Source organism: Bos javanicus, chromosome 5 (assembly GCF_032452875.1).
Source record: "Bos javanicus breed banteng chromosome 5, ARS-OSU_banteng_1.0, whole genome shotgun sequence".
NCBI classification, from domain to species: Eukaryota; Metazoa; Chordata; class Mammalia; order Artiodactyla; family Bovidae; genus Bos; species Bos javanicus.
Window position 1 is genome coordinate 100,960,088 of NC_083872.1, and position 288,358 is coordinate 101,248,445.

The 288,358-nt window shown below is 38.8% G+C and overlaps 4 protein-coding genes, 1 non-coding gene and 2 pseudogenes across 10 annotated transcripts in view; 6 read left to right on the forward strand and 1 right to left on the reverse strand.

The window, feature by feature from the left end:
• The first annotated feature begins 2,931 nt into the window (after nt 1-2,931).
• Nucleotides 2,932-122,812, forward strand: KLRB1 (killer cell lectin like receptor B1). Of its 3 annotated transcripts, none has more exons than XM_061417952.1 (6): nt 2,932-8,167; nt 13,036-13,134; nt 14,199-14,273; nt 16,071-16,225; nt 16,615-16,730; nt 122,091-122,812. In XM_061417952.1, the coding sequence occupies exons 1-6, from the start codon at nt 8,083-8,085 to the stop codon at nt 122,239-122,241; spliced, it is 681 nt and encodes a 226-aa protein (XP_061273936.1). In that variant the 5' UTR covers nt 2,932-8,082; the 3' UTR covers nt 122,242-122,812. The 3 variants fall into 3 exon arrangements, with proteins under 3 accessions (XP_061273936.1, XP_061273935.1, XP_061273937.1); XM_061417951.1 differs by lacking the exon at nt 122,091-122,812 and adding an exon at nt 20,367-20,702 and having other exon boundaries at nt 2,935-8,167; XM_061417953.1 differs by lacking the exons at nt 13,036-13,134; nt 122,091-122,812 and adding an exon at nt 20,367-20,702 and having other exon boundaries at nt 6,838-8,167.
• LOC133248153 (inteferon-activable protein 208-like) lies at nt 27,809-31,892 on the forward strand. Of its 2 annotated transcripts, none has more exons than XM_061417938.1 (2): nt 27,809-29,994; nt 30,853-31,892. In XM_061417938.1, exons 1-2 carry the CDS (start codon nt 28,911-28,913, stop codon nt 30,966-30,968), a joined length of 1,200 nt encoding a protein of 399 aa, XP_061273922.1. In that variant the 5' UTR covers nt 27,809-28,910; the 3' UTR covers nt 30,969-31,892. The 2 variants fall into 2 exon arrangements, with proteins under 2 accessions (XP_061273922.1, XP_061273923.1); XM_061417939.1 differs by having other exon boundaries at nt 27,809-29,207.
• On the reverse strand, nt 71,829-77,700 carry LOC133248626 (endogenous retrovirus group K member 18 Env polyprotein-like; annotated as a pseudogene).
• LOC133248627 (male-enhanced antigen 1-like) lies at nt 95,904-96,578 on the forward strand (annotated as a pseudogene).
• A 78,623-nt stretch (nt 122,813-201,435) lies between the features above and the next one.
• On the forward strand, nt 201,436-224,097 carry LOC133248157 (ovostatin homolog 2-like). Its single transcript, XM_061417954.1, has 20 exons — nt 201,436-201,592; nt 203,651-203,756; nt 204,204-204,432; nt 204,998-205,127; nt 207,194-207,312; nt 208,303-208,354; nt 210,420-210,503; nt 211,470-211,646; nt 212,408-212,489; nt 213,117-213,273; nt 213,952-214,026; nt 215,088-215,253; nt 216,356-216,567; nt 218,096-218,305; nt 219,006-219,130; nt 221,027-221,117; nt 221,481-221,549; nt 222,405-222,507; nt 223,448-223,524; nt 223,954-224,097. Exons 1-19 carry the CDS (start codon nt 201,451-201,453, stop codon nt 223,498-223,500), a joined length of 2,382 nt encoding a protein of 793 aa, XP_061273938.1. The 5' UTR covers nt 201,436-201,450; the 3' UTR covers nt 223,501-223,524; nt 223,954-224,097.
• Nucleotides 224,098-239,389: 15,292 nt separating this feature from the next.
• On the forward strand, nt 239,390-239,496 carry LOC133248968 (U6 spliceosomal RNA). The gene has a single exon (XR_009736793.1). It is a non-coding gene; the product is annotated as a U6 spliceosomal RNA (small nuclear RNA).
• A 5,035-nt stretch (nt 239,497-244,531) lies between these two features.
• The window catches only part of LOC133248159 (pregnancy zone protein-like), a 60,703-nt gene continuing 16,876 nt past the window's right edge, over nt 244,532-288,358 (forward strand). The window contains exons 1-23 of one of the 3 annotated variants that reach the window (XM_061417955.1): nt 244,532-244,875; nt 247,724-247,747; nt 249,936-250,116; nt 251,262-251,412; nt 251,560-251,612; nt 252,753-252,773; nt 253,227-253,395; nt 258,143-258,227; nt 261,207-261,330; nt 264,369-264,483; nt 267,048-267,157; nt 267,848-268,009; nt 268,559-268,786; nt 273,446-273,509; nt 277,474-277,616; nt 278,178-278,327; nt 281,172-281,336; nt 282,903-282,996; nt 284,559-284,745; nt 285,125-285,353; nt 286,147-286,273; nt 286,475-286,596; nt 287,178-287,229. In XM_061417955.1, the coding sequence (XP_061273939.1) occupies nt 244,790-244,875; nt 247,724-247,747; nt 249,936-250,116; nt 251,262-251,412; nt 251,560-251,612; nt 252,753-252,773; nt 253,227-253,395; nt 258,143-258,227; nt 261,207-261,330; nt 264,369-264,483; nt 267,048-267,157; nt 267,848-268,009; nt 268,559-268,786; nt 273,446-273,509; nt 277,474-277,616; nt 278,178-278,327; nt 281,172-281,336; nt 282,903-282,996; nt 284,559-284,745; nt 285,125-285,353; nt 286,147-286,273; nt 286,475-286,596; nt 287,178-287,229 (2,842 nt within the window). In that variant the 5' untranslated portion in view covers nt 244,532-244,789. Of the gene's footprint in view, nt 244,876-247,574; nt 247,748-249,935; nt 250,117-251,261; nt 251,413-251,559; nt 251,613-252,752; nt 252,774-253,226; nt 253,396-258,142; nt 258,228-261,206; nt 261,331-264,368; nt 264,484-267,047; nt 267,158-267,847; nt 268,010-268,558; nt 268,787-273,445; nt 273,510-277,473; nt 277,617-278,177; nt 278,328-281,171; nt 281,337-282,902; nt 282,997-284,558; nt 284,746-285,124; nt 285,354-286,146; nt 286,274-286,474; nt 286,597-287,177; nt 287,230-288,358 lie in introns of those variants that run through there. The other 2 variants (XM_061417956.1, XM_061417957.1) reach the window with 2 other exon arrangements.

Below are 288,358 nucleotides of genomic sequence, written 5' to 3' on the forward strand. Positions count from 1 at the left end.
CTGTGGCCTCAAGATACCCCGAGAAATCTTGTTGTCACCCTCAAGATCTCCCTCCCTCCCTTTCCTGTGTTTGTGCAACCAATCCTTGCTTAACACACTTCACTTCTCATCAACTGAAGTTTTAATGCTTGAGAAACAAGCTCTGTAATGAACCCATGGCTTCTCACATTTAAAAAATTAAATAAACTTCCTCCTTTTTTTTAAGTGTGTCAGTCACAACTCAGAGCTACATCTGTATCTTCAAGCTGGGGCTCTCACAATCCAGCCAAAAAACGCCTCTTCTCAATCAGGTCTTTGTTTCTGAAATTTCAGTTAATAAAAGCAATACATTATGAAAATGGTGACACACTTAACCTGCATGACACCAGGAAGGGAGCCCTTTTTTTTTTTTTTTAACACACCCTTATTCTGTCAGCGGGAGTTTAAGGCTCTTCAGACAAAACGGAAAGAAAAGTCTCCCCAAGAACACTGGGACCTTTGTGTTTCTGGAAAGGAGCGGAATTCAGGCCGGTTCCAAAGGGATCTCAACTTTTCAATTAAGATACAATCCTGGGAGAGAGGCAGACGGAGACATAAAAAGGGGAAAGACCCTGAAACAGGTCACTAAGAACACCTGCTGCCCTCTCTCAGCCTTTCAAAGCCCTTAAACCCTAGACCGCAGAGCTTACCCTAAGGAATCTCCCAGTCACCCACTAAAGTTCTGCAAACTCCTATGAAGAGGGCGGCTTAGGCGCACAGCCATCTGGGGAGAAATCAAGTCAAATATTTTTCAAATCACGCAACTAGACCAGATGTTTACCCCGTATTGGGACAGCCCTGGAGAGTTTGCAACCTGCTAGAGACCAAGAAGGCAATTTCTTCTTTCTCTTCTCCTCTCGGTAGCGGTTTCTCTTTCACTATGGCTTTGCTCTGGATCAGAAGTGGCCAAACAGGGGGATGCGGCGTCTCAGGGCTGCGACCACCGCCCTCTCCCGGTGCCTCTAGCTTACCTGTGGGGTGACCACATCCCTCTCCTCCTCGCAGATAGATCTGCGGCTATCTCCCACATCCAGGTCCCAACCGTCTGCCAAGGTCTAAAGGAGACACCGGATGCGGGGCCTGGAAAATTACGCCCATAGAGCGGATGGTACCCCAGATTGTACAAGATAACCCTCCCTCCCCCACCCTCCACCTTCTGCGCTCCACCCTAGATGTTACGCCCCACTTCCTGTGTTTCATTTCTCATGATGTGGAGGCAGAAAAGAAACTCAGAACACTTGAAAACAGGATGCCTGCGGTTGAAGGGTCTTTGGCTCCTTTCCAACCTGCCAAACGCCTGATGGGGACCTGGTGGACTAACAGTGGATCTAAGAGGACAGCCCTCTGCTCAGGCTGTCTGCCACGCTGGGTCCCTTCCTAGCAGAGCAGGAGAACGTCTGCATAAATCTCCACAGCCTGCGAGTCTCCCTGGCCTAGCAGAGATGGGGACAAGGCTCTGTCTCTCTGAGGTTCAACCTGTGGTAACCAAGACCCCTGAGGACAGAAACCCTGCTGTGTGTAGCCACCCACACACAAACCTACTCTAAAAGGTGTTGATTTGTGGCTTGTTCACACCACTGTTCTCAGGAGATCATACACAGATCAAAACCCCAGGCTATTACGTTCTGAGACTACAAAATGAGGAAAGGTAATAAAGGTCAAACTATAAGGTTATATAAATTGTCAGAAATTAGGACTAGAGTTGGGAAGAAATAAGAATGCTTGTTTAAACAGGAGTTGTTTTGGGTTTCAAAATGGTTACACATTTGCAGGTGTAGGAGGGAGGTACTTTGAAACTATATTTGCACCTGGCAGTGCTTGCAGATACTGTTTTGAAAATGTCTGGTGATGGTCTTGAGTTTGATATAATTCAGAAAGTTTAAGTTCTCAGTGATGCATCTGCAAGTTCTCAGATGCAAGAATACATCTGAAACTACCTCCACCTAAGGCCATCTGGCTCCATTTTGTATGTGTGAACTATAGTTACTCCATTTTTATTTTTGAAAGATCTTAAATACATAATCAGGCTTCCCTGGTGGCTCTGTGATGAAGAACCTGCCTGACAATGCAGGAGAGGCAGGTTCAATCCCCGGTCCAGGAAGATCCTTTGATGAGGAAAATGGTAGCCCAGTCCCAGTATTCTTGCTGGGAAAATCCCATGGACAGAGGAGCCTGGTGGGCTACAGTCCATGGGGTCACAAAAGAGTTGGACAGGACTTAGTGACTAAACAGCAGCAGCAGCAAATATATCATCACCTGTCTACATCACCCTTTTTTGGACTTTTGTGAGGTGATAAGATTTCAACCCTGAGGATCTGCTACACTGAGATTGGTCCAGTTGGAACAGAGTTTACAAACAGATTCTTAAAACAAGACAGTAATGGCATAAATTGGTCTTTGATGAACAAAAATTTCTTTCCTGGTGAATTATTTTGATCCTTGAAATGATTTAGAAGTTTCACCAAGTGGTGACAATAAAAAGCTGACTCTTTAGAAGACAGTTTGTCAGTTTCTTATGAAATTAATATACTTGCCAGATGATCCAACAGTCTCACTTTTCGGCAGTTACAGAAATGAGTTGAAAACTGATGTTTATGCAGACTTACATAGGTGTGGCTATAGCAGCTGTATTTATGATTGCCAAAACTTGGAAGCAACCAAGATGCCTGTTAATATATAAATGGCTAAACACACTGTAGACTCTCCAAACAATGACATAATGTTCAGGGACTTAAAGAAAAGTTCTCAAGTGAAAAAAAAATAAAAAGAACCTTTTATACGGGTTATTAAGTGAAAGAAGGCAATCTAATAAAGCTGCATACTGTAAAATTGCAACAATTTGACATTTAGGTAAAGGCAAAACTATGGAAATGTTGAAAAGACATGTCAGAAGGGCCAAGGTGGAGAGATTGGGAGGGATGAATGGGGGAGGCCAGGGGATTTTTAAGACAGTGAAACTATACTCTGTGATTCTGTAATGATGGATTTAAAACTATTAGGTGGTGTTTTGGGGGATTCTCAAGAGCTCTAGTTCTTTATGTCTCAGCACAGAAAGAATCCAGTGAGAGGCAACGTGATAGATAAGAAGTGGTTTATTAGAATAGGAGATTTGTGAGGCTAACAAGTGGGTGGATGAGAGGGTGCTGTGCCTGAGAACTTAGTGGGCTATAGTTTTATATTAATAATCAAAGGAAAAGTAGGGAGGGGGAAAATACCTCTTTTTTTCCTCATTCTTGAGTAGATGTCAAGCTTCCATAGTCAGCTCCGCCTTCACATCAGGCTGGGGAGTTTTCTTCTCCCTATGTGGTTAAGCCAGGACAGTCACGGCACTATGGAAAAATTGTTCAAGTCTCAGGACCATGAGGGTCTTTCACTTTGAATGTCACTTTTCCATTTTATTGTTTTTTTATATGTGCCGAGAGGTTGTCCTAGGGGGTCATTAACTTACTGAGCTCACTAGGTAGGATGTGGGTCTCATGCCATCGTTCTATTGTTTTGAGAGATGTCTCAATGCTTCTGTTTTGCAAGGTTTTGTTGCTAAACAACCCTGCTTGGTTTTGTAGTTAAGCAAACCTGCTTTTTTAAGCAATCATTAACATACAGGGGTTTCCCAGTCTCATACTTTTTTACTTACAATCCCCAGTGGGATTAACCATTTAATTACCTACTTTGTCCCCTTACTCTATCCCTATCAAATTCATATCATTATGAAAGTGAAAGTGTTAGTTGCTCAGTCTTGTCTGATTTTTTGCAACCCCATGGACAGTAGCCCACCAGGCTTCTCTCTCCAAGGAATTCTCCTGGCAAGAATATTGGAGTGGATAGCCATTCCCTTCTCCAGAGGCTCTTCCTGACCCAGGATTGAACCCCAGCCTCCTGCCTCACAGGCCGATTCTTTACTGTCTGAGCCAACAGGAAAGCCCAAGCTTGCCATAGCATATAGAACATAAAGAGTAAACCCTAATGTAGTCTATGGACTTCAGTTCATAATATTATAGCAAAATTTGTTCATCAGTTGTAACCAATAAAACAAACTAATGCAATGTGTTTAAAACAGGGGAAGCTGTGTATGAGGAAGAAATGCCTGTGGGAACTCTCTGCATTTCTGCTTTTCACCCCAATCTAAAACTGCTTTTTTTTTTTTTCCATAAACCTAAAATGGAGTCTCTTAACTTAAAAGAGCAGTTGACTCTTAGTCAGCATTATCATTGTTTTTAGCTCAGTGACCTAGGAACTGCTCTCATCCTTAAACTAGAACTGGAAGTTAAACATGCGACATATACGGAGCTCTAGTGTGTTCTGTGTGATGAGTTTATAGGTCAAAGATTATTTGCTGTCAGAATCCTTTAAACTTAAAGTGTAAGTCTGAAAAAGGCACTTTAGAAACCACTGGGGACAATGCTGAACAAATTAAAGCACTAAACCATCAAGAGAAAAAAAGAGGCTGAAATCTCTATTCTTTGCTTTGCTATGACCACGGAAATCTTTGAAACAGAATTGTTATCCATCCAACTACCCTTGCTGAAGGGTAAATATAATCGGGACTTTCCTAGTTATTTAGTGGTTAAGGATTCACCTCCCAATACAGGGAAAGCAGGTTCAGTTACTGCTCAGGGAACTAACATCCCACATGCTGTGGGGCAACTAAACCCTCAGGCTGCAACTAGAGAATAGCCATGCCATAAAAAAGACCCTGCATGCTGCAACTAAATCTCACTTAGCAACTAAACTACCACCACCATAGAGCTTCTCCATCTTCAGCTGCAAATAATATAATTAATCTGATGGTGGTATCCATCTATAGAGTTGGGCTTCCCATGTGGCGCTTTGGTTAAGAATCCACCTGCCACTGCAGAAATTGTGGGTTCAGTCCCTGGGTGGGGAAGATCTCCTGGAGAAGGTATCTCTTGACTTAGGCAAACACCTGTCTAGAGCTTAAACAAGGGGCTTCCCTGGTAGCTCAGCTGGTGAAGACTTTTCCTGCAATGCATGAGACCCCAGTTTGATTTCTGGGTCAGGAAGATCCCCTAGAGAAGGGATAGGCTACCCACTCCATTATCCATGGGCTTTTTTTGGTGGCTCAGACAGTAAAGAATCCTCTTTTAATGCAAGAGATCTGGGTTAGATCCCTGGGTTGGGAAGATCCCTGAAGGAGGGCATGGCAACCCACTCCAGTATTCTTACCTGGAGAATCCTCATGGACAGAAGAGCCTGGCAGGCTGCAGTCCATAGCATCACAAAAGAGTCAGACATGACTGAAAGACTAAGTGCAAAGTGTACACAAAGGGAAATATCAAGGCTGTCCAGGTCACCATATGTATATATACATCAATCTTGTTCAGAGGTACCTGGGCACAATAAGCAACACAGTGAATACTGTTTTCATCCACTCGAATTTAGACAAACTACCTACCCAGGAGCAGAGCTGCTGTTTGCGGTACAATGGCCAGCCTTGAGCAAAATTTATTTTAGCTTTTTTTTCCTCTGTATAACTTGGTTTTGTAGGTATTACAGGAGCAAAATGTAATGCGGTAGGCTGCAAAAGGAGCCTGGGTTTTGAGGTAGGAAACAGATGGTCAGTCTTGCTCCTTACTCATCCATAAATTCAAAAAAATCTAGTGCCTGGATAAGGCAAATATTAATGTATCAAATGAAATAATGTGAATTGAAGCATTTACCAATAACTTGAGCTTTCTGATTTCAATATACAGAAGGTTTGATATAAAAAAGAAAGGCCAGCAGCGCCCCCTGGTAGGAACTGTTAGTGAATGAACTCAGATTTTTAAAAACATTAAACAACAAAAACCAACCCCAAAACAAAAACCAACCAGCCAACCAGACAACAACAACAAAAGCCTGCAAAGCAAAATATACTTGGGTTTTTGGAGCAACTACGCAAGTTTCACTCTAGCAATCAATACTCCTTTTCTTTATGTGTGTGCATGCGTGGGTGCTCAGTTGTGTCCTACTCTTTGTGACCCCATGGACTGTAGTACGCCCGTCTCTGCTATCCATGGGGATTCTCCAGGGAACAATAATGGAGCAGGTTGCCATGTCCTTCTCCAGGGAATCTTCCCAAACCAAGGATTCAACCCACATCTGTTATGTCTTCTGAACTGGCAGGCAGATTCTTTATAATTGGCACCACCTGTGAAGCCCTAGACATAGGTTTATTCCATATCTTGGCAATTGTATAAGTATTGCTGCTACAAACATTGAGGGCTGTGTATCTTTTAAAATTAGTGTTTTTGTTTTTTTGTGACATATACCCAGGAATGGAATTGCTGGGTCGTATGGTAGTTCTAGTATACATATGCTAACAATATTAACCTTCCAAGTCACAAACATGGGATGTCTCTTCATTTAGTTATGTCTTCTTTAATTTCTTTAAATTCTACAGTTTTTAGTACAAGTTTTAATTAGGTTTTTTTCTGAAGTATTTTATTCTTTTTGATACTGTTGCCAATGAATTTCATTTTCTTTCCAAATCATTAATCAGTGTATAGCAACTGATTTCTGTGTATTGACTTTTTATTCTGAAACTTAGACAAATTCATTTATTAGTCTAATGGTTTGTGAGTGTGTGAGTCTGGAGTCTTGATGGTTTTCTACACATAAGGTTATGTCTTCTCTGAACAGATGTAATTTTGCTTCTTTTTTTTTCAACTTGGAGGACTTAACTTCTTTTCCATGTCTAATTGGTTTGGCTAGAACTTCCATACCTATGTTGAATAGGAGTGGTGAGAACAGACATTTTTGCTTGTTCTTGACCTCAGAAGAAAAGCTTTTATTTTTTTTTTCACCACTGATTGTGCCGTGGGCTTTTCATAAATGGTCTTTATTATGTTGAGGTATGTTAGTCACTCAGTTGTGTCTGACATTTTGTGATCCAATGGACTGTAGCCTGCCAGGTTCCTCCGGTCCATGAAGTGGTCCAGACAAGAATAATGGAGTGAGTAGCCATTCCCTTCTCCAGGGGCTCTTCTTGACCCAGGGACCAAACCCCTGTCTGCTGCATCTCCTGCTTTGGCTGGCGGCTTCTTTACCACTGAGCCACCTGAGGAGTCCATTTTATAAGTATACAATAGTAATTGCATAGTAAGGGTCTTCTGTCCTATAAGATGGTTGTCAAGATGGTTGTAACAAATTAAAACATCCATCAGTATGTTTCACACTGCATATGCACAAATGAAGAGTCTCCTTTGGTTTATATTTCTGGCTGGTTTATACTTTTGAAGCTCACATAATTTTGCAAGCTTCTGGTTGAAGAGAATACTCTTTCCTCACTCAATTGTTTTTAACATGGCCATTGTGGACTTCTCGTGGTCATAGTCACGCTTCCTAACTTGAAGTTAAACTTTAGTGCACTGAAAGCATGCTTTTAAGCTAAGAATAGTCTGGATCTTTGGCTCTTTGCTTTCTCTGTTGTATTACTCAGTGACCTTTTTCACATTTACAGCTCCTTTTCCCACATTTTGCAGCTCTTGTCAGGAGCACAAATATTTCAGGAAGATTTGAGAGCTTTAGAAAATTGTCCTACAGTTTTTTGTGTGTGTTAGTGTTTACTTTTTACAACATTGCGTTAAATATGGTTTATCTCGATTCTTGGGGGGTTTTTTGTTTGTTTGTTTGTTTTTATTTTGAGCCAAATTAGAGTACTTCATTTCCTTCACTCTGGTCCTGGCCCAGAAAAAGGTGTTGAAAAAAGATACTTACAAAGACAACAAACAATCTTTCCAGAATATTGTCAAACAATAGGCCAATTAACTAAACAAAGTAGATATTGAGTTGGCCAAAAAGTTCCTTTGGAATTTTCCATGTTATAGAAAACTTGAACGAACTTTTTGGCCAACCTAATGTTATATGTCTAAGTACACTGGACACCCAGTAAGTGGACTTCCTCACTAATTTATAGACAAAACCCACAACTACCATTGTGGGTAGGTGCTGGTATAAGAAAGAGCAAAACTTTTTAAACTGATCACTTCCTTCAGCTGATCTTGCCTCATAGAAGTTGGAGTTTTTCCTTTTATACGAGTAAAAGGAAGAATTCTTCTGTTTGCAATGGAGAGTCAGCTGGTATATGCTGATTTAAACTTACCCAGGGATTCTGGCATTGAAAGGTCATCACCCCCATCTCTTCTTCAGAGTAAGTGGCTTTAATTTTCCTTTTGGCATTTGTATATCTTCCAATAGTTAGATGTTCCTGTAAATTTGTGGCTTTAAATCATGACTTTGAAGATGAGCAGTTATCATGTTTTAAGTTGATATAGCATGGCCTGTCTGTAGGTAATCACAGGTGTGGAAAAAAGTACATACCTTTAGATTTCTTTTTGAATATCATTCCTGTTACTGAACCTTGGCTAAAAGAACCTGAATAAATATTTTACAAGTATGAACAAAGGAGTATTTTTTATTTTATTTGGAAATAAAAGGAGTTTTTCTATTTTTGTTTTTGTTTTATTTTTTGCCATCCCATGTGGGGAGCAGGATCTTTGTTCCCCAACCAAGGATGAAACCCGTGCTCCCTGCAGTGGAAGCACAGAGTCTTAACCACTGGACCAGCCAGGAAGTCCCTTTTTTGTTTTTATTTTTTAACAAAGAAATGTTTTTAGAAATATTCTGCTACCTTGTTGTAATAGTAACCTACTGTATTTCAAATCTCTCTGTAAAATACTGTGATTAAGTTCCAATGCATTTGCACCCATGACATTCCTTTCAGAATACAAAGTGTTAATGATTAACACTTTGCTAATTAATTAACACAAAGTGTTAAAGATGTTAATGATGAACATCTTCCACTTTTCAAAGGGAAGAAAAAATGTTCCAAAAGAAAGTTATATTCAAGATCAAAGATGTGAATATACACACAATCTGATGATTTTTAAATTGAAAAATGTATCAGTTTAGAAGGAGATAGGCCACAAGACACAGGAGAATGTCACTGATAAACCTATTTGATATTTGTTGAATTTGGTAATTTTCTGTGTGTCAGAGGAGCTAGTATTCTGAGTGAAGGAGATGAGGATTCTAATGTGAGGTAACAGGTGATGGATTCCATGGCTGAAAAGAAACTAGAAACTAAGTAGAAAAATGTATAAAATTATCATAATATAGTACTGCCTTCTGATGTCACACCAAATTTACTAATATTGCAATTTTTATCCCACCTGATATTCATTCCTTTGTGTGCTTAGCAGGTGTGCTACATCCTTTCAGGATGACTTGGGATAATTTCAAACTATTCAGTTATCAACATTCTAAATTCGAGACTGGAAAGTCTTAGGGTTATCAAATAGTTTCACAATACCCTTCAAATGGCGGTTATGGAAAATTGGAGAATTTTGATAACTATAGTGACAGTTTGGTCAAACTATAGTTATTTTTTGATGGGAAACAGAAAAGCATTCCGTTCCCTATTCAAATCTAGCAAAAGTGGCGAGAAAAGAGGATGGTGTTGAAAGGAGATGTGGGAGGATGAATATAGAAAAAGCAAGATTTTCCTCAAAAGCTATGATCTAAGATCCCAAATCAATGGGGTCAGAAAATGTGTCTATTCTGCTTGTAATCATTATTCCTCAAAATATCATTATAAAAGTAAATCTGAAAAACAAAGCAGAATAAAGTCAGAACAAAATATGTGGTTACAAAACACTTGACTGCAAAAAAATGTATAACCTACAAGTTGAGAATTTTGTATTTGGTGGTTTTACCAAGGGCCATAGCTGGGAAGGCAGCCTCTTAGATAACTCCGAGGAACTGTCCCCAAATGGTAAGGGAGAAACCAGGACATATAGGAGTTTTTGCTGCAAATAAAAAAATATATAGTTGACTACAAAAAGATGACTGCTAATCACAAAAACAGACATATCGAGTTAATGATTTTAGTGTTTACTTATGTGAGAGAAGATGCAAGAGTCTGGGCTTACTCAAATCATTCCCGTGACATGCATTTTAACTATCTACTGCTAGTATCCTGTTTTTCTTCACTCTGAATTCCACTCGGGCTTCAACATCGCGGCGGCTGCCCTGGCTAATGGGTTTATGGTCACAACATCTCTTGTTTATTGAAATGGCAGCTGACATTCTTTCTCCACAGATTGACCTGTTATTACATTTATTATGAAGCTACCCCTGAGCTCTTTGGCTGAACTGTTCAGGCTGTGGGAACTGTAGAGTAGTGATTACATCAAAGGCATTCAGGTAAACCGGAGATGTGAGTTGTGACCTATTTAGTTTATGGCCCAGCACTTGATTTCTTAAAAAAGTAGATAAGTGTTCACAAAATGCCTCTAGAGTTTACATATTCATCCAAAAATAAGCACCTGTACCAGGCATGCCCTGGTGCTGAGGTTAGGACAAGTGGAAAAAATAGTGGAAAAATATTTTCTCTGTTTGTGTTTATGTTATACTGCTAGGAAGACATACAAATAAACAAATAACTAAGTATATACATATATATGGGTTAGATAATATTAAATGCAATAGAGAAAATTTTATCTATATTTTTTACTCTCTCATATTCACCCCTCTGCTTTTTTTATTTTTTATTTATTTATTTATGGCTGCACTGGAACTTCGCTGCTGCCTGTGAACTTTGTTGAGTTGTGGACTATTCAAGGGCTAGTCGCTAGCTGTAGCGCACAGGCTTCTCATTGTGGTGGCTTTTCTTGTTGTAGAGCTCAGACTCTGTACCGGATGTGCACTGCTTAGTTGTTTCACGGCATGTGGAATCTTCCCAGATCAGGGATAGAATCCCTGTCCCCTGCTTTGGCAGGTGGATTCTTAACCACTGGACCACTAGGAAAGTCCTGAGAAACTGTTTTTTATTTGTGCTGGAATTGAGAGTTAACTTCAGAGAGGGTATGATATCAAGTAGAAGAAGGCCTGCTTCACAAAATGACATCTGAGCCAAGACCTGAAAGAATTAAAGGACAAAGATATGTTTCCTTGGAGAAGAGCTTTTTAGAAAATGGACCAGGGCAAGTGCAAGTTCCCTGGGATGAGAACATTCCTGTCCTTTTGTAGGAGGAGCACATACATTGGGTGTGAAATGATGGACCATATCTGTGTTGAAAGCAGCAGGAGATAAAGTCAGAGATGTAATGGGAAATGGATTGAACAGGGATTTGTAGACTGTTTTACAGATGTACAGTCTTAAATCTGCTTGAGAGAAGGCCAAGAAAAGGTTTGCAGCAATGGAGTGAGATGATTTGGCATACTATTTTTTTTTTAACTTTATGTATTTATTTATTTATTTTTGGCTGCACTGGGTCTTCGTGGCAGTCCAAGGGTTTCTCATTGTCACAGAGCGTGGGCTCTGGGCTCATGGGCTTCATTAGTCGCAGAATGCAGTCTCGGCAATTGGGGCTTGTGGGCTCTAGAGCATGGGCTCAGTAATTGTGGCAGAATCTTCCCAGACCAGGGATTGAATCTGAGTCCCCTACATTAGCAGCGAGATTTTTATCCACAGCACCATCAGGGAAGTCCTTGGCATATTGTTTATATTCAAACAAAAAATAGCCCTGCGTGGGTATTTCCAGATGACTAAAGGAGAAGGGGAGAACAGGATGAGATGGTTGGATGGCATCACCAACTCAATGGACATGAGTTTGGGTAAACTCCAGGAGTTGGTGATGGACAGGGAGACCTGGCATACTGAGGTTCATGGATTCGCAAAGAGTCGGACACGACTGAGCGACTGAACTGAAGTGAACTAAAAATTTACCTGGCATCTTCAATTTGTTGTAACTTTGTTAGTTCTAAAGTCATGTAGTGTTGCAGAAAAACAACTCAGAAGAGTCATAAGACCCTCCTCTCAATTCCATAAATTTTAAATGAACAGTTATTATGTACCAGACTCCATGTCTAGAAGAAGTTTTTCATATAACCCTTTCCAAAACCTCACAAAGTAACTATTATTTTATGTTTCACAGGTGAGGAAGTTGTATTTTATGAAGGTTACAGGCTTAAAGTAACATACTCAAATACAAATCTGTTACATTTGAGAGCCTTTGCTCTTAACCACTGCTGTTCTTCAGTAATAAATGATAAGATAGTGACTATATGAAACTTTCTCCATTTTTCAAAATTTCAAGACAGGAAAGAATAAGGAAGAAAAGAGACAGAAAGGTAAAATACCATACAGCTGTCAGGAAAGTTCACCTAGGACTGTCTCAGGCTCACTAAGTTTAGCTACTGTGTCACACAGGATCGCATTAGAAGTTCTAGGTCAATATTCTCCAGTGTGCTTTCTCTCATTTTCAGATTACCCCTAGGACCTTGGAGCTCCTCTAGGTGTTATCTTTTCTCTCTCTCCTCCACATGATTATCCAGGTGTCACTATCTAAAATTTAATCCATTCTGTTTCCTACCTTAATCTTTTATCACATTTAGCTATCTTAAATTCCATCTCCACAAGGATGTTTTAGAAAGGGCTAACTCTTAGACAAATGTCACCGTCCTAACAGGAGAGTTCGGTAGTAGTTGGCTGAAAACTGGGTCACACAACTCAGTCACCTGGGGGAGTGTAAAAAACTAAAGTAGAAATAAATGGACTTACAGGTCACTCTGGAACATTTTTTTAAATCAATTAATTAATTTTATTTATTTTTGGCTATGCTGGATCTTTGTTGCTGCGTGGGCTTTCCCTAGTTGTAGTGAGCAACTCTTTAGTTGCTTCTCATTGCAGTGGTTTCTCTTGTTGTGGAGCATAGTCTCTAGGGTGCTTGAGTTTCAATACTTGTGGCCCACGGCTTAGTTACCCTGCCATGTCAGGTGGGGTCTTCCTGGAATAGGGATTGAACCTGTGTCCCCTGCATTAGCAGGAAGATCCTTAACCACTGGACCACCAGGGAAGTCCTTAGGACCCTACTTTAAGATAACTGATAAATGTTCTTTCCTGCCCCTAACCCCCAACCTGAATCTTGCTCTTTCTTATGTGATCCAAACAGCCTTTGCTTTTTGTACCAGATGAACTCAACTGAGTTAACCAAGCATGTTTTCTTAATGTCTCAGATCTTTGTCAGGGTCCACGTTGGCATAACTTTCCCCTGAAATTTAGTTGTGCTGTGATTATACTTCTTGCCTTGACTGTGACTGGGTTGAGTGTTTCAGGTAAGTGATGCAAGATCATTTATTTCTTGTTCTACTTATTCTCCTTCTGCCATAAATAGTAAAATATGTTAAACAGCTTTGGCCACCCCAAACTTAGCGGAAGAATGATGAAATAAAAACAGTTACGAAAGAGTGCTCTAATAGTGCCCAGACCATATCCACTTTGCAAACCCTAGGCTTTCATATTTCTCTAATTGTTCTGAGAATCTTCATAGGGGATTTACATGTGCTCCAAGAACTTTTTAAAAAATTGTAATTATGATAAAACTTGATAATAACAAAGAAAAATAAGTTTACAATTGCTTAGAGTTTCTTTTTTTTTTTTTTAATGTGGACCATTTTTAAAGTCTATTGAATTTGTTACAATACTGCTTCTGCTGTTTTTATGTTCTGGGTTTGTTGTTGTTGTTGTTGTTGTTGTTGTTTTGTTTTGTTTTTTGGCCCCAAGGCATATGGGATCTCAGCTCCCCCACCAGGGATCGAACCAGCATCCTCTGCATTGGAAGGTGAAGTCTTAACCACTGGACTTCCTGGGATATCCCTACAGTTTCTTAGGTGCCTACTAAATTCCAGATTGTCCTAGGCAATGTCTCCCATAGGACAGACACAATTATACTCATTCTGAAAATGGAACATGTAGACAGGAGTGTAAGCAATTTAAGAATTTAAATAACACCTGAGAGTTTACTTATATAGTGGGTGTGTGCATGCTAAGTCACTTCAGTCATGTCTGACTCTTAGAAATCTTAGGGACCATAGCCCTCCAGGCTCCTCTGTTCTCTCCAGGCAAGAATACTGGAGTGGGTTGCCATTCCCTTCTCCAGATTACTTATACATTAGATGCAAGTAACTCAGTGTTTCTCTGTGTTTACTTACATGTTGTTTATGTTGTCTTCTAAGCAGACCCACTGTTACTAAATTGCTATTGCTCTTATCTTCTGTTCATTTCAAGCTTGTTGAGATAGTACTGAGACAACAATTCCCTGAAGTGATAAATATAGCATATGCATTTCATTGCACCTTTCAGCATTTTATCTTCTTAATGGTGTTTCTTTATTTACCAGTGATATTCATAAGACAAAACACATCAGTAGAAAAAACCAGCGTGGATGCTCAAGAGAACAGGAAGGAAGCAACAGGTATATTTTGTGGCTTGAATTTTCTAAGACTAATGGCTAAAATTTGAAGTTATCATTGTATTACTTTCCTTAAGGCTCATTACAACCCATATGTTAAGATTAGTCTTATCACTCTGATTTTATGTTTGGCAAAGCTGAGGCATGGAAAGGTTAAGCAACTCATTTGGGGTCATACATGTGCTAAGGGGTGACATTGAGAATTGTACTTCAGTGGTCTATCATCATAGCCTATCATCTTAACTACCAGATAATACTGCCTTATGAGTACTCAGGCTAGGAGAGTCAATAATTATTAGTCAAAATCCAAGCTATAAAGTAAAATATACATTAAGTGAGCTATTTGGTGATTTTAATATGTCAAGCAACTAACCTTTGACTAAAGCTAATGAATAGAACACAAACATGTAATGAATTCTTTAATATTTATTGTATTAATCATTAAGATATTGATCTTGTCTTTATACTTACTAAGCAGTGTGTGTTAATACTCTATTGTTGACAGACTGTAGCAGAATGTGATCATTTTTTATATACATTTGTACAGAAGAGAAATTTTAAGAAAATGAGAATATCCCTCTAAAAAATGCTATCAAATAGATCTTATTATTAGGCAAATATATAATTTAGCAGTTAGAAATTTTCTAATAATTTCTCTCCATGATATTTGCCATTAATTGTGAGTATGAATTATTATTTGCTTTTCATTTTACATGTTGTTTCAAGTAGACTTTTTTTTAAGAGCGTTTGATATAGTTGTCCATGGAGTAGGAAGAGCAATGATAAGGAATTTAAGGAATCTCAAAAAGAGTTTGGCTCTATCACCACCTGCTTGTGTGCACTTGAACAAGTTATTCTGTCTCTCAGTGTTTTAGCTGGTCACTAAGAATTGATGCTTTTGAACTGTGGTGTTGGAGAAGACTCTTGAGAGTCCCTCGGACTGCAAGAAGATCCAACCAGTCCATTCTGAAGGAGATCAGCCCTGGGATTTCTTTGGAAGGAATGATGCTAAAGCTGAAACTCCAGTACTTTGGCCACCTCATGCGAAGAGTTGACTCATTGGAAAAGACTTTGATGCTGGGAGGGACTGGGGGCAGGAGGAGAAGGGGATGACAGAGGATGAGATGGCTGGATGGCATCACTGACTCAATGGACGTGAGTCTGAGTGAACTCCGGGAGTTGGTGATGGACAGGGAGGCCTGGCGTGCTGCAATTCATGGGGTTGCAAAGAGTCGGACATGTCTGAGAGACTGAACTGAACTGAATAGCAGAATGAACAGTGGTCTCAAAATCCTCAGTTATATTAAATTCATGAATTGTTCTCACAGTGATGATCAAAGACTTTCCTGAATTTATAATGACTTGTATGAGATCCAACCAGTCCATCCTAAAGGAAGTCAATCCTGAATATTCATTGAAAGGACTGATGTTGAAGCTGAAACTTCAATACTTTGTCCACCTGATGTGAAGAGCTGACTCATTTAAAAAGACCTTGGTGCTGGGAAAGTTTGAAGGCGGGAGAAGAAGGGGACAACAAAGGATAAGATGGTTGAATGCCATCACCAACTCAATGGGCATGAGTTTGAGTAAACTCCAGGAGTTGTTGATGGACAGGGAGGCCTGGCCTGCTGCAGTCCATGGGGTCACAAAGAGTCGGACACTACTGAGCGATTGAACTGAACTGAATTGTGTATGTGTTATTAGTGTTAGTAGGGTGGGGACAGGTTAGAAATATAACATTCATTTCTTTTCTTCCTCTTTCTTATTTTATTTTTATTTTCCCTCTTCTTCTTACTTTAGAGAGACCAATTCTGTTAACGTGTCCAATGCACTGGCAACAAATCCGAGAAAAATGCTTATATTTTAGTGAAACTTCCAAACCTTGGAATGATAGTCTAGCTGACTGTTCCACAAGAGAATCCAGTCTACTGCTTATTCAAGATCAGGAAGAATTGGTAAATAATTAATAAGTAAAATACTTTAATACAATTCAGCACTGGCTTCTAACCATATCAAGATTTTTGTGCTCTAGTCTTGAAGGTTCTATGCAGATAGAAGTATTAACCTTGACTTCAAGGAGCTCACAATCTGAGAGACTAAATGGACATATAAGCAAAATAAATATTATTTAATGAATACAAAAATATAAATATAAATATTTGGGTATATAAATGAACAGAATAGAAATATCACAAGTAAGGAATAATTAACTCCAATGGGTATAGGAAAGGCGTCATAGAGAAAGTAATACTTGAACTGGGTTTCAGAGGATGAATAGAAGAATGCAAGCCAGCAATAGATAAAGGGATTCAATACTCAGTCATTTCTTCTATTTCATTTACAGAGACTCATGCAAAACCTGATAAACAAAGACGGAATTCTGTTTTGGATTGGATTAAATTTTACATTATCAGGGAAGAGCTGGAAGTGGATAAATGGTTCCTTTTTAAATTCTAATATGTGAGTATTAGATAAGCTAATTTGAATATTCAATTTGTATCAGGTTTGCAAGGCAAGATAGTAACACTGCTATTGAAGACTGAGATTTATAGTTTTAATTTAGTTTAGAAATTTTCAAAAGAAGCAGTATAGTCTGAGAAGAAGAATGATTTTTGAAGTTAGTTGAAGGATTCATATTGATGTATGACAAAACCAATACAATATTTTAAAGTAATTAGCCTTAATTAAAATAAATAAATGAAAAAAAATTTTTTTAATTTTTTAAAGAAAATCTTCATATATGAAAAGACATCACTCTTTGTCACAATGTATATTTTTAATTACAATGGAGTTTTAAGAAACAGGGGATAGACCAACTCCTTTGGGAGGGACACCAAAAAAAATTTTTTTAATAACAAAATTTAAAAATAAAGAAATTTTTAGCTGGATGCTATTGGACAAAGAATTTTTGTGCCAATATTATTAAAACAAAGAATTTAAGTAGAACTTTTCAAACTGTGGGACCAAATAAGTAGGCCACATCCAGCACTGAAATAATGAATACGAGAAGAAAAAAGTATAGTAAATATCAGATTGTGGAATCCAGGCATTTGAGAGAATTGGCCAACTTGTGACAAATATTGTAGCCTATTTTAATCAGTGGTGTAGAAAGAGAGTTGTTTGAGGAGATGCATTGAAACTGCATAAGCTGCGAAAGAGCTTTTTGCTATTTTTAAAATGTTTTTATTTATTTATTTATTTTTGTCTGTGCTGGGTCTTTATCACTGCTCAGACTTCTCTCTAGTTGCTCAGAGTAGGGGCTGCTCTCTAGTTGTAGCGTGTGGGCTTCTCATTGTAGTGGCTTCTCTTGTTGCAGAGCACAGGCTCTGTAAAGAAATTTTGATGAGCTTTTCAGAACAGATGATATCTTGTTATGATTTTTGAGTCTGTGAATGATATATTTACATTTGTATAAAGGATAGTTAAAATTGATTTTTTTATCATTCAAAAAAATAAGACATTAAAATTGAAGACATAGGAGTGGGTAAAAATTTATATAAAATAGAGTAATAATTTGTTATGTAGAAAATTACAAAAAATTGAGAGACATGTTGCTTTAATTAGCAAATTTTTATGTTGCTTCACCCATGTTCTAAAATATAATATTTTTAAATACAGTACTTTAAAAAGAATATCACTTTAAAATAAAGGGTCCTGGACAAGAATAAATGTATGAAAAGGCAAATATATTTTGTTACATAAAATCTATTCTGATTTTTATTTGTTTTCCAGGAATTATATTTTATACTTTATTTACACATAAAAGCAATTCTGATATTAACTTATTTCTATTTTTCTGAACATAGAAAAACGTTAATTTCGGTTTCTGCATGGGTATGTTTCTTATTGGGCCATTATGTTTATTCTATTAAGCTTTATGATAAAATTGGAAATCTCTGAAGTGTCTATGAGCAGAAATATAGGCAAAGTTGATGAACTAAATTCAATTAGCATTCTATTCTATTCTGAAGACTGAAAGGATGCTTTGGTTAAGACAGTGATCAGGTAACCCTGAAAGATATCATATGATAGTAGAAAGAGTAGCAGTTAGACTCGCTTTTCTTTAGTTCTCTACCCTGGTTTTCAAGTAATGAAAAACATAAACAGGAATAATTTTTTTCACTGCTTTGGGGATTAAAGAATATAACACTAAAGAACTAGGCAGAGATCTGGTCAAAGAAGGCCTGAGAAGTCACTGAGGGTCTTTTGAAAAAGGGCTTGGTCAAATGAGCATTCAAAAAGTTATCTTGAAATTTGAAGAAGGGGACCAGAAGGGTGAAAGAGATAAAACACAGGGGACTTTTGCTATTACTCACTTGAAAGAAGTGCTGATGTGACTAGACTGTCAGGCCCTAGGAGGGAATAAGGTGGACTTCTCAGGGCCAAGGGGCTTTTTGAAGAAACAGAAAAAAGAACAAAGAAAATCTGTGATGGAGCCCTGCCCACTGTACCACTTCACTTTCGATTTAGGACAAGCAGGTGAACGTCTTGCACATATCCCATCCTAGCACGCAAGTTCTGCGTGGCCATCCCATTCTTTGACTGCTACTCACACCACATCTGCAATGAGCCACAACACTCCTGCATCTTTGGAACTAATAGAACATTGATCACAGCAGACACTCGTGTACTGTTTAGAATCGGAAAGAAAGGAACCTTCCACTACATACAACATGAACTGAACCTCCTTTTCTGGCCACATTCAAATTCTGCAGAGCCTGTGTATCTGTACTTACTTACTACATTTCCTGAGCACATACTCTGTTTAAGCCTGATCACACTTCCATAGGTATCATCTCAATGCCTCCCCAAATACTAGGTCGTTATATCCTAAATATTTAAGAAAATCAAAATTCCATGAAAGCAATAAGTTTTTCATGTGATATGTTAATAGGAGATTCAGTTTCCAATTTTCAAAGCTTCATTTTGTATATATCATGATGACATTTATGTTTAGAATGCTTTGCTTCCAGTGAAGATGAACTTACAAGTTCCAGATGCTTGATTAGCTTTCTTTTAAAAGTGTATATTTATGACTGACTGTGTAGTTATCACTGTTCAGTTGCTAAGTCGTGTCCAACCCTTTCTGACCCCCATGGACTGCAGCTCCCCAGGGTCCTCTGTCCTCCAGTGTCTCCCAGTTTGCTCAAATTCATGTCCGTTTGAGTCAGTGATGCTATCTAACCACCTCATCCTCTGCCTCCCCCTTCTCCTTTAGCCTGTCTTTCCCAGCATCAGGGTCTTTTCCAATGAGTTGGCTTTTCCCATCAAGTGGTCAAAGTATTGGAGCATCAGTCCTTCCAAAGCTTCAGTATCAGTCCTTCCAAGGAATATTCAGGGTTGATTTCTTTTAGGATTGACTGGTTTGATTTGCATGCAGTCCAAGGGACTCTCAAGAATCTTTTCCAGCACCACGATTTGAAAGCATCAATTCTTCGGCACTTACTCTCTTTATGGTATAAATTTCACATCAGTACATGAGTAATGGAAAAGCCATAGATTTGACTATACTGACATTTGCTGGCAAAGTGATGTCTTGCTTTTGAATATGCTGTCTAGGTTTGTCATAGGTTTCCTTCCAAGGAGCAAGTGAAAAAAAATGAGAGAGAAAGTGTTAGTCCCTCAGTCCATGACTCTTTCCCATGCTATGGATGTATCCCTCCAGGTTCGTCTGTCCATGGAAATGGAATTCTCCAGACAAGAATACTGGAGTGGGTAGCCATTCCCAGGAGCAAGTGTCTTTTAATTTCACGTCTTCAGTCATTGTCTACAAAGATTTTGGAGCCCAAGCAAACAAAGTCTGTCACTGCGTGCATTTTTTCCCCTGCTATTTGCCATGAATTAATGGAACTGGATGCTAAAATCTTAGCTTTTGAATGTTGAGTTTCAAGCCAACTTTTCACTGTCCTCTTTCACCCTCTTTCAGAGGCTTTTTACTTCCTCTTCACTTTCTGCCATTAGACTGTTTACTTACCCAATGCTTAATTACTGAGCATCTCGTTGTTTCCTGAAAGTTACAGAAAATACTGGCTGGATGAGGAGAATTATGTGAGAAAATCATGAACACTAAAGAGAGTCTTTTCTTTTTCTCCACAGATTACCAATTTTTGGTGATGCTAGAGAAGACTGCTGTGTTTACATATCAAAGACACAATGTATTTCTGATTACTGTGCTGCAAAAAATAGATGGATCTGCCAAAAAGAACTAAAACCTGTCAGAAACAAAGGAATATATTCTTCCAATTGACTAGACATCCCCTTCCATGTCTTTAATTTCCATTTCAGATCTCTGTCATTTTAACTGTATATATTGTCATAGTGGCTCCATGCACATTTTGTGGTACAAAGTGAACACACACTGAGAATTCTAATTTTTGTGAATTTTACAAAAGTTCATGTCTAACCTCCTCATTAAATAACTGAGAAAACATATACCTAAAGAAAAGATGTCTCAGGGCATGTGCTCAGGAGTCAGATAGGTGGATCATACGGTAGTTCTATTTTTCAGTTTTTTATGGAAATGCCATACCATTCTCCATAGTGGCTGTATCAATTTACATTCCCACCAGTGGTGCAGGAGGGTTCCCTTTCCTCCACACGCTCTCCAGCTTTTCCTGTTTGTAGATTTTGTTCATGATGGTCATTCTGACGGGTGTGTTAGCTTTGACATAAATACACAACCATATGTAAAATGGGTAGCTAGTGGGAAGCTGCTATATAGTACAGAGAACTGAGCTCGGTGCTCTGTGATGACCTAGAAGAGTCTGATGGGGGAGAGGGGCAGGCAGGAGGCCCAGGAGGGAGGGGATATATATATATCAGTTCAGTTCAATCGCTCAGTCGTGTCCGACTCTTCGCCACCCCATGAATCGCAGCACGCCAGGCCTCCCTGTCCATCACCAACTCCCGGAGTTCACTCAGACTCACATCCGTTGAGTCAGTGATACCATCCAGCCATCTCATCCTTTGTTGTCCCCTTCTCCTCCTGCCACCAATCCCTCCCAGCATCAGAGTATTTTCCAATGAGTCAACTCTTCGCATCAGGTGGCCAAAGTACTGGAGTTTCAGCTTCAGCATCATTCCTTCCAAAGAAATCCCAGGGCTGATCTCCTTCAGAACAGACTGGTTGGATCTCCTTGCAGTCCAAGGGACTCTCAAGAGTCTTCTCCAACACCACAGTTCAAAAGCATCAATTCTTCGGTGCTCAGCATTCTTCACAGTCCAACTCTCACATCCATACGTGACCACTGGAAAAATCATAGCCTTTACTAGACGAACCTTTGTTGGCAAAGTAATGTCTCTGCTTTTGAATATGCTATCTGGGTTGGTCATAACTTTCCTTCCAAGGAGTAAGCGTCTTTTAATTTCATGGCTGCAGTCACCATCTGCAGTGATTTTTGGAGCCCAAAAAATAAAGTCTGACACAGTTTCCACTGTTTCCCCATCTATTTTCCATGGAGTGATGGGATATACTAATAGCTGATTCATTTCATTGTACAGCAGAAGCTAACACAACATTGGAAAATAATACTCTAATGAAAAGTCTCATCTTAAGAGATGGTGATGCACTATGGATAAAAGCCCAAACCAGCTAAGGGGAATGATTTCTAATCCGGCAGCTTTCATCCATCCCCCTCTGTGCCTTATCTCACCTCCAAAAAGTTTTAGTCAATATTTCTAAAGTCTTCTGCTTCTTCCACAGCCTCTATTTTTTGCTTTTATATTTTGTGGTAGAGCATTGACTAAAATCAGTTCTCTGGACTCTTATATCAGAGATCCATTACTAAAGGAATTTGGGGAAGGGAACTTAACTCTTTCCCATCATTGCAAAGTTCTTTTCATTTTAGTTTTATCCTTGCTTTTTTTAAAATTAAATTTTATTGGAGTGTAATTGCTTTATAATCTTGTGTTAGTTTCTCAGTTCAATTCAGTTCCTCAGCCATGTCTGACTCTTTGCAAAGCCATGGACTGCAGCACACCAGGCTTCCCTGTCCATCACCACTCCCGGAGTTTACTCAAACTCATGTCCATCGAGTCAGTGATGCCATCCAACCATCTCATCCTCTGTCGTCCCCTTCTCCTCCTGCTTCCAACCTTTCCCAGCATCATGGTTTTTTTCAGTGAGTCAGTTCTTGATATCAGATGGCCAAAGTATTGTGACTTCAGCTTCAGCATCAGTCCTTCCATTGAATATTCAGGACTGATTACCTTTGGGATTGACTGGTTTCATCTTGCAATCCAAGGGACTCTCAAAAATCTTCTCCAACACCACAGATCAAAAGCATCAATTCTTTGGTGCTCAGCTTTCTTTATAGTCCAGCTGTCACATCCATACATGACTACTGGAAAAACCATAGCTTTGACTAGACAGACTTTTGTTGGCAAAGTAACATCTCTGCTTTTTCATATGCTTTCAAGGTTCTTCATAGCTTTTCTTCCAAGGAGCATGAATCTTTTAATTTCATGGCTGCAGTCATCATCTGCAGTGATTTGGGAGCCCAAGAAAATAAAGTCTCTTACTGCTTCCATTGTTTCCCCATCTATTTTCCATGAAGTGATGGGACTGGATGCCATGATCTTTGTTTTCTGAATGTCGAGTTAAGTCAACTTTTTCACTCTCCTCTTTCACTTTCGTCAAGAGGTTCTTTAGTTCATCTTCACTTTTTGCCATAAGGCTGATGTCATTTGCATATCTGAGGTTATTGATATTTCTTCTTGCAATCTTGATTCCAGCTTTTGCTTCATCCAGCTCAGCATTTTGCATGATGTAATCTGTACATAAGTTAAATAAACTGGGTGACAATATACAGCCTTGACGTACTCCTTTCCCAATTTGGAATCAGTCCACTGTTCCATGACCGGTTCTAATTGTTGCTTCTTTTTTTTTTAATTTTATTTTATTTTTAAACTTTACAATATTGTATTGGTTTTGCCAAATATTGAAATGAATCCACCACAGGTATACATGTGTTCCCCATTCCAAACCCTCCTCCCTCCTCCCTCCCCATACCATCCCTCTGGGTCGTCCCAGTGCACCTGCCCAAGCATCCAGTATCGTGCATCGAACGTGGACTGGCGACTTGTTTCATACATGATATTCTACATGTTTCAATGCCATTCTCCCAAATCTTCCCACCCTCTCCCTCTCCCACAGAGTCCATAAGACTGTTCTATACCTCAGTGTCTCTTTTGCTATCTCGTATACAGAGTTATTGTTACCATCTTCTAAATTCCATATATATGCGTTAGTATACTGTATTGGTGTTTTTCTTTCTGGCTTACTTCACTCTGTATAATAGGCTCCACTGTTGCTTCTTGACCTGCATACAGATTTCACAGGAGGCAGGTCAGGTGGTCTGGTATTCCCATGTCTTTCAGAATTTTTGTTGTGATCCACACAGTCAAAGGCTTTGGCATAGTCAATGTTGGGAAGCGTAGTACAAAATAGCCGTATTAGGAGAAAGTCCTTGGGAAAATGGCGAAGGGCCAGAAGTATCCAGCTTTGTGTACTGCGGACAGAAAAACATCTCCTGCCTTTGGTTATGCTCATCGCCGAGATTTAATAATAAATAGGGATGTTACTTGAGAAAACGGGTTGTGGGATAAGCACATGAGTCACTTAGAGCACACTGTCCTTGAAATGTTTTTACTGATTATGCATTAACCCCGTATGCACTCTGCTGGCCGTATACTTTAAGCTCTTTGTTCCTGCTTCTATAAAAAGGCTTGACTGCAGAAATAAACTTGTCAGTCCTTGCAAGAGACTGTCCGAGTGTCATTCTGTCAGGTTCGTCGCTTCCAAGCCCCGGGGAGAAAAATCCCCAACAAGTGGCGCCCGAACAGGGACTTGAAAGGAAGGCTGAACAAAGCGACGAGCCCCTGCAGAAAGAGGTAAGCAGGATGGGACAACATAGCAGTAAAATTCCTTTCATTTCTATAATGCATCATTTTTTGAAACAAAACGGTGTTAATGTTTCAAGAGATCAGTTGAATGACTGCTATCATATACTACTGGAACATAATCCATGGTTCCTTGAGGACGGGACACTTGATCTTGATGTATGGAAAAGGGTTAAAAATAATGTTTTGTGAGCATATCGGCAGGGAGTTTACATTCCTGCTCAATGCTGGGTTACCTGGTCACTCATACGGGCTGTCATAGAACAAATTGAAGGACATAATGTTGATTTGGAGGTAGAGACTATTCAGTCTTTGCATGAATACGAGCTTAATGAACAAGACATGCAAGGTGCTTTGAAATGCAAGAATGTCATACTCAATCAAACACAAACCCTGGAAAAACAACTTGAGGATGTATCTATTAAGGATGTGCCAAAACCGAAACCGCTTAAGGCGGAAGTCATTTCATTCAGTGGACAGCCCAAATCTGAGGCTTTTCCTTCTGCTCCGTCTGTAACTGCAGTTGCTAACCTTGCTCGTACTAACCGCTTCACTCCTCCTCGGGAGATGCCTGCTTGTGCTTTCGCTTTCCCAATACAATTTGATCAACCTGTCCAGGGTCAAAATTCTTGGGACAGTATAGATTTTAGCATGTTGTCTAATTTTAAGAAAGCATGTACTCTGTATGCACCTACTTCTCCTTACTGTATAGAATTTCTCAGAGGATGGGCTGACCGTTGGATGCCATATGATTTTTTTCAAGTAGCAAAGATGGTTTTAAATCCTCAACAATTACTGCATGGCAAATGTGGGTTAGTGATGAGGCCCAACAGCTGATGATTGACCAGCAATCTCGTGGTAACACTGCCAATTTAACTTATGATATACTGGCTGGAACAGGGACTATGGTCAATGTAATGGCGCAATTAGCTAATATTACCCTTGAGATGTTGCATTTCATTAAAGAAACTGCCTGCAGGGCATGGGCAAAGGTTGATAGCACTAACTCTGATGGTTCATTTGTTAAGATTATTCAAGGACATGAGGAAGAATATTCTCAATTTATAGGAAAATTAAAGGATGCAGTTGAGAAATCTATTAAGGATGTGACTTTACAAAATATTATTTTAAAACAACTTGCTTTTGAAAATGCTAATGAGGAATGTTAATCCACGCTCAGACCAATTCGAGAGACTGGCTCTCTTATGGAATATTTGAAAGCATGTAGGGACATCGGATCTATGTCCCATAGAGCACAATTGGCAGCATTGGAAACCTTTAATGTGCAAAAAGCTGCTAATGCCAAATGTTTTAATTGTGGGAAGCCCGGCCATATGAAAAAACAATGTTGCATGCCAACACAGGCTGGAAAAAATAATACTACTTCTAATAAGAAGAGACCCCCAGGAGTATGTCCAAGATGTAAAAAGGGGTTCCATTGGCTGAATGAATGTCATTCTAAGTTTGATAAGGATGGAAACACCTTGAACCCCGGTACACAACAAGAACAATAGGGAAACTGATAAAGGGGCGGTCCTCTAGCCCCACTACAAAAGGAGGACCTAGCGTTATGACGCTACAAGCAGCTACATCTAAGAGTGCTTGCATTGATATACCTAGTCCTTATGATATGGAACTAATAGAATTATACAACCCCCCCAAAATTCCCCCTTGATATTATGGCCCAATTCCACCCAGGACAGTGGGACTAATTTTGGGACATAGTAGCTACACAATGAGAGGTTTAATGGTATTGACCAGTGTTATGGTCGAAGATTATGAAGGGGAAATACAGGTTATGGTAAATGTTGTGAAAATGGGAAATATATACTTACAAAAAGGGGAACGTTTTGCACAATTATTACTTTTGCCATATGTCAAACCAATGAAGGCATCTGATAAAGTTCAGCAGGGAGGCTTTGGCAGTACCAACCTTACTGCTACACTATCCACCTTATTAAAGGAACATAAGAAACCCATGCTTACTTTACGCATTCAGGGAAAGAATTTCACAGGCATATTAGATACCAGAGCTGACATTTCAGTCATTAGAGCTGCAGAATGGCCCCTCGATTGGGGTAGGGTTATGGCTCCTTCTAGACTATTAGGAGTGGGTAAAACTGATGCCACACAAACTTTGTCAGTGCATCCTATTTACAAGTGTATAGCCCTGATCAAATTGTAGCTTATCTTAAACCATATATTACTAATATCCCTACCAATTTATGGGGATGGGATTTTCTTGAACAAACGAAAGCCACAATTTCTTTAAATGAACCTTTTTAATGGGGACCATTGAGTTAACACTGCTGTCCCTCGATTGGGAATCTGATATCCCAATATGGACACCTCAATGGCCCCTAACTAAAGAAAAATTGACAGCTCTTATGCAATTAGTTAATGAACAGTTACAAAAAGCTCATATAGAACCTTCATTTTCCCCGTGGAATTCCCCTGTTTTTGTAATAAAAAAGAAATCAGGAAAATGGTGAATGTTGATAGATTTAAGAAATGTTAATAATACCATGTTACCTATGGGGCCCTTACAACCCGAATTGCCCTCCCCTTCTATGGTACCAAAAGGATGGTCTATAGTTACTATTGACTTACAAGACTGCTTTTTTACTATACCTTTGCACCCTAACGATAGAAAACGTTTTGCCTTTTCAGTTCCTTCTATAAATCACATCGCTCCTGTTAAAAGATTTCAATGGAAGGTGCTACCTCAAGGAATGATGAACTCCCCTACCATTTGCCAATATCTCATATCTGTTTTATTACAACCCATTAGAGATAAGTATACTACTGTGTTTATAATTCATTATATGGATGATATACTTCTCTCTATGGAATCTGAACTCTGTTTACAACAGTTATGTAATGAAGTTACTACTACTCTTCAAAATCATGGCCTGCTTGTTGCACCAGATAAAATTCAATGGAGAGCACCCTTTAATTATTTAGGACATGTTATGGAAGAATCTAAAATCAAATCTCAAAAAACTCAAATTTCTGTGCAATCTCAACACACACTGAATGATTTTCAAGAATTACTAAGAGATATTAATTGGCTGTGGCCATCTGTCGGCATCCCCACCTATGCCTTACAAAATCTATTTAAAATTTTAGAGGGATCCCTTGACCCTAATAGCCCTAGGCAGCTAACAAAAGAGGCCAAAGAAGAACTGGCCTTAATGGAGAAACGCATTCAACAATCTTTTTCAACTCGGCTAGATTATGATCAACCAATTTCTTTATATATATACCCCACTGAACATTCGCCCACTGCAATTATAGCTCAGCATAGCACAATAGAATGGGTATATTTACAGACTAAACAGTCTAAAAAAATTGTATCGTATCTTGAGAAAATAGGGCACTTAATTGTGTCAGGAAGAAGCCGTGTACAAACTTTAACTGGATTTGATCCATATGCAATATACGTCCCCTTGACAAAAAAGGAATTGCAAATTGCCTTACAGTATAACCTGACCATGCAAATGGCATTAAGTGATTTTCAAAATGTTATCTTATTTTATTTGCCGAAAGGAAAATTATGGGACTTTCTACAATGTACTAAATTCATTGTAACTAATATCATTGCATCCCAGCCTATCACCAATGCACCCACTTATTTCATTGATGGCAACAAGAAAGGCATAGCAGGGATTGTCGGCCCTGATATCAAAGAGAAATTACCCACTACCTATTCTTCAGTACAAAGAGTTGAATTGTCTGCTTTATATGCTCTTTTGTTGCTTCAACCATTATCCTTCAACGTATATACTGATTCCAAATACCTTGCTTCTCTTTTTCCTGATTACCGCCTTTTTATACAACCTAAATGAAGAATTATATACTCTCTTTTCACAGACTCAAGCTTTAATTCACTCACGTATGGAACCCTTCTTTATTGCACATATACATGTTCATTCAGGTTTACCTGGCCCTCTGGTCACAGGAAATGATGCTGTTGACAGGCTCATAGCTCCCATTTTTACATCTGCCAGTGACGAACATGCTAATATTCATACCAATGCTAACAGATTGCCCTCTAAATACCATATTCCTCTCCCTGAAGCACGGCATATTATTAAAACCTGTGATGTCTGTGCCCTTCTGCACTTACAAACTACGATTTCAGGAATTAATCCCCGGGGCAACAGCCTAACTCCCTTTGGCAATTTGATTTCACTCACTGCTCCTTAAAAAAGTTTTCTTTGCTTTTTCTCTCACTTGATACATTTTCAGGCTTTATCTGGGCAGTACCTGTCTCTTCAGAATCCAGCAAACACGCCATTTCCATACTCTTACTCACCTTCCCCGTTATGGGGATTCCTTCTGTCTTGAAAACAAACAATGGACCTGCATTCACCTCGCATTTGTTTCGTTCATTTTTATCAGAATGGAACATCACACACATTACAGGAATACCCTATAATCCTCAGGGTCAAGCCATTATTGAAAGAGCCCACCACACCCTAAAAACTCATTTACTAAAACAGAAAGGGGGAATATGGAAGAGGAGATACACTTCTTATCCTATGAACCCTCAGTTATTATTATCTTTAACTCTTTATTCCCTAAATTTTTTAAACTTTACAAAAAATAATTCTGACACTCCTGCAGATAGACATTTTGCAGAAGACAAAAACAGCAAATTAGAAATCAATACACCAATATGGTATAAGCAATTTAATCAGTGGCTGCCAGGAATCTTACGACTCCTAGGCAAGGGTTATGGTCTTGTCATTGCAGATGGAGAGGAAATCTGGGTTCCCCTTCACCATGTCCGTTACCAAGAGGGACCCCGAGACCAGACTCCCTTGGGAAGTGATGAAGTTGACGCGAAGGGTCTCATCAATGACCCTGGAGCAGCCAATGAGGAAACGCCATCATCTGAATCCTTACCGGACATGGGCTCAAATGAGAAACATGACTCGTCAGGCTGAGCAGACACTGAAGAGCACTGGAACTCCTATGACTCCAGATAAGCTATTTCTGGCAATGTTAGCTGTTCTTTCCTGTTCCTCTGGGGTAAGTGCAGAATATGTTTATTGGGCATACATACCCAACCCACCACTTCTCTCCATAGTGGATTGGGTAGATAAAGCCCCTATGATCTTTACTAATGACAGCACGCATTTTCCAAGTCCCTGGTCCACAAAGCGACCAATCCTTGAAGAAGATGAGGGAAAGCCAATCAACATTTCCGTGGGATTCAAAACCTTGCCTATCTGTTTCAGATCTCATCCTCTTTGCATGACTATCTTCCCACAGTGGTGGGCATACTCTGCCAACAATGGGACTGCTTCGCGTCTGGGAATGTTTGCTATGGCATCTTTCTTACTTAATGGCTCCAAGCGACATTATCCAGGCCAGATAGCCAACTATTCGAACTCGCTTTTTCAACCAGAGGAACCTACATGTCATACTGTATCTTGGAGAAGAAAACAGGAGATACAACCATTACGTTGGTTTGATTGTCAAGGCCAATTTGGGAAAGTTGCTATAATTCAGCAAAACCATACTAATCATACATTTATATTTGTTGACTGTGGACCTCACAGTTTGTTTGTAAACTGTTCTGAAGAGCAGGAGGAACATCATAACTGCTCCTGGTTTAATAGATCAAGCATTGGAGGCTTTCATAATTCTAAGACAAGTTTCTGGACTGATAAGGACATACTGCTGAATTGGTATAACGGGGGCTTATCACCCCCACAACCCAGGATTGTCGTCCCCATTGTGGGGCCAAAGCAATGGCACATTTGGAAAATTCCAGCAGCTTTAGAGCACTTCGCTAGTGTTTATGGGACTGTGGGTGTGTTTCATCCTTCTAATTATACCTTCCTATATAATAGTACTGGCTATATTCAATCGTGTGTTCACCTTCTGTACTTGTTTATTGTAGGGCATTTTGATATTGACTTATCAGCCAAGATTGTCAATTGTACTGCATGTGCATTTTATACCTGCCTTAAGCACACCATTTCATATCACAATGCTAGCATTGCGCTAGTTAAACAAAGACCTGAGTTATGGCTTCCTGTAAACTTAACTGAGCCTTGGACTGATTCTGTATTTCATTCTGTATTGTTGAAAACTGGGCTTAGGCGATCTAAGCGCATCATTGGGTGGATTATTGCAGGCATCTTAAGCCTTATCTCCATTGTGACTGTAGGAACTTTGTCTGGTATGGCTTTACATAATTCTATAAAAAATCATGATTTTATCACTGCTTGGCACAAGGACTCTCATGATCTGTGGACTCGACAAGCTCAAATAGATCAGCAATTACAAACACGAATTAATGAGTTATAAACTATGGTTATCTACTTAGGAGATCAAATGCAGCAACTGACTTTCCGAACACGTATACGCTGTCACTGGAATTTTACTTCTTTTTGTCCGACTAACATGCCCTATAATAGCACTGAATATCCTTGGAATAAAGTTAAGGCGCATTTGCAAGATCTCACAGATAACTCAAGTTTAGACATCAATTTGTTGAAACAAGTTGCTAATTTTCAAGTTAGAGTACCTAGGGAATTGCATAGCACTCAATTCTATGATACTTTAACCAAAACCCTAGTGTCTCTAGATCCTAGAACTTGGCTTTCAAGAAGCAATATTTTTATATATGTATTAATCACCCTGCTCTTTTTGTCATTGCTTATAGGATACAGAAGTCTCTACTCAAGACTCCGTGCCTCCCACAATGGAGTCCAACTAGCAGCCACCGTGCTTAAATTAAAAACAAAAGGAGGATATGTTGGGAAGCGTAGTACAAAATAGCTGTATTAGAAGAAAGTCCTTGGGAAAATGGTGAAGGGCCAGAAGTATCCAGCTTTGTGTACTGCAGACAGAAAAACATCTCCTGCCTTTGGTTATGCTCAGCACCAAGATTTAATAATAAATAGGGATGTTACTTGAGAAAACGGGTTGTGGGTTAAGCACATGAGTCACTTAGAGCACGCTGTCCTTGAAATGTTTTTACTGATTATGTGTTAACCCCGTATGCGCTCTGCTGGCCGTATACTTTAAGCTCTTTGTTCCTGCTTCTATGAAAAGGCTTGACTGCAGAAATAAACTTGTCAGTCCTTGCAAGAGACTTTCCGAGTGTCATTCTTTCAGGTTCATCACTTCCAAGTCCCGGGGAGAAAATCCCCAACAATCAATAAAGCAGACGTAGATGTTTTTCCTGTAATGCTCTTGCTTTTTGATTATGCAACAGATGTTGGCAATTTGATCTCTGGTTTCTTTGCCTTTTCTAAATACAGCTTGAATATCTGGAAGTTCTTGGTTCATGTGCTATTGAAGTCTGGCTTAGAGAATTTTGAGCATTATTTTGATAGCGTCGTGAGATGAGTGCAATTGTGTGGTAGTTTGAGTAATTTTTGGCATGCCTTTATTTGGGATTGAAATAAAAACGGACCTTCCAAATTTGTAGGCATATTGAGTGCAGCACTTTCACAGCATCATTTTTAGGATTTGAAATAGCTCAGCTGGAAATCCATCACCTCCACTAGCTTTGTTCATAGCGATGCTTCCTAAGGCCCACTTGACTTCACATTCCAGGATGTCTAGCTCTAGGTGAGTGATCACACCATCGTGGTTATCTGGGTCATGAAGATTTTTTTTGTACAGTATTAGTTTTTACTGTACACCAAAATGAACCAACCATACATATACACATACCCCTTCCCTTCAGGACTTCCTTCCAACAGTGCATTAATTACTGTTCCATGTGCTATGCACTGTGCTATACCTTTTTGGCATCAGGGACCAATTTCGAGAGGACATTTTTTCCACCAACCAGGGAAGGGGGTATGTTTCAGGATGATTCAAGTGCATGATGTTTATTGTACATTTGTTTATTTACTTCTGTATTATTATATCAGCTCCACTTGATTTTACATCAGATCATCAGGCATTAGATCCAGGATGTTGGGGACCCTGCCATATTGTATATTCTCATTAGTTATCTATTTTATACATAGTATCAATAGCGGATCTAATCCCTCATTTCCTCCCACCAACCCCTGTCTCCTTTGGTGTCCATACGTTTGTTCTCTGTGTCTGTGTCTCTACTTCTGTTTTGCAAATATGATCACCTGTACTGTTTTTCTAGATTCCACATGTATGCATTAATACAAAATTTATTTTTCTCTTTCTGACTTACTTCACTTTGTATGACAGTCTCTAGGTCCTTCCACGTCTCTACAAGCAACCCAACTTTATTCCTGTATACGACTGAGTAATAGTCCGTTGTAGATATGCACCACATCTTCTTTATTCACACTTCTGCTGATGAACATTTGGGTTGTTTCCGTGTCCTCGCTACCGTAAATAGTGCTGCTATACACATTGTACTGCATGTGTCTTTTTGAATTATGATTTTCTCTTCAATGCTTGTTTATTTTTCTTCTATGTTTACTTCTTTCTATGGTTCATGCTATAGGAAATATGTAATCAAATTTTTCATTGCTATCGTGGAAAATGTGTTTTTATTTTCCAACTCCACAGTTGGGGAAGCTAATGTTACAGAAGAGACATGTTTATTCTGATAGATATCTTGAGTATTCTGTTTTTAAAAAACACATGGCAAATTTTCTATGGAAATCAAATAAATGGTAATATTGAATTTATTTTTTAAGGAGACTCATAATAAAATTCCTGAAAAATAGATATCTACTTACTCTGGTAAGTCAGTCCCAACCTGAATCATATAAATTCAAATAATAGTATAATGACCAAAATAAAATTTTAGTTTCTGCTTTCCATGCATGTTGATTTATAATACTTATTAATATAAAATTTTGAACACATCAAAAATTCAAAGTATAATTCATTTTGTGCCAATTACTTAGGGAATATCAATAAGTTTTTAGGAAAAGATTCTAGACAAGAGTATCATTACAAAGTAATATATGATAAAAAGTGAGATTTTTGAAGTGTTTGATACTTTGGGGAAAAAGATCTGTAAAGAACAGATACTTTAGAAAAAATGTTCCCACAATTGACAATACACATTCCTACCTCATTGGAATGATGTTCAAAGCAACCTTCCTTCTAAAGCAGATCAGGGTAAAGCTAAGTTCATTCTCCTATACTTCTGAGATCCGAAATCAAGCACCCCTAAAGCACACATCTGTACAAACACTTTACAATGAAACTAAGCCCAAGAGGTTAGGTTCTTGCACTGCCATTTGCTATTGCATCATTAGAAAATCACGTGAATTCATTCTTGGATATATTAAGGCTGAGGTCATCTCTGAAACTCAAACTATGAAGATGCAATTCCAGGAGGAAGGCAAGTCTAAACCATATTCTGCTGCTGCTGCTGCAAAGTCGCTAGACAGATTGAAAAATATCAGATAAGAGAACATGTTTTATTTGCAGTATTGAAGCAACGTTTCCTGACAATAAACTTGCTGCAAAGCCAAGTCATGTCAACCTATTATGTCATTCAGGATCGGCCATCTACACTTCCTCTGTGCAGCCCATGCTTCAGATGCAGGCTCCTGACCACTCTCCAAACACAACCTAATGTTTTAGGATTTCAATTTTGCCCCATATGTGTGACAGACTCCTTTCATATAATCCTTTGATTCTTTGCCTAGAAAAAGCCTAGGAACCGTAGAAAGTGTGAATTGAATGTTCATTTCTTTCTGAACTTTTCCTCAAATCTCCCTGGTTCTCACCATTTTTAATCTTTTTCTCCTCACTTTTCTAAAACAGGATTTATCTTCTTTTTTTCCATATTATAATTAGTTCATTTATGATTGTAAGACTGGCTCTACTTCTCTCCTGGCTAAAATTGGACAAATATCATGATAGAACAATGAAGGGAAGTCTCTGATTCAGTTACAAGGGCGTAACAATGATCTATTTATGTTGTATTGAATGGCCCTTGAGACTGGACCAGTGACATATCTTCCATTTATTTTCTATGCCTTGTGCTTGAATTTGAAGTTCATTTCCCACCATTTTACCTTCCTTTTCCACCCATTGACAGAGCTCCTCAATATACACTGTGTGTGTTAAAGCAGGTATCATGGTTAACATATATACACTATAACATGTAAAATAAACAGCAAGGACCTACTGTATATTCCTTTGCTGTACACTTGAAACTAACACAACATTGTAAAGTAACTCTATTTCAATTTTTTTTAAATCAATTATCATGCAAAAAATTACCCTGGAAAAAATTAAAACATAAATGTATTAGCCTAGCTTTTTTAAACCATTATTTCCAATCCACGATGTGTAAGTAACCACCAATAAATTCTGTTTCTTTCAAATGCAGGTATGGATAAACAAGAATAAGTTTTGACTTTAATACCAAGCAGTGTGGGAAAGGAAAATCCAAGAAGTACAAGATAATTATTAAAAAGTTTTAAATTCTAAACATCTATAAATTCATGAAGCAACTAAAGTAACCAGGTGTGATGGGCATAGTTTTTAGTTCCCCCTTGATAGCAGTTGGTTTGCATCTGCAGGTGTTTGATAAACTCCATTCTGTCCTCTTGTGGGCTTACTGAGTTTTGTTTGTGTGTGTGGTGTATGTGTGTTTGTAACTATACTTGTTCCCTTCCAACAAAAAAAAAAACAAAGTTAAAAAAAATTGTATATCAATCAGAAGCGATTTATCTGTTTTTTCCTTTTGCACAGCTTATTTCTTTCATAATATATGAAATTTTACAATTATTTAAATCTCATTTTCCTATTATTATTTTTTATTACCACTATTGCTGTTTGAGCTCCATGAGATCAAGTACCTTTATAGTATTGTAAGTCAATGCATGGTTTTGGCACATAGTAGATGTTCAATCTGGAGAAGGAAATAGCAATCCACTCCAGTGTTATTGCCTGGAGAATCCCATGGACGGGGGAGCCTGGTGGGCTGCCATCTATGGGGTCGCACAGAGTCGGACACGACTAAAGTGACTTAGCAGCAGCAGCAGATGTTCAATAAGTATTTCCTGAACAAAAAAAAAAAAACAAATAAATATCAGAGGGTATTTGTTTACTGAATGAGCTGTTCTAGATGATTCTTGCTTGAGGTTTCTCATGCAATGGGAGTGAGATGGTTGCTGGACTGGGGTGAGTTCAAAGTCTGTGTTGCTTGTATATATGGTGACCGATTACTTCAAACCTCAGGAGGATGACTGAGTTACAGGAGCAGTTATCTGAAAGGACAATTTTTCAAGAAATAATATAAGCAGCATAGAACGATGTGTCAGCATTTAGGAGGTGACCTGAGGCTTTCCAGGTGGTGCTGCTGTTAAAGAATCCACCTGCCAATGCAGAAGATGCAAGAGACGAGGGTTTGATCCCTGGGTCAGGAAGACATCCTGAAGGAGGAAATGGCAACCCACCCAAATATTCTTGCCTGAAAAATTTCCATGGAAAGAGGTGCCTGGAGACTACATTCCATGAAGCTGTAAAGAGTCTGACACAACTGAGGACATGAGCACAGGAGGTGAGCCACTAACAGGGTTAGAACCCAAATACAACCACCCAGGTATATGGATCCAACTGCAGTCTCTATCAAAACAATCTGTAAGGGTCCTTTCAAAATAAACTTTGAAGGCTGCATAATCACAATGTGCTTTGGATTTTCTCTCTGTGCTTCATGAGAAATTGTCAATGTTACACTTTAAGAATTAGGTAACTGCTAAAGAAATGCAAAAAGGCAAAATGGCTGTCTGGGGAGGGCTTACAAACAGCTGTGAAAAGAAGAGAAGCAAAAAGCAAAGGAGAAAAGGAAAGATATAAACATCTGAATGCAGAGTTCCAAAGAATAGCAAGAAGAGATAAGAAAGCTTTCTTCAGCGATCAACGCAAAGAAATAGAGGAAAACAACAGAATGGGAAAGACTAGGGATCTCTTCAAGAAAATCAGAGATACCAAAGGAATATTTCATGCAAAGATGAGCTCGATAAAGGACAGAAATGGTATGGACCTAACAGAAGCAGAAGATATTAAGAAGAGATGGCAAGAATACACAGAAGAACTGTACAAAGAAGATCTTCATGACCCAGATAAGCACGACACGATGGTGTGATCACTGACCTAGAGCCAGACATCCTGGAATGTGAAGTCAAGTGGGCCTTAGAAAGCATCACTACGAACAAAGCTAGTGGAGGTGATGCAATTCCAGTTGAGCTATTCCAAATCCTGAAAGATGATGCTGTGAAAGTGCTGCACTCAATATGCCAGGAAATTTGGAAAACTCAGCAGTGGCCACAGGACTGGAGAAGGTCAGTTTTCATTCCAATCCCAAAGAAAGGCAATGCCAAAGAATGCTCAAACTACACACAATTGCACTCATCTCACACGCTAGTAAAGTAATGCTCAAAATTCTCCAAGCCAGGCTTCAGCAATATGTGAACCGTGAACTTCCTGATGTTCAAGCTGGTTTTAGAAAAGGCAGAGGAACCAGAGATCAAGCTGCCAACATCCGCTGGATCATGCAAAAAGCAAGAGAGTTCCAGAAAAGCATCTATTTCTGCTTTATTGACTATGCCAAAGCCTTTGACTGTGTGGATCACAATAAACTGTGGAAAATTCTTCAAGAGGTGGGAATACGAGACCACCTGACCTGCCTCTTGAGAAATTTGTATGCAGGTCAGGAAGCAACAGTTAGAACTGGACATGGAACAACAGACTGGTTCCAAATAGGAAAAGGAGTTCGTCAAGGCTGTATATTGTCACCCTGTTTATTTAACTTATATGCAGCGTACATCATGAGAAACGCTGGACTGGAAGAAACACAAACTGAAATCAAGATTGCCGGGAGAAATGTCAATAACCTCAGATATGCAGATGACACCACCCTTATGGCAGAAAGTGAAGAGGAACTAAAAAGCCTCTTGATGAAAGTGAAAGTGGAGAGTGAAAATGTTGCCTTAAAGCTCATAATGCAGAAAACTAAGATCATGGTATCTGGTCCCATCACTTCATGGCAAATAGATGGGGAAACAGTGGAAACAGTGTCAGACTACATTTTTGGCCTCCAAAATCACTGCAGATGGTGATTGCGGCCATGAAATTAAAAGATGCTTACTCCATGGAGGGAAAGATATGACCAACCTAGATAGCATATTCAAAAGCAGAGATATTACTTTGCCAACAAAGGTACATCTAGTCAAGGCTATGGTTTTTCCAGTAGTCATGTATGGATGTGAGATTTGGACTATAAAGAAAGCCGAGCACAGAAGAATTGATGCTTTTGAACTGTGGTGTTGGAGAAGACTCTTGAGAGTCCCTTGGGCTGCAAGGAGATCCAACCAGTCCGTTCTGAAGGAGATCAGTCCTGGGTGTTCATTGGAAGGATGGATGCTACAGCTGAAACTCCAATACTTTGGCCACCTCATGCGAAGAGTTAACTCATTGGAAAAGACCTTGATGCTGGGAGGGGTTGGGGGCAGGAGGAGAAGGGGACAACAGAGGATGAGATGGCTGGATGGCATCACCCACTCGATGGACATGAGTTTGAGTGAACTCCAGGAGTTGGTGATGGACAGAGAGGCCTGGCGTGCTGCGATTCATGGGGTCGCAAAGAGTCAGACACAACTGAGCGACTGAACTGAACTGAACTGATTCATCAGAAATACTTGATTTGTATTTAGATTTTGTAAAGCTTACAGTTTTAAAGTCTTTATTGAACTTGTTACAATATTGCTTCTGTTCTTCCCATGTTCTGGGTTTTTGTTTGTTTTTGTTTTTTGTTTTTGGCCAAGACGCATGTGGGATCTCAGCTTTCCAACCAGGGATCACACCTACTCCCCATGCACTGGAAGGCAAAGTCTTAACACTGGATGGCTTAGGAAGTCCCTATAGTTTCTTAAGTGCCTACTAAATTTCAGATTGTCCTGGGCAATGTCTCACATAGGATAGGCACAATTATACTCATTCTGAAGATGGAGCATGCAAACAGGAGTGTAAGCAATTTAAAAGTTTAAGTAACACCAGGTTACTGAAAGCAAGTAAAAAATGTGAAAGTGAAAGTCGCTCAGTCATATCTGACTCTTTGCAACCCCATGGACCATACAGTCCATGGAATTCTCCAGGTCAGAATATTGGAATGGGTAGCCTTTCCCTTCTGCAGGGGCTCTTGGATTCTTTGCCAGCTGAGCCACAAGGGAAGCCCAAGAATACTGGAGTAGGTAGCCTATCCCTTCTCCAGCGGATCTTCACGACCCAGGAATCCAACTGGAGCCCCCTGCATTGCAGGCTGATAAGCAAACAAAGAAAGTTTAAGTAAATAGGTAAAGTCTTACTAATAGTAGAAGCAAGTAACTCAATGTTCCTGTGGGTTGACTTGTTATGTATTTGTTTACATTGTCTTCTAAATGGACTCTCTGTTACTACATTGCTATTGCTTTTATCTTCTGTTCATTTCAAGCTTGTTGAAATCATTTCCAGAAGTGATAAATATAGCATATCCATTTTACTGCAGCTTTTAGCATTAACCTTTTAAAATAGTTTCTCTTTATTTACCAGTGATACCCTTAATACAAAACTCATCAAAAGGAAAAAGCAGTGTGGATTCCCAAGAAAACAGGAAGGAAACAACAAGTATATTTGATAGATATCACTGCCTTATCTTAATTAAGGCTAATAACAACCAATACATTAAGATAGTATTATCACTCTGCTTTTACCTTTGACAAAACTGAGACATGGAAAGATTAAGCCACTCATTCAGAGTTATACAAGTCCTAAGAGGTGACACTGAGACTTTGGTCGTCTATATTCAGAGACTATGATCTTAACCAGATAATACTGTCTTAATGAATACTCCTGCCAGGATAGTCAATAATTAATTAATAGTTAAAAACCAAGCTTTAGTCAAATAGTCATTTACATGGGCTATTAGGTGATTTGAATGAATATGTCAAGCAGTTAACTTTGGTCTGAAGTTAATTAATGAAACACAAATGTGAAATGAATTCTTTAAATTTATTGTATTAATCATTAAGACATTGATCATGTTCTTGTACTTTCTAAGTAGTGTGTTTTAATACACTATTGATGAGTGACTGCAGCAGAAAGTGACCATTTATTATATACATTGTACAGAACAGAAATTTTAAGAAACTTGGGAAATTCTTCTAGAAAATGCTATCCAATAGATCCTGTTAATAACCCATCCCCAAGAAGAAGAAATGCAAAAAAACAATGGGCTGATTCCAATTTGGGAAAGGAGTACATCAAGGCTGTATATTGTCACTCTGCTTATTTAACTTATGTGCAGAGTACATTGTGTGAAATCCTGGGCTAGACAAAACACAAGCTGGAATCAAGATTACAGGGAAAAATACCAATAATCTTAGATATGCAGATGACACCACCCTTATGGCAAAAAGTGAAGAAGAACTAAAGAGCCTCTTGATGAAAGTGAAAGAGTAGAGTGAAAAAGTGGGCTTAAAACTCAATATTCAAAAAATGAAGATGATGGCATCTGGTCCCATCACTTCATGGCAAATAGATGGGGAAAAAATGGGAAAAGTGACAGACTTTATTTTCTAGGGCTCCCAGATCACTGCAGATTGTGACTATAGCCATGAAATTAAAAGACACATGCTGCTTGGAAGAAAAACTGTGACCAACTTAGACAGTATATTAAAAATCAGAGACATTACTTTGCCAACAGCGGTCCGTCTAGTCAAAGCTATGGTTTTTCCAATAGTCTTGTATGGATGTGAGACTCGGACCATAAAGATAGCTAAGTGCTGAAGAACTGATGTTTTTGAACTGTGGTGTTGGAGAAGACTCCTGAGAACCTCTTGGACTGCAAGATCAAACCAGTCAATCCTAAAGGAAATCAGTCCTGAATATTCATTGGAAGGACTGATGCTGAAGCTGAAGCTCCAATCCTTTGGCCACCTGAAGCAAAGAGCTGACTCATTGGAAAAGACGATGATTCTGGGAAAGATTGAAGGCAGAAGGAGAAGGGGATGACAGAGGTTGAGATGGTTGGATGGCATCACCGACTCAATGGACATGAATTTGAGCAAGCTCTGGGAGTTGGTGATGGACAAGGAAGCCCCATGCTGCAATGCATGGATTCACAGAGTCGGACAAGACTGAGTAACTGAGTTGAACTGAATAGGCAAATATATAATTTAGCATTAGAAAATTTTTTAATTTTTCTGCATGGTATTTGCCATTAACTTATGAATTATTATTTGCTTTCAAGAATATTGTTTCAAGTGTATTTTTTAGATGATTTTGATATTGTTGTCCATGGAGTAGAAAGAGCACTGGTGAGGAATTTAAGGAATCCTAGAAAGAGTTTTGTTTCTATCACCATCTGCGTGTGTGGACTTGAACAAGTTATTCTGTCTGTTAGTGTTTTAACTGGTCACTATTTTTCAAATCTTAGTAGCAGAATGAACAATGGTCTCAAAAGTGTCACAATTATATTAAATTCTAAATACATAATTGTCCTCACAGCGATGATCAAAGTCTTTCCTGAATTTATGACGACTAGTGCATGTGTAGTTAGTGTTAGTGAGGTGGGGACAGGTTAGAAACAGGATTTATTTCTTCTTCCTCTTTCTTACTTTATTGTTCCCCTTCTTTCTTACTTTAGAGAGACCAGTTCTGTTAACATGCCCAATGCATTGGCAACAAATCCGAGATAAATGCTTGTATTTTGTTGAAGCTTCCAAACCTTGGAATGACAGTCTAGCTGACTGTTCCACAAGAGAATCCAGTCTACTGCTTATTCAAGATCAGGAAGAATTGGTAAATAATTAAGTAAAATACTTTAATACAACTTAGCACTGACTTCTAGCCACATCAAGATCTTTGTGCTTTAGCCTTAAGGGTTCTATGCAGATGAAAATATCAACCTTGACTTCAAGAAGCTCACAATCTGAGAGACTAAATAGATATGTAAACAAAATAAATACAATGTAATGAATACAATATAAATATAAACATTTGTATATATTAATATATAAATGAACAAATAGAAATATCACAAATAAGGATTAATTAACTCCAACAGGGAGTCAGGAAAGGCCTCATAGAAGAGGTGATACTTGAACTGGGTTTCAGAGGATGAGCATAAGAATGCAAACCAGTAACAGATAAACAGATTCAATATGCAGTCATTTCTTCTGTTTCATTTACAGAGACGCATACAAAACCTGATAAACGAAGAAGGAATTCTGTTTTGGAATGGATTAAATTTTACATTATCAGAGAAGAGCTGGAAGTGGGTAAATGGATCCTTTTTAAATTCTAAAATGTGAGTATTAGGTAAGCTAATTTGAATATTCAATTTACAACATTGTTATTGAAGACTGAGATTTATAGTTAATAGCCTGAGAAGAAGAATGATTCTGAAGTTGGTTAAAAATTTCTATATGTGAAAACACACCAACCCTTTGTCACAACATATATTTTATCTGCAGCGTAGTTTTAAGAGACAAGGAATAGATCAATTCCTTTGGGAGGGACACACACAAAGAAGTTTTTAAAAGAATAAAATTTAAAAATAAAGAAATTTCTGGCTAGAAGCTATTGACCCAAAGAATTGTTAAATAGTTTTTCAACCTGTGGGACCACATACCTTAGTGGGCCACGCTGGAACGATAAATACGAGAAGAAAAATATAGCACATATCAGAGTATGTGGAATCCAGATATTTGGGAACTAGCCAAATTGTGATAAATATCGCAGCCTATTTTAACCAGTAGTGTGGAAAAAGAGTTGTTTGAGGAGATGTTATAAACTTGCATAAGCCACAATTTGAGCTATTTGCCATTTCTTTTTCTTACATTATATTTATTTATTTTTGTCTGTGCTGGATCTTCACTGCTGCTCAGAGTTTTCTTTAGTTGCTCAGAGTGGAGGCTACTCTCTAGCTGTGGTGTGCGGGCTTCTCACTGTGGTAGTTTCTCTCTTGCTGAGCACCTCTTCTAGGGCACTTGGGCTTCAGTAGTTGCGGTGTATGGGCTCTAGAGCACAGACACGATAGTTGTGTTGCACAGGATTAGTTGCTCCACAGCATGTAGGATCTTCCCAGATTAGGGATCGAACTTGTGTCTCCTGCTTTGGCAGGTGGCTTCTTCACTGAGTCGTTAGGGAAGCCCTTGCCATTTTTTTCTTGTTGTCTCACTATAGTCTCTTATTGCAAGATGGTCAGGATAACCATGAGTGTTTTAGGATTGATGTTACAAATTAAATTACAAATCTTTAACGGACTTCATCTATTTTGTACATCAAAGGGCAGGACACTATTTTTCCCTAGAAAGCGAAAGTGTGCAGGCATCCAACCAAGTTTCTGAAAAGAATTTTTGTTGAGTTTTTCAGAACAGATGACATTCTGTTATGCTTTTTGAGTCCGCAAAAGATTTATTGACATTTGTATAAATTACAGTTAAAATCGATTCTTTTTCTCATTCAAAAAACCAAGACATGGAAGGTTAATACCCAGGAGCATATGCAAGTGTATATATATAGTATAAATATAGTATAGTAATAATCTAGTAATATAGTAAACATAGTAATATAGTAATAATATAGTAATATTTTATTGTGTGGAAAGTTACCGAACATTGAGATATGTTGGTTTAATTACCAAGTTTTGATTTGTTTGACTCATTCTAAAATACAGTATTTTTTTAAGTGCAGTACTTTAAAATGAATATTATTTTAAAATAAAGTGTTCTGGACTAGAATAAACATATTAAAAGGCAAATGTATTTTGTTAAATAAAATCTATTCTGAATTTTTATTTGTTTTACAGGGCTTATTATCTACACTTCATTGACATATAAATGCAACTCTGATACTAACTTACTTTTATTTCTTTGTCATTAGAAAAGGTTAATTTTGGTTACATGTGTGTATGTTTCTTACTGGGGCATTATGTTTATTTTATTAAGGTTTATTATAAAATTGGAAAACTCTGAGGTGTTTATAAGAAGAAATATAGGCATAGTTGATAGATTAAATGTGACTGAACATTCTATTTTATTCTGAAGGTTAAAGTAATGGTTTTATGAATACTGTGATCAGGTAAATCTGGAAGGTTTTATTGGAGTGTAATTGCTTTATAATGTTGTGTTAGTTTCTACTGTACAGCAAATTGAACCAGTCTTACGTATACATTTATCCCCTCCCTTTAGGACTTCCTTCCCACACTGCATTAATTAGAGTTCCATATGCTATGCACTGTGCACCAGGTACCAATTTCTTTTTGGCAGTAGATACCAATTTCAGAAGGACAGTTTTTCCACCAACCAGGGAGGACGTTATGGTTTCAGGATGATTCAAGTGCATTACATTCACTGTACATTTGTTTATTTATTTCCATTATCATTATATCAGCTCCATCTCAGATCATCAGACATTAGATATGGGAAATTGGGGACCCATGCTATACAGTATGTTCTCATTTGGTATCTATTTTATGTATGTACATAGTACCAGTAGTGTAGATATGTCAATCAACTCCCCAAGTTCCTCCCACCACCCCCTTTCTCCTTTGATATCCATACATTTGTTCTCTATTTCTATTTTGCAAATAGGATCACCTATACCATTTTTCTAGATTCTACATATATGCATTAATATGAAATTTATTTTTTTCTTTCTTCCTTACTTCACTCTGCATGACAAACTCTAGATCCATCCATATCTCTACAAATGACCCAATTTCATTCCCTTTTACGTCTGACAAGTCAGTGCCAGCCTGAATCATATAAATTCAAATAATGCTATAATGATCAAAATAAAATTTTAGTTTCTGTTTTCCATGCCTGTTGATTTATAATACTTATAAAATTTTGAACACATCAAATATTCGAAGGATAATTCATTTTGTGCTAGTTACTTAGGAAACATCAATACATTTTTAGAAAAATATTCTCAACAAGATTATATTTACAAAGTAATAATATATGATAAAAGTGAGATTTTTGAAGTGTTTGTTCTTTCGAGGGAAAAGACCTATAAAGAACCGATACTTCAGAAAAAATGTTCCCACAATTGACAATGTACATTCCTACCTCCTTGGAATGATGTTCAAAGCAACCTTCTAAAGCAGTTCAGGATAAAGCTAAGTTCATTCAGTTAGTTCAGAATTCATTCCAAATATAGCACTTTCTTTCTCCTATATTTATGTGATCTGAATTCAAGCACCCCTAAAGCACACATCCGTAAGAACCTTTTACAATGAAACTAAGCCCAAGAAGTTAGGTTCTTGAGCTGTCATTTGCTATTGCACTATTAGATAATCATGTGAATTCATTCTTGGATATGATAAGGCTGAGGTCATCTCTGAAACTCAAAATATAAAGATGCAATTCCAGGAGGAAGACAAGTCTAACCATATTCTAGACAGATTAAAAAATATCAGATCTAAGAGAACATTTTTTGGTTGCACTATTTGAGTCAATGTTTATGTAGCTGGTAAAGAATCCACCTAAATGTGGGGGACCTGGGATCGATCCCTTGGTTGGGAAGATCCTCTGGAGAAAGGAAAGGTTACCCACTCCAGTATTCTTGCCTGGAGAATTCCATGGACTCTATAGGCCATGGGGTCGCAAAGACTTGGACACAACTGAGTGACTTTCACGTTTTACTGACAATAAACTCACTGCAAAGCCAAGTCATGTCAACCTATTACGTCATTCAGGATCAGCCATCTACACTTCCTCTGTGCATCCATGCTTCAGATGCAGGCTCCTGACCACTCTTTGAACACATCCTGATGTTTCAAGATTTCATGGTTGCGCCATACATGTGACAGGCTCCTTTCATATAATCCTTTTATTCTTTGCCTAGATAAAGTCTAGAAACTGTAGAAAGCTTGAATCAAATGTTCATTTCTTTCTGAACTTTTCCTCAGATCTCTCTGACTCTCTTTTTCCTCCCACTTTTTTAAAACAGGATTTAGTTTCTTCTTTGCAATATTATAATTAGTCCTTTTTTATGATTGTAAGACTGTTCTGCTTCTCTCCTGGCTAGAGCTGGACAAGTATCACGATAAAACAATGAAGAGAAGAGAAGTCTCTGATTCAGTTAAAAGAGTAAGGGCAAAAAACTGGAAATAGAACTGCCATACGACCCAGCAATCCCACTGCTGGACATACACACCAAGGAAACCAGAATTGAAAGTGACACATGTACCCCAATGTTCATCACAACACTGTTTACAATAGCCAGGACATTGAAGCAACCTAGATGTCCATCAGCAGATGAAAGGATAAGAAAGCTGTGGTACACATACACAATGGAATATTACTAAGCTATTAAAAATAATGCATTTGAATCAGTCCTAATGAGTTTCATGAAACTGGAGCCTTTTATACACAGCGAAGTAAGTCAGAAAGAAAAACACCAATACAGTACATTAACATATATATATGGAATTTAGGAAGATGGTAATGATGACCCTATATGTGAGACAGCAAAAGAGACAAGACGTAAAGAACAGACTTTTGGACTCTGTGGGAGAAGGCGAGGGTGGGATGATTGAGAGAATAGCATTGAAACATGTATATTATCATATGTGAAATAGATCGCCAGTCCAGGTTCGATGCATGAGACAGGGTGCTCAGGGCCGGTGCACTGGGATGACCCTGAAGGATGGGATAGGGAGGGAGCTGAGAGGGGGGTTCAGGATGGGGAACACCTGTACACCCATGGCTGATTCATGTGAATGTGTGACAAAAACCACCACAATATTGTAAAGTAATTAGCCTCCGATTAAAATAAATTAATTAATTAAAAAAAGAGTAAGGGCATAACAATGGTTTGTTTATGCCATAGTTAATGGCCCTTGAGACTGGACCAATGGCATGCCTTCCATTTATTTTCTATGCCATGTGTGTGCATTTGAAGTTCATTTCCCACTATTTTGTCTTCCTGTTACACCCATTGACAGAGCTCCTCAATATATACAGTGTGTGTTAAAAGCAGGTGTCGTGTTTAACATATTACACTATTACCTGTAAAATAAACAGCAAGGACCTACTGTATATCCCTTTGCTGTACACTGGAAACTAACACAACATTGTAAAGTAATTGTATTTCAATTTTTTTAAACATCAATTATTGTGGAAAAAATTATACTGGGAAAATTTAAAAATAAAACATACATGCATTAGCCTAGCTTTTTAAAAACCATTCTTTCTGATCCACGATGTGTAAGTAGCCACCAGTCAAATTCTGTTCCTTTAAAATGCAGGTATGGCACCAAGGAAACCAGAATTGAAAGAGACATGTGTACCCCAATGTTCATCGCAGCACTGTTTATAATAGCCAGGACATGGAAGCAACCTAGATGGCCATTAGCAGATGAATGGATAAGAAAGCTGTGGTACATACACATAATGGTGTATTACTCAGCCATTAAAAAGAATACATTTGAATCAGTTCTAATGAGGTGGTTGAAACTGGAGCCGATTATACAGAGTGAAGTAAGCCAGAAAGAAAAACACCAATACAGTATACTAATGCATATATATGGAATTTGGAAAGATGGTAACGATAACCCTGTATGTGAGACAGCAAAAGAGACACAGATGTATAGAACAGTCTTTTGGACTCTGTGGGAGAGGGAGGGAGGAGATGATTTGGGAAAATGGCATTGAAGCATGTATAATATCATATAAGAAACGAATCGCCAGCCCAGGTTTGATGCAGGATACAGGATGCTTGGGGCTGATTCACTGGGATGACCCAGAGGGATGGTATGGGGAGGGAGGTAGGAGGGGGGTTCAGGATTGGGAACATGTGTACACCCATGGCAGACTCATGTTGATGTATGGCAAAACAATACAATATTTTAAAGTAATTAGCCTCTAATTAAAATAAATAAATTTTTAAAAAATAAAAAATAAAATGCAGGTATGGATAAAAAAGAATAAGTTTGACTTTCATACCAAGCACTGTGAGAAAGGACAATTCAGGAAGTACAAGATAATTATTAAAAAAGTTTTTAAAGTTCTAAACATCTATAAACTCATGAAGCAACTAAGGTAACCAGGTATGATGGGCATAGTTTTTAGCTCACCCCTTGACAGCAAGTACTTTGAATCTGCTGGTGTTCGATGAACTCCATTCTGTCCTCTTGTGGGCCTACTGGGTTTTGTTTTGTGTGTGTATGTGCAATTTGTCTGTTTTTGTGTGTTTGTAACTATACTTGTTCTCTTCCAACAAAGCAAAACCAAACAAAGTTTAAAAAAAAATGTTGTATATCAATCGGAAGCAGTTTATCTGTTTTGTCCTTTTGCACAGCTTATTTCCTTCATGATATATGAAATCTGATATTTATTTCTATATCATTGTATTATTGTTATCATTTTATTACCACTATTGCCATTTGAGCTCCATGAGATAAAGACCTTCATAGCATTCTAGTCCATGCATGGTTTTGACACATAGTAAATGTTCAATAAGTATTTCCTGAACAAAAAACAAATAATTATCAAATGGAATTTGTTTACTGAATGAGCTCTCCTAGGTGATTCTTGTTTGGAGTCTCTCTTGCAACTGGAGTGAGATAGTGACTGAACTGGGGTTAGCTCAAAATCTTTGTCATTCGTATATGTGATTACTGATTACTTGAAACCTCAGGAGGATGACTGAGTTACAAGAGCAGTTTTCTGAAAGGACCATTTTTCAAATAATAAGCAGCATAGAATGATGCATCAGCATCTGGGAGGTGATCTGAGACTCTCCAGGTGGTGGTAATGCTAAAGAATCCACCTGCCAATGCAGAAGATGCAAGAGGTGAGGGTTTGATCCCTAGGTCTGGAAGATCCCCTAGGGGAGGAAATGGCAACCCACCCCAGTATTCTTGCCTGCAAAATTTCCATGGACAGAGATGCCTGGTGGGCTGCTGTCCATGGAGCTGAAAAGAGTCAGACACAACTGAGCACATGAGAACAGGAGGTGATGCACTAACAGGGCTAGGACCTAAATAAAACCACCCAGGCATATGGATCCAACCACACTCTCTGTCAAAACAATCTATAAGGGTCCTTTCAAAATAAACTTTGAAGGTTGCATAATCAGAATGTGCTTTGGATTCACCTTCTGTGCTTCATGGGAAATTGCCAATGTTCTACGACAAGAATTAGTTAAAGTGCTATGTGGCTAAAAATTTCTAGCAAAGAACTCTAATAGGCATAATTTTTAAAGGCAATTTCAATTCTGACTGAAATTGCTCTCTAGCTTTCTCTTCAGCTATTCCTCATTTTACACGTGACAGCTACTCATTCCCGACTTGAGTAAGGTCACAGAATGAGACGTTGATGAAGCCAGGACTAAAGACTAGGTTTTCCCTGAAACAAGTATCAGTCCTTGCTTCTTCCTACTCCAGGGTTTCTTCAACTTTTCAGCACTCTTATTTGAATGTTAACTATTCAAATATGGTGTGAATTTTCTCAATGATTTTTGCCTTCTGGGATTTTCACATTTCTCCTCTTAGAGCCAGCATTTGAGGATGTTATGTTCAGAAATATTTCTTTCTGGATGGACTCTCCATTCACAGGAGTGTTCTTGTACGAATTAATAAGTGAGCCTATCGCCACCTTGTGACTATAGTGTGTAGTTGCAACCGTAAAAGCAGTTTCACATGTGCAAAATCGATCAAGAACAATTTGTTCAATACCAATGTTTTCTCACCTAAATCTAACAATTATTACAATTTTCCTATATATCCTTTAATTCCCCTCACTTGCTTTCTATTACCTTTTATTTCTGAATGTGATGATTAGTAAGTTGCATATATAAATAAATTTAAGAAAATAAAAATAATTTAATATATAGGGGCGGCAAACAAGAGGAGCTACACCCTGCCTGAGGCCAGGGGTGGCAGCCAGAAGGAGCTACCCCACTCCCGAGGTCAGGGGCGGCAGCCGAGAGGAGCAACCCCACGTCCAAGGAGCGGTGGCTGTGCTGGCGCAGGAGGGCCCAGAGGAACTACTCCACGTTCATCGTCAGGAGGGGCGGCTGTGAGGAGATACCCCTTGTCCAAGATAAGGAGCAGCAGCTGCGCTTTGCTGGAGCAGCCATGAAGAGATACCCCACATCCAAGGTAAGAGAAATCCAAGTAAGACGGTAGGTGTTGCAAGAGGGCGTCAGAGGGCAGACACAATGGAACCATAATCACAGAAAACTAGTCAATCTAATCACAAGGACCACAGCCTTGTCTAACTCAGTGAAACTAAGCCATGCCGTGTGGGGCCACCCAAGACAGGCGGGTCATGGTGGAGAGGTCTGACAGAATGTGGTCCACTGGAGAAGGGAATGGCAAAAACTTCAGTATTCCTGCATTGAGAACCCCATGAACAGTATGAAAAGGCAAAATGATAGGATACTGAAAGAGAAACTCCCCAGGTCAGTAGGTGCCCAACATGCTACTGGAGATCAGTGGAGAAATAACTCCAGAAAGAATAAAGTCATGGAGCCAAAGCAAAAACAATACCCAGTTGTGGATGTGACTGGTGATGGAAGCAAGGTCCGATGCTGTAAAGAGCAATATTGCATAGGAACCTGGAATGTTAGGTCCATGAATCAAGGCAAATTGGAAGTGGTCAAACAGGAGATGGCAAGAGCGAAGTCAACATTCTAGGAATCAGCAAACTAAAATGGACTGGAATGGGTGAATTTAATTCAGATAACCATTATATCTACTACTGTGGGCAAGAATCCCTTACAAGAAATGGAGTACCCATCATGGTCAACAAAAGAGTCCAAAATGCAGTACTTGGATGCAATCTCAAAAACGACAGAATGATCTCTGTTCATTTCCAAGGCAAACCATTCAATATCACAGTAATCCAAGCCTATGCCTGAACCAGTAACACTGAAGAACCAGTAACACTGAAGAAGCTGAAGTTGAATGGTTCTTTGAAGACCTACAAGACCTTTTAGAACTAACACCCAAAAAAGTTGTCCTTTTCCTTAAAGGAGACTGGAATGCAAAAGTAGGAAGTCAAAAAACACCTGGAGTAACAGGCAAATTTGGCCCTGGAATACGGAATGAAACAGGGCAAAGGATAATAAGAGAATGCACTGGTCATAGCAAACACCTTTTCAACAACACAAGAGAAGACTCAACACATGGACATCACCAGATTGTCAACACCGAAATCAGATTGATTACATTCTTTGCAGCCAAAGATGGAGAAGCTCTATACAGTCAGCAAAAACAAGACTGGGAGTGGACTGTGGCTTATATCATGAACTCCTTATTGCCAAATTCAGACTTAAATTGAAGAAAGTAGGGAAAACCACTAGACCATTCAAGTATGACCTAAATCAAATCCCTTATGATTATACAGTGGAAGTGAGAAATAGATTTAAGGGCCTAGATCTGATAGATAGAATGCCTGATGAGCTATGGAATGAGGTTCATGACATTCTACAGGAGACAGGGATCAAGACCATCCCCATGGAAAAGAAATGCAAAAAAGCAAAATGGCTGTCTGGGGAGGCTTTACAAATAGCTGTGAAAAGAAGAGAAGTGAAAAGCAAACGAGAAGAGGAAAGATATAAGCATCTGTATGCAGAGTTCCAAAGTATAGCAAGGAGAGATAAGAAAGCCTTCCTCAGCAATCATTGCAAAGAAATAGAGGAAAACAACAGAATGGGAAAGACTAGAGATCTCTTCAAGAAAATTAGAGATACAAAGGGAACATTTCATGCAAAGATGGGCTTGATAAAGGACAGAAATGGTATGGACCTAACAGAAGCAGAAGATATTAAGAAGAGGTGGCAAGGATACACAGAACTGTACAAAAAAGATCTTCATGACCCAGATCATCACGATGGTGTGATCACTCACGTAGAGCCAGAAACCCTGGAATGTGAAGTCAAGTGGGCCTTGGAAAGCATCACTACCAACAAAGCTAGTGGAGGTGATAGAATTCCATTTAAGCTATTTCAAATCATGAAAGATGATGCTGTGAAAGTGTTGCACTCAATATGCCAGCAAATTTGGAAAATTCAGCAGTGGCCACAGGACTGGAAAAGGTCATTTTTCATTCCAATCCCAAAGAAAGGCAGTGCCAAAGAATGCTAACTATGGCACAATTGCACTCATCTCACATGCTAGTAAAGTAATGCTCAAAATTCTCCAAGCCAGGCTTCAGCAGTATGTGAACTGTGAACTTCCAGATGTTCAAGCTGGTTTTAGAAAAGGCAGAGGGAGGCGGTCCTAAGATGGTGGAGGAATAGGACAGGGAGACCACCTTCTCCTGCACAAATTCATCAAAAGAGCATTTAAACACTGAGTAGATCCCACAAAACAACTTCTGAATGCCGGCAGAGGACATCAGGCACCCAGAAAAGCAGCCCATTGTATTCGAAAGGAGGTAGGAAAAAATATAAAAGACAAAAAAAGACAAAAGAGGTAGGGACAGAGCTCCGTCCTGGGAAGGGAGTCTTAAAAAGAGAGAAGTTTCCAAACACAGAAAACACTCTCACTGCCGAATCTGTGGCGAGCCTTGGAAGCACAACATAACAGGGAGGAAGAGGGCAACATAACAGGGAGGAAAAATAAATAAATAATTAAAACCCACAGATTACGAGCCCAATGGTAACTCCCCAGTGGAGAAGCAGCACAAACGCCTGCACCCACCACTAGCAAGCGGGGGCTGGGTAGGGAGGCGCGGCCTGCATTGCTTAGAGTATGGACCAGACCTGAATGCCCCAAGGGCAATCTGAGGCAACTAACTTGGGCTAGCAAACCAGACTGTGGGATAGCTACCACGCGAAAAGTCCTAACCTAAGACACCAACAGGCCCATGCCCAGAACAAAGGACTGAACAGAACTAACCAGCTGCAGACCATCCCCCTCTGGTGACAGGCAGCCAGAGCCAGAAGCGGGCAATCCCAGCCCCAGAGAGACATTATCTACCAAACTGCAAGCAGGCCTCTTTGCTAACTAAGACTTCTTGGGGTTCTGGATGGTCAACATCTGCCTAAGAAGATGCGCCAGTTGTACACCCAGAAAACCGAGTGGCAGGGACAGGGGAGGCGATAAGTTGCAGCAACCGCGCTCAGCAAACACCTCATCACCTGAGCTGCTCGGACCTGGGAAGGGCACAAAACGCAGGCCCAACTGAGTCTGTGCCTCTGAGGACTACCCGAGTGCCTGAACCTGAGCGGCTTAGACCTGGGAGGTGTATGCAGCCCAGGGCCAGCCTCGGATGGTTCCCGATGGAGCAACCTACAGCCTAAGCAGTGTGGGCAGGAAGGGCACACGTGCTGTGAGTGCGGACAGGTCCACTGTGGCTGAGACACTGCGAACACACGCCAGTGTTATTTGTTTGCAGCGTCCCTCCCTCCCCACAGCACGACTGAATAAGTGAGCATAAAAAAAACTGTCTACCACCGCCCCCTTTGTGTCAGGGTGCAAATCAGACACTGAAGAGACCAGAAAACAGAAGAAGCTAAAACAGAGGGAACCGCCTTGGAAGTGACAGGTACAATAGTTTAAAACCCTGTAGTTAGTACTGACTACATAGGAAGGGCCTATAGATCTTGAGAAATATAAGCTGGACCAAGGAACTATCTGATAATGAACTGACCCCACACTGCCCACAACAACAACAGAGAAAGTCCTAGATATATTTTTACTATTTTTATGATCATTCTTTCTTTTAAATTTTTTTTAAATTCTCTATTACTCCTTTAATTTTCATTTTTATAACCCACTATTACTTTGCAAAAAAAAAAAAAAGAGCCTATTTTTTAAAGCAAACTTCATAGATATATATATATTATAATTTTGTGACTTTGTCTTATTTTGTTTTGCTTTTGTTTTTTCTTTTCTTCTTTTCTTTAATATTGTATTTTTGAAAATCCAACCTCTACTCTAGATTTTAAATCTTTGCTTTTGGGTATTTGTTATCAGTTTTGTACTTTAAGAACCCAATCTTCAATACCCATTTTTACTTGGGAGCCAGATTACTGGCTTGACTGCTCTATCCCCCTTTGGACTCTCCTTTTTCTCCACCAGGTCGCCTCTGTCTCTTCCCTTCCCCTTCTTTTCTCTACCCAACTCTGTGAATCACCAGTGTGTTCTGGACGGTGGAGAACACTTAGGGAACTGATTACTGGCTGGATCTGTCTCCCTCCTTTTCATTCCCCCCTTTTTATCCTCCTGGCCACCTCTGTCTCCTTCCTCCCTCTTCTCTTCTCTGTATAACTCCAGGAACATCTCTGAGCGGTCAGGACTGTGGAGCACACACAAGGAAGTGATTACTGGCTAGCTTGCTCTTCTCTTTTGATTCCACCTCATCTCCTTCGGGTCACCTCTAACTCCCTCCTCCCTCTTCTCTTCTCCATGTAACTCTGTGAACCTCTCTGGGTGTCCCTCACTGTGGAGAAACTTTTCATCTTTAACCTAGATATTTTATCAATGGTGCTGTATAGAAAAGAAGTCTTGAGACTACTGTAAAAATAAGACTGAAAACCAGAAGCAGGAGACTTAAGTCCAAATCCTGAGAACACCAGAGAACTCCTGACTCCAGGGAACATTAGTCAACAGGAGCTCATCAAACACCTCCATACCTACACTGAAACCAAGCACCACCCAAGGGCCAACAAGTTCCAGGGCAAGACATACCACGCAAATTTTCTAGCAACACAGGAACACAGCCCTGAGCTTCAATATACAGGCTGCCTAAAGTTACTCCAAAACCACTGACATCTCATAACTCATTACTGGACACTTAATGGCACTCCAGAGAGAAGAAATCCAGCTCCACCCACCAGAACACTGACACAAGCTTCCCTAACCAAGAAACCTTGACAAGCCACCCATACAATCCCACCCACAGCAAGGAAACTCCACAATAAAGAGAACTCCACGAACTGCCAGAATACAGAAAAGACACCCCAAACTCAGCAATATAAACAAGATGAAGAGACAGAGGAATACCCAGCAGGTAAAGGAACAGGATAAATGCCCACCAAACCAAACAAAAGAGAAGAGATAGGGAATCTACCTGATAAAGAATTCCGAATAATGATAGTGAAAATGATCCCAAATCTTGAAATCAAAATGGAATCACAGATAAATAACCTGGAGACAAGGATTGAGAAGATGCAAGAAAGGTTTAACAAGGACCTGAAAGAAATAAAAAAGAGTCAATATATAATGAATAATGCAATAAATGAGATAAAAAAAAACCACTCTGGAGACAAAAAATAGTAGAATAACAGAGGCAGAAGATAGTATTAGTGAAGTAGAAGATAGAATGGTAGAAATATATGAATCAGAGACGAAAAAAGAAAAACGAATTAAAAGAAATGAGGACAATCTCAGAGACCTCCAGGACAATATTAAACGCTCCAACATTCGAATCATAGGAGTCCCAGAAGAAGAAGACAAAAAGAAAGACCATGAGAAAATACTTGAGGAGATAATAGTTGCAAACTTCCCTAAAATGGGGAAGGAAATAGTCACCCAAGTCCAAGAAACCCAGAGAGTCCCAAACAGGATAATCCCAAGGCAAAACACCCCAAACATAAATGGGTTGAATGCCCCAACCAAAAGACAAAGACTAGCTGAATGGATACAAAAACAAGACCCCTATATATGTTGTCTACAAGAGACACACCTCAAAACAGGGGACACATACAGAAGTGAAAGTGAAGGGCTGGAAAAAGATATTTCATGCAAATAGAGAACAAAAGAAATCAGGAGCAACATAGGAGCACCACAATATGTAAGACAAATGCTAACAAGTACGAACGGGGAAATTAATAATAACACAATAATAGTGGGAGACTTTAATACCCCACAAACACCTATGGATAGATCAACTAAACAGAAAATTAACAAGGAAACACAAACTTTAAATGATACAACAGACCAGTTAGACCTAATTGATATCTATAGGACATTTCACTCCAAAACAGTGAATTTCACCTTTTTCTCAAGCACACACGGAACCTTCTCCAAGATAGATCACATCCTGGGCCATAAATCTAGCCTTGGTAAATTCAAAAAAATAGAAATCATTCCAAGCATCTATTCTGACCACAAGGCAGTAAGATTAGATCTCAATTACAGGAGAAAAACTATTAAAAATTCCAACATATGGAGTCTGAACAACACGCTGCTGAATAACCAACAAATCACAGAAGAAATCAAAAAAGAAATCAAAATATGCATAGAAATGAATGAAAATGAAAACACAACAACCCAAAACCTGTGGGACACTGTAAAAACAGTGCTAAGGGGAAAGTTCATAGCAATACAGGCATACCTCAAGAAAAAAGAAAAAGGTCAAATAAATAACCTAACTCTACACCTAAAGCAACTAGAAAAGGAAGAAATGAGAAACCCCAGGGTTAGTAGAAGGAAAGAAATCTTAAAAATTAGGGCAGAAATAAATGCAAAAGAAAGAAAAGAGACCATAGCAAAAATCAATAAAGCCAAAAGCTGGTTCTTTGAAAGGATAAATAAAATTGAAAAACCATTAGCCAGACTCATCAAGAAACAAAGGGAGAAAAATCAAATCAATAAAATTAGAGATGAAAATGGAAAGATCACAACAGACAACACAGAAATACAAAGGATCATAAGAGACTACTATCAACAATTATATGCCAATAAAATGGACAACGTGGAAGAAATGGACAAATTCTTAGAAAAGTACAATTTTCTAAAACTGAACCAGGAAGAAATAGAAAATCTTAACAGAGCCATCACAAGCACGGAAATTGAAGCTGTAATCAGAAATCTTCCAGCAAATAAAAGCCCAGGTCCAGATGGCTTCACAGCTGAATTCTACCAAAAATTTAGAGAAGAGCTAACACCTATCCTACTCAAACTCTTCCAGAAAATTGCAGAGGAAAGTAAACTTGCAAACTCATTCTATGAGGCCACCATCACCCTAATACCAAAACCTGACAAAGATGCCCCCCCAAAAAAGAAAACTACAGGCCAATATCACTGATGAACATAGATACAAAAATCCTTAACAAAATTCTAGCAATCAGAATCCAACAACACATTAAAAAAATCATACACCATGACCAAGTGGGCTTTATCCCAGGGATGCAAGTATTCTTCAATATCTGCAAATCAATCAATGTAATACACCACATTAACAAATTGAAAAATAAAAGCCATATCATTATCTCAATAGATGCAGAGAAAGCCTTTGACAAAATTCAACATCCATTTATGATAAAACCTCTCCAGAAAGCAGGAATAGAAGGAACATACCTCAACATAATAAAAGCTGTATATGACAAACCCACAGCAAACATTATCCTCAATGGTGAAAACTTGAAAGCATTTCCCCTAAAGTCAGGAACAAGACAAGGGTGCCCACTTTCACCACTACTATTCAACATAGTTTTGGAAGTTTGGGCCACAGCAATCAGAGCAGAAAAAGAAATAAAAGGAATCCAAATTGGAAAAGAAGAAGTAAAACACTCACTGTTTGCAAATGACATGATCCTCTACATAGAAAACCCTAAAGACTCCACCAGAAAATTACTAGAGCTAATCAATGAATATAGTAAAGTTGCAGGATATAAAATCAACACACAGAAATCCCTTGCATCCCTATACACTAATAATGAGAAAATAGAAAGAGAAATTAAGGAAACAATTCCATTCACCATCGCAATGAAAAGAATAAAATACTTAGGAATATATCTACCTAAAGAAACTAAAGACCTATATATAGAAAACTATAAAACACTGGTGAAAGAAATCAAAGAGGACACTAATAGATGGAGAAATATACCATGTTCATGGATCAGAAGAACTAATATAGTGAAAATGAGTATACTACCCAAAGCAATCTATAGATTCAAAACAATCCCTATCAAGCTACCAATGGTATTTTTCACAAAGCTAGAACAAATAATTTCACAATTTGTATGGAAATACAAAAAACCTCGAATAGCCAAAGCAATCTTGAGAAAGAAGAATGGAACTGGAGGAATCAACCTGCCTGACTTCAGGCTCTACGACAAAGCCACAGTACCACCAAGACAGTATGGTACTGGCACAAAGACAGAAATATAGATCAATGGAACAAAATAGAAAGCCCAGAGATAAATTCACGCACCTATGGACACCTTATCTGTGACAAAGAAGGCAAGAATATACAATGGATTAAAGACAATCTCTTTAATAAGTGGTGCTGAGAAAACTGATCAACCACCTGTAAAAGAATGAAACTAGGACACTTTCTAACACCATACACAAAAATAAACTCAAAATGGATTAAAGATCTAAACGTAAGACCAGAAACTATAGAACTCCTAGAGGAGAACATAAACAAAACACCCTCCGACATAAATCACAGCAGGATCCTCTATGACCCACTTCCCTGAATATTGGAAATATAAGCAAAAATAAACAAATGGGACCTAATTAAACGTCAAAGCTTCTGCACAACAAAGGAAACTATAAGCAAGGTGAAAAGACAACCTTCAGAATGGGAGAAAATAATAGCAAATGAAGCAACTGACAAACAACTAATTTCAAAAATATACAAGCAACTCCTGCAGCTCAATTCTAGAAAAATAAACGACCCAATCAAAAAATGGGCCAACGAACTAAATAGACATTTCTCCAAAGAAGACATACAGATGGCTACAAACACATGAAAAGATGCTCAACATCACTCATTATCAGAGAAATGCAAATCAAAACCACAATGAGGTACCATTTCACGCCAGTCAGAATGGCTGCTATCCAAAAGTCCACAAGCAATAAACGCTAGAGAGGGTGTGGAGAAAAGGGAACCCTCTTACACTATTGGTGGGAATGCAAACTACTACAGCCACTATGGAGAATAGTGTGGAGATTCCTTAAAAAACTGGAATAGAACTGCCTTATGACACAGCAATCCCACTGGTGGGCATACACACCGAGGAAACCAGAATTGAAAAAAACATGTGCACCCCAATAATCATTGCAGCACTGTTTATAATAGCCAAGACATGGAAGCAACCTAGATGCCCATCAGTATAGGAATGGATAGGAAAGCTGTGGTACATATACACAATGGAGTATTAATCAGCCATTAAAAAGAATACATTTGAATCAGTTCTAATGAGGTGGATGAAACTGGAGCCTATTATACAGAGTGAAGTAAGCCAGAAAGAAAAACACCAATACAGTATCAGTTCAGTTCAGTCACTCAGTCGTGTCTGACTCTTTGAGACCCCATGAATCGCAGCACACCAGGCCTCCCTGTCCATCACCAACTCCTGGAGTTCACCCAGATCCATGTCCATCGAGTTAGTGATGCCATCCAGCCATCTCATCCTCTGTCGTCCCTTTCTCCTCCTGCCCCCAATCCCTCCCACCTTCAAAGTCTTTTCCAATGAATCAATTCTTCGCATGAGGTGGCCAAAGTACTGGAGTTTCAGCTTTAGCATCATTCCTTCCAAAGAAATCCCAGGGCTAATCTCCTTCAGAATGGACTGGTTGGATCTCCTGGCAGTCCAAGGGACTCTCAAGAGTCTTCTCCAGCACCACAGTTCTAAAGCATCAATTCTTTGGCACTCAGCCTTCTTCACAGTCCAACTCTCACATCCATACATGACCACTGGAAAAACCATAGCCTTGACTAGACGGAACCCTGTTGGCAAAGTAATGTCTCTGCTTTTGAATATGCTATCTAGGTTGATCATAACTTTCTATAAAAGGAGTAAGCGCCTTTTAATTTCATGGCTGCAGTCACCATCTGCAGTGATTTTGGAGCCCAAAAATATAAAGTCTGACACTGTTTCCAGTTTCCCCATCTATTTGCCATGAAGTGATGGGACCAGATGCCATGATCTTCGTTTTCTGAATGCTGCGTTTTAAGCCAACTTTTTCACTCTCCTCTTTCACCTTCATCAAGAGGCTTTTTAGTTCTTCTTCCCTTTCTGCCATAAGGGTGGTGTCATCTGCATATCTGAGGTTATTGATATTTCTCCCAGCAATCTTGATTCCAGCTTGTGCTTCTTCCAGCCCAGCATTTCTCATGATGTACTCTGCATATAAGTTAAATAAGCAGGGTGACAATACACAGCCTTGACGTACTCCTTTTCCTATTTGGAACCAGTCTGTTGTTCCATGTCCAGTTCTAACTGTTGCTTCCTGACCTGAGTACAAATTTTTCAAGAGGCAGGTCAGGTGGTCTGGTATTCCCATCTCTTTCAGAATTTTCCACAGTTTATTGTGATCCACACAGTCAAAGGCTTTGGCATAGTCAATAAAGCAGAAATAGATGTTTTTCTGGAACTCTCTTGCTTTTCGATGATCCAGTGGATGTTGGCAATTTGGTCTCTGGTTCCTCTGCCTTTTCTAAAACCAGTTTGAACTACTGGAAGTTTATGGTTCACGTATTGCCTGGCTTGGAGAATTTTGAGCATTACTTTAGTAGCGTGTGAGATAAGTGCAATTGTGTGGTAGTTTGAACATTCTTTGGCATTGCCTTTCTTTGGGATTGGAATGAAAACTGACTTTTTCCAGTCCTGTGGCCACTACTGAGTTTTCCAAATTTCCTGGCATATTGAAATCAGCACTTTCACAGCATCATCTTTCACGATTTGAAATAGCTCAAATGGAACTCCATCACCTCCACTAGCTTTGTTTATAGTGATGCTTTCTAAGGCCCACTTGACTTCACATTCCAGGATGTTTGGCTTTAGGTCAGTGATCACACCATCGTGATTATCTGGGTCATGAAGATCTTTTTTGTACAGTTCTTCTGTGTATTCTTGCCCCCTCTTTTTAATATCTTCTGCTTCTCTTAGGTCCATACAATTTCTGTACTTTATCGAGCCCATCTTTGCATGAAATGTTCTCTTTGTATCTCTAATTTTCTTGAAGAGATCTCTAGTCTTTCCCATTCTGTTGTTTTCCTCTATTTCTTTGCATTGATCGCTGAGGAAGGCTTTGTTATCTCTTCTTGCTATTCTTTGGAACTCTACATTCAGATGCTTATATCTTTCCTTTTCTCCTTTGCTTTTCGCTTCTCTTCTTTTCACAGCTATTTGTAAGGCCTCTTCAGACAGCCATTTTGCTTTTTTTGCATTTCTTTTCCATGGGGATGGTCTTGATCCCTGTCTCCTGTACAATGTCACAAACCTCAGTCCATAGTTGATCAGGCACTCTATCAGATCTAGTCCCTAAATCTATTTCTCACTTCCACTGTATAATCATAAGGAATTTGATTTAGGTCATACCTGAATGGTCCAGTGGTTTGCTGCTGCTGCTAAGTCACTTCAGTCGTGTCTGACTCTGTGCGACCCCATAGACGGCAGCCCACCAGGCTCTCCCGTCGTTGGGATTCTCCAGGCAAGAACACTGGAGTGGGTTGCCATTTCCTTCTCCAATGCATGAAAGTGAAAAGTGAAAGTGAAGTCGCTCAGTCGTGTTCGACCCTCAGCGACCCCATGGACTGCAGCCTTCCAGGCTCCTCCGTCCATGGGATTTTCCATGCAAGAGTACTGGAGTGGGGAGCCATTGCCTGCTCCGGGTCTAGTGGTTTACTAACGCATATATATGGAATTTAGAAAGATGGTAACTTCCAAACCTTGAAATGACAGTCTAGCTGACTGTTCCACAAGAGAATCCAGTCTAGTGCTTATTCAAGATCAGGAAGAATTGGTAAATAATTAAGTAAAATACTTTAATACAACTTAGCACTGACTTCTAGCCACATCAAGATCTTTGTGCTTTAGCCTTAAGGGTATGCAGATGAAAATATCAACCTTGACTTCAAGAAGCTCACAATCTGTGAGACTAAATAGACATGTAAACAAAATAAATACAATGTAATGAATACAACAATATAAATATAAACATTTGTATATATTAATATATAAATGAACAAATAGAAATATCACAAATAAGGATTAATTAACTCCAACAGGGAGTCAGGAAAGGCCTCATAGAAGAGGTGATACTTGAACTGGGTTTCAGAGGATGAGCATAAGAATGCAAACCAGCAACAGATAAACAGATTCAATATTCAGTCATTTCTTCTGTTTCATTTACAGAGACTCATACAAAACCTGATAAACAAAGAAGGAATTCTGTTTTGAATTGGATTAAACTTTACAATATCAGAGAAGAGCTGGAAGTGGGTAAATGGATCCTTTTTAAACTCTAAAATGTGAGTTTTAGATAAGCTAATTTGAATATTCAATTTGCTTCCCACCAGCTATCCATTTTGTGGATGGTAATTTATATATGTCCATGCTACTCTCTCAGTTTGTCCTACTCACCTTCCCCTGCATCTCCATTCCTGCCCTGCAAATACGTTGATTTTACACAGTAGATTTCATGATCTTTTTAATTTGCATACATTAAAATTCACTCTTTCTGCCATAAAATTCTGTGAGTTTCATGGGTTTTGACTAAAGCATAATGTAATGAATACACCATTACAATATCATGCAGAATAAAGTTTCATTGCCCTGAAATATCCCCTGTGTTTCACTTTTCAAGTGAAACTTCTCATGCAAATCTTGACAATATTTACCGTCTTTACAGTTTTGCTTTATCTAGATAACACATCAATGAAATTATGTAAAATAGAGCATTTTCAAACTAATGTCTTTTAATATGAAATATGCATTTCAGATTTATCTATATATTTTTGTGGCTGGATAGCTAATTCTTTTTTATCGCTCTTTCCTTCATCTGAGTACCATAGTTTGCACACTCATTCACCTATTGAAAGACATCTTGACTGCTTCCTGCTGCTACTGCTGAGTCACTTCAGTCGTGTCCAACTCTATGCGACCCCATAGACGGCAGCCCACCAGGCTCCCCTGTCCCTGGGATTTTCCAGGCAAGAACACTGGAGTGGGTTGCCATTTCCTTCTCCAATGCGTGAAAGTGAAGTCGCTTAGTCATGTCGAACCCTCAGCGACCCCATGAACTGCAGCCTACCAGGCTCCTCTGTCTATGGGATTTTCCAGGCAAGAGTACTGGAGTGGGGTGCCATTGCCTTCTCCACGACTGCTTCCTGTTTGGGGCAATTATAAATCAATCTGCCATAAACATTCATGTGCAGTTTTTTTGTGGATATAAGTTTTCAAATCAGTTTGTAAATACCTAGAATGTTAGTTGCTTGATCATTTGATAGATTATGCTTAGTTTAAAAAAAAAAAATGCCAGTTGTCTTTAATTTGAATGTCTTTGCATTTCCACCAGCAATGAATGAGTCCCTGTTGCTTCTCATCCTCATCAGCAATGGGTATTGTCAGGACTTTTGATTTTAGCATCCTAGCAGGTGTCTAGTGGAAGTTCATTGTTATTTTAGTTTGCATTTCCCTAGCAACAGGTGTATCTTTTCATGTGCTCTTTCCATTTTCATATCTTCTTGGGTGAAGTGTCTTTTCAAATCTTTTGCCAATTTTTCGATTGAGTTGTTTGGCCAGTTTTTGTTGAGTATTGAATTATTTACACTGACTGCAAGTCCTTTTATGAGATTCATATTTTGCAAAAAAAACTTTTACTGCTTTGTGACTTAAAAGTGTCTTTAACAGAACAGAAGTTTTTATTTTAAATGGAGCCCATTCCTTTTTCAATTGAATTGTATTTGTGTCTTTCTCAAAAATGAGTTGACTATATTATAAGGCATCGAGTTCAGGGGGGTTTTATTTTGTTCTGTTGATCTATATGTGTTGTCTTGGTTACTTTGGCTTTATAGTAAGTCTTGAAATCAAGTACTGTGAGTCCTTCAATTTTGCTCTTCTTCCTCAGCATTGTATTGACTGGTCTAGAACTTTTTGTCTTCCTACATAATTGGAATTAGTTTTGTCGAGCTCTATGAAAAAGTTTGAAGAGATTTATTTGTGATTACAGTCTATAGATAAAGTCAGAAGGAATCAACATCTTTACAGTAATGAATCTTCCAATATGTGAACATGAAATATCTCTCCATTGATCTAAATCTCCTTTGATGTCATTCATTTTATCAGTGCTTTAAGTTTTCCACATATAGATTCAGTACATATTTTGCTTGATTTATATCTAAATATTTCAATTTTTTATGCTATTGTAAATGGGATTTTTAAATGTTAAATTCAAATTGTTCGTTGCTGGTATATATGTATGAAATTGACTTTTTATTTATTAACCTTGAACCTTGCAAATGTTCTGTGTTCACTTCTTAGTTCCAATAATTTTTTATGTTGATTCTTTTGGGTTCTCTAACTGGACAGTTACATCATCTGCTAAAAGAAATAGTTTTAGTTTTTGTTCTCTAATCTGTATGCCTTTTATTTCTTGATTTTCTTGCATCAGGTAGAATTTCTAATACAATGCTGAATAAGAGAGGTAAGAGTAGATATCTTGCCTTTTTCTTGAGCTTAAGAAAACTACCTCACCATGAAATATGATGTTAACAATAGATTTTTAAATAAGTATTGTTTATCAAGTTTTTATTTGCTCAGAGTGCTTATGGATATTGATTTTGTCACTTTTTTTTCTTCCAGCTGACTTGATTACATGCTTTTTCTCCTCAGCTTATTGATTGGATTATATTTATTGATTTTTGAATATTGAACCTGCTTTGCAAACCTGAAATAAAACCCAATTGTGCATGATGTATACTTCCTTTGTAGATTTTTGGATTTAATTTGCAAAGTTTTTTTTTTTTTAACTGTTTTGTTGGTGTGTTCATGAGAGATATAAATCTGTGGTTTTACTTTCTTTTAATGTCTTTGTTCTACTTTCAGTAATGTTGACTTCATAGAATGTCTTCTCAGGAGGTGTTTTCTCTGTTTCTATTTCCTTTATGAGATTGTGGAGAATTGGTACTGCATCTTTCTTACAACTTTAGTAGAATTCACCAGTGACATCCTTTGGCCCTGGGTTTTGTTTTTGTTTTTGTTTTTTTTAATGATTTGGAAGGATACTAGTAACTGACTCAATTACTTCAATAGATGTGGACTATTCAATTTATCTATTTCTCCCTGTACAAATTTTCATAATTTCTGTATTTCCAGGAATTGACACATTTTATCTGTTATCAAATTTGTGGGAATAAAATTGTCTCTGGTATATCTAGGTTATGATTTTATTGCCATGAAATCTCTTATTTCTGATATTGGTAATTTCTTTCTTCTCTCTTTTCTTCTTATCCTGATTGGAGTTTGATGAATCTTATTGATACCAAGCTTCTTGATGAATCTTATTGAAACCAGCTTTTGGTTTCCCTGATTTTCTCTATTGTTTTCCTGTTTCATTTATTTCTGCTCAAATATTTACTATTTCTTTTTTTCTGTGTCTTTTAGGTTTAAAATATTCTCCCTTGTCTAGTTCCCTAATGGGAATTTAAAGCTGATTTTAGATCTTACTTACTTCTTTTTCAGTGTATCCATTTCATGACATAGATTGCCCTCTAACTACTCACTGCATCTCACATATAGAAGTATAATAATGGTATTTTTCTATACAATACAATTATTCCTATATTTGGAATTTATTTTTGAGAAAAAGCCAAGGAAATTACAGAAGGACTGAATGTGTCATGTATGTCCATGTGTGTTAGTCACCCAGTTGAGTCCAACTCTTTACGACCCCAGGAACTGTAGCCCACCAGGCTCCTCTGCCCATGGAATTCTCCAGCAAGAATACTGGAGTGGGTTGCCATTCCTTTCTCCAGGGGATTTTCCCCATCCAGGGATCGAACCCGGTTTCTCACATTGCAGGCAGATTCTTTACCCTCTGAGCCACAAGAGAAGACCGAATGTGTAATAAGAGAAATTAAATATGACTTTTGTCTAAAATCAAGAAGACAGGAGGAAAGAAATGAGGAGTTGTATTTGGAAAAAGAGTGATCTGATTTTGGACATAAGTTTGAGATGCCTATTAGACATCCAAATGGAAATGCCTAATGTGCATTTAGATATTTGTACCAGTAACTCAAGAAAAAGAACTATATATGAAGCAGAATGAGCTCACTCAAAGAGTGTACTTACAGTGCTAAGTACTGTCCTTGAGAAACTCCAACATTTAGAGCTAAAAGAGAGAGGAAGCCAGTAAGTGAGATTAAGAAAGGGTAGCTAAGGATGTCAGAGAAAAAAGAAAGAGATGTGTTTGGAAACACAGAGAAGAAAGTTTTTATTAAGCAACAGGTGGCAAACTATGTCAAAGGATGCTGAGAGGTCAAGAAATACAGGGATAGTTAAATGGCCATTAACTTGGCAATGTGGAAGTCCCTAGTGATATTGATCAGAAACGATTTTTGAAGAGAAGAGAATGGAATGAGTTGAAAAGACAACATAAAATGAAGAATTTGAGAGTGTGTATTTAGCCAAATCTTTTGACAAATATACTGAGAAGAATGAAGGAATAATGGAATAATAGCTGGAGGAAAATATATGATCAAGGGAAATTATTTTATTTTAAATATGGTGGACCTTAGAGCATGGGGGGGGGGGGTTTGTTCCTTTAGGTTGCTTTTTCTTTGATGATAATGGAAATGAATCAGTGAAAAGATAAAAAATCAATACTGCAGAAAAGGGTGGAAGAGAAATAATTGCAAAAGTAATGTTTTCAGAAAAATCAAGAGGAGATGGATTCTAGAGTACAAGTGGTGGGCTTGGCTTTTTATATGAGCAAAAATATTATTTCCACTGTAACAGAATAGAGATTATTCTATGCTTTGAATTCTAGACACACTTAGTTTAATTTTGGCCAAGCGTTGTGTGCAAATTTCTAAATTATTCTCTTCTACATCAAAGAAAAGCAACTATGGAAGGATAACCACCATCTCTTCCTTTCCTGGCAGCTTACTTCCTCTCAAACAATGCTTATGGCATTTCTCTGAAGTATTTTGAAGACTGTGGTTCACCTAAAATTTTTTCAAATATGCTTTCGTGATTTGTTTGAAATTTTGCACAAAAAAATAATAATTTAGATCAGCATGTGTGTTAAGTAGATATGAATCAGCAAACTAAGTGGTTGAGAGCCAAGTGTATTGCCAAAAGAATTGCTAGGAAAAAAGAGAAGTTTGGAATTAAAGGAAGGATCCTTCAAGACTATTCTTCAAGGAGTGTCAGGAGCCAGCGTGAGGAACTCCACCCGCGGCAAAGGTCATGAGGAAGGAGGCTCGGTGTACTTAAAGGCAGGATCGAGCCTCAGGAGTCCCCCTGGAATTTCTCGAGCATCTACCCCCAAAACCAGAGTCTGCCTACTTTACTGCTTTGTGCTCTCACCTACACCTCTGACTTTACGGGGTGCTGTCTTGGGCATGACAAGAGTGTTCTAGTTCACAACCATGAGAGGCATGAGATGTTCTAAACTGTCTGAATACAGATTCCTTTGAGCAGTTAAAAGATTGATTAGAAATTGTATTGGTGAAGGGTTTTTCACTTGTTGGGCCAATGTTTGCTGCTAAGTTTCCATATCCCGTAACTGCTGTGTCCCTGGCAGTGCATTGATTAATATAATTGGTGTAAGTAGTAGCTTTAATGTTTGTAACCTTGGACCCTTGAGTTAATTCTTTTTCTTGTTATAGCCCACCACACCTTTGCCCTATAGGAATGCAACTTTATCTAATGCTTTTGGAAGGTGGCGACTGACTAATCACCTTTAGAGAAAAATAAGTTTTCTGAAGAAAGGGTCTTAAAATGTTAACAGGCCTCCGGGCCAGAAGATGATGCAAATCACCTAAAATTTGCATATGATAAGTTTGCAGGAAGAAAGCCTGGCTTACTGCATGACTCTACCCCTTCCCCCATTATCCTCTATGCATAACTTAAGGTATAAAAACTACTTTGGAAAATAAAGTGCGGGCCTTGTTCACCAAAGCTTGATCTCCCCATGTCGTTCTTTCTCTCACCTCCTGGCTGAATTATACAGCCTTTTTCTCCACTAAATTTTCTCACTGAGCTATCCTTATTTAACCACTCTTTATACCTTTAATTAACATTTAATTAAGCAATTGTTTCCTGATCCTCGCCGACGCCATCCCCGCTTCGAATTCTCTGGATCCACCGGGTCTGGACACCGGCAAAGGGGCTGTAAGGGATTAAGGGGGAAATAGGGGACAGAATATGGAAAAGAAGTGAAGAAAAAGGATAGTAGCTTTAAAGGAAAGGAAACCATAATATTACAGCAATAGAATTTATGGTATTAATTTAAAAAGCAGAGTAAAAGCTAAAGGTTGACCCCAATATCATTCAGACCCCAATATTACTCTTTGCGATCCCATGAACTATACAGTCCATGGAATTCTCCAGGCCAGAATACTGGAGTAGATAGCTGTTGCCTACTGCAGGGGATCTTCCCAACCTAGGTCACCCGCATTGCAGGCAGGTTCTTTACCAGCTGAGCCACCAGGAAGCCCAAGAATACTGGAGTGGGTAGCCTATTCCCTCCCCAGCAGATCTTCCTGACCCAGGAATCCACCTGGGGTCTCCTGCATTGCAGGTGGATTCTTTACCAGCTGAGCTACTAGGGAAGCCCTGAAAGAAAGGAAATAATAATATTATAGGATATATTTTATGGTGTTAACTAAAACAGCAGAGTAAAAAGCTAAAGGTTGACTCCAATATCATTCAGTTACTGTATATATTTTTATATCCTTTTACTTACTATATGAATACTAAAGTTATCTTTGTAAATGTCAAGGATAACTTTGTTTTAATCTTTGGATTTAGATCATATAGCAGAATATCTAAAAAATGTAGCTTTTAAAAATATACTAATGGAGTTGACAAAGCCCAGGGAATGTAAAGAGCAATTTGTTCTTATAAATATACAAATGATTAGAGCTAAGAATGAAAAAGATGAGAGAGGTATTCACCTACTTGGAAATAGCAAAAATAAAGATTTTTATAATTTATTTAAATGACATTATTAAAATAATATTGCATACTTATAATATTTTGGAGATGCACCATCTCCTTCAACCATTTAAACCACTCTCTCAGGGCTATTATTCCCACTTTAAAGATGAGGAAACTGAGTGGCAAGGAGAATGATCAACTTAATGTAGTGTTGGAGCTAGAATTTATATCCATGTTATCTGATGTAGAGTCTGGACCCTTCAACATGCTCCTTCATAATTTCTATGTATACCTGTGGCTCATTCATGGCAAAAAAAAACAACAAAATTCTGTAAAGCGATTATCCTTTGATTAAAAAATGAATTAATTAAAACAATGTTCCCAAAGATACTTATTCTACACCACCTAAATGTCTTTATTTAAATTTCCTTCATCCTACGAGAAACTTTACCAGTGAATATTTACGTCTGAATAATCATCATTTTTGATCACCTACTGTGAATCTGGTTCAACCAAGAATGACATTCTCCTGATTACAGATTACTGAGGAAGCAACATTGTGACAGGTAAAATAATCAAAAAGAGCATTAGAAAATTTAGGGTGTCTAGGCAAAAGAGAGCAGAACAAAGTGGTCTTTGTACAGCCATAGAACCATCAAGTCATGTGATTGTTGCTCTTCACTTGCTAAGTCCAGTCCAACTCTTTGTAACCCCAGGGACTGCAGCATGACGGGCTTCTCTGTCCTTCACCATCTCCCAGAGTTTTCTCAGATTCATGTCCATTGAGTTGGTGATGCTATCTAAACACCTCATCCTCTGCCACCCTCTTCTCCTTTTGCCTTCGGTCTTTCCCAGCATCAGGGTCTTTTGCAATGAGTCAAGTGGAGGCTAGACCAAAAGAGAAATACATTAGGTAGAGAATGATCTTCCATAACTGTCAAAAAAGAAAGGAACAATAAAAAAAATAAATAAAAGTATATTGTTGTTGTTTCTCAAAAAGAAAAGAACAATAAAGAAAAATACCAAAAATCAAGTGTAAATAATGTGTGCACTATAACAAAAATTGAAGACAAGTAACACAGAAAGCATTTGAAATGTATATGTAAATTAAGGAACTATAGTCTTAATATACAAGGGTTTTTTTCTAGTCAGTTAAAAAAAATAGCAATATAAAACTAGAAGAAAACATGAGGTAACAATTTATGAAAAAAGAAAATATATCGTCAATAAGCATTTGCAAAAAATTCTTATGTGTATAAATAAACAGTCCATCTGAGAGCATTAGCTGTCTCTCCATTCATTTGTGAGAAAAAGCATATTTGATACAGAGTAAAAAAACAAAAAGAAAACAAAACCTCACCAAGATATGTATCTAACCACATCAAATTATTTTATCAATTTCCAAATCTAACTTTATTTTTTCCTAAATAAATCATCTTAAAACGTACTAGAAGTCCTCATTGTATAATTGAATACTAGATAAAGTACACTTGCATAAACTGATCTAAAAGAAAAACTAACATTTCATAATAAATGGTGGGGGAGGAGAGTTCAGTAGGTTTTATCTTGAAAAATAAAGCACGATATTATTGGAAAATAGTTTATCTTATATTTAAGATTTAAGCTACAATTGCATATATTCAACAATCTTTAGAATGGAGAGAATTAAGTGTTGAGATTTTATGAGGGACATTATTTTTCAACCTGATTTTATAATAGCAGAGTAGTATAACTGTAGCTCTTATTTGAGTTTTATAACATAATCATATAATGTGCCACTTTTGCAAAAAAAAAAAAAATAGAATACCTCTCTGATTTTATTTTTATTGAGTGTCTCTTAATACTTCAGTCTTCAATTCATTCTCCTTTGAAGCAGCTACTAATCTTCTTAGTCCCCCTGTTGATTTTGTGTATTTAAAGTATTAATTTGTACAATTCTGTTGTTCTCCCATTTTTCAGTAAATTTGCCTGTGATTTAAACTAATTTCTAATTTGATTTAAACAAATCTCAAAGCTCTCAGAAAATCTTAAATACTTTGGAAGCAAGGTTATTTTGCATAGCACACTCTGTGTGCATTAAATTTTAGCATCCGACAGCTGGTGAAATACAGTCAACAACTTCCTTGATGTCATGACATAGATGGAGGCTAATGCCAGGTGGGAAGAGCAGGTGCATGGCAGCCAATTTTGCTAATGCCAGGTGGGAAGAGCAGGTGCGTGGCAGCCAATTTTGCAAGTGTCAGCTCATCAGTGATTAATTTTGCTTCTATTGCTTTTGAAATTTACTACTTTCTTATACAGCCTCATAACTGCAGTGATTCTGTGAATGAAAGTTTGGAGACTTTCTATATAGTATGTTAAAATTGAAGATGCTTTGACATAATTCTTAAGTGATTCTCACAGCTTTAATGTAATACAGTCAAGACAGACATAATTATTTCCACTATATACTTAGAAAGGTTACAAACTTTGCTTGAATTCATAGAATCATTGAATAAGGTAACTGAGATTTGTACCTAAATCAGTTCTTGTGCTAAAGTCCTGTTTAATCCAATGTATTATACTGCCACCAAGTGGTATGAACTTTTATTCACATGCATCTGTAAATAAACGTTATTTCCATTCTTATGGATTTGGGAATATTGACGATCTCTTTATTTGTCTATTAGCAAAGTAATTTTTTTCTGTATACCAGGGATGCTCTCCTTCAACATTCACATATTTCTGAATTTGTATGATTTTATGCTTTAGATACACAAGGAGAACTTAATTATATGAAAAGTTTAACAGGTATAGTATTTATTTTATCCAAGGTATTGTATCCTAAAATTTATTAACCTATCATTATCATTCTTACTTTAATAGGAATAATAGTCAAGATTTCCAGGAGAAATATCAATAACCTCAGATATGCAGATGATACCACCTTTACGGCAGAAAGTGAAGAGGGACTAAAGAGCCTCTTGATGAAGGTGAAAGAGGAGAGTGAGAAAACTGGCTTAAAACTCAACTTTTAAAAAACTAAGGTCATGGCATCTGGTCCCATCACTTCGTGGCAAATAGATGGGGAAGCAATGGAAACAGTGACAGACTCTTTTCTTGGGCTCCAAAATCACTGCAGATGGTGACTGCAGCCTTGAAATTAAAAGATGCTTGCTCCTTGGAAGGAAAGCTATGACCAATCTACACAGCATATTAAAAAGCAGAGACATTACTTTGCCAACAAAGGTCCATCTAGTCAAGGCTATGGTTTTTCCAGTAGTCATGTATGGATGTGAGCTGCTAAGTCACTACAGTCGTGTCCAACTCTGTGCGACCCCATAGACAGCAGCCCATCAGGCTCCCCCATCCCTGGGATTCTCCAGGCAAGAACACTGGAGTGGGTTGCCATTTCCTTCTCCAATGCATGAAAGTGAAAAGTGAAAGTGAAGTCGCTCAGTCGTGTTCGACCCTCAGCGACCCCATGGACTGCAGCCTTCCAGGCTCCTCCGTCCATGGGATTTTCCAGGCAAGGGTACTGGAGTGGGGTGCCATTGCCTTCTCCGGTGGATGTGAGAGTTGGACTATAAAGAAAGCTGAGTGCCGAAGAATTGATGCTTTTGAACTGTGGTGTTGGAGAAGACACTTGAGAGTCCCTTGGACTGCAAGGAGATCCAACCAGTCCATCCTAAAGGAGATCAATCTTGAATATACATTGGAAGGACTGATGCTGAAGCTGAAACTCCAATACTTTGCCCACCTGCTGTGAAGAACTGACTCATTTGAAAAGACCATGATGCTGGGAAAGATTGAAGGCTGTGGGTGCGGGGGGGGGGGGGGGGGGGGGGGGGGAGAAGGGGCCGACAGAGGATGAGATGGTTGGATGGCATCACTGACTCAATGGACATGAGTTTGAGCAAGCTCCGGGAGTTGGTGACGGGCAGGGAGGCCTGGCGGGTTGTAGTCCATGAGGTTGCAAAGAGTCAAACATGACTAAACAATAACAAGCATTCCTACTTTATAGTAAAATGACTGAAGCTTACAGATTCTATGTAAATTGCCAGTATTACACAGCTATCAGTCACCATGCCAAGGCTCCCTTGTTCCTCTTCAAAGCCCATCCTTATAACCATAAATTATATTTCATACCATAGTTTTTCCTTAGTTAGAATTTTATCAAGGTTTATTCTTTCACTCCCTGTTGACTGCTTTTCTAACACAATATCTTCTGAATGACTATAAGCACCAGATCTTTTGAATCAATCCTTGAGTAATACCTTGTTCAGGTACTCATCTATGTAAACATTACAAATAAATATCTAATCAATGCCTAAATATCTGATCTATACCTGTATCACTTTTTCACAAGAAATAACCAAAAGTTTGGTTTTTTTAATGTATTTTAATTGGAGGCTAATTAGGGCACACCAACCCACCCCAGTTTGCTTGCCTGGAGAATCCAATGGACAGAGGAGCCTGGCAGGCTACAGTCCATGGGCTCTCAAAGAGTTGGACATAACTGAGTGACTTGCACACTATTTTACAATATTATGGTGAGTTTTGCAAATATGTATTGATTTTGTACTCCATTCCTGACATCAGTGGTAAAAAATTGGTGGTGGAAAAATTCTTCTCTAAAATGCTGTAATTTTTAAATCCAAATCATACATTTAGAGCTGCTGTCCAATACAGTAGCCATTAACCACATTTGAGTGTTTAAATTTAAGTCAGTTATAATTAAATAAAAATTTTAAATCTACCCACTGTTCAAATGCCCACTAGCCCCAAGTGGCTAGTGGCTACTGTTGGGGTTTTTCTCCCTGGGACTTGGAAGCGACGAACCTGAAAGAAGGACACTTGGACAGTCTCTTGCAAGGACTGACAAGTTTATTTCTGCAGTCAAGCTTTTTTATAGAAGCAGAAACAAAGAGCTTAAAGTATGCGGCCAGCAGGGCGCATACAGAGTTAACACATAATCAGTAGAAACATTTCAAGGACAGCGCACTGTAAATGACTCATGGGCTTCTCCCACAACCCGCTCTCACAAGTAACATCCCTATTTATTAATAACTCTTGGCGCCTAACATAACCAAAGGCAGGAGATGTCTTTCTGTCCGTAGTGCAAAGCTGCGTACTTCTGGCCCTTCGCCATTTTCCCAAGGACTTTCTCCTTTTATGGCTATTTTGCACTACGCTTCCCAACATGTCCTCCTTTTGTTTTTAAATTAAGCATGGTGGCAGCTAGTTGGACTCCGTTGTGGGAGGCACGGAGTCTTGAGTAGAGACTTCTGTATCCCATAATCAAGGACAAAAAGAGCAGGGTGATTAATACATATATAAAAATAATGCTTCCTGAAAGCCAAGCTCTAGGGTCTAGAGACAATAGGGTTTTGGTTAAAGTATCATAGAACTGAGTACTATACAATTCCCTAGGTACTCTAACTTGAAAATTAGCAACTTGTTGTTTCAACAAATTGATGTCTAAACTTGAGTTACTTGTGAGATCCTGCAAATGCGCCTTAACCTTATTCCAAGGATATTCAGTGCTGTTATAGGGCATGTTAGTCAGACAAAAAGAAGTAAAATTCCAGTGACAGCGTATACGTGTTCAGAAAGTCAGTTGCTGCATTTGATCTCCTAAGTAGATAACCACAGTTTGTAACTCATTAATTCGTGTTTGTAATTGCTGATCTATTTGAGCTTGTCAAGTCCACAGATCATGAGAGTCTTTGTGCCAAACAGTGATAAAATCATAATTTTGTATAGAATTATGTAAAGCCATACCAGACAAAGTTCCTACAGTCACAATGGAGATAAGGCTTAAGATGCCTGCAATAATCCACCCAATGATGCGCTTAGATCGCCTAAGCCTAGTTTTCAACAATACAGAAAGAAATATAGAATCAGTCCAAAGCTCAATTAAGTTTATGGGAAGCCATAACTCAGATCTTTGTTTAGCACAATGCTAGCATTGTGATATGAAATGGTGTGATTAAGCAGGTATACAATGCACATGCAGTACAATTGACAATCTTGGCTGATAAGTCAATATCAAAATGCCCTACAATAAACAAATACAGAACGTGAACACATGATTGAATATAGCCAGTACTATTATATAGGAAGGTATAATTAGAAGGACGAGACACACCCACAGTCCCATAAGCACTAGCGAAGTGCTCTAAGGCTGCTGGAATTTTCCAAATGTGCCATTGCTCCGGCCCCACAATGGGGACAACAATCCTGGGTTGTGGGGGTGATAAGCCCCCGTTATACCAATTCAGCAGTATGTCCTTATCAGTCCAGAAACTTGTCTTAGATTTATGAAAGCCTCCAATGCTTGATCTATTAAACCAGGAGCAGTTATGATGTTCCTCTTGCTCGTCAGTGTCTGCTCAGCCTGATGAGTCATGTTTTTTCACTTGAGCCCATGTCAGGTAAGGATTCAGACGATGGCATTTCCTCATTGGCTCCTCCAGGGTCATTGAGACCCTTCGCATCAACTTCATCACTTTTCGAGGGAGTCTGGTCTTGGGGTGCTTCTCGGTAGCAGACATGGCAAAGGGGAACCCAGATTTCCTCTCCATCTGCAATGACAAGACCATAACCCTTGCCTAGGAGTCGTAAGATTCCTGGCAGCCACTGATTAAATTGCTTATACCATATTGATGTATTGATTTCTAATTTGCTGTTTTTGTCTTCTGCAAAATGTCTATTTGCACGAGTGTCAGAATTATTTTTTGTTAAGTTTAGTTAAAGATATTAGTAATTGAGGGAAAAAAATAGTAATTGAGGGTTCATGAGATAAGAAGTGTATCTCCTCTTCCATATTCCCCCTTTCTGTTTTAATAAACGAGTTTTAGGGTGTGGTGGGCTCTTTCAATAATGGCTTGACCCTGAGGATTATAGAATATTCCTGTAATGTGTGTTATGTTCCATTTTGATAAAAATGAATGAAATGAATGCGAGGTGAATGCAGGTCCATTGTCTGTTTTCAAGACAGAAGGAATCCCCATAATGGGGAAGGTGAGTAAGAGTGTGGAAATGGTGTGTTTGTTGGATTCTGAAGAGACAGGTACTGCCCAGATAAAGCCTGAAAATGTATCAAGTGAGACAAAAAGCAAAGAAAACTTTCTTAAGGAGCAGTGAGTGAAATCAGATTGCTAAAGGGAATTAGGTTGTTGCCCCTGGGGATTAACTCCTGAAATCGTAGTTCGTAAGTGCAGAGGGGCGCAGACATCACAGGTTTTAATAATATGTCGTGTTTCTGTGAGAGGAATATGGTATTTAGAGTGCACTCTGTTAGCACTGGCATGAAGATTAGCATGTTCATCACTGGCAGATGTAAAAATGGGAGCTATGAGCCTATCAACAGCATCATTTCCTGCGACCAGAGGGCCAGGTAAACCTGAATGAGCACGTATATGTGCAATAAAGGAAGGTTCCGTACGTGAACGAATTAAAGCTTGAGTCTGTGAAAAGAGAGTATATAATTCTTCATTTAGGTTGTATAAAAAGATGGTAAGAAAATCAGGAAAAAGGGAAGCAAGGTATTTGGAATCAGTATATATGTTGAAGGATAACAGTTGAAGCGACAAAAGAGCATATAAAGCATACAATTCAACTCTTTGTATTGAAGAATAGGTAGTGGGTAATTTCTCTTTGATATCAGGGCCAACAATCCCTGCTATGCCTTTCTTGTTGCCATCAATGAAATAGGTGGGTGCATTGGAAATAGGCTGGGATGCAGTGATCTTAGTTACAATGAATTTAGTACATTGTAGAAAGTCCCATGATTTTCCTTTCGGCAGATGAAATGACATAACAGTCTGAAAATCACTTAATGCCATTTGCATGGTCAGGTTATACTGTAAGGCAATTTGCAATTCCTGTTTTGTCAAGGGAATGTGTATTACATATGGATCAAATCCAGTCAAAGTTTGTACATGGCTTCTTCCTGACACAATTAAGTGCCCTATTTTCTCAATATATGATACAATTTTTTTAGACTGTTTAGTGTGTAAATATACCCATTCTATTGGGCTGTGTTGATCTATAATTGCCGTGGGTGAATTTTCACTAGGGAATATATATAAAGAAACTGGTTGATCATAATCTAGCCGAGTTGAAAAAGATTGTTGAATGCGTTTCTCCACTAAGGCCAGTTCTTTGGCCTCTTTTGTTAGTTGCCTAGGGCTATTAGGGTCGGGGGATCCCCCTAAAATTTTAAATAGATTTTGTAAGGCCTAGGTGGGGATGCCGACAGATGGCCGCAGCCAATTAATATCCCCTAGCAATTTTTGAAAATCATTCAGCGTGCGTAGAGATTGCACAGAAATTTGAGTTTTTGAGGTTTGATTTTAGATTCTTCCATAACATGTCCTAAATAATTAAAGGGTGCTTTCCATTGAATTTTATCTGGTGCAACAAGGAGGCCATGATTTTGAAGAGTAATAGAAACTTCATTACATAACTGTTGTAAACAGAGTTCAGATTCCATAGAGAGAAGTCTATCATCCATATAATGAATTATAAACGCAGTAGGATACTTGTCTCTAATGGGTTGTAATAAAACAGATATGAGATATTGGCAAATGGTAGGGGAGTTCATCATTCCCTGAGGTAGCACCTTCCATTGGAATCTTTTAACAGAAGCCATGTGATTTATAGAAGGAACTGAAAATGCAAAACGTTTTCTATCTTTAGGGTGCAAAGGTATAGTAAAAAAGCAGTCTTGTAAGTCAATAATAACTATAGACCATCCTTTTGGTACCATAGAAGGGGAGGGCAATCCGGGTTGTAAGGGCCTCATAGGTAACATGGTATTATTAACATTTCTTAAATCTATCAACATTCACCATTTTCTTGACTTCTTTTTTTATTACAAAAACAGGGGAATTCCACGGGGAAAATGAAGGTTCTATATGAGCTTTTTGTAACTGTTCATTAACTAATTGCATAAGAGCTGCCAATTTTTCTTTAGTTAGGGGCCATTGAGGTGTCCATATTGGGGTATCAGATTCCCAATCGAGGGGCAGCAGTGTTAACTCAATGGTCCCCATTAAAAAGGTTCCTTTAAAGAAATTGTGGCTTTTGTTTGTTCAAGAAAATCTCATCCCCATAAATTGATAGGGATATTAGTAATATATGGTTTAAGATAAGCTACAATTTGATCAGGGCCATACACTTGTAAGTAGGATGCACTGACAAAAGTTTGTGTGGCATCAGTTTCATCCATTCCTAATAGTCTAGAAGGAGCCATAACCTTACCCCAATCGAGGGTCCACTCTGCAGCTCTAATGATTGAAATGTTAGCTCCAGTATCTAACATGCTGTGAAATTCTTTCCCCGTATGTGTAAAGTAAGCATAGGTTTCTGATGTTCCTTTAATAAGGTGGATAGTGCAAAAGTAAGGCTGATACTGCCAAAGCCTCCCTGTCGAACTTTATCAGATGCCTTCATTGGTTTAACATATGGCAAAAGTTAATAATTGTGCAAAATATTCCCCTTTTTGTAAGTATGCATTTCCTGTTTTCACAACATTTACCATAACATGTATTTCCCCTTCATAATCTTCGTCCACAACACTGGTCAAAACCATTAAACCTCTCATTGTGCAGCTACTATGTCCCAAAATCAGTCCCATTGTCCCGGGTGGAATCGGGCCATAATATCCAGTGGGAATTTTGTGGGGGTTGTATAATTCTATTAGTTCCACATCATAAGGATTAGGTATATCAATGCAAGCACTCTTAGATGTAGCTGCTTGTAGTGTCATAACGCTAGGTCCTCCTTTTGTAGTGGGGCTAGAGGATGGCCCCTTTATCAGTTTCCCTGTTGTTTTTGCTGTGCACCAGGGTTCAAAGTGTTTCTATCCTTATCAGATTTAGAATGACATTCATTCAGCCAATGAAACCCCCTTTTACATCTTGGACATACTCCTGGGAGTCTCTTCCTATTAGAAGTAGTATTATTTTTTCTGGCCTGTGTTGGCAGGCGACATTGTTTTCATATGGCCAGGCTTCCCACAGTTAAAACATTTGGTATTAGCAGCCTTTTGTACATTAGAGGTTTCCAATGCTGCCAATTTTGCTCTATGGGACATAGACCCAATGTCCCTATATGCTTTCAAATATTCCATAAGAGAGCCAGTCTCTCGAATAGGTCTGAGCACGGATCGACATTCCTCATTAGCATTTTCAAAAGCAAGTTGTTTTAAAATAATATTTTGTGACGTCACATCCTTAATAGATTTTTTAATTGCATCCTTTAATTTTCCTATAAATTGAGAATATTCCTCTTCATGTCCTTGAATAATCTTAACAAATGAACCATCAGAGTTAGTGCTCTCAACCTTTGCTTATGCCCTGCAGGCAGTTTCTTTAATGAAATATAACATCTGAGGGGTAATATTAGCTAATTGTGCAATCATATCGGCCATGGCTCTTGTTCCAGTCAGTATATCACAGGTTAAATTGGCAGGGTTACCATGAGATTGCTGGTCAATCATCAGCTGTTGGGCCTCATCATTAACCCACATTTGCTACTGCAGTAATTGTTGAGGATTTAAAACCATCTTTGCTACTTGAAAAAAAATCGTGTGGCATCCAATGGTTAGCCCATCCTCTGAGAAATTCTATACAGTAAGGAGAAGTAGGTCCATACAGAGTACATGCTTTCTTAAAGCTAGACAACATGCCAAAATCTAGATTAGCCCAATTTGGCCTTAGGCAGGTTGATTAAATTGCATTGGGAAAGCGAAAGTGCAAGTAGGCATCTCCTGAGGAGGAGTGAAATGATTAGTACGAGCAAAGTTAGCAATTGCTGTTACAGGCGGAGCAGAAGGAAAAACCTCAGATTTGGGCTGTCCGTTGAATGAAATGACTCCCATTCCAAGTGGCTTCAATTTTGACATATCCTGTATATATATATATGTCTCTAAGTTGTTTTTCTAAGGATTGTGTCTGATTGAGCATAACATTCTTATATTTCAAAGCACCTTGCATATCTTGTTCCTTAAGCTCATATTCATGTAAAGATCGAATAGTTTTTCCTTCCAAATCAACGTTATGCCCTTCAATTTGTTCTATGATAGCCCGTATGAGTGACCATGTAACCCTTGCCAATATGCTCGCAAAATATTATTCTTAACCCTTTTCCATACATCAAGATCAAGCGTCCCCTCCTCCGGGAACCATGGATTATGTTCCACTAGTATATGATAGCAGTCATTCAACTGATCTCTTGAAACATTAACACCATTTTGTTTCAAAAAATGATGCATTATAGAAATGAAAGGAATTTTACTGCTATGTTGTCCCATCCTGCTTACCTCTTTCTACAGGGGCTCATCGCTTTGTTCAGCCTTTCTCTCAAGTCCCTGTTCGGGTGCCACTTGTTGGGGGTTTTCTCCCCGGGACTTGGAAGCGACAAACCTGAAAGAAGGACACTTGGACAGTCTCTTGCAAGGACTGACAAGTTTATTTCTGAAGTCAAGCTTTTTTATAGAAGCAGGAACAAAGAGCTTAAAGTATGCGGCCAGCAGAGCGCATACAGAGTTAACACATAATCAGTAGAAACATTTCAAGGACAGCACGCTCTAAATGACTTATGGGCTTCTCCCACAACCCGCTCTCACAAGTAACATCCCTATTTATTATTAACTCTTGGCGCCAAGCATAACCAAAGTCAGGAGATGTCTTTCTGTCCATAGTGCAAAGCCGCGTACTTCTGGCCCTTCGCCATTTTCCCAAGGACTTTCTCCTTTTACGTCTATTTTCCACTATGCTTCCCAACAGCTACAGTTGTGGTTGCAACTGATATGGAATATTTCCACCATTGCAGAATGCTGATTCAACAGTGTGGGTCTAGATTCAAGATAACAGTTTTCTTCCAGATGTTGTACAAAAGGAACTCCAGCTAGTGTTTTTGAACAATGAATCATAGTTAGCTCAAAACATTTTACAGCAATTAGAAGCAATAGCCTTCTTCACTGTGTGTGCTCATAAGATGTAGATGTTAAGATCCAAGTGAAGCAAGACTGAATATGATGACAGTGTTTAAAGAGAACCTGAACAGGGGTTTCCCTGGTGGTCCAGTGGTTAAAACTTCACCTCCCAACTTAAGGGGTGTGGGTTCGATATCTGGTCAGAGTGTTAAGATCCCACATGCCTCACAGCCAAAAAGCCAAAAGAGAAAATGGACTCAATACTGTAATAAATTCAATAAAGACCTTAAAATCAAAAATATCTTAAAAAAAGAGAGACAGAACTTGAATATAGGAGAGCAATATCATGTGTGTGCTCACTTTTTAATACTTTACTGAGACCAGGTAAATACCTTTAAAGTAAATAACAACACATGTCTCAAAATGATAGAGACTTTTGGTGAAGAATGACTTGTCTACTCTTAGAATTTCTCAGTAAAATACGCCTAAATATATATGACTTATGGAAAGTCCAGTGTGTTAGTCATTCAGTCGTGTCCAATTTTTGCAACCCCATGGACTGTAGCCTGCCAGGCTCCTCTGCCCATGGAATTCTCCAGGCGAGAATACTGGAGTGGGTTGCCATGCCCTCCTCCAGGGGATCTTTTCAACCCAGAGATTGAACACAGGTCTCCTGCAATACAGGCAGATTCTTTACTGTCTGAGCCAGCTGAAAGTCCTGGAAAGTCCAGCATGGTACCATAAATTAAATTTTAAATTGAATATGTGTCACAATATGTCAGAAATTTCTAGAGCTATGAAGCTGATGGGATCTATTCAGCAAGTTCCTTCATGACTGGCAGTTTTCCCACCTGAACCATGACGCACAGAGTTTGGGGAAGTAACCTAATAGTTTTTGAGCATTTCTACCCACAGTCTTTAAACTAGGCCTGGAGGATTGAAGGAGAAACTGCCTAGATGAAAAAAAGCTTCTTTGACTTAGGAAATGGCATCAGGACAGTGCAGAAAGTCAGTGAAGAGCCCCTACTTGAATTGAGGATACCTTAAGCACAGGCGGCTGCGAAGGGCACGCTCAAGCTCAGGCGGCTGCGATGGGCGCACTCAGCATGGCCGAAAGGAGCCACCCCACGTCCAAAGTCAGAGACAGAAGCCAGGAGGACCCCATGCCCAAAGGGTGGCGGCCAAGAGGAGTTACCCACATCCGAGGTCAGGGGCAGCGGCCGAGAGTACCAGACTGCAAAGGCACAGGAATGGCCGAGAGGAGCTACCCCGCGTCCGAGGTCAGGGGGGGCGGCCGAGAGGAGTTACCCTGTGTCTGAGGTCAGGGGCGGTGGCCGGGAGGAGATACCCCTTGCCCCAAGCCCAAGGCCAGGAGCTGCAGGCGGGAGGAGCTACCCCATGCACCTAAGACTGAGGCCAGGGGCGGTGGGCAGAAGGAACTACCCCACGCCCCTAAGACTGAGGCCAGGGGTGGTGGGAGGGAGGAGCTACACCATGCCCCTAAGCCTGAGGCCAGTGGCGGCGGGCAGGAGAAGATATCCCTCGCCCCACGCCCGAGGCCAGGGGCAGTGGCCGGGAGGACCAACCCCACATCCAAGGAGCCGTGGCTGCCTGGGCTCAGGAGGGCCTAGAGGAGCTATCCCACGCTGAAGGTCAGGAAGGGTGGCAGTGAGGAGAAACCCCTCGTCCAAGGCCCGACGCCATCTCCCCTTCGAATACCCTGGATCAGCCGGGGCTGGTCCTCGGCAGTAAGGAGCAATGGCTGCGCTTTGCTGGAGCAGTCATGAAGAGATACCCCAGGCCCAAGGTAAGAGAAACCCAAGTAAGACGGTAGATGTTGCAAGAGGGCGTCAGAAGGCAAACACACTGAAACCATACTCACAGAAAACTAGTCAGTCTAATCACACTAGGACCACAGCCTTGTTTAACTAAATGAAACTAAGCCATGCCCATGGGGCAACCCAAGATGGGCGGGTCATGGTGGAGAGATCTGACAGAATGTGGTCCACTGCAGAAGGGAATGGCAAATCACTCCAGTATTCTTGCCTTGAGAACCCCATGAACGGTATGAAAAGAAAAAATGATAGGATACTGAAAGAGAAACTCCCCAGGTCAGTAGGTGCCCAATATGCTACTGGAGATCAGTGGAGAAATAACTCCAGAAAGAATGAAGGGATGAAGCCAAAGCAAAAACAATACCCAGCTGTAGATGTGACGTGATAGAAGCAAGGTCCTATGCTGTAAAGAGCAATATTGCATAGGAAGCTGGAATGTCAGGTCCATGAATCAAGGCAAATTGGAAGTGGTCAAACAAGAGATGGCAAGAGTGAATGTCGACATTCTAGGAATCAGCGAACTGAAATGGACTAGAATGGGTGAATTTAACTCAGATGACCATTATATCTACTACTGCGGGCAGGAATCCTTCAGAAGAAATGGAGTAGCCATCATGGTCAACAAAAGAGTCTGAAATGCAGTACTTGGATGCAATCTCAAAAACGACAGAATGATCTCTGTTCGTTTCCAAGGCAAACCATTCAATATCACAGTAATCCAAGCCTATGCCCCAACCAGTAATGCTGAAGAAGCTGAAGTTGAACGGTTCTATGAAGACCTACAAGACCTTTTAGAACTAACACCCAAAAAAGATGTCCTTTTCATTATAGGGGACTGAAATGCAAAAGTAGGAAGTCAAGAAACACCTGGAGTAACAGGCAAATTTGGCCTTGGAATACAGAATGAAGTAGGGCAAAGACTAATAGAGTTTTGCCAAGAAAATGGACTGGTCATAACAAACACCCTCTTCCAACAACACAAGAGAAGACTCTACACATGGACATCACCAGATGGTCAACACCAAAATCAGTTTGATTATATTCTTTGCAGCCAAAGATGGAGAAGCTCCATACAGTCAGTAAAAACAAGACCAGGAGCTGACTGTGACTCAGACCGTGAACTCCTTATTGCCAAATTGAGACTTAAATTGAAGAAAGTAGGGAAAACCACTAGACCATTCAGGTTTGACCTAAATCAAACCCCTTATGATTATACAGTGGAAGTGAGAAATAGATTTAAGGGCCTAGATCTGATAGATAGAGTGCCTGATGAACTATGGAATGAGGTTCGTAACATTGTACAGGAGACAGGGATCAAGACCATTCCCATAGAAAAGAAATGCAAAAAAAAAGTGGCTGTCTGGGGAGGCCTTACAAATAGCTGTGAAAAGAAGAGAAGCGAAAAGCAAAGGAGAAAAGGAAAGATATAAACATGTGAATGCAGAGTTCTGAAGAATAGCAAGGAGAGATAAGAAAGCCTTCATCAGCGATCAATGCAAAGAAATAGAGGGAAACAACAGAATGGGAAAAACTAGGGATCTCTTCAAGAAAATCAGAGATACCAAAGGAATATTGAGCAAAGATGGGCTCGATAAAGGACAGAAATGGTATGGACCTAACAGAAGTAGAAGATATTAAAAAGACATGGCAAGAATACACAGAAGAACTGTACAAAAAAGATCTTCATGACCCAGATAATCACGATGGTGTGATCACTGACCAACAGCCAGACATCCAGGAATGTGAAGTCAAATAGGCCTTAGAAAGCATCACTATGAACAAAGCTAGTGGAGGTGATAGAATTCCAGTTGAGCTATTCCAAATCCTGAAAGAAGATGCTGTGCAAGTGCTGCACTCAATATGCCAGCAATTTGGAAAACTCAGCAGTGGCCACGGGACTGGAAAAGATCTGTTTTCATTCCAATCCCAAAGAAAGGCAATGCCAAAGAATGCTCAAACTACTGCATAATTGCACTCATCTCACACGCTAGTAAAGTAATGCTCAAAATTCTCCAAGCCAGGCTTCAGCAATATGTGAACCGTGAACTTCCTGATGTTCAAGCTGGTTTTAGAAAAGGCAGAGGAACCAGAGATCAAGTTGCCAACGTCCGCTGGATCATGCGAAAAGCAAGAGAGTTCCAGAAAAACATCTATTTCTGCTTTATTGACTATGCCAAAGCCTTTGACTGTGTGGATCACAATAAACTGTGGAAAATTCTGAAAGAGATGGGAATACCAGACCACCTGATCTGCCTCTTGAGAAATTTGTATGCAGGTCAGGAAGCAACAGTTAGAACTGGACATGGAACAACTGACTGGTTCCAAATAGGAAAAGGAGTTCATCAAGGCTGTATATTGTCACCCTGTTTATTTAACTTATATGCAGAGTACATCATGAGAAACATGATGTACTGGACTGGAAGAAACACAAACTGGAATCAAGATTGCCGGGAGAAATATCAATAACCTCAGATATGCAGATGACACCACCCTTATGGCAGAAAGTGAAGAGGAACTAAAAAGCCTCTTGATGAAAGGGAAAGTGAAGAGTGAAAAAGTTGGCTTAAAGCTCAACATTCAGAAAACGAAGATCATGGCATCTGGTCCCATCACTTCATGGGAAATAGATGGGGAAACAGTGGAAACAGTGTCAGACTTTATTTTCCTGGGCTCCAAAATCACTGCAGATGGTGACTGCAGCCTTGAAATTAAAAGATGCTTACTCCTTGGAAGGAAAGTTATGACCAACCTAGATAGCATAATAAAAAGCAGAGACATTACTTTGCCAACAAAGGTTCGTCTAGTCAAGGCTATGGTTTTTCCTGTGGTCATGTATGGTAGAGAGAGTTGGACTGTGAAGAAGGCTGAGCGCCGAAGAATTGATGCTTTTAAACTGTGGTGTTGGAGAAGACTCTTGAGAGTCCCTTGGACTGCAAGGAGATCCAACCAGTCCATTCTGAAGGAGATCAGCCCTGGGATTTCTTTGGAAGGAATGAGGGTAAAGCTGAAACTCCAGTACTTTGGCCACCTCATGTGAAGAGTTGACTCATTGGAAAAGACTCTGATGCTGGGAGGGATTGGGGGCAGGAGGAGAAGGGGATGACAGAGGATGAGATGGCTGGATGGCATCACTGACTGGATGGATGTGAGTCTCATCAACTCCAGGAGTTGGTGATGGACAGGGAGGCCTGGCGTGCTGCGATTCATGGGGTCGCAAAGAGTTAATCACGACTGAGCGACTGATCTGATCTGATCTTAGCACACTTGCTTCACCACAACTCTGAGATGGGATAAGTCATAGAATAAGTAAGTCACAACTGAGAGTAGAAGACAGCTCATACCTCCATTTAGAGAGCTGGAATACAGATTTCAGCAAAAAGCCCCTTTGCTTGGTCTTGGACTTGTCTGTGCTGCCTGCCTCCTTCTCTGAACTGAATCAACGATTTATGGTCTTTTACTGGCTTCAAGAGGCTGCTAGGTTTACTCATGGAGAAGAGTAGCAACATTTGGTAATACCATCAGTAAAAATTTTAATATCACTACATGATCAAACTGTTCTCCAGTTTTATGTTAGAGAAGGTTGACAGCTCTTTAATGAAAACATCCAAAAACTGAAGGCTGTCCTTTCCAATTTAATAGTATCCCATTTCGTAGCAAGATATAACTCAATTCAATGGTGAGAAAAGGGGAAAAAAATACACACTTTGTGAACACACTTTTCTGTGCAGATGACAAATAACATTATAAAAACAAAAAGAAGAGATATGGTACTCTGAGAAGTATGTATTTCAGCTAACCCCAAGTTTGAAAATTTTGAGTGTTTGGAATACTTGAGATAAAAAGAATAGACATCAAAAATTTCAAAGATAATGCTGAAAGGAATAACAAGTGAATACTCTCCTCAGATACTAAACATGTTTCAATATTTTAGCAAGTTTTCTATGTGAATCTGACATGAGACAGATAATGGAAACAAAAGAGATAATCTATAAATGTATTGTTTTATATTACTATTAAGTTTGTTTTAAAGATGGTGAAATAAATTGATGGAGAATAAAGACATTTCTCAGTGTCTTGAGTCAAATGGGTGAAAATTTTGTGAAATAAATTATTTTATTTTTTACTAAACACCAAAGTCATTTCTGAATGAATGAAATCTATACATGGGTATACATTTAAAAGGAATATTCTAGGAATACCAGTGCCTTATACCTGTCAAGGAAAAGACTACCCACTCCAGTGTTCTGACCTGGAGAATTCCATGGACTGTATCGTCCATGGGGTGGCAAAGAGTCAGACAGGACTGAGCGACTTTCACTTTCACTGATGCCTTATAAGCTAAGTAAACATTTAAAAAATGCATAATAGAAAAATGGCTCACTTAACCTCAGTATATTAAACTATATAGATGAAAATAACTAAATATTTAAATGAAAGAATAAGTATCAAGTATTTTCAGGACTACTGACAAAGAATTAATATTTCAATTTTTTTTTAATTTATTTATCTATTTTTGGCTATGCTAGGTCTTCATTGCTGCAGGGGCCACTCTCTCATTGCCGTGCACAGGCATCTCACTGCGGCGGCTTCTCTTGTGGAGCATGGGCTCTAGGGCAGGAGGGTTTCAGTAGTTGCTGTTCCCAGGCTCTAGAGCACAGGCCCAATAGTTGTGGCACATGGGCTTAGTTGCTCCATGGCATGTGGAATCTTCCTGGATCAGGGATTGAACCCTTGTTTCCTACAGACGGATTCTTGACTGCTGAGCCACCAGGGAAGCTCCAGTACATCAATTATATAAAGAACTCAGGCAGGATATGAAGTGACCAGGGGATTCCCTGATAGCTCAGTTGGTAAAGAATCCACTGGCAATGCAGGAGACCCTGGTTCAATTCCTGGGTCGGGAAGATCCTCCAGAGCAGGGATAGGCTACCCACTCCAGTATTCTTGGGCTTCCCTTGTGGCTCAGCTGGTAAAGAATCTGCCAGCAACGTGCGACACGTGGGTTCAATCCCTGGTTTGGGAAGATCCCCTGGAGAAGGGAAAGGCTACCCATGCTAGTACTCTGACCTGGGGAAGTGCATGGACCGTATAGTCAATGGGGTTGCAAAGTGTCGGGCACAACTGAGCAACTTTCACTTTCACTTCATTTTCTGTGATATCAGTGTTATAAATGTGTTAAGATTCATTTTGGCCAACCTGGATGCTCAGACAATTGCTCTTTTTGTTTATAACTCTTCCATGATCTCCCTCCCAAAGATTTATGTTTAAAGAGAAAGTTTTTCTGAGTTAAAAAAGATTTTTCTTTAATGTTAAATACTCTGTCCTTGCACATTACTCGTCTGCTTCTGGAACCTCAAAACAAAGTTTCTAAATAACACATACAAATTGAAAAGAGAAACATTAACATCCCAACAGATTTATGGGAAAAAAAGTTAAAAAAAAAAAAAAGAATAAAATGGGAAATACAAATAATAATTCAATTGATGAGGTACAACTCAATTTTATTAATCAAAGATGATAAAATCATACTCTCAGTGAAGTTACATCTACAATGTTCTATCAAATTAACATAAAAATGATGCTAAATTGTATCCTTTAACTGTTCTGAAAAAGTTTGTGTTCATGTAAGTTGTTTTAAAAATAATTTGGCAATAACTAAAATGATAACAAATCATTACTTATTGTTTAAGTAATAACTGACTATTAGTTACTTAGGATTTTAAATGTTTAAATAATTTGGCCAAGAAGTTATACTCTTAGGAATGTGTATCTATTTAAGATTTATTTGTTTATTGGCTGTGGTGGGCCTTTGTTACTGCACTCAGACTTTCTTTAGTTGTGATGCGTGGGCTCAGTCATTGCAGCTCAAGGGCTCTACAGTGCTGACTCAGTAGTTGTGGCACATGGGGTTATTTGCCCCACAGCATGTGGGATCACCCTGTACCAGGGATCAAACCAGTGTCCCCTGCATTGCCAGACAGATTCTTAACCACTTGACCACCAAGGAAGCCCAGGAATCTATAACTTTAAGAAATCATAAATATAAAAACAATTTGCACAGGTACATTTATTGTCTCAATAATTATAAAAATAAACACATGGAAATACTCCGTATCCAACAATAAGAGAATGATGAAGTAAACTATGGGAAATTCAATTGATAGAATATGATGCAATCAATAAAATTATTGTTTCTGTTCAGACACTCAGTCGTGTCCAACTCTTTGAGACCCCATGGACTGCAACATGTCAGGCTTCCCTCTCCTTCACCATCTCCTGGAGCTTGCTCAAATTCATGTCCATTGAGTTGGTGATGCCATCCAATGATCTAATCATCTGTCATCCCCTTTTCCTCCTGCTTTCAATCTTTCCCTAACATCAGGGCATTTTCTAATGAGTTGGCTCTTTTCCCCAGGTAGCCAAAGTATTGGAGCCTCAGTTTCAGCATCAGTCCTTCCAAAGAATATTCAGGGTCAATTTCCTTCAGGATTGACTGGTTTGATCTCCTTGCAGTCCAAGAGTCTTCTCCAACACCACAGTTCAAAAGCATTAATTCTTAAGATAACTACCCCCGCCCCCCACTGTAGAATGATGAAACCTAGAAATTAAAAATCAGATAATGTTGTGTCCAATTAGAAAATTATAAGATGGCCTTGGCTTTTTTGTCACTGTTTTGGAGATTTTCTTTCACTTTCTTATGGTCACAGAGTGGCTTTGATGAGGTTGGTGTCCTGTGATGTTCCCACCTCTACAACAGAAATATATCCAGGCCTGACTGTGACTGCCACGTCATCTCCTAGCAATGTCAAGGTCTAGCTATTCCTGTCAGCTGGGGGCAGCATTTCATACATTTCAAAGGCAGCTTTTGTCCTCACAATAAGAGAAAGCTAGCTCCAGGTGAACTGGATACCCACATCAAGAATATGACTATCTGATTGGAAGATATAAAAGACTGTGTACAGGACATCTAACTTACTAAAAGTCTCTCAGCCAATATGTACAGAGACAGTTTCCAATGAGACTGGAATAGAGTATGTCTTTTGTCAAGACTCCCTCTTCCCTAGAAAACACTGATTGACCACCAAATAAATTTTCTATCTTTTCTTACTTTATCATTGGACTATCCTCCTTTCCTGTGCATTTATTTTTTTTCCTTAAATATTGAATGTTAGAGTAACATAACTTTTTTCATGAAAAATTCCATATTTGACCTGTGTTTGAGGACTCAGTTTCAAAGGCTGTGAGACTGTATTTTTCTTTCTTCTAATGTTTGACCCCTAGTAGATGAGGCTGATGTAGAGGCTTGTGCAGGATTCCTGGCAGGAATACTATGTATGATTATTCAAAAGAAAATGAAGTAAGTACAAATCTAACAATATGCCTATAAGATATGAGTCCTAATGGCTACAAAATGATAATAAAAGATGGGGCTTCCCTGGTAGCTCAGTAGTAAAGAATCTGCCTGCCAATTCAGGAGTTGTGGCTTCAATTCTTGGGTCAAGAAGAACCCCTGGAGAAGGAAGTGGAAACCCACTTTGGTATACTTGCCTGGGAAATCCTATGGATAGAAGAACCTGGTGGGCTGTAATCCATGGGGTCACAAAGAGTCAGACATTATTAAGCAACTTAACAACAACAGCAATAAAAATATATAAGAAGATTTCAATAAAGAGATAGATCAAGTTCATGGAATTTTGTCAATAGTCTCCAGTAGCATGCTGTGGGCTTGTGAAATATTTAACAGTTCTCTTGTACTTCAGGAGGCATGTGTCTTAATCATCTATTCATATATTTTATTTAAAGGAAAGTAACTCCTTTTGATTTGACATGATGGGTTTCTTTAGAATGAACTGTAATAAGAAAAAAATACATTTGAATATGTATTAGGTCAGATTTTTGAAATGTAAAAGAAATTTGTCACAGAAAGACTGTGACCTTTCCACTACAGTAAGGGTAAAAATTGAAGGCAAAGAAACTCAAGAATGGTCATGGAAGAACAGTTTTAGAGTTATTGGAGGAATATAGATGTCTACAGGTTTCCAACTGATGTCATCATTAGTTTTGCTTTTTCCTGTTTTATTTTTCCTGTTTTATTTTTTAATATGAAAATGGGGAGGAAAATTAGTTGTTAAATGTATTAATGAGAGAGAAAGAGTTTACCCTGGGGAAAACAATGTATTCCTTCCCACTACTGTATTTTATTCATTTTAAGTAGGGTAAGGAGGAGTATTGACACCTCAAGCAACTGTGGATGTCACATTGTCTTTTCTGCTTCCATAAGAAAAAGAAAAAAACAAACTTGATTTGTCCTGGTAATTTGAAAACTTTGATCTAAAGTATCAGTTCCAAAATATTGTTTAAACATTGTTTTTGCGTCTTCCAAATTTGGCACAAATGGACTTTTGAACCAGTATCTCTAAGTGACCTGGAAGTTGATCTCAGAAATTAGCCACTTTGCCATTAGTCATGCTCATAGCATGTGCTCCTGAGACCCCATGACAATGTGAGATTTCTGTTTAAATGAGTAGCCATTCTGAATCTGGATGTTTACTCTCTTATAATTTCATTTGAACATCTTACTTGGGTTAGTAGTCTTGTCTATAAAATGAATGCTTTTTTGTATAAGAAGGAGCTGATATTTTTTATCAATTCAATTTAAAGGAGTCAAAAAATTGATATTATACAGTGCATCTTGCCTTATGTCCTTTCTACTTGGAGTTGATTCCATTTTTTAACCCAGTACTAATGAAGCTGCTAGAATGTTTTCCTTGTAACAATTGAAACATCAGTTTTGCATGTCTGATAGCTTGGTAGGCTGTCAACTTCATGACCACATGGTTATTTTTGCCAACATCCCTACACTGGTTTCTGTTTTCCTCGCTCCATTTGTCCTTTTATCTTCTGTGTTAATTGAAAAGAAACAATTCATTTTATCATTCTCTTGGTTTGGTTTCAATAACTTCTATTTTCTTACACAGCCAATGGCCATCTTGTCATATCATGACATGTGTGCTTTTTCTACCTATACTTCTAGTTTCTTGGGTTTTTTTCCCATGGAGTTTTGTGAGGACTCTCCTGTGTAATTGCCAAGGGCTGAGTCAGATCATTTTGATACAAGGGGAATACCTTGTGGCTTCAGAGAATGTTTTCAGCCTCATTTAGGCTTTGCACTTAGCTTATTTTTAGCTACCTCTTAAAGTCTGGTTAAGAGCTTATTCCAGATTTCAGCATGCAATGCTAAAAGTGTATCAGTCATTTCTGGGCAATCAGAAACAGAAGTAGCACTTGTCACTGTGGACACTGGGCACCTTTCATGATTTGTTATCCCATAGCCAAGGTGGACATCTGTGTTGGGTAACTTTTCAGGATAATTTGTTTCCAAGTCATCCACAGCTTCTACAGACTGAAAGAGAATTCATATGGCTCTTCATTCATGAGTAGTATTTCAGAGGATGGAGATGATGCTTTTTGCTTTGTTTTTCTCAAAGATGAATTAAAAAAAAAAAAAAGATGAATTCTCTAAGAATGTGGTATTGCTTCTGGGTTTTCTTTTCTTTGAAACTTTGTGATGACTGTATTTCCATGAGAAGTAAAGACAAAACATTTCTGAGGTTGGGGTGGACAAAGGCAGACAGTAAAAATCGGAAAATCATTTTGAAATGTTTCATTTTCAGTTTACCAAAGAATCTATTAGATTGTTAAGAGTTACAGGGAATGAAAACAAAAAAAGCTTCTTTTTTCATTCCCTGTAACTCTTAACAATTTAATAGATTCAAATTGATGTATGGCAAAACCAATACAATATTGTAAAGCAATTAGCCTCCAATTAAAATTAAAAAAAAAACTGTGACAGAGACCAAAAAAAAAAAAAGAAAAGAAAGAACAAGGAAGGCTTCTTTATAGATACAAAAACAGCAATCATTAAAAACCATCAACATTATTCCAAACAACCACAGTAAAATATCCCTCATTGGTTAATTTAGCCTTAAATGAAAATGAAATGTTAGTCAATCAGTCATTCTGACTCTGTGATCTGATGGACTGTAGCCTGCCAGGTCCTCTGTTAATGGGATTTTCCAGACAAGAATACTGAAGTGGGTTGCCATTCCTTTCTCCAGGCAATCTTCCAAGGGATTGAACCAAGGTATTAATTATTCCACTGGACTTTTGGTCAGCAGTTTCATGAAGTTGTTTCTTAACTAAAAAGAGTTCTGGAAATCTTGATCAACACACTGGAAAGATCTGAATATTGTCCAAGTAAGCACATTAGAAGCCTGTCCCCAAAAGTCTATTGTTTGGAGGGGGAGTTTGGGGACTTTGAGGTGTCTGGTTCTGTGTTCTTCCATGGGGCTCAAAGGTGCTACTTCTTCAATTCTGGCCTCTAGCTGGTTTCAGGCCCTTTGTATAAGCATCAGAATAAAACAGAACTGCCTGTAGATGTATAGATACATTTTTTTTGCTCATTTTACAACAGGTAAAATTGGAGTGGGGCTTCCCAGGTGGTACAGTGGTAAAGACTGTGCCTGCCAATGCAGGAGACGTGGGTTCTATCTCTGGGTCTGGAAGATCCCCTGGAGAAGGAAATGACAACCTACTCCACTATTCTTGCCTGGGAAATCCTGTAAACAGAGGAGCCAGATGGGCTATAGTCCATGGGGTTGCAAAAGAGTCAGACACAACTTACCAACTGAGCACACACAAAAAATTGGACTACGTGGAAGTTGAGTAGTTTGCCCAGGGTCACAGAAGCAATAAACAAAGAGTCAAGAACTCCCACCAGGAAACCTGGTTCCTATACTATTATCCCAAACAACTAACTGTAAGATGTACCACTACCACCTCCTACACACACATACACACACACACACACACACACACACACACACACACACACATGCTGGTGTTCTTAGCAAAGCCACTTATCTTCTGAGGAGCCATCCCTGTCTTAATTGAAACCCTCCCTCTGGCATTTTGAGGTGCTGTTGTCGATGTGTCTGCCTCAAGTAAGCCCCGGGAGGCCCATAGTTTGAAGTTGTTCCAAATATGCCTGGAACAAATTTATCTCCAAGGCCAACCTCTGTGAACACTGAGGGCCTGAGACAAGATCCCTGCTAGCCATGAGGTCCCCTTTGTACACATGAGAAAAAGGGCTTCTTTGGTTGTGTACATGCTTTTTTTAAATGGGTCTCATCTGTCCCTTCAGGGCTGAGACAGAGCCACCCCAACCCATGGAGATATAGAATTTTTCTGAGTTTTCTTATAATAGATCATGCCTACCACAGCTTTTTACATTATGGGTGCAGGACACTTTTTTTTTTTTTAATTTTATTTTATTTTTAAACTTTACAATATTGTATTAGTTTTGCCAAATATCGAAATGAATCCGCCACAGGTATACTCGCGTTCCCCATCCTGAACCCTCCTCCCTCTGCCCTCCCCTACCCTCCCTCTGGGTCGTCCCAGTGCACCAGCCCCAAGCATCCAGTACCATGCATCAAACCTGGACTGGCGACTCATTTCATACATGATATTATACATGTTTCAATGCTATTCTCCCAAATCTTCCCACCCTCTCCCTCTCCCACAGAGTCCATAAGACTGATCTATACATCGGTGTCTCTTTTGCAGTCTCGTACACAGGGTTATTGTTACCATCTTTCTAAATTCCATATATATGTGTTAGTATACTGTATTGGTGTTTTTCTTTCTGGCTTACTTCACTTTGTATAATAGGTTCCAGTTTCATCTTTTTAAATCCAACATTGTTTGTTTAAAAATTACCTTGTCCACTTCCAAAATTCCAACTGGAGTACTTGGCTTAGAGACAGTGAGGTTTACAACTGGCAGAAGATCAACCATGCAGATCAACTGTGCAGCTTGAAGGATTTAATGATGCTGTGCATATAGGAGTGTCAACAAGTCTTTACTGCTTTGAGGTATAGTAGGTTTGCAGTGCTTCCTGTAGAGAGGCCAATGTCTATCACGTTGGCCTTATTTTTGTGGTGAAAGGAGATTTCACAGAATTTTCAACAAAAAATACAACAGGTAAACCTCAGCTGGAAATAGTGGTGGTTGTGGCAGGGGGTGGGGGGCTGCTTTGTAGTTCAGTGCAGACCACAAGGTTCTCACACATTTGCAAGGCACTGTGAGGGCTTCCCAGATAATCACGATGGTGTGATCACTGACCTAGAGCCAGACATCCTGGAATGTGAAATCAAGTGCGCCTTAGAAAGCATCACTATGAACAAAGCTAGTGGAGGTGATGGAATTCCAGTTGAGCTATTCCAAATCCTGAAAGATGATGCTGTGAAAGTGCTGCACTCAATACGCCAGGAAATTTGGAAAACTCAGCAGTGGCCACAGGACTGGAAAAGGTCAGTTTTCATTCCAATCCCAAAGAAAGGCAATGCCAAAAATGGTCAAACTACCGCACAATAGCACTCATCTCACATGCTAGTAAAGTAATGCTCAAAATTCTCCAAGCCAGGCTTCAGCAATATGTGAACCATGAACTTCCTGATGTTCAAGCTGGTTTTAGAAAAGGCAGAGGAACCAGAGATCAAATTGCCAACATCCACTGGATCATGGAAAAAGCAAGAGAGTTCCAGAAAAACATCTATTTCTGCTTTATTGACTATGCCAAAGCCTTTGACTGTGTGGATCACAATAAATTGTGGAAAATTCTGAAAGAGATGGGAATACCAGACCACCTGATCTGCCTCTTGAGAAATTTGTATGCAGGTCAGGAAGCAACAGTTAGAACTGGACATGGAACAACTGACTGGTTCCAAATAGGAAAAGTAGTACATCAAGGCTGTATATTGTCACCCTGTTTATTTAACCTATATGCAGAGTACATCATGAAAAATGCTGGACTGGAAGAAACACAAGCTGGAATCAAGATTGCCAGGAGAAATATCAATAACCTCAGATATGCAGATGACACCACCCATATGGCAGAAAGTGAAGAGGAACTAAAAAGCCTCTTGATGAAAGTGAAAGTGGAGAGTGAAAAAGTTGGCTTTAAGCTCAACTTTCAGAAAATGAAGACCATGGCACCTGGTCCCATCACTTCATGGGAAATAGATGGGGAAACAGTGGAAACAGTGTCAGACTTTATTTTTCTGGGCTCCAAAATCACTGCAGATGGTGACTGCAGCCATGAAATTAAAAGATGCTTACTCCTTGGAAGGAAAGTTATGACCAACCTAGATAGCATATTCAAAAACAGAGACATTACTTTGCCAACAAAGGTCTGTCTAGTCAAGGCTATGGTTTTTCCTGTGGTCATGTATGGATGTGAGAGTTGGACTGTGAAGAAGGCTGAGTGCCGAAGAACTGATGCTTTTGAACTGTGGTGTTGGAGAAGACTCTTGAGAGTCCCTTGGACTGCAAGGAGATCCAACCAGTCCATTCTGAAGGAGATCAGCCCTGGGATTTCTTTGGAAGGAATGATGCTAAAGCTGAAACTCCAGTACTTTGGCCACCTCATGTGAAGAGTTGACTCACTGGAAAAGACTCTGATGCTGGGAGGGATTGGGGGCAAGAGGAGAAGGGGACGACAGAGGATGAGATGGCTGGATAGCATCACTGACTCGATGGATGTGAGTCTGAGTGAACTCTGAGAGTTGGTGATGAACAGGGAGGCCTGGCGTGCTGCGATTCATGGGGTCACGAAGAGTCGGACACGACTGAGCGACTGATCTGATCTGATCTGTGATCACATCTCCTCTAACCATCAGTCAGAAGGGAGGGTGAGGTTGATTCCATCCCACCAAGGGATACATCTGGCCAGAGAGAGGGTCAGAAGGTAGGGGAGGTCACCCGTGACTCTGACAGGAGCAGTTTTGGTGAAGTGGTAGAGAAAAAGAAGAACACCATACACAAACAAAACCAGACATTCATGTGGGTTCAAGGAAGAGACTCGGAGGAACAAGTCAAGAGGGGATTGTAGACAACTCTTTAGAAGATATATTTTGTAAAAAGGAGTACCAAGATAGCTGAAAATTGAAATCATTACAATGAAATTGTGGTTAAAGGTGTTTAACCCAAAGGAATCCTTAATTTAGTTCCAGACACTATTTTTTGTTAACTTATTTAAGAGTTAAATCAGATAGTTTGAAACCATTGACTGTTTTATTCTCACTAGAGAGCCAAGGTCCTAGGTAATGAGACAGGTGAGTTTGGATGGAATGGTTAATGACAGACCAGCAGCTGATGCAGGCATACAGGATCATTGAAAAGAGTGGGCCTGGGATTCAACCTTCGGCTCTGAGTGGCACCTGCCCATTGGCAGCAGTAGTTCTAGTTCTAGGGGGGAGATACCATGTGTTCTGAAATCAGACTGAGGAACTCAGGCTACACCAGGGCCCTACAGAGGGCACTAGGGATTGGAGCAGTGAGGAACCAGAAGAAATGAGAGCAAGACCAGCTGGCTACTCCTGAACCAAGATCCTGAACAGAAGGAGGTAGCCAGCACCAGTGGGTGATGGAGAAGTAGTTGCTGATATCCAGGATCAGATCCATGTGTGACAGAGGAGGCATTGTTCCTGGGCAGATGGAGCTGAAGTCCCTGAAGGACTGGCCCTTAACTGTCTTCTCTGGCTCTGCCAGCCCTGGGGCTTCATTTGCCAGACCCATCATTAGAAAATGAAGATGAAGATGAGGAGTGAGCTACAGCATGGAGCAAACACAGTTCTGTTCCCATGGACCCAGGACCCAGAACGCACAGAACTGATGAAAAGGAGAATGGCTGGAGTACATCTGTCTGCACCAGGGGTTCCTGCCCAGACTCAGAAGATTATCAGTTGCCCAGTGGGAAGATGTGGTATAGTAGGTCCTCCAAGCTAGGCAGAATGGCCTGCCTGGAAGTGACCACCCTTAGAGTGGCTGTATCTACCTGCATTCCAAACCAGAACCAGCACCGTACTGAATACATCTTGGTTGAAATGTCCATCTCCATCCTCCCTATATATACAGCCTATGGACCCTAGCCTGCCAGGCTCCACTGTCCAAGGGATTCTCCACGCAAGAATACTGGAATGGGTTGCCGTACATTCCTCCAGGGAATCTTCCGGACCCAGGGATCAAACCAGAGTCTTTTTAAGTCTCTCTTATGTCAGGCAGGTTCTTTATCACTTGTGCCACCAAGAAGCCCATATATATATATGTATGTCAATCCTAAACTCCCAATCTATCGCCCTCCTCTCCCTCCACTCTTCCTGGTAATTATAAGTTTGTTCTCTAAGTTTGTATGTTTTTGTTTTGTAAATAAATTCATTTGTATCATTTTTTAGATTCCACATACAAGAAATATCATATGATATTTGTCTTTCTTTGCCTGATTTACTTTACTTAATATGATAATCTCTAGTTCCATCCATGTTGCTGCAAATGGCATTATTCATTCTTTTTAATGGCTGAGTAATATTCCATTGTATATATGTGCCATAGCTTCCTAATGCACTCATCTGTTGATGGACATTTAGGTTGCTTCCACGAACATGGACTTAAGACAAATAGAAATACCTACTACTATACACCTCCAAAGGAAAGGATTCAAAATGACAAGTTTTTTTGTTAAATACCTCTTCTTTACATTGTTTTTTCTCTTTTTTCCCAACTGTCATTTCCTGCTGTGTAGTCTTATGTTCCACCCTAGGCATATTTTCATCCCTTACTTCTAATCTACCATTTATAGTTTGTGAACTACTCAAATAATCAAACCCATCAGAATTGTGCATAATGTAACTATGTAACTGATTTTGAACCAGGATCAGAATGGTACACACTTCTGAACAGTATTTATTTTAAGAGCTTTATTCTGAGCACAATGTTTCAGCAGGTCTTTATAAAATTAATAAATTCTTTGATGGACTTAAGTATTATTCATATACTTGATTCTTAACTCTATTAATGAGGTTTTCCTCTCAGTTAAATTAATTACCATAGTGATTAATTTTTGAGTTGTACTCTGTCTCCCATGATGAAATGCAGATCTCCTAATGTGTGAAAGCTGAGTATGTCAGGAGATTTTCCCTATGGAAGACTCAGCCAATGCAGTTCTATCATTTCTCTGCTACAAACAAAGCTGCAAAGTATAGTAATGCACAGGTGCTTATTCTGAGAATTTCTTTCCAGTAGAAAACTACAAGTTTATAGAATATGCACATTCTTCAACTTTATTAGATATTGACAAATTTTTCTTAAAAGAAATTGTAGCAGTTTATATTTTCATTAGCAAATAATGAGAATTCTGGAAAATTATTTGTCATTGACACCTCAAACACTGGGCTTCTCTGGCAACTCAACAGTAAAGAATCTGCCTGCTGGTGCAGGAGAGGCAGAATGGATCCCAGGGTCAGGAAGATCTCCTGGAGAAGGAAATAACAACCCACTCCAGCATTCTTCCCTGGGAAACCCCATGGACAGAGGATCCTGGTGGGCTATAGTCCATGGGATCTCAAAAATGTTGGACATGACTTAACAACTAAAGAGCAACAACCTCAAAGATTGCCTCTCTATCTTTTTATTTCATTTATTTCTTATGGAATGCTTATTAAATGTTTTCTGGCATCTTCTCATTCTATATTCAAAGTTTTTTAAATGTCTCACATTTTTTAAATCTCTTTATTATCCTCAGCTTTAAGTTCAGTTCAGTTCAGTCGCTCAGTCATGTCCGACTCTTCGCGACCACATGGATCACAGCATGCCAGGCCTCCCTGTCCATCACCAACTCCCGGAGTTCACTCAGACTCACATCCACTGAGTAAGTGATGCCATCCAGCCATCTCATCCTCTGTCATCCCCTTCTCCTCCTGCCCCCAATCCCTCCCAGCATCAGTCTTTTCCAATGAGTCAACTCTTCACATGAGGTGGCCAAAGTACTGGAGTTTCAGCTTTAGCATCATTCCTTCCAAAGAAATCCCCAGGCTGATCTCCTTCAGAATGGACTGGTTGGATCTCCTTGCAGTCCAAGGGACTCTCTAGAGTCTTCTCCAACATCACAGTTCAAAAGCATCAATTCTTCCCTGGAGAATTGTCACAGCTATTTGTAAGGCCTCCTCAGACAGCCATTTTGCTTTTTTGCATATCTTTTCAGTCCATGGAGCTGAAAAGAGTCTGACACAACTGAGGACATGAGCACAGGAGGTAAGCCACTAACAGGGTTAGAACCCAAATACAACCACCCAGGTATATGGAACCAACTGCACTCTCTATCAAAACAATCTGTAAGAGTCCTTTCAAAATAAACTTTGAAGGCTGCATAATCACAGTGTGCTTTGGATTTACTCTCTGTGCTTCATAAGAAATTGTCAATGTTACACTTTAAGAATTTCGAAGTATGATAGAACCAATACAATATTGTAAAGTTTAAAAATAAAATTAAATTAAAAAAAAATAAAAAATACCAAAAGGATTACAAAAAAAAAAAGAAGAGAAGAATTAGGTAACTGCTACATGGCTAAAAATAATAAACAATAAAAATAAGTAAATTTGTAAAAGGTAATAATATGAAAGTGAAAGTGAAAAAGAAATCACTCAGTCGTGTCTGACTCTTTGTGACACCAGGGACTGTAGCATACAAGGCTCCTCCATCCGTGGAATTTTCCAGGCAGGAGTACTGGAGTGGGTTGCCATTTCCTTCTCCAAATAAGTACGAAGGAGAGAAAAAAGGGTAAACACCCAGGACTGATTTTCCAGGCAAGAGTATTGGAGTGGGGTGCCATTGCCTTCTCCAAGATATTTATAGCAAGTATTTCCTGTACATAAAGATAACTGACCTAATTCTCTTGCAGTGGAAATTTTTGAACCTTAAACACACACACACACAAATCTGCAGTATTTTTCCTCATTGTCATGTTGAAAATGTTTTGAATATTGGTATAATTCATTCTGAAACAAGCTAGAGTGCATTGACTGTTTGGAAAAGTTTGTATTTGGTCTTGTCTTAATCAGGAGCCCACCAGGCCCCTCCGTTCATGGGATTTTCCAGGCAAGAGTACTGGAGTGGGGTGCCATCGCCTTCTCCTGGCCTGCTGCAATTCATGGGGTCTCAAAGAGTCAGACCCGACTGAGTGACTGAACTGAACTAAACTGAATTGCTTAAATTTAGCAGGCATCATTTTGTTTATGATTCCATACCTGGATAAGCTAGTCAAATGTGCACACAGTTTCATGTGTCAATCTATAACATAATGGGGTGACTCTGCTATACTCTCTAATCTTAGAGATTTTTCCTACGTCTCTCATATCCATTGTCCCACTGTATTCCTCCAACAATTGACCATTTCCTATTCTCTGGTTGGGGAGAGGAAAGAGATCCCATTGAAAACAATGCTCTTACCTTTTTACTATTTTCAAATGCGTATCCTCCCTTCTTTTATTTATTATTACTGAACACTAGCTTTCCATCAGCTATGTAACTTTTCTTGTTATTTTTTCTGTTGTAAAAACACATCATATAAAATTTACATTCTTAATACTTTTTAAACATACATTTAAGTAATGTTAGCTATATTCATACTGTGAGACTGAGCTCCAGAATTTTTTCTTCTTGCAAATCTGAAACTCTATAACTATTAAGCAACTCCCTCCCCACTTCCCAGCCAGTAGTCTATTTTCTGTTTCTGTGAATTTTATGTTTTAGATACCTCTTATAAGTGGGATAATATACTGTCTTTTTATAACTGGCTTATTTCACATAACATAATATCCTCTAGATTCATTTCTATTGCTGAGTGTGACAGAATCTCCTTCCCCCTTAAGGATGAATAATATTCTGCAAAGCCTTTGACTGTGTGGATCACCAGAAACTGTGGAAAATTCTGAAAGTGACGGGAATACCAGACCACCTGATCTGCCTCTTGAGAAATTTGTATGCAGGTCAGGAAGCAACAGTTAGAACTGGACATGGAACAACAGACTGGTTCCAAATAGGAAAAGGAGTTCGTCAAGGCTATATATTGTCACCCTGTTTATTTAACTTATATGCAGAGTACATCATGAGAAACGCTGGACTGGAAGAAACACAAGCTGGAATCAAGATTGCCAGGAGAAATATCAATAACCTCAGATATGCAGATGACACCACCCATATGGCAGAAAGTGAAGAGGAACTAAAAAGCCTCTTGATGAAAGTGAAAGTGGAGAGTGCAAAAGTTGGCTTAAAGCTCAACATTCAGAAAATGAAAATCACGGCATCCGGTCCCACCACTTCATGGGAAATAGATGGGGAAAGAGTGGAAACAGTGTCAGACTTTATTTTTCTGGGCTCCAAAATCACTGAAGATGGTGACTGCAACCATGAAATTAAAAGATGCTTACTCCTTGGAAGGAAAGTTATGACCAACCTAGATAGCATATTCAAAAGCAGAGATATTACTTTGCCAACAAAGGTTCGTCTAGTCAAGGCTATGGTTTTTCCTGTGGTCATGTATGGATGTGAGAGTTGGACTGTGAAGAAGGCTGAGCGCCAAAGAATTGATGCTTTTGACCTGTGGTGTTGGAGAAGACTCTTGAGAGTCCCTTGGACTGCAAGGAGATCCAACCAGTCCATTCTGAAGATCAGCTCTGGGATTTCTTTGGAAGGAATGATGCTAAAGCTGAAACTCCAGTACTTTGGCCACCTCATGTGAAGAGTTGACTCATTGGAAAAGACTCTGATGCTGGGAGGGATTGGGGGCAGGAGGAGAAGGGGACGACAGAGGAAGAGATGGCTGGATGGCATCACTGACTTGATGGACGTGAGTCTGAGTGAACTCCGGGAGTTGGTGATGGACAGGGAGGCCTGGCGTGCTGCGATTCATGGGGTCGCAAAGTTCAGACACGACTGAGTGACTGATCTGATCTGATATGTATATACCACATTTTCTATAACCATTTATCTTTGATAGACATTTAGATTGCTTCAGCTCTTGGCTATTGTGGAAAGTGTTGTTATAAACATGGGTATGCAAATATTTCTTTGAGATTCTGCTTTCAATTTTTTGAATATATTCCTAAAAGTTGGATTATTGGAAAATATAATAGTTCTATTTTTAAATTTTGAGAAACTATGTTCTTTACCATAGTGAATGCACCATTTTGCAATCGAGTCAACAGGCCCAAGGGTTCCAGTTTCTCTACATCTTGCCAACATTTGTTATTGTCTTTAATTTTTTTATATTAATTATCCTAACATGTGAGGTGATATCACACTGTGGTTTTGATTTGCATTTTTCAGACTGTTAGTGATGAGAATCATTGTTTCATATGCTTGTTGGTCATGTGGACATCATCTTTGGAGAAATAAATATTCAAATCCTTTGCTGATTTTTTAGTCAGGCTCTTTGACTTTTTTTGTTGATGAGTCATAGAAGTTCTTAACATATGGGGTTACATATTAACCCCTTATCATGTATTTTCCAAATATTTTCTCCTACTGAGTAGACTGTCTTTTCACTCTGTTGATTGTGTTCTTTAATGCACAAAAGTTTTTAAGTTTAATGCTGTCCCATTTGTCTATTTTTGCTTTTGTTGTCTGTGTTTCTGATATCATGTAAAAGAAATTATTGTCAAGTCATGAAGCTTTTCCTATATCTTTTCTTTTAGAAGTTTTATAGTTATAGGTGATAAAGGTGGAGTCGCTCAGTTGTGTCTGACTCTTTGCGACCCCATGGGCAGTAGCCTGCACCAGACTCCTCCATCCATGGGATTTTCTAGGCAAGAGTACTGGAGTGGTTTGCCATTTCCTTCTCCAGGGAATCTTCCTGACTCAGGGATCGAACCCAGGTCTCCCAGATTGTAGACAGACACTTTACCATCTGAGCCACGAGGGAATGTTCTTATAGACCTTTGATCCATTTTGAGTTAATTTTTGTGTATAGTGTAAGATAAGGGTCAACTTTATCATGTGGCATGAAGACATCTAGTTTTTCCAATATCTTTTTTTGAAAAGATGGTTTTTTGCCCATTGAATATCCCTGGCACTGCTGTTAAAGATCTTATGGCCATAATATGCAGGTGTATTTCTGGATTCTTTATTCTATTTCATTGACCTACTTGCCTATTTCTATGCTAGTACTATGTTGTTTTGTTTACTGTTAATTTGCAAGATGTTTTCAAATCAGAAAGTTCAGTACTCCAACTTTGTTCTTCATTTACAGAATTGCTTTGTTTATTTGAGGTTCCCTAAAGATTCTGTGTGACTTTTAATTTTTTAAAGAATGATTCTTTTATATTTCTAAAAACAAATGCCACTGGGATATTGATAGGGATTGTATTGAATCTGTAGATCAGTTTGGATAGTATGTACATCTTTTTTTAATTGAGGTATAGCTGGTATAAAATATGGTTCATGTATACAACATAATGATTCACATTTTTAAAGGTTATTCCATATTTCTAGTTTTAAAATTTTGGCTATATTCTTTGTATTGTAAAATATGTCTTTATTGCTTATTTTTATTTTATTCATAGCAATTTGTACCTCTTAATCCACTACCCCTATCTTGCCACTCTTGCCTTCCATCTTCTTACTGGTAACCACTAATTTGTCCTCTATATCTATGAGTCTGTTTCTTCTTTGTTATTTCCATTAGTTTACTCTTTTATTTTTTTTCACTTTCTTTTTTTTTTATTTTATTCTATTTTTTAACTTTATAATACTGTATTGGTTTTGCCATACATCAACATGAATCCGCCACAGGTATACACGTGTTCCCCATCCTGAACCCTCCTCCCTCCTCCCTCCTCCCTCCCTGTACCATCCCTCTGGGTCGTCCCAGTGCACCAGCCCCAAGCATCCAGTATCGTGTGTCGAACCTGGCCTGGCGACTTGTTTCATATATGATATTATACATGTTTCAATGCCATTCTCCCAAATCTTCCCACCCTCTCCCTCTCCCAGAGTCCAAAAGACTGTTCTATACATCAGTGTCTCTTTTGCTGTCTCGTATACAGGGTTATTGTTACCATCTTTCTAAATTCCACATATATGCGTTAGTATACTGTATTGGTATTTTTCTTTCTGGCTTACTTCACTCTGTATAATAGGCTCCAATTTCATCCACCTCATTAGAACTAATTCAAATGTATTCTTTTTAATGGCAGAGCAATACTCCATTTTGTGTATATGTACCACAGCTTTCTTATCCATTCATCTGCTGATGGGCATCTAGGTGCTTCCATGTCCTGGCTATTATAAACAGTGCTGCGATGAACATTGCGATACACATGTATCTTTCAATTCTGGTTTCCTCAGTGTGTATGCCCAGCAGTGGGATTGCTGGGTCATAAGGCAATTCTATTTCCAGTTTTTTAAGGAATCTCCACACTGTTCTCCATAGTGGCTGTACTAGTTTGCATTCCCACCAACAGTGTAAGAGGGTTCCCTTTTCTCCACACCCTCTCCAGCATTTATTGCTTATAGACTTTTGGATCTAAATATACGTTTCTCCAAAGAAGACATACAGATGGCTAACAAGCACATGAGAAGATGCTCAACATCACTCATTATCAGAGAAATGCATCAAAACCACTATCAGGTACCATTTCACGCCAGTCAGAATGGCTACTCTATCTTTTAGATTACACTTACAAGTGATCTCATACAGTATTTATCTTTCTTTCTCTGACTTATTTCACTTAGCACAATACCTTCCAAGGCCATCCATGTTGTTGCAAAAGGCAAGATTTTGTCTTTTTATGTCTGAGTAGTATTCCATTGTGGGCTTCCCTGGGAGCAAAAAAGATCGAAGGAGTGACAGATTTCCTCTTCTTGGGCTTCAAAATCACTGCAGATGGTGACTGCTGCCATCAAATCAGAAGACAATTGTTTCTTGGCAGGAAAGCAATGACAAACCTAAACAGTGTGTTGAAAAGCAGAGACATTACTCTGATAACAAATTCTCGATAGTCAAGGCTATGATCTTCCCAGTGGTCACATACAGTTGTGAAAGCTAGACAATAAATAAGACAGAGCACCAAAGAATCGATGCCTTCAAACTGTGGTGCTGGAGAAGACTCCTGAAAGTCCCCTGGACAGCAAGGAGATCAAACCAGTCAATCTTAAGAGTGATCAACCCTGAATATTCACTGGAAGGACTGATGCTGAAGCTGAAGCTCCAGTATTTTGGTCATCTGATGCAAACAGATGACTCTTTGGAAAAGTCCCTGATGCTGGGAAAGATTGAGGGCAGAAGGAGAAGAGGGAGTCAGGGGATGAGATGTCTGAACAGCATCACCGATGCAATGAACATGAACTTGGGCAAACCTCGGGAGGTGCTGAGGGACAGGGAGACCAGGTGTGCTACAGTCCACGGGGTCGCAAAGAGTTGGACACACCTGGGTGACTGAACAACAAGTATTCCATTATGTATATACACCACATCTTCTTAATCCATTCATCTGTTGATGGACAGAGGTTGCTTCCGTATCTTGGCAATTGTCGTTAATGCTGCTATAAAAAATTGAGGGTACGTATCTTTTCATATTAGGGTTTTTATTTTTACAAATACATACCCAGGAGTAGGATTTCTGGGTCATATGGCAAATCTAGTATGCACAAACTAAGAATATTAATCTTAAGTCTTTCGATCCATGAACATGGGATGCCTCTTCATTTATTTCTTCCTTAATTTCAGCAATATTTTGTGGTTTTCAGTGTACAAGTCTGTAACCTCCTTAATTAAGTTTTCCTAAGTATTTTATTCTTTTTGATGCTATTTCTAATTAACAAATTTAATTTCCTTTCCAGATCATTAATTAGTGTATAAAAATGCAACTGCTTTCTGTGTATTGACTTTATTCTGAAACTTAGCCAAATTCATTTATTAGTTCAATAATTTTTTTGTGTGTGTGGAATCCTGCTGTTTTTCTGCATATGAAATTATGTTCTCTCCAAACAGATACATTAACTTCTTTATTTTTTTTAACTTAAATGCCTTTATTTGCTTTTCTTGTCTAGTACTTCCAATACTAGGTTGAAGAGAAGCGGTAAGAGCAGGCATCCTTGCCTTGTTCTAGACCCCAGAGGAAAAGCTCTCAGTTTTATACCATTGATTGTGCTGTTGTTTGTTGCTCAGTTGCTTAGTCGTGTCTGACTTTTTGCCAACCAATGGACTACAGCACACAGAACTTCCTTGTACTTCAGTAACTACCGGAGCTTGCTCAAACTGATGTTCATTGAGTCGATGATGCCACCAAACCATCTGACCCTCTGTTGGCCCCTTCTCCTCTGTTCAATCTTTCCCAGCCTCAGGGTCTTTTCCAATGAGTCAGCCCTTTGCATCAGGTGGCCAAAACATTGGAGCTTCAGCATCAGTCCTTGCAATGAATATTCAGGGTTGATTTCTTTTAGGTTTGACTGGTTTGACCTCCTTGCAAATCAAGGGACTCTCAAAAATCTTCTCCAGCACCACAGTTGAAAAGAATCAATTCAGTGCTCAGCCTTCTTTATGGTCCAACTCTCACATCTGTACATGACTACAAGAAAAACCATAGCTTACGGACCTCTGTTGGCAAAGTGATGTCTCTGTTTTTTAATACACTGTCTAGGATGATCATAGCTTTTCTTCCAAGGAGCAAATGTCTTTTAATTTCATGGCTGCAGTCACTATCTTCAGTGATTTGGGAGCCCAAGAAAATAAAATCCATCACTGTTTCCATTGTTTCCCCATCCATTTGCCATGAAGTGATGAGACCAGGTGCCATGAACTTGGTCTTTTGAATGTTGAGTTTTAAGCCAGTTTTTTCACTCTCCTCTTTCACCTTCATCAAGAGGCTCTTTGGTTCTTCTTCACTTTCTGTCATCTGCAGATGATATCATCTGCAGGGTGATATCATTTGCATATCTGAGGTTATTGATATTTTTCCTGGCGATCTTGATTCCAGCTTAAGATTCATCCAGCTTGGCATTTCACATGATACACTTTGCATATACGTTAAATAAGCAGAGTGACAATATATAGCCTTGACATACTCCTTTCCCAATTTACAACCATTCCATTGTTCCATGTCCAGTTTTAACTGCTGCTTCTTGACCTGCATACAGATTTCATAGGAGACAGGTAAAGAAAGTGAAGTCGCTCAGTCATGTCCGACTCTTTGCGATCCAGTGGACTGTAGCCCACCATGCTCCTCCGTCCATGGGATTTTCCAGGCAAGAGTACTGGAGTGGGTTGCCATTTCCTTCTCCAGAGGATCTTCCCAACCCAGGGATCTAACCCAGGTCTCCCACATTATAAGCAAGATGCTTTACCATCTGAGCCACCACGTATTCCCATCTCTTGAAGAATTTTCCAGTTTGTTGTGATCCACACAGTCAAAGGCGTTAGCTTAGTCAATGAAGCAGAAGTATATGTTTTCCTGGAACTCTCTTGCTTTTTCTATCATCTAATGGATGTTGGCAATTTGATCTCTAGTTCCTCTGCCCTTTCTAAATCCAGCTTGTATACCTGAAAATTCTCAGTTTACACACTGTCAAAGCCTAACTTGGAGGATTTTGAGAATAACCTTGCTAGCATGTGAAATGAGTGCAATTCTGTGGTTTGAACATTCTTTGGCATTGCCTTTCTTTGGGATTGGAATGAAAACAGATATTTTCCAGTCCTGTGGCCACTGCTGAGTTTTCCAAATTTACTGGCATATTGAGTGCAGCGCTTTCACAGCATCATCTTTTAGGATTTGAAATAGCTCAGCTGGAATCCCATCACCTCTACTTGCTTTGTTAGAAGTAATACTTCCTAAGGCCCACTTTACTTCACACTCCAGGATGTCTGGCTCTAGGTGAGAGACCACACCATCATGGTTATCTGGGTTATGAGATCCTTTTTTGTACAGTTCTTCTGTGTATTCTTGTGCTGTTAGCTGTGGCCTTTTCATAACTGATCTTTATTCTATTGGGGTAATTTCCTTCTGTTCCTAATTTGTTGAGTGTTTTTGTCATGAACACGTATGGAATTTTTCAAGTGGTTTTTTCTCCATCAGTTAAAAATATCATGTGGTTTTTGTCCCTCATTTTATTAATATGGTGTATTACATTGACTGATTTTCCTATGTTAAACCATTCAACTATCCCAGAAATAAATCCACTTAGTCATGATATATAATCCTTTTATTGTGTTGTTGAACTCAGTGCATTTGTAGGTTCCTGCAATTTTTATCAGTGTTCGTCAGGAATATTAGTATAGTCTTCCTTTAGTGTCTTTATATGGCTTTGGTATCAGGGCAATGCTGTTCTCATAGAGCTGGACATGTTCCATCTTCTTCAGATTTCAGGAGAATTCGTGTTAATTTTTATTTAAAGGTTAAGTACACGTTTCCAACCAATTGATCTTTTCTTTGCTATGAGATTTAAAAATACTTACTTCTTAAATAGTATTTAAATCTTACCCATTGTTGAATTGTTCAGATTTTCAGTTTCTTCCTGTTTCAGTATAGTACATTTCTAGAGCTATATCCATTTCTTCTAGGTTATCCAACTTGTTGGTATTCAATTATTCATAATATTCTCTTCTTTAATATATATCCCTATATCCTCATCAATTATTTTAAATTCTTTGCCAGGTAGCTCATTGATCTGATTCTTTTAGAATCAGCTCCTGGAGTTTTTCTTTTATTGCTTTATTTGTTATGTTTTGTCATCTTTGTTATGGTTCTCAGTTGTATATGTGTGTATATCCTCTGTATTTGTCTTTCTACCTATCATAGTGACAGTAAATTTCTAATTTCTAATAATCTGTGTTTAGAAAGGGTTACAGAGGAGATTAGATGATCAATGAATTCAATAACACAACTAAAAAAGTCTCCAAATGTAAGTTCTCTTGAGGAATTTATTTTATATGTATATAATGGTAATTGAATAATAAGGGTCTTTTCAATTATATAATTGTGAAGATGGTTGAACAAAAAATCCATCGATACACTTCACACTATATATGGACAAATGAAGACTCTCCTTTGGTTTATATTTCTACCAGTTTATACTTTTGAAGCTCACATAATTTTGCAAGATTCTGGTTCAAAAGTATACTCTTTCCTCATCAACTGTTTTTAATGTGGCCATTGTGGAGTCCTTGTGGTCATAGTCATAACTTGAAATTAAACTTCAGTGCACAGCATTCTTTTAAGCTAAGAATAGTCTGGATGTTTGGCTCTTTGTTTTCTCTGTTCTATTACTCAGTGGCCTTTTCCACATTTACAACCTCATTTTCCACATTTCACATTCTTGAGGGGAGAGGACAAATATTTAAAGAAGATTTTAGAGGTTTTGAGAGGTGTCCTGCAGGGTTTTGGATTGGTTTGGTTTGGTTTGGTTTTTGCATTAGTGTTTATGTTTTACAACCTTGTATTAAATATTGTTTATCCTAATTCCTAACTTTTTTGGAGCCAAATCAGAGTGCTTCATTTCCTTCACTCTGGTCCCAGCACAGAGAAAGGTATTCAAAAAGGATGGCTATGAAGACAACAGCAAACCGTCCTAGAATTTGTCAAACAGGCCAATTAATTAAAGAAAGTAGATATTGGGTTGGCCAAAAAATTCGTTTGCATTTTAACTCAACTGAACTTTTTGGCTATCCCAATATTGCATGTCTAAATATGCTTGACACCCAGTAAATGGGTTTTCTCACTAATTCATAGAAAACCCACTGCTGTGTAGGTAGGTGTGGGTAGGTGAGAACATAAGAAGACAACAAAGCTTTTCAGAAATGGGCACTTCGTTTGGCTGATCTTGCCTCATAGAACTTAGGGTTTTTTCTTTTATACAGCATTAGTGCTACATTCTGCCATTTGCAATGGACAATCAGCCGGTGTACGAAAATTCAAACTTAGCCAGGGATTCTGCCATTGAAAGGTCATCACCCTCTTCTCTTTGTCAGAGTAAGTGACTTTAATTTTCCTTCTGGCATTGGTATATCTTCCAATACTTGCATTTTTCTCTTAAATTTGTGGTTTTAAATCATGACTCTGAAGATGAGCAGCAGTCATATGCTAATGTTAAATAGATATAGCATGTCCTGTCTATAGGTAATCACAGATATGGGAAAAAAACCACATCTTGTAGGTTTGTTTTTTATCAAGATAATTTTGTGAAAAGTGAACATCACTCTTATCACTGAACCTTGGGAAAAGGATTCTTTAAGAAATATTTTACATCTATGAACATATGAACAAAGAAGTATTTTTCTTTGTCTTTTTGGTTTTTCTGCTTCACCATGCACCATGCATGATCTTTGTTCCCAGATCAGGGTTCACATCCATGCTCCCTGCAGTGGAAGCTTGGAGGCTTAACCACTGAACCACCAGAAAGTCCCCTTTTTGTTTTTCAGTTTGTTTATTTTTTAACAAAGGAGTATGTTTAGAGATACTTTACTACCTTGCTGTAATAGTTACCTACTTTATTCCAAATTCCTTTATAAATTACTGTAAGTTCCAATGCATTTGCACCCATGATGTTCCCTTCAAAACACTGGAGTGTAGTCTTAATGATTGACATCTTTCACTCTACAAAAGGAAGGGAAAAAATGTTCTGAAAAAAATGATATTCAAGATCAAAGACTTGAATAGAATCACAATCTGATGATTTTTAAATTAAAATGTATATCAGCTTAGAAGGAGGTAAGCCACAGGACATGGGAGAAAATCATTGATGAAACTATTTGACATTTGTTGAAGTTGGCAATTTTGTGTGTGTGTGATCTAGTATTCTGAGTGAAGGAGATAGGGATTCTAACATGAGGTAATGGATTCCATGGGCTGGGGATGGATGAAAAGAAACTAGAAACTAAGTAGAAAAATGTATAAAATTATCATAATATACTACTGCCTTCTGATGTCAAACCAAATTTACTAATATTGTAATTTTTATCCCATGTGATATTCATTTCATAGTGTACTTAGCACATGGGTTGTATCTTTTTAAGACCGTTTGGTATAATTTGAAACTATTAAATTATCAACATTCTAAATTGGAGATTGAAAAGTCTTAGGGTTACAAAAGAGTTTGATGATACTTTCATATGGGGTAATGGAAATTTGGGGAATTTTGATAACTACAGTGAGAGTTTGGTTAAGCTACAGGTATTTTTTGATGTGAAAGAGCAAGGCTTTCTCTTCCCTATTCAAATCAAGCAAAAGTGGAAGAAAGGAGGATGGTGTTGAAAGGACATTTTGGAGAATGAGTATACAGAAAGATGGCAAGATTTTCCTCAAAAGCTACTATCTATGATCCCAAGTCAATGGGGCCAGAAAATCTGTCTATTTTGATTGCAATCATTATTCCACAAAATATCATTCTAAAAGTAACTCTGAAAAACAAAATAGAATAAAGTAAGAACAAAATGTGTGCTTATAAACACTTGACTGAAAAAATGCATAACGTAAAAGTTGAGAATTATGTATTTGGTGACTTTACTGAGGACCATAGCCAAGAAGGTAGCCTCTTAGATAACTCTAAGGAACTTTCCCAAAAGGCGACGGAGGATCCAGGATTTATAGGAGTTTTTGCTTAAAACAAAAGGAAAAACATGTAGTTGAATGTCAAAAGACGACTGCTGATCACAAAAACAGATGTCTCAAGTTAATGATTTTAGTGCTTTTCTACATGTGGGAAGACACACACAAAAATCAATCATTCTTATTGAAATCAATCACTCACATATATTTTAAATACCCAGGCTTTTATCCTGTTTTTCCTCTATCCTGAATTCCCCTCAGGCTTCACCATCGGGGCAGCTGCCCTGCTTGATGGCTTTATGGTCGCAACATCTCTTGTTTATTGAAATGGCAGGTGACATTCTTTCTCTGCACATTGACCTGGTATTACAATTATTGTGAAACTACCCCTGAGCTCTTTGGCTGAACTGTTCAGGCTATGGGACTGTGGAATAGTGATTATATTAAAGACATTTGGGAAAACCAGACAGAGATGTGAGTTGTGACTTATTTAATTTATAATTTCTTATAAAAGTAGATAAGTGTTGGCAAAATGCCTCTAGTGTTTATCTTTTCATCCAAAAATAAGCACCTGAGGCAGATGTGCCCTGGTGCTGGGGCGACTGTAAGTGAACAAAATAGTGAAAAAATATTTTCTATTCTTGTGTTTATATTATACTACTAGGAAGACATACATATAAATGAATAAGTATATTATGTATTAGATGATATTAAGTGCAAAAGAGAAAACTTTATATGCATTTGTCATTTCCACCCCCTTGGTCTCTTGTTTATTTATTTTAGCTGCACTGGGGCTTTGTTGCTGCATGCAGCCTTTCTCTGGTTATGGTGAGGGGGGTTACTCTTCACCTGCAATGCATGGGCTTCTCACTGTGGTGGCTTCTCTTGTTGTGGAGCATGGACTTAGTTGTGCTGTGGCACGTGAAATCTTCCTGGACCAGAGATCCAACCTCTGTGCCCTGCGTTGGCAGGCAAATTCTTAACCACTGGACCACCAGGGAAGTCTTCAGAATCCTACTTTAAGATGATTGGTAAATGATCTTTTCTGCCCCTATCCCTCATCCTACATCTAGCTCTTTGTTATGTGATCCAAACAACCTTTGCGTTTTGTACCAAATGAACTCAACTGAGTTAACCTGGTATATTTTCTTAATCTCTCAGATGTTTGTCAGGGTCCATGTCAGCATAGATTCGCTCTGAAACTTGGGTGTGCTGGGATTATTCTTCTTGCCTTTACTGTGATTGCATTGAAAATTTCAGGTAAGTGGTACAAGATCACTTATTTTTATTTTTCTACTTATTCTACTTGTACCATCAATATGGCTACCCCAAACTTAGTGGAAGACCAATGAAATATCTTTAAAGAGTCACAAAACAGTGCTCTAAGAGTGCTCAGCCCATATTCATTCTAAAACATTTGGCCTCTGATATTTCTCTTCCTAGTTGTTCTCAGAGTCATCGCAAGGGATTTCACATGTGCTCCAAGAATTTTTTTTTTAATTTTAATTATGATAAAAGGGTGACAATAACAAAGAAAATTTCCAATAATTTACAGTTTTTATTTTAAAATATATTTTATGTAATGCACCAAAAGATTTCAAGACATAGTAATACAAAAATTATTGATGAGCTATTTGACATTGTTTTTACAGATTGTTTTAGATCTTTGAAATCTAGTGTGTATGTTTTAAATCTACAGTATGTTTCAACTTAGCCACTAATATCAATAACCTCAGATATGCAGATGACACCACCCTTATGGCAGAAAGTGAAGAGGAACTAAAAAGCCTCTGATGAAAGTGAAAGTGGAGAGTGAAAACGTTGCCTTAAAGCTCATAATTCAGAAAACTAAGATCATGGCATCTGGTCCAATCACTTCATGGCAAATAAATGGGGAAACGGGAAACAGTGTCAGACTACATTTTTGGCCTCCAAAATCACTGCAGATGGTGATTGCAGCCATGAAATTTAAAGATTCTTACTCCGTGGAAGGAAAGATATGACCAACCTAGAAGCATATTCAAAAGCAGAGATATTACATTGCCAACAAAGGTACATCTAGTCAAGGCTATGGTTTTTCCAGTAGTCATGTATGGATGTGAGATTTGGGCTATAAAGAAAGCTGAGCACAGAAGAATTGATGCTTTTGAACTGTGGTGTTGTGGAAGGAGGTCCAACAGTCCACCCTAAAGGAGATAAGTCCTGGGTGTTCATTGGAAGGACTGATGCTACAGCTGAAACTCCAATACTTTGGCCACCTCATGCAAAGAGTTGACTCATTGGAAAAGACCCTGATGCTGGGAGGGATTGGGGGCAGGAGGAGAAGGGGACAACAGAGGATGAGATGTCTGGATGGCATCACCCACTCGATGGACATGAGTTTGAGTGAACTCCGGGAGTTGGTGATGGACAGGGAGGCCTGGCGTGCTGCGATTCATGGGGTCGCAAAGAGTCGGACACAACTGAGTGACTGAACTGAACTGAACTGATTCATCAGAAATACTTGATTTGTATTTAGATTTTGTAAAGCTTACAGTTTTAAAGTCTTTATTGAACTTGTTACAATATTGCTTCTGTTCTTCCCATGTTCTGGGTTTTTGTTTGTTTTTGTTTTTTGTTTTTGGCCAAGACGCATGTGGGATCTCAGCTTTCCAACCAGGGATCACACCTACTCCCCATGCACTGGAAGGCAAAGTCTTAACACTGGATGGCTTAGGAAGTCCCTATAGTTTCTTAAGTGCCTACTAAATTTCAGATTGTCCTGGGCAATGTCTCACATAGGATAGGCACTATATTCTGAAGATGGAGCATGCAAACAGGAGTGTAAGCAATTTAAAAGTTTAAGTAACACCAGGTTACTGAAAGCAAGTAAAAAATGTGAAAGTGAAAGTCGCCTAGTCGTGTCTGACTCTTTGCGACCCCATGGACCATACAGTCCATGGAATTCTCCAGGTCAGAATATTGGAATGGGTAGCCTTTCCCTTCTGCAGGGACTCTTGGATTCTTTGCCAGCTGAGCCACAAGGGAAGCCCAAGAATACTGGAGTAGGTAGCCTATCCCTTCTCCAGCGGATCTTCACGACTCAGGAATCCAACCATTGCAGGCTGATAAGCAAACAAAGAAAGTTTAAGTAAATAGGTAAAGTCTTATTTATAGTAGAAGCAAGTAACTCAAAGTTCCTGTGGGTTGACTTGTTATGTATTTGTTTACATTGTCTTCTAAATGGACTCTCTGTTACTACATTGCTATTCCTTTTATCTTCTGTTCATTTCAAGCTTGTTGAAATCATTTCCGGAAGTGATAAATATAGCATATCCATTTCACTGCAGCTTTTAGCATTAACCTTTTAAAATAGTTTCTCTTTATTTACCAGTGATATCCTTAATACAGAACTCATCAAAAGGAAAAAGCACTGTGGATTCCCAAGAAAAGAGGATGGAAACAACAGGTATACTTTGTGCCTTGAATTTCTTAAGAATAATGGCTAAAATTTGATAGATATCATTGCCTTATCTTAATTAAGGCTAATAACAACCAATACATTAAGATAGTATTATCACTCTGCTTTTACCTTTGACAAAACAGAGACATGGAAAGATTAAGCCACTCATTCAGAGTCATACAAGTCCTAAGAGGTGACACTGAGACTTTGGTCGTCTATATTCAGAGCCTATGATCTTAACCAGATAATACTGTCTTAATGAATATTCCTGCCAGGATAGTCAATAATTAATTAATAGTTAAAAACCAAGCTATAGTCAAATAGTCATTTACATGGACTATTAGGTGATTTGAATGAATATGTCAAGCAGTTAACTTTGGTCTGAAGTTAATTAATGAAACACAAATGTGAAATGAATTCTTTAAATTTATTGTATTAATCATTAAGACATTGATCATGTTCTTATACTTTCTAAGTAGTGTGTTTTAATACACTATTGATGAGTGGCTGCAGCAGAAAGTGACCATTTATTATATACATTGTACAGAACAGAAATTTTAAGAAACTTGGGAAATCCTTCTAGAAAATGCTATCCAATAGATCCTGTTAATAACCCATCCCCAAGAAGAAGAAATGCAAAAAACAATGAGCTGATTCCAATTTGGGAAAGGAGTACATCAAGGCTGTATATTGTCACTCTGCTTATTTAACTTATGTGCAGAGTACCTTGTGTGAAATCCCGGGCTAGATGAAGCACAAGCTGGAATCAAGATTACCGGGAGAGATATCAATAATCTTAGATATGCAGATGACACCACCCTTATGGCAAAAAGTGAAGAACTAAAGAGCCTCTTGATGAAAGTGAAAGAGGAGAGTGAAAAAGTGGGCTTAAAATTCAACATTCAAAAAATGAAGATGATGGCATCTGGTCCCATCACTTCATGGCAAATAGATGGGGAAAAAATGGGAACAGTGACAGACTTTATTTTCTAGGGCTCCCAGATCACTGCAGATTGTGACTATAGCCATGAAATTAAAAGACATGTGCTGCTTGGAAGAAAAATTGTGACCAACAAAGACAGCATATTAAAAATCAGAGACATTACTTTGCCAACAGAGGTCCATCTAGTCAAAGCAATGGTTTTTCCAATAGTCTTGTATGGATGTGAGACTCAGACCATAAAGACAGCTGAGTGCTGAAGAATTGATGTTTTTGAACTGTGGTGTTGGAGAAGACTCCTGAGAATCTTTTGGACTGCAAGGAGATCAAACCAGTCAATCCTAAAGGAAATCAGTCCTGAATATTCATTGGAAGGACTGATGCTGAAGCTGAAGCTCCAATCCTTTGGCCACCTGATGCAAAGAGCTGACTCATTGGAAAAGACCCTGATGCTGGGAAAGATTGAAGGCAGAAGGAGAAGGGGATGACAGAGGTTGAGATGGTTGGATGGCATCACCGACTCGATGGACATGAGTTTGAGCAAGCTCTGGGAGTTGGTGATGGACAAGGAAGCCCTATGCTGCAATCCCTGAATTTACAGAGTCGGACAAGACTGAGTAACTGAGTTGAACTGAATAGGCAAATATATAATTTAGCATTAGAATGTTTTTATAATTTTTCTCCATGGTATTTGCCATTAACTTATGAATTATTATTTGCTTTCAAGTATATTGTTTCAAGTGTATTTTTTAGATGATTTTGATATTGTTGTCCATGGAGTAGAAAGAGCACTGGTGAGGAATTTAAGGAATCCTAGAAAGAGTTTGTCTCTATCACCATCTGCGTGTGTAGACTTGAACAAGTTATTCTGTCTGTTACTATTTTAACTGGTCACTATTTTTCAAATCTTAGTAGCAGAATGAACAATGGTCTCAAAAGCGTCACAGTTATATTAAATTCTAAATACATAATTGTCCTCACAGCGATGATCAAAGTCTTTCCTGAATTTATGACGACTAGTGCATGCGTAGTTAGTGTTAGTGGGGTGGGGACAGGTTAGAAACATAACATTTATTTCTTCTTCCTCTTTCTTACTTTATTGTTCCCCTTCTTTCTTACTTTAGAGAGACCAGTTCTGTTAACATGCCCAATGCATTGGCAACAAATCTGACATAAATGCTTATATCTTCATGAAACTTCCAAATCTTGGAATGACAGTCTAGCTGACTGTTCCACAAGAGAATCCAGTCTACTGCTTATTCAAGATCGGGAAGAATTGGTAAATAATTAAGTAAAATACTTTAATACAACTTAGCACTGACTTCTAGCCACATCAAGATCTTTGTGCTTTAGCCTTAAGGGTTCTGTGCAGATGAAAATATCAACCTTGACTTCAAGAAGCTCACAATCTGAGAGACTAAATAGACATGTAAACAAAATAAATATAATTTAATGAATACAATATAAATATAAACATTTGTATATATTAATATATAAATGAGCAAATAGAAATATCACAAATAAGGATTAATTAACTCCAACAGGGAGTCAGGAAAGGCCTCATACAGAGTGAAGTAAGCCAGAAAGAAAAACACCAAAGCAGTATACTAATACATATATATAGAATTTAGAAAGATGGTAACAATAACCCTGTATACGAGACAGCAAAAGAGACACTGATGTATAGAACAGTCTTATGGACTCTGTGGGAGAGGGAGAGGGTGAGGGTGGGAAGATTTGGGAGAATGGCATTGAAACATGTAGAATATCATGTATGAAACGAGTCACCAGTCCAGGTTCGATGCATGATACTGGATGCTTGGGGCTGGTGCACTGGGACGACCCAGAGGGATGGTATGGGGAGGGAGGAGGGAGGAGGGTTCAGGATGGGGAACACATGTATACCTGTGGTGGATTCATTTCGATATTTGGCAAAACCAATACAATATTGTAAACTTTAAAAATAAAATAAAATTAAAAAAAAAAAAAGAAGAGGTGATACTTGAACTGGGTTTCAGAGGATGAGCATAAGAATGCAAACCAGTAACAGATAAACAGATTCAATATGCAGTCATTTCTTCTGTTTCATTTACAGACTCATACAAAACCTGATAAACGAAGAAGGAATTCTGTTTTGGAATGGATTAAATTTTACATTATCAGAGAAGAGCTGGAAGTGGGTAAATGGATCCTTTTTAAATTCTAAAATGTGAGTATTAGGTAAGCTAATTTGAATATTCAATTTACAACATTGTTATTGAAGACTGAGATTTATAGTTAATAGCCTGAGAAGAAGAATGATTCTGAAGCTGGTTAAAAATTTCTATATGTGAAAACACACCAACCCTTTGTCACAACATATATTTTATCTGCAGCACAGTTATAAGAGACAAGGAATAGATCAATTCCTTTGGGAGGGACACACACAAAGAAGTTTTTAAAAGAATAAAATTTAAAAATAAAGAAATTTCTAGCTAGAAGCTATTGACCCAAAGAATTGTTAAATAGCTTTTCAACCTGTGGGACCACATACCTTAGTGGGCCACGCTGGAACGATAAATACGAGAAGAAAAATATAGCGCATATCAGAGTATGTGGAATCCAGATATTTGGGAACTAGCCAAATTGTGATAAATATCGCAGCCTATTTTAACCAGTAGTGTGGAAAAAGAGTTGTTTGAGGAGATGTTATAAACCTGCATAAGCCACAATTTGAGCTATTTGCCATTTCTTTTTCTTACATTTTATTTATTTATTTTTGTCTGTGCTGGGTCTTCACTGCTGCTCAGAGTTTTCTTTAGTTGCTCAGAGTGGAGGCTACTCTCTAGCTGTGGTGTGCAGGCTTTTCACTGTGGTAGTTTCTCTCTTGCCGAGCACCTCTTCTAGGGCACTTGGGCTTCAGTAGTTGCAGTGTGTGGGCTCTAGAGCACAGACACGATAGTTGTGTTGCACAGGATTAGTTGCTCCACAGCATGTAGGATCTCCCCAGATTAGGGATTGAACCTGTGTCTCCTGCTTTGGCAGGTAGCTTCTTCACTGAGTCTTTAGGGAAGCCCTTGCCATTTTTTTCTGGTTGTCTCACTATAGTCTCTTATTGCAAGATGGTCAGGATAACCATGAGTGTTTTAGGATTGATGTTACAAATTAAATTACAAACCTTTAACGGACTTCATCTTTTTTGTACATCAAAGGGCAGGACACTATTTTTCCCTAGAAAGTGAAAGTGTGCAGGCATCCAACCAAGTTTCTGAAAAGAATTTTTGTTGAGTTGTTCAGAACAGATGACATTGTGTTATGCTTTTTGAGTTCACAAAAGATTTATTGACATTTGTATAAATTACAGTTAAAATTGATTCTTTTTCTCATTCAAAAAACCAAGACATGGAAGGTTAATACCCAGGAGCATATGCAAGTTTATATATAGTATAAATATAGTATAGTAATAATTTAGTAATATAGTAAATATAGTAATATAGTAATAATATAGTAATATTTTATTGTGTGGAAAGTTACCAAACATTGAGATATGTTGGTTTAATTACCAAGTTTTGATTTGTTTGACTCATTCTAAAATACAGTATTTTTTTAAGTGCAGTACTTTAAAATGAATATTATTTTAAAATAAAGTGTTCTGGACTAGAATAAACATATTAAAAGGCAAATGTATTTTGTTAAATAAAATCTATTCTGAATTTTTATTTGTTTTACAGGGCTTATTATCTACACTTCATTGACATATAAATGCAACTCTGATATTAGCTTACTTTTATTTCTTTGTCATTAGAAAAGGTTAATTTTGGTTACATGTGTGTATGTTTCTTACTGGGGCATTATGTTTATTTTATTAAGGTTTATTATAAAATTGGAAAACTCTGAGGTCTTTATGAGAAGAAATACAGGCATAGTTGATAGATTAAATGTGACTGAACATTCTATTTTATTCTGAAGATTAAAGTAATGGTTTTATGAATACTGTGATCAGGTAAATCTGGAAGGTATCATATGATAATAAAACAGCAGCAGTTAGACACTGCTTTTATTTAGTGCACTAATCTAGACAGCATATTATAAAGTAGAGACATTACTTTACCAACAAAGGTCCGTCTAGTCAAAGCTGTGGTCTTGCCAGTAGTCGTGTATGGATGTGAGAGTTGGACTATAAAGAAAGCTGAGTGCAGAAGAATTGATGCTTTTGAACTGCGGTGTTGGAGAAGACTCTTGAGAGTCCCTTGGACTGCAAGGAGATACAACCAGTCCATCCTAAAGGAAATAAGTCCTGAATATTCATTGGAAGGACTGATGCTAAAGCTGAAACTCCAATATTTTGGCCACCTGATGTGAAGAACTGACTCATTTGAAAAGACCCTGATGCTGGGAAAGATAGAAAGAAGGAGGAGAAGGGGAAGACAGAGTATGAGATGGTTGGATGGCATCACCAACTCAGCGGACATGAGTTTGAGTAAACTCCGGGAGTTGATGATGAACAAAGAGGCCTGGCGTGCTGCAGTCCATGGGGTCACAAAGAGTCAGAAAGGACTGAGTGACTGAACTTAACTGAACCCTGGTTTTCAAGTAAAGTAAAACAGAGTGATAATTATTTTTTTAACAGGACTGCTTTGGGGGTTAAAGAAGATAACACTGAAGAACTAGGCAGAGATCTGATCAAAGTGAGCCTGCGAAGTTACCAAGGGCCTTTTGGAAATGGGCTTGGTCAGTTGAGCATAAAAACGTTATCTTGAAAGTTGAAGGGACCAGAAAGGTGAAAGAGAGAAAATAGTAAAAGACACTTTTGCTATTACTCTCTTGAAAGAAATGCTGATGTGACTAGACTGTCAGGCCCTAGGAGGGAATCAGGTGGACTTCTCAGGGCCAAGGGGCTTTATGAAGAAACAGAAAAAAGGAACAAAGAAAATCTGTGATAGAGCCCTGCCCACTGTACCACTTCACTTTCGATTTAGGACAAGCAGGTGAACGTCTTGCGCATATCCCATCCTAGCACACAAGTTCTGCATTGCCATCCCATTCTTTGACTGCTACTCACACCACATCTGCAATGAGCCACAACACTCCTGCGTCTTTGGAACTAATAGAACATGGATCACAGCAGACACTCGTGAACTGTTTGGAATGGGAAAAAAATGAACTTTCTACTACATACAACATGAACTGAGCCTCCTTTTCTGTCCACATTCAAATTCTGCAGACCCTGTGTATCTATCTATGTACTTACTACATTTCCTGAGCACATACTCTGTTTAAGCCTGATCACACTTCTATAGGTATCATTTCAATGCCTCCCCAAATACTAGGTCATTATATCCTAAATATTTAAGAAAATCAAAGTTCCATGAAAGCAATAAGTTTTTCATGTGATATGTTAATAGGAGATTCAGTTTCCAATTTTCAAAGCTTCATTTTGTATATATCATGATGACATTTCTGTTTAGAATGCTTCACTTCCAGTGAAGATGAACTTGCAAGTTCCAGATGTTTATGTTAGCTTTGTTTTAAAAGTTTATATTTGTGACTGACTGTGTAGTTATCACTGTTCAGTTGCTAAGTCGTGTCCAACCCTTTCTGACCCCCATGGACTGCAGCTCCCCAGGGTCCTCTGTCCTCCAGTGTCTCCCAGTTTGCTCAAATTCATGTCCATTTGAGTCAGTGATGCTATCTAACCATCTCATCCTCTGCCTCCCCCTTCTCCTTTAGCCTCAGTCTTTCCCAGCATCAGGGTCTTTTCCAATGAGTTGGCATTTCCCATCAGGTGGTCAAAGTATTGGAGCATCAGTCCTTCCAAGGAATATTCAGGGTTGATTTCTTTTAGAATTGACTGGTTTGATTTGCATGCAATCCAAGGGACTCTCAAGAATCTTTTCCAGCACCATGATTTGAAAGCATCAATTCTTCGGCACTTACTCTCTTTATGGTATAAATTTCACATCAGTACATGAGTAATGGAAAAGCCATAGCTTTGACCATATTGACGTTTGCTGGCAAAGTGATGTCTTTGCTTTTGAATATGCTGTCTAGGTTTGTCATAGCTTTCCTTCCAAGGAGCAAGTGAAAAAAAGTGAAAGGGAAAGTGTTAGTCCCTCAGTCCTGTCTGACTCTTTCCCACCCTATGGATATATGTCTCCAGGTTCCTCTACCCACGGAAATGGAAGTCTCTAGACAAGAATACTGGAGTGGGTAGCCATTCCCAGGAGCAAGTGTCTTTTAATTTCACATCTTCAGTCATTGTCTACAAAGGTTTTGGAGCCCAAGCAAACAAAGTCTGTCACTGCTTGCATTTTTCCCCTGCTATTTGCCATGAAGTGATAGAACTGGATGCTAAAATCTTAGCTTTTGAATGTTGAGTTTCAAGCCAACTTTTCACTCTCCTCTTCCCCCCTCTTTCAGAGGCTTTTTAGCTCCTTTTCACTTTCTGACATTAGACTGTTTATTTACCCAATGCTTAATATCTGAGCATCTCGTTGTTTCCTGAAAGTTACAGAAAATACTGGCTGGATGAGGAGAATTGTGTGAGAAAATCATGAACACTAAGAGAGTCTTTTCTTTTTCTCCACAGATTACCCATTTTTGGTGATGCTAAAGAAGACTGCTGTGTTTACATATCAAAGACACAATGTATTTCTGATTACTGTGCTGCAGAAAATAGATGGATCTGCCAAAAAGAACTAAAACCTGTCAGAAACAAAGGAATATATTCTTCCAATTGACTAGACATCCCCTTCCATGTCTTTAATTTCCATTTCAGATCTCTGTCATTTTAACTGTATATATTGTCATAGTGGCTCCATGCACATTTTGTGGTACAAAGTGAACACACACTAAGAATTCTAATTTTTGTGAATTTTACAAAAGTTCATGTCTAACCTCCTCCTTAAATAACTGAGAAAACATATACCTAAAGAAAAGATGTCTCAGGGTATGTGCTCAGGAGTCAGATAGGTGGATCATGTGGTAGTTCTATTTTTCAGTTTTTTAAGGAACTGCCATACCGTTCTCCATAGTGGCTGTATCAATTTACATTCCCACCAGTGGTACAGGAGGGTCCCCTTTCCTCCACACGCTCTCCAGCATTCCCTGTTTGTAGATTTTGTTCATGATGGTCATTCTGACGGGTGTGTTAGCTTTGACATAAATACACAACCATATGTAAAATGAATAGCTAGTGGGAAGCTGCTATATAGCACAGAGAACTGAGCTCAGTGCTCTGTGATGACCTAGAAGAGTCTGATGGGGAGGGGTGCAAGCAGGAGGCTCGGGAGGGAGGGGATATATATATATATATATATGTGTGTGTGTGTGTGTGTGTGTATATATATACACACACACTTATAGCTGATTCACTTCATTGTACAGCAGAAGCTAACACAACATTGTAAAATAATCCATTCTCTCGACTCTTATATCAGAGATCCATTACTAAAGGAATTTGGGGAAAGGAACTTAACTCTTCTCCATCATTGCAAAGTTCTTTTCATTTTAATTTTATCCCTGCTTTTTTTTTTTTAAATTAAATTTCATTGGAGTGTAATTGCTTTATAATAGTGTGTTAGTTTCTACTGTACAGCAAATTGAACCAGTCTTACGTATACATTTATCCCCTCCCTTTAGGACTTCCTTCCCACACTGCATTAATTAGAGTTCCATATGCTATGCACTGTGCACCAGGTACCAATTTCTTTTTGGCAGTAGATACCGATTTCAGGAGGACAATTTTTCCACCAACCAGGGAGGAGGTTATGGTTTCAGGATGATTTTCAAGTGCATTACATTCACTGTACATTTGTTTATTTATTTCCATTATCATTATATCAGCTCCATCTCAGATCATCAGACATTAGATATGGGAAATTGGGGACCCGTGCTATACAGTATGTTCTCATTTGGTATCTATTTTATATATGTACATAGTACCAGTAGTGTAGATATGTCAATCAACTCCCCCAATTCCTCCCACCACCCCCTTTCTCCTTTGATATCCATACATTTGTTCTCTATTTCTATTTTGCAAATAGGATCACCTATACCATTTTTCTAGATTCTACATATATGCATTAATATGAAATTTATTTTTCTCTTTCTTCCTTACTTCACTCTGCATGACAAACTCTAGATCCATCCACATCTCTACAAATGACCCAATTTCATTCCCTTTTATGTCTGACAAGTCAGTGCCAGCCTGAATCATATAAATTCAAATAATGCTATAATGATCAAAACAAAATTTTAGTTTCTGTTTTCCATGCCTGTTGATTTATAATACTTATAAAATTTTGAACACATCAAATAGTCAAAGGATAATTCATTTTGTGCCAGTTACTTAGGAAACATCAATACATTTTTAGAAAAATATTCTCGACAAGATTATATTTACAAAGTAATAATATATGATAAAAGTGAGATTTTTGAAGTGTTTGTTCTTTCGAGGGAAAAGACCTATAAAGAACAGATACTTTAGAAAAAATGTTCCCACAATGGACAATGTACATTCCTACCTCCTTGGAATGATGTTCAAAGCAACCTTCTAAAGCAGTTCAGGATAAAGCTAAGTTCATTCAGTTAGTTCAGAATTCATTCCAAATATAGCACTTTCTTTCTCCTATATTTATGTGATCTGAATTCAAGCACCCCTAAAGCACACATCCGTAAGAACCTTTTACAATGAAACTAAGCCCAAGAAGTTAGGTTCTTGAACTGTCATTTGCTATTGCACTATTAGATAATCACTTGAATTCATTCTTGGATATGATAAGGCTGAGGTCATCTCTGAAACTCAAACTATAAAGATGCAATTCCAGGAGGAAGACAAGTCTAACCATATTCTAGACAGATTAAAAAATATCAGATCTAAGAGAACATTTTTTGGTTGCACTATTTGAGTCAATGTTTATGTAGCTGGTAAAGAATCCACCTACAATGTGGGGGACCTGGGATCGATCCCTCGGTTGGGAAGATCCCCTGGAGAAAGGAAAGGTTACCCACTCCAGTATTCTTGCCTGGAGAATTTCATGGACTCTTTAGTCCATAGGGTCACAAAGAGTTGGACACAACTGAGTGACTTTCATGTTTTACTGACAATAAACTCACTGCAAAGCCAAGTCATGTCAACCTATTATGTCACTCAGGATCGGCCATCTACACTTCCTCTGTGCATCCATGCTTCTGATGCAGGCTCCTGACCACTCTTTGAACACATCCTTATGTTTCAAAATTTCATGGTTGCGCCATACATGTGACAGGCTCCTTTCATATAATCCTTTTATTCTTTGCCTAGATAAAGTCTAGAAACTGTAGAAAGCTTGAATCAAATGTTCATTTCTTTCTGAACTTTTCCTCAGATCTCTCTGACTCTCTTTTTCCTCCCACTTTTTTAAAACAGGATTTAGTTTCTTCTTTGCAATATTATAATTAGTCCTTTTTTATGATTGTAAGACTGTTCTGCTTCTCTCCTGGCTAGAGCTGGACAAGTATCACGATAAAACAATGAAGAGAAGAGAAGTCTCTGATTCAGTTAAAAGAGTAAGGGCAAAAAACTGGAAATAGAACTGCCATACGACCCAGCAATTCCACTGCTGGACATACACACCAAGGATACCAGAAATGAAAGAGACACATGTACCCCAATGTTCATCACAACACTGTTTACAATAGCCAGGACATTGAAGAAACCTAGATGTCCATCGGCAGATGAAAGGATAAGAAAGCTGTGGTACACATATACAATGGAATATTACTCAGCTATTAAAAAGAATGCATTTGAATCAGTCCTAATGAGTTTCATGAAACTGGAGCCTATTATACACAGTGAAGTAAGTCAGAAAGAAAAACACCAATACAGTACATTAACACATATATATGGAATTTAGGAAGATGGTAATGATGACCCTATATGCGAGACAGCAAAAGAGACAAGACGTAAAGAACAGACTGTTGGACTCTGTGGGAGTAGGCGAGGGTGGGATGATTTGAGAGAATAGCATTGAAACATGTATATTATCATATGAGAAATAGATCGCCAGTCCAGGTTCGATGCATGAGACAGGGTGCTCAGGGCCGGTGCACTGGGATGACCCTGAGGGATGGGATAGGGAGGGAGCTGAGAGGGGGGTTCAGGATGGGGAACACCTGTACACCCATGGCTGATTCATGTGAATTTGTGGCAAAAACCACCACAATATTGTAAAGTAATTAGCCTCCAATTAAAATAAAATAATTAATTAAAAAAAGAGTAAGGGCATAACAACGGTTTATTTATGCCATAGTTAATGGCCCTTGAAACTGGACCAATGGAATGTCTTCCATTTATTTTCTATGCCATGTGTTTGCATTTGAAGTTCATTTCCCATTATTTTGTCTTCCTGTTACACCCATTGACAGAGCTCCTCAATATATACAGTGTGTGTTAAAAGCAGGTGTCATGTTTAACTTATTACACTATTACCTGTAAAATAAATAGCAAGGACCTACTGTATATCCCTTTTCTGTACACTGGAAACTAACACAACATTATAAAGTAATTGTATTTTAATTTTTTTTAAAAATCAATTATTGTGGAAAAAATTATACTGGGAAAATTTAAAAATAAAACATACATGCATTAGCCTAGCTTTTAAAAAACTATTCTTTCTGATCCACGATGTGTAAGTAGCCACCAGTCAAATTCTGTTCCTTTAAAATGCTGGTATGACACCAAGGAAACCAGAATTGAAAGAGACATGTGTACCCCAATGTTCAGCGCAGCACTGTTTATAATAGCCAGGACATGGAAGCAACCTAGATGGCCATCAGCAGATGAATGGATAAGAAAGCTGTGGTATATACACACAATGGAGTATTACTCAGCCATTAAAAAGAATACATTTGAATCAGTTCTAATGAGGTGGTTGAAACTGGAGCCGATTATACAGAGTGAAGTAAGCCAGAAAGAAAAACACCAATACAGTATACTAACGCATATATATGGAATTTAGAAAGATGGTAACGATAACCCTGTATGTGAGACAGCAAAAGAGACACAGATGTATAGAACAGTCTTTTGGACTCTGTGGGAGAGGGAGGGGGGAGATGATTTGGGAAAATGGCATTGAAGCATGTATAATATCATATAAGAAACGAATCGCCAGCCCAGGTTTGATGCAGGATACAGAATGCTTGGGGCTGATTCACTGGGATGACCCAGAGGGATGGTATGGGGAGGGAGGTAGGAGGGGGGTTCAGGATTGGGAACATGTGTACACCCATGGCAGACTCATGTTGATGTATGGCAAAACCAATACAATATTGTAAAGTAATTAGCCTCTAATTAAAATAAATAAATATTTTAAAAAATAAAATGCAGGTATGGATAAAAAAGAATAAGTTTGACTTTCATACCAAGCACTGTGAGAAAGGACAATCCAGGAAGTACAAGATAATTATTTAAAAAGTTTTTAAAGTTCTAAACATCTATAAACTCATGAAGCAACTAAGGTAACCAGGTATGATGGGCATACTTTTTAGTTCACCCCTTGACAGCAAGTACTTTGAATCTGCTGGTGTTCGATGAACTCCATTCTGTCCTCTTGTGGGCCTACTGGGTTTTGTTTTGTGTGTGTGTGTGCGATTTGTATGTGTTTGTGTGTTTGTAGCTATACTTGTTCTCTTCCAACAAAGCAAAACCAAACAAAGTAAAAAAAAAAAAAAATGTTGTATATCAGTCAGAAGCAGTTTATCTGTTTTGTCCTTTTGCACAGCTTATTTCCTTCATGATATATGAAATTTGATATTTATTTCTATATCATTGTATTATTGTTATCATTTTATTACCACTATTGCCATTTGAGCTCCATGAGATAAAGACCTTCATAGCATTCTAGTCCATGCATGGTTTTGACACACAGTAAATGTTCAATAAGTATTTCCTGAACAAAAAACAAATAATTATCAAATGGAGTTTGTTTACTGAATGAGCTCTCCTAGGTGATTATTGTTTGTAGTCTCTTGCAACTGGAGTAAGATAGTGACTGAACTGGGGTTAGCTCAAAGTCTTTTTCACTCATATACGTGATTATTAATTACTTGAAACCTCAGGAGGATGACTGAGTTACAAGAGCAGTTTTCTGAAAGGACCATTTTTCAAATAATAAGCAGCATAGAATGATGCGTCAGCATTTAGGAGGTGATCTGAGACTCTCCAGGTGGTGGTACTGCTAAAGATCCACCTGCCAATGCAGAAGATGCAAGAGATGAGGGTTTGATCCCTGGGTCTGGAAGATCCCCTAGGGGAGGAAATGGAAACCCACCCCAGTATTCTTGCCTGCAAAATTTCCATGGACAGAGATGCCTGGTGGGCTGCAGTCCATGGAGCTGAAAAGAGTCAGACACAACTGAGCACGTGAGAACAGGAGGCGATGCACTAACAGGGCTAGGACCTAAATACAACCACCCAGGTATATGGATCCAACCGCACTCTCTGTCAAAACAATCTATAAGGGTCCTTTCAAAATAAACTTTGAAGGTTACATAATCAGAATGTGCTTTGGATTCACCCTCTGTGCTTCATGGGAAATTGCCAATGTTCTACGACAAGAATTAAACTGCTATGTGGCTAAAAATTTCTAGCAAAGAACTCTAATAGGCATAATTTTTAAAGGCAATTTCAATTATGACTGAAATTGCTCTCTAGCTTTCTCTTCAGCTATTCCTCATTTTACACGTGACAGCTACTCATTCCCGACTTGAGTAGGGTCACAGAATGAGACGTTGATGAAGCCAGGACTAGAGACTAGGTTTTCCCTGAAACAAGTAACAGTCCTTGCTTCTTCCTACTTCAGGGTTTCTTCCACTTTTCAGCACGCTTATTTGAACGTTAACTATTCAAATATGGTGTGAATTTTCTCAATGATTTTTGCCTTCTGGGATTTTCACATTTCTCATCTTAGAGCAAGCATTTGAGGATGTTATGTTGAGAAATATTTCTTTCTGGATGGACTCTCCATTCACAGGAGTGTTCTTGTACGAATTAATAAGTGAGCCTATCTCCACCTTGTGACTATAGCGTGTAGTTGCAACCGTAAAAGCAGTTTCACATGTGCAAAAACGTTCAAGAACAGTTTGTTCAATACCAACGTTTTCTGACCTAAATCTAACAATTATTACAATTTTCCTATATATCCTTTACTTCCCCTCATTGCTTTCTATTACCTTTTTTTTCTGAATGTGATGATTAGTAAGTTGCATATATAAATAAATTTAAGAAAACAAAAATAATTTAATATATAGGGGTGGCGACCAAGCGGAGCTACACCCTGCCCGAGGCCAGGGGCTGCAGCCAGAAGAAGCTACCCCACGTCCGAGGTCAGGGGCGGCAGATGAGAGGAGCAACCCCACGTCCAAGGAGCAGTGGCTGTGCTGGCACAGGACGGCTGAGAGGAACTACTCCATGTTCATCATTAGGAGGGGCGGCTGTGAGGAGATACCCCTTGTCCAAGGTAAGGAGCAGTGGCTGCACTTTGCTGGAGCAGTCGTGAAGAGATAGCCAACATCCAAGGTAAGAGAAATCCAAGTAAGATGGTAGGTGTTGAGAGAGGGCATCAGAGGGCAGACACAATGAAACCATAATCACAGAAAACTAGTCAATCTAATCACATGGACCACAGCCTTATCTAATTCAGTGAAACTAAACCATGCCATGTGGGGCCATCCAAGACGGGCTGGTCATGGTGGAGAGGTCTGACAGAATGTGGTCCACTGGAGAAGGGAATGGCAAACCACTTCAGTATTTTTGCCTTGAGAACCCCATGAACAGTATGAAAAGGCAAATGATAGGATACTGAAAGAGGAACTCCCCAGGTCAGAAGGTACCCAATATGCTACTGGCGATCAGTGGAGAAGTAACTCCAGAAAGAATGAAGGGATAGAGCCAAAGCACAAACAATACCAGTTGTGGATGTGACTGGTGATAGAAGCAAGGTCCAATGCTGTAAAGAGAAATATTGCATAGGAACCTGGAATGTCAGGTCTATGCATCAAGGCAAGTTGGAAGTGGTCAAACAGGAGATGGCAAGAGTGAACGTCGACATTCTAGGAATAAGCGAACTAAAATGGACTGGAATGGGTGAATTTAACTCAGATGACCATTATATCTACTACTGTGGGAAAGAATCCCTCAGAAGAAATGGATAGCCATCATGGTCAACAAGAGTCTGAAATTCAGTACTTGGATGCAATCTCAAAAACGACAGAATGATCTCTGTTCGTTTCCAAGGCAAACCATTCAATATCACAGTAATCCAAGCCTATGCCCCAACCAGTAATGCTGAAGAAGCTGAAGTTGAACGGTTCTATGAAGACCTACAAGACCTTTTAGAACTAACACCCAAAAAAGTTGTCCTTTTCATTATAGGGGACTGGAATGCAAAAGTAGGAAGTCAAGAAACACCTGGAGTAACAGGCAAATTTGGCCCTGGAATATGGAATGAAACAGGGCAAAGGATAAGAATTTTGCCAAGAGAACACACTGGTCATAGCAAACACCCTCTTCCAACAACACAAGAGAAGACTCTACACATGTACATCACCAGATGGTCAACACCGAAATCAGATTGATTATATTCTTTGCAGCCAAAGATGGAGAAGCGCTATACAGTCAGCAAAAACAAGACCAGGAGCTGACTGTGGCTTAGATCATGAACTCTTTATTGCCAAGTTCAGACTTAAGTTGAAGAAAGTAGGGAAAACCATTAGACCATTCAGGTATGACCTAAATCAAATCCCTTATGATTATACAGTGGAAGCGAGAAATAGATTTAATGGACTAGATCTGATAGATAGAGTGCCTGATGAACTATGGACTGAGGTTCATGACATTGTACAGGAGACACGGATCAAGACCATCCCCATGGAAAAGAAATGAAAAAAAGCAAAATGGCTGTCAGAGGAGGCCTTACAAATAGCTGTGAAAAGTGAAAAGCAAAGGAGAAATGGAAAGATATAAGCATCTAATGCAGAGTTCCAAAGAATAGCAAGGAGAGATAAGAAAGCCTTCCTCAGCAATCAATGCAAAGAGATAGAGGGAAACAACAGAATGGGAAAGACTAGGGATCTCTTCAAGAAAATTAGAGATACAAAGAGAACATTTCATACAAAGATGGGCTTGATAAAGGACAGAAATGGTATGGACCCAACAGAAGCAGAAGATATTAAGAAGAGGTGGCAAGAATACACAGAACTGTACAAAAAAGATCTTCATGACCCAGATCATCACGATGGTGTGATCACTGACATAGAGCCAGACATCCTGGAATGTGAAGTCAAGCGGGCCTTGGAAAGCATCACTATGAACAAAGCTAGTGGAGGTGATGGAATTCCAGTTGAGCTATTTCAAATCCTGAAAGATGATTCTGTGAAAGTGCTGCATTCAGTATGCCAGGAAATTTGGAAAACTCAGCAGTGGCCACAGGACTGGAAAAGGTCAGTTTTCATTCCAATCCCAAAGAAAGGCAATGCCAAAGAATGCTCAAACTACCACACAATTGCACTCATCTCACACACTAGTAAAGTAATGCTCAAAATTCTCCAAGCCAGGCTTCAGCAGTACCTGAACTGTGAACTTCCTGATGTTCAAGCTGGTTTTAGAAAAGGCAGAGGGAGGCAGTCCTAAGATGGTGGAGGAATAGGACAGGGAGACCATTTTCTCCTGCACAAATTCATCAAAAGAGCATTTAAACACTGAGCAAATTCCACAAAAGAACTTCTGAGGACATCAGGCACCCAGAAAAGCAGCCCATTGTATTTGAAAGGAGGTAGGAAAAAAAATATAAAAGACAAAAAAGAGATAAAAGAGGTAGGGGCAGAGCACCGTCCTTGGAAGGGAGTTTTAAAAAGAGAGAAGTTTCCAAACGTCAGGAAACACTCTTACTGCCAAATCTGTGGTGAGCCTTGGAAGCACAGAGGGCAACATAACAGGGAGGAAAAATAAATAAATAATTAAAACCCACAGATTACGAGCCCAACGGTAACTCCCCCAGTGGAGAAGCAGCGCAGACGCCTGCACCCACCACTAGCAAGCGGGGGATAGGCAGGGAGGCTGCATTGCTTAGAGTAAGGACCAGGCTGAATGCCCCGAGGGCAATCTGAGGGAACTAACTTGGGCTAGCAAACCAGACTGTGGGATAGCTACCACGCGAAAAGTCCTAACCTAAGACACTGACAGGCCATGCCCAGAACAAAGGACTGAACAGAACTAACCAGCTGCAGACCATCCCCCTCCGGTGACAGGCAGCCAGAGCCAGAAGGGGGCAATCCCAGCGCCAGAGAGACATTATCTACCAAACTGCAAGCAGGCTTCTTTGCTAACTAAGACTTCTTGGGGTTCTGGACGGTCAACATCCGCCTGAGAAGGTGTGCCGGTTGTACACCCAGAAAACCGAGTGGCAGGGATGGGGGAGGCAATAAGTTGCAGCGACTGCGCTCACCAAACACCTCATCACCTGAGCTGCTCGGACCTGGGAAGGGCACAAAACGCAGGCCCAACCGAGTCTGTGCCTCTGAGGAGTACCCGAGTGTCTGAACCTGAACGGCTTAAACCTGGGAGGTGCATGCAGCCCAGGGCCGGCCTCAGATGGTTCCTGGTGGAGCAACCTACAGCCTAAGCAGTGTGGGCAGGAAGGGCACACGCACTGTGAGTGGGGCCAGGTCCACTGTGGCTGAGACACTGCGAGCACATGCCAGTGTTATTTGTTTGCAGCGTCCCTCCCTCCCCACAGCATGACTGAACAAGTGAGCCTAAAGAAAAGTGTCCACCACCGCCCCCCCTTGTATCAGGGTGGAAATCAGACACTGAAGAGACCAGAAAACAGAAGAAGCTAAAACAGAGGGAACCGCCTTGGAAGTGACAGGTGCAATAGTTTAAAACCCTGTAGTTAGTACCAACTACATAGGAAGGGCCTACAGATCTTGAGAAATATCAGCTGGACCAAGGAACTATCTGAAAATGAACTGACCCCACACTGCCCACAACAACAACAGAGAAAGTCCTAGATGTATTTTTACTATTTTTAAGATCATTCTTTTTTTTTAATTTTTAAAAAATTTTAAATCTTCTATTACTCCTTTAATTTTCATTTTTATAACCTAATATTACTTTGAGGAAAAAAAAGACCCTATTTTTTAAAGCAAACTTCATATATATATATTTTATAATTTTTGTGACTTTGTCTTATTTTGTTTTGGTTTTGTTTTTTCTTTTTTTTCTTTAATATTGTATTTTTGAAAATCCAACCTCTGCTCTAGATTTTAAATCTTTGCTTTTGGGTATTTGTTATCAAGTTTGTACCTTTAAGAACCCAATCTTCAATACCCATTTTTACTTGGGAGCCAGATTACTGGCTTGACTGCTCTCTCCCCTTTGGACTCTCCTTTTTCTCCACCAGGTTGCCTCTGTCTCCTCCCTCCCCCTTCTCTTCTCTACCCAACTCTGTGAATCACCAGTGTGTTCTGGGTGATGGAGAACACTTAGGGAACTGATTACCGGCTGGATCTGTCTCTCTCCTTTTGATTCCCCCTTTTTATCCTCCTGGCCACCTCTGTCTCCTTCCTCCTTCTTCTCTTCTCTGTATAACTCCGTGAACATCTCTGAGAGGTCCAGACTGTGGAGCACACATAAGGAAGTGATTACTGGCTAGCTTGCTCTCTCCTCTTTTGATTCCACCTCATCTCCTTCGGGTCACATCTAAGTCCCTCCTCCTTCTCTTCTCCATGTAACTCTGTGAACCTCTCTGGGTGTCCCTCACTGTGGAGAAACTTTTCATCTTTAACCTAGATGTTTTATCAATGGTGCTGTATAGAAAGAGAAGTCTTGAGACTACTGTAAAAATAAGACTGAAAACCAGAAGCAGGAGGCTTAAGTCAAAATCCTGAGAACACCAGAGAACTCCTGACTCCAGGGAACATTAATCAACAGGAGCTCATCAAACACCTCCATACCTACACTGAAACCAAGCACCACCCAAGGGCCAACAAGTTCCAGGGCAAGACATACCACGCAAATTCTCCAGCAACACAGGAACACAGCCCTGAGCTTCAATATACAGGCTGCCTAAAGTTACTCCAAAACCATTGACATTTCATAACTCATTACTGCACACTTCATGGCACTCCAGAGAGAAGAAATCCAGCTCCACCCACCAGAACACCAACACAAGCTTCACTAACCAAGAAACCTTGACAAGCCACCCATACAACCCCACCCATAGCAAGGAAATTCCACAATAAAGAGAACTCCACGAACTGCCAGAATACAGAAAGGACACCCCAAACTCAGCAATATAAACAAGATGAAGAGACAGAGGAATACCCAGCAGGTAAAGGAACAGGATAAATGCCCACCAAACCAAACAAAAGAGAAGAGATAGGGAATCTACCTGATAAAGAATTCCGAATAATGATAGTGAAAATGATCCCAAATCTTGAAATCAAAATGGAATCACAGATAAATAACCTGGAGACAAGGATTGAGAAGATGCAAGAAAGGTTTAACAAGGACCTAGAAGAAATAAAAAAGAGTCAATATATAATGAATAATGCAATAAATGAGATTTAAAAACCACTCTGGAGACAATAAATAGTAGAATAACGGAGGCAGAAGATAGGACTAGTAGAAGTAGAAGATAGAATGGTAGAAATAAATGAATCAGAGAGGAAAAAAGAAAAACGAATTAAAAGAAATGAGGACAATCTTAAATGCTCCAGGACAATATTAAACGTTCCAACATTCAAATCATAGGAGTCCCAGAAGAAGAAGACAAAAAGAAAGACCATGAGAAAATACTTGAGGAAATAATAGTTGCAAACTTCCCTAAAATGGGGAAGGAAATAGTCACCCAAGTCCAAGAAACCCAGAGAGTCCCAAACAGGATAAACCCAAGGCAAAACACCCCAAGACATATATTAATCAAATTAACAAAGATCAAACACAAAGAACAAATATTAAAAGCAGCAAGGAAAAACAACAAATAACACACAAGGGGATTCCCATAAGAATAACAGCTGATCTTTCAATAGAAACCCTTCAGGCCAGGCAGGAATGGCAAGACATACTTAAAATGATGAAAGAAAATAACCTACAGCCCAGATTACTGTACCCAGCAAGGATCTCATTCAAAATGAAGGAGAAATCAAAACCTTTACTAACAAGCAACAGCTGAGAGAATTCAGCACCACCAAACCAGCTCTCCAACAAATGTTAAAGGATATTCTCTAGGCAGGAAACACAAAAAAGGGTGTATAAACTCGAACTCAGAACAATAAAGTAAATGGAAATAGGATCATACTTATCAATAATTACCTTAAACGTAAATGGGTTGAATGCCCCAACCAAAAGGCAAAGACTGGCTGAGTGGATACAAAAACAAGACCCCTATATATGTTTTCTACAAGAGACGCACTTCAAAAGAGGGGACATAAACAGAACTGAAAGTGAAGGGCTGGAAAAAGATATTTCATGCAAATAGAGAACAAAAGAAATCAGGAGTAGAAAACAGACAAAGAAGGACACTCCATAATGATCAAGGGTCAATCTAAGAAGAAGATATAACAATTATAAATATATATGCACCCAACATAGGAGCACTGCAATATGTAAGACAAATACTAACAAGTATGAAAGGGGAAATTAATAATAACACAAAAATAGTGGGAGACTTTAATACCCCACAAACACCTATGGATAGATCAACTAAACAGAAAATTAACAAGGAAACACAAACTTTAAATGATACAATACACCAGTTAGACCTAATTGATATCTATAGGACATTTCACCCCAAAACAATGAATTTCACCTTTTTCTCAAGCGCACACGGAACCTTCTCCAGGATAGATCACATCCTGGGCCATAAAGCTAGCCTTGGTAAATTCAAAAAAATTGAAATCATTCCAAGCATCTTTTCTGACCACAATGCAGTAAGATTAGATCTCAGTTACAAGAGAAAAACTATTAAAAATTCCAACATATGGAGTCTGAACAACACGCTGCTGAATAAACAACAAATCACAGAAGAAATCAAAAAAGAAATCAAAATATGCATAGAAATGAATGAAAATGAAAACACAACAACCCAAAACCTGTGGGACCCTGTAAAAACAGTGCTAAGGGGAAAGTTCATAGCAATACAGGCATACCTCAAGAAACAAGAAAAAGGTCAAATAAGTAACCTAACTCTACACCTAAAGCAACTAGAAAAGGAAGAAATGAAGAGCCCCAGGGTTAGTAGAAGGAAAGAAATCTTAAAAATTAGGGCAGAAATAAATGCAAAAGAAAGAAAAGAGACCATAGCAAAAATCAACAAAGCCAAAAGCTGGTTCTTTGAAAGGATAAATAAAATTGACAAACCATTAGCCAGATTCATCAAGAAACAAAGAGAGAAAAATCAAATCAATAAAATTAGAAATGAAAATGGAGAGATCACAACAGACAATATAGAAATACAAAGGATCATAAGAGACTACTATCAGCAATTATATGCCAATAAAATGGACAATGTTGAAGAAATGGACAAATTCTTAGAAAAGTACAACTTTCCAAAACTGGACCAGGAAGAAATAGAAAATCTTAACAGACCATTCACAAGCATGGAAATTGAAACTGTAATCAGAAATCTTCCAGCAAACAAAAGCCCAGGTCTAGATGGCTTCACAGCTGAATTCTACCAAAAATTTAGAGAAGAGCTAACACCTATCCTACTCAAACTCTTCCAGAAAATTGCAGAGGAAGGTAAACTTGCAAACTCATTCTATGAGGCCACCATCACCCTAATACCAAAACCTGACAAAGATGCCCCCCCCCCCCGCAAAAAAGAAAACTACAGGCCAATATCACTGATGAACATAGGTGCAAAAATCCTTAACAAAATTCTAGCAATCAGAATCCAACAACACATTAAAAATATCATACACCAAGACCAAGTGGGCTTTATCCCAGGGATGCAAGGATTCTTCAATATCCACAAATCAATCAATGTAATACACCACATTAACAAATTGAAAAATAAAAGCCATATGATTATCTCAATAGATGCAGAGAAAGCCTTTGACAAAATTCAACATCCATTTATGATAAAAACTTTCTAGAAAGCAGGAGTAGAAGGAACATACCTCAACATAATAAAAGCTATATATGACAAACCCACAGCAAACATTATCCTCAATGGTGAAAAATTGAAAGCATTTCCCCTAAAGTCAGGAACAAGACAATGGTGCCCACTTTCACCACTACTATTCAACACAGTTTTGGAAGTTTGGGCCACAGCAATCAGAGCAGAAAAAGAAATAAAAGGAATCCAAATTGGAAAAGAAGAAGTAAAACACTCACTGTTTGCAGATAACATGATCCTCTACAGAGAAAACCCTAAAGACTCCACCAGAAAATTACTAGAGCTAATCAATGAATATAGTAAAGTTGCAGGATATAAAATCAACACACAGAAATCCCTTGCATTCCTATACACTAATAATGAGAAAATAGAAAGAGAAATTAAGGAAACAATTCCATTCACCATTGCAACGAAAAGAATAAAATACTTAGGAATATATCTACCTAAAGAAACTAAAGACCTATATATAGTAAACTATAAAACACTGGTGAAAGAAATCAAAGAGGACACTAATAGATGGAGAAATATACCATGTTCATGGATCGGAAGAACCAATATAGTAAAAATGAGTATACTACCCAAATCAATCTATAGATTCAAAACAATCCCTATCAAGCTACCAGTGGTGTTTTACAGAGCTAGAACAAATAATTTCACAATTTGTATGGAAATACAAAAAACCTCGAATAGCCAAAGCAATCTTGAGAAAGAAGAATGGAACTGGAGGAATCAACCTACCTGACTTCAGGCTCTACTACAAAGCCACAGTCATCAAGACAGTATGGTACTGAAACAAAGACAGAAATACAGATCAATGGAAAAAAACAGAAAGCCCAGAGATAAATCCACACACCTATGGACACATTATCTGTGACAAAAGAGGCAAGAATATACAATGGGTTAAAGACAATCTCATTAACAAGTGGTGCTGAGAAAACTGGTCAACCACCTGTAAAAGAATGAAACTAGGACACTTTCTAACACCATACACAAAAATAAACTCAAAATGGATTAAAGATCTAAACGCAAGACCAGAAACTATAAAACTCCTAGAGGAGAACATAGGCAAAACACTCTCCGACATAAATCACAGCAGGATCCTCTACGACCCACCTCCCAGAATACTGGAAATAAAAGCAAAAATAAACAAATGGGACCTAATTAAATTTAAAACTTCTGCACAACAAAGGAAACTATAAGCAAGGTGAAAAGCCTTCAGAATGGGAGAAAATAATAGCAAATGAAGCAACTGACAAATAACTAATCTCAAAAATATATAAGCAACTCCTGCAGCTCAATTCTAGAAAAATAAACGACCCAATCAAAAAATGGGCCAAAGAACTAAATAGACATTTCTCCAAAGAAGACATACATCCATCAGCAGATGAATGGATAAGAAAGCTGTGGTACATATACACAATGGAGTATTACTCAGCCATTAAAAAGAATACATTTGAATCAGTTCTAATGAGGTGGATGAAACTGGAGCCTATTTTACAGAGTGAAGTAAGCCAGAAGGAAAAACATAAATACAGTATACTAATGCATATATATGGAATTTAGAAAGATGGTAACAATAACCCGGTGTACGAGACAGCAAAAGAGACACTGATGTATAGAACAGTCTTATGGACTCTGTGGGAGAGGGAGAGGGTGGGAAGATTTGGGAGAATGGCATTGAAACATGTAAAATATCATGTAAGAAACGAGTTGCCAGTCCAGGTTCAATGCACGATACTGGATGCTTGGGGCTAGTGTACTGGGACGACCCAGAGGGATGGTATGGGGAGGGAGGAGGGAGGAGGGTTCAGGATGGGGAACACATGTATACCTGTGGCAGATTCATTTTGATATTTGGCAAAACTAATACAATATTGTAAAGTTTAAAAATAAAATAAAATTAGAAAAAAAAAACTACAATGAGATAACAACAAAAAAAGAAGACATACAGATTGCTAACAAACACATGAAAAGATGCTCAACATCACTCATTATCAGAGAAATGCAAATCAAAACTACAATGAGGTACCATTTCACGCCAGTCAGAATGGCTGCTATCCAAAAGTCTACAAGCAATAAATGCTGGAGAGGGTGTGGAGAAAAGGGAACTCTCTTACACTATTGGTGGGAATGCAAACTAGCACAGCCACTATGGAGAATAGTGTGGAGATTCCTTAAAAAAACTGGAAATAGAACTGTCTTATGACCCAGCAATCCCACTGCTGGGCATACACACCGAGGAAACCAGAATTGAAAGAAACACATGCACCCCAATATTCATTGCAGCACTGTTTATAATAGCCAAGACATGGAAGCAACCTAGATGCCCATCAGTAGATGAATGGATAAGAAAGCAGTGGTACATATACACAATGGAGTATTACTCAGCCATTAAAAATAATACATTTGATTCAGTTCTAATGAGGTAGATGAAACTGGAGCCTATTACACAGAGTGAAGTAAGCCAGAAAGAAAAACACCCATACAGTATTCGTTCAGTTTAGTTCACTTCAGTCACTCACTTGTGTCTGACTCTTTGCAACTCCATGAATCCTAGCATGCCAGGCCTCCCTGTCCATCACCAACTCCCAGAGATCACTCAGACTCACGTCCATTGAGTTAGTGATGCCATCCAGCCATCTCATCCTCTGTTGTCCCCCTCTCCTCCTGCCCCCAATCCCTCCCAGCATCAGAGTCTTTTCCAATGAGTCAATTTTTTGCATGAGGTGGGCAAAGTACTGGAGTTTCATCTTTAGGATCATTCCTTCCAAAAAAATCCCAGGGCTGATCTCCTTCAGAATGGACTGGTTGGCTCTCCTTGCAGTCCAAGGGACTCTCAAGAGTCTTCTCCAACATCACAGTTCTAAAGCATCAATTCTTTGGCGCTCAGCCTTCTTCACAGTCCAACTCTCACATCCCTACGTGACCACTGGAAAAACCATAGCCTTGACTAGACGGAACTTTGTTGGCAAAGTAATGTCTCTGCTTTTGAATATACTATCTAGGTTGGTCATAACTTTCCTTCCAAGGAGTGAAACTGAAAGTGAAAGTGAAGTCGCTCAGTCGTGTCTGACTCTTAGCGACCCCATGGACTGCAGCCTACCAGGCTCCGCCGTCTATGGGATTTTCCAGGCAAGAGTACTGGAATGGGGTGCCATTGCCTTCTCCCACTTCCAAGGGGTAAGCGTCTTTAAATTTTATGGCTGCAGTCACCATCTGCAGTGATTTTGGAGCCCAAAAAAATAAAGTCTGACACTGTTTCCACTGTTTCCCTATCTATTTCCCTTGAAGTGATGGGACCAGATGCCATGATCTTCGTTTTCTGAATGTTGAGTTTTAAGCCAACTTTTTCACTCTCCTCTTTCACCTTCATCAAGAGGCTTTTTAGTTCTTCTTCACCTTCTGCCATAAGGGTGGTGTCATCTGCATATCTGAGGTTATTGATATTTCTCCCGGCAATCTTGATTCCAGCTTGTGCTTCTTCCAGCCCAGCATTTCTCATGATGTACTCTGCATATAAGTTAAATAAGCAGGGTGACAATATACAGCCTTGACGTACTCCTTTTCCTATTTGGAACCAATCTGTTGTTCCATGTCCAGTTCTAACTGTTGCTTCCTGACCTGCATATAGGTTTCTCAAGAGGCAGGTCAGATGGTCTGGTATTCCCATCTCTTTCAGAATTTTCCACAGTTTATTGTGATCCACACAGTCAAAGGCTTTGGCATAGTCAATAAAGCAGAAGTAGATGTTTTTTTGGAACTCTCTTGCTTTTTCAATGATCCAGCGGATGTTGGCAATTTGGTCTGTGATTCCTCTGCCTTTCCTAAAACCAGCTTGAACAACTGGAAGTTCACGGTTCACATATTGCTGAAGCCTGGCTTGGAGAATTTTGAGCATTACTTTACTAGCATGTGAGATGAGTGCAACTGTTAGGTAGTTTGAGCATTCTTTGGCATTGCCTTTCTTTGGGATTGGAATGAAAACTGACCTTTTCCAGTCCTGTGGCCACTGCTGAATTTTCCAAATTTGCTGGCATAGTGTATGCAGCACTTGCACAGCATCATCTTTCATGATTTGAAATAGCTCAACTGGAATTCCATCACCTCCACTAGCTTTGTTCGTAGTGATGCTTTCTAAGGCCCACTTGACTTCACATTCCAGGATGTCTGGCTCTAGGTCAGTGATCACACCATCGTGATGATCTGGGTCATGAAGATCTTTTTGTACAGTTCTTCTGTGTATTCTTGCCATCTCTTCTTAATATCTTCTGCTTCTGTTAGGTCCATACAATTTCTGTCCTTTATCAAGCCCATCTTTGCATGGGTATCTCTAATTTTCTTGAAGAGATCTCTAGTCTTTCCCATTCTGTTGTTTTCCTCTATTTCTTTGCATTGATCGCTGAGGAAGGCTTTGTTATCTCTCCTTGGTATTCTTTGGAACTCTGCATTCAAATGCTTACATCTTTCCTTTTCTCCTTTGCTTTTCACTTCTCTTTTTTTCACAGCTATTTGTAAGGCCTCCTCAGACAGCCATTTTGCTTTTTTGCATTTCTTTTCCATGGGGATGGTCTTGATCTGTGTCTCCTGTACAATGTCACGAACCTCAGTCCATAGTTCATCAGGCACTCTATCTATCAGATGTAGTCCCTTAAATCTATTTCTCACTTTCACTGTATAATCATAAGGGATTTGATTTAGGTCATACCTGAATGGTCTAGTGGTTTGCTACTGCTGCTGAGTCACTTCAGTCGTGTCCGACTCTGTGTGACCCCAGAGACGGCAGCCCACCAGGATGCCCTGTCCCTGGGATTCTCCAGGCAAGAACACTGGAGTGGGTTGCCATTTCCTTCTCCAATGCATGAAAGTGAAAAGTGAAAAGTGAAATTGAAGTCGCTCAGTTATGTCCTACCCTCAGCGACTCCATGGACTGCAGCCTTCCAGGCTCCTCCATTCATGGGATTTTCCAGGCAAGAGTACTGGAGTGGGGTGTCATTGCCTGCTCCGGGTCTAGTGGTTTACTAATGCATATATATGGAATTTAGAAAGATGGTAACAATAAGTCTGTATGCGAGACAGCAAAAGAGACACAGATGTATAGAACAGACTTTTGGATTCTGTGGGAGAGGAAGAGGGTGGGATGATTGGGGAGAATGGCATTGAAACATGTATAATATCATATAAGAAACTAATTGCCAGTCCTGATTCGATGCAGGACAAAGGATGCTTGGGGCTGGTGCACTGTGATGACCCAGAGGAATGGTAGGGAAAGGGAGTTGGGAGGGAGGTTCAGGATGGGGAACATGTGTACACCCGTGGCAGATTCATGTTGATGTATGGAAAAACCAATACAATATTGTAAAGTAATTAGCCACCAATTAAAATAAATAAATTTAAATTTGTTTTCAACCAAAATAGCATCTCTTGCTAGATCATGAAAATCAGTGTCACTTCCACCTACACTGAGAAGTTCTAGGGAAGCTTGCTGTTGGAAGTCAACCTCTAAGCTTAAAATAAGTGAGACTGAAATGGAGCAGAACCCAATGATCCTCCCCACCACCCTATCAGGTCCTCAGCCTTCCTTTTTGTCTATGGAAAAACTTTAGCCAAAGAATAAGTTTAATCATAGAAGTAAGAAAATGCAGACACGAAGTTAAACAGTCAACAGGGGTCAAATAACAACTTAGCCATTAAGCAAAGTCAAGGACCCTTAGTTTCTCCTCCAAGGCTATAGATTTTATTCTGAGCCATATGCTGTGAACTGTGTAACATATTCTGAAATGGCAAGTGGAGAAGTTAACTACATGAGGACCAGACTGTAGTCATGACATAAGCTGCCACTATTCTGGAAATTGGCCTCAAGGAAATGGGAACAAACCAGCCCTAGAACTGGAGATTAACTGTCCTTAAAACAGTCAAGATGATGCTGATCAGACAATCTATGACCAATTTCAAGATGACTGTCAAAGCTGAATTTGTTGTTCTTACATGTAGCACCTTCCCTCTATCTATAAAAGCCCTTGTCCTATGACGGTCAGTAGCAAAGAGTCAGCTTTTGAACAGGAGTCTGCACTTCCTCCCCACCCCACCCCACCCACAGAAGCTAGCCTCCAAAATAAAACAAACTTCCCTTTCAACAAAACGTGCTTCTTTACTGACTTTTGAGGATCGAACCCCTGAATCCCACTTTTGGTTCCAAGACCATAAAGAGGTATCCTGGACAACAGTCCAAGCTGAAGATCCAGGTGAAAGCCATCCTCAACAGCTAAACATGTAGGTGGGGAAGGCTTTGCAACAATTCCAGACCCAGTCATCATCAGGTTGCAAATGTCCTAGTAACCCTAAAGGAGAACCCCTTGGTTGAGCCTTGTGAGAACTGTAAGAAGTAACATGATCAATGTGGTTCTGCCACAAGACAAGTTGAGGTCCTAACATTTGCAACAATATGGATGGAACTTAACCACGTTTTGCTGAGTGAGATATCAGAAGAGAATGACGAGTACCATATGATCTTACATGAGGAATCTAAAAAACTAAACTTTCAAAAAGAGACTAAAGTGGTGGTTACCAGGGAATGGGGCTGAGGGATAAGACTGATGGTATTCAAAGGGTACAAAGTTGTAATGAATAGTAAATAAGCCATGGTGATCTCATATAGATCAGAGAAACCCCAATAAGATGGTAGGCGCTGGAGTGGCTGTGAGGAGATACCCCATGTCCAAGGGCAAAGGAAAAGCCCCAGCGAGATGGTAGGAGGGGTAAATTCACTTTTAGAATCAGATCCCATTCCCACCAGTGACGCTCAGAGGGCTCAAACAAACCTTGTGCACACCAGGACCCAGGGACCCCACAGAGACTGAGACAGAACTCTGTTTGAGCATCTCCTGTGGAGGTATAAGTCGGCAGTGGTCTGCTGCAGGGACAAGGGCTCTGGGTGTAGCAGACATGGGTATGGTATAAGCACTCTTGGAGGAGGTTGCCATTAACCCCACCATACAGCTACCAGAATTTACACAGCACTGGGAAATGGACTTTTCAAGGGCACAACAGAACTTCGTGCATGAGGACCCAGGAGAAAGGATCAGTGACCCCACAGAATTGCCCGGAATTGCCTGTGTGTGTCCAGGAGTTCCTGCAGAGGCATGGGTTGGCGGGGGCCTGCTGCAGGATTGAGACCACTGAGTGTAGCAGTACATGTATGGGACTTTTGAGGGAGGTCACCATTATCTTCACTACCTCCACTACAGTTTGTAAGTGAAAGTGAAATTGCTCAGTCATGTCTGACTCTTTGTGACCCCATGGACTGTAGCCTACCAGGCTCCTCGGTCCATGGGATTTTCCAGGCAAGAATACTGGAGTAGGTTGCCATTTCCTTCTCCAGGGGATCTTCCCAAACCAGGGATCGAACCTGGGTCTCCTGCATTGTAGGCAGATCATTGCTTTACCATCTGAGCTGTCTTTGCTGCTGCTGCTAAATCACTTCAGTCGTGTCCGACTCTGTGCGACCCTATAGACGGCAGCCCACCAGGCTCTCCCGCCCCTGGGATTCTCCAGGCAAGAACACTGGAGTGGGCTGCCATTTCCTTCTCCAATGCATGAAAGTGAAAAGTGGAAGTGAAGTCGCTCAGTCCTATCTGACTCTTGGTCCCAGGTAAATAGCAGGGAGGAAACACAGCTCCACCCATTAACTGAAAATTGGATTAAAGATTTACTGAAAATGGCCCTGCCCAACAGAACAAGAGCCAGTTTCCCCTCAGTCAGTCTATCCCATCACGAAGTGTCCATAAGCCTCTTATCTTTCTCCAATAGAGGGCAGACAGACTAAAAAACCACAGTCACAGAAAACTAAACAATCTGATCACATGGACTGCAGCCTTGTCTAACTCAATGAAACTATGAGTCATGCCATGTAAAGCCACCCAAGATGGACGGGTCATGGTGGAGAGCCCTGACAAAATGTTGTCCACTGGAGAAGGGAATGGCAAACCACTTCAGTATTCTTGCCTTGAGAATCCCATGAATAGTATGAAAAGGCAAAAAGATAAGACACTGAAAGATGAACTTCCCTGGTTGTTAGGTGCTCAATATGCTACTGGAGATCAGTGGGGAAATACCTCCAGACAGTATGAAGAGACGGAGCCAAAGCAAAACCAACACACAGTTGAGGATATGACTGGTGATGGAAGTAAAGTCTGATGCTGTGAAGAGCAATATTGCATAGGAACCTGGAATGTTAGGTCCATGAATCAAGGCAGATTGGAAGTAGTCAAACACGAGATGACAAGAGTGAACACTGACATTTTAGGAATCAGCTAACTAAAATGGAATGGAATGGGTGAATTTAACTCAGATGACCATTATATCTACTACTGTGGGCAGGAATCCCTCAGAAGAAATGGAGTAGCCATCATAGTCAACAAAAGAGTCCAAAATGCAGTACTTGGATACAATCTCAAAAAAGACAGAATAATCTCTGTTCTTTTCCAAGGCAAATCATTCAACATAATGGTAATCCAAGCCTCTGCCCCAACCAGTAATGCTGAAGAAGCTGAAGTTGAACAGTTCTGTGAAGACATACGAGACTTTCTAGAATTAACACCAAAAAAGATGTCCTTTTCATTATAGGGGACTGGAATGCAAAAGTAGGAAGTCAAGAAACACCTGGAGTAACAGGCAAATTTGGCCTTGGAGTACAGAATGAAGCAGGGAAAAAGATAATAGAGTTTTGTCTAGAGAACACACTGGTCATAGTAGACACCCTCTTCCAACAATACAAGAGAAGACTCTACATATGGACATCACCAGATGGTCAACACCGAAATCAGATTGATTATATTCTTTGCAGCCAAAGATGAAGAAGCTCTATACACTCAGCAAAACAAGACCAGGAGCTGACTGTGACTCAGATCATGAACTCCTTATTGTCAAATTCAGACTTAAATTGAAGAAAGTAGGGAAAACCACTAGACCACTCAGGCATAACCTAAATCAAATCCCTTATGATTATACAGTAAAAGTGGGAAATAGATTTAAGGGCCTAGATCTGATAGATAGAGTGCCTGATGAACTACAGCCATTGTACAGGAGAGAGGGAGAAAGACCATCCCCCAAAAAATAAATGTCAAAAAGCAAAATGGCTGTCTGAGGAGGCCTTACAAATAGCTGTGAAAAGAAGAGAAGCAAAAAGCAAAGGAGAAAAGGAAAGATATACCCATTTTAATGCAGAGTTCCAAAGAATAGCAAGGAGAGATAAGAAAGCCTTTCTCAGTGATCAGTGCAAAGAAATAGAGGGAAAAATAGAATGGGAAAGACTAGAGATCTCTTTAAGAAAATGAGAGAGACCAAGGGAACATTTCATGCAAAGATGGGCACAATAAAGGACAGAAATGGTATGACCCTAACAGAAGCAGAAGATATTAAGAAGATGTGGCAAGAATACACCGAAGAACTGTACAAAAAAGATCTTCACAACCCAGATAATCATGATGGTGTGATCACTCACACTCACGTAGAGCCAGACATCCTGGAATGTGAAGTCAAGTGGGCCTTAGGAAGCATCACTACAAACAAAGCTAATGGAGGTGATGGAATTCCAGTTGAGCTATTTCAAATCCTAAAGGATGATGCTGTGAAAGTGCTGCACTCAATATACCAGCAAATTTGGCCAACTCAGCAGTGGCCACGGGACTGGCCAAGGTCAGTTTTCATTCCAACCCCAAAGAAATGCAATGCCAAAATGCCAAATAATGCTCAAACTACTGCACAATTGCACTCGTTTCATATGCTAGTATGGTGAAGGCAATGGCACCCTACTCCAGTACTCTTGCCTGGAAAATCCCATGGACAGAGGAGCCTGGTAGGCTGCAGTCCATGGAGTTCTGAAGAGTCGGACACGACTGAGCGACTTCACTTTCACTTTCATGCATTGGAGAAGGAAATGGCAACCCACTGCAGTGTTCTTGCCTGGAGAATCCCAAGGATGGCGGAGCCTGGTGGGCTGCCATCTATGGGGTCGCACAGAGTTGGACACGACTGACGTAACTTAGCAGCTTAGCAGCATATGTTAGTAAAGTAATGCTCAAATTCTCCAAGTCAGTCTTCAACAGTACATGAACTGTGAACAAGATGTTCAAGCTAGTTTTAGAAAAGACAGAGGAACCAGAGATCAAATTGCCAATATCTGCTGGATCATTGAAAAAGCAAGAGAGTTCCAGAAAAATATCGATTTCTGCTTTATTGACTATGCCAAAGCCTTTGACTGTGTGGACCACAACAAACTGTGGAGAATTCTTCAAGAGATGGGAATACTAGACCACTGACCTGCCTCTTGAGAAATCTGTATGCAGGTCAGGAAGCAACAGTTAGAATTGGACATGGAACAACAGACTGGTTTCCAAATAGGAAAAGGAGTATGTCAAGGCTGTATATTGTCACCCTGCTTATATAACTCATATACAGAGTACATCATGAGAAACACTGGGCTGGATGAAGCACAAGCTGGAACCAAGACTGCCAGGAGAAATATCAATAGCCTCAGATATGCAGATGAAACCACCCTTTAGCAGAAAGCCAAGACTAAAGAGCCTCTTGATGAAAGTGAAAGAGGAGAGTGAAAAAGTTGGCTTAAAGCTCAACATTCAGAAAACTAAGATCATGGCATCTGGTTCATCACTTCATGGCAAATAGATGGGGAAACAATGGAAACAGTGACAGACTTTATTTTGGGGGCCTCCAAAATCACTGCAGATGTTGACTGCAACCTTGAAATTAAAAGATGCTTGCTCCTTGGAAGAAAAGTTATGACCAACCTACATAGCATATTAAAAAGCAGAGATATTACTTTGCCAACAAAGGTCCGTCTAGTCAAGGTTATGGTTTTTCCAGTAGTCATGTGTGGATGTGAGAGTTGGACTATACAGAAAGCTGAGCGCTGAAGAATTGATGCTTTTGAACTGTGGTGTTGGAGACGACTCTTGAGAGTCCCTTGGACAGCAAGGAGATCCAACATGTCCATCCTAAAAGAAATCAGTCCTGAAGATTCATTGGAAGGACTGATGCTGAAGCTGAAACTCCAATACTTTGGCCACTTGATGCGAAGATCTGACTCATTGGGAAATACCCTGATTGTGGGAAGGATTGAAGGCAGGAGGAGAAGGGGACAACAGAGGATGAGAAGGTTGGATGGCATCACTGACTCGAGTTGGTGATGGTCAGGGAGCCCTGGTGTGCTGCAGGCCATGGGGTTGCAAAGAGTTGGACACAACTGAGCAACTGGACTGAGCTTGCCTCATGTTTATTCACCCATTTTCCCTCTAAAACTCCAGGAGTTTGTGATGGACAGGGAAGCCTGGTGTGCTGCAGTCCATGAGGTTGCAAAAAGACAGACAGAACTGAGCAACTGAACTAAACTGATCTCATATAATGAATATAGACAACAATACTGTGTTTGAATTATGTAATGAATATTATGACCAATGCAATGATATTACAATATACAAGTCTGTCAAAGTAATATATTGTACACCTTAAAATTACACAATGTTATATGTCACATCTATTCAACGAAAAAATAATTGTGGTTTTAAACCACTACTTTCTGTTTCACAGCTATTTGTAAGGCCTCCCCAGACAGCCTTTTTGCTCTTTTGCATTTCTTTTCCATGAGGATGGTCTTGATCCCTGTCTCCTGTACAATGTCACGAACCTCAGTCCATAGTTCGGACACTCTATCTTTCAGATCTAGGCCCTTAAATCTATTTCTCACTTCCACTGTATAATCATAAGGGGTTTGATTTAGGTCATACCTGAATGGTCTAGTGGTTTTCCCTACTTTCTTCAATTTAAGTCTGAATTTGGCAATAAGGAGTTCATTATCTGAGCCACAGTCAGCTCCTGGTCTTGTTTTTGCTGACTGTATAGAGCTTCTCCATCTTTGGCTGCAAAGAATATAATCAATCTGATTTCGGTGTTGACCATCTGGTGATGTCCATGTGTAGAGTCTTCTCTTGTGTTGTTGGAAGATGGTGTTTGTTATAACCAGTGCATTTTCTTGGCAAAACTCTATTAGTCTTTGCCCTGCTTTATTCCGTATTCTAGGCCAAATTTGCCTGTTACTCCAGGTGTTTCTTGACTTCCTACTTTTGCATTCCAGTCCCCTATAGTGAAAAGGACATCTTTTTTGGGTGTTAGTTCTAAAAGGTCTTGTAGGTCTTCATAGAACCATTCAACTTCAGCTTCTTCAGCATTACTGGTTGGGGCATAGGCTTGGGTTACTGTGATATTGAATGGTTTGCCTTGGAAACGAACAGAGATCATTCTGTCGTTTTTGAGATTGCATCCAAGTACTTAATTTTGGACTCTTTTGTTGACCATGATGGCTACTCCATTTCTTCTGAAGGATTCCTGCCCGCAGTAGTAGATATAATGGTCATCTGAGTTAAATTCATCCATTCCAGTCCATTTTAGTTCGCTGATTCCTAGAATGTCGACATTCACCCTTGCCATCCCTTATTTGACCACTTCCAATTTGCCTTGATTCATGGACCTAACATTCCAGGTTCCTATGCAATATTGCTCTTTACAGCATCGGACCTTGCTTCTAGTCACATCCACAGCTGGGTATTCTTTTTGCTTTGGCTCCATCCCTTCATTCTTTCTGGAGTTATTTCTCCACTGATCTCCAGTAGCATATTGGGCACCTACTGACCTGCGGAGTTCCTCTTTCAGTATCCTAACATTTTGCCTTTTCATACTGTTCATGGGGTTCCTAAGGCAAGAATATTGAAGTGGTTTGCCATTCCCTTCTGCAGTGGACCACATTCTGTCAGATCTCTCCATCATGACCCGCCCATCTTGGGTTGCCCCATGGGCATGGCTTACTTTCATTGAATTAGACAAGGCTGTGGTCCTAGTGTGATTAGATTGACTAGTTTTCTGTGAGTATGGTTTCAGTGTGTCTTCCCTCTGATGCCCTCTTGCAACACCTACAGTCTTACTTGGGTTTCTCTTACCTTGGGCGTGGGGTATCTCTTCACGTCTGCTCCAGCAAAGCACAGCCGCTGCTCCTTACCTTGGATGAGGGTTATCTCCTCACCGCCACCCTTCCTGACCTTCAACGTGGGATAGCTCCTCTAGGCCCTCCTGCGCTCACGCAGCCACAGCTCCTTGGACCTGCGGTTGGTCCTCCTGGCCGCCCCCTGGCCTTGGGCGTGGGGTAGCTCCTCCCAGCCGCCGCCCCTGACCTCGGACACGGGGTAGCTCCTCTCAGCCGCTGCCCCTGACCTCGGACGTGGGGTAACTCCTCTTGGCCACTGCTCTTCGGGCATGGGGTCCTCCCGGCTTCTGCCCCTGACCTCGGATGTGGGGTAGCTCCTCTCGGCCACACTTAGTGCGCCGGTCACAGCCGCCTGCACTCAGCGCGCGGGTCGCAGCCGCCAGCGCTTAGAAGCGAAAAGAAGAGAAGAAGAAGAGAAGCCAAAAGAGGAAGAGAAGCAAAAAGCAAAGGAGAAAAGGAAAGATATAAACATCTGAATGCAGAGTTCCAAAGAATAGCAAGAAGAGATAAGAAAGCCTTCTTCAGCTATCAATGCAAAGAAATGGAGGAAAACAGCAGAATGGAAAGACTAGAGATCTCTTCAAGAAAATTAGAGATACCAAGGGAACATTTCATGCAAAGATGGGCTCGATAATGGACAGAAATGGTATGGACCTAAGAGAAGCAGAAGATATTAAGAAGAGATGGCAAGAATACACAGAAGAACAGTACAAAAAAGATCTTCATGACGCAGATAATCACGATGGTGTGATCACTGGCCTAGAGCCAGACATCCTGGAATGTGAAGTCAAATGGGCCTTAGAAAGCATCACTACGAACAAAGCTAGTGGAGGTGATGGAATTCCAGTTGAGCTATTTCAAATCGTGAAAGAAGATGCTCTGAAAGTGCTGCATTCAATATGCCAGGAAATTTGGAAAACTCAGCAGTGGCCACAGGACTGGAAAAGGTCAGTTTTCATTCCAATCCCAAAGAAAGGCAATGCCAAAGAATGCTTAAACTACCGCACAGTTGCACTCATCTTACATGCTAGTAGGTAATGTTCAAATTTCTCCAAGCCAGGCTTCAGCAATATGTGAACCGTGAACTTCCTGATGTTCAAGCTGGTTTTAGAAAAGGCAGAGGAACCAGAGATCAAATTGCCAACATCTGCTGGATCATTGAAAAAGCAGGAGAGTTCCAAAAAAACATCAATTTCTGCTTTATTGACTATGCCAAAGCCTTTGACTGTGTGGATCACAATAAACTGTGGAAAATTCTGAAAGAGATGGAAATACCAGACCACCTGAACTGCCTCTTGAGAAATTTGTATGCAGGTCAGGAAGCAACAGTTATAACTGGACATAGAACAATAGACTGGTTCCAAATAGGAAAAGGAGTTCGTCAAGGCTGTATATTGTCACCCTGTTTATTTAATTTATATGCAGAGTACATCATGAGAAACACTGGACTGGAAGAAACACAAGCTGGAATCAAGATTGCCAGGGGAAATATCAATAACCTCAGATATGCAGATGACACCACCCTTATGACAAAAAGTGAAGAGGAACTAAAAAGCCCCTTGATGAAAGTGAAAGTGGATAGTGAAAATGTTGGCTTAAAGCTCAACATTCAGAAAACGAAGATCATGGCATCTGGTCCCATCACTTCATGGGAAATAGATGGGGAAACAGTGGAAACAGTGTCACACTTTATTTTTGGGTGCTCCAAAATCACTACAGATGGTGACTGCAGCCATGAAATTAAAAGCCGCTTACTCCTTGGAAGGAAAGTTATTACCAACCTAGACAGCATAATAAAAAGCAGAGACATTAATTTGCCAACAAAGGTCCATCTAGTCAAGGCTATGGTTTTTCCAGAGAAGACTCTTGAGAGTCCCTTGGACTGCAAGGAGATCCAACCAGTCCACTCTGAAGGAGATCAGCCCTGGGATTTCTTTGGAACGAATGATGCTAAAGCTGAAACTCCAGTACTTTGTCCACCTCATGGGAAGAGTTGACTCATTGGAAAAGACTCTGATGCTGGGAGGGATTGGGGGCAGGAGGAGAAGGGGACGACAGAGGATGAGATGGCTGGATGGCATCACTGACTCAATGGACATGAGTCTGGGTGAACTCCAGGAGCTGGTGATGGACAGGGAGGCCTGGCGTGCTGTGATTCATGGGGTCGCAGAGTCGGACATGACTGAACTGAACTGAACTCTGTTTCAACCATAGATAACTGTGATATTGTAATTGGCATTGATTTTCCATCCCCAGCTTCATATCATGAGGCTGATACCACTAATGATGTCTCATTATAACCACCTGTTCTTTGTTTTCCTAAAAAAAAAAAAAAAAAAAAAAAAAACAGGGCCTGCCTAGTGACTCGGTGGTGAAGAATCCACCTGCCAATGCAAGTAGACATGGGTTTGATCCCTTCTCAGGCAAGATCTCACATGCCATGGAGCAGCTAAGCCCATGCGCCACAACTACTGAGCCTGTGCCCTAGAGCCCAGGAACAACTACTGAGCTCACATGCCACAACTACTAAAGCCCGAGTACCCTAGAGCCCATGCTCTGAAACAAGAGAAGCCACTGCAATGAGAAGCCCATGCAACACAGTGAAGAGTAACCCCACTTGCTGCAACTAGAGAAAAGCCAGCACAGGAATAAAGACCCAAATAAAGAAATAAAAATTATGTATATAAAAACAGCAATCTAAAAAAAAAAAAAAGAACGTTATGGTCTGGAGGGGTTCCTATCCTCATTTTTAAAGTGAGTATAGTATTTACATTTTCAAGGAAAAGTATCAACCTATGAAATTTTGTTTCAGTCTGTACAGGAACACTATATGACTTTTAATATGAGCACTAATTCATTTTTTTATTTTTTAGAATAATAATAAAATGAGACAGCAACTCTGACAGGCTGTTGGTCAGCTGTTTTCTTTTTTTTTTCTTTGAAAGTCTTTTCTAAACGTGAATATCATACAATTCATGCAATGAGAAAATAAGAAGGTTAAAGTCCTAATCCAGCCACCTGAACATGTGTGATCCTAAATAAGTGAGTAGATCTCTTAGAAATTTAACTTGCTTATCAATAATAAAAGCATTTGAGACCGTGATGTTTGCTCTGGCTAGGGCTTAGGCCAAACTGCATGCATTTAGATTATGCTGACACTATCATTTTTAATAAAATTGCCAACATCCATTGGATCATCGAAAAAGCAAGAGAGTTCCAGAAAAACATCTACTTCTGCTTTATGTACTATGCCAAAGCCTTTGACTGTGTGGATCACAACAAACTGTGGAAAATTCTGAAAGAGATAGGAATACCTTATCACCTGACCTGCCTCTTGAGAAATCTGTACGCAGATCAAGTAGCAACAGTTAGAACTGGACATGGAACAACAGACTGGTTCCAAATCGGGAAAGGAGTACATCAAGGCTATATATTGTCACCCTACTTATTTAACTCATATGCAGAGTACATCATGAGAAATGCTGGACTGGATGAAGCATAAGCTGGGATCAAGATTGCTAGAAGAAATATCAATAACCTCAGATATGCAGATGACACCATCCTTAATGCAGAAAGAGAAGAAGAACTAAAGAGCCTCTTGATGAAAGTGAAAGTGGAGAGTGAAAAAGTTGGCTTAAACCTCAACATTCAGAACACTAAGATCATGGCATCTGGTCCCATCACTTCATGGCAAAAGAATGGGAAAACAATGGGAACAGCGACAGTCTTTTTTTTGGGGGGGGGGGGCCTCCAAAATCACTGTTGGTGACTGCAGCCATGAAATTCAAAGACACTTGCTACTTGAAAGAAAAGTTATGACCAACCTACACAGCATATTAAAAAGCAGAGACATTACTTTGCCAATGAAGCCCATCTAGTCAGAGCTATGGGTTTCCCAGTAGTCATGTATGGATGTGAGAGTTGGACTATAAAGAAAACTGAGCACCAAAGAATTAATGCTTTTAAACTTTTAAAAAAGTCTTGGAAAAGACTTTTGAGAGTCCCTTGGACTGCAAGGAGATCCAACCACCCATCCTAAAAGAAATCAGTCGTGAATATTCATTGGAAGGACTGATGCTGAAGCTGAAACTCCAATACTCGGCCATCTGATGCAAAGAACTCACTCTTTGGAAAAGACCCTGATGCTGGGAAAGATTTAAGGCAGGAGGAGAAGGGGATGACAGGGAATGAGATAATTGGATGGCATCACCGACTCAACAGACATGAGTTTGAGTAAACTCTGGGAGTTGATGATGGACAGAGAGGCCTAGCGTGCTGCAGTCCATGGGGTCGCAAAGAGTCAGACACAATTGAGCAACTGAACTGAATTGAACTCTGTAGTTATTGTTTGAAATTCTTCTAAGTTCAAGAAATATTTACAGTAGTGATTTTTCTTTCTTCCAACTACTGAGTTTTGGGTTTAAAATGTTCTAGTAATTTCTAAAATAATGACAAAATATTTTACTCTTTATTTTGAAAAAGAAATTATGTGTTCTATGAGGTGCATAATTTATAAAGCTCATAAATCTTCCCTACTATTTGTATAGTCTGTTATAGCCTAATAAATCTTTAATCAAGTGAACCTCTCAGGTATAATGTGTGCCAGGGCAAAGCTTCCCACCATAATTTTGTTTCCATATGTCTCACATATATTTTAAAACAACATTTCTTTACATGTTCTTTCTCTATACTTTTGTTCCATTAAAATTCAGAAGCAATTATTCATTGAATAGCTATTGACCTACAATTCCCACTAATATTTTTATCTCTTAGGATACATTAGTAAAGCAAATACAGGAAGATCCTGGGTTTTATAGAGTTTACATTCTCAAACACTCAATAATAATAAACAATAAAAATAAGTAAACGTGTAAAAAGTAATAAGTACTAAGGAGAGAAAAAGAAGTAAGAAAAGGTAAAGGATGTGAAGAATCGAGGTGTGAACTGCTGTATTATAATAAAATGGTCAAGATCAGACATAGTAAGCAATGGTTAGATGTGGATTAAAGATTTAGTCAACAGAATATCAAAAAGATAAGAGAGTTAGGCAATTTATAACCCCCAGTGAAAGAGGGTTCTCTCGAGAAGGAAGAGTCAATGAAAAAACAAAAGTATGGCTGGTATGTTCCAGAAATAGCAAGAAGGTGAAAATGACTGGAGCTGAGTAAATGACACAGCAAGGTGACAAGTAACTAGGTAATACTTGTAGATCATTGTAAGGACTTTGGCTCCTCTGTCCATGGAATTTCCCAGGCAAGAATCCTGGAGTGGGTTGCTATTTCCTTCTCCAGGGGATCTTCCCAACCCAGGAATGGAACTCATCTCTCTTGCAAGTTTCCTGCATTGCAGCCAGGTTCTTTACCAGTGTGTCACTGGGGAAGCCCCTAAATCTGGGTTTACAAGGGATGCTACACACCATGGGAATCCACATGTGCAAAGTTTTTGCCAGCTTGGATATTTGCAAGCAATCGCAAGACTCCAAAGAGCATCCTCATGGAAGGCTTTTATCTAAAGATCACAGATAACAGTGGAGCACGAGGGAGAGAATGCAGGCAAGCATCTGGGTTGCTGGAGACTTCCAGGGGCAATCACCCAGGGTTCTTCTTCACACATGGTCTGTGTCCTGCCTCTGAACTGAACTACAGTAAGTTCACTTCATACAAACGAGTTCCATTCTAAAAGCACATTTGTAAGTCCAACAAAATTAGCCTGGGTATCCAGCTACCACAATCAGCTATATAGCACTATACCATAATAGGTTTATAATACTTTTCACTCAAAGAATATATAACAAAAACAAAGAAAGAAAACATTTTAAGTCTTACAGTACAGTACCTTGGAAAGTACAGTAGTACAGCACAATGACTGGCATACAGGGGCCAGCATCAAGTGAACAGGCAAGGAATAAAGATGCTGTACTACTGTATTCTGTACAGTCCAGTACAAAAAGTACATAAAAGCACAACCACTTGTAGAGGATGTACACTCATGACAGCATAAGCCAGACTCATGAACTAACTTATGGGATTGGACATGTGAATGGACCCTTGGAATCTTTGAAAGCTTGCAACCTGAAAGATCGTATGTAGGGGACTTGCTGTACCAGGATCCATGCAAGAAATCATAGCTCTGGGAAAGGTCAAGGCAGAAGTTCCCCTCTGGGTTCTTATTCCCACAGTCACACATGTCAGGTCAGGCTGTCTAACTGGTTGTGCCAGTCGGAAACTGTCCATCAATGAACTGGTCTAAGGGTCACCATAAGAGTTTCATATTTGAATAGCAAGTTATAAATTCTGTTGCCCTTCATTTTTAGCACACTATAAATTCTATTGCCTTTTTTAAACCAAGATTCAAAGACAGATAACTAAGAATTGCCAAAGATAAGGCTGCATCTTACCTGGTCTTATCTGGTCCTGTTCAGCTATAAGTCAGCTTTATCCCACACAGCAGACAGTATCAGTAGAAAGGGATTAGGAAGGGTCTGTTGCAGTCACAGGATCTGGCCTTGTGCTTGGATACTTGGGGGAGAGTTTGACAAAATGGGTCTTACTCTGGATTGAATGCAGTCATAAACCAGAATTTTGGTTCCCTGGGAAATTTGGTTCACTGGGTTATTGAATATTGTATAATACTACTACTACTACTACTACTAAGTCACTTCAGTCATGTCCGACTCTGTGCAACCCCATAGACGGAAGCCCACCAGGCTCCCCGTCCTTGGGATTCTCCAGGCAAGAACTGGAGTGGGTTGCCATTTCCTTCTCCATGAATATTGTATAGGTTACTGAATATTGGAGAGTGCTAACTTACAGCTATTTTATGGTAACTCTATTATTACCTCTGGGCTTCCCTGGTGGTCCAGTGGTAAGAAACTGCCTGCCAATATAGGAGACACAGATTCAATCCCTGGGTCAGGAAAATCCCCTGGAGAAGGAAAAGGCAACCTACTCCAGTATTCCTTTCTGGGAAATCCCATGGACAGAAGAGCCTGGTGGTCTATGGTCCATGCATGTTGCAAAAAAGTTGAACACAACTTAGTGACTAAACAACAATGATTTTATCCAGGGGCCCCTGAAAACATGGGCAGGAAAGAGACGGATGAGCTAGTGACTTATAAGGTGAGGTTTAATGTGCCAGAAACACATGTATGTGGCCTATGTCAGTTTGACTATATATTTTTTTTGCTAAAAATGTATAGACTGATGGTCTATACCAGGCTTCCCTGGTTACACAGGTAGGATTTGGCTGTGTGACCAGCGGGGGAAGAAAAGTCTTTTAGCAAACTTGTGCCTTGATTTCCCAGAGACTGAGATTTCCACACACATCTTGGTGGTTCATGCTCTAAAGACAAAGCATGTCCTTCATGATGGAAAGAGGACCCTGAGATATATGCCTGAATGTCTAGGACCTTTCTGATATTTGCCCATGTTCTCTTTCTCCTGCAGGATCAGCTCTTTTGCCTCTATTAAACTTCATTTTAAAGAAATAAATTTAGTTCAGTTGTAGTGGGGTGAATGAACCAAGAGCCTGTTATACAGAATGAAGTCAGAAAGAGAAAAATAAATTTTGTATATTAGTACATATATATGAAATCTAAAAAAAATAGTACCAATGAGCCTACTTACAGAGAAGAGGAGACACAGATGTAGACAATGGTCTGGTGGACACAGAGGGGAAGGAGAGGGTGGGGCAAAGTGAGAAAATAGCATTGACATATATAGATTATCATGCGTAAAATGGATAACTAGCGGGAAGCTGCAGTATAAAACAGAGAGCCCAGCCTGGTGCTCTGTGACGACCTAGAGGGGTGGAATAGAGAGCGGGGAGGAAGGCTCAAAAGGGAAAGGATACATACTTATCACTGATTCAAGCTGACATTCAGCAGAAACCACCACAACATTGTAGGGCAATTATCCTCCAATAAAAGAAAATATTTTTTAAACTTCAGTTAAGTACACTTTTTGGAGAGTTAAAATTCTCTTTATATGTGTAAAAAATCACTGCAGATAGTGATTGCAGCCATGAAATTAAAAGACGCTTGCTCCTTGGAAGGAAAGTTATGACCAACCAAGACAGCATAATAAAAAGCAGAGACATTAATTTGCCAACAAAGGTCCATCTAGTCAAGGCTATGGTTTTTCCAGTAGTCATGTATGGATGTGAGAGTTGGACTGTGAAGAAAGCTGAGTGCCGAAGAATTGATGCTTTTGAACTCTGGTGTTGGAGAAGATTCTTTTTTTTTTTTTTTTTAAGTCCCTTGGACTGCAAGGAGATCCAACCAGTCCATCCTAAAGGAGATCAGTCCTGGGTGTTGATTGGAGGGACTGATGTCAAAGCTGAAACTCCAATACTTGGGCCACCTGATGCGGAGAGCTGACTCATTTGAAAAGACACTGATGCTTGGAAAGATTCAAGGTGGGAGGAGAAGGGGACGACAGAGGATGAGATGGTTGGATGGCATCATCGACACAATGGACATGGGTTTGGGTGGACTCCGAGAGTTGGTGATGGACAGGGAGGCCTGGCATGCTGCGGTTCATGGGGTCGCAAAGAGTCGGACACGACTGAGCAACTGAACTGAATTGTTTAATCACTGAAGGTTTCTTAATAGTTTTAATATAAGAGATAAGACCAGCATTTCAAAACTTAAATTGTAAATGGGAAAGAAGCTGCAGTCACTGAAGGGAGGTGGGAAGGGAACACATTTGGTTATTTTTGTAGTTAAGCAGTGTTCTGTTTGTACTTAGAGATGATTAATGAGTGACCTTGTGCAATGTTTCCATTCCATGAAGTTATTATGGTTAGCAGAGAACACCAGCTAGGAGGTCTCAGGGACACATTTTTTTAACTTAATTCCCTGCTTTTGGTTAAAGGTAAATGGAAGAAAAGTTATGACCAACCTAGATAGCGTATTAAAAAGCAGAGACATTTCTTTGCCAACAAAGGTCGGTCTAGTCAAGGCTATGGTTTTTCCAGTGATCATGTATGGATGTGAGAGTTGGATTTTGAAGAAAGCTGAGTGCCGAAGAATTGATGCTTTTGAACTGTGATGTTGGTGAAGACTCTTGAGAGTCTCTTGGACTGCAAGGAGATCCAACCAGTCCATTCTAAAGGAGATCAGCCCTGGGATTTTTTTGGAAGGAATGAAGCTAAAGCTGAAACTTCAGTACTTTGGCCACCTCATGCGAAGAGTTGACTCATTGGAAGAGACTCTGATGCTGTGAGGGATTGGGGGCAGGAGGAGAAGGGGACGACAGAGGATGAGATGGCTGGATGGCATCACCAACTCGATGGAGGTGAGTCTGAGTGAACTTCGGGAGATGGTGATGGACAGGGTGGCCTGGCGTGCTGCAATTCATGGGGTCTCAAAGAGTCGGACACAACTGAGCGACTGAACTGACTAACTGAACTGAGATGAATGTAAGTCATAGGATGTTAATCTGTTATATCCAGATCATGATAACCATTGCTAAAATTCTATAAATCAGATTTTCCAGAGAACATTGTTTGTATTTAGACTAAAATTAGTCCTTTGGCTCCCTGATTGGTGGGATGAACTCATTGGACTAAATGCAAAATGGTTGCCATTGTTGTTTAGTCACTAAGTTGTATCCGACTCTTTTGCCACCCCATGGACTGTAGCCCACCAGGCTCCTCTGTCCATGGGATTTTTCAGGCAAGAATACTGCAGTGGGTCGCCATTTCCTCCTCCAGGGTAACTGCCCGACCCTGGGATCCATACGACATCTGCGTCTCCTGTGTTGCAGGCGAATTCTCTGCTGCTGAGTCATTGGAGAAGCCCATAACGCATACCAATGTCAAGAAACAATACATTTGGAACTTTACTGGTGGTCCAGTAGTAAAGAATCTACCTGTCAATGCAGGGGACATGGGTTTGATCTCTGGTCAAGGAAGATTCTATAAGCCACAGGACTGCTGAAGCCAACATACCCTAGAGCCCATGCTCTGAAACAAGAGAAGCTACCACCATGAAAAGCCTGCACACAGAAACTAGAGAGTAGTCTCTGCTCACTGCAACTAAAGAAAGTCCTTGCACAGCAAAGAATACCCAGCACAGCCAAAAATAAATAAAAGTATTTTGAAAAATGGTGCTTGATCAGTTCTGCCATAACATAATTTATTCATTGAAAAATATTTATTGAGCAACTACCACGTTATGTCATTCTAGGTACAGAAAATATAGTAAAAAAAAAAAAAAATGTAGGTTTTTTTAGTGCCTGCCCTCATGAAGGTTATATTTAAGTAGAGAAGAGAAATACAGCATTGTTAATTTCAAACTCAATGCAATACAGAGGAGAAATCATAGGTGGTGTCCTGGGTGGTTAAAAATATATATTAATGCATATATATGGAATTTAGAAAGACAGTAACGATGATCCTATATGCAGGGCAGCAAGACAGATGCAGATGTAGAGAACAGACTTCTGGACTCAGTGGCAGAAGGCAAGTGTGGGACAATGTGAGAAAACAGCATTGAAACATGTACACTGCCATATGTAAAACAGATGACCAGTGCAAGTCCAAAGCATAAAGCAAGGCACCCAAAGCCAGTGCTCTGGGACAGCCCAGAGTGATGGAGTGGGGAGGTAGGTGAGAAGGGGATTTAGGATGGGGGGCATGTGTGTACCCGTGGCCAATTCATGTTGATGTGTGGCAAAAAACATCACAATATTGTAAAGTAATTATCCTCCAATTAAAATAAATTTTAAGAGAAGAAAAAGAAACAAACAAAAAACATATAGTGGTAGGGGATTATGCTAACTTGCAGATTTAGTTTAACAATATATCATTTTATATCTTGGGTGAAATGTAGAGGTTTTCTAGAGAATGAGGGATAAAGGCACCTTAGTTATAGAACACAGGATGGATAAAAGTCTTGTGATGACAAAGATATTTTCATTTGAGGAACTGAAATAAGTCCAGCAGGTCTGAAGTCTTTTAAAATCCATTTGCTTTTCCTAGAGAATTTTGTTGAGTTCAGATTTTGTTATTATTAATCAGATCTTGAAAGACAAGCAAGTTCTATTCTAAAACAATGTAAATGAAATACATATAAAGCAGAGTGTCCATTCTCCACGACCTCAAAGGGACACAATTTGCTTGTTTAGAATCTTGATCTCTTTCAGTTATACTGGCTCCGTGCAAGGTCAACTCCCTCCTGCTCAGCAGCTACCACCTTCACGTTTAATCTTGACATTGCTAATTAATTTAATCTTGACATTGCTACTTAAGTAGAAAAAAGTCAATAGCCCCAGGTGTTATAATACAGAGGGAAATAAATGTGATTTGACTTAATATTGAAAGAGGAAATAATTTTATCCGGTTTTGGCTAACATTTTTTGTTTGGCTGCATGTTGCAAAGGCGTTGTCAGGATCAGGGTTTATATAAGATAGGATGAAGCAAAAACTAATTGTTTCAAAATATTAGCTTATTTCAGCCACAGACCAATTGTTTAAGAAAGATTTCAAAGATATAAACAGTAGGTACATATCCATCCCAAATTAACTATCCGTTCCTCCCATCCTTCCCCCAGGCAATAGTAAGTTCACTCTCTAAGTCTGTGAGTCTGTTTCTGTTTTATAAGTTCATTTGTATCACTTCCTTTTAGATTCCACATATAAGGGATAGCATATGATATTTCTCCTCTTTGTGACTTTCTTCATTCAGTATGACAATCTCTAGGTACATCCATGTTTCTGCAAATGGCATTATTTTACCCTTTTTAATGGCTGGGTAATATTCCATTGTATATGTGTACCACATCATCTTTATCCATTCCTCTATTGATGGACAAATGTACACACATTTTTTAAATGGATAACCAACAAGGACCTACTGCACAGCATAGGAAACTCTGTGCTGAGTATGTACGGCTGAGTCCCTTTGCTATTCTCCTGAAACTTTCACAGCACTGTTAGTTGACTATGTTGTTGTTCAGTTGCTCAGTTGTGTCCAACTCTTTTCGACCCCATAGACTGCAGCACACCAGACTTCCCGCCCTTCACCATCTCTCAGAGTTTGCTCAAATTCATGTCCGTTGAGCCAATGATGCCATCCAACCATTTCATCCTCTGTCACCCTCTTCTTCTCCTGGCCCTCAATTTTCCCAGCATCAGGGTCTTTCCCAGTGAGTTAGCGCTTCAAGTCAAGTGGCCAAAGTATTGGAGCATCAGTCCTTCCAATGAGTATTCAGGGTTGATTTCCTTTAGGATTGATTGACTATACTCCAATACAAAATAAAAAGTTTTTATAAAGGATGTGGACAGATGGAGTCTACAATGTACATGGAGGAAAAACTGACTTAAATGGAGGAGGGACAGTTAATCTTCTGACATAAGAAGAAGTTGAGAGAAAATGAATGCAAATAAATTTGAAAGTTTATGAGAGATGTGGAGTGAAATTATATGTGATATTCTCAATTTTGATGCAAAAGGATAAAATCTTGAAAAAGTAAAATCATTTCACATGTAATGCTCAGTGACTTGCCAAGCTGGGCACCAAAAAGTCTTGCTCTTCAAGGGATTAATTTGTGTAGTATTATTTCTTCAAAACTAGGTCATGATTAAAAATAAGAGTCCATTATTCTTGGCCAGGGCTAACTAGAAAAATAAGGATTTTATAAGAAAAAATAATATCCTGTTTCTTTCTCTTTGTTTGATGTGGGAGAATAGGTTGTTACCTTTTCTCTTTACTTCTTTATATTACTTTAAACACATCACAGGTCTCTAAAAGACAAAAGGAAGTACAGATCTTTAAAAGCCCTTCAATAAAGGACCTTAGTGATTTGTTGACACTAGAATATTTTCTAATCCCAAATAAGTGCTTGCTTATCTATACAATCTTTAGTTTATAAAGCAAAATGCCTGGCTTCCTAAGACCTTGATTACACTTGGATTTTTTTTTAATCCTGTTACATAGAGTTGGTAAGGAAGAAATTTCCCCTTGTTTGTGTTGGAATAAATTAATCAAATATAGTTGTACTAATGGACACAATTCCAGGCCAATTAGCCAGAGTCAAAGCCACAGCAAACAACTGATTCTCCTTCCTGGAACAATGCAAGTCACTGACCCAGTAACAAGTAAATGGCCTCTTGTTTCCCTAAACAATCGATCCCCTCTGTCTCTAGGAATATCAGTTAATCTAACTACAGAGATAAGATGTATAAACATAGAAAGACTCATAGAAAGTGTGTATTATACAATGACCATATTCTACAAAAGCAGAGATGAGGCCAGGAGAATTTTACTAAAGTCCAGTCTCTTACCTCACCTTGCATGTCTCAGTGTCTATTGAGTTTTTACTATGTACCAAAGATTGTTCTAAGCACTTTGTCTCTAATAACACATTTAATCCTCATAAGACTGCTCTAAGATTGGTACTATTATTTTCCTCATCTTGCAGATGAAGAAATTTGTTCCCAAGAGTGGCTGGGACTCTGTGCTTCCACTGTAGGGGGTATGAATTCCATCCCTGGTTGGGAAACTAAGATTCCGAATGCCACATGGCATGGCCAAAAAATGAGTAAAAGTAAAATAGACATCTACTTTAGAAAAAAACTGAAGTTGATTCAGTTCCATAGTCTTTAAAGAAGAAGAATACAATTAGATAAGTTGGTACAAAATTTGTCCCAGACTTACCTGAATTGATCAATATCACAAACCTTCACCCTGGAAAGCATTCAGATCAGCCTCAGCTCACTGGCCAAGGCTGTTAAGAAAGTGAGAGTTATCAACTATACTGCAATAAAATATTTTTTTAAAAGAAGGTGAGAATTGCCTTAGCCTTCCTCCTTGTGAACCTGTGCAGTCATCAACACATCCTCTTATACCTGGATTGATGCCTTAGGGCAAGTATAATACAAAAGTCTGTAAAGGAACTTAAGAAAAAAAGACTCTGGCTTCCTAAGAAAGATCCTGGTGGTCTATGGATTTGTTTAGTTGGTTGGATCTAAAACCCTGGGAAGGGCATAGATGAGATCAGTACTTTAAATTGGCCTCATCTCACTGCTTGGCGCTCTGTTGATAGATGCGTTAATTAGATACCAGGGGACTTCCCTGGAGAAAGCAATGGCACCCCACTCCAGTACTCTTGCCTGGAAAATCCCATGGATGGAGGAGCCTGGTAGGCCGCAGTCCATGGGGTCGCGAGGAGTCGGACACGACTGAGCGACTTCACTTTCACTTTCATGCATTGGAGAAGGAAATGGCAACCCACTCCAGTGTTCTTGCCTGGAGAATCCCAGGGATGGGGGAGCCTGGTGGGCTGCCGCCTATGGGGTCGCACAGAGTCGGACACGACTGAGGTGACTTAGCAGCAGCAGGGGACTTCCCTAGTGGTCCACTGTTTAACACTTTGAGCTCCCAACGCAGGGGGGCCTGGATTTGATCTCTGGTCACGGAACTAGATCCCATATGCTGCAACTAAAGATCCTACATACTCCAACAAAAGTTTAAGATCCCACAGGCCACAACTAAGACCTAATGCTGCTAAATAAATGACTATTTAATTAAATACTGAAGAGAAAAATTTGGTCCCAGTTCCTAGTGATCAGTTTAATCAGAGTGGCCCACTAAAGTAGCATATTTGTGAGAAAATTCATCAGAAACTAAGATGGTATAGAAATAAGGGATGGATATTGCTGAGACAGTTGTGCCTAAGTCCTTGGTGTTTTTGCACGTCTAACAGTCAGATGAATATCAACTTTCATTCTGGGATGTCTTTGGATAGCATCACCGACTCAGTGGACACAAACTTGGGCAAACTCTGAGAGATAGTGAAGGACATAGAGGCCTGGCATGCTGCAGTCCATGTGGTCACAAAGAATCGGACATGACTTAGCGACTGAAAAGCAACAACAAAAATCTTTTCAAGGGCACTTGTAGAAAAAACAGACCTGGACATAGAGGGTATTTCTTTTTTTAGGAGCAGGAAGCTGATTTGTTTGTTTTCCATTATAAAAGACAATCTTTGAATCAGTTCTAATGAGATGCATGAAACTGGAACCTGTTATACAGAGTGAAGTAAGCCAGAAAGAAAAACACCAATACAGTATACTAACGCATATATATGGAATTTAGAAAGATGGAAACAATAACCCTGTGTACGAGACAGCAAAAGAGACACCGATGTATAGATCAGTCTTATGGACTCTATGGGAGAGGGAGAGGGTGGGGAGATTTGGGAAAATAGCATTGAAACATGTATAATATCATGTATGAAACGACTCGCCAGTCCAGGTTCGATGCACGGTACTGGCTGCTTGGGGCTGGTGCACTGGGACGACCCAGAGGGAGGGGAGGGGAGGGAGGAGGGTGGAGGGTTCAGGATGGGGAACGCGGGTATACCTGTGGCAGATTCATTTTGATATTTGGCAAAACTAATACAATATTGTAAAGTTTAAAAATAAAATAAAATTAGAAGAAAAAAAAAAGACAATCTGACCTTCTAGGGCAAAAATCAGGCCAGTTTCCTTGCAGCCCAGTATTTTTAATGTGTTTCATAAGCTTTTGATTCCAATTCCCTATATGTACAGCAGTCACGTGACTGGCTGAGCCAGCTCCAGCAGAACTAGGGCATTGATGGTAAATGTCATGGGAAGCTCAAACGTGAAACATACTGTTTGCTGTTCTGAGGATAATAAGGTCCACTGTCTCTGAACCAAGAGACTAGGTTTAGTCAGGGTACATGAAATTGTGGTAAGCTGATGTGTTAGCTTGTATGCTGCAGGTGGAGGCTTCCTCAGACCCTTCACAGTCAGAGAGAAAGAAGTTGAGTTTTCATAGCTAGGGAGTGTCCAGCTTTTTAGGGCTTCATAGATCAGGCTTTGGTCCCATTTTTTGCTCCTACAAACTTTGATTGGCTTCTGCAGTACAGAAAATTAAAATTAGAGTCAACAGAACATTTATAATACAGGTTGTATAAAATTTAAAGTGCTCCATATGTTTACTGTTAAATAGAAATGAATAAAATGAAAGGACCCAAAGGCCAGAAACCCAACTTAAGCTCTGCTGAGCCAGCAATATACTTTGTCTGCATCTACCTGGATCTTCTTGCAAAGGTGTCATGTAGGCTGGTAGGGATATGAGAGAATTCCACATAATCTGTTTAGAGTCCTGGAGAAGATTGCTGGGCTTCTGACGGTCACAATCAGGATTTTGCTAAAGTATTAGAACAAAGATTCCTTCTTCCCCAAGACAGCCTTCTTTTATGTTTGTCTAAACAGTCACTGTAGCTTTGAAGTCTGTTCAAACTAGACTTATGAAAGCACTCCAGGGATCTGAGGGGATTTTAGGAGAGGTCTCAGCACAATGTCTGTTCTTTCTGATTCAGATGCTGCTTTGTGAGCATATAACAACTTTCCAAGTTGGCATTGCAGGGAATAAGCAGACTTTTGTATACTGAAGAAATAAGGAAGGAAGGGTGAATAAGCAAACAGAAGACTCAGGGAGAGAGAAATATGTGATGCTACAGACTAGGCCAGACACGGGGCTTTGGTGCTTTGTCAAAAATCATGCAACTGCATAGATCTGGGAGTTGGATTCACCCACAGGAGGTGGAAGTCCAATCACCATGCTTGCTTTACGTTGATAAATCATAGTCTCCTATCTTCTATCATGCCCTGAAACATATTAGTATCTTTTTTATTGCTGTATAGTTGACTCACAATATTATATTAGCTTCAACATAGTATGAAATTTTCATAGATCATATGTCATGTAAAGGTATTATAAAATATTGAATATGCTCCCAGTACTATACAATATATCCTTGTAACATTTATTTTATACTTAATAGTTTGTTCCTCTTAATCCCCTTCACATATTTTGGTCATCTCCCCACACTGCTGTCCTCTGGTAACCACTAGTTTGTTATCTGTGAATCTGTTTCTTTTTTTGTTATATTCCTCCTTTTTATTTTTTAGATTCACATTTAAGTGACAACATAGAGTATCTGTCTTTCTCTTTCTAACTTATTCTTTCACATCTTCTAGGTCCATCCATGTTGTCACAAATGGCAAGGTTTCATTCTTTTTATGGCTGAGTAATAGTCCATTGTATATATAAACCACATCTTCTTTATCCATTTATCTGCTAATGGACATTTAGGTTGCTTCTACATCTTATTTATTGTAAATAATGTCAATATGAGTATCTGGTACATATAGCTTTTCAAATTAGTGTTTTCACTTCCCTTGATTAAATACCTGGGGATGGAGTTGCTGGATCATACAGTAGCTCTTTTTTCTTTTTTTTGAGGAATCTCCATACTGTTTTCCATAGTTGCTTCACCAATTTACCTTCCCATCAACAATTTTACTAGGACTCCCTTTTCTCCATATCCTCACTAACACCTTCTTATTTCTTTGGTTATAGCCATTCTGACAGGTGTGAGGTGATACCTCACTGTGGTTTTTATTTGCAATTCCCTGGTGATTAGTGATGTTGAGCATCTTTTCACATGTCTGTTAACTATGTGTATTTCTTTGGAGAAATGCCCATTCTGATCCTCTGCCCATTTTTTAATTGGATTGTTAGGTTTTTTGATATTAAGTTATATGAGTTCACTATGTATTTTGGATATTAATCCAACTTGGAAATATCTTCTCCCATTTAGTAGGTTCCCTTTTCATTATGTTGATGATTTCCTTCACTGTGCAGAAGCTTTTCAGTTTGATTAGGTCCTACTTGTTCATTTTTGCTTTTGTTTCACTAATATCTTAAAAAGATATAATGCCCTATGAACTTCACTTTAAATGTATATTGAAAACTATTAAAAGAGCACTGCAACTTGCAAAACAGTTTTGAATGTTATGGAATTCTCCCAGGGGACATTTGGCAATGGCTCAAGACATTCTGGGCAGTCATAACTGGGGGATATGCTGCGAGCAGCTAGTGAATAGAGACGACAACTCTGCTAAACATCTTGAAATACACCAGCCGCTTCACACAGTAAAGAATTATCCAGCCCCAAATGTCAATAGTGCCAAGATTGATATATTCTCTTCTAATGTATCAAAGGACTAAAGAAATGCCCTGTCAAGTCATATGTATTCACTTGGCCTTTTTATTATCCATCTGTTTCTCCCCCCACTATTTTTTTCTTTTAAATCACTCATCTACAGGTGGGCATTGTGTGATTAGAAATTTCTTGGCAACTCTAACAATCAGTCAGTGATGCAGGAGACAAACATCTGAGAATAAGAAGGGCAGTGTCACTTATCAAGTTGATTGTTCCCTTCTGAGGAAAAGATGATTTCCTTTTCAGTGGATTGCAACATCAGGAACTGAAGAGTTTTGTTTATTTTAAAACATAATTCACTGCCTATACATTGCTAGTCTTGGGCAATCCTCTGATTTGTAGTGTTGGCTTAAACAATTCAGAGACGTGGACTAGAAGTTCAAGATATTCTCAGGAACACTGACATACACTTTAAACATCTGTCCCTTTAAATGGACTATCATTAATTATGCAGCTGGGAAAATCAAGAAAATGTTTTATTGTTGTTTAGAGAAAACTTGTAATATATAAATCATATAAAGCCAAAACGGCCTTTCAAGGCATGGCTTCAGATTCAACCCAATGGTTCTAGGGAACTAAACCAGTATTGCCCCATGTCTGATCAGATTCACCCAGCTGGAAAAGCAGAGGAGCCAGATCTTCACCTGTATTTCTCTTGCTATTGGCTGTCTTCTTTACCTTTGTATGGGGTTGGCCCAAGTTGTTTGTTCTGAAAAATACTACGGAAAAACCCAAACAAACATTTTGGCCAACCCCTAACTACTTTCCTGTATAATTTTAGCAATACCCAGGATATTATGGACTTCCCTGGTGCCTCAATGGTAAAGAATCCACCTGATAATGCAGGAGATATGGATTCAATCCCTGGGTCAGGAAGATTCACCCAGAGAAGGAAATGGCAATCCATTCCAGTATTCTTTATTCTTGTCTGGAAAATCCCATGGACAAAGGAGCTGGGCGGGCGACAGGCCATGGGGTCACAAAGAGTTGGACACTACTTAGCAACTAAACAACAACAACATGCAAAATATTAAACATCATTTGTATTTGTATTTGATTCCCAAATTGATATCCACATCTCCAGCATTTTTCAGAGCACCAGATTTATTATTTCAGCCCTCTACTGTGTATCACCTCTTTGGAATACTAATGTCACCTCTTAATTAATATATATCAAATTATCACTTCGTCTATATATTTATTTTGTTTTCCCTGTCTTGCAGGGAACTGCAATAGTATTTACTCCTAGTGTCCATCTCACCCTCTCCCTCTCCTTAATCCCCAAACCAAAATTGCTTCAAATTCTAACAACAAGAGTAAAGAAACATGTATCTTGAGACATATTGCCATTGTTCAGGGTATTACCTCTTTAACCTAGGGTAGTCTTTGAGCAAACTCACTGTGGTAATTATGAAGATACTTAAGAGGATATATTTAGATGTGACTTTAGCCACATTATTTCATATAATTTTACATCAGACTTCCTGCCACTTTCTAATATCACAGAATAAAGTGATGATATGTTTCAAAGAAATATGTTGTTTGTTATGGCCTTAGTTATATTTTCAAACAGACTTTCTCCCAGTCTATTTTGCTAGAGGCCAGTCTAAATTTCTTTCTAGCTCTTTCTTTCTGCCTTTGACAGTAAATATCAAGCATAGTATTGATAACATATATGATTCTGTTTCCACTACTTTACTCTCATTCCCGTATGTTTTTCATGGAGTACAGAGTTGTTATGTCCATTACTCTTCAAACTAACATCAGACTCCTTAGTGCAAGAAAAAACTTTTCACAAGTCAATCACAATGTTTTCAATAGGCTTGTTGAATGTCATTTCATACACTATCTTTTCTTCAATAAAGGAGAACTTACTATTATTTTTAAAATACACACAATGTTCGATAATAATTTCATCATTTTCTTTCTGAGCTGTTACTTCAGTTGCTATGCTACCTAGAAAATTCCTAATCATGTTAATAGTCCCAATTCAAAACTTCCTAATCAAATTCTTTTCAACTTCCCATTTGTCATTTCAACATGATTCCACTGAGCGTTGCTCATAGTTTCAATATAGGATAGTCTTTGTATCACACAGCATTGTAATTTATGTTTAAATATTGTGCTGAGTGGACAGTGATCTATTCTAGGAAAAGAAATAGTCTTATTCATCTGTTTATCATCGAGGCCAGGTTCAATACTGTGTCACACCCCACCTCTAACCAACCAGAACACATTTCCTTAGCAGCCTGTAGTTCCTTCTCTTCTGTAACATTTACTATGGTTGTAATGAAATAATTAATTGTACAATTAGTTCTTTAACCTCCACCTTTTCTAATAGAATAACTACAAAAATTTGTGTTCGCCTCATAATTCCCACCATCTACCATATTTCTAGCAAATAACAGATACTCAGTAAGCACGTACTGAATAAACAAGTGACTAGAGATAGTTCCATAGCAGCAAACAACAATGACCTAAATAACACTGAGTCTGTCACGTGATGATGAAATAATATCCATCATATATCCCTTTATTCAGCAGAAACATAAAGAGAATTTAGAGCATAGTACATTAATCCATGTCCTTTCATATTTTTATACATAAACATTGTTTGATCTCACTTAATTTGATTATTAAAAGAAATTCCTCCCAATTACTCTCTGGGTGACCCTATGAAAATCTGTGTTTTTTTCTGATACTGGATTTTTCTTATCTATAAAATAAGAATAAATAAAGAACCCAAAATTGTATTTTTGAGAATTAGAGATACTATCAATATCAGTGCCTATCACTCTGTTAATTATTAAGAAATTATAATATCCCCCTCTTCAATAGATCCTCACTTTCTTCATTCTCACTTCCTTTCTCCCTGCCCTCTCTCATCTTCCCTCCTTCTTTCCTCTTTTTCTTTCTTCCCTTCTCTACTAGAAGTAAACTACTTTAAAGAGCTGTGTCTTACTCATCTTGTTATCTCTAGAACCTCACTATTTCCTTGCTGATACATAGCAAGTACGCAATAGATGCTGGATTCCTATCTGAATTTTTTGGAATAAGGACCCATTAACCATGTAAATCAGATAAATTTATTTAAGGATATGTTAATCAAATAAAGTCATGTTTGGGGAAAAAGATATTATAAGAAATTCTAGTTTCCAAGGAGGTTTAAAAGAATTGTGCAAAACATATGTTTTTCATCAATAACTAGCCTTGATTAAAGTTAAAATAAATAGAGTCATTTACTCAGCATAAAATATTCACATTTGGAAAAACACAAATATTTTAGAGAAGTTGCATGATTTTAGATTCACCAGCCTTGGGAATAAAGAATTGGTTGCTTTGACTTACAAACAGTCTGCCTTGTGGTTCTGTTTAACTTGAACACTGATGAGTTGAGCTTCACTTGTTTTGGAAACTAGTGATTTGTGAGTAGGAGAAACAGAGTGCAGAGAGTGGTTCTAATAATAAGCCCAAGGGGCGATCAGAGGAAAGGGTATTGGTCAAACACAGAGACCAACAGTTTGAGATTCCAGTGGAAAGAAATTAAATATTAAAACTGGCAGGGCCGAATAACAGTTGAAGATTAGCCCCGTTTGTAGCAGGGATTTTAAAAGAGTTGGCATCTTAAGCAGGGTTAGAGAAAAGGCAGACTGAAAACAAAAGTCTCAAATTGAAATGGGGAGTCGAGAGAAGCTGCAATTCTACTGAGAGAACATGATCCGAGTTTTCAAGCACACAGTACTGTGCTGAAATTGGAAATGTGGTCAGCTGAGGACCCTGTTCTGACCTTCCCTGGCCTCAGAGCCCCATTCCACCTCCTCATGGATTATAGTTGGTTTTGTTGTTCTTTCCTTTGTGTTTGCTCTTGCAGTATTGTAGATCTATTTCTAAAAGACTGAAATCAATTTCAATCTTTCATTACCCAATGCATCATTCTTCAAGCCAGATGCATTAACTCCATCAATACTTGACATGAAAAGGATGTTAACAACAACAACCAAAAAAAGAAGACAAATAGGGGAATTAACACACTGAGGGTAAGAGGTCACCAGTTTCTCTGGTATGACTCATGTTCCTTGTAGAAATATGTTGCAATAATGATGGTAAAGCATTTATTTGGGGGAGGGGGTGTCAAGAAGTGACTAGTATGTGTGTACGCCTGTGCATGCATGCCAAGTCACTTCAGTTGTGCATGTCTGACTCTGTGACTCTATGGACTGCAACCCACCAGATTCCTCTATCCATGGGATTCTCCAGGCTAGAATACTGGAGTGGGTTATCTTGCCCTCCTCCAGGAGATCTTCACCACCCATGAATCGAACCTTCCTCTCTTATGTCTCCTACATTGGCAGGCAGGCTCTTTACCACTAGCATCACCTGGGAAGCTCAGTGTGTGCGTATACACTCACACATATTTATCACATTTTCTTGCATTTTTTTTTTCCTATTTAGGGTAGGAAAGGATATTGACCATTATAAAAACCTAAGAAAAGTATAGTAGGAACTCCTCTGATGGTCTAGTGGTTAAGATTCCACACTTCCAATGCAAGGTGGGTGGATTCCATCTCTGGTGGAAGTGCTAAGTTCCCTCATGCCACGATGTGGCAAAAAAACAGTCAGCAACAACAGAAAATTATAGTGAATGTTGCACATATATCAACATTTTAAATGTTGTATTCCATATCATGAAATTATAGAAAAATGAATTTCAATTATCTGTAAAATGAGCCTATATTGAGATATTTATTTGCATCTGGATTTTGGCAATATCAGATAATGCTGCTTCTCTCAGAAGCCTGGAATATTTACCTTTGGGGATTTGAAATGATTAATAGCTGTTTGGACAGGTATTCTTCCAAGTGCTGATTCCTGTGGATTAATGCTTTTGATACTGCAGTGAGCCCTGGGAGTGAGGAACTAAATTAATAGAATCCTAAGTGTCACACAAGTGCTTTCTTTGTTTTCCTCTTTCTTCCTGTCCACCTGTATTGCTGATTCCAAAAACAGATCAGCATCTGGTGAACTTAAGAAGGAAGTTGTAGGTAAAGTGACACCCCCCACCTCCTGGAAACGTAATGGGAGAGGAGATCTAAATGTGATTGGAGAGTCCCATTATATTTGCTCCAAAAAGCAATTGATCCTTCATTGTGTGACTATATAAAACAACAGTATACAGAGAGATGCAGAGTAGAAGGAAGAAAAGAAAGCAAAGAGTTGAGACAGCTGACTTCTAATAAAGACAGACAGAAAGAGGACAATATCTTGAAGTCTTAATTGTTCAGACACTGGGGTAAAATGGTGCCCATTATTTTTATGAGCACCTTTTTGCTTCATTTTACTGTTTCTGAGACTTTGAACCCGTAAGGAATATTATATTACTATTCATATGAAAGTACTGGCAAAGTGACCTTATGAAATATGCTGTGTTAAAATTAGATTGTATTTTGCCATTTTAATTTCTGAGACAGAGTGCTGATTTACCTTGTAAATCTTAAACAGGTGTATGAAAGGAACTGACTTTATTTTTTCTTGATAGCTTTCTATATACTCAAGTTTATTGTAATATCATGAAAAGTGTGTATGTTTCAGAAATTTGTCAATAAGCTAAAATTGTTTTATGCATGTTCTGCATTTCTCTTACCCTTGTTTAGAGTGTTGATTACTTTGTTTGCATAGGCAATATATCCTGTGGGTCCCCTCTGTGATTCAAAGTCATTCTACAGAACAAGCTTGTCTCCACCTTTTAAACCTGAATGAATCTGTGTCCTTGAGTGTTGTCTTAGAATATGATGGATCCAATAGCACTATTTTTGACCAGACTGTAGAAGAGGAAAACTTCCATTCTTGTGCAAATTTTGAGGTAAGGTGCAGAATTTGACATTTCAGAATTTCAGATGGGAAAATGGAATTACTACTTAAAAATGAGTTTTGTGTCTGTTTCTCCATTGCTGGCTTGTAAATAAATTCTTCAGTACCATTTTTCTAGATTCCGTATATATGTGTTAGAATGGCCATGGGGAGAGGAGGTAGAGGGTGAGATGTATGGAAAGAGTAACATAGAAACTTACACTACCATATGTAAAATAGATAGCCAACGGGACTTTGCTGTATGGCTCGGGAAACTCAAACAGGGGCTCTGTATCAACCTAGAGGGGTGGGATGGAAAGGGAGATGGAAGGGAGATACATGTATACCTATGGATGATTCATGTTGAGGTTTGACAGAAAACAGCAAAATTCTGTAAAGCAATTATCTTTCAATTAAAAATAAATAAATCTTTAAAAAATTAGTTTTAGAGAAATAACAAAACTTGATTTGGATAAGCTGTGGAGTCTGAGAAGGAAAATTGGAGAAATTTTGAGAGGCAAATAAAAAGACAAGTTATATATACAATAAAACTTGTGAGGTACTGCACTTTTCTCTTGCAGGGAATGGTAATAAAACAATATAACTGTTTTCTGATGGGTTTCCCTGGTGGCTCAGCGGTAAAGAACCCGCCTGCCAATACAGGAGACATGGGCTCGATCCCTGGGTCAGGAAGATCCCCTGGAGAAGGAAACGGCAACCCACTCCAGTATTCTTGCCTGGGAAATCCCAGGGACAAAGGAGCCTGGTGGCCTACAGCTCATAGTGTTGCAAAAGAGTCGGACACAATTTAGCGACCAAACAACTGCTTTTAGATAGTAGAACTGTTTAAAAATGAGGGTAGAGAATTAGGTAAAGCAATGAGAGATTGGAACTCAGGAACATAGAAAACAATAGATAAGAAAACGTAGGAATAACTTTACTGGAAACTGTCCTCAGGCTAAATAAAGGAATTGGAACAAGTGATCAATAAGTCTCCCATTAAGACATAATGGATTCACAAGGCTCTCTCAGCCTCAGAAGCAAATTAAGGCATTGTTTACCATCTAAATGTATAAGAATGATTTTCCCATTTTCTGCTCTTTATGTTAAATAGGTTTCCCACAAGTCTTCTGAACAGATGGCTTTTGTGACTCTGTTGGTTAAGGGAGATACTCTTAAAATCTTTGAGAGGAGATCTGTAGCACTCTCTTCAGAAGAGACAGTGACCTTTGTGCAGACAGATAAACCCATCTATAAATCTGGAGAGAATGGTAAGTCAATATTTATGTTTCCTTCTTATTGTTGATTTCAGAAACTCTTTCTTCTAATTTTAAGCAATCCAAACACATTATTAAATTTAAATCCAAGTTCTAATTTGGTCTTAACTCTTCAGATCAAGAATTTTTAGAATTTTGACCAGTTGTCTAGGTCAGTTATGAAACAGTGCCCTCCAGTTTCAATTATTGAGTGCTTTGTTCCTTACAGTTTTGTGTCTATCTCACTGTTTACAAATTCTAATGACAGGCTTGCGTAATACAATGGCTGCAAGCTAGGGGTGTGTTACTTCATAATTTACCATCTGGGCAAACTAATTAAATCTCTATTTTGACTCAATTCTTTTCATCCACAGAATGGAAATAGTAAAAGTATCTCATTTTTACTGTGAGAATGAGATCAGATCAGATCAGATCAGATCAGTCGTTCAGTCATGTCCGACTCTTTGCAACCCCATGAATCGCAGCACGCCAGGCCACCCTGTGGTCAATGTAAAATAGTCTCTCTGTGTGCATGTGTGCTAAGTTGCTTCAGTCGTGTCCCACTTTGTGCGAACCTATGGACTACAGCCCACCAGGCTCCTCTGTCCATGGGATTCTCCAGGCAAGAATACTGGAGTGGGCTGCCGTGCCCTCCTCTGGGGAATCTTCCAGACCCAGAGATCAAACTTCTGTCTCTTATGCCTCCTGCACTGGCAGGTGTATTCTTTACCCCTAGTGCCACCTGGGAAGCCCAAAATAGTCCCCGGCACACAGTAAGTAATTTGTAAATGGCATTTATTATCATCATCATTATTATTCATACCAGAAAAAGGAACCATAAATCTGATAACTTAGGCAGAGCCTTTCTTCATTATTGTTGTAAGTAGAAGAAAGCAGAAAGACCACCAAACTAAGATTCAGAAGGATATGATTTTTGTCTTGGCTCTGAGAATAAATTATCAACTTCTGCCAAGTCAGTTATAGTCTTTGAGATCTTTAGTTTTCTCATTTATAAAATTAGAAGTTGGATAAGAGCATCCACACACTTTGTTCTATGAGCCTAGCGGGCTACAGTCCATAGGATTGCAAAGAGTTGGATATGACTGAACATCTGAGCACACAGATGACTTACTAAAAAAAAGTAAAAGAACTAAAACAGAATTTATCTTATACTGAGGTTTTTTTTTTCTTTTGCTACATTATGTTTTCTCTTCTGGATGTATTAAAATACTATGATAACAATTATAGGTGCAAAAATAGCTAATATGGCTTTTTTGGAATTCTGCTAAAATCAATATTTGCCAACATTAGTATATTTTTCCATAAAAATTACATATAACTCATGTGCACATGTGTGTATATATGTGCATGTGGGCAGCTGGGTCTGACTCTTTGCAAACCCCATGAACTGTAGCCCACCAGCCTCCTCTGTCCATGGGATTTCCCACGCAAGAATACTGGAGTGGGTTGCCATTTCTCTTCCAGGGGCTCTTCCTGATCCAGGGATCAAACCCAAGTCTCTATTGTCTCCTGCATTGGCAGGCAGCTTTTTGACCACTAGCGCCACATCAAAAGCTCGTGTGTAACTCTTATCATAGGTATTTCACATTTGACCTTCTATGATTAATTCTGCCACCAAGTTTTGAGACTTCCCTATGGGCTGTTATGGAAAAAGTTTCTAGTGGTGGCAGAAGCTCATGCCAACTTTGGTAACACCAGGTCATGATCAACAGAGGAATTATAAATGTGCAATAAAAAAATCTTTCCAAAAAGAACCCAGATCTCAAAGGTCTAAATCAGAGCTAGAGGAGAAGGAAGTGCAGTGTTCTATGAAAGCAAGGCAATTAATTTCACTGTCTGTTTATAAGCAATCATATCTGGGAGAGAAAATAACAAGAGTAATAATTCTTATTAATAACTATAAGAAAATTAATAATTAATAAATAATAAGAAAATATTATTGTCCCCTCTTCCTCTTTTAGTTAAACTTCGCATTGTGACACTTGATACTAAGTTCCTACCTATCAACGATGTGGTGAGTTCAGTCATTTCAAAGGCACAATGAAATCTAAACAAATTACTCCATTGCTCTACAAGGTGTCACTGGGAAGTTTTCCATAACTATGGAGATACTTGTAACTACAGTTTCAAAGATAAACCTCAATATTAAACAAAAAACTTTCCTATGCAGTGGATTGATTTTTACTTCTCTAGGTCTTTTCATCCTATTAGAAAAAATGACTTCCATAGAACTTGCTTTTTACTTCCCAGAGGAAAGTTTGAGTCTGTTTCAGATTTAGTTTTCCTGGCATCTTTGGCTCTAGAAACTTTGCCATCTGGAACAGGGGGGAATAAGTCAACATTTAAGTCAGATAATCTTTATAATGCAATATCTGGCCCCCAAATGAACTGTTTTAATATTAACTTGAATTTTTCTTTCTTCTTTCAGTATCCCTTGATCACACTTCAGGTAAGAGATCTTTTTCAAACCCACCATTTAAAATGTTTAGATAAATAGTGATATGTGTGTAGTTCTCATTATGCACAGTGAGAAATTAAGATAACTGAAATATGGGGGAAGAGAAATTTGTACATGCATTTGTGTAAGGCACCATGTGAAGAACCAAAGAAAGGGCTGCCACTTTTAGTGTCTGCTGTGGGCCAAATGGGGCAATGGTGGATCCTCATGGAAAAAATAAGATTAGGCTCTTTGTAGGGGCTTCCCCAGTGGCTCAGGGGTAAAGAATCCACCTGCAATGCAGGAGACTCAAAAGACACCGATTCAATCCCTGGGTTGGGAAGATCTCCTGGAGAAAGGCATTGCAACCCACTCTAGTATTCTTGCCTGGCGAATCCCCTGGACAGAGAAGCCTGGAGGACTACAATCTATAGGGTCACAAAGAGTCAGACATGACTGAAGCAACTGAACATGCAACACACACCGGCTCTTTCTAAGGGAGATTTATGTTTCAAATTGCTTGATTTTGGCTGCTGGCTCTTCTCAGTTTTAATTTAGCCACATTTTGTTTTAAGAAAATAGAAATCATAAGCACCTAAAAATGTAGGAGTACACAGAAGGTGATACTATAAAACGGACTCCACTTTCAGAAACCAGTTTGCATCTCCTTCTACCAGTTCAAATCTCTAGTGTAGTGTAATGTGGCTTTCAAATTTAATTGAAATTGCATGCCTGTCAGTAAATAACTTGTATCAATCAACTCCATGTATGTATCAATCAACTCCAACAGTATGTATTTTAATCTCTACGTATAATAGATACCATGACTAATTAGTTCTAAAGGTTAATACATTGAGATTTAGTTCTTCATTAATGATCATGTATGTAAATATAGTCTATAACTGATTTTTATTTTGTTATATGGGTGACAACTTGTCCTTCTAGTGGGATAAATAAATATAAGGTTGGCCATTTTATGTTTTCTGCATTATTAGTAACCTGTAAATAATATTATCTCCACATTTAAACATTTCATGCAGATAATGTTGTGTTCCATGGAAAGCAACAGCAAACTTAAGTAACATCGCTTTAAATGAGTAAAAGATTTATTGTTTTCAGAAACTACTACCCTTGAGTGTAGTAGGTTCAAGGTTAGGGCAGTAATAGCACAATGTTACTAAGGCTTCTTCTATTTACTCTTTTTTCTTTCTTTTTTATTTTTTAAATTTTAAAAGTATGATAACACATTTACAGGAGACTTGGAAAATACAGAACAAAGTTACATATAGTGCAATTGTTTTTTTAAGAAGATAAATTAAGATTTTTAGTTGGAGTTTCAATATCAAACTCTCAAAATTAATAAAATGAATATACAGAAAAGTAGAAGATTATAGGAAACATGAAAAGCACCATGAACCAATTCAACATAGTTAAGATTTATGCAGTTTTGACACAACAGTAGGATACACACTCTATTTAAGTTCTCATAGACTATGAACTAGGAGACACTGAAACATATCCAGGGATGGAGAACAAGGTGCAAAAATTTCATGATCTAAAGGAACTGAAATCATACAGAGTCTTTTTCCTTACCACTGTGGAATGATGTTAGAAATCAACATCAAAAGATATTTGAAAATAACCCATATATTTTCAAGTGCAATGTGACATTTACCAAGAGAGATCTTTGACTTAGCCATTGAAAGCCTCGATAAAATTGGAAGAATGATAGAACACAGCAGGTGTTTGCAGAGAAACAAGCATTTAAATGAGAAATTAATTATCAAGATACTTTTAAAATCCCATGTATTTGAAAATTAAATGTCCACTTTTAAATGATGGATGTATCTAAGAAGCCATAGCAAGGAAAATTAGAAAATATTTATAATAGAAAAAAAATGAAAGAGAATTTCCCAGAATTTGATGCATGCAGCTGAAGCTGCTCAATAGACTTCTATTTAACCTCTATGTCATCCTCAATATCTTGCTTTATTTTCAGTGGCATTGATTCTTCTCTACCCAGTGACTTCTATTTACGTGTCATCAGCCAACACTCAATCACATGAGTAATTTCCTTACTGAAAGGAAGTTTACAAAATTAATTTAACTTTCTAGATTTTACTGTGGAGGAAAGCAAAAAAATAACAAAAAAGATGAGTAGTGAGAAATGTTTCTGTGCCTTTGTAGATATCTTTTAATCCAGATTTCTTTAATTCAGTTCAGTTCAATTTAGTCGCTCAGTTGTGTCCGACTCTTTGCGACCCCATGAATCGCAGCACGCCAGGCCTCCCTGTCCATCACCAACTCCTAGAGTTTACTCAAACTTATGTCCATCGAGTCAGTGATGCCATCCAGTCATCTCTTCTGCTGTCGTGCCCTCTCCTCCTGCCCCCAATCCCTCCCAGCATCAGAGTCTTTTCCAATGAGTCAACTCTTTGCATGAGGTGGCCAAAGTATTGGAGTTTCAGCTTTAGCATCAGTCCTTCCAATGAACACCCAGGATTGATCTCCTTTAGGATGGACTGGTTGGATCTCCTTGCAGTCCAACGGACTCTCAAGAGTCTTCCTCAACACCACAGTTCAAAAGCATGAATTCTTCGGCACTCAGCTTTTTTCACAGTCCAACTCTCAAATCCATACATAATTACTGGAAAAACCATAGCCTTGACTAGATGGACCTTTGTTGGCAAAGTAATGTCTCTGCTTTGGAATATGCTATCTAGGTTGGTCATAACTTTTCTTCCAAGGAGTAAGCGTCTTTTAATTTCATGGGTGCAATCACCATCTGCAGTGATTTTGGAGCCAAAAAAATAAAGTCTGACACTGTTTCCACTGTTTACCCATCTACTTCCCATGAAGTGATGGGACCAGATGCCATGATCTTCATTTTCTGAATGTTGAGCTTTAAAGCCAACCTTTTCCCTCTCCTCTTTCACTTTCATCAACAGGCTCTTTAGCTCCTCTTCACTTTCTGTCATAAGGGTGCTGTCATCTGCATATCCAAGATTATTGATATTTCTCCTGGTAATCTTGATTTCAGCTTGTGCTTCTTGCAGCCCAGCGTTTCTCATGATGTACTCTGCATAGAAGTTAAATAAGCATGGTGACAATATACAGCCTTGATGTGCTCCTTTTCCTATTTGGAACCAGTCTGTTGTTCTCATGTCCAGTTCTAACTGTTGCTTCCTGATCTGCATACAGGTTTCTCAAGAGGCAGATCAGGTGGTCTGGTACTCCCATGTCTTTCAGAATTTTCCACAGTTTATTGTGATCCACACAGTCAAAGGCTTTGGCATAGTCAATAAAGCAGAAATAGATGTTTTTCTGGAACTCTATTGCTTTTTTGATGATCCAGCGGATGTTGGCAACTTGATCTCTGGTTCCTCTGCCTTTTCTAAAACCAGCTTGAACATCTGGAAGTTCACGGTTCACGTATTGCTGAAGCCTGGCTTGGAGGCTTCCAACCCATAATTTCTTTAATTATGGCTGGATAATATCAATACATTTATTGAAGCAGGCTCACACAAGCTGCTAAAAGCAAATGATGGAGGAAGTGTGGCTTGAAGGATGCTTTCTTATTGTGGGACTTCCATTTAACAGTCTGTAATTCTTTTCACAATTTCAGATACAAGTGCAATAAAATGATAGAACTTTCTTTACTTCCCTGAACTACATGTGTTCAGTCACTCGGTCATGTCTGACCCTTTGTATCCCCATAGACTGTAGCCCACCAGGCTCCTCTGTCAGTGGAATATTCCAGGCAAGAATACTGGAGCGAGTTGCCATTTCTTATTCCAGGGGAACTTCCTGCCCCAGGGATCGAACCCATGTCTTCTGCATCTCCAGTATTGGCAGGCAGATTCTTTACTACTAGCATCACCTTGCTGTGTTGTGCTTAGTCACTCAGTCATGTCTGACTCTTTGTGACCTCATGGATTTCAGCCCGGCAGGCTCCTCTGTCCATGGGATTCTCCAGGCAAGAATGCTGGAGTGGGTTGCCATGCCCTCCTCCAGGGAATCTTCCAAACCCAAGGATCAAACCCAGGTCTCCCACACTGCAGGCAGATCCTTTACCCTCTGAGCCATTAGGGAAGCCCCAACTATATAAAGGATCACAAATTAAAAAGAAAAGGATAATATTCTCATACATCCTGTGCTTTTATTTCTTCTTTATTTTCTAGGATCCTCAAAACAATAGGATTTTTCAATGGCAAAATGTGACCTCTTCTCAAAATATTACCGAACTCTCATTCCAATTGATTTTAGAACCAGTGTTTGGAGATTACTCTATTGTCGTGAAAGAAAAATCAGGAAAGACATTGACACACCAATTTACTGTTAATAGAAATGGTAACCAATTGCTAATTATGATTGTTGTCTTATATAATTGAAGTGTCCAAAGAACTGTTCAACAAAATAACTTTTATGTTAGAATTAGACAAATTACATTAAGTTTGATTTGGTTTTCTGCCATTTTCCTTTCTTGTCCTTCTATGTTTTATTGTCTCTGCTTTCTTGCTCATCATTCATTGCCTGTATCCTTATTCTGAACCCTTCCTTTTCTCCTGAGGAAATATCCCATTATTTTAGAATAAAGACAACCATCTAGAAAGGATCTAAAGGACTACAGCAAACAAAATGTGAAGTTCCAAGAATAAGGCAAAGAAAGGAAAGGGGAATTATTAGGTAATGAGACACCATCACCCACTGATGGAATTTGGAGGCGTTGAACCATGATCTATACAGAGGCATACATAGAAAAATGTCATGTGTGGAAACTCATTTACATGGTTGTAGTCATTTTTGCTCAGCAGTGTGTGAGAGCTGAAGTCACATTATATTTCTCTTTGTTTCCAGTGTTGCCCAAGTTTGAAGTTAAGGTCAGTGCACCACAAACAATAACTATTGCAGACGATGAATTCCAAGTCAGTGCATGTGCTAAGTAAGTGTTCAAGAGATTTAACTCCACCTGTCAATACAAGGCTTAGAGGAAACAAAAAAATGAGATCAACCATGTAAACTTATGTATCTGCTTATATTAAAAGTATTAAAGAAGTTATGGATTGTCACTGTAGAATATTTGAAAAATATTGAAAAATGTGAGATATTACCTAAAATTAATTACATTAACTGCCATTAACACTTTATTTTTCTCTGGTCTTTCATGAGAACTTTCAACAATTATACTTTTTTACCCACTCCAGTTAAGAAAACCTGTCACTATATAGTGCCAGGCTTTTCATGTATTCCAATTCCTCTCTGCATAAATATATCTCTATGTGGCTATACCAAATTTATCTAACCACGCTTTTATTATATGACATGCAGCCTGTTTGATTTTGTTTTCCCAGTGACAAATAAAGTTATAGTAATGTCTTTGTGTATAAAATGTAGCATTTTAATTAAAAATTATTTACTTAAGAACAATTTCCAGAATTGGATTCACTACAACAAAAGTGTAACAATACTCTGACAAATGTGCAACATTCTTTTCGTTTTTTGACTGCCATATTGATCACTAAGTATATTGTGCCCAAGGACGATTCCGACAGCTTGTCTAAAGCACCTTGCCTCATTGAATCTTCACCATCAGTGGATGTTTTCACTAAAAAAAAAAAAAGAAAGAAAGAAATACTGAAAATATCATAGTGGAGAAAACGGCATTTTATCAATTTAATTTTAACTAATTTGAATCCACTTGATGTAAAAAAGGAATTCCTATGTGACTTGAGAAATTGTTATTTTCTTTTGAGGGGATTATTTCTAATGCCTTGCCTTTCCTCAAATTTCTAATTATAGTTAAAAAAAAAAAGATCTAATATTTATTGAATGCCAATAAATGTGCTAAGCATTACATTTGTTAACTTTCTCACCATGTCACTGTGAGAAAGGAGCTATTATCAATTCAATGTTATAAAGAAAGATAATGAGACAGAGAATTTAAATAACTTATCAACATTAATGGGGTTTTTTGATGGAAGAACTACAATTTAGACCTAGGCTATCTAAGTTCAGTTTCTCTCCTAACCAAGACCTCTATTATACTTTATATAAACAATTGAAAATGTTAATATTTGCCATATTTGTTAAACATTGTTTATTTAACTAATGACATGAAAAGTACTTGCCTTTGAATATTTTCAGTAGTATATTAAAGATACATTGGTAAAGGGCAGCCTGGTAGAAACATGGGGATTTTGCTGAGAATACCATAAAGAATCTTAGAAACAGTTTCTAGTCTTTTAAAAAAAATGTTCTTTAGACTCTAGGAAAACAATCATATTTTTCTGAGTTTCAGTGAAGAATAGCTGATCATGTGCCAGAATTTTATAAATGTAATGTATGAGATATTATAGATTATCTGTGTTAAAAATAATGGGATAATCAATATAAGGATCCTAAACTGGTTTCACTAGAAAAATCACACAGAAAACCAGAATTGTCAGTGGGATTAACGTCTATAATTTATCTGCTAAATGGTATGTTGAAAAACTGCAATGCATTTTATCGGGGTAGTCAAAATATTTATCAAGTATCACCTTCCAAAGACTTCCTAAAAGCTAAATGTTGATATGGAATTGAGATTTATTTATTTATTGACATGGAGCTGGGATTTATTGAAATGTTGATATGGAATTAGGGTTTATTAAAACTTCCTTAATGTTATATTCTACTCAGATCTGACATTAAACAGTGTTGTCAGTATCAGCAATAATCAAATCCTGCAACAGGACTAGAGAGTTGAGAGCAGAGCTAAGCTTGCTCTCCATGGTTATTTCTGTGCAGGCTAAGAGAACATGATGAATGAATCACTGTGTCCAGAAAATAACATCAGTCACTGAGTTGCCAACAATTAAGATTGCACAATACTGAATCATTGTTTCTTAACCATTCTCTGGGACTTTGCTTGGAACAGCCAGAGGAAACAACAACAAATTAGATTATTTCAGCAAACCACCTCAGAGATGAATTAAGCTTTTAAGAAGGAGAAAATCGCCCACAGGCAAAAGTATTTTAATAAACTGCATTAGTATTCACCAAAAACTTTTCAGATTATAAAAGGAAAATGTTTATTCTGATCTGTATGTAAACTTAAGCTACATATCTTGTGGGTATATGTCAATTTGTAGGTGATAATGCAATAAGTTTTATCTGATAAATAAAAGACAGTAAAAAGAAGGAAATAAGATATGCTGGGGTATAACATTTGTGACCTGTTTAGAGTCTTGACTCTATTTTACTTGTAATTGATATTTAGAGTTGACAGATTATAGTGAGTCGGATTGAGTTAAAATATCAGAAGCATTGAGAATTTTTAAATAGATTAGTGGAAGAGAAAGAACATGGATTGTGGCCTAAGGAATATCTGAGTTTGAATTTTAGTTCCATCAGTTACAATGTGGAGAAGAGAGATACTAGATCTCAATTTACTAATCCATTAAATGAGATAACACACTTACATCTTAGGATCACTGGAAAAAATAAATGATATATGTAAACACCAATGTCCAACTACTAAAAAAAATATTATAATCAATACATTTAATAATATTCAGTTTTACTGTATACTGATTTTATATTTGTTTTTCTAAATACTAGTAGAAGGGATCCTTAAATAAGCCAAAGCTCAAACAATCAACATATTTGCCTTTGAGTCTTTAAAAAGCTTGTATTATAGTCTTTTGTGTGTTTGGGGAGAAAATGAAATATTTATTTAACCCCACCCCAAAAGACAGACTTTGCTAGTGGCTCAGACAGTAAAGAACCTGCCTGCCATGTGGGAGACCTGGGTTCAGTCTCTGGGTTGGGAAGATCCCATGAAGGAGGGCATGGCAACCCACTCCTGGAGATTCCTGCCTGGAGAATCTCCATGGACAGAGGAGCTTGGCAGGCTGCAGTTCCTAGAGTTGCTACGAGTCGGACACGACTGAGCAACTAAGCACTGCTGCTGCTGCCGCTAAGTCGCCTCAGTCGTGTCCGACTCTGTGCGATCCCACAAACGGCAGCCCACCAGGCTTCCCCGCCCCTGGGATTCTCCAGGCAAGAACACTGGAGTGGGTTGCCATTTCCTTCTCCAGTGCATGAAAATGAAAAGTGAAAGTGAAGTCGCTCAGTCGTGTCCGACTCTAGCGACCACATGGATTGCAGCCTACCAGGCTCCTCCGTTCATGGGGTGTTCCAGGCAAAAGTACTGGAGTGGGGTGCCAACACATGCACCCAAAAGACATTATACTTTTGGTCAGAGCATATCCAGTATATGCCAATCCTTTTATATTTACTGAGTGAGAAATGAGAAGTGTTATTTAAAATATTAATCAAGAAGTACTTCATGATCCTGAGTAATTTATTTATGTGTATATATCTTTTGTGCTAGAGCAAGTGTTGCAAGCAGTTTTTAAAATATTTTTATCAGATTAAAATATAACTTTTGAAACTCAATTTGATCATTAAGTCCAAGTCACTGAGATTTTGAATTTTACATTACTTTGAATTTGATTTTTAAAAAAAACAACTGAATCTTCCTAACAGATTAAATGTCTAATTTAATCTAAATTAGAGTGCAAATAGATGAGCTTCCTAATTGAATTTGGTTGTTGGGTAGACATAGCTTAGAGATTTCATATATAACTTATGAATAAGAGACCATGAAATATGACCGTGGTATTGTTCATATTACCAGTATGTCTTATCCTCCTAGGTATACCTTTGGCCAACCTGTACATGGGAAAGTCCAAGTTCAGGTGTGCAGGGGATTTTTTTCCTCTGTGGCTTGTGAGAAAGACAAGAATGAAATATGTGAACAGTTTGTTGCACAGGTACAGATCATGATCTTTACTCCAAAAAATTAATTCTTGCTCATTTTCAATATTATTCTTTCTTTGATTCCATTTATAAAAGAGACTGAACAACACTATTTTCATGTTGTGGATAATGGAGGTTGTACATGGGTGAGGTAAAGAATGAGAAGAAAATTTAAGGTATAATTCATTCTCTAGGCCAAGTTCATTGCGCTTCACCTATATATTCATAGAATTTTTAGAATTTGAAAGATCTTATTGTCTTTTTTGTTTATACTGTTTAGGTGACCTCTCTGATCTTTCTTTGGAGTATCATAAACTACCCTTTACATAAATAAATCCCTGATGGCACTCACCATGCCACCTAGAATTGTCTTTATGAAAAAAGTTCACTTGCAAATAGCTGCAATTCAGAGTATCTATTTGATTACCTTAGATTTGAAGTTCACTTTTGAAGCCACCATTTGCTTTTTCAGTTTATAGTATCATAACATTAATGATCATGAGCATCCCTTTGAGGATCACCTTTAGACTTCAAAAGCGAAATGTGTTTACAGCATACAGTCTGTATTTTAATTGTTTGTCCTAATCTCACTGAATTTTTGAACAGAAAATTACTTAGTCTTTTTGGTGAATATCGATATTTGGTTAATACATACAGAAACCTATATTTAGGTAGGGATTGCAGACTAAAAAAGACTGAATGGAATTCTTTCACATCAGAGAACATTATTCTACGGTGTGGTTATAATTTTGTCAGCCATTTTACCCAAGTGATGGGGATTTCATTCAACTAGTGTTTAATTTTTCCCCAGTGTGAAAAATGCAACAATAAATAATCTGCTAAAAATATTTTTATGTATGAGAGGTTTTATTTATTTGAAATAGATCCCTAGGAGCAGATTTCCTGAGTCAAAGTAGATAAATAGGTGGATAGATATAATCATTTATAGATTTAATTTTTAAAAAATATTACTGCCAGCCATACATGAATTTTGCCATTTTGGTATACAAAAATTTAGCTTGTTTTAACTTGCATTACTAGTGAGTTTTGGGCTTCCCTGGTGGCTCAGTGGTTAAGAACCAACCTGCTAATTCAGGAGATGTGGGTTCCATTCCTGGGCAGGAAGATCCCCTGGAGAAGGAAATGGCAACCCACTCCAGTATTCTTGCCTGGAAAATCCCGTGGACAGAGGAGCGTGGTGAGCTATAGACAAAAGAGTCAGACATGACTGATACTAATTAACAACAGCAATAACTCATGAGTTTGAGCATATTTTCATATTTTTGTTATCAGTTTGGACTTCTTGTTTGAGAACTCTTAATGATACCTGTTTTTCCTGTTGCTGTGAAATGGAAACTTTCTTGTTTTATGAATATTGCCCTCTAACCCTCTTGCCAGAACTAGAAAAAGCCTGCACACAGCAACGAAGAACCTGCATGCCACAAGAAAGATCCAATGCAGCCAAAAAAAAAGTACCCTCTAGTCTCAAAGCAAAATTTTTTCAAGTTTTTATTTAAATATTTGTGGTATTTTTGAAATACCAGAGCTCCTAATGTTTATGGGCTCTCAGCCCTAGAAGAATATCTTACCTGCCATTGTATTATACATGTAGCTATCTTTTAAGATTTTAAAAATGTATCTAATCAACATATAATTTTTATTAAGTTCTAAAATAATTTTCTTTTCTTCCAGGTGGATTTTCATCTGTGTTAGTATCTACCTCTTGTACAATTTTGCCCTCCTAAATCATCTCATAAAAATGTTCATCTATTTTGTTGGTCTTTAACTTCTGCTTTCACCTTTTTCCTAACATTACTTTCTGTTTCTGTATAACTTATTTTCATTTTCATGTTACTCTTTTCCTTAAAATTTTAGTTTATTTTATTAGTTCAAAAAATGTTAGTTGCTTCTTGTTTAAAAAAAAATTCAGTGTTTTTATATTTTCAGTTAATCACAACATAACAGCAAAGATTTTGATGCAAAGTATTCGTCCCTTGACAATGGCAACATCTAGATTATTATTGATTTACTTCACGTGGTCTCTTTGACTCAGGGATGACTGAAAAAATTTTTCCTTATAATTTCAAAGCAATTAAAGTTCTTCTGATTACTTTTTATTATTTCTTTTTCATTTGTATTTTAAACAGACAAACTTGACCTTTGCTGTTGTTGTTGATTTTATAGTTGATAGTTCAGAGCACCACATACTCTGGAATCAGAATGCCTGGTTAGCTCCACCACCTCCCAACTGCGTAACACTGGGCAGATTATATAGCCAACCTGGGCTTCGTTCATTTATGCATATAAAGGAGATGATAATAGTGACTTGTTCATATCATGGTTCTGAGGTTCAATGAATTGATATATACCTCTAATGTTTTACATTTGAAATTAATAAACACTATATTTTAAAATAGAATTAAATCTATATCTCTCTAATTACTCTTGTCGCTACTGAAATATTATCTACAGATTTTGCTTTATTTCATTTCATTTTACACTGGTAGCAATTTTAAAATCTTTATTGAAATATAGTTGATTTACCATGTCATGCTAATTTCATATGTACAGCAAAGTGATTCACTTGCACACGTATATATAAATACATGTATTATTTCTTTTGTATTCTTCTTTTACATTCTTTTCTCTTACAGGTTATTATAACATACTGAGTATAGTTTCCTATACTATGCAGAAGGTCCTTGTTGATTAACTATCTGTATATAAATAGTGTATATATTGTAATCCCAAACCTCTTACCCCTCCCCCCTTCCCCTTTAATAATCACAAGTTTATTTTCTATGTCTGTAAGTCTGTTTCTAGTTCATAAATAAGTTCATTTGTATTCTCTTTTTTAGATTCCACATGAAATCACATATTCATCTTTTTTCTAACTTTCGTCACTTAGTATGATAATCTCCTGGTCCATCCGTGTTGCTGAATATGGCATTATTTCCTTCTTTTTGTGGCTGAGTAATATTTCATTGTATACATGCACCAGATTTTTCCTTTTTTAAATGAACAATTTACCTTGAAGTGTTTTGGTGTCACATATTCTGTTCTTAATACTTCTCAAATATTAAGGAGATTTTAATTTCTCAATCCTAAAATATTATTCAGATCCATTTTTCATTCTTAAATTTGTTCCCATCAATGTCTCCAGGAGAATATCCCTGAAATCTGTAAAATGTGCATTACTTCCACTTTGTTTTCATTACTGATGAAACTCCCCCCAACCTCCTCCTCCTTGTTCTGTAATTCTTGGTCATTTCACCAAGTTTGTGAGATGGAGCCATGGAGCAATTGAGGGAGCTACATATCTGTGCTGAAACTCCATATATTTTTAGAGACTTTTAAATCCCTAACCTTTTCATTACACTTTCTCTTCTTTTCAGTTGAAAAATGGTTGTGTTTCTCAAACTGTAAATACAAAAGTCTTCCAACTCTACCGTTCTGGACTTTTCATGTCATTTTATATCACCACAACTGTTACAGAAATTGGGACAGGTAATGCTCCTGTTTTATGGGCAATCTGGGGCTATATGCAGCTTCCTGAGAGATGTTTACTGAGTTAACAATGTTCACGAAATACAGATCAATAATTGTTCAACATGTGGAGTACATTGCCAATAGGTCAACTTGAGTGTTGCTTTTGAATAAGATTTTCCTAATAATACTTAAAATTATTAAGTAAATGCTCTACGTTTATATCTCATCTGTGCTTGCATCAATAAGACAGAGGGGCTTGACAGGTGAAAAAATTAAGTGTCTGTTTATAATTTTGTGTGATAATCAACTGCCAGGGCCTAGTTTTTTATTTAATGCATATTTCACAATCTACATCTAGTAAGTCAAATCCAGCTCTTTGCCTGTTTACGTAAATAAAGTTATATTGGAATACGACCATATTTACGCACCTTGCATAAGAGTGACAACAAAATTGAGTAGCTGTGAGAGGGGCTTGTGAATCGTGGGCTTAGAATAATAACTATCAGAACCTTTATAGAACTTTGCCAACTTCCAATTTAATACAACTGGATACATTTGCAAAGGCAAAAATCATTAGTGAAAAATCTGCACATAGTGAGGGTACAATAATATTTGTTTAAAAAATGAAACAGAAAAAGAGGAATGCGAGATTTAATTTGAGGTAGTAAAACCAGATTCAGTTACTATTTCTTGTTACTTAAAAATGATTGCTGCTGCTGCTAAGTCGCTTCAGTCGTGTACGACTCTGTGCGACCCCATAGACGGCAGCCCACCAGGCTCTGCCATCCCTGGGATTCTCCAGGCAAGAACACTGGAGTGGGTTGCCATTTCTTTCTCCAATGCATGAAAGTGAAAAGTGAAAGTGAAGTCGCTCAGTCCTGTCCGACTCTCAGCGACCCCATGGACTACCAGGCTCCTCTGTCCACGGGATTTTCCATGCAAGAGTGCTGGAATGGGATGCCATTGCCTTCTCCTAAAAATGATTGAGATAATATTATTTATAAACTTCTTTGTGTGAATCTACTTGATAAATATTATAATGGCCTTCATAATAGATGCTTGACACATTTATATTGTAACTTACATATGCTTGCCTCTGTTTATGACATGCTTTTTTGGTATCACAACACATTTCTACTTACTTTGCTATCAGATATATTTTTTTGAATCTGGAAAAAATGTGAAAACAGTTACCTTGCCGGCTAATAATAATTTTGGAAGTGAAAGCCTTATTTTTGAAATTTCTGTGGTATTCTCCATCATAAGAAGAGTTCCAAACCAGAAATGACTAGAATGGTAGGAGGAAGGACATTGAGTGTTCTCTCCTGTTTCTGATTCAAATATTTTCATGCTAATTACATTATTCAGCTTGATGAATTATATAACCTAATAGTACTCTGTAGCCTGCTCCTAGCACCCACACCTCCTTTTCAATGTACAACAAGAATATAATTTTGTGTATATGCATTTGCACATATACAAACAAAATCGAAGTTATTTGTTCTTCTGAAATTCTTGATCAAATGATGTATTTCCCATAACACTGCTTTTCATTTCTTGCAGGTGTGCAGATCAGTGAAAAGTCTTTTATTTTTATCACTCCAGTGCTTGGAAGTGTGAGCTTCAAGAACATGGACCCTTTCTATAGAAGAGGAATTTCTTATTTTGGAACTGTGGGTTTGGAAAAAAAAAAGTGTTTTCATTTGATTTTCTTAGGTCATAGGTTGCCTTTTGAAAATTTCTGAACACTTTTTTCCTACTTTCATAACACATGTGTAGCATGACTGCATATGATATACTGGAAAAAATCCGAGGCTGAAAGAAAGCAATAGATACAATTATAGGTATCTCCATATCATATATTTTTTAATAGAATGTCTTTCTGCCTAATGGAATTTAAGATCATTACAAATAAACAATCACATTTGCAAATAGAAAATGCTTTATTGGTAGAAATAGGACATGTTAATTTAAAAAATTAATGCTTCTTTTTTGTGTGTGTGCAGCTTAAATTTTCCGGCCCTAATAATGTTCCAATGGTGAACAAGTTATTGCAGTTGGAGCTTAATGACAGATTGGTAGGAAACTACACCACAGATGAGAATGGTGAAGCTCAGTTTTCCATTGATACTTCTGATATATTTGATCCGGAGTTTCGTCTGAAAGTAAGACATCAGAGTGGATGAGATCCCACAGAAGAAATGAATGTTAGGAATTTTGGAGATTAGAAATCTCTTAGAAGATACCTTGCATTGAAAATACATTTTAATACACTTTAACATTTAGTGTATTTTATGTTTGTTCATTAAATAATACATAAGAATACTTATTCAAGATAACAGCCAATTACTATTATTATAAATTCTCCAATAACCAATATTTTACTCTGAGAAAGTAGAAATAGCTCATAAAGATGATTTGGTTTCTTTCCTTTGACCATTTTGTGCATAGATAAGAAAGATACTATGATTTCTCCTCTTCTATTTAAACAGAATTTTGCATTTAAACAATTGGTTAGTGTTCAAATGTAGCTGAAAGGTACAAGGCCTAATGTTGACTTCAATGACAAAGTGAGAGAAACAACTCATTGTAGGCCTGATGAAATAGACATACAACTAAGGTCATGTTTTGTATATGAAAAGAGGGGAGTGCTCTTATTATTTTACTGCCAGTAACAACTCTGAAATGTTAACCACAAGCTAAGATTCTTCCCTGTCCTGAAGAGATAAGAGGCTTTCCATTCTATAATAATGACTGTCCCTGGAAGATCTTTATACCTCTACAACCCATTTGCTTTCCTTTATCTTCTCAGGCCATATATATCAGACCACAAAGCTGCTACCTTCCAAGCTGGTTAATTCCAGAGTACATGGATGGCCATTTCTCAGTCCAACGCTTCTACTCGCGAACCAGCAGCTTCCTGATGATTGAGCCTGAACCCAAGGAACTTAGATGCAATCAAGAGAAGATTGTTACTATACATTACTCTCTAAACAGTGAAGCATACAGGGATGATTCAAACATCAACTTCTTCTATTTGGTAAGTCTCAGTGGGTCGATTCATGGATCTTGTCTAATTGTCTACTTAGCCCAGTACAGCTCAGAGCATGTACGTCAGTTGGGCCATGTTAAAGATTGAACCAAGCTTCTTCTTTGCTGATGACTACCCCTGGGTCCACGAAGAACAAAACCAGAAATAAACACATAAAAATATCCAAGGTCATTTCAGTTTTTCCAAGGTTGAAAAGCTTAATTATTTATTTATTTTAAACTTTTTCTTTAAAACGAAGATCATGGCATCTGGTCACATCACTTCATGGGAAATAGATGGGGAAACAATGGAAACAGTGTCAGACTTTACTTTTGGGGCCTCCAAATCACTGCAGATGGTGACTGCAGCCATGAAATTAAAAGACGCTTACTCCTTGGAAGGAAAGTTATGACCAACCTAGATAGCATATTGAAAAGCAGAGACATTACTTTGCCAACAAAGGTCCATCACCTTTGTTGATGTCAGTGATGGATGGCATCACTGACTCAATGGACATGAGTTTGGGTGAACTCCGGGAGTTGATGATGGACAGGGAGGCCTGGCGTGCTGTGATTCATGGGGTCACAAAGAGTTGGACACGACTGAGCGACTGAACTGAACTGAACTGACTGATGGCTGATTAACAATGTTGTGATAGTTTCATGTGAACAGCAAAAGGACTCAGCCATACATATACATGTATCCGTTCTCCCCCAAATCCTCTTCCCATCCAGGTTGCCACATAACATGGAGCAGAGTTTGCTATGTTGTACAGTAGGTGCCTGTTGGTTATCCATTTTAAATACAGCGGTGTGTACATGTCCATCCCAAACTCCCTAGTTATCCCTTTCCCCCCAACATTTCCCCCTTCCAGGGCAACCATAAATTCATTCTTTAAGTCTGTGAATCTGTTCCTGGAAAATTTTATTACTCAGAGTCTGCTATTTTATGCATTCAGTTCTAACTCACATTAAGTAAATACATACCCTTCAGGAAAATGAAGTATTAGACAGCTACTACAGCTACCAGAGAGCAAAGTAGGAGGTTGACTTTGATGAGCAATAAAAGAATTAGCCCTTTTGGTTCTGGCCCTATCCATTTTGTCTCTATAAGGTTATGGAAAGGTGAAAAGCTACAAACTTGGAAATTAGGACTCCTGACTGGAATCCTCTTCCCTCTCCTATGTATTAGGTGAGCTAGCTGATCTTTGGCAGATTGTTTAAACTCTCTAAGCCTTAACTTCCCCAGCTATATATTTGTCACTGGAAGGAAAAACAAAAGACTTTGCTCCAAGGGTAAGTATTACATGTCAGGCAGTGTTATAAGGGTTTTTTTTTTTTAATTAACTCATTAATTAGCCCTATGAGTATCTTCTTTTTATAAATAAGGGGACAGGGGCAAAGAGGTGAAACAACTTGGCTTATTTGAAACCAGTTAGTCTCAACGGTTTCAGGGCTTTATTCACCCCTCCATAATCAGCTCTCAGTCAACTGTGGTCACTTGCTCTGTTCCTTCCCAAGTTGTGAAAGAGCCCGTTTTTCATATTTGTTTGTAAAAACTACTTTATCTTATAGAATAGAATTATGATTAGGTCATTCATTATATAATAACAACATGATACCTGAGCAATTGAATATTTCCTGCCATATCAGTAAACAAAGAATGTCACCAGTCATAAGCAGCTGTAGCCACCATAGTTAGTGAGCTGGTGAGCCCTGAGGGGACTTGGTAAAGAAAAAATACTGGGAGTTGGTGATGGACAGGGAGGCCTGGTGTGCTGCAGTCCATGGGGTTGCAAAGAGTCGGACACGACTGAGTGACTGAACTGAACTGAGAAGCCACCAGACTGTAGTCACTCACTGCAGGAAGTGACTGAGGAAGTGAGTGAGCCCTGAGGAAACCTGAGAAATGAAAATACAGGATATTAGACCCAGGTAGCTGGGTACTTATCAGAGGAATGATTTCAGTGAGCCCAGATCTTGCATCTTCCCATACATCAAAAAGTGCTAAATTCCTTAACTTGGGATATCTGGTTTTCATTAATTAACAATAACCTTTTGATGTACCTGCATTTTTTTGCAAGATTTCCCTCGGCTCCTCAGAGCAGGTCTCTCAGTTTTACTTGAAATGCTTTCTCCCAGGATTGAAATCCTAAAAATTCCCAGCGAATAAGGTATAACTCTCAACTTTTAGGTTGTGAATATTTTTTTTAAGTCCACGTACCATATTATCTAACATGCTATTACATGCTGTGTTTTCTTTGTTCTGCACAGGTTATGGTGAAAGGAGCAATCTTCCTCAGTGGACAGAAGGAGATCAGAAACAGAGGTGTATATAAAGCATTGACTTTTTTTTTTTAAACATGCACTCTACCTTCATTTTTCTGTCTTTTAAAGAAATGTTACTGTGATTCTAGTCAAGCAGTTAGGAAGGGCACTTAGCATTACAATTTGTGGATAGAGGCCCAGGGTAACCTGCTAAATATTTCAGTGAAAGAGATTTCAACTTGTTTCTATGATTGCTAGGCTACCAGGTACAATATGGAAAAAGTGATGTCCAAAACTCAAACATTGCTATTGTCTAAATTATGCAGTCTTCCTTCATATATATACTTTCCATTCATTGATTGATTGGGGCTTCCCAGATGGCTCAATAGTGAAGAATCCACCTGTCAATGTAGGAGATGTGGGTTTGATCCCTGTGTTGGGAAGATTCCCTGGAGGAGAAAATGGCTACCCATTCCAGCATTCTTGCCTGGAAAATCCCATGGACAGAGAAACCTGGCGGGTTACACTCTATGGTGTCGCGAAGAGTTGGACATGACTTAGCAACTGAGAATGCACACAATTTATCAATTAATTGATCTGCCTTTAAAATAAAGTCCAATTTGCTCTTTCTATCCATAAGCCATTCTTTTTTATCTAAGTGTACCCAGTGAGTCAGGAAACTTCTGGTACTGTGTCTGCTGCTCATCTCTCATATTTACACAGCCTGGAAGGGAAACATCTCCTTCCCCATCAATGTCAGTGCTGATCTGGCTCCTGTGGCTGTCATGCTTGTCTACACTCTTCACCCCAGTGGGGAAATCGTAGCTGACAGTGTCAAATTCCAGGTGGAAAAATGCTTTAAAAACAAGGTGAGGTCTCTTCTATTTCTTGCATGTTCTGAGTGAGAGGGGTGGGCAGTTTACTCCCTGGTGTCTCCTTGTTTTTTGACTGCTTATAACCTTTACACGGTCATCTCACAATCAGCATTGGCACAGCTCAGTTATTAGGTGATGAATCATCAAACAGAATGAACCACTTTTGACAGCAGTGCCAATCCTGAGATGGCACGAGGGTTGGTGAAGGTGGTGTGCATGTGAGGATGGAGAATTAAGGGGGAGAGTGGGCAAGAGAAATAAAGGTACAGAAATCTATAAAGATTTACTTGGAAAAGATCAGACATAGTCCAACCACTGGGTTGGCCAAAAAATTTTTTGGGGTTTTCTATAAGATGCTATGGAAAACCATGAATGAAATGCTTGGTGAACCCAACATTTTCATGTAAAATAATCTTACTCATTCCTTTTCTTCCTTAATTTTAGGTTAGCATAAAGTTCTCGAAGGAGCAGGGACTACCGGGCTCCAGCACTGATCTCCATCTTCAGGCATCCCCTGACTCGGTCTGTGCCCTCCGGGCTGTGGATAAAAGCGTTCTCCTATTGAAGTCAGAACAACAGCTGTCGGCGGAAAGTGTAAGTTCTCAGATTTCCTCAAGTCTTATGCTCCAGATTATTTTTTTTTAATTAATTTTATTTTATTTTTAAACCTTACATAATTGTATTAGTTTTGCCAAATATCAAAATATCCACCACAGGTTATATATTTTTATTTGAAATGGATCAGGTTAAAAATGTCAAACATTGTCTTTCTTTGTCTTTCTATGGATTTCACACTTAATTATTTTTCTTGGATGGCTCAGGACTCACAACAATAAAGAATTCTATGGATAATTATAATGGGTTAGGGATTATACAACTGTAGATGTAACCATATATATGAAAACCTAGAGTTAAATCTCAGTATCAAAGAGTATGCTTGGACATTCTGTTATCTGTTAATAGATCTTATATTTTCATAAGCATTTCCAAACCAGCAATTTCAGAATATTTCATCAAAGTCATCTCAATTAAAAGCTATTGGATATTTTAATTTCCCATTTTCTTTCATTTGCTTTTACTTTTTTTTTAATTGGAGTATAATTGCTCTACAATGTTATATTAGTTTTTACTATACAACAAAGTGAATCAGTTATATGTATATATATTTCCCATCACTCTTTTTTAAAATTTATTTTTAATTGAAATAGAATTGCTTTACAATATTATGTTAGTTTCCAGTATACAACAAGGTGAACCAGCTATATGTGTACATATACTCCCTCCCTGGTGTCCCCATCCCATCCCTCTACAGAGCATCCCTCACAGAGCACTGAGCTGAGCTCCCTGGACTGTACAGAATCTTCCCACTAGCTCTCTGTTTTACACATGGTAGCATATATCTGTCAGTGCTGCTCTCTCAATCATCCCAGTTCTCTATGTCTGTGTTTCTATTCTTGCCCTGCAAGTACGTTCTCACATTTTGAAGTTGCATCTTTTCCTTCCTCTAAAGATCTGATTATGTCCCATCAACCACAAGGTTTGGAAGCTGCCACTTCCAGGCCCATATATTTTAAGCCCCTCTCTTATTAAATCCAAAGGCCATGATTCATGCTTTGACACTTAATGTTGTACTTTCTTTCATCTGGAGTTGACTAGTGTGTGTATCCTCCAATTTCTCCATGCTAGTCTTTTCTTTCCTTCATGTAGTTTCTTAAAATTTCCTTCTCCAACTTCTCAACAGTAGGAGCTCTGTTGGAATATGGTATTGATATTTCTTGTTGTTGTTGTTTAGTTGCTGTGTCTACATAGCCATCTCATCCTCTGTTGTCCCCTTCTCCTCCTGCCCTCAATCCTTCCCAGCATCAGTCTTTTCCAATGAGTCAACTCTTCGCATGAGGTGGCCAAAGTACTGGAGTTTCAGCTTTAGCATCATTCCTTCCAAAGAAACCCCAGGGCTGATCTCCTTCAGAATGGACTGGTTGGATCTCCTTGCAGTCCAAGGGACTCTCAAGAGTCTTCTCCAACACCACAGTTCAAAAGCATCAATTCTTTGGCGCTCAGCTTTCTTAACAGTCCAACTATCACATCCATACATGACCACTGGAAAAACCATAGCCTTGACTAGACAGACCTTTGTTGGCAAAGTAATGTCTCTGCTTTTGAATATTCTATCTAGGTTGGTCATAACTTTGCTTCCAAGGAGTAAGCGTCTTTTAATTTCATGGGTGCAATCACCATCTGCAGTGATTTTGGAGCCCAAAAAAATAAAGTCTGACACTGTTTCCACTGTTTCCCCATCTATTTCCCATGAAGTGATGGGACCGGATGCCATGATCTTCGTTTTCTGAATGTTGAGCTTTAAGCCAACTTTTTCACTCTCCACTTTCACCTTCATCAAGAGGCTTTTGAGTTCCTCTTCACTTTCTGCCATAAGGGTGGTGTCATCTGCATATCCGAGGTTATTGATATTTCTCCCGGCAATCTTGATTCCAGCTTGTGCTTCTTCCAGTCCAGCGTTTCTCATGATGTACTCTGCATAGAAGTTAAATCAGCAGGGTGACAATATACAGCCTTGATGTACTCCTTTTCCTATTTGGAACCAGTCTGTTGTTCCATGTCCAGTTCTAACTGTTGCTTCCTGACCTGCATATAGGTTTCTCAAGAGGCAGGTCAGGTGTTCTGGTATTCCCATCTCTTTCAGAATTTTCCACAGTTTATTGTGATCTACACAGTCAAAGGCTTTGGCATAGTTAATAAAGCAGAAATAGATGTTTTTCTGGAACTCTCTTGCTTTTTCAATGATCCAGCGGATGTGGGCAATTTGATCTCTGGTTCCTCTGCCTTTTCTAAAACCAGCTTGAACATCTGGAAGTTCACGGTTCAATATATACACTACTATATATAAAATCGGAGAAGGCAATGGCACCCTACTCCAGTACTCTTGCCTGGAAAATCCCATGGATGGAGGAGCCTGGTAGGCTGCAGTCCATGGGGTCGCTAAGAGTCGGAGAGGACTGAGCAACTTCACTTTCACTTTTCACTTTCATGTATTGGAGAAGGAAATGGCAACCCACTCCAGTGTTCTTGCGTGGAGAATCTCAAGGACGGGGGAGCCTGGTGGGCTGCTGTCTATGGGGTCACACAGAGTCGGACACGACTGAAGTGACTTAGCATAGCATAACATAGCATATATAAAATAGGTAATTTATAAGACCCTGCTGTATAGCACAGGAAACGCATCTCAATACTCTGTAATGGCCTATATTAGAAAAGAATCTGAAAAAAAAGTGAATATAGGTATATGTGTAATTTAATCACTTTGCTATATACCTGAAACTAACACAACATTGTAAATTAACTATACTCCAATAAAATTTTTTTAAATCATATATGAGCAATTATATATTATGTGTTACTAGAATATATGCTTTTCTATTTTTGATAATGAAATTTACATATTGAATAGTTTCTTTTTTGCCTTGGCTGCCTGGAAACAGATTCAGATTTGATTATTATGCTTATTCATGGAAACATAGCAACTTGTCTGTTTTACATGTTTATTTACTTCATTTTACTTGATTTTAAATTTTTTATTTGTTTTTAGTAAATAAATTTTTAAATGGACTCTTTTTCCCTTAAACCATATCAAAATATAAAACTGAAAATAAATTAAAATGTATAAGGATTATAAAATAATTACGTGTTGATGTATTTTTAAATGAAGAATAAATGGTTATAGCACAAAAAGTTGCCAATTTTGCCACTACAAAAACAATATTTCAAATAATTAGAAACCATGATATTTTTCTTCCAGGTGTACAATATGCTCCCAAATACAGAACTGTATGGTTATTTCTATCGTGGTCTCAACCTTGATGATGGCAAGCTAGACCCTTGCATTCCTCAGAAAGATATGTTTTACAATGGCTTGTATTATATACCTGTAAGCAACCATGGGGATGGAGACATCTATGATATTGTCAAGGTAAGATCATTTTAGGCTTTAAAATTGCTGCATGAGGGGACTTCCCTGGTGGTCCAGTGGTTAAGACTTCACCTTTCAAAGCCAGGGGTGTGGGTTCAATCCCTGGTTGAAAAGCTAAGATCCCAAATGCCTTGAGGCCAATAAAACCCCAAAACATAAAGCAGAAGCAATATTGTAACAAAGTACATAAAGACTTTTAAAATAGTCCACATCAAAAAAATACTTTAAAAAAATTATTGCACATCAATTTTAATCTTAGTTTTCCTAATGCATATCTTGGAGAAGGAAATGACAACCCACTCCAGTATTCTTGCCTGGAAAATTCTGTGGACAGAGGAGCCTGGTGGGTTACAGGCCATGGGGTCACAAAAGAGTCAGACATGACCATGTATGTATGCACCGAATGCAAATCTATGTTTTATTATTTGTGCAGTAAAGAATCTGTCTGCAATGCAGGAGACCTGGGTTTGATCCTTGGGTTGGGAAGATCCCCTGGAGAAGGGAATGGCAACCCACTCCATTATTCTTGCCTGGAGAATGGACAGAAAAGTTTGGTGGGCTACAGTCCGGTGGGGGGGGGTCCCAAAAAGTCAGACATGACCAAGTGACTAACACCTCCTTTTCTTTGAGACTGAGGTCAGTAATGTGCTTTACATCACTCAGAAATTGTCTTATAAAGAAGATATTCATTTTTGTTGATTTTTTTTCTCTGTGGAAAAAAAATTATGGGGTGGCTGAAATGATGATGTTGATGTTAAAGTTAAAACTTGATGTTAGAAGCAATGAGACAATCTTCAAGGTATTGTAATAAATTTTATGCAGAAATCATCAACTCAGGAGGCTAACATAGAGCCTCAGCTCCATTTATACAAAGGCTATCACTGGAATATTCTGAGGCTTCCTAAAAGGGTATTTTTTTAAAAGATTTTTTTTTAATGTGGACCTTTTTTTTTAGTCTTTATGGAATTTGTTACAATACCGCTTCTGTTTTATGTTTTGGTTTTTCGGCCACAAGGTATATGGGATCTTAGCTCTTCAACCAGGGATCAAACTGACACCCCCTGCACTGGAAGGCAAAGTCTTAACCACTGGATCACTGGGGAATTCCCTAAAGGAATCGTTATGATTGAAGTCTGCTGGGGCTGCTGCTAAGTCGCTTCAGTCGTGTCCAATTCTGTGCGACCCCATAGACGGCAGGCCACCAGACTCCTCTATCCCTGGGATTCTCCAGGCAAAAATACTAGCATGGGTTGCCACCACAGCTATAGAAAGAAAGGGGAATAGAATCAGACATTTTCTTTCAAGTCCCAGAGCTCCAATTTACTGGCTGTGTCTCATACACATATGTTCATGTGTGTGTGTGATGTTAATTAAGGCAACGATAACATCTCATAAATATTTGTCCCTTAAAATCAAATGGAGAATAATGTAAAACCCTTAGCAAAATCGCAGAACACAAGTGCTGAATAATCATAATGATTATCATGTTTCCTCCAATTTTAGAGACTTCACATATCAAAGACAGGTGACTTGACTTGTAATATACCAGACCCTTGCTTGCTAGCAAAGAAAACATGTATATTTATCATATATTTTTTTAATTATAATACAGTTGATGACTTTTTTTAAGGTCTTGTATAAAGAGACTGCTCAACTTTTCCTTTGCTATTTATTTCTTTGAAGGATATGGGTCTGAAAGTCTTCACCAATCTCCATTACCGGAAACCAGAAGTATGTTCAACAGAGACAAGCATGCCATACCGTGGGCCGCTCTATCTAGAATCGGGAGGATATGCACCCATGTACAGTGCCCCATTGAAAATTGCATGTAGGTAACCTGGATTTGGGGGGGCGGGGGGGTTGGTTAAAAGGATTCATGGAATTGGTTGTATTTTGTATGACTATCCAAAACTGAGATTTTTACATGTGCAATATGTCATGTGTTTGTCTACGACTATACATCCGACTTCCCTGGTGGCTCAGACGGTAAAGCGTCTGTCTACAATGCGGGAGACCTGGGTTTGATCCCTGGGTCAGGAAGATTCCCTGGAGAAGGAAATGGCAACCCACTCCAGTACTCTTGCCTGGAAAATCCCATGGATGGAGGAGCTTGGTGCAGGCTACTGTCCATGGGGTCGCAAAGAGTCGGGCACGACTGAGCGACTTCACTTCACATACATCCTGCAGCTGAATAAAGCAGAATAAGGTAAGTGGGAATGATATTAGCTAAAAGGAAGAATTCACTTCAGGTATGAGAGGAAGTTTATTTTTATGGTAGAACACAACAGCAGAAATGTACAGGAGGGCAATCATAATGATAGGAGGAGATGCCCTTATTATGTGTAGATCAGAATACATAGTTCAAGGCAGAGAGCATTCTGATTCTCAGATGACCAAACAGCAGGCATCAGAGAAATGTGTTCAAATACCCATCCATTTTTGGCTTCCCTGGTGATGCAGGGGGTACGTGTTCAATCCCTGATGGGGGAACTAAGATCCCATAAGCCATGTGGCATGGCCAAAAAATAGGAAAAAAGAATGCCAAATATAAAAAAGAATGTATATGTGTGTGTGTGTGTGTGTGTGTATAAAAGAGTCAGTTTATTGTATAGAAGAAAGTAACCCAGCATTGTTAATCAACTATACTTCAATTTAAAAACAGAAGTTTTTTTAATGCCAAATATAGCCCAGAGGCCAAGGAAACAAAAAAAATGTTCTTCAGAAATTAGCAATGTTACTGTTGGTGGGAATGTAAATTGATACAGCCACTATGGAAGACGGTATGGAGATTCCTTTAAAAACTAGGAATAAAACCACCATATGAAACAGCAATCCCAATCCTAGGCATATACTCTGAGGAAACCAAAATCGAAAAAGACACATGTATCCCATTGTTCATTGTAGCACTATTTACGATAGCTAGAACATGGAAGCAACCTAGATGTCCATCAATAGATAAATGGATAAAGAAGTTGTGGTACATATACAGAATGGAATATTACTAAGCCATAAAAAGAAACACATTTGAGTCGGTTCTGATGAGGTGGATGAACCTAGAAGCTATTATACAGAGTAAAGTGAGTCAGAAAGAGAAAGATAAATATCATATTCTAACACATATTTACAGAATCTAGAAAAATGGTACTGAAGAATTTGTTTACAGGGCAGCAGTGGAGAAGCAGACATGGAAAATAGACTTATGGACACAGGGAGAGGGAAGGAGAGGGTGAGATGGATGGAAAGAAGAACATGGAAACTTACATTACCGTATGTGAAATAAATAGCCAACGGGAATTTGCTGTATGGCTCAGGAAACTCAAACAGGGGCTCTGTATCAACCTAGAGGGGTGGGATGGGGAGAGGGAGGGGAGGGAGGTTCAAAAGGGAGGGGATATATGTATACCTATGGCTGATTCATGTTGAGATTTGACAGAAAACAGCAAAATTCCATAAAGCACGTATCCTTCAATAAATTAAAAAAAAAGAAATTAGCAATGTTAATGTCATTAGAAACTTTAGTCATTAGGATGATGGAATTGGCCAATACCAAATTGTTTCCTGGCAGACACCAGAATGTCAGACGAGAAACACCATTCAATAAATAGACATGACTTTCTCTAAATTTGACCCTGGAGGAAAAATGTTGGATGATGTGTGTGTGTGTGTGTGTGTGTGTGTGTGTGTTGCTCTTATTTTAATAACGGGACTGATTTGAGCATCAAAACACTGACATTTAGGCTGAGATGTACGTTTATTGACACTGAGACCCAGCAGCAACCCCTATATCATGTCCCACTAAGCATGTGCGGTCAGAGACATAGCTTATGGATGTGTCATTGGAACGTTTTTTATTCTCTCTCTTTAAAACATTTCTCTTTTCTTTTAGCTAGTGAAGTCACAAGGGAGAATTTTGACTCCATAGAACGGGTTATAATTGAAACAGTAAGAACAAACTTTCCAGAAACATGGATTTGGGACCTGGTCAGCATTGAGTAAGCTTTTAAGTTTTCTTTCCTATATATCTTTATTTCTATTTTCTTTTTGTCTTTATTTCCTAAACTTTATTTCTGAGTATATAAAGAAGAACCATGTCGGTAAAATACAAAACACCATTCACTTATATGTACTGACCACATATTTTATTTTACTTTTCCTCTAGTACTGTTTCTTGTCTGTTCATTTCATGCAGATAGATGCAAGCTGCATGAATTAGAAAAAATAATGTGTTTAGAGAAATGTGACCTTTTTAAGATTAAATTTTAGCTGGATTTAGAAATCCAGCTCTCAAAATACTGATCTAACACCCTGACAAAGATCTAATGATACTGATCTATGGCTCATTTTTAACCTTCAGTTAATACTTTTTTGTTTGCTCTGGATTAAATTTAGGTTCCTGGTTTAGACAAAGGATGCATTTTACCTATAATCTCTCTTTGTAGCTCCTCCGGTTCAGCAAATCTTTCATTCACCATCCCTGATACTATAACGCAATGGGAAGCAAGTGGCTTCTGTGTGAACGGTGAGGCTGGATTTGGCATTTCATCAATAGCTTCTCTGGAAGCCTCCCAACCTTTCTTTGTTGAAATAACCTCCCCCTCTTCAGTTGTTCGGAATGAACGGTCTGATCTGATTGTCAGTGTCTTCAGCTACCTGAATACCTGTGTAGAGGTAAATTATTCCCTTTGATCTGGAGTCAAAATCTAACAAGGCCAAGAGATTTCTTGAATGTTGCCATATTCTTTTTTTTTTCTCAAATACAAAATGGTACTATAGAGTCATAAGATTTTTCCTCAAACAAAAACAGTTGCTAGGGTTTCCCTGGCAGTCTAGTAGTTAAGGTTTTGCCTTCCAATGCAGGAGGTAAGGGTTCAATTCGTGGTCAGTGAGAGAAGATCCCACATGCTTCATAGCCAAAAAAAACAAAACATAAAACAGAAGCAATGTTGTAACAAATTCGATAAAAACTTTTAAAAAATGGTCCACATAAAAAAAAAATCTTTGAAAAGCAAACAAAAATTTGCTTTAATTCACAGCAGTGATTTAAATACTGCTATAAGAAAGTCATTTTATAGTAAGTGTTATGCCAGATTTATCTTCTTATGAGAGGAGTCATTTGTATCGTTTATTTTTGATGATATAAAACAAGTAAAGTAGAATTTTCTCAAGATTGGAGGAGGAATAGTGACAGCAAAATATTTAAAGTGCCGCTCTCACTTCATGACTGTTATTTTAGATTTTCACTCAACTAGAAGCATCTCAGGATTTTGAGGCAGATATCAGTACCCCTAGAGACAACAGCAGTGAGATTATCCAAGCTTCAGAGAAAAAGACATATGTCTGGACTGTTACTCCTAAGAAGCTGGGTAAGTAACTATGTGTCCATGCCAATCTCTCCTGAAAAACCAGTCTATTTTTATTGCCTAAGAGAAGGCAATGGCACCCCACTCCAGTACTCTTGCCTGGAAAATCCCATGGACGGAGGAGCCTGGTAGGCTGCAGTCCATGGGGTCGCTAAGAGTCCCATACGACTGAGCGACTTCACTTTCACTTTTCACTTTCATGCATTGGAGAAGGAAATGGCAAGCCACTCTAGTGTTCTTGCCTGGAGAATCCCAGGGAAGGCGGAGCCTGGTGGGCTGCCTTCTATGGGGCCGCACAGAGTCGGACATAGCTGAAGAGACTTAGCATCAGCAGCAGCAGCTGTTTCCCTTAAATCCTCTATACAGAGATAACTTTATCCCTCACATTTGAAATTTATGTTTTTAAAAATTCTCATTTTTTTAGGGTCTCAATTAAAATCCTATTTTCATAATCTAATTTCTGGTTTTGCTAATGCTTATGTGGAGCAAACCCATCCTCCATTTGTTTAAAAGCAGAATGTGATTGAAATACAATGCAAAGGCTAATTTGCATTACCCATCAAGTCCATGTATCATAACCCAAGTGAAAACCATATTTTCATTAATGCTGCTCAGTTTCTTCCCTTCTCATTTGCTTCTTCACTTGCCATCAGGAACTCATGTTACCTAGACAAAAATTGCTCCTCAATCTCAATGATTGCCAGGATTTGTAAATCTACTAGATGTGTTATGAGACAACCAAAACACTGAACACTCAGATGGGAATTAAACACAGAGAAGATTAGAGTCTCAATGCATAGATTATCTGCAATATATAAAACTAAATTTGACAATATCTTGTTAAAAATACAAGGGAAGGGAAAAGTTAAAAAGAATCTAGTAAACAAGAAGTATAGATGTAGTAGACACATTCTCATCATTATCACTAATATCAAAAAGTAAAATTTCCTTTATTTCATATCCTATATTTATTATATTCCTTTAGCAATACAGAGTAATTTATGAGATCACTTTAATTCACCTGACATTGGTCTGCATAAGACTAGTTTTCCTATTAGATTTTAAGTTTCTCAATTTCTGTAGCTATACAAGGTTTTCAAAAATCTTCCGCTGGCAATTGAGATAGAATACTGTACTGACTTGTATGGTTTTATGGCTTTAAGAGGAGGACACAGTTCTAAGAGTGGAGTGTCAAAAATCTATGTTAAAAAAGAAACAAAACACACTAACAAAAAATAAAGAACAGTGTATTGGTTGTGCATAGGTATATAATGGCAACCCACTCCAGTACTCTCACCTGGAAAATCCCATAGACAGAGGAGCGTGGTAGGCTACAGTCCATGGGATCGCAAAGAGTTGGACACAACTGAGTGACTTCACAATAGGCATACAGATAATATGAAACTAAAAGTATTATATTTTTTATTTCTCTAATTTTCACAAGAAAATTGGAGATCCATTTTAATTATGACCTATGATATCACTTCCCAGTGACCTCCCAGATGGCTTCCCAGATAGGGCTTCCTTGGTGGTGCTAGTGATAACGAATCCACTTGCCAATGCAGGAGACATAAGAGAGGTAAGTTCTATCCCTGGGTCAGGAATATCTCTGAAGAAGGAAATGGCAATCCATTCCAGTATTCTTGCCTGGAAAATTCCATGGACAAAGGAGCCTGGTGGGCTACACAGTCCATGGCAGGTGCGAAGAGGTGGACACGACTGAACTGACTTAGCATGCACGCACGTATGGTGTAAGGAAAGGAAAGTGAAGTCACTCACTTTTGTGGAAAAAAATAGAATATTCTGCAAAGCCAACATTTTCCACATTTTCTTAAGCTCTAGTTAGGGAAGTGAATCAATTACTTCATGTAAGGAATCTTGAAAGAGATAGAAAAGGACATCATATTATCTCCAGGCAGGAGAAAGAATGAGTTATTTTGGTCCAAGCATAAATATGATGGTAAGATTCGGTTTGTCTGATTCAAGAAGTGATTTATAGACTTTTAATCATGTCCTTTCACAGAAGGGGCCAGTGGTCAATGTAATTTATATTTGGGAATGTTTTTCAGGTAAAGTGAATATCACTGTAGTTGCTGAGTCCAAGCAAAGTAGTGCTTGCCCAAATGAAGCACCTGAGAGGCAGAACCTGAACTGGAAAGATACTGTGATCAAAAGTCTGTTGGTACAGGTAAGCACATGCAAAACTATCAAGCCCTTCCACGTACAAAATAGAGAGTATCATGGGCTTCCCAGGTGGTGCTAACGGGAAAGAACCCACTGCCAATGCAGGAGACGTAAGAGACTCATGTTCCATCCCTGGGTTGAGAAGATCTCCTGGAGGAGGAAATGGCAACCCACTCCAGGGTTCTTGCCTGAAGAATCCCAATGACAGAGGAGCCTGGCGGGCTACCCTACAGTCCATAGGGTCACAAGAGATGGACACGAGAAGTGACTTAGCATGCATGCAATAGGTTAAATAATAAAGGACATTCTCTGTAAAGAGACTTAATTGACCGTAATTGCTGTTGACAAACAGTTGGACATGACTGAGCAACTAACACTTTCACTCTCACTATTGACACAAGATATGCCATTTTAAATAAATTAAAATGGCAATAAAATTCATCCATTCTTTAATCAACACTTAACCCAGGATAGAAAAGTGTAACTCGTGAAACAGGCTTAGATTTTTTGTTTGCTCCTGACTCATGATGCTTGCTATACACCTGATCCTCTTCCCTCTCTTCCTTTAACTGACTCTCAAATCCAAGAGACAAATCTACATGCCTGTGCAGGCCTCATCATCCTCTAAAAGAATCACTGCTCGTCAATGGCATCCTCTCACCTCACCTTTTGGCATGTTCTTACTTTGCAAAACACTTTTGTTTGTCTACTGGAGAAGCTGGACAGTGCCAGGGAAACTGAGTTTGTTCCACTAAGACACTGAAGTTATCTCCATCCCTCAAAGAACTATGGGAACACAGAGCCAAAGTGGGTGTTGGTAACATACAGTGACTTGCAGATATAAACAGAAGGGGACAATGAATGGATCTTCTCCAGCGACAACCATGAGCCAGCCATGCCTATGTGAGCTGACATGTGGTTGCTTTTTCTGTGTGGAAAGATGACCCAGACCCCTGACTTTATGCTTCTTTCTGTTTACTTTACTCTTTGATAGCCTGAAGGTATTGAAAAAGAGATGACTCAAAGTTTCCTTATCTGTACACAAGGTAAGAGGATCTTTTCTTTTTTAACTTTTTTATCTTGTACTGGGGTATAGCCAATTAACTTATATGCAGAGTACATCATGAGAAAGGCTGGGCTGGAAGAAGCATAAGCTGGAATCAAGATTGCTGGGAGAAATATCAATAACCTCAGATATGCAGATGACACCACTCTTATGGCAAAAATGAAGAGGAACTAAGAAGCCTCTTGATGAAAGTGAAAGAAGAGAGTGAAAAAATTGGCTTAAAGCTCAACATTCAGAAAACAAAGATCTTGGCATCTGGTCCCATCACTTCATGGGACATAGATGGGGAAACAGTGGAAACAGTGTCAGACTTTATTTTGGGGGGCTCTAAAATCACTGCAGATGGTGATTGCAGCCATGAAATTAAAAGACGCTTACTCCTTGGAAGGAAAGTTATGACCAACCTAGATAGCATATTCAAAAGCAGAGATATTACTTTGCCAACAAAGGTCCGTCTAGTCAAGGCTATGGTTTTTCCAGTGGTCCTGTATGGATGTGAGAGATGGACTGTGAAGAAAGCTGAGTGCCAAAGAATTGATGCTTTTGAACTGTGGTGTTGGAGAAGACTCTTGAGAGTCCCTTGGACTGCAAGGAGATCCAACCAGTCCATCCTAAAGGAGATCAGTCCTGGGTGTTCATTGGAAGGACTGATGCTGAGGCTGAAACTCCAATACTTTGGCCACCTCATGTGAAGAGTTGACTCATTGGAAAAGACTCTGATGCTGGGAGGGATTGGGGGCAGGAGGAGAAGGGGATGACAGAGGATGAGATGGCTGAATCTCATCACCAACTTGATTCACATGAGTTTGGGTGAACTCTGGGAGTTGGTGATGGACAGGGAGGCCTGGCATGCTGCGATTCATGGGGTTGCAAAGAGTCGGACACGACTGAGCAACTGAACTGAACTAATAGCAAATTAACAACATTGTGATAGTTTTGGGAGAACAGCGAAAAGACTCAGCCATACATATACATGTATCCATTCTCCCCCAAATTCCCATCATCCAGGCTGCCATGTAACATTGAGCAGATTCCCATGTGCTGTAGGATCTTCTACACGGTCAAAATAGTCCTAAAGGAAATTTATCCACAGGTCTATTTATTTCCTCTTCTTCTACTTTATTGCTATACTGAGGACTTCGGTGACTTTATTCTGAGTATCCAATGGAGGATTATTTCATTTCAGTCCCAGTCTTCATTGTATAGTTTTAGTAAATATAAAAGACATTTATGAGGTTATTTTTTGTTGTCCATCTATGACATCGATCTGTCTCAGCCTACTTCTTCCATCTTGTGAACTTTTTGGGGGGTGGGGTGGGTGGAGCTCATTTTGCATGTGAAAGTGGCACGATTTTGGGCAGAGGAAAGTCAAGATTATGCCCAAACAGCACATAATGTAAGCAGTCCATAATGTAACATTTGCTTCTGTACTCCTGGGATGAAACAGCCATAGAAAATCACTGACCTTCAATAGCCAGTTTTATGGGCCTCATGAGTATTGCTTTATGTGGTTGATGATGATCTGATTTTTTTTTAATTTCTTATTAACATAATTTTTTTTTTTTTTTGCCACACTGCACATCTTACAGGATCTTAGTCCCTAGACAGGGATCAAATCAGGTCTTAGCAGTAAAAGCACTGAGTCCTAACCACTGGACTGCCAGAGGATTTCCTGATGATTTGATTTTAATGCCAAGTAAGAGTCCCCAAGTTTTACCTTTTGTGTGTAATGTTCCATATGTCATAATCAGTAGTTTTTACTTTTTTTTTCATACATAAGTAGTTCAGGCACTAAACTGATAGATAATAGAGGCCATCTCTAACTTGCAGATTTATATGCCATTTTCTAAATGTATTGTTATTCTAAACTAGATAAAAACCTCAAGTTTTTATCTCAAACCTCAAAAAACTTCAAACAAGCAACTTATAAAATAAATACAAATAATGGAATATATTTTCTGATATGTTTGTCCCACAAACCTGCTACTATTGTTTATGAAAGAAAGCCAAACATTATTTGTTTTATTGATATTTTTCCTTTCCAGGCACCAAAGTCTCCAGGCAGGTAGATTTGAATTTGACAAATAATGTTGTAGAAGGATCAACCAGGGCCTTTTTCACTGTTATGGGTAAGTTGGTTAAATTTTTTGTTTCACAGTGATTTGAAAATCTTAGTTGAGGTGGTAAAAAAAAAAAAAAACTTCAAAGGATGGAGATACTTTTCTTACAGTATCAGTTGGAGGGAATTATTGTTGAGGATGATCTCCTATGTTTCTGCATGGGATCTGAAGGACTTACAGCACCATTTTTAAATCCATGCCCCTGTGCAATGAACTGAGAGGGTATAGACAACCATGGGTAAAATAGATAGCTAGTGGGAACCTGCTGTACAGCACAGAGTGTTCGGCTCAGTACTCTGTGATGACCTAGAAAGGTCAGATGGGGGAGTGGGTAGGAGGGAGGCTCAAGAGGGAGGGGATATATGTATACATGTATTAAGAGCTGATTCATGTAACACAACATTGTAAAGCAGTTATACTTCAATTTAAAAAAAAATTTTTTTAATCTATGTCCCTAGAAGATATTTTTTCTGCTGAATGATAATTGGTGTTTAGAAAACAAAGAGTCCTATTGTAGCCTGTCCATCTGAAATATTAAATATACCTTTGGAGATCAGAATACACTTTGTTAGAAATGCTGGAAATTTCCTCAGTAAAGGAGAAAACTGTTCCAGAGAAGTCAGCTTTCTTTGTCTATTATTAACATCTACATTTTGGGGAAAGAAATGGATTACATTATATAATTCACAGGGTCAGCTTCTCAAAAAAACAAACCAGCAAGCAATCAAGTGAACAAACACACTTTCTTAAATTCCTTCTCTCTGTGGTAATAGGAGATTTTCCAAAACATTTTTCATACCAGAAACCTCTTTCACTTCACCCTCTTTAGAATTACTTCATGAAAACATTCCTTGTTTCCACCTTTTAGACCTATTTTAAAATGTTCTTTCCTTCCACTATGCCTCTTTCACCTATTGTCATTAATGCTGAGATGCCAAGTTTAACGAGCAGTAACATTGTTTGTCCTGTTTTTAGGGGATATTCTAGGACTTGCAATACAGAATCTGGAGAATCTTTTCCAAATGCCCTATGGAGGTGGAGAACAGAATATTGCCCTGCTAGCATCTAATACCTACATCCTAGACTATCTGAAATCTACTAAACAACTAACAGAGGAAGTTAAATCTAAAGCTTTATTCTTCTTATTTAATGGTGAGAAGATTGAAGTAATTTCTGCCTATAATAGATTAAATAAATCATTACTAATATAAAGATGTCATAAAGTTGCTATTATGAGGTAGTCTCATGGGGAAAAAGTATATCTGAAGAACTGAGTCACTCTGAGTCCTAGCTCTATTTTGGGGTTTTTGTTTGTTTGGGGGCTTTTTTGGAATTCAATATCTCTATGGTCATTTGGCTTCACAATTCAGACCGGTACTGTTTCGCATTATGAGCTCAGGGTTTTTTTAATGCCTAATATCTTGCCAAGCTACTTTGTTAGTGGGTTTTGTTATTGTTATTAATGGTAGCTATAAACAGTTCATTTATCAACTTCTGTATTTGTTTGCTCAATTGCATTCCATTGAGATGAAGTGATTCGTTTTGCATTTAGAAAGATCTTGTAAATGTGATATCAAAGAAAAGTTCAGGAGTATAATTTATTTTATTCTTTTTTTCAGAAAAATAACACTGAAATGAAATAACCCCAAGGAAAAAAACTAAACAATTAGTAATATCAGACAACTATTGAGTTAGATATAGTCACATGGAATATCTTACTTGTAATTAAAACCCTATAAGGTAGAAGCTATCTTTTCTCCCTATGGATGGAGAACCTGAGTTTCAGAAATTAAAATTTAAATGATCATCTAGTCATTTATGTCCGTCTATTACCAAAACACGGGGCTGTTACTACACCATTATTTTTCTTCTAACTTTCTTAAAGAATAATTTCCTACCATGTTGTATTTTAGGTTATCAGAAGCAGTTGTCTTTCAAAAACTTGGATGGTTCCTATAGTGTGTTTTGGCAGAGGAATCAGGAAGGAAGCATACGGTAAGAGATGAAATTTTTATTTTAAATAATACAAGAATGATCTGAAGAGGACGTGTGAGGGGCTGAGGGGAACTGTGTTTGGTGGGGATTTGAAAGCAACACTTTTGTGTTTCAAAGTGAATTCCTAGAGGTGAATCAGTTAAAACTAAAATATTTGATTATTCCAACTTTAAAGCAACAATGTACTGAAAGTCTCATAATAGATTGCTTAGATGTCTGGTCATTTAATGACACCCCCACCAATATTTCCAGTCTGTGGTAAATGGCACATCTTAGTCTGCCTCTCTCGGCCCCATGTAGACTGAGGAAAGTAAAACTAAAAGGCTCCAAAGCACCTAATTACACCCATTCCATTCTTTCTTCATGTATGGACAATCTGATGGATTCTATAGAAATTTGTGCATAAACGTGCTGGAAATTACATGCTCTTACTTTCACATATTGCTGTTCATAACAGTTTACTGGTCCAAAGGAAAGAACTGCTGTCAATCAAGACTTGTTACAGTCGCTCTCAGCCAGATCAGATCCACCCATGACCCAAAGCAGTCAGTGATGACGGACCTGATGGGAAGCTGACACCATTTCTTTCTTATCTAATTTCTGTCTAACTGACAATTGGCTTTACAGGCTCAGTGCTCTTACTTTTAAGACATTTGCGGGAATGAAGAAATATGTCTTCATTGATGAACTGGTTCAAAGGGAGACCTTGATCTGGCTTGCAAGCAAACAGAAAATAGATGGTTGCTTTAAAAGTGATGGCAAGCTTTTCAGCAATGCCTGGGAGGTGAGTGATTCACACAAGTAAGCTTTTCTTTCTCCTTTGCATTACCTGCCTTATCCAGCTCTTGGGACCATGAGTACACTCATGAATATTATTCCTTCTGCTGCCTTGATAGGCTTGTGGTATGTAAATCAAAGCCATTATTACTGCTGCCTGCATGTTACCCTCAGCCTACACTGAATTCCTCTTGAATCTATTATTTGTCTTACTGTTCTCAGTCCTTTCTTAGAACCAGTCTCCTTGAGTAGATAAACTGAAAATAGGAGAGAGGGGACTGAAAAATAACCTAGAGAGGAAACAGTTTATAAATTTGAAGCAAACATTATTTATTTCTATTTATGGATGGTAAGCCAGTTCAGGAAGAGGATCTCATAATTTATATTGTTTAAATGGAGCACTGATCCAATACCTCCTTAAATCAAAGCATGAGGACCTCACTTGCCTCAGGTCAAAATGCAAATAGAATGAAGTCTGTCCTTGATAGACCTGTTCTTTCCCTTTTCCTGTCCATATTTAGATATATCACTTGGTATTCTCCATATGCTGCAGCGTGGCCAAAAAAAAAAAAAAATTTAATGATATCTGTCCCAGTGTTTCTTTCCTATCTAGTTTCCCTTCAGAAGCATAGCCGTTCTTTGGTGCTCTGCTGTCCTATATAACTCATGGTTCCTTTGTGTTTAGGTTGGAGATGAAGAGGACGTTGTACTCACTGCCTATATCGTTGCTGCATTCCTTGAAGCTGGACTCAATTTCACTGTATGGGTCCCACTGTCTTTTAGTATCAGTCAGCTGAATGCACATGAATTTGACTATCAATTCAGAGTGATTTAAAATTCCTGGACTGGGTGAAACATCAAAAGAATAATTAATTCACCACCACTCTTTAAATTAACACTCCCAAAATTTTTTATTCATGCATGCTAAGTTGCTTCAGTCATGTCCAACTCTTCGAGACCCTATAGACTGTAGCCTGCCAGGCTCTTCTGTCCATGGGATTTTCCAGGTGAAAATACTGGAGTGGGTTGCTATTTCCTCCACCAGGGGATTTTCCAGACCCAGGGATTAAACTCACATCTCTTAGGTCTCCTGCATTGGCAGACAGGTTCTTTACCACTAGCATGACCTTTTTGATTCATAGAAACCGTTGATGAACACTATTGAGTTTTTCCCTAGAGAAGATATACATATGCACACTTATACAAGTGTTTCATACCATTTCAGTATCCATATATCTCCTGAAGTTCAGCTATTAATTTCAGATTAAGAACTCTTATTCCAAGTATAACTATAACCTGATATTCTATTTGTCTAACCAACTCAGTGTGTAAACATTTTCAGCTTAAGTGTGGTTCATCTTGGCTGCCTCTCAATCCAAAGTTCAGATTATCCAATTGCAAAATCTATTCTTGAAATAAGATCCTAGGAATTTTCAGGGTCATTGGTATACCTCAAAAACCATCTTTAGAAATACGAGCTCTTATTTTGGGCATTAGTGTAAAATATCTTAGCTCTAAAAATAAATATGTATACTTTGACACATAGAAAACATTTACATCATTAACTAAATTACAACCAGTCAGACAGAGATTGCCATTTTCATACTACTTAAATTTTTTCAAATACTGATAATCCATTAAAAATGAATTTTAATGATATTTATAAAATATAATTCACATGTACAGAAATGAACAGGTTTGCATGTAAAATATACTTCAAGGGTATATTATATACATTATAAAGAATGATTAGTTTAAACAGTCAAGCTTACAAGTAAGTATTCAAGCATCATCTTAAAATGAATTGTTCTTCTTGACTAGTTTCCCGCTCTACGAAATGGGCTCTTTTGCTTAGAAGAGGCCTTGGAAAATGGTGTCAGAAATGGCTACAACCTTGCAGTTCTAGCTTATGCTTTTGCATTGGCTGGAAAAGAGGAGAAAGTGGAATCCTTACTCCGGACCCTGGATCAATCTGCTACAAAATTAAGTAAGTATTATTATTCATTTTTGCTAATGGAGGGGCTTTCAGGCAAATAATCTGCCTGAAATGCAGGAGACCAGGGTTTGATCCCTGGGTGGGAAAGATCCCCTGGAGGAGGAAATGGCAACCCACTCCAGTTTTCTTGCCTGGAGAATCCCATGGACAGAGGAACCTCATGGGCTACAGTCCATGGCATCGCCAAGAGTCAGACACGACTGAGCAACTTTCACTTCAATTCACTTCACTTCTTTGTTAGTGGAGATGACCCTAAGAATAAACTGATGAAACTGAGCAATCACATAGGAACCCTCTCTTTTCTAGAATATTTCTATTTATCTTATGAAATTTCTGAGTGACTTTTTAAAAAAACAAAACATTATATATTTTCTAGTTTCCTCTTTTTCTTTTCTGCTCATTTCTTCTCAAGTGAGTGAAGTAAAGAAAATCAAGTGGAGTGACTGCAGATAATAAAAACTGCTTATGAAACTTTGGCCTTGAACTTAAGGTCAAAAACTTTGACCTTAGGAAGTTGCTATCTGAAGTTGCATTAGTTCGCTAGGGCTGCCATAATATTGGATTGGCCAAAAAGTTCATTTGAGTTTTTCCATAAAAACCTGAATGAACTTTTTGACCAGCCCAATAAAATACTCTATAGTGGGTGGTTTAAATGACAGAGATTTATTTTCCTCATGGTTCTAGAGCTGGAATTCCAAGATCAAAATGTCAGCGGGTATGATGTCTTCTGAGGCCATTGTGCTTAGTTTGTGGATGGCCATCTTCTCTAACCATCTTCACATGTCTTTTCCCATGTACACACGTTCCTGGTGCCCTCTTCATGAGTCCAAATTATCTCTTCTGATAAGGATACATGTGTTGTTGTTGTTGTTTAGTTGCTAAGTACTAAGACCCATCTAAATGGCTTCATTTTAACTTATTCACCCCTTTAAAAGCCCTATATCCAAATACAGTTCCATTCTGAGGTTCTAGGGAGTAGAGCCTTGAACATATGGATTTTGAGGGGCACAATGAACCCATAACAGAGGTCAAGGATGGCATTTGCATCTTTCTTTTCATAGGGATTGTGTGAAAATTCTTCTTTTCTTCCCAGATAATGTGATATATTGGGGAAAAGCGAAGAAACTCAAGACAGAGGCATCTCCACTCTTTATTCCTTGGGCACCTTCTGCTGAGATAGAGAAGACTTGCTATGTGCTGTTGGCTATCATTTCCCAGAAAAACCCTGACCTGACCTACGCTAGTAAGATTGTTCAGTGGCTTGCCCAACAGATGAATTCTCACGGAGGCTTCTCCTCCCCTCAGGTGATTGGTGTGGATCTACTAACATAACCACAATATGTTCAATGCAAAAGATGCCACTCTATAATAATGTAGATAATATATTATATAGATATATATAATAAAAATGCCAAAGGTAGGAAATACCTTCTGAGACAAGGAATATTTGCTATTATAAATCATCTTTATTGGGGTTTAGTTGCTTTGCAATGGATTGGTTTCTGCTGTGTAATGAAACAAATCAGCTATATGTATACATATAGCCCCTCCCTCTTAGACCTCCCGCCTACCCCCACCCCAGTCCACCCCTTTAAGTCATCACAGAGCACCGAGCTGATCTCCCTGTGCTCAGTTCAGTTCAGTCGCTTAGTCGTGTCCAACTCCTTGCAACCCCATGAATCACAGATGGCTGGATGGCATCACTGACTCGATGGACATGAGTTTGAGTAAACTCCCTGTGCTACTAGCTATCTATTTTACACATGGTAGTGTAATTATGCCAATCCAAATCTCCCAATTCATTCCACCACTTCTTCCTCCACCCCATGTCCACACATCCATTCTCCACATCTGTGTGTCTATTCCTGCCCTGCACATAGGTTGATCTGTACCATTTTTCGAGATACCACATGTATGCATTAATATACAATATTTGGGTTTTTTCTTTCTGATTTACTTCACTGTGTATGATAGTCTCTAGGTCCATCCACGTCTCTACAGGTGACCCAATATTTAGTCAACAAGCATTTATTGGGCAGTTCTTGTATACCAGGAACTCTACTAGGAATTTTCTGTGAATAAATGTGAATAAATGAATAAAATAAAATCCCCTCTCAGGGAATGTATGCCTGATTTATATCTCCATTTACACAGTAAAAATAGAACGAAAGTCTAGAAAGGATGGTTGTTATAAACACAAGAGCCCTGACAATAAGAATACTTTGGTCAAACCGTTACTTCACGTCAGCCAAGAAGTAATATTTCTCCCTACTTCTGTGGTCTATACATTGGAAAAAGCAAATGAATGAATAGCCAAAGAAATGGGTATCAAAAACAATGGCTTATGTCCTTCTTTAATAGGCAAAAAAATTTGTTGCAAAGAAATGCAAGTTTTATTCCCACAAGGAAAATCATTTCCTTCCTTCCTTTCTTTTTTTCAGTCTTAGTTTCTGAGTAAAACCATATGTTAGTGAATCTCCCAACATCCTTTCTGGATTCTGACTTCCCATCTTTGAAGACAGTTGAACATAAACATTATCTATGGCAACCAAATTACATAACACCTTAATTTTTAGAAAAGATTGAGCACTATTTCACATGGATATTATAAAATTATTGAGAAGACTTTTAGATCTAATTAAGAACTGCTGAAGAAAGTGACAACAATTAGCACAAGCAAATCTGTTTTTCCTGTTGTTTAGAATACTGTTTCTTGGTGTTCTGTTGACATGTCAGAAATATTTCTATGGGTTGATTTAAAGTTCATGGCCACATGATGACTAATATTGCATCATAACAGAGCTTGGAATGCTGCTTGTACTGTTCTGTGCAGGATACGCCCGTCTGCCTTCTTGCCATAACCCGCTACATGAATTTAATCTTCTCTGATGATCAAGTCACTGTCAGCTTAAGCAGTGAAGAATTCAACAAGATTTTCCAGGTTAATGGTGATAATCACTTACTGGTTCAACGTTCAGAACTAACAAAAGCAGGTGGACAATACACAGTAGATGTGGAAGGACGAGGTTGTGCATTTATCCAGGTAATGGAATTCTGTGAGGAAGATGAGTGTTTGCCAGTAAAAAACACAGACTATCTTTTCAGTTATGTATGAAGTACTATTTTACTCTTGCATATTTTCATGACTACACTTTCCTTCATTGATATTTTCCACTCAACAGCTGAAAACTAAAGTTATTTTGTAAAAAGCTACCTATTCTTAAACATAACTGGATAACTGAGAAGTTTCTTGAGGAATGTCAGCGTTTGAGGGTGTTCTAATATTTTAATTAGATTACATTGTTAAAGATTCTTGTGTCTTCTGACAATCAAATGATTAGATGTAGCCTTATTCCCTGATAATGAAGTTATAAAATAAAGTGCATTAATAATGGAAATGAGGGCTTCCCTGGTGGTTCAGTGGTAAAGAATCCATCTGGATAGACAGGGGTTCAATCCCTGGTTCAGGAAGATCCCCTGGAGAAGGAAATGGCAATCAACTCCAGTATTCTTGCCTAGGAAATCCCATGGACAAAGGAGCTCAGTGAGCTATAGTCCATGGGGTTGCAAAGAGTCAGACACAACTTAGCGACTAAATAACAACAGCAATAATGGAAATAAGAAAAAACAATAAGTGCTTCAATTTTTACTACAGGATAGATAGATGCATTTTTTTTTTTTTTTTTACACTTTGCAAAGAGTTGGACACGACTGAGCAACTGATCTGATCTGATCCTTTCTAGGCTACCATGAAGTATAATGTGCTACTACCTAAAAAGGAATCTGGATTTTCCCTTTCCTTACAAATAGTAAAGAAAAACTCTTCGGATGTATTCCAGAGTAATTTTGACCTGACAGTAACCCTCAGGTAAGTGTCCCATTTTGATGTCAACTCTCAGGTTAGAGAGAAAGTGGTGCATCAGAAAAGAATTATTTTAAACACTAACAAAATATCAAAAGCACTAGTTTGAAAAGACACATGTACTCCAATGTTCATAGTAGCATTATTTACGATCACCAAGACATGAAAGCAACCTAAGTGTACATCAGCGAAAGAATGGATAAAGAAGCCCATAGATGGACTTGGAGGGCCTAATGAAGAGCTTCCTTGCTGGCTCAGACAGTAAAGAATCCGCCTGCAATGTGGGAGACCTGGGTTCAGTCCCTGGGTTGGGAAGATCCCCTGAAGGAGGGCATGGCAACCCACTCCAGTATTCTTGCCTAGAGAATCCCATGGACAAAGGAGCCTGGCGGGCATATCTGGGAGACTAAGCACAAAGTACATGCTAAGTGAAATAAGTCAGACAGAGAAGGACAAATACTGTACGATATCACTTACATATGGAATCTAAAAAATACAATGAACTACTGAATTTAACAAAAAAGAGGTGGACTTACAGAAATAAAGAACAAACTAATGATTACCAGTGGGGAGAAGGGGGAGGGGGAGTCTGAGGATGCAGGAGTGGGAGGTACAAACCATGGAGGGTGTAAGATAGACCCAAGGATGTATTGTACAGCCCTGGGGGATATAGCCAATATTTTGTAATAACTATAAATGGAAAGTAATCTTTAAATTGTATAAAAGATATTTATATATTATTGACAATAATCACATGTTGATGGTACTCTCTGTGCCCACATCAAATTTAGTACATTTTCAACTAAATCAAAGTTAGAGGTATGCAAATATAATCTGTACTGATTTGCAGTTGGAAAGCTTCTGCCACATTAATCCTTCAGCAGTGCTTCCACCTTTTTGTGTGTCAGTTTTGCACAACAGAGATACAGTTTTCTTTCTAAAGACAAGCATGGGTGTGTCAAAAAGAGAAAACCTGCTAACATTTATTTAATCATTAATATAACTGTATACAAAGCAAAATTTTAGATGTTTTTCAGTGTAGAAAAGCAAAGTAATTCTCTTGAATTAAAATATAATTTATAGGCACCGAAGAGTTTTAGTCTTGGTTAATGTGTGGAGAAACATTGAGTAAAATTAGTTTTGGGGTTTTTCTCAGGATTTCAAAATGAAAATCTGTTGAACACTAATGCTAATAATATAATACACAGCCCTCAACTTCATGTCCCAACAATCTTATCCCAAGTTGTGGATATAACCTAGAAGATCTCTTGGGGGCATGTCTGTTGTATGATTTTGCCAACATCCTGCTTTTTAGATACGAGTCTCTTCTAAGTGTTGCACAGAATCTAAAGCTGACATAAGTATGTGTGCTGTGCTCAGTCACTTCAGTCATATCCAACTCTTTGCACCCTCGTGGCCTGCAGTCCACAAGGCTCCTCCATCCTCGGGATTCTTCAGGCAAGAATACTGGAGTGGGTTGCCATGCCCTTCTCTAGGTGATCTTCCTGACCCAAGGATGGAATCTGTGTCCCTTGTTTCTCCAGCATTACAGGCATATTTTTACCCACTGAGCCACCATATGTGTAATATAAGTTTAAAAGTTAAGTCTATAAGTTCTGACTTTAAAGCCTCAAGTAAGTTTAAAAGCAGGATTTGGGGAGATTAGGTCCATTCATTCTTTACTCTAATTTATGTTGCTTTGAATCACCTCAGCCACGATCACTCTAATTGTGCTTGTTTCCAGATGTATGAGAGTGACTATCTTCAGATGTTTTTTCTCCAGCTTTTGCCTCTCCTCCAGGCTTAAAGCCAATTGGCATCAATGTACTCATATCCTTGCCATAAGGTTAAGTCACTCTTCTAAAATGATGTCTAAGTTAGTGTTTTGTTTTTAAATTTCAGATATACAGGAACTCACAGTAACTCCAACATGGTCCTTGTTGATGTAAAAATGCTATCAGGATTTACTCCAGTCATGTCATCCATTGAAGAGGTAAGTAAGAGAAGCCCAGTCTTTCAATCTCCAGAAAGCACTAGTGTGTTGATGAAACAGTTGGTTAGCAAAGCCAAGCTGTGTAATTCTTCACTTAAACAAACATTCACAGTTCACACTCATATTTTTGCTAAAACAGTGGTGGAATGGATTCTTGATTTATAGCAATTAGAAGTCATTATTTCCAATAGTTCGTAACCTATTTTTTAAATTTAGTTCTGACTTGTATTTATGAAAACATCATGGCACAAGGGAATGTTGCATAAAATAACTTCTTGATACTGATTAGAGAAAAAGCATGAAACATTCAATTCGGGAATGATGCTTTTTCATATTTATCCCTCCCTGCCAATTTCCTTAAAGCTTGAAAACAATGGCCAAGTAATGAAGAGTGAATTCAAGAATGACCATGTTCTTTTCTACCTGGAAAATGTAAGTTGACAATAATTTTTTTATCCACGGCTTTCTTTTTCTTCTGAGGGTAACTGAATGCTTCAAATTCTCCTAAATATACATGATAGGGTTTGTCAAAACTATGTGAGATGTTAAAGGTGATCAGTGTACTTCCACCCCACTAATTATCTTTTCCCTCTTAAATACTATGCTATTTCATACATACCTTGGCTAACTGGATGATTCTCAAGTTTAGAAGCATCATTTCCCCATTCTTTTATTCCTCACAGCATCTAACATAGTCTAGTCAAAGATGTACAATTCTTTTATAATTTGACTTGAACTCCAGCAGAGGCTGGGATGAGTTTCAGACTCATCCTTTCTGTGTATACATCATTAATATCCACACAAATGCCTACATTTTTGTAACGTTTTCAACTTTCTTGTACTTCAATATAATCGGTGAAACAACATTTTACACAATTTAATGTTACTTAACTCATTATTTTGGAGAAGGCAATGGCACCCCACTCCAGTACTCTTGCGTGGAAAATCCCAAGGAGCCTGGTGGGCTGCAGTCCATGGGGTCGCTATGGGTCAGACACGACTGAGAGACTTCACTTTCACTTTTCACTTTCCTGCATTGGAGAAGGAAATGGCAACCCACTCCAGTGTTCTTGCCTGGAATCCCAGGGACGGGGAGCCCGGTGGGCTGCCGTCTATGGGTCACACAGAGTCGGACACGACTGAAGTGACTTAGCAGCAACTCATTATTTTGCCATTATGTAAGATCATGACACCCTGGATTTATCATAAACTTCTGGAAATAATTTGCTCTGTGGTTTTATTTTTTGCAGGCCTGCTCTGGTGTATTTATAATCTGTATCTTTACAGGTTTCAGATACAGCAAAGAGTTTCACCTTCTCTGTTGAGGAAATCAACCATGTGGCAAACATTCAGCCAGCCCCAGTCATTGTCTACGATTATTATGAAAAAGGTAGGTGGGCAACAACCATGCTTTAAAACTACTGGAAGTTATATCTGTATCTAGGATTCCCTGAACTACTTAATTTTCGAAAATCATCCTTGGTCTTCAATATCTGGGTTTACTTTACATATTGTTTTTTTTATTCCATTTTATATATATATATATATATATATATATATATATATATATATAAACTTCTTACTGGGCCTTTTTCTATTTGCCAGAATTTTTCAACACCTAGAATCCTTTTGATATAATGAAAAGGCACTCCCTTAATTTGAAATACAAACCAGCTAAGCTTCCAGGTCTTGTTGCTGTTATTTTTGTTGTTAATGGCCGAGACTAACCATTCCATGCTACATCTATGGACTTTAATTTGAGAGGAAGAGTGAGAAATATTCTGAAATATTATAGGCAAATCTTGATAGATTAGGTTTCAAAGCAGTTACTAAGAGGCTGTTCAGAAGATTTTAAAAAAGTTCCCTGGAAGGTTAGTGCTATTAATTTCTTGTTGAATGTCATGAAAAGTTTGTCAACAAGTCTTTGGGGATTTTGGGTGGGGTTTTTTGTCATTCTTTTGTTTTTTTGGCTGTGCTGGGTCTTCGTGGCAGGACGCAAACTCAATAACCCTATAGCATGTGGGATCCTGGTTCCCCCACAAGCGATCAATCTTGCGTCCTCTGCATTTGAAGGTAGATTCTTAACCACTGGATCACAGGGAAACCCCTGTAAAGCAGTCTTTGAATTCTGACTCTGTCATTTACTAATTGAATGTACTTTGTCAAGTACCTTAAACTTCAATACAACGTTCCTGGATTTAGAAAATAGAAGGAATTGACTTTCTTGCAGAATTACTGGAAGGGTTAGACCTAGTATAATTATATCTGACATCATCTGGTTATAGAAAGTTGGAGACGTAATAAGGATGAACTTTCTTTTTATTTTCCAGATGAATATGCCCATGCTTCTTACAATATCAACAGTGTTCCTGTTTCTCAGTGAGACAAAACAAAATACACAAAAAAGGTAAGGAAATCATATGCATCATGAGTTATTAAAAACATCTGGTGAGAAAATGAAAACCTAAGAAGATAAAACAATAAATGAAGCAAAGAGAAGTCTCTGGTGCTTCACACGGTCTGTACAATTATGCACATTAGGTAAGTACTCTGATAGGACAGCATTAAGATTTTTACTAATGTCTTTAAAATAACTTTAAAGAATTTGAAACTATATGTGTGCTTTTCATAAATGTTTCATTTTTAAAAACTCTCATGTTTGTTTTATGAATTTCTATGTTATTAATATGTATGTACATATTTTATACACATCATGTGTATGCTAATGTGTATTTGTGGATGTCTGTAAATATGTATTTGTTTATCCACCTCTATGTATGTATTTATATGTACATACACACATTTATTTATTGTTTGAACTGTTTTTAAATCCCAGGTAGAAAACAATTTACTTTAAATGAACTCATTCTCCTGTCTCAAACCTGGAAGAAATCCATGAACCACCTCACATTCTGAATAGAGTTCACTCTGCTATGAGTTCTTATCAGAGTTCGTTTCAATAAATGCTGTGATTTTTGCATTCGAGTCTCTGATTTTCTTTTTTTCATTACATCATTCATAATTTTCATCCTAAAAAACTCAAGGTTTTGTTTGATACCAATGCTAACAATTTTGCTTTACTGTTGTCAATTCTGAATTCAAGTTTTTAGACAGAATTCAGAGTACTAAATATGAAATCTTCCAGCATCCAGGGAAAGCGAGAGCCCAGATTCCCGGAGGGGCAGAGGAGGAGACCACATTTAAGAGGACTTCACGTGAGCTTGATGATATAAAAAGAAACACAGGAGATATAAAACACTCTTCCCAATAAAATAACAAAGCATGTGTGGAGGGCAGAGTATACTTAGTCACAAATTAACTGATAGATTTATTGAATTCACACACATGATCGAGAGGGTAATCCAAGGACAGTTTATTTCTCTAAAAATTATTTTATTGGTCTGAGCTTATCACTTACGCCTGAAAAGGAATACTCATTGTCTACCCTTTACCTAACACCATGGTTGAAGCAATGAATTAATATTGAGAAGATGGAGGCAGGGCAAAATTGGAGGCAAGAGGGGTGGAAATTAATTCATTTCTCTACCGATTTCGATGCAGGCCTTGACTCTGCTGAGACTCTGTTACAGACAGGAAGAAGCTAGAGATAAATTCTCCAGCTGTGGAGTTCAAAATATTGGAAACAAAGTGTCCCAGGGTCTATCAGTATTAAATTAATAATAGAGTGACAGTAAAAGATGGCTAGGCTTATTTATTTTATACTGTCTCTGCCCAATGTACCCCCAAAATAGTACCTAAGCTAGAACTGGGCCCGTAATAAATGTTTATTTATTGAATCATCCTAGATAAATTGCTTATGTCAGCCCATGTGAAGGACTACAAAAGCTTATTTCACTGTGTTAAGAATTCCTTTATAACTAGTTTACCAAAACATCGTATGTCACATACGTAGATAATATGCTTAAAATTCTCCAAGCCAGGCTTCAGCAATATGTGAACCGTGAACTTCCTGATGTTCAAGCTGGTTTTAGAAAAGGCAGAGGAACTAGAGATCAAATTGCCAACATCCGCTGGATCATGGAAAAAGCAACAGAGTTCCAGAAAAATATCTATTTCTGCTTTATTGACTACGCCAAAGCCTTTGACTGTGTGGATCACAATAAACTGTGGAAAATTCTGCAAGAATTTTCTGTGGAAAATTCTGTGGAAATCTGTGGAATACCAGACCACCTGACCTGCCTCTTGAGAAACCCATATGCAGGTCAGGAAGCAACAGTTAGAACTGGACATGGAACAATAGACTGGTTCCAAATATGAAAAGGAGTATGTCAAGGCTGTATATTGTCACCCTGTTTATTTAACTTCTATGCAGAGTACATCATGAGAAACGCTGGGCTGGAAGAAACACAAGCTGGAATCAAGATTCCTGAGAAAAATATCAATAACCTCAGATATGCAGATGACACAACCCTTATGGCAGAAAGTGAAGAGGAACTCAAAAGCCTCTTGATGAAAGTGAAAGTGGAGAGTGAAAAAGTTGGCTTAAAGCTCAACATTCAGAAAACGAAGATCATGGCATCCAGTCCCATCACTTCATGGGAAATAGATGGGGAAACAGTGGAGACAGTGTCAGACTTTATTTTTGGGGGCTCCAAAATCACTGCAGATGGTGACTGCAGTCATGAAATTAAAAGACGCTTATTCCTTGGAAGGAAAGTTATGACCAACCTAGATAGCATATTGAAAAGCAGAGACATTACTTTGCCAACAAAGGTCCGTCTAGTCAAGGCTATGGTTTTTTCCTGTGGTCATGTATGGATGTGAGAGTTGGACTGTGAAGAAGGCTGAGTGCTGAAGAACTGATGCTTTTGAACTATGGTGTTGGAGAAGACTCTTGAGAGTCCCTTGGACTGCAAGGAGATCCAACCAGTCCATTCTGAAGGAGATCAGCCCTGGGATTTCTTTGGAAGGAATGATGCTAAAACTGAAACTTCAGTACTTTGGCCACCTCATGCCAAGAATTGACTCATTGGAAAATACTCTGATGCTAGGAGGGATTGGGGGCAGGAGGAGAAGGGGACGACAGAGGATGAGATGGCTGGATGGCATCACTGACTCGATGGACATGAGTCTGAGTGAACTCCGGGAGTTGGTGATAGACAGGGAGGCCTGGCATGCTGCTGTTCATGGGGTCACAAAGTGTCAGACACGACTGAGTGACTGATCTGATCTGATCTGAAACACACATCAGAGAAGGCAATGGCAACCCACTCCAGTACTCTTGCCTGGAAAATCTCATGGACAGAGGAGCCTGGTAGGCTGCAGTCCATGGGGCCGCTAAGTTGGGCACGACTGAGCAACTTCACTTTCACTTTTCACTTTCATGCATTGGAGAAGGAAATTGCAGCCCGCTCCAGTGTTCTTGCCTGGAGAATCCCAGGGATGGGCGAGCCTGGTGGGCTGCCATCTATGGGGTTGCACAGAGTCGGACATGACTGAAGCAACTTAGCAGCAGTAGCAGCAGCAAACACACACATCCCAGAATCTATACATATTATATTCAAGGATCCCATTCAGGGACTTGGACCAGGGTTGCAACAGTGAACATAGAAGATATCAAGTTCCAGGTATATTTTGAAGGTAAAATCAGTAGAATTTCCTGATGGATTGGATCCAAGGAATAAGGAAAATGGGGGCTTCCTAGGTGGTGCTAGTGGTAAAGAACCCGCCTTCTAATGCAAAAGACTTTAGAGACGTGGGTTTGATCCTCAAGTTGGGAAGATCTCCTGGAGGAGGGAATGGCAACCCACTCCAGTATTGTTGCTTGGAGAATCCCATGGACAGAGGAACCTGGCAGGCTATAGTCCATAAGGTCGCAAAGAGTTGGACACTGAGATTGTTCCCATGCTTACCAGTTGAGCTACTGAAAAATAGATTCCCTGAACTGCTGCAAGCTTGAATGGGAAAGTAGAAATTTGTCTTTGGATGTCGGGAGTTTGTGATTTTATACACTCAAATGGAGATAATAGGTTGGAAGTTGAACAACAACAACAAAAAAAAATGTTAGAAATTTGAGAGAGAGCTCAGGGTTAAAAAAATAAATAAATAAATGTGGGTGATGCTGGCACACAGATCATGGATAGGAGGAGTTCACTCAGGCAGTGAGTCTGTATGGAGAAGAAAATCAAGGACTTTACTGTGAGGCATTCAAATATTAAAACACAAGGCAGGAGAAGGTTGAGGAAGAACGAATAAAGGAGACTATGAAGGAGAAACCAGAGGAGTAAAATGAAAACTCTGGCCTCAGGGTACTTTTGGATGGAGCATAATCCTTTAAGCCAATCACATTATCACAGTCTCCTCTGACAGTGACTGGTTTTCACAGGTCAGGTTCCCTGGAACGCAAACCCTGGATGGAGATATGTGTGAGGGTGTTTATTGGGGACAACTTTGAAGATCAACACCAGTACAGGATAAAGGATCAGGATTGTACAGACGAAAGAGTTGAGCTGCAATGGGTCACAATAAAATTTGAGCCCGTAGTGAGCTTTGATGCTGGGGTTGTCTTTTAGAGCTTCTCCTACTTTAAGGCAAGGGACTTCCAAGTGGTGTAGTGGTAAAGAATTCACCTGCCGATGCAGGAGATGCAGGAGATCCAGATTCAATCCCTAGGTCGGTAATATCCCCTGGAAAGGAAATGGCAACCCACTTCAGTATTCTCGCCTGGAAAATTCCATGGACAGAGGAGCCTGGTGGGCTACAGTCCATGGAGCTGCAAAGAATCAGACACGACTGAGCAACTGAGCATGCACATGCACATTAATGCAAGGGAGCCAAGTCTTTATATCATCATGGATAAATAAGAGACACACAAAAAAACAGTTATTTACATACTTCCTAATTATCGCAATTAACTTTCCACATAAGTATCATGTGCTCAGTCCATGGGATTGACTCTGTGACCCCATGGACTGTGTTTATACCATCACAGCAAACATTACTGAATACAGAGATGCCTCTAAGGAAGAGGAGGAAGAAGAGGGGAGTTGTGTAAAAAGTCTTTCTGATATTCACAGAAATTCTCAGTGTGAATTCATTCAAGAACTAACAGCCACCCAGATTCCCAGCAGTTACGAGTACTTCAGCCATGGAGTAGAATTTCTAAGGAGCACACCTGCGATTACTATACTTTGATCTAACAATGAGAAATTGAAATTGAATCTGACTAAGGACCTATACAGGGGTGTCTCCTGATACAGCAACCAAAGTGATTTTGCTCTCCGGTAGAGAAGAGAGAAAGAAGCAGACAGAGAGGAAAAAAGAAAGGAAAAGAAAGAGAGAGATTCTGGAGCAGAAAATTTTGTTTTTTACTGACTCCTTTCTTCCCCAGATTGGGATATTGTTGGGAAGAAATCATTTTTGGTACTTTAGGAGCCAAACTGTGATGAAAAAGGCAAATGATACTGATATACCTAAGAAGTAAAGCAAAAACAATGGAAGAAACTTCTTGATGGCATTGGTGAGCTGCTGAATTAATGCTGATTCCATGTTCCTCAGAATTTGTGCCAAATGAGATAATAAATGTTTGGTATTTTTAAATCTCTGCTAGTAAGACATTCTTTTACTTGCCACTGATAAAGTTCCTTATGATTCATTTTTTCCCCAATTCTTTGCCTCTTTTTTCCTGTCTCGTCTTCATATAGAACCTGTGATGCCTCCTTTTTAAAGTTCTTTCTGATTATTAATCCCAGGAAAATTCATTTGGAGCGGTCAGTATAGGTGCCTGGCTGACATGAAACATCCAATGCTCACAGTAATAGTCTCCATGAGTAGGACTTTGAAGGTGTGTGTGTGTGTGTAATATTTAGTCTTAAAGGGGACCTATCCAATGTTTTCTACATGTCAAGCACTTTGCTGATCACTTTAAGTATACTAATTGACTCATTGGAAAAGATTCTGATAGTAGCAAAGATGGAGAGCAAGAGGAGAAGGGGGTGACAGAGGATGAGATGGTTGGATGGCATCACTTGACTCAATGAACATGAGTTTGAGCAAACTCAGGGAGTTGGTGATGGACAGGGAAGCCTGGTGTGCTATAGTTCACAGGGTCGCAAAGAGTTGGACAAACTTAGCAACTGGACAACAACAATGTAATTCCCACAGTTCGGTTTAGTTCAGTCGCTCAGTCGGGTCTGACTCTTTGCAACCCCATGGACTGCAGCACGCTAGGCCTCTGTGTCCATCACCAACTCCCTGAGTTTGCTCAAACTCATGTCCATTCAGTCAGTGATGCCATCCAACCATCTCATCCTAGTCGTCCTCTTCTCTTGCCTTCAATCTTTCCCAGCATGAGGGTCTTTTCCAATGAGTGAGTTCGTCACATCAGGTGGCCAAAGTATTGGAATTTCACCTTCAACATCAGTCCTTCCAATGAATATTTAGGAGTTATTTCCTTTAGGATGAACTGGTTGGATCTCCTTGCAGTCCAAGGGACTGGCAAGAGTCTTCTCCAACAACACAGTTCAAAAGCATCAATTCTTTGGTGATCAGCTTTCTTTATAGTCCAACTCTCACATCCATACATGACTAATGGAAAAATCATAGCCTTGACTAGACAGACCTTTGTTGACAAAGTAATGTCTCTGCTTTTTAATAGGCTGTCTAGATTGGTCATAACTTTTCTTCCAAGAACTAAGAGTCTTTTTATTTCATGGCTGCAGTCACCATCTGCAGTGATTTGGGAGCCCAAAAAAATAAAGTCTGCCACTGTTTCCAGTTTCTCCATCTATTTGCCATGACGTGATGAACCGGATGCCATGATCTTAGTGTTCTGAATGTTGAGGTTTAAGCCAGCTTTTTCACTCTCCTCTTTCACTTTCATCAAGAGGCCCTTTAGTTCTTCTTCACTTTCTGCCATAAGAGTGGTGTCATCTGCATATCTGAGGTTATTGATAGTTCTCCCGGCAATACTGATTTCAATTACTGTTTCATCCAGCCCAGCATTTCTCATGATGCACTCTGCATAGAAGTTAAATAAGCAGGGTGACAATAAACAGCCTTGACATACTACCTTTCCTATTTGGAACCAGTTTGTTGTTCCACGTACAGTTGTAACTGTTTCTTCCTAACCTGCATACAGATTTCTCAAGAGGCAGGTAAGGTGGTCTGGAATTCCCATCTCCTTCAGAATTTTCCACACTTTATTGTGATCCACAGAATCAAAGGCTTTGGCATAGTCAATAAAGCAGAAATAGATGTTTTTCTGGAACTCTCTTGCTTTTTTGATGATCCAGTGGATGTTGGCAATTTTATCTCTGGTTCCTCTACCTTTTCTAAAACCAGCTTGAACATCTGGAAGTTCACGGTTCACATATTGCTGAAGCCTGGCTTGAAAATTTTTGATCATTACTTTGCTAGCGTGTGAAATGAATGCAATTGTGTGGTAGTTTGAGCATTCTTTGGCATTGCCTTTCTTAGGGGTTGGAATGAAAACTGACCTTTTCCAGTCCTGTGGCCACTGCTGAGTTTTCCAAATTTGCTGGTATATTGAATGCAGCACTTTCACAGCATCATTTTTTAGGATTTGAAATAGCTCAACTGGAATTCCATCAACTCCACTAGCTTTGTTCGTAGTGATGCTTACTAAGGTCCACTTGACTTCACATTCCAGGATGTCTGGCTCTAGGTCAGTGATCACACCATCATGATTATCTGGGTCATGAAGTTCTTTTTTGTACAGTTCTTCTGTGTATTCTTGCCACCTCTTCTAAATGTCTTTTGCTTCTGTTAGGTCCATACCATTTCTGTCCTTTATTGAGCCCATCTTTACATGAAATGTTCCCTTGGTATCTCTAATTTTCTTGAAGAGATCTCTAGTCTTTCTCATTCTGTTGTTTTCCTCTATTTCTTTGCATTGATTGCTGAGGAAGGCTTTCTTATCTCTCCTTGCTATTCTTCAGAACTCTGCATTCCGATGCTTATATCTTTCCTTTTCTCCTTTGCTTTTCACTTATCTTCTTTTCACAGCTATTTGTTAAGGCCTCCCCAGACAGCCATTTTGCTTTTTTGCATTTCTTCTCCATGGGGATGGTCTTGATCCCTGTCTCCTGTACAATGTCATGAACTTCCATCCATAGTTCATCAGGCACTCTGTCTATGAGATCTAGTCCCTTAAATCTATTTCTCATTTCCACTGTATAATCATAAGGGATTTGATTTAGGTCATACCTGAATGGTCTAGTGGTTTTCCCCACTTTCTCCAATTTCAGTCTGAATTTGGCAATAAGGAGTTCATGATCTGAGCCACAGTCAGATCCTGGTCTTGTTTTTGCTGACTGTATAGAGCTTCTCCATCTTTGGCTACAAAGAATATAATCAATCTAATTTCAGTGTTGACCATCTGGTGATGTCCATGTGCACAGTCTTTTCTTGTGTTGTTGGAAGAGGGTGTTTGCTATGACCAGTGCGTTCTTTTGGCAAATTAGCCTTTGCCCTGCTTCATTCCGTATTCCAAGGCCAAATTTGCCTGTTACTCCAGGTGTTTCTTGACTTCCTACTTTTGCATTCCAGGCCCCCATAATGAAAAGGACATCTTTTTTTGGTGTTAATTCTGGTAGGTCTTCATAGAACTGTTCAACTTCAGCTTCTTCAGCATTACTGGTCTGGTCATAGACTTGGATAGCCGTGATATTGGATGGTTTCCCTCGGAAGTGAACAGAGATCATTCTGTCATTTTTGAGATTGCATCCAAGTACTCCACTTTGACTCTTTTGTTGACTATGATGATTACTCCATTTCTTCTAAGGGATTCTTGCCCACAGTAGTAGATATAATGGTCATCAGAATTAAATTCACCCATTCCAGTTCATTTTAGTTCCCTGATTCCTAAAATGTCGACATTTGCTCTTTCCATCTCCTGTTTGACCACTTCCAATTTGCCTTGATTCATGCATCTAACATTTCAGGTTCCTATGCAATATTGCTCTTTACAGCATTGGACCTTGCTTCCATCACCAGTCACATCCACAGCTGGGTGTTGTTTTTGCTTTGGTTCCATCTCTTCATACTGTCTGGAGTTATTTCTCCACTGATCTCCAGTAGCATATTGGGCACCTACCAAATTGGGGAGTTCATCTTTCAGTGTCCTATCTATTTTCCTTTTCATACTGTTCATGGGTTTCTCAAGGCAGGAATACTAAAGTGGTTTTCCATTCCCTTCTCCAGTGGACCGCATTTTGTCAGAACTCTCCACCACGACCCGTCCGTCTTGGGTGGCCCTACACACCATGGCTCACAGTTTTATTGAGTTAGACAAGGCTGTGGTCCATGTGATTAGATTGGTTAGTTTTCTGTGATAGTGGTTTTCGGTTTATCTGCCCTCTGATGGCAGAGAGGGCAATGGCACCCCACTCCAGTACTCTTGCCTGGAAAATCTCATGGACGGAGGAGCCTGGTAGGCTCTGTCCATAAGCCGCTAAGAGTCGGACACGACTGAAGTGACTTATCAGCAGGAGCAGCCCTCTGATGGAGAAGGATAAGAGGCTTACGAAAGTTTCCTGATGGGATAGACTGACTGAGGAGGAAACTGGGTCTTGTTCTTATGGGCAGGGCCATGCTCAGTAAATCTTTAATCCAATTTTCTGTTTATAGGTGGAGCTGTGTTCCCTCCCTGCTATTTACCTGGGACTTCCCTGGTGGCTCAGATGGTAAAGCGGGAGACCTGGGTTCAATCCCTGGGTCAGGAAGATTCCCTGGAGAAGGAAATGGCAACCCACTCCAGTACTTTTGCCTAGAAAATCCCATGGACAGAGGAGCCTGGTGCAGGCTACTGCCCTTGGGGTCGCAAAGAGTCAGACACAAGTGAGCAACTTCACTCACTCACTCACTCAAACTATGGTGGAGGTAACTAGATAGCATATTCAAAAGCAGAGACATTACTTTGCCAACAAAGTTTCGTCTAGTCAAGGCTATGGTTTTTCCTGTGGTCATGTATGGATGTGAGAGTTGGACTGTGAAGAAGGCTGAGCACTGAAGAATTGATGCCTTTGAACTGTGGTGTTGGAGAAGACTCTTGAGAGTCCCTTGGACTGCAAGGAGATCCAACCAGTCCATTCTGAAGATCAGCCCTGGGATTTCTTTGGAAGGAATGAGGGTAAAGCTGAAACTCCAGTACTTTGGTCACCTCATGCGAAGAGTTGACTCACTGGAAAAGACTCTGATGCTGGGAGGGATTGAGGGCAGGAGGAGAAGGGGACGACAGAGGATGAGATGGCTGGATGGCATCACTGACTCGATGGACGTGAGTCTGAGTGAACTCTGGGAGTTGGTGATGGACAGGGAGGCCTGGCATGCTGCGATTCATGGGCTTGTAAAGAGTCGGACATGACTGAGCGACTGATCTGATCTGATCTAATGAAGATAGTGGTGACCTGTCTCAAAAGAACCCAGGTACATACTGCTACACTCCACGTCCCCAACCCTGCAGCAGGCCATCACCGACCCACGCCTTTGCTGGAGACTCACGGACACCCACAGGCAAGTCTCCTGTGGGTGACTGTTCCTTTCTCTTGGGTCCAGGTGCACAAGGTTCTGTTGTGCCCTCCAAGAGTCTATTTCCCTGTCCCATGTAAGTTCTGGCAGCTCTATAGTGGGGTTAATGGCGACCTCCTCCTAGAGGGTTTATGCCATACCCACACCCAGAGCCCCTGTCCCTGCAGCAGACCACTGCCAACCTGTACTTCCACCAGAGACACTCAAACACAGTTCTGTCTCTGTCTCTGTCTCTGTCTCCATCTCTGTGTGGTCCCTGGGTCCTTGTGTGCACAAGGTTTTTTTGAGCCCTCTGAGCGTCTCTGGTGGAACCGAGGTTTGATTCTAAATACGAATTCGCCCCTCCTACCATCTTTCTGGTGCTTCTCCTTTGCCCTTGAACGTGGAGTAGCTCCTCACAGCTGCTCCAGTGCCTATCGTCTTACTGGGGCTTTTCTGACCTTGGACGTGGGGTATCTCTTCTCTGCCATTTGCCCCTCCAGAGCCACACAGCCACCGCTCGCCACTCCAGCACCGCCTAATTCCCACAATAACCTTATAAACCATTGCTGTTATAATTATTCCCATTCATAGACAAAGAAAGAGAAGCATCGGGAATTTCAGTGACTCATCAGAGGCTATTTGTCTCTAAGTCATAGAAGCAGAATCCAAACATGGGCTTTGAGTTTCCACCCAGGAAAAGGAAAGAAAATTCTACATACAAACCCCATTCTTAATATAATGATATTTAAAGTACCGGGTGAGTAAATGTAGTTTCTTTTTTACAACAACAAAATTTTTTTTAAAAAAAAATTTTTTTTTTTTTTTTTTTTTTTTGAGGGAAAGCTTTCGTTTTTAAAATATTTGGCTGCCCTGGGTCTTAGTTGCTGCATGTCGAATCTAGTTCCCCAACCAGGGATCGAACCTGTGCCCCCTGCTTTTGTCTCTCAGAGTCTTAAGCCACTGGATGCAAAGGGGCTGCACTGGCTGCACCCATTTCCCAGCAGGATCCGTTGGTTCCCAGACTCACTCTGCCTAAAAGAAAGTCCACTTCTCAAGGCAAAAAGAGTCTGGAAAATTTTATGACTTGCCAAAACCAAAACAAGTTGACAGAAACCTTATTATTTGAGGTAATGGTAATTCCAAAGAGAACACTGTGAGCTTGCTCCCCCTCAGCCCTACCCCAGGTGCATAATCCTGTGAGCATTCACACAAAGAAGGGTTTGAAGGGAGAAGACAGAGGCACCTTGCTTACCATCTGCTGCAGGACGTGACTGCCTGTGGGGTTGTGGGTAGAATTCTCATCAAGAACATGTTCTGAGGAAGGAACAAGTTCTCATTCATGACACTAGTCATGATAGATTCCTGGCACATTTTCCCTTTGCCCTAAGCCTTTATCTAACAGGAAATAATTGCATAACACTGAATATTGTGCAAAGCAATGTCACTATCATCAAAGTGATTATCATCAAAGATTGTGAAAGGGTTAGGGTTCTTTCCAGAAGTTTTCTACTTTCTTAATATTAAAAATTATGTTACAGGGAGGGAAGGGTGGGAGGAAGAGATTGTTAGGGAGGTTGGGATGAACATGTACACACTGTTATATTTTAAATGGATAATTAAGGACCTACTGTTTAGCACATGAAACGCTGCTCAATATTATGTGGCAGCCTGGATGGGAGGGGAGTTTGGGGGAGAATAGTTACATGTCTACATATGGCTGAGCCCCTTCACTCTTTACCTAAAACTTATCACAACATTGTTAATTGGCTATACCCCAATAAAAAATAAAAAGTTTAAAAAATTAATTTAACAATGAATTATAACTACTTCCCAAGGAACCATATCTTAAAGAAAGTGAAGCCTGAAAGAGGATAAGGATATAGAACTATACTGAAGTTATACTCCAAATTTGACTTTGGAATTTGGGATGTATTTTCACAAGACTGGAAATAATTTATTTTTTATCTTTCTTATTTTTACTTTTCACCAGCATGTGCTACCTATTTACTTTTTAAGAGTATATATTGCCTATATAATTTTCAATCACTTTTTCATCATAGACAAAATTATCTGGATATAAAGTGTTTTATGTATTAAAGTATGAGTATTAACTTCAAATATATAAATTCCAAACATGAGAACTAGATAGACAATTCTAAGGATAGATACAACAAATTTTAGCTGCTAATTGACAATCTAGAGAATTCTCATATGGGTGAGTCAACTTAATGAACTTAAAGTATATGTATATATATATATATATACTTTATATATATATGGGCTTCCCTGGTGGCTCAGATGGTAAAGAATCTGACTGCAATGCGGGAGACCTGAGTTCGATCTCTGGGTTGGGAAGATTCCCCTGGAGAAAGGCATGGCAACCCACTCCAGCATTCTTGCCTGGAGAAGTCCATTGACAGAGGTGCCTGACAAGCCACAGCCCTGGAGTCACAAAGCATTGGACATAACTGAGCAACTAAGCATAGCACATACATAAGTATATGTATCAGAGGGATATGTATTCAGATATTTATGTTTGTCTCCTCCTAATCAGATAAATCAGATTACATTTGTTTGAAAATATAAACTCAATTCACCTTAGTAAAAAGGAGTGTTAATGCAAGTTGCTTCTCCCACTCACCAAATTTCAACATGCATAACAATTAATTTGTGTTTTTGAAATTCCTCATGTTACACTTCCTTTTGTTGATATTAGATTTAGGCTTCCAAGTCGTATCATGTTAATAAAGTCTTAGAAAACATTTGACTTCCAGGTATGCCCATTTCTGGTAAATTTAAGTTCTACATTTTGATTAACAAAGATGTTCTAAGTGTAAGTATATAACTATTTGAATGTTCTTCAAATATTAAGTGATTATTTTAGGGTCACACCTTGAAGTGAGTGTTATGACAAGGGACAAAGAAACTCCATGGAATCAGTAAAGGAGGAGAAGCATGGAGAGAAGTAGATTTTTGTTGTTGCTTTTCATAAAGGATAAGGTAAGTGATCACCACTATGACATTGTTTTCCATTTGTGATGTAGAGACATTAATTAAAGGCATAAAGACACAGTCTTGGTCAAATGACAGGGACAATTTTCTTTAGATTTGGCCAAAACCTTTGCAGTAAAGAAACACACAATACCAGGTTGTCCTTGTAGAAAGGGGTGGGTAAAAATACAGCAAGAGAAAGAAAAGATCATGAATATCTTTTTTTTTTTTTTTTTGCTTTAGTGAATGATTAGAGGAAATGTATAGTTAGTCACGGAGAAGTCAATGGCACCCCACTCCAGTACTTTTGCCTGGAAAATCCCATGGACGGAGGAGCCGAAGAGTCCGACACGACTGAGCGACTTCCCTTTCACTTTTCACTTTCAGGCATTGGAGAAGGAAATGGCAACCCACTCCATTGTTCTTGCCCGGAGAATCCCAGGGACGCGGGAGCCTGGTGGGCTGCTGTCTATGGGGTCGCACAGGGTCGGACACGACTGAAGCGACTTAGCAGCAGCAGCAGCATAGTTAGTTATCTCCCACTTTTTGAAACCCCATCGACTGTACCCCATCAGGTTCCTCTGTTCGTCTAGTTATCCAGGCAAGAATACTGGAATGGATTGCCATTTCCTCCTCCAGGGGATCTTCCTGACCCAAGGATTGAACCCAAGTCTCTTACATCTCCTGCATTGGCAGGTGGATTCTTTACCACTGCACTACCTGGGAAGCCCGTTAATTCATACATTAAATTCCAAATTTTAATGGCACCATCATGTTTGCCTAGTAAATATCCACTATGTAATCAAGAGCTCTAACACTGTTGTATCCATATTAAAGAAGAGGCATCAATGGGAAGCTGAGGAAAGAAGCTGGACTAAGAGTGGGAAAATTTGAAATGAAATTTGTTGTATCAATTTGGAGGCAAAGCATTGTAATGAAAATACTGACTTTGATAGCCTTTATAGAACTAATTACTTTAATTAATTGCTTCTCTGTTATTGAGGTTTCCTTTGTTGGGGCTGCAAAGTCTGATACATAGGCCAGCATCTTTCTGTTACATTAATTCCTCAGATTCAGTCTTTTGATGTATTGCAATTTTCTTAAACTCCAAAATCCTTCAGTTATCAAAATGATTGCTAAGTAGCTAAGTATTGCTTTGATGCTTTCAATTTTAATGCTCTGGCTTAAATTTTGTAAGCAGTATGCTCTATTCATCCCTCCATTCTACAAGAAAGCTCTTTAGCTAAAGCTTATGCAAAGCTTTTCAATCTACAAAACAGAATCTGTTTTCTTGACTGTCTCTCTCAACTATAGTGAGATCCAGACCAAAATATTTGAAGAGAAATGTTACTGGACAGGATTTCTTCAAATGCATTAGCTTTGAATTAAATATTTCATTCTAGTTTGTAGAGATAAGAATATTGCAGGTTCACAAAAGGTACCCATATAACTGACCTTCTATGGACAGATATCAGATTATTTTACAGTGTATGTAAATGTCTTTTAATTTTTAAAAGAATAACATAGTTCTCAGTTTATGATGATGTAAGTACAGTCATAAATGCTGACAAGGGAATGAGGACAGAAATTTGTCAAATGGAATAAGATAAAGAAAAGGAAACATTCCCATACAGAGAAGGAAAGTTTTAAGAAAGAAAAAAAAAAAGAATTTATATGATAATATAAGAAAGTGACAAAGTGAGAGAAATAAACAAGATTGGCTTTTCCAGGAAAAGATATGACAAATGATAAATTAAAATTTTGAGTGATGTCAACACCTAGTTAGTAGGAGGGATTTTTTTAACAGCTTTATCAAGATATAGTTTACACACTAGAAAATTCATCCATTTAGAGTATAAGTCAGTGACTTTTAGTATATCCAGAGTTTTGTAACCATCACTGCAGGAATATTTTCATTATCCCCTCCAAAAATCTGTACCCATTTGCTGTCACCGCAAAGCCCCCTTCTCCCCAGGGAGGGATTTTTTGATAAGACAGCTATCTCATATTTATTTGCTCCCTAGGTTCTCCAGACCAGACCAGCTTTCATTACATTCTTTGCTAAAAGAGCAACTCTCAACCAGAAGGAAAGATCAATAGCAATCAGGCCCAGAGAAAACATGGTCCTTGTGCAGACAGGTATCCATCTACAAGCTTGGGAAGAAACTGAGTGTATCTAAGTTTCATTATGCTCAGCTACTATCATTTATAGGATATCTAAATTGATGGTACTCAACACATGCTTGTGGCTTCCCTGATGGCTCAGTTGGTAAAGAATTCACCTGCAATGCAGGAGACCTGGGTCTGATCCCTGGGTTGGGAAGAACTTTTGGTGAAAGAAATGGGAAGCTACTCCAGTATTCTTGCCTGGAGAATTCCATGGACAGAGGAGCCTGGAGGGCTACAGTCCATGAGGTCGCAAGAGTCAGATATAACTCAATGACTAAACCACCACCACCAATACATGCTTAGCAAATCAGTCATATTAAAATCCATTAGAAAGGTTGCTTAAAATATAAAATAAAAATATAGATTAAAGTGCTCACTTCAGCAGCATGTACACTAAAATCTGGGTGTACCCCTCTAAAGCCCAGATTTGGGTCTTCCCTGGTGGCTCAGACAGTAAAGAATCTGCCTGCAATGTGAGAGATCCAGGTTCGATCCCTGGATTGGAAAGATCCTCTGGAGAAAGGAATGGGCATCCCACTCCAGTATCTTGCCTGGAGAATCACATGGACAGAGGAGCCTCACAGGCTACTGTCCATGGGGTCGCAAAGAGTTAGACATGACTGAACAACTCTGACTCACTCATACTAAAATTAGAACAATACAGAGAAGATTAGCATGACCCCTAGATAAGGAGAACACACAAATTCATGAAACATTTCATTTTTTCACAGGTATATGCTTCTTTTCTGTACATTAAATATATGGCATTCTTCATGTCAATCATACTAAAAAAAAGGAACTTGAAAATATAGATTATGCATCATAAAGGCAAAATATTTAGTTTCAGTAAGTATGGAGTGGGAGACCTTGGAAACTGTATTTTTAAAGAGCTCCTTAGGTGATTCTAATAATAATCAAGTTTTAAAATCACTGACAGTTTGTATAAATGTATAAGCTAACAGCTGAACTGTAAGTAAAACAGCAATAAAGTATATCAATGTGGTGGATTCATGTTGATATATGGCAAAACCAATACAATATTGTAAAGTTACCTGTGGCGGATTCATTTCGATGTTTGGCAAAACTAATACAATATTGTAAAGTTTAAAAATAAAATAAAATTTAAAAAAAAATAAAAGAAAAAAAAAAGTATATCAAGTAAGAGAACCCTAGTGAGTAGAGAATTGCCCAGTGATAGAATGATCAGCATGACACGGAATTAAGCTGAGAAATCTCTCCTCATTTCCATGGTCAAGAAGCAGTTCTTAGGCATAGGTTACTACAGAAATGTCTCAAAAGAAGACATTTCTGACGAGATGAATGGCACATGAGAAAGCACAGAGGTGGAATTAATTCAAAATCATGCCTTAAGATGAGAGTTGCATAGACTTATTTGCAGCAGGGAGGGAAATAAGTTCAAGTGAATAGAAGAGTTACAGGAAAGTCTAAGCTATGGAACTGAAGAGCTGTTTTCTGTAGATAGGGAATTATGCCATGATGAAAACAGCCTGAAGATCAGCCTTCAGTTCAGTTCAGTTCAGTAGCTCAATTGTGTCCGACTCTCTGCAACCCCATGAATCGCAGCACACCAGGCCTCCCTGTCCATCACTCCCGGAGTTCACTCAAACTCATGTCCATCGAGTCGGTGATGCCACCCAGCCATCTCTCCAGTATTTATTGCTTGTAGACTTTTGGATAACAGCCATTCTGACTGGCGTGAAATGGTACCTCATTGTGGTTTTGATTTGCATTTCTCTGATAATGAGTCATGTTGAGCATCTTTTCGTGTGTTTGTTAGCCATCTGTATGTCTTCTTTGGAGAAATGTCTGTTTAGTTCTTTGGCCCACTTTTTGATTGAGTAGTTTATTTTTCTGGAATTGAGCTGCAAGAGTTCCTTGTATATTTTTGAGATTAATTCTTTGTCAGTTGCTTCATTTGCTATTATTTTCTCCCATTCTGAAGGTTGTCTTTTCACCTTGCTTATAGTTTCTTTGTTGTGCAGAAGCTTTGACGTTTAATTAGGTCCCATTTGTTTATTTTTGCTTTTATTTCCAACATTCTGGTAGGTGGGTCATAGAGGATCCTCCTGTGATTTATGTCAGAGAGTGTTTTGCCTATGTTCTCCTCTAGGAGTTTTATAATTTCCGGTCTTATGTTTAGATCTTTAATCCATTTTGAGTTTATTTTTGTGTATGGTGTTAGAAAGTGTTCTAGTTTCATTCTTTTACAAGTGGTTGACCAGTTTTCCCAGCACCACTTGTTAAAGATATTGTCTATTCTCCATTGTATATTTTTGCCTCTTTTGTCAAAGATAAGGTGTCCATGCTGCTAAGTCACTTCAGTCGCGTCCGACTCTGTGCGAACCCGTAGACGACAGCCCACCAGGCTCCGTTGTCCCTGTGATTCTCCAGGCAAGAATAGTGGAGTGGGTTGCCATTTCCTTCTCCAATGCATGAAAGTGAAAAGTGAAAGTGAAGTCGCTCAGTCGTGTCCGACTCTGTGCAACCCCATGGACGGCAGCCCACCAGGCTCCGTCGTCCATGGGATTTTCCAGGCAAGAATAGTGGAGTGGGTTGCCATTTCCTTCTCCAATGCATGAAAGTGAAAAGTGAAAGTGAAGTCGCTCAGTCGTGTCCAACTCTTAGCGACCCCATGGACTGCAGCCCACCAGGCTCCTCCATCCATGGGATTTTCCAGGCAAGAGTACTGGAGTGGGGTGCCATTGCCTTCTCCGAAGGTGTCCATAGGTGCGTGGATTTACCTCTGGGCTTCCTGTTGCTTTTAAAAACAAAGTATAAGAATGTAATAAGTCAGAAAGAGAAAAACAAATATCATATATTAATGTATATACATGGAATCTATAAAAATGATATTGATGAATCTCTCTACAGGGAAGGAATGGAGATGCAGACATAGAGAAGGGACTTGTGGATACAGTTGGGGAAGGAGCAAGTAGGATGAATGGAGAAGGTAGCCTTGACATATGTACATTACCATGTGTAAAATGGATAGCTGGTGAGAAGTCGCTGTATAACAGGGAGCCCAGCTTGGCCCACTGTGATGATCTAGAGGGGATGGGATGGGGACAGGGGAAGGAGGCTCAAGAAGGAGGGAAAATATGTGCAATTATGGCTGACTCTCATTGTTGTACAGAAACCAACACAATTTCGTAAAGCAATTTTCCTCCAATTAAAAATACAGTTTTAAAAAATATTGCTCTGAATGTCCCATTTCTGTTAATGTGAATTTTCATTTCATTCTGCTTATGCCTGTGATTCTAACAGCACCTCCCCCAGTGTACACTAAGTGACAAGGACACCTCCACTCTCACCCACTCACAGTTGCTCAATGTTCTGTAAACATATTTTTCATGGGAAGCAGCAGTTTAGAAATATGTCCAAAGGTTATAATGTCTTTCATAGGTTTTTTTTAAATAACTTTGAGATTTAAAAAAATCTGTTTTCCGTACAATTAGCATGAGAATTATCAGCAATTACAAAGTTAACTCTTTTCACATCTATGTGTTCACCTCTCTTCCTAGTTTATGTCAAAATTTAATGCTATTATTATAGTCAAAAGTTAGCTTTTGTTCCTTTTCACCTAACAGTAAGTAATTAAAGATTTTATGTTGTGATAAGGTATTCCTATTTTGGTGGATGTGTAAGATAGATTCTACCAAGGCAATATATAGCATGTGTCTTCAGTTATCAAACATTGCAGTTCATCTGAAGTTTTATGAATATTAATTTTTGCTTTAGTGAATGACTAAAGGAAATGCCAGGTCAGTCAGATCCAACTCTTTGCGACACCATGGACCATAGAGCCTGCCAGGCTCCTTTGTCCATGGGATTCTCCAGGCAAGAATACTGGAGTGGATTGCCATGCCCTTCTCCAGGAGATCTTCCCGACCCAGGGATCGAATTCCCATTTCCTTGAGAGGCAGGTTCTTTACCACTAGCTCCACCTGGGAAGCCCTTAGTGAGTGATTGGGTGAACTAAAGTGAAGTGAAGTCGCTCAGTCATGTCCGACTCTTTGCAACCCTGTGAACTGTAGCCTACCAGGCTCCTCAGTCCACAGAATTTTCCAGGCAAGAGTACTGGAATGGGTTGCCATTTCCTTCTCCAGGGGATCTTCCCAACCCAGGGATCAAACCCGGGTCTCCCGCACTGCTGGCAGACGCTTTACCATCTGAGCCACCAGGGAAGCCAAGAGTGATTGGATAGTTGTGTGCAATTTTACTCTTTATGTGGGAATTTCTTGGATGAGTCAATTACACTTGGTGTTCGAAACTATGAATTTTAAATATCAGTTATGTAAAACAAATTGTTCTCGGCACAAAAGAAAAAAGAGTTTCTAAGATTTAAAAGAAAACCTGGAAAGACAGTTTTACTATTAATAATAATAACAAACATGTATATAGCTTTCACTCTATGCCAGACACTTTCTAAGTATTTTTAAGTATGTCAAACTAAATCTAATCCTTGGGGGGCTACTCTTAAGCAACTTTATAGATAAACTAAAGCCCTGAGAGGTTAAGTAATTTGTTCAAGAGGTAACAGTGAGGAACCTGGGATTCTTTCCAAGGTGTTTGACAATTGAGTCTATTCTCTTAAGTACTTTGTCATCCTGCTTTGAGGTCAGTTAGAATATTCTTATATTGTATTTTCAGAGTATTTCTTTCCAAATGCTTTTCCTGCTTATACAACAACACTTTAGCCAAGAAAGTTTACCAGCTTATTTTATTTATTTTTTCACTCAACAAATATTTACTGTCTATTAAACTGATGACTGGAATTTCATTACTCTATTTTCATTCATGTGAGTTACATGGCTACCTACTATTAAAAGTTGGAATACTATAACATTGATCTTTGGCTTTGACATTTGGCTAGACAGAATCTGCCATAAGGTTCGGTTTTGGCCTCAATGTATTTCAACATCATTTGGATACCCCTGAAATTGTGCATGACCAATAAACTTATGATCTTTGTAGGTAATAAGTCTATAAAATCTCTACCATAATGTTGATAATTCAATCAAGACACATGATCTGTGGGTTTATTTTAATATTATGATATTTACTTATAATATGTGTTTTAGATATATCTTAGAGTGAAAAGCTTGTTTGTCTTTTACAAAAACAAATCCAAAATATTGATATTTGCACAAAGTCTCTTAAATCAAGGAATCATGAACCCATTGTAGCTCATAAGCCCTCATACATCCAACTGTCTTAAATATATTTCTGGTATTAAAAATGTATGCCATTTAAAATGGGTACTTTTGACTCATTTTGAAATTTTCTGTACTCATTTATTATAGTGGTAGGAGGTAAAAGTAATAAAAGTTTTCATTTTTAAACCTCACCTCTTTCTTCCTCAACTCTTGTTAGTGTTTATATTGCCCCTCAGAGTTGCATAATAACAAAGGAGAGAGCATAGAAAGAAACACTGAATCCAGGAAACAAATACCCAGCAAAACTCTTCATCTTAGAATTCAGAAATGGGATTTTAACTTATCTTAGAATTCGGAAGTGGGATAATTGTCATACAAATGTACATTTATGAGTTTATTAGACTTAAAAGTGAAATAATATTTTTCCTATCAGTCATAAATCTAACTTGACTGCTTATCTTGACAATGAGGCCTAGCTTTGAAAATCAGATTATTTGTAGGCACTTTCTAGAAATATAATTATGCAAGTCATAGTTTTGACAATAATAAAAAGCACTTTGAGGTTTTATATTGATAAAAGTATATTTAAATTAATAATATTTCAATTTTGCCAAAGTTATATCAGGTGATTCTAAGTAGAAGAATAGCAATTAGTAACCATTTATAAGTGCCTTTTTTGCAATGTTTCTAGACAATGAGAACGAGAATGACGAATAACTAATCCAAATCCTTTTGCAATTGACCTAGTTCCCAGTGGTGTGCTTTCAGTAGAATTAAGAAAGTCATACTTGATTCATCAGCTGATAGGTAATTAAGCTGCAGTATTCTTGCCTGGAGAACCCAATGGACAGAGGAGCCTGGCGGGCTGCAGTCCATGCAGTCGAAAAGAGCTGGACACAACTGAAGCAACTAAGCACAGCACAGCACAGGTAATTAAAATTCTTTTTCAATGATGATTACCATGTGACCTTTGGCTTTTAACTTAGGTAATTAAATATTCAAATGATGATATTATAACAGAACTTCTTGTGTTTTTTTCCTATTTTAGAAAAATATTTATTTTATTTGGTTGCACTGGATCTTAGTTGCAGCATGTGGGATCTTAGTTCCCTGACGAGGGATGGAATCGGGGCCCCCTGTATTGGGAGCATGGAGTCTTAGCCACCAGACCACCAAGGAAGACCTCTATCTCTCTTTATGTGAACAAGACTTCTTGGTGCTTGCATCTATAGAATAAGTAGAATAGAAATAGTATAGAATAGAAATATAGGAGAGTAGAACATAGGAGAATAGAAAACATAGCAAGAGGATAGGTGAGATGTGTGTCAATCTAGCAGTAAGTCATATTCATCCAAGGACACATGATCCGATTGGAGGACCCAGATGGATGGAATATACAATTAATTTCATTTTTTAGAAATGACTTTCAAACAAAATTTTTCTTGTGTTTAATATTATTGAAATTATAGTAGCTATATATAGTTTTGATAAAGAATATATTGACCATACTTACAATGATAGCTTGATCTAGAAAAATCTATTACTACTCAGAACTGGATAGGTACAAGAACGTCTTTTATAGTTTTGATTATCTTTAGTTTCAGAAATGTATGATAGAGTGATCTTTAAAATATATTGAAGCAGTACTTCACCAGTGGTCCAGTGGTTAAGACTTCACATTCTAACGCAGGGGGTGCAGGTTCAATCCCAGGCCAGGGAGCTAAGATCCCACACGTCTTGAGGCCAGAAAAATGTATAAAACAGAAGTAATATTATAAAAAATTCAATAAAGACTTTAAAAATGATCCACATCAAAAAAAAATCTTTTAAAAAATAAAATATATTGAAGCATAAAATAACAAGGTAAAATTATGTGGGAAATAAGAATGGAAATACAAGATTTAACAGAAACAAGAATGATGCTAAAATTTCCAACTTTTAAAAGAATAGATCATGTTGTTTTAAATGGATAATGGTAGGCAATAAATGACTGCAGTATTTACATTTCACTGAATACATTTTCAAAATGGTATTTCACTTTATTTTTAAAATATCAGTATTTATATTTTTTGTTATCTTACTCATAATGAGAAGTTTTAGAAGCTAAGCATGTGTGAAAGGTTACATGCTTAATAAAATTCTTTTGGGAATATAAGGAGGAAAAAGATTGAAGACCACAAAAATATGTAATATAAGCATTAGCAGAGAATGTAGAGAACATACTGTTTATGCTCTATGATAAACATTTTAAATGTATCTACTATCATTTTCAATTAAAAATCACAACAATAAAGTTTTATAATACTTCAGATTTATTCTTCTACTCTAGAAATTTAAACTGTAATGGTGATTTTGCTTCATCAAAATGCAGATTTTTATACTTAGTCGTTAGGCATTTGGCCAAAGTAAGGGATTGGTATATATCCAAAAAAGTACAATTATGCCTATGAAAAGTTACTTGGAGCCTTCTTAAAAATCATTTATTATCTATTGTAAATTACTTTATTCCATATTAAGCTGGCAGAGAATGAAGATATTTATTTATGGCAGTGTAGGAATGCAGGATGGAAATGGAAAGAGCATAGTTTCTAATGAGAAAAGAAACCAAATGAAGCTAAAGCATTTTATCTTCATTCAGCAAGCATTTGCCAGGTACCAAGGCCTCACACAATGTATTATTACAGTTTATTTAACCAGCATTATATCACTAATAGTTTATTATCATCATTGGAATTATATTTTTTAAATTAATCTTTATTGGAGTGTAGTTGATTCATAATGTTGTCTTAGTTTCTGTTTACAGCAAAAGTGAATCAATTTTACATATACATATATCCACTCTTTTTTAGATTTTTTTTTCCCTCATGGATCATTACAGAGTACTGAGTAGAGTTCCCTGTGCTACACTGTGGGTTCTTATTAGTACCTATTTTATACACAGTAGTGTGTATGTCGATCCCAATTTCCCAGTTGATCCCTTCCCCCTCCCCCTGAGCTGTCCCCCTTGGTAACTTTGTTTTCTACATCTGTGATTCTATTTCTGTTTTGTAAATGAGTTCATTTGTACCATCTTTTTAAAGATTCTAAAGGTTATTTTCTTAGAAGATAAAATTAATTGATTGGCTTTATATTCTAGATGTTAAATGAACTAAGAAACTATAATAATGTATTACATGGGTTCATTTTATTTATAAATAAGTATAAAGATAGCTATAAAGAGTGAAAACTAAGCTTTCAAACAATGGAGAGATTATCTTTATATTTATTTTGTTTAAATTCTGGGATAAATTTTACTTTGTTTCGTTAATGAACTCTATCGGTTCAGGGACGCTCAGGGAATGTGTGCTGTTCCCTGGACTTCCAGGAAAAGATCTGTGTTATGTATTTACATAAGTAGCTCAAATTAATTTCATCAAATCATATCATTTATTTTGATTTATTTTCTTAAAGATGTTTAAAGTTGCTGATTAATGACCACAACTAATGTAGTCTCAACATGCTATTTTTCATGCCCTTTGAAAATCTGAGCAAATGGATTGAAGTGATCTGCAATTGATTTTTTTATACTGGAAGTAGTTAATATGTTACAAAAATAAATGGTTGGCCGTTTACTTTCACTACCCATCAGGTAAAATAAAAACCAGGGATTCTGGAATAAGAACAGAGTTCAAGGAATCAAGGACTCAGACTCCCATTCTTTCCTGTTCCTCTCTACACCATGAGGGGACATCAACTGCCTAATCCAGTCTTGATTCTGCTTTTCTTGCTCCTTCCCAGAGATGCTTCAGCTACCTCCAAACCGTAAGCAACATTTCCAGAAAATTCTATTCCCCTCCTCTCTCCCATTCTGTTATCCATTTCTTGATGTCTGCCTTTTTATTTCCTAATTCTCTATGAAATTATCTGCTGTTGAAAAGCATTGAAAAATGATTACCACAGGTGGTAAAAGGTATACTCCAGGTCCAGAAAACTCAGAGACACAAGGTAATAATATTTGTGAAATATTTGTGAAACAAATATTCCATCATCCAAGATGATGAAATTCTACAATATTCACCAAATAAAAATATATAATTCCTACCCAAAAAAGAGATAAATTCTTTATTGGCTAATGAAAAAGGCTGCAGTGTCTTGTCTGTCATTGCAAAGTGACATAGTATCTTTGTCTCCTCCAAGTCATGGGTTCCCAAGATGGATGAGACCTAAAGACAAGCCAGGATTTGTGTGTTAAGTCACTCAATCTTTCACCAAATCTTTAAAGGCTAGCATTAGACTTTGAGAACATACAGATCAACAAAATGTGGGCTGTGACCTCAGTACCTCATAGTATAAAAGAGAGAGAGAGAGAGATGGTGCACAGAGAATGAAATAAAATGCAAAAACAGAACCAGGATTCTGTGGGAATTGTTGTTGTTCAGTTGCTAAGTTGTATCCAACTCTGCGACCCCATGGACTGTAGCCCGCCAACGTCCTCTATCCAAGGGGATTTCCAGGAAAGAATACTGGACTGGGTTGCCATTTCCTCCTCCAGGGGATCTTCCTGGATCAGGGAACACACCCTCATCTCCTGAGTCACTAGGGAAGCCCTCTGTGGGAATACTGACAAATAATACCTAACTCCTCATGGGAACGTATATAAAGGAAGGGGCATCACCAAAGTCTACATAAGGAAGTTGTTTTTGAGATGAGTCTTATGAAGCAAATAGAAGTTTTCCAGCTAGACCAGGACACTTCAGATAGACCGACAAGCATGAGCCACCAGAGCATCACAGAGTTCAGTATTTTGGGCTTTTCTAAATGATAGATAAACAGCAACAGAGGGATGATATTTTCTTCTGGGTGTACGTGGTAACACATCTGATGATTAGCCTAGTTTGTCTTCTATCTGCAGAGAGTGGAAGAAAGAAAAGAGCTAAGGTTGCATCCAAAACAGTGTTGAAAATAGATTCAGTTCCTCTCCATGAATTGTTACCTCTTTAATGTTTCCTGAAACAAAGTGACCTCTGATACCATCATACGAAACCCAAGACCACATACAGACAGATTCTCTTACTGGTTGCAATAATAATTAATTAATTAATAATATCATTTGTTAATAAATTAAATGGAGAAGGAAATGGCAAAGTGTTTTGAGAGGACTGTTGACATATAACTGAGAATTAAAGTTGTATTAAAGTGTACAACACACATATATATTGTGAAAGGATTTTCCCCATTGACCTAACTAATCTATTACATAGATTAATCTAATGATTTATCTAGCACATCTGTCTCTCAGCTATCTACTTTTGAGGGAGAGGTAAGAACATTTAATTTCTGATCTCTGAGAAAATTGCAGTTACATAATACAGTTATCAGCCATAGTCACCATGTTAGATATTATATCTTCAGCTCTTATTACCTCATAAATGACAGTGTATGCCCTTTTACCAACATATTCCTGTTTCCCTCTACCTCCCAGCCATTGGAAAGCATTTTTCTACTCTATGTTTCTAAGTTTGACTTTAAAAAAAAAAAAGATTCCTCATGTAAGTGATACCAGGCATAAGTGTCTTTCTCTGGTTTATTTCACCTAGCACTGTGCCCTCAAGGGCCATCTATGTTGTCACAAAGGGCAGAATTTCCTCCTTTTTTTAAGGTCGAATACTATTCGTGTATGTGTTTGTATGTGTGATCACATTTTCTTGGTTCATTGAAAATTTCTAATTTAGAAAATTACCTCTATCCAAAATGTATAACAACTTATGGAGTGCTTATCCATAGCTTACAAATAGGTTTACTAATGTGGAAATAGTAAATTTCCACAGTACTGGAGAAATGTATGGGTGTTTTAACTTGGTAGGGGGGTTCTGAGTTTCTAAGGTCTATACTCCTTGCCACTCCTGCTGAAATCTAACTTGGTTCTGTGACTGATGAAGATAGCAAAGATTATCTAGAAAACAACCACAATAACCCCTCCATGGCTGACCCCGACCCCTCTTCTCCACAGGCAGTACCTGGTGCTGGTCCCATCACAGCTGTATGCTGGTGTTCCTGAGAAGGTCTGTGTCCTGCTGAATCACCTGAATGAGACAGTGGCATTGACAGTAACTCTGGAATATGAGACGGAGGGCAGGAATCTCCTCACAGACCTGGAGGCGAAAAACTCCTTCTACTGCAGCTCCTTCACGGTCAGCATTCCTCCTTGGGGGAAGGGAAATCATTACAGAGAGAGCACATTAGTTGATGCCTTAGGTTCTGACCCCCAACAATTAAAAAATGTCAGCTTGGTGCTCTGTGATGACCTTGATGGGTGGGATAGGGGTGGGAGGGAGGTCCAAGAGAGAGGGGATATATGTATGTATATAGTTGATTAACTTTGTTGCCCAACAGAAACTAACACAACATCATCAAGCAATTATACTCCAATAAAAAATAAAAGACAAAAAAGAAAAATGAGGAGTACAGAGTGAATTTCAAACAAGTCTAAAGATAAAATTTCTACTGAATATACTTTCATAATATTTACAAACAGAACTGGTACAATATACAAAAGATAACAATGGTTATAAGAAGGATTTTGTTTGTTCTTAAAGCAAACTTTGAAGGTAAATCATATTCATGCCTTTATAGATATAAACACAGATTCATAAAGTTTAGTGACTTATCTAAGTTCTCCCAGATGGTTGACGGTTAATGTACTGTCCTTGTAAGCTTTTACTAACTTAAAGTATTAAAAAGTTAATCATACCAGCTTACTACCAATGATAATATACAGTGCTACTTTTGACTGTTAGAAAATAAATTTTAAAAATTATTTTAATACTACCATATTACTGTCAAAATGAGAACTTGTTATTTCCTTCATTGTCATGACTAGTTGAAGAATTATTTCATTTTTATTGCAATGACATTTCTCCTTTAATCAATTTAATAAATTGCTGCCTTCATGTTACATACTCATATTAATCTATAAAGCAGGGCACATTCCATTTGACCCTGAAAAAATGAAAGCGAAAGTATCTGTTTCTCAGTCATGTCCAGCTGACTCTTTGTGACCCTGTGGTCTGTAGCCCACCAGGCTCCTCTGTCCATGGAATCTCCAGGCAAGAATCTTAGAGTGGATAGCCATTCCCTTCTCCAGGAGATCTTCCTGACCCAGGGATCGAACCTGTGTCTCCTGCATTGCAGGTGGATTCTTTACCGTCTGAACCACCAAGGAAGCCTAGCCCTTACTAATTCCCATGGGACTAACTAGAGAAATGAGAAAGTCACAAAAGCTGAGACCCTCAGAAGTGGATCTGGACAGATTCTTCAGCTCATTTCTGTTTTACAGATTCCGGATTCTTTTCCCTTCGCATTCATAACCGTGCAGGTGCAAGGACCAACCCAGAACTTCATAAAGAAGAAGCCAATATACATTACAAAAGCAGAAAGTCTAGTCTTTGTCCAGACAGACAAACCCATCTACAAGCCAGGACAAACAGGTATAAGGAACTAAACAAGCAAAGGCAATCTGAAGGGTTGGAGGTGTAGTTCTCTGTTACCTTTTGGAAATCCTGGCACATTGTTATTTGTGTTACCACCCTGAATTTCCATTGGTGGCTTTCATGAGAAAAATCTCTGTGTTTCAGTGCAATTCCGCATTTTCTCTGTGGATGTCAACTTTCACCCTTTGAATGAAACAGTAAGTCTCATAGCAATGGCTATTTTGTTGTTGTTCAGTCGCCAAGTTGTGTCTGACTCTTTGCAACCCCATGAACTGCCTCACACCTGCTTCCCTGTCCTGCACTAACTCCCAGAGTTTGCTCAAGTTCATGTCCTTTGAGTAAGTGATGCTATCTAACCATCTCCTACTCTGTCGCCCTCTTCTCCTTTGCCTTCCATCTTTCCCAGCAGTAAGACTGGCAGAAAAAAAAAAAAAAAAAAGCCAAAATGTAAAATCTGTTCTTTGGAGAACCTGAGACCAATATGAGATACTTAAACCTACCACAGAAAGTTCTCCAAAGCATATGGCTACTGGAGGATAAGGGAGATAAGTTCATCAACTACATTCTTAAAGTTAATTAAATATTCGGTTGAAATTATCTCCTTAAAGACTCAATTATTCTAAATGAACAAAAGAAAATAAATGCATCTGATATCTCTCTTAAGAGAAATGGAGAATTTCTCACAGATGAAAGTCAGCTGCCAAATAAAACTCATTATTTGGACCTTTTTACACAAATCTAGGTTACATTACTTCATAAAAGGAAATCATGATTTCTTTTCTGTTTGTTCTTTTTTTTAAGAATTTTTTTTCCATCTCTTAAAAAAAAAAAATTTATCCATGTTTGGTTATGCTAGGTCTTTGTTGCTGCTCAGACTTTTCTCTAGTTGTGGAGAGCGGGGGCTGCTCTCTAGCCGCAGTGCACAGGCATCTCATTGCGTTGCTTCACTTGTTGCAGAGCACAGGCTTTAAGGTGCATGCGCTTAGTAGTTATGGTTCCCAGGCTCTAGAGCACAGACTCAATAGTTGGTGCACACAGGTTTAGTTGCCTCACAGCATGTGGGATCTTCCCAAATAAGGGATTGAAACTGTCGCCTTCACTGGCAGGTGGATTCTTTACCACTGAGCCATCAGGGAAGCCCCCATCATTTCTTCAGAGACTATGTCCCAGACCGAACATATGAAGTGTTATGACTCAAACAGGGCCACATTTCCTTGTCCAGACAAGAACTGAATAGGCTCAACTTCCTTCTGGTCCAAATACTGTTTTAATGCTGGTGTCACAGTTTTGTCTTTCTATACTCTGTCTCACATTCACCCTATTTGTTTTCTTTTCAGTTCCTGGTGGTTTATATTGAGGTAGGTAATATCTTGTGTCTCTCTCTTGGGATGAGGCCTCACTGTGAGTTATATTAACTTTCCTCTTTCCACTTTCTCCTTCCCCACTGCCACTTCTTCAGAACTAAATAAATACTGTTTTCCCTGTCTCTCATAAATCCTGGGGAGAGTTGATAAGATGTCAATGAAATAACAAAATACCCTGAGATGATGCAACGTAGTGGCTCTTCCAATATTTCTGACTGAGATAGTATGCATAATCACAAAAAGAGGTACTATCACCTGTCATATCTCAGCTGGGCAAGTTGCCCTTTTCTAGTCTAGAATTCTTACAAACCTTTGCCAATACCTCTGGTGCCAATTTACCAACCAGCTAATTAGCCTGCTTCCCATGTCATCCTCCCTGAAAAGCTGTTCTACTCAAAACTATATATTTCAATTGCTTCAATATACTTGTGATGCTTTTACATATAGAACCCCAAAAGGAACCGGATTTTCCAATGGCCCAGTTTCAAATTGCAAGGGGGACTCAGTCAGCTCTCTTTCCCACTCTCAGTGGAGCCCGCACTGGGTCCCTACAAGGTGGTACTGCTGAAGGAGCCTGGGAAAAGAATAGAGCACTCTTTTGAAGTGGATGAATACGGTAAGAATTCTACACATGTCAAACACATGTATGACATTAAAGAATACAAGATTGGATCATTTTTATATGTAGTGACAAGCAAAAATCTAGCATATAACAATCAAAAAGTAGCAAGAATTTTTATCTAAATATTTGCCAAACACTTCATGCACTATCTCATTAAATCCTTACAATAGCCCTCTGAGGCAGATACTATACCATCTCTATTTTACAAATGAGTATATTGATACTAGAGAAGTGAAAAATTTACCAAAATCATGGAGCCAAGAGGCATAAGAGATTTTAATAGTTCCAACTGACCCTATTCAAACATAAATTATTAACCAATATATTGTGTTATCTACATGCATCTCTTGATCTATATCTTATAACAGGATGTATTTTCTGGGATTGCATCCTTGCTGTCTGTAACCTACATGTAATTTACGCTAATAATAGTTCTCAGACATTGAAACCATCTTATTAGTTATCAATTATGTAGAATTTCTAATGTAGGTTAAATACATCATGCTGTGGATAAGGAGTTGTTGTTGTTCTACTGCTAAGTCATGTCCAACTCTTTGTAACCCAATGGACTGCAGCATGCCAGGCTTCCCTGTCCTTCACTATCTCCTGGAGCTCACTCAGACTCAAGTCCATGGAGTCAGTCATGCCATCCAACTATCTCATCCTATGCCTGCTCTTATCCTCCTGTCCTCAATCTTTCCCAGCATCACAGCCTTTTCCAATGAGTCAGCTCTTCACATCAGGTAGACAAAGCATTGCAGTTTCAGCTTCAGCATCAGTCCTTCCAATGAATATTCAGGTTTGATTTCTTTTAGGACAGACTGATTTGATCTCCTTGCTGTCCAAGGGACTCTCAAGAGTCTTCTCTAATACCACAGTTTGAAAGCATCAGTGCTTCCATGCTCAGCCTTCTTTATGGTCCAACTCTCAAACCCATACATGACTACTGGAAATACCATAGCTTTGACTATACAGGCCTTTGTCAGCAAAGTGATGTCTCTGCTTTTTAATACACTATCTAGGTTTTTCATAGCTTTTCTTCCAAGGAGCAAGCAGCTTTTAATTTCATGGCTACAGTCACCATCTGAAGTGATTTTGAAGCCCAAAAATATAAAATCTGCCACTATTTCCACGTTTTCTCCATCTGTTTGCCATGAATAGGAGACTTATCACAAAAACAGGATTCTCCAGTCTCACCAGAACTGCCATGAGAATTATGGAACAGGGATTAACTATAGGAACGACTAACCTTATATACAACTGTGTGGGAGAGGCTGGAAAAGTCAGAGTCCCGCAGGAGGAGTTGGTGGATCTGAGGAAATCACTAACCAGGCCTCCTGAAGCAAGGTTGAGGATGTACAGATCAGAACTTACAAGGGCACATTCAGATTCCAGAGTGGACCACTGAGGGAAACTGGCAGAAGAATCAATGGGAGGATGTTAGCTCTCCCTCCTCCCACTTTGTATTTCTATAACCAGGTGTCTGGCAGTGGGCCCAGGGTCTCTGTGAGTCAGCAGGGTTAGAAGTTGGGAAGAAGAGCTAGAACAGACAGAGAAAAAAATAAGGACAAACTGAAAGTTTCTGGCCCATCTGTACCTGTGACCATGTCTAATCATCAGATCAGATCAGTGACTCATACGTGTCCAACTCTTTGCGACCCCATGAATCGCAGCATGCCAGGCCTCCCTGTCAATCACCAACTCCTGGAGTTCACTCAGACTCACGTCCATCGAGTCAGTGATGCCATCCAGCCATCTCATCCTCTGTCGTCCCCTTCTCCTCTTGCCCCCAGTCCCTCCCAGCATCAGAGTGTTTTGCAATGAGTCAACTCTTCGCATGAGGTGGCCAAAGTACTGCAGTTTCAGCTTTAGCATCATTCCTTCCAAAGAAATTCCAGGGCTGATCTCCTTCAGAATGGACTGGTTGGATCTCCTTGCAGTCCAAGGGACTCTCGAGAGTCTTCTCCAACACCACAGTTCAAAAGCATCAATTCTTCGGCACTTAGCCTTCTTCACAGTCCAACTCTCACATCCATACATGACCACAGGAAAAATCATAGCCTTGACTAGATGAATCTTTGTTGGCAAAGTAATGTCTCTGCTTTTGAATATGCTATCTAGGTTGGTCATAACTTTCCTTCCAAGGAGTAAGCTTCTTTTAATTTCATGGCTGCAGTCACCATCTGCAGTGATTTTGGAGCCCAAAAAAATAAAGTCTGGCACTGTTTCCCCATCTATTTCCCATGAAGTGATGGGACCGGATGCCATGATCTTCGTTTTCTGTATGTTGAGCTTTAAGCCAACTTTTTCATTCTCCATTTTCACTTTCATCAAGAGGCTTTTTAGTTCCTCTTCACTTTCTGCCATAAGGGTCGTGTCATCTGCATATCTGAGGTTATTGATATTTCTCCCGGCAATCTTGATTCCAGCTTGTGTTTCTTCCAGTCCAGCCTTTCTCATGATGTACTCTGCATATAAGTTAAATAAACAGGGTGACAATATACAACCTTGATGAACTCCTTTTCCTATTTGGAACCAGTCTGTTGTTCCATGTCCAGTTCTAACTGTTGCTTCCTGATCTGCATACAAATTTCTCAAGAGGCAGATCAGGTGGTCTGGTATTCCCATGTCTTTCAGAATTTTCCAGTTTATTGTGATCCACACAGTCAAAGGCTTTGGCATAGTCAATAAAGCAGAAATAGATGTTTTTCTGGAACTCTCTTGCTTTTTCCATGATCCAGTGGATGTTGGCAATTTGATCTCTGGTTCCTCTGCCTTTTCTAAAATCAGCTTGAACATCAGGAAGTTCACGGTTCACATATTGCTGAAGCCTGGCTTGGAGAATTTTGAGCATTACTTTACTAGCGTGTGAGATGAGTGCAATTGTGTGGTAGTTTGAACATTCTTTGGCATTGCCTTTCTTTGGGATTGGAATGAAAACTGACCTTTTCCAGTCCTGTGGCCACTGCTGAGTTTTCCAAATGTGCTGGCATATTGAGTGCAGCACTTTCACAGCATCATCTTTCAGGATTTGGAATAGCTCAACTGGAATTCCATCACCTCCACTAGCTTTTTTCGTAGTGATGCCTTCTAAGGCCCACTTGACTTCACATTCAAGGATGTCTGGCTCTAGGTCAGTGATCACACCATCATGATTATCTGGGTTGTGAAGATCTTTTTTGTACAGTTCTTCTGTGTATTCTTGCCATCTCTTCTTAATATCTTCTGCTTCTGTTAGGTCCATACCATTTCTGTCCTTTATCGAGCCCATCTTTGCATGAAATGTTCCCTTGGTATCTCTGATTTTCTTGAAGAGATCCCTAGTCTTTCCCATTCTGTTGTTTTCCTCTATTTCTTTGCATTGATCGCTGAAGGCTTTCTTATCTCTTCTTGCTATTCTTTGGAACTCTGCATTCAGATGTTTATATCTTTCCTTTTCTCCTTTGCTTTTCACTTTTCTTTTCACAGCTGTTTGTAAGGCTTCCCCAGACAGCCATTTTGATTTTTTGCATTTCTTTTCCATGGTGATGGTCTTGATCCCTGTCTCCTGTACAATGTCACGAACCTCCATCCATAGTTCATCAGGCACTCTATCTATCAGATCTAGGCCCTTAAATCTATTTCTCACTTCCACTGTATAATCATAAGGGATTTGATTTAGGTCATACCTGAATGGTCTAGTGGTTTTCCCTACTTTCTTCAATTTAAGTCTGAATTTGGCAATTAGGAGTTCATGGTCTGAGCCACAGTCAGCTCCTGGTCTTGTTTTTGCTGACTGTATAGAGCTTCTCCATCTTGGCTGCAAAGAATATAATCAATCTGATTTCGGTGTTGACCATCTGGTGATGTCCTTCTGTAAGGTCTTCTCTTGTGTTGTTGGAAGATGGTGTTTGTTATGACCAGTGCATTTTCTTGGCAAAACTCTATTAGTCTTTGCCCTGCTTCATTCCGTATTCCAAGGCCAAATTTGCCTGTTACTCCAAGTGTTTCTTGACTTCCTACTTTTGCATTCCAGTCCACTATAATGAAAAGGACATCTTTTTTGGGTGTTAGTTCTAAAAGGTCTTGTAGGTCTTCATAGAACTGTTCAACTTCAGCTTCTTCCACGTTACTGGTTGGGGCATAGACTTGGATTACTGTGATATTGAATGGTTTGCCTTGGAAACGAACAGAGATCATTCTGTCGTTTTTGAGATTGCATCTAAGTACTGCATTTCAGACTCTTTTGTTGACCATGATGGCCACTCCATTTCTTCTGAGGGATTCCTGCCTGCAGTAGTAGATATAATGGTCATCTGAATTAAATTCACCCATTCCAGTCCATTTCAGTTCGCTGATTCCTAGAATGTCGACATTCACTCTTGCCATCTCTTGTTTGACACTTCCAATTTGCCTTGATTCATGGACCTGACATTCCAGGTTCCTATGCAATATTGTCTAATCATGGTGACCTTCAGAGACTAATGGAGCTGTTTCCCTCTCACCTTTGAAATCTTGGACAAATTCTGAGGAGAGTCTAGGAACTATAATACCAGCCTAAGTTACCATGGTGCTAACTGCCCATGGGTATGAATGGCATCTCTTTTTTGCCAGTAGTGACCTGCTGCTCCTTATTGTAATTGAAATCACTTCATGTGACTCTTTGTTACAAGATTCTGTAATAGAATCATTACTAATACTCTTGCAAGACTTTCTGCCTGCTCTCACACTTGTTTTTTTTTTTTTCTTTTATTGGTAACAGTTTTGCCCAAATTTGAGGTCCAAGTGAAAATGCCCAAGAAGATTAGTTTCCTAGAGGATGAATTTGAGGTTTCTGTCTGCAGCCTGTGAGTTACATTTTTTATCTTATTTCTATTTCCCTACCCTGTTTGTATTGCACATAACGATTACTGACCTTCCAACTGTTTTAATTAAAGAAGGAACGAGTCTCTCCAACTGTCTGAGCTTAGACCAAGGAGCAGGGGTGATAGCATGCAATATGTTTACTACTGTTAGTAAAATTATTAACTGAGCATTTAAAATGTGCCAGGCAATGTTCAAAATGCCTTGCACTTATTTGTGTTTTTGTTCTTACACTAACCTTGTGAGACGAGGATAATAATTCTCATTTTACAAATGAGGAAACTATAACATATAAAGAATAAACTAACTTGTTCAAGTTCCTGCAGACAATAAATGGCAGATTGGAATTTAAATCCAACAGTCTGGCTCCAGACCCTGAACCTTTCTCCATAATTCTATATTGCCTCGGCAAGTAACAAAAAAAATACATATAGCTCCATGAAGCATTTCTATATCCCAGACACTGGGCTAAAGTGAACCCAAACCATCTAATTCTGGAGCCCATAGCTTCCATGTTATTCTATGTCTTATTATCTCCTATTTTGTATTGTCCCCAATTTTTTAAACTCTGGGAAGCTAGAAAGAAGTTAAGCAGACCCTCTATCTTAAATGCTGGATATATTAATATAGAATTAAAAATGCATGTCATTTAACTTTTTTGCAAGGTAGAAATAGAGATACAGACATAGAGAACAAATGTAGGGACACCAAAAGGGGAAAGGGGTGTGGGATGAATTGGGAGATTGGGATTGACATGTACACACTACTGATACTATGCATAAAATAGGTAACTAATGAGAACATGCTGGTTAGTGCAGGAAACTCTACTCACTGCTCTGTGGTAACCTAAATGGTAAGGAAATCCAAAAAAGAGGGGATATATGTTTCTGTATAGCTGACTCACTTTGTTGTACAGCAGAAACTAACACAATATTGTAAAACAACTATACTCTGGTTTAATAAAATGAAATTTTAAAAAAGAAATAAACAAAATGCATGCTATTTATTTCTTCCCTGATTGCCTTTGGGCAATAAAGTCCCCTCCAGTTACATCAAGGAGGTTGGATTTACTGCTTGCTTTTAAAAACAACATGAAAAACATGTGTTTTCCTCCTTCTCACCAGCTTTGATGCTTCACATTTTTTCATCAGGGAGAAAGCCTTTTGCTTCAGATTTAAAGAGAAGATTCAACAAAGTGACTAAATTTAGTAAATAATGTATTACTTTATCAGCACGTATAAAAATTTGAAGGGGAGGAGACACTAAAAAGAGGAAGCTTGGGGTTTCTGAGACCGAAATTCACCTACTTAACAGTTTGGACAGGGTCTCAAATTTAAGTATGCATCAGAATCAATGGAGGTGCTTATTTCAAATGTAGATTCCTTGGCCCCACCTCTAAATCTGAGGAAGGATTTGGTACTCTGAATCTCACTGCATGTCTCAGGGAATGTCCATGGAGGTTGTCCAGAAAGCATACTTTAAGAAACAATAGACTGAGTTCAGCTTCACATCACGCCTTAGTCTGTTCAGGCCATCATAACAAAATACCACAGACTGAGGAGCTTATTAACAACAGAACTGCACTGTTCACAGTTCTACTGTTGTTCTATCACTCAGTCGTGTCCAACTCTTTGTGACCTCATGGACTGCAGACACCAGGCTTCCCTGTCCTTCACCGTCTCCCAGAGCTTGCTAGAACTCATGTCCACTGATTCAGTGATGCCATCCAACAACCTCGTCCTCTGTTGGCCCCTTCTCCTCCTGTTCACAGTCCCAGAGGCTGGGAAATCCAAGATCAAGTGCCTGCATGGTCACGTTCTGGTGAAGGTACTCTTTCTGGTTCAGAGCATCTTCTTGTGTCCTCACATGGAAGGAGGGACAAGAGATCTCTCTGGAGCCTCTTTTATGAAGGCACTCACCCATTCATGAAAACTTCACCCTCCTCCCAAAACCCTCACCTCCTAAACTATCATCCTTTGGGATTTAGAATTTCAACATGAATCTCAAGGTGACATAATATTCAGGCCATACATCACATCCTTCCATCAGATTTGGCAGAATCCAACTTCCCTTTCACTTTTCACTTTCATGCATTGGAGAAGGAAATGGCAACCCACTCCAGTGTTCTTGCCTGGAGAATCCCAGGGACGGGGGAGCCTGGTGGGCTTCCATCTACGGGGTCACAGAGAGTTGGACACGACTGAAGCAACTTAGCAGCAGCAGCAGCGACTATCATGATACAGTTCATTTGTAATATTTTTGTTCTGTAGCTAGCACTTTCCCATTTAATTCCTCACTTATCCTCTTAAAACATATAAAAGTTAGGGAGGACTTAGAAATACACTCTTGGGACTTCCTTAATGGTCCAGTGGCTAAAAATTTGCCTTCCAAGGCAGGGGGTGCAGATTCAATCCCTGGTTAGGGAGATAAGATCCCACATGTTTTGCTGCCAAAAAAAAAAACAAACAACAGAAGCAATATTATAACAAATTCGGGAAAGATTTTTAAGTCCACAACAACAACAACAACAAAAATCTTAAAAAATAAAACCAGCAAACAAACAAAAGAAATACACTCTCTATATTTCCCTAATTTCTTTCCCTAAGACAACTTTGGAGGTGCTGACAAAGTTAGAATCATAACCTAGATAATATGACAGCAGAGAAAGAAGGAAATAGGCAGTTTTATAGTCAAACCTCAACTGAGAGGAAGGTAAGATCTGAGAAAAACCATACTGTTACTTTTCCATTTGGAGGTGTTTCAAAAAACAATTCAGTACTCATAAGTATTTTCTTTTAGAGGTATAGATAAGACAGTTTCAGAATAAGTACTTCTAAAGTGCTAATGCTATGAAAGGAAATGCAATTGCTGTAGATGAGTAAGATGAATGGATCAAATCATGTGTAGGAAATGTAAGTTATTTATGTTAAATATCTTTTTGTATGACCACTTTATTGTTACAGATACACATATGGAAAGCCTGTCCGTGGCCTGGTGACGATTAATGTATGCAGAAAATATTTACAGTACAGTTCTTCCTGTAACGGAAAATATCCAAAAAGCATCTGTGAAGAATTCAGTCAACAGGTATATGGAAACTACTCTCCCCAGGACACTAACACCAGATCTTGCTTTCTTGCAACTGATAATACAATAAAGAACACAATACAATGCAACATAATACAATGCGATATGAGAGTAGTATTTGAATTAGTCACCTAGGAAAACTGTGGAATAAGGGAAATATTTTAAGATTGCCTGGCAATAATAAAAACCCACTTGAAGACAGGGCTCATGGATTTATGATAGTATTTATTTGGCCAGTTTTGCAATTTCCTTCTGATAGCAATCAAAATGCCAGGTGTCCAGGCATAAAAGGATGTGGAAGTCTCCAAAGTTGACTTTAATCAAACAGAAAAGAGAAGAAAAATATGGCAAATGTTAAGAATTGGGCCAGTGGAGAATCAAATGACACTGTGGAATCTAACCTGCATGTGGGAGTCTATGAGATCAGCATCAGGTTGAAGAAAGGGGGACCAAGTGAAAAGATGGATGAGAGTCCTTGATTACATCAAAGATGTAAAGGAAACAGCAGCAGGACATGTATTAAGAAATGAAATGTTAAAAAAAAAAAAAAAGAAATGAAATGTATGAATTACTAATTTCAGAGGAAGAGTACAAAAAAGGTCAGGGTGAGGCAGTGTGAGCAGACATTGTCAGGTGTGGAAAAGCAAGTTATCTAAGTTGCAGAATGAAAGGCTAAGGTGGTGAACATGATGATGAAGGTCAAGATGAATACGGATAAGCAAGATAAACATGAGAGAAATATAGCTGTCAAAATCTTTATCAAATCAGGGAGACTAAGATTCATTTTCATTTTCAAATGAGTCATGACATCTGTATATAAGTAAATTAAATTGATTAAAGTTGTGCAATAAATATTTCCAGGCAAGAATACTGGAATGGGTAACCATTCCCTTCTCCAGGGAATCTTCTGGACCCGGGGATGGAACCTTGGTCTCCTGCATTGCAGGCAGACTATTTACCATCTGAGCCACCAGGGAAGCCCAAATTAAGTGTGACTAAATTTTACTATGCAATAAATATCATGTAAACAAGTAAAAAATGAAAACAAATCTTTATTATAATATGGATCCCAATGTTTAGTTTAGAAATCTAATTTCTAAAATGAATCATCTAGTCAATAAATATATGTGCTTTCATTAATGTCCTAGATATCAAGAAAACACAGTTAACAATCCCTAGTCAATATTTAGGCTGCCCTGATGACTCAGCAGTAAAGAATCTGCCTGCAATGCAGGAGATGTGGGTTCGATCTTGGGTCAGGAAGATCCCCTGGAGAAGGAAATGCAACCCGGTATTCTTGCCTGGAGAATCCCATGGACAGAGAAGACTGGCGATCTACAGTCTGTGGGGTGGCAAAAGAGTCAGACACAACTGACCCACTGAACAACTACAGTCAATATTTAGGTGGAGATCATTACAGAGGATTCTTAGAACATAGTATGTCTGAGTTGTGTTTAGAAGAGCTGTAACTGTTGGCCACAATGAGAGTGGAAGCAAGAAAAGATATTTAAGGAACAACGTACACAAAGAGATAAAATTACAAAATACCATGGCATGTTGGGAAACACTGAGCTACATTGCCTTCAGTTCAGTTCAGTTCAGTCGCTCAGTCGTGTCCGACTCTTTGCCACCCCATGAATCACAGCACACCAGGCCTCCCTGTCCATCACCAACTCCCGGAGTTCACTCAAACTCATGTCCATCAAGTGGGTGATGCCATCCAGCCATCTCATCCTCTGTCGTCCCCTTCTCCTCCTGCCCCCAATCTCTCCCAGCATCAGAGTCTTTTCCAATGAGTCAACTCTTCACATGAGGTGGCCAAAGTCCTGGAGTTTCAGCTTTAGCATCAGTCCTTCCAATGAACACCCAGGACTGATCTCCTTTAGAATGGACTGGTTGGGTCTCCTCGCAGTCCAAGGGACTCTCAAGAGTCTTCTCCAACACCATAGTTCAAAAGCATCAATTCTTCAGCGCTCAGCTTTCTCCACAGTCCTACTCTCACATCCATACATGACTACTGGAAAAACCATAGCCTTGACTAGACGGACCTTTGTTGGCAAAGTAATGTCTCTGCTTTTTAATATGCTATCTAGGTTGTGAAAGTTTGTTGTTGAATCACGCGAAGACACCGGGATTCTTGACCCCCGGAGGAGAAGACTTCAATCCAGGGCCAGAGACAAGGCTTGATCGCTCAGAGCTTTTGTGTAATAAAGTTTTATTAAAGTATAAAGGAGATAGAGAAAGCTTCTGACATAGGCATCAGAAGGGGGCAAAAAGAGTAGCCGCTTGCTAGTGTTAGCAATGAAGTTATATACTCTCCAATGAATCCAAAGAATGTCTGGAGGTTGTAAAGACCTCACCAGACCTACTCCCATAATTTACATTTTAAGATAACAGAAGGTTTAATCCAGAGACTGTCCTTAGGCAGGATACATTATTGTTATATAATCCTAAGGAATGTGGAGAAAGAAAAAAGTTTGTTCTTTCTTCCTCCTTGAGAATTCCAGACCCCTCTCTCCTTGGGGACCCCTAGACTCCCTATCAACCTGCCTAGGAAATGACTCTCTGAGTTGGTCATACATTGCATTAGTCGTGTCCAACTCTTTCCGACTCTATGGACTATAGCTCACCAGGCTCCTCTGTCCAAGGGCTTTCCCAGGCAAGAATATTGGAGTCAGTTGCCATGACCTCCTCCAGGGGATTTTACCAATCCAGTAATTGAACCTGCATCTCCTGTGTCTCCTGCATTGGCAGGCAGGTTCTTTATCACTAGCGCCACATAGGAAGGAAAGTTTAATATGACAGAAATGGGATAGGCTTTCAGAAGCGAGGGGAGAAAGCAAAGGTTGGCAATGATTTGATGAAATGATTAGTGAACAAATTTTGTATCACCTGGGGGAAAAGATAAGAACCCAAAAAGTGAACAAAACATTTGTAAAATTTTCTTCTGTGGCCAACACAAAATCGTCATTGGTTGAAAACTGACTTTTTTAAATCACAAATCAGAGAACCCAGGATTTCTCTTCCTTTCTTTTCAGGCAGATGATGAAGGTTGTTTCACACAACTAGTAAATGCTAAATCACTTCAGCTGAAACAAAAAGGATATGAGAGGACATTACAAGTGGAAGCCAAGGTCAGAGAGGAGGGAACAGGTTTGTATCATTATTAAATGTGTATTAACTTGTTGAACATTTATCAAATATTCAATCCATGTAAAATACTTTCTAGTTTCTGGGGACTGTGTTAGTGATATGGTCTCTCCCCTCAAGGAATTAGGAATCTAAAAAGAAATTATACATATAAATGGCTATGTATATATGTATCTATGTATTATATATAACCATAATAAAATTTGGAGGCTTCCCAGGTAGCACTAGTGATAAAGAAACCGCCTGCCAGATCCCCTGGAGGAGGGCATGGCAACCCACTCCAGGACTCTTGCCTGGAGAATCCCATCAACAGAGGAACTTGGCAGGCTATGGTCCATAGGGTTGCAAGGAGTCAGACACGACTGAAGCGACTTGGCATGCACCATAAAGTTTTCACAGGAAGTGTTAATAAATAAGGGCACAATGAGTGTGAAGAGAGATAGGTCATTCTAATATAGACCAAAAAAAAAAAAACTTCTAAAAGGTAGCATTTGAGCAGATTTGAATAGAATGGATTGTATTTCGAAACAGTCAAAGTGAAGTCGCTCAGTCCTGCCCAGCTCTTTGCGACCCCAGGGACTGTGGCCTATCAGGCTCTAAGGTGCCTCTCAGTCCATGGAATTTTCCAGGCATGAATACTGGAGTGGGTTGCCATTTCCTTCTCCAGGGGATCTTCCCAACCCAGAGATCGAACCCGGGTCTCCCGCACTGCAGGCAGAGGCTTTACCATCTGAGCCACCAGGGATGCCCGCTTTGAAACAGTTCACCAGAAAAGCATAATAAGCATAAAACAAATGCCTTCAGTCCCAAAGGAATCTTTAAAAGTAGGTTGGTGCTAAGGTGTTTAGAAAAGTAAATTGTATACTAGAGAGGTTAGACTTTATTATGAAAGCATTGGATATCTTCAGCTATATTTAAGGAGAATGACCTAATAAACTATTTTTTAAGTTAATTCCAAAAAAACTATCATATAAATAAAATAATTGTTAATTCCAAATAAAATGCTAACTTAACAGAACCCTCAAATATAAAAAAATAGCAACTGAACCATACAATGCTAATTACAAGGGAAGGCAATGATAAAAAGTAAAAAAAAAAAATCTGTTAATGCTATTAAAAGTATGAGTTCATACCCAGAATTATCATAATGCTATTTTGAATATTATCCACTTTTTAAAAATCATGTTTTCATTACATAGAAAAAAACACAAATTTCACTTTTCTTCAAAGGGATGTCAATCCTAAATGTGATTTGAAACATTTGAGTAAAACTTTTTAGTTTTTTCCCCTCAAGCTATTGAATATTTTCCAATTGCCATTTAGTAGTTTTATATAGAACATACACTACTTAGACTACTCAGAGAAAAGAACATGGCATATATTATAATTATACAATGCAAAAGAGGGCTTTGGTTATATTTTTATATTTGTAAAGTAAAAGTTTGATTAAAATAGTCACTTTTATTTTTTTATTGTTATTTCAATTTAAAAAAATATATAAGAACAGGAAAAAAAAGTTAATTTTAGCAGGCATGAAAAGGACAGGCTAGATGAAAAATATATTACAATGTGTTAAATCAGAATACTATCCAAAAAGACCCCAAAGACTACAATTTTGGGGGTCTGGGAAATGGAAATATCATTAGCCAAGATAAAGAAAAGATGAGAAAGAATTATGGTGATGAGGATTTGTCTAAGACAATTCATCATAGCTTGGAATATCAAAATGTCAGTTGATTCACTCAATGGACAATTTCAAAAGAAAAGTCTGAGCAAAATCAGGATTCGAAATGTAAATCTGAAACCATTCTTAGTGTATTCAGATCATCCTAAGAGAAAAAGCAAGTGTTCTGAAAGTAAGTTAATTATCATTGCTAAATTGAGGCTAGAGGTGGACAAGGAGGGGCTCAAAAACTGAAACAACTACAGTCAGAAGATTAGGTAAATAGGTAGAATAAAACTAGAAGACATAGGATTAGAGAAGGAAATGGCAACCCACTCTGGTATTCTTGCCTGGAGAATCCCAAGGACAGAGGAGCCTGGCAGGCCACAGCCCATGGGATCACAAAGAGCTGGACATGACTAGGTGATTGAGCACACATAGGGTTAGAGTTGCGGCGAATGAAAAAATAGTTTCTTTTGACAGGAGGAAGGCTTTAGATAATGGAGATAATATACAGATCACACTTCACTGAATGAAAAAGCCCTGGGTATTGGCTATACTTCTTGCCATGTGCTGAAAAGAAGGCTTTTGCTGGGGAAGGGGTTTGTGACAGAAATTTAAGAATATTTTTAGGCCAGTGTGAAGAATGAAGTTGTTCCCAGATGGTTGCTGGGGAGGAGCAAGACAGAGCAAGATCTCTGAGGAAATGAGAAAATCTCCTCAAGAACATGGATGGAACAAGCAGGATATTTGTGAAACCAGAGAATTGAGGAATTATAGATCTCAATGAAAGAATAAGAGTATATGGACTTTTTTTGTTATAATGGAGTGAAGCTGGGATGGGATAGGAGGTGAGGTGAATAGAACATATAGAACAGTTCAACTTCTCTGAATTATTCTTCAGGGTTGGAATTAACCGGACATGGATCAAGTGAAATCACAAACACCTTAAGCAAACTGAAATTTACGAAAGTGCATTCACATTACAGACGTGGGCTTCCTTTCTTTGGGCAGGTAAAGTTTCTTTTCAATGTAAACATATTTGGGGGCATATGACTTCTAGGAAAATCAATTTTTATATCAAAACTTATCTTTTAAATTCATCAAAATTCTTTTATTATACAAAAGCAAAATTTATTATAAAAACAAACATTTATTTAGAGTGAGTAAAGAAATTATAAAAACTTAAAAGGCAAATACCTTATATAGGGCTTCACTGGTGGCTCAGCAGTAAAGACTCTACCTGCCAAGCAGGAGACCTAGGTTTGATCCCTGAGTTGGGAAAATTCCCTGGAGAAGGAAATGGTAACCCACTCCAGGAGATCCCATGGACAGAGGAGCCTGGCAGGTTACAGTCCATGGGGTCGCAAAAGGTAGTACACAACTGAGAAACTAAACAGTGACAACAAAAACAAAAAGAAGCCTTATAATGAGATACAGAACAACAAAGATGAAGAAAACTGGGGAAGGTAACACCATGAATCTACTGTTGGCAGTTCTCAATTAAACACTCATAAGTTATCTAAACAAAAACATCAAAAAGAAAAATATTTTACAGCCCAGAAAACAAATCTTACTTTTATATTCTAAGATCTTCATTAGATGACAATGGCCAAGAAGTGAACACAATAGAGTAGAAAATGTTATTGCGATATACCACCTGAAATCAGCTTTCACTTTCTTATTTCTCTTTTCTACTTCTAGGTTCTTCTAGTCAATGAGAAGGATCAGCCAATCCCCAATGAGACTGTAGTGGTCAATGTGGATATGTTTCAGTATAGTGCCAGATTTACTACAAATGAGCACGGTTTGGTGAACTTTTCCATTGATACCAGTAACTTCACATCTTCTTTCATTTCAGTTGGGGTAAGTGGAAATCTAAATACAAAATAAGACACAAAAAGTTCTCTCAGAAAGCTTTCATTTTAGACTTTATGACATGATCTAGTTTCAGGAGACATTTATTAAACCATCTTGATAGTCCCTTGAAAATCCAACATTTTTATAGCTTTATTACAAACTAGATTTTAGTTGTTTCTTTGGTAAACCACTATTTTCATTTTGTGTGAAATATTCTAATGTCCTTATGCAATGTACAACCATAAGGGTATTAAGAAAAAGTTATTGATCTTAATTATGAGTGAATGTGACTAAATTCATACAGTGTAGCTTTAAATAAACTTAACGGAAAGTTGTTTATAGATTATATTTTATTTTGGAAGGCAGCCTATAATGAAATCAAGTAAGCATGGGTCTTAAAAAATCTTCAGCTAATGACAGAGTGACTTTACATATATATAAAATGTTTATATATATATATATAAAATGTTTATATATATATATAAAATGTTTATATATATATATATAAAATGTTAATAAAAATAACTTACTTAAGACCTTTATTCTATCCATTAGGTCATTTACAAACAGAATAGCCACTGTTTTGATAGCAGGTGGCTTGAAGAATCTCACATACCAGCAACGCACACTGCAAGTCATATTTTCTCCCCAAGCAAGAGTTACATTCAGCTTGAACCTGTGGCTGATACTGTGATCTGTGGGCAAACACAGGAGATTCGGGTGCACTACATCCTGAATGGACAGATTCTGACAGATGAAAGGGAATTAACCTTTTATTATTTGGTAAGACTAAAAGCCACTGTAGCTCTTCCTAATTATATAAACCCTAAAAGATTGCTATTTAGTTGATAAGTCATGTCTGACTCTCTGTGACTGGGATTTCCCAGGTAAGAATAATGGAATGGGTTGCCATGTCCTTCTCCAGGGGATCTTCCCAATTCAGGATCGAACCCAGGTCTCCTGCCTGCAAGTAGATTCTTTTCCACTGAGCCACCAGGGAAGTTCCAACTAAAAAGATAGAATTTGTATCTAAATAATGCCCTTTATATCGATATAATTTCTGTGTTTATGAGTGAAAAGAAGTTGCTTCCTAACAACTTAATGCCTTAATTTTTCATTCATGTTCTAGTCTCCCCTGAAACTTTGTTTTTTTCATTTTTTTTTCTGAGTTCCATTGGAAAATTATTTAACAGAAGAGGAAAGCACTTAGGTGACATATTAGTCAAAAAGAATGTTTTATCATAGAACTCAGTAGATCAACAGACAAAAGATAAAAATCAAAACAGTCAATAGGAAATAAAATGTATAAACAATCTTTAGGAAAAAAACGTTGAATTTTACCTTAATTGGGAGAAATGAAAATTTTAAAAATAAAGCAGTAGACTTTTACTCCTATAAAAGTTCTAAATAATTTACAAGTTGAAGAACTTGTGTGTGACTATAGGGAAAAGTACATTGACAGGCATATTATAAATTGGTATGATACTTTTGGGGTCAGTATACCTATTTATGTCAAAAAATTAGAAATATTCAAAGCTGGTAGTTACCCAAGTAAGACTTTTGAACAACAACAACAAAAAAACCTTATGTGTAGAAAATTCTGTATAGGAACATAAACAATATATAGTATTTTTGTAATTCTAAAAAAAGTAGAATAATTGACAGTAAGTTAGAATCCTAGTTTTATTGCTTCCTAGTTATGTGACCTCAGGTAATTTACTTAATCTCATCTGTAAAGAATAATGTCAATCATTTCACCTGAATACTGAAGATAGTATTTAAGCTTTAACATAGTCAATGAAGCAGAAGTAGATGTATTTCTGGAATTCTCTTGCTTTTTCAATGATCCAGTGGATGTTGGCAATTTGATGTCTGGTTCCTCTGCCTTTTCTAAATCCAGCTTGACCATCTGGAAGTTCTCAGTTCACATACTGCTGAAGTCTTGCTTGAAGGATTTTGAGAATAACCTTGCTAGCATGTGTAATGAGTGCAACTGTGTGGTGTAGTTTGAGCATTCTTTGGCATTGCCTTTCTTTGGGATTGGAATGAAAACTGACCTTTTCCAGTCCTGTGGCCACTGCTGAGTTTTCCAAATTTGCTGGCATATTGAGTGCAGCACTTTCACAGCATCATCTTTTGGATTTAAAATAGCTCAGCTGGAATTTCATCACCTCCACTAGCTTTGTTCATAGTAACGCATCCTAAGTCCCACTTGACTTCACACTCCAGGTTGTCTGATTCTAGGTGAAGGATTACACCATCGTGGTTATCAAGGTCAGGCAGGAGGAGAAGGGGATGACAGAGGATGAGATGGTTGAATAGCATCACCGACTCAATGGACATGAGTTTGGGTAAACTTTGGGAGTTGGTGATGGACAGGAAGGCCTGGTGTGCTGCGGTTCATGGAGTTGCAAAGAGTCGGACATGACTGAGCAACTGAGCTGAACTGAACTGAAGTCCTTTTTTATACAGTTCTTCTGTATGTTCTAGAGGCTTTCCTGGTGGCTCAGACGATAAAACATCTGCCTGCAATGTGGGAGACCCGGGTTCGACCCCTGGGTCGGGAAGATCGTCTGGAGAAGGCAATGGCAACCCACTCCAGTACCCTTGCCTGGAAAATCCCATGGACAGAGGAGTCTTGTATGCTATAGTCCATGGGGTTGCAAAGAATCAGACACGACTGAGCAACTTCACTTTCCTTTCCTTTCACTTTCTGTATATTCTTGCCACTTCTTCTTATCCTCTACTTCTGTTAGATTCACACCATTTCTTTCCTTTATTGTGCCCATCTTTGCATGAAATTCTACCTTCAGTTCAGTTCAGTTCAGTTCAATCACTCAGTCGTGTCCGACTCTTTTCGACCCCATGAATCACAGCACACCAGGCCTCCCTGTCCATCACCAACTCCTGGAGTTCACTCATACTCACGTCCATCGAGTCAGTGATGCCATCCAGCCTTCTCATCCTCTGTCATTCCCTTCTCCTCCTGCCCCCAATCCCTCCCGGCATCAGAATCTTTTCCAATGTGTCAGCTCTTCACATGAGGTGGCTAAAGTACTGGAGTTTCAGCTTTAGCATCATTCCTTCCAAAGAAATCCCAGGGCTGATCTCCTTCAGAATGGACTGGTTGGATCTCCTTGCAGTCCAAGGGACTCTCAAGAGTCTTCTCCAACACCACACTTCAAAAGCATCAATTCTTCGGCGCTCAGCATTCTTCACAGTCCAACTCTCACATCCATACATGACCACAGGAAAAACCATAGCCTTGACTAGATGGATCTTTGTTGGCAAAGTAATGTCTCTGCTTTTCAATATGCTATCTAGGTTGGTCCTAACTTTCCTTCCAAGGAGTAAGTGTCTTTTAATTTCATGGCTGCAGTCACCATGTGCAGTGATTTTGGAGCCTCCCAAAATAAAGTCTGACACTGTCTCCACTGTTTCCCCATCTATTTCCCATGAAGTGATGGGACCAGATGCCATGATCTTCGTTTTCTAAATGTTGAGCTTTAAGCCAACTTTTTCACTCTCCTCTTTCACTTTCAAGAGGCTTTTTAGTGTATTTAATTTTCTTGAATACTTATGCTTCACTGACTACACCAAAGCCTTTGACACAGTTTTCCACAACAAACTGTGGAAAATTCTGAAAGAGATGGGAATACAAGATCAGCTTATCTGCCTCCTGAGAAACCTGTATGCAGGTCAAGAAGCAGCAGTTAGAACCGGACATGAAACAATGGACTGGTTCAAAATTGGAAAAAGAGTATGTCAAGGCCGTATATTGTCACCCTGCTCATTTAACTTCTATGCAGAGTGCATCATGTGAAGTGCCAGCATGGATGAAGTACAAGCTGGAATCAAGATTGTTGAGAGAAATATCAACAACCTCAGATATGCAAATGACACTACCCTAATGGAAGAAAGCAAAGAGAAACTAAAGAACCTCTTGATGAAGCTGAAAGAGGAGAGTGAAAAAGCTTGCTTAAAACTCAACATTCAAAAAACTAAAATCATGGCATCCAGTCCCATCACTTCATGGCAAATAGATGGGGAAATAATGGAAACAGTGACAGGCTTTATTTTCTTGGGCTCCAAAATCACTGCAGATGGTGACTGCAGCCATGAAATTAAAAGACGCTTGCTCCTGGAAGAAAAGCTATGACAAACTTAGACAGTGTATTAAAAAGCAGAGACATCACTTTGCCTACAAAGGTGCATATAGTCAAAGCTCTAGTTTTTCCAGTAGTCATGTACGGATTTGAGAGGTGGACCATAAAGAAAGCTAAGCGCCAATGAATTGATGCCTTCTAGCTATGGTGCTAGAGAAGACTCTTGAAAAGTCCCTTAGACAGCATGGAGATCAAATTGGTCAGTCCTAAAGGAAATCAACCCTGAATATTGATTGGAAAGACTGATGCTGAAGCTGAGGCTCCTATACTTTGGCCACCTGATGCAAAGAGCTGACTCATTGCAAAAAACCTTGATGCTGGGAAAGACTGAGGGCAGGAGGAAAAGAGGGCAACAGAGGATGAGATGGTTGGATGGCATCATCGACTTAATGGACGTGAGTTTGAGCAAACTCTGTGAGATGGTGAAGGACAGGGAAGCCCGGTGTGCTGCAGTTCGTGGGGTTGCAAATAGTCAGACACAACTGAGCAACTGAATAATAACAACTTAGAGTTATTGCCAGAAAAAAAGAAAAATCTTAAAATTATTTAGTTCAGTACCAGACACATGGAAAGTGTAAGTACTTTTAATTTTTTTCTGTTGTTTTTTTTTTTTTAAATAAAGGCAGCAATAGATAATGCTATGCTATGCTAAGTCACTTCAGTCATGTCCAACTCTGTGCAACCCCAGAGACGGCAGCCCACCAGGCTCCCCCGTCCCTGGTATTCTCCAGACAAGAACACTGGAGTGGGTTGCCATTTCCTTCTCCAATGCATGAAAGCGAAAAGTGAAAGTGAAGTCGCTCAGTTGTGTCCGACTCTTAGCGACCCCATGGATTGCAGCCTAACAGGTTCCTCTGTCCATGGGATTTTCCAAGCAAGAGTACTGGAGTGGGGTGCCATTGCCTTCTCCAATATTTTATACCTCCCTTCACTATATATTGCTTTGCATATAATAGATGCTTAAAATATATGTTGAAAGAATATGTAAATTTAAAATATCAATATCCAAGATAAGTAGTAAATAGTAAGAAAATTCTAAAACATTGTAAAATTACATGTTTGTTATTTAAAGTATATTGTTTGAAGTTTATTACTTAAACTACACAAATTGGAAAATATTGGAAGAGAAATTTAGTAAACAAAAGTAACTTTGGGGTTGAAGTAGTAAGATTCTTGTTGTTTGTAAATTATAAATATGTTATTTGTATATTATAAATATGTAAGTTTAATGACCACCCTTTAAAATGATAATAAACGTATTTCCCTCTGTCTTCAGATCAAAGCAAGAGGAAGCATCGCTCAATCAGAAACCCATGTGTTATCCATTAAACAAGGAGAGTGTAAGTATTTTCAGGATTTCTTATTTTTTTTTCTCTTAAATTGCCCTAAACACTTTAGCTATTTCTTACATCAGAGCAAATGGCTACCAACTTTCTTCCATCAACCAAAGATGGGGAAGCTACTTTTAAAAATAAGAATACTAGGTTCATTTTAGTACTTTTTAAAATCCTTTTTATAGTGTTTCTATATTTTAAATTTTATTTCTAAAGTAAAATATACTCATTTTATTATTAAATTTTTTTAATTCAGAAAATAACTGAAAAATGAAAATAATCACCAAAGAAATATTTTACTCTGTATGATTTTGTATTAGTTTCTTATTGCTTCTGTAGGAAGCTGGCTGGCTAAAAACCACACAAATTTACTATCTTGTAGTTCTGTAGAAAGAAGTCTTACTGGGCTAACATCAAGGTGTCAGCAGAATGAAATTCCTTCTGGAACTCTAGAGGATTACCTGTTTTCTCACCTTTTGCAGCTTCTAAAGACCTGCGTTCCTTAGTTTATGGCCTCTTCTGTCTTAAATGCTAGCAACACACCATCTTCAACTCTCTCACTTGTCTTCCTGCCTCTCTCTTTTAGATCATACTTTCCTTCTGGGTTTTCTTGAATCATAAATATCCATTGATATCTGTTAATTAACTTTTCAAGAAAGACTCTATTACCAAAGATACGTATGTTTAGTCTCTTTGTTACATATCCCCAGACTAAATCTCATAAGTAGCGTCCCTTTTTTCCTGTTCATTTGAATTATAGGCTATCAGTTTACTAAAGCAATTTTTATTAACAAAAGCATATTTGGAAAGATTAGAAAGTCCATTCACCCAAGGTGAGTGAATATTTTCAAGAAAAATAAAGAATACATATTGTAAAGATTAGAACATATTTGTCTTTTATTTTTAACACACCATTTCTCACAATAGTACCTGACACACAGTGGGCATGCAATACATATTTTTAAACTAATTCATAAATGAAAGTTAAGATATTTCTTTATGATTTACAACTGTTACATTTTTTGGAAAAAAAGTTTCCCCATTAAAACTATACTTCAAGAGAGTCTATCTTTCTATCTTGATATAGCTCATAATAGGAGCTTTGCATAAAAACATTAACAAAACATGGTCATTGCCCTTAAGATGCTATATTTTTTGTACACTCTTCTGCTTATGTGTTTAAATAAATCCCATGCTTTATTAAAAATTCTAATGGAAGAACTTAGAACTAAGTAGTATTTCTTTATTTTGTAAAGTAGAAAAATTGCTAGCCAAAAAAAAAGCCTCAACTTGCTTAAGATAAACTACTGTGCCAAGAATTTTCACTCTATTTCTCTAGTGGCCCTTTATCTCTTTTTATTCAAGCAGTTCAACACAACATAAAGCCAGCATTGCACTTCAACATTCTTCAAAATTTTCCAAATGAAGATTGATTTTTATTTAATCTCCTAACTCTACTATTCACCACCTTTGTTGAACTAATCATAAAAAGCTGGATTAAAAAGACGTTTATAATTAATCATGACTTTTAGATTGTGCTTAAAATCTTGTGATTCTTTGAATTTCAAATTCATTTGTTATTAAATTTCTACTAACTGTATCACTAAATGAAAGCTTTTTTTTTCTAGTCTATCCATTTTCCCAGCAGCATGAGACAACCAAGGCCATAATGAAGACATACCACTCTAAACCCTGCTCACCATAGATTCTCCTTAGGTCCATAAAATGTCTTATCTAGATAAAAATCTCTCTTACTAAATTTTTTATTGCTTAAAAAAATTTAATTCAGGTACTCAAATATGGAACAGTCCCTCTAATTTTCCATTTATCATGGATTTTTATGGGACTGAACATTATATTGGTTTTTCTAGAGCAGGTAAGTTTGTTCCCAGTAGCGTATCAAAAACCAAATTTCCTCATGAGGAAATTTCTTCAAAATTAGTTCCTGCTTCCCTTGTGGCTCAGCTGGTAAAGAATCTGCCTGCAATGCCGGAGACCTAAGTTTGATCCCTGGGTTAGGAAAATCCCCTAGAGAAGGGAAAAGCTACCCTCTCAGTATTCTGGCCTGGAGAATTTCATAAACTGTATAGTCCATGGGGTCGCAGAGAGTCGGACGTAACTGAGAGACTTTAACTTTCACTGCTGCTACAGCTAAATCGCTTCAGTCGTGTCTGACTCTGTGCGACTCCATAGAAGGCAGCCCACCAGGCTCCCCCGTCCCTGGGATTCTCCAGGCAAGAAGACTTGAGTGGGTTGCCATTTCCTTCTCCAATGCATGAAAGTGAAAAGTAAAAGTGAAGTCACTCAGTCGCGTCTGACTCCCAGTGACCCTATGGACTGCAGCCCACCAGGCTCCTCTGTCCATGGGACCCTCCAGGCAAATCCTACATAGTATATTAAGTATCTTGAGAGGTGAAATGGGGAGAAGGAAGTGTCTCTTTCCGTAAGATAAAGCATACTTTATTTTAACAATAGCTATGTAAATGGTTGTTTTTCCATTTGTCTTGGATTTCTGGGAAACTGTTATATTTAAGTACTCTTGTTTAATCATTCGTTATGGCCTCTTAATAATTAATTCCTGCTTATGTTTAACCCTGCTTCAGAAATTCAATTCCATATGGTTTTAGTTTTACTACTTCAATTTTTTTTTTACTAATTCATTTTCTAAATTTATTTTTAATTGGAGGATAATTGCTTTACAATGGTGTATTGGTTTCTGCCATACAACAACATGAATCAGCCACTAGTTCACATTTATTTTAACCCTGCTGTTTTGTGTATTTTGCCACAAGTTGCCCTCAAATATTCTATAGATGTATAGGACAACAGCTTTAAAATAAATTTAAGCTACAAAGATCAGACAGAACAAGATTAAAGGTGCGTGAATTAAACACTATGTAATTCACACAGAAAACAACTAAAATAGATGCATTAAAAAATCAGAGGCATACTATATTTTGTACATGATTATGTGTACCTCTGCTTGTGCTTTGTCACTCAGTCATGTCCGACTCTTTTCAATCCCAGGGACTGTAGCCTGCCAGGTTCCTCTGTCCATGGAGATTCTTCAGGCAAGAATACTGGAATGGGTTGCCATGCCCTCCTTCAGGGTGTCTTCCCAACTCAGGGGTTGAACCCAGGTCTCCTGCATTGCAGGTGGATTCTTTACCAGCTGAGCCACTAGGGATGCCCAAGAATACTGGAGTGGGTAGCCTATCCCTTCTCTAGGAAATCTTCCCGACCCATGAATTGAACCAGGGTCTCCTGCTTTGCAGGCCAATTCTTTACCAGCTGAACCTGTATCTCTGCTCTATTGTAAATGGCCTGAAGGTAAAGATTGTGTAGCATTCTTTGACTTCCCCTCATGCATATGACAGGCTTTCCTGGACATGACTGAGCGACTAAGCACATTCATATGACAAAACTTGTGCTGACTTGATCATAGAGATCATTAAAGATGTCTAGAAGTTCTTCTCTCTTGATTTCTTAATGTCTTTTTTTTTTATTTAAAAATAGAGACTTACTAAATGTTCTTTCTTTCTTAAGCAGAGGAAATTAACAATGTAATCTACATCTTTAAGGAAAATATTAATATCAGTGGTTCAGCATATGTTTACTGAATACTACTGCATAGAATCTGCCTGCAATGCAGGAGATCCACGTTCGATCCCTAGGTGGGGAAAATCCCCTGGAAAAGGGAATGGCAACCCATTCCAGTAGTCTTGCCTGAAGAATTCCATGGACAGAGGAGCCTGGAGGGCTACAGTCCACGGAGTCACATAGTCAGACATGACTGAGAAACTAACACTTTCACTTTCACTGCAAGCACAGTGGCATAAAGGCAAGTCTTTTTGTAACTTTAGTACACTCCACATGTAAATAAGTAAAATAATTTGAGAGGCTCCTCTTTATAAAACTGAAGCTCTTCCCTCTTCCTAATCTATTATCTTGAACTTTCTTTACTTTGTAGTAAAAGGGGTATTTTCCTTCTCCTTCCGAGTGGAATCGGACATTGCTCCTATAGCCCAGTTACTTGTTTATACCATTTTACCTAATGGAGAAGTTATCGCAGATACTGAGGAGCTCGACATTGAAAACTGTTTTGCCAATAAGGTGGGTGTTTTGTTTAAGCCCAGTCTTTTTCTTCATCGCCTCTTTTTGAAGCATGGAAAATAAGGAACTTATGTTCATTAAAAGACTGTCAGGTAGTGCTTCTAAAACTTTCTGCCAAAGGATCTCTAACAGCAGAGAATGATAACAAAACCTGAGCAGTCTAATGGAGAAGTTCAAAGCAGGTGGCCATTGGCACGATTTCTTGCAAGTCTCTTGTTTTATCTGAAAATTCATGAGGAATTCAAAATATATTCTAGGGACTTTCCTGGGGTGTGTGCTGTGTGCTAAATTGCTTCACTCATATCCAACTCTTTGTGACCCTATGGACCATAGCCCACCAGGCTCCTCTGTCCATGGGATTCTCCAGGCATGAATACTGGAGTGGGTTGCCATGCCCTCCTCCAGGGGATCTTTCTGGTCCAGGGATCAAACCCGAATCTCTTACCTGCATTGCAGGTAGATTCTTGATCACTAGCACCACATGGGAAGCCTGGGGTAGAAGAGTGTCTTAAGATTGAAACAATTGGAAAATTCATTGCTATAATTATATCCTCCTTACAGGTAAATCTGAGCTTCTCCTCAGCCCAAGGCCTCCCAGCCTCAAACACCAGCCTGAAGATCACAGCCGCTCCTTACTCTCTCTGTGGCCTCCGAGCCGTGGACAAGAGTGTCCTACTAATGAAGCCTGAAGCTGAGTTCTCACCTCAGTCAGTGAGTCCCATCTCAGTCTTGGATATCAGAAAATGCACACATGATATGACCATTTCTGGAAGCTGAAAATTATACCTGCAAAGGACAAGTTCTTTAGAGTGTCAGGAATAGTGCACTAAGTCACATAAGAGTTTGAATTCTACTTGTTTCTGAAAAAGACATTGCACAAGATGCTTTCCACAGATAATCTCACTTCATTGTCTGCTACAACGTATCAAAGACTGAGCAGTCTTGCTCACCTGTGCCTCGCACAGTCCTCACATGTAAAAGATGCTCAACACATTTTTAATGAGTAAAGAAATGAATAATTCCTTAAGGAGAGCATTATTACCTTCATTTTATGAAATAAGAAAACACAGCAGAGTTAGATTAAGCAACTATAGAAACAATGCACCAAAAAATATATTTTAAAGGTAGAACTTGAACCAAATTTTATTCAATGCTATGTCTAACACACTACAATTCCAGATAGTATGTGAAATGTCAAATTTTTAAATCTTCTCCAAAGTCCAGGCACTTATTTGTTTTAAGTATGGACAAAAAAGATTCCAATCAAACTTGTCTTTTAAACATGTTTCTTGGGACTTCCCTGGTGGTCCCATAGATCAGACTCTGCTTCTACTGCGGGAATCTCAGATCCCTGCTCCGGGAATTAAGATCCCATATGCTGCGCAGCACAGCTGAAAAAAAAAAAAAAGACGTTTCTTATAATGAAAAACTTGTAAGAGTTCAGTAGTTTTACAGTCTTCATTGTCCATTTATTTATTTAACAAATATCCATGGCATCTTGACTACAGCATAGTGCTCTGAGAATAAGAGTTCTAATGGTGAAAAATAGATGTGGTCTTTGACCATTTTAGATTCATAGTCTCATGTGTTAAGCAAGCAAGCAACAAAAACATATCAACATATAGTAGTTCTAAGTGTTGGTAAGTATCATTTAAGGAATAAACAGGATGTTGAGATGAAGAAAACAGTTGAACAAGTTTTAATGTAGTGATTGGGGATATCTTCTTGCATCGTCAGATAACAGGGGCAGGGGCAGGGAATGCAAAGAATGAAAGCAGCATGAAAGTCCTGAGGCCAGAACAACAGTGTTTCCAAAGGAAATGGTAATGACCTTACATAAAGTGGTGAGAGAAAAGGATGGTAGAGGCAGTAGGTGGAATGAAAAGTCAGGAAGATCATGAGGAGGACTGTGAACTTGGAGTGGAATTAGGCATTGACAGCAAAGTGAAACGTGAAAGTGAAGTTGCTCAGTCGTGTCTAACTCTTTTGTGATCCCATGGACTGTAGCCTACCAGGATCCTCCGTCCATGGGATTTTCCAAGCAAGAGTACTGGAGTGGGTTGCCATTTCCTTCTCCAGGGGATCCTCCCAACCCAGGAATTGAATTGACAGCAAAGGCAGTGATATATCAGTGAGGAGTTTAAAGCAGGAGAGCAACGATTTAGATTTACCTAGTTATGAAGATCCTGTTTGCTGTTCAGAGTATGGGAGCAAGAATGAAAGCGCGGAAATAGGAGGCTATGGTAGCAGCTTAGATAAGAGATGACAACAGGTCCGCATGGAGTCAGTGTGTCTTTAACAGCCTGAATACTGTACGACTGAGCAGGTGGCCTTATGATGAGGCTTCCCAGGTAAAGAACCTGCCTGCCAATGTAGAAGACATAAGAGATGCGGCTTCTATCCCTGGAATGGGAAGATCCCCTGGAGGAGGGCACAGCAACCCACTCCAGTATTCTTGCCTGGAGAATCCCATGGACAGAAGAGCCTGGTGGGCTACAGTCCACAGGGTCACAAAGAATCCGACACCACTGAAACAACTTAGCATGCACGCACTAGGCAAAAACTGAACTAGAATGAATTTATTTCTAGGTTACGTTTGCATCTAGTTTCCTCCTGAGTTAAACTTGGTCCTAAAGCAGTAGAGTGGGGAAAAAAAAAAAAACACTTGGTAAGAATGTAATCACATAAAGTGGGAAAAGGAAATATATTAAGTATTTACAGAGGTTGTTTCTAGGTGATGGATATGAAGGCCTTCTATTGTTTCATAATGCTTCTCTGTACTCTCTATCTTTTTGCTTTCTTTTAAAAGTTGGACCTAGGGTCTGTCAAACAGAGTACAGTATGTCAGAAAGAGAAAACCAAATATCTTAACACATATATGTAGAGTCTGGACAAATGGAACTGATGAACTTATTTCCAGGGCAGGAATAGAGACGAAGATAGAGAGAATGACATATAGACACAGGGTGGGGAAGGGGAAAGTGGGACGAATTGGGAAATTAGGACTGACATATATACATTACCATGTGTAAAATAGATGGTTAGCAGGAACCTATTGTAAAGCAGAGGAAGCTCAGCTTGGTGCTCTGCTATGACCTAGAGGGGTGGGATGGGACGTGAGGTGGGAGGATGTTCCAAGAGGGAGGGGATACATGTATATATATAGCTGATTCGCTTTGTTGTATAGCAGAAGCTAACACCACATTGTAAAGCAATTATACACCATTAAGTATAAATAAAATTCAAAAGATAAATTCAAAAAAAAAAGTAGGCATTTGGGCTGGGAGACAAAGAAACTTGAGTTTTAGACTTACTCAAGCTAAATGACCTCTGAGTCTTTCATCAATGAATTTGATTTCTTTATACATTATTTTCTTTCATACAACAACAGGATTGGGATCCATAACCTTTGATATCGCTCCATGATTTCTGTGTCATGTTTTACAATGTTGCTATGGGAGTGTTAAATAAACACCAAGATCTCTTAAACTCCAGATTGAACATTATCTCACTTTATAAAATAAATAACAGTTTTTCCTTTGTTCTACTTTGCAGGTGTATAATTTGCTATCGGTAAAGAGAATCTTTAGCACGGGATATAGAGGCCCCATGAACGAAGATGGGGAAAAATGCATCAATGCGGAAGACATAACTCACAATGGAATCATTTACATTCCAAAGCAGTTCATCAGTGATGACGATGCTTACAGTATCTTTGAGGTAATTCCTTTTCCTAAAAACACAACCTAAATTGATCTCTACCTCATCATCAAGATGGAGAAGAGCTCTAGAATCTGATCTTCCTCTCAACCACCAAAAGACAAAGCTATGATTAACAGAAAAATATTGAAAGGTCAGAGGCATGGAGAACTTTGTACACACACAGACAGTCAGTCATGAATTTCTCTGGCACTTTAAGAGCAAGGGGTATACTTTTAGGGCCCACAACTTTAACCAAGTTGATCCCAAAGCTAGTTGTCACCATCATATATCCTCTCAGTGATTCTCAGAGATTCCAATATGTGAGAAAAACAAAGCAAACATTTCCCACAGAGCCTCTGACATCCTTTAAAAAAGTGAATACTCTGTTGGCAACCACTGTAACAGTCATTTCACAATAAATGAATCAGCAAATGACTGAATACATAAAGTAAAATACTGCAGCCAACAGTTTCAGTGCAGTAAAATTTCAGGTGAATTGAAAGTAGCTGTTCATAGAGAAGAATTTGCGAAACTTGGAGTAGAAACATTAGCATGCCTTAGGTACATTAGAGCAAATGTGTACCTTTAACTGCAGTTAGGCAGAATTATGAAAGGGAAGTTTTTCCGGGTTGTGAGATTAAATCTTAGCTCCACCAAAAAGGACTGAAAACACTCGCTATACCTTGAGGAAGCCATGCGTCCTACTGCTGTGGAGGTCTGCAGCTTAGCTGAGAGCAGCTTAAACCTCCCTTTTCTGGAGCCTCCGGAATCAGTTGGTGGTGGAGGGAGAAAAAGAAGGCTCTTTATTAACTGTTAAATGTTTCTTTCTGACTTCTTTCTCTCTGTTCCATACCACTGGCACCACTGACAACGGTGCCTCAGAGTCCCACAGCTTCCCGAGCACTCTAGAGCACAGCAAGTAGTATTTAACTGTGACTAATATTGAAGAGGAAGTCTGTAGCAGGAATCAAGGAATCAAGGAATCAAGCTACTGTGGATGTCTGAATGGGTGTTTTGCATGCAGAGTTTCAGTGTACTTAAAACTGAGAAAGAAAAAAACAAAAGGATAAATCACAAAAGGGATGAGTTGAACACAGATATTCAGGCAAAGGCATATTTCCCAATAAAAACAAAGCAAAGTATAATGACTATGAAGAAAAATCTCCAATATGCAACCCTACAATTTCAAATGAAAAGAAACGGAAAACTATTCTCTGCAACAAAGTTAATGTGTGGTTTGAGGCAGGGGGAGGAAGGGAAGAAAAACATCCAAAGCTAAAACACTCAGTTTCTTGGAGGCAAAAGATAATTAAAGGGGCACTAAGCATATAGGAGACAAAATTCAGAAATAGGAATCAGAAGTAGATTCTAATCCCAACTCCCATTCATCAACTGGATGATCTGAACTCTCTGTGACCCCATTTTCATTTTTATAAAATACCTCTCTTCTCCATTGGGTGGAATTTTCACGATAATCCTATGAGTTCTATGTATAATACTAAGGGTATATAATACAGATGTAAGAAAATATCCCAGTCTCCAGACTGGATTGCCAATATGCTTTAATAATTATTTTTCTTCCAGTCTGTAGGATTAAATATTTTTACCAACTCAAAAATCCACAAGCCACATTTTTGTCAGCCGCTTCCATATCCAGGAATGTCTATGAACTATGGAGGTAAGGGTGAAAGTTATTTATCCGCTAAAATAATAGAAGAAAAGTAACGTTTTGCTAGGTTGGGATAAAAAGCCATTTTTTTAAGTACTGAATGTTATGACTCTGCAGCAATTTCTTGGTAAAATTTCCTCAAACAACTTTTTTCTCTAGAAAAAAAAAATGAAACATTATAATTTCTCTATCTCTCTCTGATCAAAATTAAATACAGTCTTGGTACTTTAAATCCTCTTTATCTACTGTGCCTTCAGTATCTGAATTAGTCAAGATAAGATAAATTATACCATCTTAGCAAACAAACCCCCACATCTCAGAGTCTAAGCACCTAACAGTTTATTTTAATGCTCTCACGAAAACTTCTTGTGAGGCCAGGAGCTGTTCAAAACACCTCCATTGGTCAGAACACTGACCAATCATTGTCAAGGAGATTCATTCAGCTTTCCTCTTGTGACTCCATCTCCAGCATGCCTTTCAAGGTTACTATCTTGGGGGAGAAGGGGTAGATATGCACATGACTTTACAGCCAGCTGTGGAAGTGGCACAAATCACAGTGCCCTACCTGCAAGGGATCCGAGAAATGTGAACCATTACATGGATATTATTTGCCTCTGTCGTTCTTTTATGGAAATCAGTGATTCTGACAAATTGAATAATAGAATAAAATAATTCAGCTTTTGGAAGACATACTGTTAGTCTCCTTGTGTATCTCAAGTATACATAGAAAAGAGGAAAAGTCAAAAAGATTCTATTTTCTCTTCTGCTGCTAACAGAGACATTTCTCTAGCCATGCTGAGATGCCTACAAATCCTGTTTCCCCCTGTGCTGTGTGCTGAGCTACGTCGCTTCAGTCGTGTCCAATTCTGTGAGCCTATAAACTGTAGCCTGCCAGGCTCCTCTGTCCATGGAATTCTTGAATATTGAAGTGGGTTGCCATGCCCGCCTCCACGGGATCTTCCTGACCCAGGGATTGAACTCATGTCTCTTATGGCTCCTACATTGGCAGGCAGGTTCTTTACCACTAGTGACACCCGGGAAGCCCATAAGCAGTATGTGCTGTGCTGTTCTTAGTCACTTAGTCATGTCTGACTCTTTGCGACCCCATAGACTGTAGCCTGCCAGGCTCCTCTGTCCATGGGGATTTTCCAGGCAAGAATACTGGAGTGGGTTGCCGTGCCCTCCTCCAGGGGGTCTTCCCGACCCAGGGATCAAACTCAGGTCTCCCACATTGCAGGCGGATTCTTTACCATCTGAGCGGTATAGGGGTGTTAAACTACTCTTTATTCTTCCTTTCACCAGTTGAAAAATCAGCTTAGGGAGAGTTACATTTGTTTTCATTTCTAGAGAAAAATACATTTGCCTCTAAACTATTTGATGAAGCAGCAGGATTAACCTTCCAATAAGACAAATAGATGAGTAAACAAAGTACGAAGGTGGTAGGGTAAATTGTTCTAATAAAAGACATTCCCTGAGCATGTGGTCTTGTTCTACTTGATACATAAGGCAGCTCTGAGAAATTGATGATAAAACTCAGGCTTACATTAAGCCCTCTTGTTGTCTCTCCACAGCTCCAGGTCTAGCAAGTTCACAAAGCCTACCAGGCCCCATACATGGAATGGCCACTCCTCTAGCAGGTATAGATGCAAGGGGAGTTTATCCATTGAGTTCGAGAGAAGACTCTTCAGCCATGAAAGTGAAAGAAACAATCCGGAAGTATTTCCCTGAGACCTGGATCTGGGAGTTGATACCACTCGAGTAAGTTGTGTGCTGCTTGGAACTGAGAATTTGAATCCTCCTCTACGATTCTGGTGTAATCGTAGGGCTCCCAGTCCTTTCTGTTCTGCCCCACTCTTTTCTGATAGATGTGTAGATTCATAGTTCATTTATCTCATAGCTAAACAATGCAATTTTGGTTTTCTAATTTGGTCCTGAGATACTTAAAACAATAGAAAGCCACCCTTGACCCTAAAAAGAAAAAAAAAATCAGAAACCTCTCTAGGAGCACCAAACTTTATATCGAGTTTAGCATTTATCACACTGGGTTTCTAAAGTGTCATGCTCTAGAGTCAGCTGTGGTCCATGCTTTTAAGAAAAGGAATTCATTTACTCTCGTCTTCTTTTTTCCCCTCTCTAGTACGTGGGGCAAACATGAGTTGGCAATCAAGGTCCCTGACACCATCACGGAGTGGAAGGCCAGTGCCCTCTGCTTGTCTGGAACAGCAGGGCTTGGACTCTCACCCACCATCTCTCTCACAGCCTTCCAGCCCTTCTTCCTGGAACTCACTCTTCCCTATTCTGTGGTTCGAGGAGAAGCCTTCACACTCAAAGCCACTGTGTTCAACTATCTGTCCCATTGCATTCGGGTAAGGGCACTTGTCTGGATGTAAGTGAAGCTAGGAGGAAGGAACACACCATTCATTTCCTAAATCTCTCACAGGTCATCTCCTAGTAAATCATAATTGAATACGATGTGGCCTAATTTTGGACTAGAATAGGTGCTAAGAACAAAGCTCCCCAACAGGTCCAAGGTGGTAAGGTTACAACCATCCAGGCTTCCCTAATGGCTCAGATAGTAAAGAATCTGTCTGCAGTGTGGGAGACCTGGGTTCAATCCCTGGGTTGGGACGATCCCCTGGAGAAGGTAATGTCAACCCACTCCAGTATTCTCGCCTGGAGAATCTCCAAGGACAGAGGAGCCTGGTGGGCTACAGTCCAGGGAGTCACAAAGAGTCAGACACGACTGAGTGAATAAGACTTTCACTTTCAAGTGCTAAGAACAAAGCTCCCCAACAGATCCAAGGTGGTAAGGTTATAGTCATCCAGGACTGTATTTTGTTTGTGTATTCCTGAATTCAGATATTACTCCCACCTGATTATTTTTTCACTCTAACAAAAGAAAAATATTTCTTCCTTGTGTTGGCACAAGCCTAAATCCTGAGTATTTATCCTGATTCCCATCAGTTTTTCAATGTCCTTATGGCAAACATCTAAACTACAAAATACTGACAGGATTTACCTTGACTGAACAGCTTCTCAAAGCCTCTCATTAGTATGCATTGTCCCTTTAAGCGTCTTTCCCTCCCCCCGCCCTGACACCCCATTACTGACCTTTTCCCTGTGTTCTTTGTCCAACTTGTGGGTGGGAATGGGGGACAGGTGAGCATACAGCTGGAGGCCTCTTCTGCCTTCTTGGCCATCCCAGTAGAGAAGAATGAAGAATCTCAGTGTGTCTGTGGAAACAAGCAGAGAACCGTGTCCTGGGCTGTGACCCCAAAGTCACTGGGTGAGTGATAATGGTGTTCACAAATCCTACTTCTTTTGTTGTAATGATTGCTTTCCACTCCCACTCAGATGCATGCTTTTCTCTCCTCTTTTGACAATGATCAATGGAAGGAAAACAATTATATATATTGGAGAGGCTTAAAAAGAAGAAACCATTCAATATAGGATCACTGTTTAACTCCTTAAGAATTTTATTCCCCAGGAGAGGTGAATTTCACAGCTACTGCAGAAGCCTTGCAGTCTCAGGAACTATGTGGCAATAAGGTGCCTCACTTCCCAGAAATTGGACAGAAGGACACCGTTATCAAGCCTTTACTAGTTGAGGTATGAAGGTCTAATCTCTCTGAGTCTCAGAAGCTTTATTATGGAAATCGCATTATCTAACATGTATGTGGCAGTGACATTTCATTCCCATGAATATGAATATGTCCACAACTCAAGCTTTCACTAACATTTTCTCTTCTAAAGTGATTGCTTCTTCTCGGATACATTATAACTTCTCTTTTTTTAATTCATTTTTTAATTGAAGAATAATTGCTTTACAATGTTGTATTAGCTTCTACTGTACAACAGTGTGAATCAGCTATATGTATACATGTATCCCCTCCTTCTGAATCCTCCCTTCCACTCACCTCCCAAATCCCATCCCTCTAAGTCATTACAGAGCACTGAGCTGAGCTCCCTATGCTATACAGCAGCTTCTCACTAGCTATCTATTTCACACACAGTAATATATATATATGTCAAAACTACTCTCTCAATTCGCCCCACCCTCTCCTTCCTCCCTCTATCCACAAGTTTGTTCTCTATTCCTTCCCTGTAAATAGGGTCATCAGTACCATTTTTCTAGATTCCATATGTATACAGATAACTTTTCTTCTTAATTTTCTTCTTTCAATACAAAGCCTGAAGGAATAGAAAGAGAAGAAACTTTCAACACACTTCTCTGTGCATCAGGTAAGTGTCAGAAATAGATAAAATTTTTATGTTAAGCCACTTGCCAAAGTATATGATGTGAAATGCCCTTGGAGGCACGTTTTCTCTGGTGGAAAAAAAAAAGGAAAGACGTATATTATCCCATGTGCAAATCAAAGAACATTTGATGGAGAACAATCTTTTCCTGATGAGGGCATCGAAAAGTTAAAGAGATTCACCTAAAAATTCTTGGCCAATAATGAGGACTAAAGCTGATGACTATCGGACAGGATTCTTTCCAATACACCTTGCTTCCCAAACTTCTTCCTACACAATTTTCCAAATATTGAAATATCTTTGTGGCACTGGTATTCTTGGTTATTCAGTTAATAGTTTAAGTGTATTCATGTTTTTGTTTAAACAAATTATTTGAAGAATTTTAGGTCACTAACATATAGAGAAAAACAATCTTTAATGAACCCTTAAAATTACCATCTAAATTTTTATCCATTCATTTAGAAAATGACTATTAAAATGTTCAACTCTGCCCTATCTAAAATCATCTTGAGAACAATGCTTAGTGTACAGATGGCCTCTCTTCTCTATTTAAGTATCCCCTGATAATCTCAGCTAGTCACAGAACTTTAATAACTTTGTACCAGAGATGACAAAATGTATATATCTTTGGTCCATACCTCTTTCCTGAACTGAGACTCGTGTATTCAACTGTTCACTTATCATCTCCACTTGCAGGCTTGGAGGTCTAAGAGGTCTCTCAAAACTAGCTTCCTCAAAACTGAACCCCTGCAGGACTCGCTGCTTCTCCTACAGTTTTCTTCATCTCAGATGCTGCTGCTGTGATGGAAATCCTATTCTTCTGCTTGCTGGAGATAAAAATTTTGGAGTTGTCCTTTAATTATATTCTTTCTCTTTTACTCCACACCCATTCAATTCCAAATCTAGTTGTTTCTACCTTTAAATATTATTCAGAATTTTCCCACTTCTCATCATGTCCACTCCTGCTCTAGACCGTTCTCTCTTGGATCATCTCAGCCACCTCCTAACTGGTCTCCTGGTCATCTTCCCTTGTTCTTCTATAGCAAGAGAATCATTGCAAAGCATATTTCACACCATGTCCCTCCTCTGTTCAGAATCTTCCAAGAGTCTCCCA

Bases quoted from the DNA above. Each gene is read 5' to 3' on its own strand.
- LOC133248157 (XM_061417954.1), top strand. From the start codon at position 201,451: ATGGGTCTGAAAGTCTTCACCAATCTCCATTACCGGAAACCAGAAGTA. The intron at 207,313-208,302 runs GTAAGCACATGC...ACTCTTTGATAG, and splicing joins TCAAAAGTCTGTTGGTACAG to CCTGAAGGTATTGAAAAAGA. The intron at 221,118-221,480 runs GTAAGTAAGAGA...ATTTCCTTAAAG, and splicing joins TCATGTCATCCATTGAAGAG to CTTGAAAACAATGGCCAAGT.
- LOC133248153 (XM_061417938.1), top strand. From the start codon at position 28,911: ATGGTCTTGTCATTGCAGATGGAGAGGAAATCTGGGTTCCCCTTCACC. The intron at 29,995-30,852 runs GTGTGTTTCATC...CATTGCTTATAG, and splicing joins TAGTGTTTATGGGACTGTGG to GATACAGAAGTCTCTACTCA.
- KLRB1 (XM_061417952.1), top strand. From the start codon at position 8,083: ATGGAGAGTCAGCTGGTATATGCTGATTTAAACTTACCCAGGGATTCT. The intron at 13,135-14,198 runs GTAAGTGATGCA...TTTATTTACCAG, and splicing joins GACTGGGTTGAGTGTTTCAG to TGATATTCATAAGACAAAAC. The intron at 16,731-122,090 runs GTGAGTATTAGA...TTTTCTCCACAG, and splicing joins TCCTTTTTAAATTCTAATAT to ATTACCCATTTTTGGTGATG.